The sequence below is a fragment of the Takifugu rubripes genome, chromosome 12 (genome assembly GCF_901000725.2).
Source record: "Takifugu rubripes chromosome 12, fTakRub1.2, whole genome shotgun sequence".
Classification (NCBI taxonomy): domain Eukaryota; kingdom Metazoa; phylum Chordata; class Actinopteri; order Tetraodontiformes; family Tetraodontidae; genus Takifugu; species Takifugu rubripes.
The window spans coordinates 8,298,906-8,562,055 of record NC_042296.1 but is presented as its reverse complement, the minus strand read 5'-3'; the positions used below and the strand labels follow the sequence as shown (position 1 = coordinate 8,562,055).

General features: G+C 48.5%; 37 protein-coding genes and 5 long non-coding RNA genes across 80 annotated transcripts in view; 25 read left to right on the top strand and 17 right to left on the bottom strand.

Annotated features, from left to right (window-relative positions):
• Positions 1–10,762, top strand: part of LOC101065139 (glutamate receptor ionotropic, kainate 5-like) — a 13,733-nt gene extending 2,971 nt beyond the window's left edge. Inside the window, exons 2-20 of the mRNA XM_029844548.1 lie at positions 3,780–3,935; positions 4,233–4,397; positions 4,507–4,604; positions 4,699–4,864; positions 5,008–5,186; positions 5,339–5,392; positions 5,548–5,709; positions 6,078–6,230; positions 6,322–6,426; positions 7,152–7,259; positions 7,330–7,533; positions 7,819–7,932; positions 8,334–8,443; positions 8,518–8,691; positions 8,782–8,947; positions 9,037–9,262; positions 9,334–9,462; positions 9,569–9,690; positions 9,811–10,762. Coding sequence (XP_029700408.1) covers positions 3,830–3,935; positions 4,233–4,397; positions 4,507–4,604; positions 4,699–4,864; positions 5,008–5,186; positions 5,339–5,392; positions 5,548–5,709; positions 6,078–6,230; positions 6,322–6,426; positions 7,152–7,259; positions 7,330–7,533; positions 7,819–7,932; positions 8,334–8,443; positions 8,518–8,691; positions 8,782–8,947; positions 9,037–9,262; positions 9,334–9,462; positions 9,569–9,690; positions 9,811–10,551 — 3,282 coding nt within the window. The 5' untranslated portion in view covers positions 3,780–3,829 and the 3' untranslated portion in view covers positions 10,552–10,762. The remainder of the gene's footprint in view (positions 1–3,779; positions 3,936–4,232; positions 4,398–4,506; positions 4,605–4,698; positions 4,865–5,007; positions 5,187–5,338; positions 5,393–5,547; positions 5,710–6,077; positions 6,231–6,321; positions 6,427–7,151; positions 7,260–7,329; positions 7,534–7,818; positions 7,933–8,333; positions 8,444–8,517; positions 8,692–8,781; positions 8,948–9,036; positions 9,263–9,333; positions 9,463–9,568; positions 9,691–9,810) is intronic.
• Positions 10,763–11,092: 330 nt separating this feature from the next.
• Positions 11,093–13,572, top strand: LOC115251645 (uncharacterized). The gene is made up of 3 exons (XR_003890156.1): positions 11,093–11,227; positions 11,327–11,450; positions 12,925–13,572. It is a non-coding gene; the product is annotated as an uncharacterized lncRNA (long non-coding RNA).
• Positions 12,731–19,242, bottom strand: LOC101065361 (carcinoembryonic antigen-related cell adhesion molecule 5). Its single transcript, XM_003969131.3, has 10 exons — positions 18,681–19,242; positions 18,219–18,548; positions 17,121–17,284; positions 16,590–16,716; positions 16,230–16,508; positions 15,832–16,110; positions 15,458–15,712; positions 15,263–15,377; positions 14,007–14,035; positions 12,731–13,869 (listed from the first exon to the last, which is right to left on the bottom strand). Exons 1-9 carry the CDS (start codon positions 18,721–18,723, stop codon positions 14,017–14,019), a joined length of 1,611 nt encoding a protein of 536 aa, XP_003969180.3. The 5' UTR covers positions 18,724–19,242; the 3' UTR covers positions 12,731–13,869; positions 14,007–14,016.
• A 93-nt stretch (positions 19,243–19,335) lies between these two features.
• LOC105417173 (zinc finger protein 184-like) lies at positions 19,336–22,693 on the top strand. Its single transcript, XM_011609216.2, has 2 exons — positions 19,336–20,247; positions 21,418–22,693. Exons 1-2 carry the CDS (start codon positions 20,076–20,078, stop codon positions 22,317–22,319), a joined length of 1,074 nt encoding a protein of 357 aa, XP_011607518.2. The 5' UTR covers positions 19,336–20,075; the 3' UTR covers positions 22,320–22,693.
• Positions 22,694–26,914: 4,221 nt separating this feature from the next.
• LOC105417174 (zinc finger protein 79-like) lies at positions 26,915–29,212 on the top strand. Its single transcript, XM_011609217.2, has 2 exons — positions 26,915–27,156; positions 27,988–29,212. The coding sequence occupies exons 1-2, from the start codon at positions 26,958–26,960 to the stop codon at positions 28,560–28,562; spliced, it is 774 nt and encodes a 257-aa protein (XP_011607519.1). The 5' UTR covers positions 26,915–26,957; the 3' UTR covers positions 28,563–29,212.
• A 374-nt stretch (positions 29,213–29,586) lies between these two features.
• On the bottom strand, positions 29,587–46,493 carry LOC101065592 (semaphorin-6D-like). Of its 2 annotated transcripts, XM_011609219.2 has the most exons (23): positions 46,266–46,493; positions 43,102–43,166; positions 38,918–39,032; positions 38,099–38,281; positions 37,844–37,958; positions 37,347–37,404; positions 36,921–36,977; positions 36,750–36,851; positions 36,577–36,667; positions 36,324–36,446; positions 36,094–36,182; positions 35,921–36,010; positions 35,728–35,855; positions 35,252–35,383; positions 35,014–35,169; positions 34,755–34,928; positions 34,528–34,668; positions 34,354–34,431; positions 33,444–33,499; positions 33,266–33,316; positions 31,568–31,818; positions 31,361–31,492; positions 29,587–31,266 (listed from the first exon to the last, which is right to left on the bottom strand). In XM_011609219.2, the coding sequence occupies exons 4-23, from the start codon at positions 38,232–38,234 to the stop codon at positions 30,115–30,117; spliced, it is 3,312 nt and encodes a 1,103-aa protein (XP_011607521.2). In that variant the 5' UTR covers positions 38,235–38,281; positions 38,918–39,032; positions 43,102–43,166; positions 46,266–46,493; the 3' UTR covers positions 29,587–30,114. The 2 variants fall into 2 exon arrangements, with proteins under 2 accessions (XP_011607521.2, XP_011607520.2); XM_011609218.2 differs by lacking the exon at positions 38,918–39,032.
• Positions 46,494–48,150: 1,657 nt separating this feature from the next.
• LOC115251654 (uncharacterized) lies at positions 48,151–50,319 on the top strand. Of its 2 annotated transcripts, none has more exons than XR_003890170.1 (3): positions 48,151–48,274; positions 49,385–49,614; positions 50,185–50,319. It is a non-coding gene; the product is annotated as an uncharacterized lncRNA (long non-coding RNA). The 2 variants fall into 2 exon arrangements; XR_003890169.1 differs by lacking the exon at positions 48,151–48,274 and adding an exon at positions 49,104–49,150.
• On the bottom strand, positions 50,035–57,087 carry LOC101065822 (toll-like receptor 13). Of its 6 annotated transcripts, none has more exons than XM_029844550.1 (5): positions 54,087–54,233; positions 50,948–53,442; positions 50,541–50,658; positions 50,170–50,443; positions 50,035–50,044 (listed from the first exon to the last, which is right to left on the bottom strand). In XM_029844550.1, the coding sequence occupies exons 1-4, from the start codon at positions 54,122–54,124 to the stop codon at positions 50,200–50,202; spliced, it is 2,895 nt and encodes a 964-aa protein (XP_029700410.1). In that variant the 5' UTR covers positions 54,125–54,233; the 3' UTR covers positions 50,035–50,044; positions 50,170–50,199. The 6 variants fall into 6 exon arrangements, with proteins under 6 accessions (XP_029700410.1, XP_029700411.1, XP_029700412.1 ...); XM_029844551.1 differs by lacking the exon at positions 50,035–50,044 and adding an exon at positions 50,113–50,125 and having other exon boundaries at positions 50,948–53,349; positions 54,087–54,224; XM_029844552.1 differs by lacking the exons at positions 50,035–50,044; positions 50,170–50,443; positions 50,541–50,658 and adding exons at positions 53,547–53,605; positions 56,686–57,087 and having other exon boundaries at positions 53,157–53,442; positions 54,087–56,581.
• A 1,912-nt stretch (positions 57,088–58,999) lies between these two features.
• Positions 59,000–65,938, top strand: LOC115251650 (uncharacterized). 3 transcript variants are annotated; one of them, XR_003890164.1, is made up of 5 exons: positions 59,000–59,314; positions 59,809–59,942; positions 61,078–61,148; positions 61,373–61,582; positions 62,698–62,787. It is a non-coding gene; the product is annotated as an uncharacterized lncRNA (long non-coding RNA). The 3 variants fall into 3 exon arrangements; XR_003890161.1 differs by lacking the exon at positions 61,373–61,582 and having other exon boundaries at positions 59,011–59,314; positions 62,698–65,938; XR_003890163.1 differs by lacking the exon at positions 62,698–62,787 and having other exon boundaries at positions 59,011–59,314; positions 61,373–61,720.
• A 522-nt stretch (positions 65,939–66,460) lies between these two features.
• Positions 66,461–68,458, top strand: LOC101066271 (uncharacterized). The gene is made up of 6 exons (XM_003969135.3): positions 66,461–66,622; positions 66,712–66,857; positions 67,534–67,598; positions 67,819–67,983; positions 68,056–68,160; positions 68,236–68,458. Exons 1-6 carry the CDS (start codon positions 66,506–66,508, stop codon positions 68,274–68,276), a joined length of 639 nt encoding a protein of 212 aa, XP_003969184.2. The 5' UTR covers positions 66,461–66,505; the 3' UTR covers positions 68,277–68,458.
• Positions 68,459–69,619: 1,161 nt separating this feature from the next.
• LOC101075943 (saxitoxin and tetrodotoxin-binding protein 1) lies at positions 69,620–78,643 on the top strand. Of its 2 annotated transcripts, none has more exons than XM_029844570.1 (16): positions 69,620–69,786; positions 69,857–69,996; positions 70,076–70,155; positions 70,299–70,424; positions 70,665–70,784; positions 70,868–70,944; positions 76,391–76,527; positions 76,775–76,854; positions 76,940–77,065; positions 77,204–77,323; positions 77,407–77,480; positions 77,551–77,690; positions 77,770–77,849; positions 77,995–78,120; positions 78,329–78,448; positions 78,532–78,643. In XM_029844570.1, the coding sequence occupies exons 1-16, from the start codon at positions 69,664–69,666 to the stop codon at positions 78,579–78,581; spliced, it is 1,719 nt and encodes a 572-aa protein (XP_029700430.1). In that variant the 5' UTR covers positions 69,620–69,663; the 3' UTR covers positions 78,582–78,643. The 2 variants fall into 2 exon arrangements, with proteins under 2 accessions (XP_029700430.1, XP_029700428.1); XM_029844568.1 differs by lacking the exons at positions 76,391–76,527; positions 76,775–76,854; positions 76,940–77,065 and adding exons at positions 71,015–71,154; positions 71,234–71,313; positions 71,455–71,580 and having other exon boundaries at positions 69,621–69,786.
• Positions 74,154–75,522, bottom strand: LOC115251641 (saxitoxin and tetrodotoxin-binding protein 1-like). The gene is made up of 6 exons (XM_029844624.1): positions 75,350–75,522; positions 75,140–75,279; positions 74,981–75,060; positions 74,707–74,832; positions 74,349–74,468; positions 74,154–74,265 (listed from the first exon to the last, which is right to left on the bottom strand). Exons 1-6 carry the CDS (start codon positions 75,470–75,472, stop codon positions 74,216–74,218), a joined length of 639 nt encoding a protein of 212 aa, XP_029700484.1. The 5' UTR covers positions 75,473–75,522; the 3' UTR covers positions 74,154–74,215.
• A 399-nt stretch (positions 78,644–79,042) lies between the features above and the next one.
• Positions 79,043–81,878, top strand: psmb4 (proteasome 20S subunit beta 4). The gene is made up of 8 exons (XM_003969150.3): positions 79,043–79,201; positions 79,831–79,957; positions 80,194–80,273; positions 80,346–80,492; positions 80,613–80,694; positions 80,768–80,884; positions 81,029–81,117; positions 81,743–81,878. Exons 1-8 carry the CDS (start codon positions 79,080–79,082, stop codon positions 81,753–81,755), a joined length of 777 nt encoding a protein of 258 aa, XP_003969199.1. The 5' UTR covers positions 79,043–79,079; the 3' UTR covers positions 81,756–81,878.
• A 348-nt stretch (positions 81,879–82,226) lies between these two features.
• On the top strand, positions 82,227–89,249 carry rfx5 (regulatory factor X, 5). 3 transcript variants are annotated; one of them, XM_029844563.1, is made up of 11 exons: positions 82,227–82,266; positions 83,195–83,330; positions 83,427–83,460; positions 83,541–83,623; positions 83,711–83,833; positions 83,914–84,030; positions 84,162–84,240; positions 84,373–84,571; positions 84,650–84,729; positions 84,806–84,934; positions 85,069–89,249. In XM_029844563.1, exons 2-11 carry the CDS (start codon positions 83,227–83,229, stop codon positions 86,173–86,175), a joined length of 2,055 nt encoding a protein of 684 aa, XP_029700423.1. In that variant the 5' UTR covers positions 82,227–82,266; positions 83,195–83,226; the 3' UTR covers positions 86,176–89,249. The 3 variants fall into 3 exon arrangements, with proteins under 3 accessions (XP_029700423.1, XP_011607526.2, XP_029700421.1); XM_011609224.2 differs by lacking the exon at positions 82,227–82,266 and adding an exon at positions 82,418–82,885; XM_029844561.1 differs by lacking the exon at positions 82,227–82,266 and having other exon boundaries at positions 82,420–83,330.
• A 381-nt stretch (positions 89,250–89,630) lies between these two features.
• On the top strand, positions 89,631–97,256 carry LOC101070216 (phosphatidylinositol 4-kinase beta). 2 transcript variants are annotated; one of them, XM_011609223.2, is made up of 14 exons: positions 89,631–89,886; positions 90,756–91,231; positions 91,514–91,986; positions 92,069–92,518; positions 93,022–93,249; positions 93,430–93,687; positions 93,771–93,877; positions 94,066–94,170; positions 94,264–94,387; positions 94,464–94,577; positions 94,649–94,800; positions 94,874–95,006; positions 95,082–95,202; positions 95,276–97,256. In XM_011609223.2, the coding sequence occupies exons 2-14, from the start codon at positions 90,769–90,771 to the stop codon at positions 95,455–95,457; spliced, it is 2,910 nt and encodes a 969-aa protein (XP_011607525.2). In that variant the 5' UTR covers positions 89,631–89,886; positions 90,756–90,768; the 3' UTR covers positions 95,458–97,256. The 2 variants fall into 2 exon arrangements, with proteins under 2 accessions (XP_011607525.2, XP_029700409.1); XM_029844549.1 differs by lacking the exons at positions 89,631–89,886; positions 90,756–91,231 and adding an exon at positions 91,280–91,413.
• Positions 97,257–97,324: 68 nt separating this feature from the next.
• Positions 97,325–102,296, bottom strand: mindy1 (MINDY lysine 48 deubiquitinase 1). Its single transcript, XM_003969136.3, has 11 exons — positions 102,176–102,296; positions 100,671–101,313; positions 100,308–100,553; positions 100,011–100,183; positions 99,882–99,939; positions 99,739–99,803; positions 99,385–99,646; positions 99,156–99,298; positions 98,893–99,087; positions 98,673–98,825; positions 97,325–98,522 (listed from the first exon to the last, which is right to left on the bottom strand). Exons 2-11 carry the CDS (start codon positions 100,966–100,968, stop codon positions 98,451–98,453), a joined length of 1,665 nt encoding a protein of 554 aa, XP_003969185.2. The 5' UTR covers positions 100,969–101,313; positions 102,176–102,296; the 3' UTR covers positions 97,325–98,450.
• A 677-nt stretch (positions 102,297–102,973) lies between these two features.
• On the bottom strand, positions 102,974–106,184 carry rnmt (RNA (guanine-7-) methyltransferase). Of its 2 annotated transcripts, none has more exons than XM_011609225.2 (11): positions 106,084–106,184; positions 105,213–105,430; positions 105,007–105,136; positions 104,803–104,928; positions 104,450–104,565; positions 104,201–104,382; positions 103,961–104,125; positions 103,770–103,887; positions 103,544–103,645; positions 103,433–103,466; positions 102,974–103,186 (listed from the first exon to the last, which is right to left on the bottom strand). In XM_011609225.2, the coding sequence occupies exons 2-11, from the start codon at positions 105,423–105,425 to the stop codon at positions 103,149–103,151; spliced, it is 1,224 nt and encodes a 407-aa protein (XP_011607527.2). In that variant the 5' UTR covers positions 105,426–105,430; positions 106,084–106,184; the 3' UTR covers positions 102,974–103,148. The 2 variants fall into 2 exon arrangements, with proteins under 2 accessions (XP_011607527.2, XP_011607528.2); XM_011609226.2 differs by lacking the exon at positions 106,084–106,184 and adding an exon at positions 105,938–106,070.
• Positions 106,185–114,131: 7,947 nt separating this feature from the next.
• stm (starmaker) lies at positions 114,132–118,321 on the top strand. Of its 3 annotated transcripts, XM_029844600.1 has the most exons (11): positions 114,132–114,228; positions 115,249–115,307; positions 115,571–115,582; positions 115,784–115,819; positions 115,966–115,992; positions 116,494–116,610; positions 116,897–117,210; positions 117,352–117,742; positions 117,848–117,894; positions 117,967–118,005; positions 118,079–118,321. In XM_029844600.1, exons 1-9 carry the CDS (start codon positions 114,218–114,220, stop codon positions 117,889–117,891), a joined length of 1,011 nt encoding a protein of 336 aa, XP_029700460.1. In that variant the 5' UTR covers positions 114,132–114,217; the 3' UTR covers positions 117,892–117,894; positions 117,967–118,005; positions 118,079–118,321. The 3 variants fall into 3 exon arrangements, with proteins under 3 accessions (XP_029700460.1, XP_029700458.1, XP_029700459.1); XM_029844598.1 differs by having other exon boundaries at positions 116,897–117,742; XM_029844599.1 differs by lacking the exon at positions 115,784–115,819 and having other exon boundaries at positions 116,897–117,742.
• A 2,094-nt stretch (positions 118,322–120,415) lies between these two features.
• Positions 120,416–128,502, top strand: LOC105417179 (collagen alpha-1(III) chain). Of its 2 annotated transcripts, XM_029844588.1 has the most exons (26): positions 120,416–120,523; positions 123,155–123,219; positions 123,297–123,350; positions 123,530–123,568; positions 124,003–124,065; positions 124,280–124,309; positions 124,393–124,452; positions 124,527–124,556; positions 124,784–124,846; positions 125,063–125,113; positions 125,255–125,302; positions 125,797–125,841; positions 125,950–125,985; positions 126,059–126,169; positions 126,292–126,399; positions 126,494–126,520; positions 126,723–126,761; positions 126,846–126,896; positions 126,980–127,021; positions 127,094–127,120; positions 127,201–127,260; positions 127,340–127,399; positions 127,476–127,505; positions 127,749–127,784; positions 127,960–128,024; positions 128,226–128,502. In XM_029844588.1, exons 1-26 carry the CDS (start codon positions 120,513–120,515, stop codon positions 128,352–128,354), a joined length of 1,380 nt encoding a protein of 459 aa, XP_029700448.1. In that variant the 5' UTR covers positions 120,416–120,512; the 3' UTR covers positions 128,355–128,502. The 2 variants fall into 2 exon arrangements, with proteins under 2 accessions (XP_029700448.1, XP_029700449.1); XM_029844589.1 differs by lacking the exons at positions 120,416–120,523; positions 123,155–123,219; positions 123,297–123,350; ... (1 more) ...; positions 124,003–124,065; positions 124,280–124,309 and having other exon boundaries at positions 124,398–124,452; positions 124,763–124,846; positions 125,063–125,112; positions 125,221–125,314.
• Positions 128,503–129,133: 631 nt separating this feature from the next.
• hsf1 (heat shock transcription factor 1) lies at positions 129,134–133,881 on the bottom strand. Of its 2 annotated transcripts, none has more exons than XM_011609229.2 (14): positions 133,470–133,881; positions 132,838–132,946; positions 132,411–132,547; positions 132,197–132,321; positions 132,051–132,126; positions 131,789–131,850; positions 131,645–131,714; positions 131,415–131,524; positions 131,161–131,342; positions 130,949–131,081; positions 130,688–130,793; positions 130,544–130,597; positions 130,338–130,386; positions 129,134–130,208 (listed from the first exon to the last, which is right to left on the bottom strand). In XM_011609229.2, the coding sequence occupies exons 1-14, from the start codon at positions 133,584–133,586 to the stop codon at positions 130,021–130,023; spliced, it is 1,518 nt and encodes a 505-aa protein (XP_011607531.1). In that variant the 5' UTR covers positions 133,587–133,881; the 3' UTR covers positions 129,134–130,020. The 2 variants fall into 2 exon arrangements, with proteins under 2 accessions (XP_011607531.1, XP_011607532.1); XM_011609230.2 differs by having other exon boundaries at positions 132,060–132,126.
• Positions 133,882–134,148: 267 nt separating this feature from the next.
• bop1 (BOP1 ribosomal biogenesis factor) lies at positions 134,149–138,492 on the top strand. Its single transcript, XM_029844560.1, has 15 exons — positions 134,149–134,387; positions 134,751–134,957; positions 135,039–135,131; positions 135,304–135,458; positions 135,536–135,653; positions 135,745–136,059; positions 136,433–136,594; positions 136,673–136,753; positions 136,841–136,910; positions 136,978–137,110; positions 137,186–137,369; positions 137,455–137,746; positions 137,902–137,986; positions 138,095–138,202; positions 138,283–138,492. The coding sequence occupies exons 1-15, from the start codon at positions 134,268–134,270 to the stop codon at positions 138,434–138,436; spliced, it is 2,277 nt and encodes a 758-aa protein (XP_029700420.1). The 5' UTR covers positions 134,149–134,267; the 3' UTR covers positions 138,437–138,492.
• Positions 138,493–138,912: 420 nt separating this feature from the next.
• On the top strand, positions 138,913–140,507 carry ntaq1 (N-terminal glutamine amidase 1). The gene is made up of 6 exons (XM_003969156.3): positions 138,913–138,991; positions 139,110–139,209; positions 139,311–139,361; positions 139,451–139,599; positions 139,684–139,808; positions 139,881–140,507. Exons 1-6 carry the CDS (start codon positions 138,954–138,956, stop codon positions 140,015–140,017), a joined length of 600 nt encoding a protein of 199 aa, XP_003969205.3. The 5' UTR covers positions 138,913–138,953; the 3' UTR covers positions 140,018–140,507.
• Positions 140,508–140,649: 142 nt separating this feature from the next.
• On the top strand, positions 140,650–146,152 carry lrp12 (low density lipoprotein receptor-related protein 12). The gene is made up of 11 exons (XM_003969157.3): positions 140,650–141,469; positions 141,734–141,790; positions 141,858–141,993; positions 142,067–142,269; positions 142,355–142,602; positions 142,695–142,844; positions 142,922–143,143; positions 143,221–143,487; positions 143,592–143,794; positions 143,880–144,012; positions 144,099–146,152. Exons 1-11 carry the CDS (start codon positions 141,415–141,417, stop codon positions 145,038–145,040), a joined length of 2,616 nt encoding a protein of 871 aa, XP_003969206.2. The 5' UTR covers positions 140,650–141,414; the 3' UTR covers positions 145,041–146,152.
• A 439-nt stretch (positions 146,153–146,591) lies between these two features.
• Positions 146,592–162,694, bottom strand: LOC101071594 (regulating synaptic membrane exocytosis protein 2-like). Of its 10 annotated transcripts, none has more exons than XM_011609233.2 (33): positions 162,516–162,694; positions 162,202–162,345; positions 161,530–161,562; positions 161,201–161,302; positions 160,465–160,675; positions 159,956–160,113; positions 158,877–159,045; positions 158,569–158,803; positions 158,222–158,494; positions 156,195–156,259; positions 156,005–156,121; positions 155,820–155,919; positions 155,610–155,733; positions 155,488–155,528; positions 155,292–155,380; positions 155,182–155,217; positions 154,562–154,692; positions 154,226–154,397; positions 153,893–154,052; positions 153,776–153,799; positions 153,051–153,119; positions 152,781–152,916; positions 151,185–151,355; positions 150,695–150,804; positions 148,991–149,013; positions 148,819–148,910; positions 148,518–148,661; positions 148,164–148,342; positions 147,941–148,076; positions 147,729–147,841; positions 147,496–147,597; positions 147,277–147,416; positions 146,592–147,203 (listed from the first exon to the last, which is right to left on the bottom strand). In XM_011609233.2, the coding sequence occupies exons 2-33, from the start codon at positions 162,339–162,341 to the stop codon at positions 147,018–147,020; spliced, it is 3,981 nt and encodes a 1,326-aa protein (XP_011607535.2). In that variant the 5' UTR covers positions 162,342–162,345; positions 162,516–162,694; the 3' UTR covers positions 146,592–147,017. The 10 variants fall into 10 exon arrangements, with proteins under 10 accessions (XP_011607535.2, XP_029700391.1, XP_029700398.1 ...); XM_029844531.1 differs by having other exon boundaries at positions 162,202–162,342; XM_029844538.1 differs by lacking the exon at positions 151,185–151,355.
• On the top strand, positions 162,247–166,682 carry LOC105417186 (gastrula zinc finger protein XlCGF8.2DB-like). 4 transcript variants are annotated; one of them, XM_029844592.1, is made up of 3 exons: positions 162,247–162,381; positions 163,533–163,811; positions 164,968–166,682. In XM_029844592.1, exons 2-3 carry the CDS (start codon positions 163,652–163,654, stop codon positions 166,149–166,151), a joined length of 1,344 nt encoding a protein of 447 aa, XP_029700452.1. In that variant the 5' UTR covers positions 162,247–162,381; positions 163,533–163,651; the 3' UTR covers positions 166,152–166,682. The 4 variants fall into 4 exon arrangements, with proteins under 4 accessions (XP_029700452.1, XP_029700450.1, XP_029700451.1 ...); XM_029844590.1 differs by having other exon boundaries at positions 164,965–166,682; XM_029844591.1 differs by lacking the exon at positions 162,247–162,381 and adding an exon at positions 162,879–163,135 and having other exon boundaries at positions 164,965–166,682.
• A 10-nt stretch (positions 166,683–166,692) lies between these two features.
• On the top strand, positions 166,693–167,185 carry LOC115251656 (uncharacterized). The gene is made up of 3 exons (XR_003890173.1): positions 166,693–166,830; positions 166,978–167,088; positions 167,168–167,185. It is a non-coding gene; the product is annotated as an uncharacterized lncRNA (long non-coding RNA).
• A 589-nt stretch (positions 167,186–167,774) lies between these two features.
• On the top strand, positions 167,775–169,713 carry jtb (jumping translocation breakpoint). Of its 2 annotated transcripts, none has more exons than XM_029844628.1 (6): positions 167,775–167,971; positions 168,452–168,649; positions 168,736–168,776; positions 168,880–168,962; positions 169,041–169,120; positions 169,195–169,713. In XM_029844628.1, the coding sequence occupies exons 2-6, from the start codon at positions 168,561–168,563 to the stop codon at positions 169,349–169,351; spliced, it is 450 nt and encodes a 149-aa protein (XP_029700488.1). In that variant the 5' UTR covers positions 167,775–167,971; positions 168,452–168,560; the 3' UTR covers positions 169,352–169,713. The 2 variants fall into 2 exon arrangements, with proteins under 2 accessions (XP_029700488.1, XP_011607536.1); XM_011609234.2 differs by having other exon boundaries at positions 168,877–168,962.
• Positions 169,714–169,833: 120 nt separating this feature from the next.
• Positions 169,834–172,623, bottom strand: glmp (glycosylated lysosomal membrane protein). The gene is made up of 7 exons (XM_003969159.3): positions 172,495–172,623; positions 172,010–172,171; positions 171,720–171,818; positions 171,417–171,581; positions 170,957–171,175; positions 170,392–170,660; positions 169,834–170,316 (listed from the first exon to the last, which is right to left on the bottom strand). Exons 1-7 carry the CDS (start codon positions 172,600–172,602, stop codon positions 170,148–170,150), a joined length of 1,191 nt encoding a protein of 396 aa, XP_003969208.2. The 5' UTR covers positions 172,603–172,623; the 3' UTR covers positions 169,834–170,147.
• A 1,121-nt stretch (positions 172,624–173,744) lies between these two features.
• On the bottom strand, positions 173,745–177,375 carry cct3 (chaperonin containing TCP1, subunit 3 (gamma)). Its single transcript, XM_003969137.3, has 14 exons — positions 177,230–177,375; positions 176,468–176,529; positions 176,311–176,361; positions 176,169–176,231; positions 175,991–176,087; positions 175,793–175,910; positions 175,539–175,725; positions 175,305–175,454; positions 175,091–175,223; positions 174,933–175,014; positions 174,662–174,842; positions 174,327–174,572; positions 174,096–174,227; positions 173,745–174,008 (listed from the first exon to the last, which is right to left on the bottom strand). Exons 1-14 carry the CDS (start codon positions 177,255–177,257, stop codon positions 173,916–173,918), a joined length of 1,623 nt encoding a protein of 540 aa, XP_003969186.1. The 5' UTR covers positions 177,258–177,375; the 3' UTR covers positions 173,745–173,915.
• An 863-nt stretch (positions 177,376–178,238) lies between these two features.
• Positions 178,239–181,821, bottom strand: pdia8 (protein disulfide isomerase family A, member 8). 2 transcript variants are annotated; one of them, XM_029844582.1, is made up of 13 exons: positions 181,465–181,815; positions 181,244–181,322; positions 181,006–181,123; positions 180,801–180,908; positions 180,566–180,695; positions 180,291–180,404; positions 180,081–180,206; positions 179,791–179,973; positions 179,605–179,713; positions 179,355–179,483; positions 179,179–179,258; positions 179,041–179,098; positions 178,239–178,966 (listed from the first exon to the last, which is right to left on the bottom strand). In XM_029844582.1, the coding sequence occupies exons 1-13, from the start codon at positions 181,623–181,625 to the stop codon at positions 178,877–178,879; spliced, it is 1,485 nt and encodes a 494-aa protein (XP_029700442.1). In that variant the 5' UTR covers positions 181,626–181,815; the 3' UTR covers positions 178,239–178,876. The 2 variants fall into 2 exon arrangements, 1 of the variants encoding a protein (XP_029700442.1); XR_003890152.1 differs by lacking the exon at positions 178,239–178,966 and having other exon boundaries at positions 179,035–179,098; positions 179,179–179,286; positions 181,465–181,821.
• Positions 181,035–182,696, top strand: LOC115251652 (uncharacterized). Of its 2 annotated transcripts, none has more exons than XR_003890166.1 (3): positions 181,035–181,132; positions 181,985–182,148; positions 182,534–182,696. It is a non-coding gene; the product is annotated as an uncharacterized lncRNA (long non-coding RNA). The 2 variants fall into 2 exon arrangements; XR_003890165.1 differs by lacking the exon at positions 181,035–181,132 and adding an exon at positions 181,225–181,337.
• On the bottom strand, positions 182,378–185,954 carry LOC105417187 (GON-4-like protein). The gene is made up of 11 exons (XM_029844564.1): positions 185,829–185,954; positions 185,605–185,778; positions 185,393–185,540; positions 185,210–185,326; positions 184,446–185,111; positions 184,236–184,367; positions 183,937–184,128; positions 183,714–183,857; positions 183,279–183,559; positions 183,087–183,189; positions 182,378–183,010 (listed from the first exon to the last, which is right to left on the bottom strand). The coding sequence occupies exons 2-11, from the start codon at positions 185,736–185,738 to the stop codon at positions 182,945–182,947; spliced, it is 1,983 nt and encodes a 660-aa protein (XP_029700424.1). The 5' UTR covers positions 185,739–185,778; positions 185,829–185,954; the 3' UTR covers positions 182,378–182,944.
• Positions 185,955–189,670: 3,716 nt separating this feature from the next.
• ints3 (integrator complex subunit 3) lies at positions 189,671–199,199 on the bottom strand. 2 transcript variants are annotated; one of them, XM_011609235.2, is made up of 31 exons: positions 198,895–199,199; positions 198,074–198,157; positions 197,819–197,902; positions 197,626–197,739; positions 197,101–197,185; positions 196,957–197,023; positions 196,665–196,806; positions 196,458–196,587; positions 196,268–196,365; positions 196,001–196,192; positions 195,826–195,913; positions 195,669–195,748; positions 195,373–195,464; positions 195,178–195,284; positions 194,983–195,102; positions 194,659–194,700; positions 194,415–194,544; positions 194,286–194,340; positions 194,105–194,208; positions 193,421–193,585; positions 193,182–193,335; positions 193,024–193,092; positions 192,841–192,916; positions 192,616–192,729; positions 192,489–192,537; positions 192,256–192,423; positions 191,973–192,073; positions 191,804–191,876; positions 191,556–191,712; positions 190,710–191,476; positions 189,671–190,606 (listed from the first exon to the last, which is right to left on the bottom strand). In XM_011609235.2, exons 1-30 carry the CDS (start codon positions 198,976–198,978, stop codon positions 191,399–191,401), a joined length of 3,102 nt encoding a protein of 1,033 aa, XP_011607537.2. In that variant the 5' UTR covers positions 198,979–199,199; the 3' UTR covers positions 189,671–190,606; positions 190,710–191,398. The 2 variants fall into 2 exon arrangements, with proteins under 2 accessions (XP_011607537.2, XP_003969189.2); XM_003969140.3 differs by lacking the exon at positions 194,659–194,700 and having other exon boundaries at positions 198,895–198,978.
• A 621-nt stretch (positions 199,200–199,820) lies between these two features.
• On the bottom strand, positions 199,821–212,296 carry LOC101072043 (atrial natriuretic peptide receptor 1-like). The gene is made up of 22 exons (XM_003969160.3): positions 211,616–212,296; positions 209,655–210,390; positions 208,789–208,979; positions 208,415–208,528; positions 207,612–207,783; positions 204,766–204,860; positions 204,539–204,674; positions 204,383–204,467; positions 204,183–204,303; positions 204,001–204,075; positions 203,845–203,922; positions 203,651–203,755; positions 202,867–202,938; positions 202,585–202,744; positions 202,053–202,208; positions 201,777–201,945; positions 201,551–201,697; positions 201,360–201,483; positions 201,143–201,211; positions 200,876–201,050; positions 200,711–200,809; positions 199,821–200,623 (listed from the first exon to the last, which is right to left on the bottom strand). The coding sequence occupies exons 2-22, from the start codon at positions 210,367–210,369 to the stop codon at positions 200,481–200,483; spliced, it is 3,201 nt and encodes a 1,066-aa protein (XP_003969209.2). The 5' UTR covers positions 210,370–210,390; positions 211,616–212,296; the 3' UTR covers positions 199,821–200,480.
• Positions 212,297–212,738: 442 nt separating this feature from the next.
• On the bottom strand, positions 212,739–219,088 carry LOC101072259 (zinc finger protein 850-like). Its single transcript, XM_029845508.1, has 5 exons — positions 218,776–219,088; positions 216,550–218,157; positions 215,638–215,730; positions 215,297–215,593; positions 212,739–214,946 (listed from the first exon to the last, which is right to left on the bottom strand). Exons 1-5 carry the CDS (start codon positions 218,999–219,001, stop codon positions 212,812–212,814), a joined length of 4,359 nt encoding a protein of 1,452 aa, XP_029701368.1. The 5' UTR covers positions 219,002–219,088; the 3' UTR covers positions 212,739–212,811.
• A 458-nt stretch (positions 219,089–219,546) lies between these two features.
• On the top strand, positions 219,547–223,392 carry dnai2b (dynein, axonemal, intermediate chain 2b). Its single transcript, XM_003969162.3, has 12 exons — positions 219,547–219,655; positions 219,762–219,945; positions 220,251–220,412; positions 220,556–220,677; positions 220,752–220,894; positions 220,972–221,085; positions 221,159–221,298; positions 221,478–221,600; positions 221,823–222,046; positions 222,132–222,267; positions 222,355–222,501; positions 222,704–223,392. The coding sequence occupies exons 2-12, from the start codon at positions 219,763–219,765 to the stop codon at positions 222,947–222,949; spliced, it is 1,740 nt and encodes a 579-aa protein (XP_003969211.2). The 5' UTR covers positions 219,547–219,655; position 219,762; the 3' UTR covers positions 222,950–223,392.
• Positions 223,393–223,658: 266 nt separating this feature from the next.
• On the top strand, positions 223,659–227,686 carry LOC115246503 (gastrula zinc finger protein XlCGF57.1-like). The gene is made up of 4 exons (XM_029844571.1): positions 223,659–223,924; positions 224,099–224,949; positions 225,371–225,769; positions 226,168–227,686. Exons 3-4 carry the CDS (start codon positions 225,487–225,489, stop codon positions 227,583–227,585), a joined length of 1,701 nt encoding a protein of 566 aa, XP_029700431.1. The 5' UTR covers positions 223,659–223,924; positions 224,099–224,949; positions 225,371–225,486; the 3' UTR covers positions 227,586–227,686.
• Positions 223,738–224,733, top strand: LOC101072708 (zinc finger protein 835-like). The gene is made up of 2 exons (XM_029845507.1): positions 223,738–223,924; positions 224,099–224,733. The coding sequence occupies exons 1-2, from the start codon at positions 223,738–223,740 to the stop codon at positions 224,731–224,733; spliced, it is 822 nt and encodes a 273-aa protein (XP_029701367.1).
• Positions 227,687–229,892: 2,206 nt separating the features above from the next.
• Positions 229,893–231,033, bottom strand: cart4 (cocaine- and amphetamine-regulated transcript 4). 2 transcript variants are annotated; one of them, XM_029844630.1, is made up of 5 exons: positions 230,895–231,033; positions 230,684–230,824; positions 230,260–230,343; positions 230,051–230,176; positions 229,893–230,010 (listed from the first exon to the last, which is right to left on the bottom strand). In XM_029844630.1, the coding sequence occupies exons 2-4, from the start codon at positions 230,807–230,809 to the stop codon at positions 230,069–230,071; spliced, it is 318 nt and encodes a 105-aa protein (XP_029700490.1). In that variant the 5' UTR covers positions 230,810–230,824; positions 230,895–231,033; the 3' UTR covers positions 229,893–230,010; positions 230,051–230,068. The 2 variants fall into 2 exon arrangements, with proteins under 2 accessions (XP_029700490.1, XP_003969190.3); XM_003969141.3 differs by having other exon boundaries at positions 229,893–230,176.
• Positions 231,034–247,410: 16,377 nt separating this feature from the next.
• vps45 (vacuolar protein sorting 45 homolog) lies at positions 247,411–251,740 on the top strand. The gene is made up of 15 exons (XM_003969165.3): positions 247,411–247,632; positions 248,298–248,432; positions 248,501–248,561; positions 248,674–248,753; positions 248,859–248,927; positions 249,004–249,141; positions 249,225–249,335; positions 249,412–249,546; positions 249,629–249,742; positions 249,812–249,979; positions 250,311–250,469; positions 250,556–250,663; positions 250,746–250,867; positions 250,978–251,109; positions 251,201–251,740. The coding sequence occupies exons 1-15, from the start codon at positions 247,540–247,542 to the stop codon at positions 251,280–251,282; spliced, it is 1,707 nt and encodes a 568-aa protein (XP_003969214.1). The 5' UTR covers positions 247,411–247,539; the 3' UTR covers positions 251,283–251,740.
• Positions 251,741–252,015: 275 nt separating this feature from the next.
• On the top strand, positions 252,016–256,779 carry plekho1a (pleckstrin homology domain containing, family O member 1a). Of its 3 annotated transcripts, none has more exons than XM_029844567.1 (10): positions 252,016–252,243; positions 252,662–252,811; positions 253,424–253,564; positions 254,372–254,476; positions 254,667–254,765; positions 254,849–255,145; positions 255,232–255,329; positions 255,455–255,629; positions 255,699–255,811; positions 255,891–256,779. In XM_029844567.1, exons 1-10 carry the CDS (start codon positions 252,217–252,219, stop codon positions 256,597–256,599), a joined length of 1,914 nt encoding a protein of 637 aa, XP_029700427.1. In that variant the 5' UTR covers positions 252,016–252,216; the 3' UTR covers positions 256,600–256,779. The 3 variants fall into 3 exon arrangements, with proteins under 3 accessions (XP_029700427.1, XP_029700426.1, XP_029700425.1); XM_029844566.1 differs by having other exon boundaries at positions 254,667–254,768; positions 255,894–256,779; XM_029844565.1 differs by having other exon boundaries at positions 254,667–254,768.
• Positions 256,780–260,167: 3,388 nt separating this feature from the next.
• anp32e (acidic (leucine-rich) nuclear phosphoprotein 32 family, member E) lies at positions 260,168–262,847 on the bottom strand. Of its 2 annotated transcripts, XM_011609238.2 has the most exons (7): positions 262,703–262,847; positions 261,896–262,045; positions 261,682–261,804; positions 261,407–261,569; positions 261,104–261,225; positions 260,994–261,012; positions 260,168–260,916 (listed from the first exon to the last, which is right to left on the bottom strand). In XM_011609238.2, exons 1-7 carry the CDS (start codon positions 262,754–262,756, stop codon positions 260,849–260,851), a joined length of 699 nt encoding a protein of 232 aa, XP_011607540.2. In that variant the 5' UTR covers positions 262,757–262,847; the 3' UTR covers positions 260,168–260,848. The 2 variants fall into 2 exon arrangements, with proteins under 2 accessions (XP_011607540.2, XP_011607541.2); XM_011609239.2 differs by lacking the exon at positions 260,994–261,012.
• Between the last annotated feature and the right edge of the window lie 303 nt (positions 262,848–263,150).

Genomic DNA, 263,150 nt, shown 5'->3' with positions numbered 1-263,150 from the left:
ATTTATGTCTTCATGCAGGAGGTCATGAACCTCAACACGAGCAGATGTTCTGTGTTCCTGTTGGCTAAAACGTGGCGGTGTCCCATAATATCCCGCTGGCTCAGTTAAACACTGAGAAGCTCCATTAGCAGAGCTCTATTAGCGCAGCTCACACACTCTTTTATGATCTCGGCTTTAAACGTTTCTCCTGCTTTCCCCATCTGTCCATCAGCAGGGTCCCCATCTGAGCCTGGTCCTTCTTCTTTCTCGCCTTCATTTTCTCACTTTGATCTTCAACTCCTCAGATTGTTTCTCTTAATCTTTTACTGTTCTTTGCATGATTTTATCTGTTTGAATAAATCCAGTATCTGCTCTCTTTTTAATTAACTTTCAGCATTTTCTATTCTTCCCCTCATCTCTCACTTTTATCTTTTTAGCTCATTTCCTCTTAAGTCTTATTGCCTCCTCCCTTTATCTGGATCAGGTCTTTTATCTTCATTTAACGCTGCCTCCTCTCCCTCTTTCTTCTTCATCATTTCCAGGATTTTCCTCTCGCACTAAATCCTCCGGTGAGTGTTTTCCTTCTGCTCCTTCACTGAAAACAGCAGTCAGCTGGAAGAGGACTTTATTTTGCATGTTTGGAGATGTTACAGAAGAGAGAGAATTTTAAGGGAATTATCACTGAATAGTTTAGGACATGGACTGAGCTCTGGTAGGATGATCTGATGGGGGTCTCACCCAGCTCCGGTGTGGCTGAGGGGCCGGAGATCTAATGTCTCCTGGTGAACCCAACCTGTTTGGGTCTGCCTCCATCTCCTCTGTCCAGAGGTGACTTCAGGTCTGAGCTTTAACAGCAGGAGGTCCATGTCCAGTTTGTCTGCTGGTCAGGAAAATCCAAGTTCATCAGCTTCCCTGAAGAACGTGGGACGTTGTAAAGGACTGTTTCACACAACTGTTCCAGAGCTCTGACTGGGCTCTGATGTCAGATCCTGTGAATCACTTTGATTCTGTCCACAGCCTCCTAAAGGTCAGAAACCCTCTGCTGTCATCCTGTTAGATGATGTTGGTACCATTGGCTGTCAGATCCTTCCCACAGTGTTCCTAGAAGCCTGCTGCCCCCTCCTGCTGCCACTGTCAGAAGTTCTAAACGTGCGCTCAGCCGGGACACTTTAACACACCTGCAGGTGTCACTTTAGTAATCTCAGGTTCCTGTTGGACCTGCAGATGTGTTGGTTTGGCATCTCCAGCTGTGTGAATGTGCTGATGGTGTCTGACTCTGATCTCTGCCGCCCCCCGACCCCTCATGTGTGAGGAACAGGTCTAACATCTCGTCTGTCTGTTGCTTAGCGATGGGAAGGCCGGCGTTGTTGATCCGGCTTCTGCTCCTGCACCTCCATCTGTGATTGGTGAGCACTGAGGGATTGTGGGTAAATGGGTCACCTTTTGTGCTGAAGCATCCTTTCGTTGTCAGGTAGCTCATCGATCAGGTTGTCATCGTTCCAATTAGGTCCAGAGGAGAGAACATTTGCACCGTTGTACCTGTCAGGTGAATCAGCGCGTTTTGGTTTCCCCTTATAACGATACGCAAGCAGTACTGAGTCAAACACCCGGGGAAGGGAGCATCAAAGGACAACAAATGTGACTGAGAAAGCATAAACCAAGCTAATGTGAGGCTAGCCTGCTAATGCTAACCTAAAAGTTCCCATCTGAAATCGTGACGATGCTCTCTAATGCAGAGCTTTCCTCCTAAAAGGCCTTAATCCTGCCCCAGACCTGATCTGATGGTGGTTGGTTGAGCTGAGCTCCTGTCTGTGTGTAGTTGGTGGCCATTGTCGTCTTCTCCGCTTTAGCTGTGATCTTATCCCTGAGGTGTTGCCGTGTGTGCTCGACCTGGGAACAAGTTGTATGTTTCCATGGTGACCTGAGGGAGCTGATGTTTACTTGATGTTCCTCCTCGGAGCATCTTCAGCTGTTTCTTTGTTCTGTCCTTCACGTCTACGCACCCTCCACAAACCGGAGAAGCCTGCTGCTCACAAGTAGACCAGGCAGAAGGTGTCACGGCACGTTCTCTCCAGGCGAAGACCAGGGGAGGGTCCAGGCGGGGACCAGGGGAGGGTCCAGGCAGGGACCAGGGGAGGGTCCAGGCGGAGACCAGGGGAGGGTCCAGGCGGAGACCAGGGGAGGGTCCAGGCGGAGACCAGGGGAGGGTCCAGGCGGAGACCAGGCAGAGACCAGGGGAGGGTCCAGGCGGAGACCAGGGGAGGGTCCAGGCGAAGACCAGGCAGAGACCAGGGGAGGTTTTATGCTTCCTGTTGCTTACATCGCTGTGGTGCAACGGTCAGGAAGTCGGGCCGTTTCAGAACCTCAGTGTCCCCATGTTCTGTCCCATCAGACGGGTTTTTTGCTGTTTATGTGGGTTCTGTCCTGTTCTGTCCGTGTCCCACTGAGACCCTGTCATCAGCCCACAGCGAGCAGAGACGCTCTGAAGATCTCATCTCTCCTCAACCCACCGTCACAAACGCCCCAGAACCGGACCGTTGCCGCCACCCCAGAGGAGCGCTGCTGCAGGCGGCCGGTGATCCGACCATTGGCTCTGGTTCCCAGCTGACGGCCCCATCCCCCTACCTTCAGAGGCTTGTGTGGAGGATTCATATCTGCAGCAGCTCTCCTCCATCTGGGGTCCTGCTCTCTGGTCCCTCGGCTGCTGTTGGCGTCTCCATGTAATGGAGGTGGCACACTGTCATGTTGGATCAGGAGACACAAACATTCCAGCTTTCTGCTTGTAAACCTGCAGAACCTGAAGAACAAACACGAGAAGAAGACAGATTCTATTAGATATGACCTCCAACCAGCACCCCCCTCCTCCCCCCCTCCTCCCCCATGAGTGCTGACAGAGGACTTCCTGGTTTCCACCTCTGGCTCTCCTTGTTCGTTGTAGTGTTCTGAGAATCCGAAGGTCACCTTCACCGTGCTGCATCCCCCCCTCCATCCATATCCATCCCTTCATCAAGCAGTTTGGTTTTTTCCTTCTTTATCGTCATTAGTGAACCTTTAGGATTGGACTGTTTGCCCTTTTATTGTGAAGTTGGTGTTGACTTCTGGATGATGTCATAATTTCCTGTTGCTGTTGCATTGCAGATTGTGAGCAGTGGCGCCACGTTGGCGCTTATCACACGTGCAGTTTCCACGGGTAGAGACATGTTGCGTGTTGCTAACGAGAGGGATTAGCATGTAATTATAGCGGTCTTCACTAAGCTGCAGCAGTAAAACAGTCTCATCAGCGACGCTAATATCAGCTCAGCTCCGCCCATGGCGCGGCCATGTGGCCTAAAATTCTTATCGTGGCATAAATTTAATCCCCTAACAGTAACTGAGAATATCTAGATATAAATCTATGTGTAAAAATGATAAGGAATGTGTGTCTGAATGGGTTATATAGTCCCTTAGACATGATCTTATTTTGATAACCTTGTTTTCTATAAATCAAACTAGCTGCAACAAACCGCTCACTTCTTCGGGAACACAGATATAAAGTGGACTGAGGTCCAGTTCGCTACACAACTCCAGGCTACATCAAATGAGCAAACAGGAGCAACGTTCATCACCTTTGTTTACAGCCAGTCGCTTTCCACTTAATTAGAACGTGTTTGCTTAGTAAACAGCTCGAGACACCACAGTCAGAAAACACCGCTGAGCGAGTAGCAAGAGCAGAACGGAGCCAATGTTCCATTTAAGGTTGAGCTGAAAGGGTCAGAAAAGTGACAATGGACAACTAAGCGATGACTCCTCCCGTCCTGCAGGTGGCGCTACAGGTAGCCAGCAGAACGTTCTCCATGAGGAGCAGTGGAAGATGCCGGCTCTGCCAGCGCTGCTGCTGTCGTACGTCTTCATCCCTCTGCTGACCGTGGCGCCCCTCCCCTTCGCCTGGGCCGACACGCCGGCCGCCCTGCGGATGGGTGAGAAGGGTTCACCTGTTCACCTGGTCACCTGGTCACCTGTTCACCTGGTCACCTGTTCACCTGGTCACTTGTTCACCTGGTTGACTTGAAACAACTTGAATAAAGTATTCCAGTTTTACTCTGTTGCATTAAAAACCCCAGAATGAAGTGAAACAAAACTGTGAAACAGCCAGATGATGCTAACGTGACTGCTAGCAGGTGTCACCAGCTGACAGTACCGTTATATTCTGAGGTGCTGGACTCACTGGTGACCTTCAGTCCAGAACCTGTTGATTCTTGTCTGTCTGCTTCCAGCCGCCATCCTGGATGATCAGTCTTTGTGTGGACGTGGCGAACGTCTAGCATTGGCTCTGGCACGGGAGAACGCCAACAGCCTGATGGAGGGTTCCTCCCAGTCCAGAGTGGAGGTGGACATCTACGAGCTGAAGAACGACTCCCAGTACACCACTACCGACACCAGTGAGTCACACAATGAGTCTAATAAAGAACCGATATTTACATTTTACTCAACCAAAACCCCTTGTTTGAGGTCAGGTTGGTCCTCACAACTACACATTTCCTCTGTTAGTGTGTCAGATTCTACCAAAGGGTGTGGTCTCTGTGATTGGCCCCGCCTCCAGCCCCGCCTCCAGCTCAGCTGTCAGTCACATCTGTGGGGAGAAGGAGGTGAGTGTCCCAGCTTTCCTGGGAGGCTCCTCACGACGCTGGTTAGTTGGCGTTCCTGCCGTTCGCCTTCACTTCCTGCCGAATTGCTCCTCAGATCCCTCACGTGAAGATCGGTCCAGAAGAGACGCCCAAGCTGCCGTATCTCCGCTTCGCCTCGGTGACGCTGCACCCGAGCAACGAGGACCTGAGCCTGGCCATCGGCTCCATCCTGCGCTCCTTCAGTTACCCGACCACCAGCATCATATGCGCCAAAGCCGAATGTGAGTTTCCTGTTTCGCCACAATTCAGCATTTAGGTTTAAATTTCCTGTTTAGTCAAGCTCATGAATTTCTGGGCGTGGCCAGTGTAGCCACGCCCCCATCGATCAGTGGCGAGGTGTTGAGCGGCGTGTCTGTCCCCTCAGGCTTGTTGCGATTGGAGGAGCTGGTCCAGAGCTTCCTGATCTCCAGGGAGACGCTGTCGGTGCGGATGCTGGATGACAGTTTGGACCCGACGCCTCTGCTGAAGGAGATCCGTGATGACAAGGTGGCGACCATCATCATCGACGCCAACGCCTCCGTCTCCTACCGCATCCTCAAGAAGGTTAGAAATTCGATGAACCGTTGAGTTTCTTTCATGTTCGCGCTCTCCCCTCGAATTCTCACAGCTGCATTCTGGGTAATAATGCTGGGTTAGGTAACATGGCGAGGGGGCGGGGCTTAATGACATTCATGTCTTCTGTGTTTGTCCTGCAGGCCAACGAACTGGGGATGATGTCAGCGTTCTACAAATACATTCTCACCACGATGGTGAGATCTTCATCACGCTCCCCTCATCGCCAACAATAAAACCGCTGACCGCCGCTTAACCAGCCCCCAACGGGGGCGGGGCTTAACAGATGGACGGAGGTTGTCCAATAGAACCCTGGCGCTGAACCACCACTAACCTGTGTCTGTCTCTGCAGGACTTCCCTCTGCTCTGGTTGGACAACGTGGTGGGAGACCAGTCCAACGTTCTAGGTTTCTCCATGCTGAACAGCAGCCATGTTTTCTACCTGGACTTCATCAGGAGCCTCAACCTGTCCTGGAGGGAAGGCTGCAGGATCAATCCGTACCCAGGACCCGCGGTAAGCAGCACCCAGGGGGCGGGGCTTCAACCTCTGCAACGCGTGGTTGTTCCCCTCCAGTTTATGTACAAACGAGCAGCAGCAGGAAGGTTTTTAGGGTCAATCCGAGGGTCAGTAATCCTGGAGTAGTCAGCTGGAGACTGAGACAGGAAGTGATGCGTCGCCTCCACTGATGGCGTCATAGCTGCGTCCACCTGGCGTTCATGAACCCCCTGAGCCAGCGTTTCTTCATCTAATGACGGAGTGATATAGTCGTAATCTGTCTGCTGAGCTGGGATTATAATCTAGTCAAATGTTACGTCAGAGTCAGACGCTCGTCTGAGCTGTGATTCGCCAAGATCCGTAAGATTCTGACTCCTTGTCTGCAGTTATCATCGGCGCTGATGTTTGACGCGGTCCACGTGGTGGTGAGCGCCGTGAGACAGCTGAACCGCAGTCAGGAGATCGGCGTGAGGCCGCTGAGCTGCACGTCTCCTCTGATCTGGCAGCACGGAACCAGCCTGATGAACTACCTGCGCATGGTACACACACATATACACACACACCTAAACACATAGACACACACACCTAAACACACACGCACTCTGATGGCACGTGTCCCTCTCGGATCAGGTGGAGCACGACGGTCTGACAGGACACATCGAGTTCAACAGCAGAGGTCAGAGGACCAACTACACCCTCAGAATCCTGGAGAGACACCCGGGGGGCCACAAAGAGGTAGAACCCTTCGGCCCACAGCTTTAAAGGAGAACCTTCTGGAACACCGGGCTCCTCACGGTTCTTAAGCGGGATAAAATCGCTCTTGGATATTTGATGATTGGATTTCAGCCTCGTCACTCATTCGAGCTGCCAGTCAAACCAGCACAGCAGCTTCTATTGACTGTTTGGACGTTAGCTGCTGCCTTATTATGTCGTTAAAAGGTCAAGGGTCACTTGGGTTCAGCTGCAGGTCAACTGTTAACAGTGATTTGTCAGAATCGATTCACGTTGTTCATCACGCATTGACTAGCACCTCCTACAGGCCAGCGGCCTGACCTGCCACAGAGGCTAAAAGCTCATTCAGAAGTAGGCCCCTGAGGTTAGCATGTTGGATACAAATGTTCCGACACCGAATGCTAAACTTGGCTAACAGGCTGCTGAATTTAGCGCCATATGTAGCATCATCTAAAGAACAAACATATGAAGCCCAGTAAACCACCTGTGGGTCAGCAGGTGGGTGTGTCCTTATAAATGATGCTGGGGTGGGAGGAGCCAGATCCACCACCGATTGATTTGATCATTGGTCGGACGGCTCGGATTGTTTTCTGGTTGAGTTTAACTGATGGGTTGAAACAAACCGTCTCCAGCGTAAATGTACCGTCGGCGCTAACGTCATAGCTTGAGCTCAGAACCAGCCAGGCGCCTCTTCACTCCTCTTTCTCCTCTTCTTTGTGTTTTGGCAGATCGGTACCTGGTTCTCCAATAACACATTAGTCATGAACTCCACGTCTCTGGACCTGAACGCTTCAGAAACGCTAGCTAACAAGACGCTAACTGTCACAACAATATTGGTAGGAAAAAGCTGGATTTTAAATCTGAGTGTTGTTGAGCCACCTCACGGTATCACTTCCTGTTTGTCAGGAAAACCCATATGTGATGCGCAAGTCCAACCACCAGGACTTTCAGGGCAACAACCAGTACGAGGGCTTCTGTGTGGACATGCTGCGGGAGCTCGCTGACATCCTGAAGTTCTCCTTTAAGATCAAGCTGGTGGATGATGGTCTGTATGGGGCGCCAGAGCCCAACGGCAGCTGGACCGGCATGGTGGGCGAGCTCATCAACCGGGTGAGTGGGTTAGCATGTTAGCGTGTGTTCACACAGGTAGGAAGCTCAGCTGTGTGCGGGTGGGCGTGGCCAACCCTTCTGTCCTCATATGGAATTAGATGTTTTATCATAAAATATGAACATGACGAAGACCTGAAAAACCTCAGATCAGTAGCGCGTCGGGAGTTTAACTGGCTGAAACCAGTTTAAGTTGCTACACGAAGACGCTGCAGCTGCTGTGACAGACAGCAGGAAGGAGGCGGGGCTTGAGGATTTCACCTGAATAATCGAGCCCCTCCCCCACAGAAAGCTGACCTGGCCGTGGCCGGCTTCACCATCACGTCGGAGAGAGAGAAGGTGATCGATTTCTCCAAACCCTTCATGAACCTGGGCATCAGCATCCTGTACCGAGTTCACCTGGTAAACTCACATCTGCCGTTCACCTGGAGCACAGCTGCCACACACCTGCCACACTCCTGTCACACACACACACCTGTCACATACACACCTGCCACACACACACACCTGTCACACACACACACACACCTGTCACACACACACCTGTCACTCACCTGTCACTCACCTGTCACTCACCTGTCACACACACACCTGTCACACGCCTGTCACACACACACCTGTCACTCACACCTGTCACACACACACACACACACACCTATCACTCACACACCTGTCACACACACACCTGTCACACACACGCCTGTCACTCACACGCCTGTCACTCACACACCTATCACTCACACACCTGTCACCACACACACCCTGCCACACACACCTGATCAGAGGGTTCTGGGTGTGTCCAGGGCCGTAAACCTGGGTACTTCTCCTTCCTGGACCCGTTCTCCCCGGCAGTGTGGCTCTTCATGCTCTTGGCGTATCTCGCCGTCAGCTGCGTTCTCTTCCTCGCCGCCAGGTAAGTCGCCCCCTCCTTCCTGTGTGAGCGGTGCCGACTATCATGGAGTAACCTAGGTGACCTCTGGCCCCCAGGCTCAGCCCCTACGAGTGGTACAACCCCCACCCGTGTCTGCGGGAACGTCGGGACATCCTGGAGAACCAGTACACACTGGGAAACAGCCTCTGGTTCCCTGTTGGGGGGTTCATGCAGCAGGGGTCAGAGGTCATGCCCCGGGCCCTGTCTACTCGCTGCGTCAGCGGCGTCTGGTACACCAGCATTACCACAGATCTGGGACACATACTGGGGCACAGGGGGGGGGGTACTTGACTGCTGCTGTTCTTCTTCTGTGGTGTCAGGTGGGCCTTCACTCTCATCATCATCTCGTCCTACACGGCGAACCTGGCGGCGTTCCTGACGGTCCAGAGGATGGAGGCTCCCATCGAGTCCCCGGACGACCTGGCTGACCAGACCAACATCCAGTACGGGACCATCCACGGGGGCTCCACCATGACCTTCTTCATGGTGGGGAACGTTTTGGCGTCTGCTCGAGTCGGGCTGAGCTCAGCCCAGTAGATCTGAACGCGTGTCCTCCTCGTCCTCCCACCACTCAGAACTCCCGGTACCAGACGTACCAGCGCATGTGGAACTACATGTACTCCAAGCAGCCCAGCGTGTTTGTGAAGAGCACGGAGGAGGGCATCGCCCGCGTCCTCAACTCCAGATACGCCTTCCTGATGGAGAGCACCATGAACGAGTACTACCGCAGCCTCAACTGCAACCTGACGCAGATCGGAGGTCTTCTGGACACCAAGGGCTACGGTATCGGGATGCCTCTGGGTCAGAACTCTCGTCCGCACCGTGATTCGCTGTTCTCTCTGTCTCCGTGCTGACTGACTCCGCCTCCTCAGGCTCGCCGTTCCGAGACGAGATCACGCTGGGCATCTTGCAGCTGCAGGAGAGCAACAGGCTGGAGATCCTGAAGCGCCGATGGTGGGAGGGAGGGCAGTGTCTCCGAGAGGAGGACCACCGAGCCAAAGGTCCCGCCCACACCTGCGTGCAGATCAATGCTAACGTTAGCCTGTTAGCATCTGGAATCTGCTTTTCTAATGTGTGTGTGTGTGTGTGTGTGTGCGTGTGCATCAGGTCTCGGGATGGAGAACATCGGGGGGATCTTTGTGGTCCTGATCTGTGGTCTCATCATCGCCGTGTTTGTGGCCATCATGGAGTTTGTGTGGTCGACGCGGCGCTCTGCAGACACCGATGAGGTAGCCACTATCTCTCCCCCCCCCCCCCCCCCGCGCACACACACACACACACACACACACAGCAAACATGGCTGCCACAGCTCTCCTCCCTCTGTGCCCCCCCCCCCCCTCCCCCCCCAGGTGTCTGTCTGTCAGGAGATGTTGTCGGAGTTCCGAAACGCCGTTTGCTGTAAGAAAAGTTCCCGTTCTCGGCGGCGGCGTCCTCTGACCGGCGCCGGTGTTGGAGTCCTGCGTCACCCTTCCCGCCTGGCTCTGGCGGCCCCCCGCCCGATCCGGCTGGTGCGCGACATGCGCTTCAGTAACGGTAAACTGTACGGCGGCGCCGGCCGCCTGAGCGGCACTCCTCGAGGGGTGGGAGGGGCCGATCTGGGCCCAGGGCCACAGAAGCTCCTGGAGGAACCCATGTGTGTAAACGCCACCGGAAGTGCGCTGACTCCGCCCCTGCCCACACTGGTGGCTCCGCCCATGCTGCCCCGGGGCTTCCTGCAGGGCTGCAGCCACGTGCGGATTTGTCAGGAGTGTCGGAGAATCCAAAACCTGCGACCCACTGCGCTAACTCCCCCCCCACCTCCCCCTCCTTCCTCTTCCTCCTCCACCTCCTCCTGTTCCCGGGTCCCCGCGTCGGCGCCACACCGCCGCCACGGCCTGCACCACCACCTCCACCACCATCGCGGCTCCATGTCCCTGCCCCGCCTCCCACCCCCGTCCACCCCCTCCCCTACAGACAGAGCTGACAGCGATGGCGGCGGGACGGGCAGTCCCAGACGGGCCAGTATGAAACCACCCCCCCCACCTCGGCCGATGCCACCCCCGAAAACTCCACCTCGCCCTCCAACAGACTTACTGGGGGGTCATAACTGAACGTCAACAGAGGGGCGTGGCTTCACTTATCCGAACAGTGGTGACGCGCTGTCATGTCACATGACCTCTGACCCAATCACAGAGCTCTGTGGGCGGAGTCAGAACAGCTGCTGATATTTTACTTGACGTTCAACACACACACACACACACACACACAGAGGGTGAGTGGAGAACTGAACCTGTGATGTGTGACTGACCCTGGTTCAGTGGGCGGGGCCTGTGACACTTCTGTATTTGTCACTCGTCAGTGTTGATATTGATCATTGATCACGACGTAACTCGGCTCCACAATGTTTTTATTTGTTTTTTTTATTTTTTTACTGCGACCAGAGTTACAATTACAATGGTGTGTGTGTGTGTGTGTGTGTGTGTGTGTGTGTTCTCTACTGTATACCTCCTGATTTGTACCAGCAGCTCATCAAGTGAAGACAGTTGACTGATTCTGATGATTATTGATTATGTGGCTCCGCCCTCTGATGTTCGATTATTTAGATCCAAGTTTGGAATAAAATAATGGACGACCTGATGCAGAAGTTCACCTGGCAAAGCTTGTTTGGGTTCTTCTTGACCTTTGACATCCAGTTGTTTCAGGTCACCACCTCCTCTAACCCAGCAGGATCCAGTGGATCACCTGTGTGGTTCCTCAGGTCTTTGGACTCTAGTTTTATTCTGTGACGTACGTGCGCGCGTCTACAGCTTCAACATTTAAACACATAATTGTCTTTAAAGTATTAAACTGAATCGTTAATGTCAAGTGTTCTGTTCACGTCATCAGATTCACTTTCTGACACGTTTCCTCCGAGGTCACGTGACGTCATCTTTAAAATGCGACTGCTGTAACAGCGGAGACTGACCGGCAGAGGGCGCCACAGACCAGCGCACGGAGCAGCAGCGCCGCCGTGAGTGCCTGTGTGCGTGTGTGCGCGTGTGTGTGACCAACAGGAACTACATCCAAGACGGATGATTCATCCATGCATGTAACAAGCATGTGATGTGTTAAGGCTCTACAGGAGAATGCACATATGTACGCTGAAAGCAGTCAGCGGAACTATGATGTCACTTCCAGGGATGACGTCACATCCTGTGACATCCTCCTGAGTGTTTGTCCCCGAGTCAGCTCAAACATTGACGCTTATGAAGGGACGTCGTGTCAGGACACATCAGTCCGATCGGTAACATTCCTGACGTCTTTTGTTCTTCTGGTGCCTCCGGTCTTCATGATGGGTTTAGTTCAGGATTAGATTGGGATTAATTCAAGGTTTCTTAATCTCTCTGGCTTCTGGAATCCACATGAGACCATTTTGACCTTTAGAAAACTCAGCAAAAAATCCCCTCTGTTAAATCTTCTCACTGAGTGAGACCAGACCATCGGTGCCCCCTGGTGGTTGGCTGCAGTGCTGCTCATCCACCACCAGGTCATTGGGGCTCACAGGTGTGTCATTACCTTCCCTGTAATCACCTGCAGGTCCAGGCCTCTTGCGGCGTGGCCTTTATAGCCGTTAACATCCAAGAGAAAAGTGCAACGTTGTCTGTAAATGCGAGCAAATGTTTCCCATCATGCAGCAGCACGTTAGCGCACTTGTTAATTAGCTAAAGGCCACAGCCGGAGCAAAGCTGAGACTTGAGGAGTCTGACGGCGCTGCTGCTGCGGAGCCCCGCCCCCAACCTACCTGGGAGAGTCACAGAAACCTGCATTCCTGACAGAACATGGCCGGCAGGTTCAGTCCTGCCTCACACACACACACACGCGCGCACACACACACACAGGAGGGGGAGGTTCTACAGGTTCCCTCAGGTAAACAGGATCTTCTCATGGTTCTCCCCCCCCCCCCCCCCCCCCCCACCTCACCTGACTGAACGGTTGCTCCTCTCAAGCCTTCCTGTCAGTTCCTAACGTGTTTTAAGTGAACAATAGTTTAAATGAATCTTCCTTTTAATCTTTTAATCCTCCTGAAGATGTTTAACTGGTCCCGACTGGTGGGGTGCGACGTCGGAGAAACCAGCCCAGTTTCTCTGGAACCAGGTTAAACTGGAATCAGAAACCAGTACGTGTGTGTGTGTGTGTGTGTGTGTGAGAGCTGGGGGCGGGGTCACCTGACTTCCTTCGTGCTGATTGGACAGTTTGAAAAGACACAACTTCTGATTGTTTTGAGCTCGACACAAAGACAAACGCAGCCACTGTAGGAAAATATTTCCACGTTTATGTAAATGAGACACGATTTTCACAGGTGTGTTGTTTTCATGAAGCCAGCGTGTAAACAAACAAAATCACAAGAAAAAAGCCCATCACAACAAACCCGTTTATTCACGAGGTACAGGTGTGCCACACGCGTGTTCCTGACGCCTTCTGTGGTTTCTGTGCTCACGTTTCAGCTTGACGGAGCTGGAAAACCAACGGACATAAATACTTTAGCGTGCCGAGGTCAGTGCACGTCCGGGTCCACCAGCAGCGCCCCCCACAGGTCATGTGATCAGCCACAGACTTCAGATGAGTTGATTCCAGGTGTCGGTGAGATCAAACTGGCGCTGAAGAAGCTTCGGGTCACGTTTGGAACCTGAAACCAGCCGTCAGCGTCTCACTGTTGACGTTCCCTCTGATGCACTTTTGTCTTCCGCTGTTCAGACTTGATGACACGAAGTTTGGTCTCAGGTAGCCTGTTAGCCTGCGAGCTAACTGGGCTAAGTCGGATCAAAATGTCAGCACAATGGTGACTGAGGCTCAGTGGTGTTGCCACTTCCTGTATCACCACCATCACACAGGTTAGTGATGGCACCAACATACACACAAGTGGTTTTGGTCCCCAGATGTTGTCGTACAACTTTTTTTTTTTTTAATTTTTAGAATTGACATAAATGTGAAAGCTGAATCTGAGAAACTCGCTCAGTTTTCAAACCTGGCCTGATGGTGTTTGAGGAGAAAGTGACGGCTGGAAAACTGATGTTGGGAGAATTAGCTTAGCTGCTAACAGGTTTTAGCTTACAATAAAAATCTGCCAAACGAAAACACAAAAACAAAGAAAACGCAAATACAAAATAGTTCAAAAATTAAAATGTTTTTATCAAACTGAGCAGGAAGATGTGACCTCTGATCTGTGTGTGTGTGCGCGCGTGTGTGTGTGTGTTTCCTCCTCAGATTTCAGTAGGGTAATGAGCGGCGGGAACACGGAGGAGCAGAAAGGAGGAAAAGTGTTAAAAGGGCAGCTGATGGGGGAGGGGGATGATGGGAACACTGACGTAGCACAGCTGGATCCACCTGCCCGCTCCTCACAGCTGCACCGCTGGATGATGGGAAATCCAACAGCGAGACGGCTGGACGGCCTGAAAAAGCAGGTGAATCGAGATATTGGCACTGATTGATGGCTCAGCGAGGGGACTGTTACTGTCAGGCAGCGGCGGCGGCTATGTTAGCCTCGTTAGCGCTGATGCTAACCGAACGGTTGGTGTGTAAAGCTCACCAGAGACTCTTTAGTACGGCGACTCCACCCTGCAACACACAAACAGACCCCAGGTCAGATTCATTTGGCTCTGATGCTAGCACCAGTTAGCCGCTTTGTTTTGAACATTTTCTGGTGCATTCCTCTGATTTAATGGCTGATTTTTTTTTTTCTGCAACATGGGCTGCCGTAGAATATGTGTCTCGGGCTACGTTGGCATGCAAAAGGTGCGACGCATCCTCAAAGATTTTAGTTCAATGCGAAACCGTAAGACTTCTTTGCTGTGGCCAACTTTTACAAAGTTTAGGCCCAACCAGCTTCCTGTTCTGTTGCCACACACGAACTTCCTGTGCCGCTGGTAGTGGGCGGAGTCTGTTGCCTTTTGTGCTGGTAAAGGAATGTTGTCGGACTGTTTTTGCAATACCAAGCCCCACACACACGCACACACACGCGCTGATGTGGAGGGGCGGAGCCAAGAAAGGTCACCTGATCATGCTGGATCATGAGTGAGTGGGCGGAGCTAGATTAATCACCATGAGTCACAGCTGCACACACCTGTCATTCATTGATTCCTGTGATCATGTGACCTCAGGCTGAACAAAAGAAGTAACAAAAAAAAATCTGAGGAAACCTGTTTCCTCCCTGCAGGTATGAGTTGATCCCCCCCAACACACGCACACACACACACACACACACACACTCATTCAAGACAAATAGTCACTTGATGCGACTGGGCTGATTAGGTTTCAGGCTCCGCCTCCACGGGCCTCAGGATGATGGACATGTCAACAGGTGAGATGGATCCGGAGAGAGGCCGTGAGTGTGTGTGCGTGAGGCCGTGTGAGAGAGTGTGTGTGTGAGAGAGAGAGGCTGTGTGTGGTACGTGTTGTAAATCGTTGAGGCAGGAACGGAATGAAAAGAATTTTATAGGTCATAAAGAGGCAGAGAAAAAAACGAACCACTGATATGAGCCAGACTAAACACACACACACACACACACACGCACACACGCACACACACGCACGCACGTACACTCAGACACTCGTGAAGATAACTGCATATGAGGTCAGATCAGAGAAAAGGAAGTGACTGAGGGATTATGTTTGGCCGACACTCCTGAGCAGCAGCGTTAGCCGAACGCTAGCTGTGTAACCATGACAACAGGCAGCAACATCACCGTCCTCCGACTGTCAGGACTGAGCCTCTCTCTCTCTCTCTTCAGCAATCAACCAATCACAGCTCTGCGACTCACAAGCCCCGCCCTCCCCTGTACTCACGGTACTTTCTGTCTGCAGTACAAGAACAAGCCAATGGCGGCGCCGACTGCGACCAGAACAGCGATGACGATCCCAGCGATGGCGCCGTCCGAGAGGCCGTCCATAGACCCCTCCTCTGGAACACCAGAACACGGGGAGGTGAACGACAGCGTCCTAGCCGTGGCTAACAGCGATGCCACTGTGGGCGGTCCTTACCTTTGACGGACAGGCTGTGCGTGACCTGGCCCGTCCTGCCCGTGACGGCGTTGTGCGCCTCGCAGGTGTACGTCCCCGTGTTTTTGTAGACCGCCTTGTCGATGACGTATGTGGCTGTTGTGACGTCGGTCACGGTTCCGTTGAACCTCCAGGTGAAGTTGGCAGGTGGCACTGAGGGGGCGGAGCATGTGAGCGTCACTTTGTCGTTGATCTCTACGGCTTTCTCGCCGCTCACCTTCGGTTCTTCGGGACCGTCTGGGGAGAAACGAGACAGGCGATCAGACCATCCTGGTTCTCGGCCCACTTCAGGGCAAACCCCGCCCCTCTGGCAGCTAGTCTCCGCCCACTTCTTCTTCTTTGGTGCAAACACTCACAGTTGACCACCATCTTGTAGGAGGCCATCTCGTTGCTGACCGGGTTGCTCAGCTGACACGTGTACTCGCCGTTGTCCTCTTTCTGCACCGGCTCAATCATGACGGACCTCATGTCTTTGGCGAAGACCACGCGGCCGCCAGCGGTCAGAGCCTGGCCGTCTTTCTTCCAGGTCACGGTCAGGACCTCGCCGGCGTCCGCCCCGCAGCTGAGGTTGGCGCTGCTGTTGCCGGCGAGGAGGACGGCGGTCGGTCCGCTGACGTTCACACCTGTGATGGCGCCTGAAACCATCGACGGGACGGAGACGTCACCAGATCGTTCATTTCCCATCAGGCACCTGCCCTAAAACGACCCCACCAGGACCGAGGGCTGGAGGACCCGTCTGTGGGCGGACACTCACCCATCACAGCGAAGCTGACGGCGGCGGAGGCGACGGCGCGCTTGGTTTTGTCGTTGCTGGCGACGCACGAGAACTGTCCGGCTTCAGCCCCAATCCCGAGTTCCTGGATCTTCATCAGCGTCAGCGTGGGACCAGAGTTCTTCATCAGCTGCTGGTTGTGGAACCACTGGAAGGTGGCGGCCGGGCTGGACTCCGCCGAACACGACAGGTTGAAGTCAGAACCGGCTTTGATGAACTGGGGAGGAGTGGGCGGAGCTATGGCGACCATCTCGGGTCCATCTGCAGAGGGCGAATAAAGACACTTCCTGGTTAGCGTTGATCATTTAAAAGCCCCCCCCACACACACACACACACACTTACAGTAAACGGTGAGGTTGAAGGGGGCGGAGCTATCCGACTCCAGTTTGTTCGCAGCCTCACAGCTGATTGGGCCCTGCAGATCCCACCTGAGGACACCTGTGATGGTGATGACACTGGACAGTTCCTCCTGCCCAGAAGAAGATGTTTAACGTTTAAACGGGCTCGTCTGCTGAAACAGACTTTTATTCACCACAATAATCACCATTATCATGTTTATTTCCACAAACTTCAGACTGAAATGTGAGCGATCTAAGAGGACCTTTGTCAATAATAAACAGTCACCTGTTTACTGACTCCACCCCTTTTGCCTAAATCTTAGTAAACACTTAGTAAAGTGACCCAGGAACCATCTGAGTCCTGATGGATAATGTATTCCCATGATCTCTCCTCGACCTGTCCTCTCTACGACCCGGGTCCTGCTCAAGGTTTCTTCCTGTTAAAGGGGAGTTTTTCCTGCCACTATTGGGGGTCAGGCGCTGGTTTGGTGGGCGGGGCTAAGTCACAGAAACTACAGCTGTTGTGGGGACCAACCTCTTTCAGCGTTATCCTTTTACCATCGGGGATGAGCGGCTTGGTTCTGTTGGTCCAGGTGAACTTGAGGAAGGAGCCTTTGGCGGAGCAGCTTAGAACCACGGTGCTGTTGTGTTCCATGGCCTCGGCCAGGTTGGACTTGATGGTCACCTCAGAAACAGGTTCTGGAACCAGGAAGAGGAGAGCTTTACTTCCCGTTTCACAGTAAAAAGAGACGGAAGCGAGTCTTCTAGCGGTTCTGAAGTAAACCTACAAACAAACAAGCAGCTGCTACTGTTGGGCGACTTCAAGATGTGGGCGGAGCCTGGAGCAGCCTGCCGGCGCCTCGTAAACCGCGCTCCAAAAACCAACAGTCACCAATGCTGAATGAAGCTGGCACAGAACCGGCAGACCTGCTGGACCGGTTCTCCGCCTTCCGCTCAGACCACGCAGAGATGGAAGGTTTGTGTTTTGGGGACCCATCAGAACTCAATGGATGAGCTGATCCAACCATCATGATGGGATGGCTGGCGCCAGACCAGCCCCACAGATAGGACTACAAACACGTGCGAGCTAATTGGACATGTCCCACGAAATGACTGAAACACCTTAACGGCTTAAAGGACACGCCCACAGTGACACACCTGAGTCAACCTGCTGTCAAGCGAGTACAGTAAGTAGAGCCACGCCCAGACGAAGCGGAAGATTACGCGGTTTTCTTGGGTGTTGCGCTAAAACGGTTCCCAACAGACAACTTCCTAAAAAAAAAACAACCCAGGCAGTGAAACGTCGGAAGAGCCCCAACACAACTGCTACGTTACGTGGTCGCTACGCAACGCTTGTGGCGGAAGGATACCAGAGACGGGCGGTCTCAAAGGTGTGTCAGGTTTAGCTCCTTCGATCGCGACAATAAAAAAACTCAATAAAAAAGATACAACACAAAAGTGCAGAGCGCGACGATTGAAAGCTTTTAAAAATTCACAGATGGGTAAAAAAAAAAATCAAAACTAAAAAGTAACAAAGCACTGACTGTTGCGCGATGAAAAGCTCGATGTTTGAGAGGTGAAAGGTAGACCAGGGCTCCCAGTCTGGGTCCCGGGACCGACCGGAAGGACTCACCCAGCACCCGCAGCTTGATTTCGGCGGTTTTCGTCCCTCCATCTTTAGAGATGATGGAGATGCCGTAGTCGCCGCTGTCCTTGCCCTTGGCCGCCGCCAGGAACAGGCTGCCGGTGTCGGGGTCCACGGACACTCGGCCCTCGTACGGAATGTTTAGCTTCAGTCCGGTCTCAGACAGCGTGGCGACGTGCACCTGATCGGCCCCGTCGTTATAGGTCCAAACTATAAACACGTACTCAGGCTTAACGAGAAGCGTCCGCAGAGTCACGTTTTTGCCCAGAACCACGTCCACTGGACCCTCCGGCAGGATTTCCTGAGCCGCATAGAATCCTGGGGGACAAAGTGAGAGGTCAGGTCACCTGGACACAAGTACCCGAACACGGTGCGGCTCCCGGGACCGGACGGGTCCGCGGCTGCTCCGTCAAATAATCTGTCAAAGTTTGGACGGGAAACGGAGCTTACCGAGAAAAGAGAGAAGAACCAGCAGAGAGTGGGACAGATCCATTACGGACGATCCAGCGTTCCCAGCAGAGACGGAGAGCAAAGTGGCAGCTGTACCTGCAGCTCGCAGGGACACACCCTGGTGAACACACGCGCGTGCACACGCACCTCAGGACTCCAGACGGTGCCTGTCTGGAAGATTGGACAAGATCCTCACCTGTCGGGAAGTTCAAACCTTTCGATTCGATCGACGGTGAAAACGCGTCGCGACTTTCTGATCTACAGGTGAAACTCCGAAATATGGTGCGCGCGGACAACTTTCTGCTTCAGACGCTCATTTATTCCAGCACCGCCGCCCCCTGGTGGACGAGGAGGGTCGCTGCAGTAACGGGCCAAACCTGCAAAAGGGCTTCAGGTTGTTTTAAAAGTGGGAAAACAGCTCAATTAACCAATTAGCAAATGCATTTGACATATGAAGCACTTCCTAATGACACATTCCATTCAAGGCATTAACAGATTTAATTCAAAAGAACTTAATTTCTCTGCATTTCTCCACCAATGTGGAGAAACCAATCTTCTGGTTTTAGCTGTTGGTGAGGACTGATGCATCTCACTGGCTTCCTGCTTGGTTTCCAGCTCCTGAGGTCCCTCTTTAGGTGGATCCTTCTGGGCTGGGCAACCATCTGAGGGTTAGGGTTAGGGTTAGGATGAGGACACATCGGTATAATGTTTGCACAAGAGGGCGGGTCAGGAAATGTAAAGGCAAGTTCATCAGGGGAAACTTAAGAACAAACCATTTCGATCATTTCAGTCACAGTTTGCATCATCACACACACACTCACACAAGTGTGTGAGTTGTCATACAGATGCAGACCGAAGGTCACACAATCAGACAGGAAGAACAAAATTCAACTACAATCCAAGGGAAGGTGGAATAAACTGGATAAAGAATAGCAACAAGAGCTTTTATACACAGTAAGAGGAGGGAAACAAGATTCCTCAGATGTACTAATGAGAACATGGTCACCAGGAGCCAGAAGAACCTTTAGCGTGGAGTTAAAGATGAAGTTGGGAGGATTTCCTGATCAGCCGCGTGACGTCAGCAGCGTGAAACTAGCCGGAAGGGGGCGTGTCGCCGCGTGACGTCAGCTGCCGCATAACGGAAGAAGAAAAACCTCAATTTGTTCTAACACGAAATTCCTGAAGGCAAAATTCATCCCGCAACTTTCCCCACCGACAGTCAGCCAAAGGTACAAATGAAGCCACATTAGTCTTCTCTCGGACCTTTAAAAAAAATAATTCCCATGAGCTGCCGCTGGTGCTGCAATGCTAACGATAGCTTAGCCCGGGCTACCCCGCAGCATCAGGATACAGCCTTTTAAAGGTGTCTCCGAAAGAAGATTGAAAACCACAGAAATGTCTAAAATCCAAAGTATGAGGGACTTTGTCAACCAGCGACTAACGGCAGCGGCCGAAGAAATATTTGGGATGTTTGAAAGAACGATACGTGAATATGAGGACGAACTTCGTCGACAAAGAGAACTTCTGGACGCTGTCCTCAAGCCTCAGGTCCGGGGAGACAGAACAGGTCTGTCCACAATATCTCTACTATTAATAAATGTTCTAATCTTAAAAAGGACGTTTGTGGTTCTCGCCAACTCTCGCGAGACTAAAGGCGGCAGCAGCTACACAAACCGGTTCCAAACTGAAGATTTAGGCAAAACCCGTTAAGACAAGAGTATTGAGGACAGAACACACAGAAATAAGGTTGTTTGTGGACCTTTATTCATTCACCACCACCCCTCCTTGTTGTCAGTTACCAGTTCCTTCCGAAACGTGTAGATAATGAACAAAAACACACACACAAACATCAAGCCATAAAACAAGTGAGCCAATTGTGGTGTTCAGATGGGCCAGGAACAGCTCAGGAACAGCTCAGGAACAGCTCAGGAACGGCTCAGGATCACGCTGTACTCCAGATTAATGTCTGTATGACATGATGCTCTCCGGTGGACTGGCCTACTGGTCTGATCATCAGGCCTGAGGACCCAATAGTCATCATCACCCGTGAGATTGAAGAGAATTGTCTTTATTTTATTATCATGTGTGGTACCATATGTTTCTGTTTTCTGTTATAAGCACTTTAGAAGTTAGGAATAGTAGAATGTTTAATCAGTGGAATAAAGATAAGCAGTCAGTTGACCCTTCCTTGACATGAATGTTGTTTAGCCAGTTGGAGCCAGGAGGAGACAGTCAGAAGGAAAGTGGTAGACCCCCATCGTAAAACATGACAGAATAGTTTACTGGTGTTGATAAATTCCTCGGCAGGAATGACCTCTGACCTGGCTATCTGGGAAGAAAATGGAGAAGAAGGACTGCACCAACACCAAATGAGGCGGGAAGAAGAAGATGAGGTCATCCAAGAAGAAGGACTGGATTGGACTGAATTAGCATCAATAATTTACATATATTGTTCTATAAAAGACTGGGCCAAGGGATAGTTAGGGGTCAGACTTCATGCCCTGACAATTGACTTTGTTGTTTGTAGGGTTATGAACTGGCCCGGAGCTCTGTAATATTTGTATCTTGAAATAATTCTATTGTAAATACATTTTGAAATTGGCATTTGTTTACTTGAAGTCTTCATTTAAAGAGCACGCGGATTGGCAGTGACACACGAGAGGTACTGCGATCCAACAAGATGAAGGGGGGCAATGCTCCTGCTGTGCTGGTTCCAATCATTTTCTCCTTTTTCCAGGGGTGGATGAGCCGACGGTGGGGACAGAAGTGAGCCCAGAGCAGCAGGACCTGAGCACCACTCGGGGGCGTGGAGAACATCTGGCGCTTCCACACATCAAAGAGGAACAGGATGACCTCCTAACGAAGGGGGACGAAGACACGATCGGGTTTACGTTCTGCTCTGTCCCGGTGAGGGACGAGGAGGAGGACGGAGACAAACCTCAACCCACGCAGCTCCAGCAGACGGACCACGACAGAGACCGGAAGCGTCTAAACACAGAACCTGGCAGGGAGGACTGTGGACCCGGTCCAGCCGCTCGCCCCTCTGGACCCGCTGGCTGTTACGTCTGGGAGGTGCAGAACACAGAACCTGTGCAGAAGGACGAAGAACCCGTCAGCGATGAGGACTGCAGCGTAGGACGGGCGGCCTACATCTCCTCTCAATGTCCCACTGGTTCCGTGCAGATTTGCAGCGGACCCCAAACGGCGGTGAAACCGTTCAGTTGCTCCGTCTGTGGGAACCGATTCACCCAGTACAAATATTTAAAGAACCACATGAGACTCCACACGGACGGGAAGAGCTTGAGCTGCTCCGTGTGCAAGAAAACCTTCCTGTGGAAGACGGTTCTGGACGCGCACATGAGGATCCACACGGGAGAGAAGCCCTACAGCTGCTCCGTGTGCGGCGCCAGGTTCACCCACGGCTCCAACCTGGCCTCGCACCTGAAGACCCATTCGGGAGTCAAACCCTACACCTGCGGCGTCTGCAAGATGAGCTTCAGCCGGCGGCACCACCTGTCCCGGCACGCGAAGATCCACACCGGAGAGAAACCCTTCAGCTGTTACTTCTGTGGGAAAACCTTCAGGGAGCGAGCTTACCTGACCCGACACGTCAGCGGTCACGCGGCAGAAGGCGTGTGAGGCACGCGGTGACCTTCTGGACCCACTTACAGGCCCGGAATCATCTAGAGTCCCTTCAGATGAGCGTTGTTGAGGAGACGCATGCTTTATTTTGACTTTCTACATCAATAACCGTCACGTTTCCACCCAGCATCACCAAAGGCCGTATTATGGGATGGACGCCGAATCCAAGAGGGCTGGCTTAAGACTGGAGGTCAGATTTAGACCAAGAAGCAGCACTTTGTCCACCTGCGTAGTTAAACCTCGTCTGTAATCGTATTTATTGCTGTAAGCTGAATGTTCCACAGCCGCATGGAACTAAAACCGCTCCAGCTTTATCCACAATCGTGGTTTTTGGGCAGAGGAATGAAAATAAAAGCATGTAAACCCCAAGTGTGGTCACTTCATATGGGCTGTAACATACACTAAATGTATTGTGGAACGTGCCTGAAGGTTATTGGTGTAGTTTAACAGCCTGTAGCTAGACTGTAGAGAGAAAGGGAAGTGTTTTAACTCACAATAACCTGTTTATTTACAGAATATACGATGAGCTGCACAGGTGAGGGCTGCCCTGGGCATCACCCCCAGGTAAGATGGGTGCAGGTGGAGGCGCCGCCAGCAGGGGGCGCGCTCGCACAGCAGCAGCTTTACCACAAATGAAAGAAGTCGGGGTGCATCAAGAGTAGCAGTGATGCGGCTAAATCTTCATAGCTGAAGACACATTTACATGATAAGTCGTTTACACACTCCCAAACAAGTGTTCACGAACAGATGAGACGGGTGTGATTGTGACGCCTAAAACATTGGCTGCAAACATCAGTGTCGGAGTCTGTTGAAGCTTAATAGAACAGCGCCGGAAAAGACTTCAGAAATAAACACCATTGAAGATTTTTCAGGCTATTTCAGCTTCTTCTGAGCAACATTCTGTAGCCAAGAGACTCCACAGAGTTCCTCTGTCTGGATCCGACTGCTGGCTGGAGCAGCCATGGATGTGGACCAAACCTCAAATAAACCTGATTTAACTCTTCTGCCAGGGTGGACTCAGCTTGCTCAATAATAATAATAATAACAATAATCATAATGTCCTGCATTTTAGCCATTCTTAATCTCCCCTTTTGCCACTTTATTGGCTTCTTTTTTATGAGCCAAGCCTCCCTCTTGATAAGCTGCCTTTTTTCCCCCAGAATTCTTGACGCATTTACTGACCTGAGGTTTATTATGGGGTTTGTTTGACCTTCTGGGGCTAATCATCTGTCCACAGTAATACAGCTCATCTTAGTGTGGGTCAGCTCATCTAAATCAGTCCAGGAGCCCTTCAAAAATCCCAGTTTGTTTGATACAGCTGTTCAGTTCACCAGTAGCAACCTCTGGTCTCCATCTACCTGATCAGTGGCCCCAGTATTTCCTCTGAGGTCAGAGTGATGAAGAGACTTGGACCTGATGGGTGGGAGATCTAACACAGGGCGCCCAGCCTGGGGCATGATGGAACCAGGGTGTCTCAGAAGGAACCGCGGTGGGCCGACCACACGCTGGTCATGTGGAACGACCCGAGAGGGGGTCCAGACCGGAGAGAGTGTCCTTGTCCTGCTGAGCACATTCAAAAGAGTGACCAAAGAGTGAGTCTGTCTGCCCGCCCCTCACATGATCAAAGCGCTTGACATCAAATCCAGAGTGCTTGGATGTTTTCGAAGAGCAAAGCTGTGCAGCGTCCATGTTGGCCACATCTGCAGCACCGACTTTAAAAGCGCCTCAAACAGTTTCAGAACATCTGAGACCAGCAAAAATGCAGACGGAGAAGGTTTTGGACTACATTGTGGTGGAAAACGAAGCCCATTATCAAACATACGACAACATGAAAGAGCTGCTGAAGAGCTACGAGCTCCCCGTGGCCATGCTGAAGGACACAGACAAGGTGAAGCTCTCCTTCGATAAACTCTGCTCGAATTACAACGTCCCGCCTCAGCAGAGCTTTGCAGTGTTCTTTCAGGGTCAACGTCAGAAGCTCTTGGAGGAGCTCACAGAGAATAATCACGACATGAGCAAGTTCAATGAAAGCCTGTCACATGACCTGCTGGCGTTCGTAAAAGCCTACAACAGCTCTGTGAGGGACATGCTCAGTAACGACAGCCAGCTTCTAACCTGTGTGAACAGCATGAAGAACACTATGAATCATCTCCTTCAAGAGAAACGGGACTTGGAAATGAAGGAGACTCTGGAGGAGGATATTGCCATCATGAGCATGAAAAGCCACAAGGCTGAGATCAGGGAAGAATGTGCTCAGCAGGACAAGGACGCTCTGCAGGTCAAACTCCAGTCTGCTCACGAGCTGATTGGGGAACTGAGAGAAAGAAACTCCTACCTGGAGAAAAAACTGAAGAAGAAATCTCTGCTGAAAAGGGTCGCCGTGTACACCTTTAAAGAAAAGAACAAACTTTCAAAGGACACAGAAACGTTTCAAATTGAAGGGAAGTCCGTTTTTCCTTCTACAAACAGCAGCAGTCTGGAATCTAGTTCACCTTCCATGAACCAGAGCAGCAACCAGGGAGCTCCATGGGCTCAGGACATGCAGAGACATCGTGAAGACATGGAGGTGATTAACAAGACAGAGAGCAGTGATGGAGACAGGGGCAACAGTGGTGGAGACAGGGGCAACAGTGATGAAGACATTGGAAACAGTGATGAAGACATGGGCAACAGTGATGGAGACATGGGCAACAGTGATGGAGACATGGGCAACAGTGATGAAGACATCGGCAACAGTGATGAAGACATCGGCAACAGTGATGGAGTCATGGAGAGCAGTGATGGAGACATGGAGAGCAGTGATGGAGACATGGGCAACAGTGATGGAGACATGGGCAACAGTGATGGAGACATGGAGAGCAGTGATGGAGACATGGAGAGCAGTGATGGAGACATGGAGAGCAGTGATGGAGACACTGGCAACAGTGATGGAGACATGGGCAACAGTGATGGAGACATGGGCAACAGTGATGGAGACATGGGCAACAGTGATGGAGACATGGGCAACAGTGATGGAGACATCGGCAACAGTGATGGAGACATGGGCAACAGTGATGGAGTCATGGAGAGCAGTGATGGAGACATGGAGAGCAGTGATGGAGACACTGGCAACAGTGATGGAGTCATGGAGAGCAGTGATGGAGACATGGAGAGCAGTGATGGAGACACTGGCAACAGTGATGGAGACACGGAGAGCAGTGATGGAGACACTGGCAACAGTGATGGAGACACGGAGAGCAGTGATGGAGACATGGAGAGCAGTGATGGAGACACTGGCAACAGTGATGGAGACACGGAGAGCAGTGATGGAGACACTGGCAACAGTGATGGAGTCATGGAGAGCAGTGATGGAGACACGGGCAACAGTGATGAAGACACGGGCAACAGTGATGGAGACATCGGCAACAGTGATGAAGACACGGGCAACAGTGATGGAGACACGGGCAACAGTGATGGAGTCATGGAGAGCAGTGATGGAGACACGGGCAACAGTGATGGAGACACTGGCAACAGTGATGGAGTCATGGAGAGCAGTGATGGAGACACGGGCAACAGTGATGGAGACACGGGCAACAGTGATGGAGACACGGGCAACAGTGATGGAGACACGGGCAACAGTGATGGAGACATGGAGAGCAGTGATGGAGAACCACCGAAAACTTCTCAGGTAAAAGATGAACCTGTTAATCAGCCTTCAGTGTTGCAAAATTGTCATAAACGCATAAAACTGAAGATGGGAAAAAAGGTCGGCCAAGAGGCCAAAGACCAAGACAAAAAAAAGATGAAATTTCAGAGCTGCATCCTCAAAAGCAGAAACTCATCAGTTGACGGTTAGCTCCAAAACCTCACAGCCATTTCTGTCATAATGTGAATATGCGTCACCGTCCAGATGCCAGATTTGTATTTTTACATCCTGTTTTCTACTAGTCCTCAATAAATCAATAATCTGACATCCCGCCTCCATCTCATTATGAACATAAACATCACATAATATCTGAGCAGGGATTCATTTGCATATGAACAAAAGTAGCTGCTGTCTGTGCTGCATCTTAAATCTGGCCTAATCCCACTCTGGCTCCGCCCCCTTAGCGGTGGCGTCCCTCAGGACTCTGTGCACGGTCCTCTAACATTTCCACGCCCGTCTCAGAAGCTGCCGGGAACCTTCTTATACACATGCCTATTTATAAATACATATATAGGTGTGTAGGTGTGTGTGTGTGTGTGTGTGTGTGTGGGGGGGGGGGGGGGGGGGGTAGTCTACCTGTTCTTGCCTGCTGCCGTCCAGTTTCTTGGGGGCTTCATTTCGGGCTTCGAGGCTGGACATTTTTCTAGCAACTGATGATTCTCTCCAAAGACACCAGCTCAGCTGTGTTGAAGTGTCGCCGTATTTGTTTTTTTCCCATCCTAAACTGAGAAAACCTTCTCAGTGAACCTTGAAGCTCACATGTTTGAAGCTGCTATAACTTCTGTCCCCTGTTGCGCGCCGCCATTTTGAACAGCGCAAACTCTGTCGCAAGTCTCGCGATATTTATCCATGCTGGGTCCCTTTAAAAAAAAAAACTGACGGCGCATGCGCACAGAGCGTAGTTTTGTTACTGGCTGGTGAATGAGCCCACTCCATATTTCCCCGTTAACATGTCAAAAATCGAAATGCTCCGGCTGCTGATCAACCAGCGACTGACCGCAGCGGCCGAGGAGATCTTCCGCGTGTTTGGGAAAACTATCGCCCTGTACGAGGAGGAGATCTCCCGCTCCAGGCAGGAGATCGACCGCCAGCGCCGGCTGCTCGACCTGTCCAGGACTCCGCAGATCTGCATCCAGGCTGCTGCTGCAGGTGAGCAGAAGCCGAGAGAACCGCTGAGAGAGCGTCTCTCTCACGCACACACACACACGCACACCAGAGATCTAAACAGGAAGCGAACACGTGGCGGATCACATGAACTTTTCATTTTTTAAGCTCTAGCAGAACCAGCCCGACATGATGCTTCTGTCCACAGCCTGTGTGGAAAAGAGACGCCACACCAACAGTTCCAGCCACTTTACCCAGTATAACCAGACCAGTCATCCCCTCTGTCCCAGTATAACCAGACCAGTCATCCCCTCTGTCCCTTTATAACCAGACCAGTCATCCCCTCTGTCCCAGTATAACCAGACCAGTCATCCCCTCTGTCCCTTTATAACCAGACCAGTCATCCCCTCTGTCCCAGTATAACCAGACCAGTCATCCCCTCTGTCCCTTTATAACCAGACCAGTCATCCCCTCTGTCCCTTTATAACCAGACCAGTCATCCCCTCTGTCCCTTTATAACCAGACCAGTCATCCCCTCTGTCCCAGTATAACCAGACCAGTCATCCCCTCTGTCCCTTTATAACCAGACCAGTCATCCCCTCTGTCCCAGTATAACCAGACCAGTCATCCCCTCTGTCCCTTTATAACCAGACCAGTCATCCCCTCTGTCCCAGTATAACCAGACCAGTCATCCCCTCTGTCCCAGTATAACCAGACCAGTCATCCCCTCTGTCCCTTTATAACCAGACCAGTCATCCCCTCTGTCCCTTTATAACCAGACCAGTCATCCCCTCTGTCCCAGTATAACCAGACCAGTCATCCCCTCTGTCCCAGTATAACCAGATTATACTGTTTGTTCTGGTTTCTCTTGTCCAGCTCCAGGTGAGCACCAGGACTCCAGCTCCAGTTTGGATCAGGACATCAAAGAGGAGGAGGCGGAGCCTTCTGAGCAGGAGTCCACCCTGACCAGGGAGGAGGGCTGGGCCACGCCCCCTCCGTGCATTACTGTAAAAACCACAGAAGAAGTCGACGACTCGGTGCCCGATTTGGAACTGGCAATCTTGGCCCAGCAGACCCAATTGGACCTGGAAGAAAAATTGAGTGAGGATTTGGATCCGAGGCAGAGCGGCCCTGCTGGGGAACAGGTCCCACGCTGCCAGGTTCTGGACTCATACCGCTGCACCGTCTGTGGTCGGGTGCTTGCTCAGCGTGCTCAGTGGGCCAAACACATGCAGAGCCACCGGAAAGATGCCAAGAAGGTCGACAGATCGTACACGTGCGACGTGTGCGGGAAGAGACTGACGCGATTTGACGGTTACCGGAAACACCTGAGGGTCCACACGGGCGAAAAGCCTTACTCCTGCCACCAGTGTGGGCGCCGCTTCAGCGACAACTCCAACTTCAAGCGACACGTTCGGACACACGTGGGACAGAAGCCCCAGCAGAGGTGATGCAGGTTGGACCGCCAGAACCAGGAGAGGAAAAATCCACATTTACCTTGATGTCAGGGGTGCTAATTAAAGTAGCACACCAGCTAACATGGTGTTAGCGTGTTCTCCAGGGGGGTCACCCCGAGCTGGCCTTTCACAGATGTTAACCACATCTGGAAAAGCTGCACCTGTACCTGACAGACTCCGCCCCTTCTGAGCGTTCAGGAGTCTTGTTGTCATGGACTGATGCTCGTGTCTCTGTAAAAGAACCTTTTCTATTTATGTTGACTGACATTTAAGGTGAATTTCTTTGTTGGAAATTGGATGAAGTTCCACTGCTGTTGCTTGGTAACGTGAACAACAGGAGGTGGCTTTAAATCAAGGGTTATACGCAACAGTGAAACAAAGTTAAATATTGGGTTTGCAGAGGTCAACAAAGGTCACGAGGCAGAACTCCAGACTCAGTGTCTGAGACACATCAGCTTGGCTCCTCCCCTTCTCTTTCAACCGTCTGTCCATCAGCAGGAGGCTCCACCCACCCAAGAGCCTGGTCCTGCTCCAGGGTTCTTCCTGTTACAGGCAGGTTTCTGGCTCCTATTGTTCTTGGTTCAGACTCTGGGTTCCTGTACGGATACAAAGCCTTTTTAAATAAAGTTAAATTCAATGACCTGAGTCTTCTTCACTGTCTGAAATCACTTCCTGTTCCCTAAATAGTGCAATAATTGGTGCATGTAATGGTGGTTGTGGTTCTTCAGTCTGGGTCCGTCATTAGCTGCCTGGTGGGTCGAGGTTCTACTAGAGGTTCCTTCTCTGAGGATCTTCTGCCGGTTTCATGCTGTAGGTTACAGTTCCTCTGAGCTCCTGATGCCCCTGAAACACTCATCAACTGCAGCAGTGTTGGAGGACATCTCCTGGTTCGGGCACTAGGTGGCGCCACCCAGCAGCAGCCTGGAGAAAATCCTCAAAAATAAAAGTGTCAGGATTTAGGACAGATGAGGTTTTTCAGCTGTGCAACTTTATTTAAATAAACTCGGGGACATTGGTCACTAACATGCGTCTTTATTGCTTTTTCTGTTTAAAAACGCGATTAAAAAGTCATCTTTAGAGAAAATGTTGATCAATGTACAAACAGCAGGAAGGACGTCTGTTCTCTGAACAGTCCTCCGAATTCTGAAGAACCTCTTGAGCTCATCGTTTCCCCTCAGAGTTCCTCTTTTCAAACTAACTCCTCACATTTCTGAAGCCTTTTCAGGATCAATGATAAATTGACAGTTGTGGTTTGAGCTTCTCTTTATTTTGAAAGGACTTCTGTTCAACTTCCTGTCTGTGAGGAGGCACGTTTTAGTTGTACGGTCCAAACCCTCTGAAACCTGCAGATACCAATATGGTACAAATGTGAACGTCTAGTTCCTCCAGCTGCCTAAATGTGGGAGGGGCTATCCCACCGGAAGCAGGAGGAGCTATCCCACGCGGAGTGGGAGGGGCCTATCCCACAGGAAGTGGAACAATTGGAGTGTGAATGAAGCCCGCAGCAGTGGGGGGCACCCTCAGTCCTTCCTGAAGCCCCTCAGCATCAGTAGTCGAAGCGTCCCGCCTCTGTTGTTGCCGACGTCGGCGTGTTTGGAAGGAACAGCGGTTTTGGCGGGACTTTTGGCTTCAGCGACACCGTTCGCCGCACGACGGCCCCCCGCTGTGCATGCGGCCCTTCGCTGTAACTGTGTTGCCGTGTCAGACAGCTGCTGGCCGCCACCGGACGCCGACTCTCCTCGCCACCGTCGGCCGCCACTTTTCCCGCCGGGGGGCCGTTGCAGCTGCTGTTTGTGTTCATCCTGGCGATAAAATGCACGTGCTGCGCCCCCCGCTGGTTGAAGCTGCGGTGGCGCGGCACAGCCCCGCCCCCGCTGCCCATTTTAATGAGAGAGTGACGCTGGGACGTGCCCGGTTGCTCGGGGATCACCTGCTGCTGCAGGGGGGCAGACGAAGAGGGGCAGGAAGGGTTGGCGGAGGAAGAGGAGGACGAAGAGCTCTGAGCAGGTGCATCCAGGTGTTTGGGGAAGCCGTCCCGCGGCAAAGTGGAGTTGTTGAAGCACTGCGAGTCCGTCTCAGGCTGGTGACAGCTGCTGTCGTGCTGGCTGCTCTGATGGCCGTGGTTGTACTGGTGGGTGCGGGTCTGGCCGTGATGGTGGTGATGGTGAGAGGAGGAAGAGGGTCCGGGGAACAGGGAGGACGAAGAGGTGGAGGTGAGGACCTTAATGCCGCCGGTCCCCGAGGCGCTGACCTCATGGATATGTTTGAGCAACTCGTCCAAGGCCGAGACGTCCACCACGGCCTGGGGGAGGGGCTGTTGGGGGAGGGGCTGTTGGGGGAGGGGCTGCTGGGGGAGGGGCTGCTGGGGGACTCCACCTCCTCCGTCTGCAGCTCCATCACCACCGGTCAGGTTCTTGTCCTCCAAGAGGTGCAATGAAGTGCAGGAGGCTCCTGCTTTGTGGGCGGTGCCGTTGATGAAACTGTTGCTATGGTGACGAGAGATGGGAAACACTTGCTGAGCTACAGTGTTTCCAACAACCGCCATGAAGCCCAGGTTGGACCTGGAGCAGCTGGGCGAGGCTTCGGCCATGTTGTTCCAGTTCTGGTTCCTCTCGTACTGTCGATGCTGCTGGGCCTTCCTGCCGCTCATTTTGGGGGTGGAGTCAGGCGTAGGCAGACCGGACAGCTCGCCATCAGCCTGGAACAGAGGAAAACACAAACATCTGATGTGCCTCCTTAAATATCAGATCTTGAGTTTTCATCAGATCAACAATGGCGTTCTACGTGGATACCTGTGGCCGATCGAGCTCGCCGTCAGCCAGCACCAGACCCCGGAGTCCGTTAGAGCACGCCCGGGGCTCCGAGAGGCCGTTGGGGATAAAGGAGCTGTAGAGCTTTGGTGAGGAAACATCCAGTTTGTCCTCCTGGAGGAGAAAAAAGGAACAGGAACTCAGATTTACTGGAGGATGAAGATGCTCCAACCCTTTAGCCACACCCACCTTGGACTGAGTGTCCAACAGCCCACTGATCTTGGCGAGGGAGCGCAGTGACAAGGCGTGTGACAGTGACGCCTCGGGGTCTTTGCCCAGCCTGCATGCACGCTGGGCAGCGCTGCGGCTGCAGTAACACGACACCAGGAAACCCGACAAGATGGCTCCCAGTGAAAAGGCCACCAGCACACAGGCGATGAGCAAGGTGTAGTGCACGTGAGCGGCGACGCGCTGGTCCAGGTCTGGAAAATGGCCGACTTCTGCAGGACGAAGACAAGAAGAAGTTGGCAGGAACATCATAAAATAACAACAGACCAACGAGGAAGCTAACGTCTGTTCCCGCAACATCTGCATCCAAATACATGCTGGCTAGCTAATGCTAACATAACGAAATGCAGAAATTGTGAGGATCTTCTATGGTCCGCAAGTTCAATGAAATAATGGAGGGACGGCAGGAAGAAGGGAGGTTCAACAAAGAGGAGAGGAAACCGCAGAAGAGAAGAGACACAGATGTGGACTGAAGGTAATGAGGACGATCCCAGGTGAGAACAGGAGGTGGTGAAGGTGGGACGTGAGGAGAAGAGAGGAGAGAGTACAGATGGGACAGAGGGAGGACACACGTGAGGCCAGGACAGAGCGAGGGACGAAGAGCTGGGAGTGATACAACACAAACACACACACATCAGATTAGCCAGGCTAGCATCTACCAATCAGAATTATTGATTTATCTGTGACCTTGTGACCTCTGAGCATATGGAGGTGATGGCTCATGTCAGCCAATCATTATATGCACACAATGCTAAAAGTTGAGCATATAGAAGCTAATTTGGTTTGACCTTGGGGTGACCTGGACTCTGTGGTTTAGCAGCAGCTCTGCAGGATATTGCTCCAAAACTGAAGCTTCACATGGTTCCTCCACATTAGCATGCTCGCTAGCTCTCCCTACCCCAAGGAAACATTTGTATTCACAGTGAGGCACAGGCGGTAACTGTGTCACTGAAGCTGTAGGTAACACACACACACACACACACACACACACACGCCTTGTGTGTGTATTGAATAAAAATGTGGCTCTGCGGCAGGTGAAGTCTGACTCCGCCCCCTCCACTCCACAGTTTCTCCTCGGAGACACCACCTTTCAAACGGGACTTGAATGTCCAACATGTTTGTGATGAAGTTGCATCACAAGTAAAGGAGTCAGGTCACATGACCGTAATACCGCGCACTCCATCGTTGTAAAGGATCCAAACGCCACCATGTGTTGATGTACTGATAATGGGGGCGGGGCTTCAGTGTTACAGTTATATTTACCTGTCAATCACAGCCTTGCAACCTGAGCGTTCCAAAGAGCTTTAAAAATCCCACTGAGCTTAAATGCTAACAGTTATTTACCAAAGCTGAGGCAAAGCACATCAGCACCTAAGCTAACAAGCTAAAACAGCTGGCTCAATGTTTATTTTGTGATATGTGACAATGATGTTGTTGCAGTTCTTCACCTCATAACTGTGGCTAGCCAGCGCTAGCAGGTATTTGGTAAAATAACGTTCTGACACACCGGCGCGGTCGCCACGTCTGCGACATTAACGGTCGGCTGGTCGCAGCTTTGTTGGAATTGTGTGGTTGTTTCCCACGAGCCTCTGCTATAGCACTTATGACACAATCAGGAAAAAAAGGCAGGGCATCAGAAAAAAGGGCGGAGCATCGTACCGTGGGCGGGGCCCGTCGCAGCCTCCTGGTTATGTGCGGTCGTTGATGTGTCTGCCGTGTACAGAAATGCAGAAATCAAAACAGTAACACATGTTGTCACTCTTATTGTAGCCGCTGCTGGTAATCTGGATTACATCTGGATTACATCTGGATTACATCTGGATTACGTTTGTCTTACCACAGCTGTCAGCGTTGAGCACGTGGTCGCCTTCCACTTCCTGTTCAAACTCCGCCCTGCAGACACAGAAGGATTTAAACAAAAAAACACTGGTCCAGACGCGCTGCCTCCTCCTCTCACGGTCGTTGTCATGGGATACCGTTGCCCAGGGAGTTAGTTGACGATGTGTATCCGAAACCACTAATTAGATTAAATATTGCTGAATTCAATCTGAGGCGGAACGTGGAGGAAATGTCAAGGTGAGCAGCGAGGCGTGCTGGTCGGCGTAATAACCATGGTCGTTAGCCCCCTCTGCTCTCTGCTAGCCGTGACAGTTTTGCTAAAGAAGATTAACGAAGTTTTAACGATGTTTCACCCATTTCGCGTCCACAGAGGAGCTCCTCAAAGCAACAGATGTTGCTCCCACTACAGGTGCCCCCCTCCACCCGACGATCTGCTCTCTCTGCCCTCTTTAACTCCCTCATCACTCGTTCTCTCTCCATCCGTGCGTGTTCCTCGACCCCCCTGGTCCATTTTCACCAGTGTGGGCGGAGCTGTGGGCGGAGCTGTGGGTGAACAGCGCCAAACAGAACAGGAGGAGGTCGCTGTCACAGCCGGTGGCCATAAATCCTGCTGTCGTTGGGGCACCTAAACGCCTCTTAACACACAGATAACGGTTGTCCCATGATGCACTGGGGCAGAGCCACATTAGCCCAGCACAAAATCTACACACAAGGTGTAATAACCGTGTTATAAACACAGGATCAATCCAGGCTGCTTCTCTCTGGACAACCCCAAGTCCTGGTCCTGGTCCTGGTCCTGGTCCTGGTCCTGGGCGCCACGTGCCAAACAGTTCCTGCCCCTCTGTCCTCTGTCCATCCATCATGTCTCTACACCTTTATGACCCTGAAGGAGTGAGAGAGACGCGTACCTGAAGCCTGGTGGCCTGTTGCCACATCTGCCGGTCCTCAACCAGACGCAGTACGGGTCAGCGGAGGTCAGACACGCCCTGCAGACCAGAGGGTCGGGTTAGATGTTTGTCATCCATCTTCATCCCCCTGATGAGGGCATGACTGTGGGAAACCCCTGACTTGTGGGGACTCACCTGCGGCAGGTGCCGTGGTGGCCGCAGCGGCTCAACGGGACTCTGATGACGCAGCTGCTGAAGGCCACAAACAGGGCGTGATGGTCTTTGTCCAGCTCCAGACCGAGAACCCTGCGGTCCTCCTGACCCTGAACATCACACCTACATGCACAGAAAACAGCTTCAGAATGTCAAAAACAAGAACTTCCCCAGACAGGAGAACCAGAACATTCCGCTGAGGTTCTCACTTGGATGGGTTGTAGACATCAATGTCCTCCAGCAGCTCGGTTCCCACGCTGTTGTTGGGATGGGTGCTGGCCAGAACCTTGAGGATTCTGCCATCTTCAGAGCCCAGGAACATCACGGTCCGGTCCTTGGTCAATCCAGCGGAAACATCGACCACAATCTGGGTCAGTTTGGATCTGTGAGAACCAAACCCAACGTCAGGGATGAGGGAGGAGGATCCTTCTGGATAATCCTTCACACGCATGTGTGTTTCAGTGGTACCTGCTGGAGGTCCTGGTGAAACAGGGCCGCTCGTTGACAGAGGGAACGGCCTCGTCCATCAGAGGATACGTCTTGATGAAGGTCAGCATCTCATCCGGAAACTGAACCGAAGACTTGTACTCAGCGGCGGCACCGTCACCTGCACACGTTCCGGGTCTGGAGAGCAGAGGAACCCAGAACATGGCTCAGAACGACTGCTGGCGAAGCCGGCTTCAATCCTGGTGTGAGCGAGACCCACCGTGGTTGTGGAACCAGCTCCTCAGCTACTGGGGTCCATGATAAGTCATTGGCCCGCTGTTCCTTGAACTTCCTGTTGAAGACTTTCTCAATATCATCCATGTAGAAAGCACAAACAGCTGATCCAGGAATGCTGCAGAGGCAGATTCACACGTCAGAAACATCTTCAGCGCCCATCAAGAATTCACTCAAACGGATCCTCGACTCATCAAAACTGCTCCTGTAACAGCTATGATGCTGCCATGGCCGCTAACATTAGCAATGCCACGTTTACAGGCTAATGCTGAAGAAGTCAGTCGCTATGATGCTAAAACACCTGAGGCGATGGAAGCTAACACCTGAAAGGTCAGGCTGAGGACGGATGTTTGAACAAATATCGGCAGCGTTCCCCTTTCAGGACAACGCTAAAGCTAGCAGACAGGAAGTCCATCTTTTAACCTGAGATAGATTTAACCTGACGGCAATGGTGGAGCGTACCTGTTGGCCTGAGTGGTGAAGACTCCGACCACAGCGGGCCTCTGGTTGATCTGCAGAACGTTGGTTAGAGACTGAAGAACATCAAAGTAGAAGAAGGAATCTCCAGGAACGGAACAATTTAGTCGAGCCTGGACAGAAACGTGATGGTCACCAAAAGCTTTTCCAGGGTTAAATCAAAGAAACGTGGAGTCACCTTTAAAAACGAGGTCCAGTATCTGTCCAGAACTCTGGGAGAACCTCCGTTATCGTTCTTGCAGACTCGAGCGACTCGAGAAAACACCACCTGGGGAGAGAACGATGCGTCTGAGTGTTGCTGTCACAGAGGTGATCGTTCTCTGTGCAGGCGGTGGAACGTGGGTCCGGTACCTTGCCCAGCGCGGTGTACTCCACCGCCATCTCGCTCAGGAAGAAGTACACGTAGTTCCCGTAGTCGATGGCGTGCAGGAAGTGAGGCTCTGGAATATAAAAACACTTTTAATCACATCATCGTTAATCTGAGCATTCACCTGTGAGGCTGCGGTGGGAGGAGCCAACCAAGCGGCGCTACAGATGTGTCTCTATTAGCGCTCCTGGACGCCCCCGCTAAGGTCACCGACCTCGCAGCCACTTGGAGTCGTACTTGACGGTCCTCAGGACGGGGCGGCCGTCGCCCAGACTTCTATAAATGACGGCGTCGCTGGCCAGGAAGTCCGTCATGGTGGCCGAGTAAAAATCTCCACCTGAGAAACGACAACATCCCGTTTAAGCTGCCAGATCCCGACCCATCAGCTGGAGGTCACGTGTGAAAGTTCTGGCTTCTCCAACGAGGTTCTGGCTTTGTCGCTCGTCGTTGTTTCTGACCAGACTCACCGGCGAACAGACCCACGTTGGACTGACCCGACTCGAACGGACATCGAGCCTGACCCACCAGCTCCTCCCCGACCTGCTCCAGCGACACCATCTAAAAGACGGAGCAGAAGGCCAGCGGAGGTCAGGTCAAAGGTCAAAGGTCACCCTTTTAGTTTAAAGTCTTTTTAATCCACCTTGTAATTCCTGCAGGTGGGGTTGAAGGCGTTTGTTCCGCAGGCGAACAGCGTCTCGTCGTCCCGAGGAACCAAAACCTTGATGTAGTTGTAGCACTCGTCCTGGAAAGCAACCAGAGTCAGTCTGTGCACGTTTGCAACATCGGCGCCGCTCCGTTAACACGGACTCACGCTGTTCTTCCCGCGGACCAGACACTTGTTCACGTCTTTGGAACGCCACGTTAGCTTCTGGAACACAGGAAATGATGTGATCGCAGCAAACATCAGCGCGCGGCAGCCAGAGGTCAAAGGTCAGGACGTAGGCGTGGACCTCCCTCTGCTCTCAGCAGCTGATTGGCCACACACACGTCTACACACACTCTGAAGAATTGACAGGAGAACCACTACCAGGAGCAGTGACCTCTGACCCTGTGGCTTTGATGCCACAACCATCAAAGGTGAGATGTCCTGCATGGCATCTGTCAGATGAACCTCTGTATCGTACAGAGAACGTGAGGTTCTTCAGCCTCGATGGGCTGATCACAGGTCAGCTGATCACAGGTCAGCTGATCACAGGTCAGCTGATCACAGGTCAGCTGATCACCGGGTTCTACTCACCAGCTGAGGGACAAACTGTTCTGAGGCTGTCGTCAGATTTACGGCAAACACGTGATCCCTGCAGAGAAACAACGTAAAATAACCCAATTGTGACAGAGAAGCTGTGTGTTTATGCACAGATTAATCACGTTATGCTTAAAATTAAACGTTGGCATCGCATCTGAATGTGCACCCAGTTTATGTGCAACAGAGAAAACTGCAGGGCGACAGGAAGACCTCCTCCTCCTCAACACTAGGTGGCGATTGGAGTCTTTTCAGCAGGTGAATACGGCCTCTTTCATGTTGTCACATCACTAACAACTGGGAGGAGCGACCTCTGACCTCAGAGAGCTGAGGCTCCCCCCCCCCCCGTGTTGGGGGCGGAGCCTTCGTTCAATGGAGTTTGAGTTTGGGTCGGATTGGAGAAGTAATTCATGAACTGGAGTGTCATGTGAATGTAGTGTGTGTGTGTGTGTATGTGTGTGTGTGTGTGTGTGTGTGTGTGTGTGTGTGCTGACCTGGCAGCAATATACAGCATGTGGTTGATGCGTATCATCCTCTGGAAGTCCAGACCCAGTCTCAGTGTGTTGTTGTCCTGAAGTAAACCTTGAAAACTTGGAAAGAGCCTTGATTCTGCAAAGAAAAGGGTTAAAAACTGGTATAAACAAGTATAAATGGTTTTAAACAAGCGTAAACTGGTATAAACGGGTAAAAATGGGTAGAAACCGCGACCTTGACCGACCTCAGGAGCTGGTAATCATCATAAAACTCACGCTCTGAGTCCACCACGCTGGTCGGCTCCAGGTCTTTGGGAAACAGTGTCGAGGCCGTCGTGGATGAGAGACACCAGCCGAGGAAGAGCCACAGCCGTGCCGGTTGCCATGGCAACAGCCTGTGGCTCAGGCCCATTATGAAGGGGGGGTCCTGGTGATGTCAGCAGGTCATCTGGTCGTTGGCTGGGGGGAAACAGAGAGAAACACGTCTGTTTTCACCCTCAACTGGCACATTTAGGCCACGCCTCCACGCCGTGGTTTGGTTCTGATGGGTTCTGTGCTCAGAGGTGAAGTTCTGAGCTGTGCCGAACATGGAACCTTCTCTCACACACAGACGCAGCTCGAGTCATTAAAATAACAAAGATGCTCTTTTCAGTTTTTACCCAGCATCCTTTGCTGCGTTAGCATTGATGCTCTACGCTAACATTGCTTCTGTAAATGAAGGAAGGAGGAAGTGGTTATGGCAACAGGAAGAAGAGGGCCCCATTACGTCCCAGCTTCCTGTGCTTTTCACAGTGAAAACCTGAAAAGTCCTGAATCCTCAGCAGATGTTTCAGCTCGTCAGCATCTTTTCACAAAAACTGAAGTTGCAGCACAAAAACACGTGATGTTTTATCTTCTGTCAAAGCGTCTTGGATCCCTTCAAGAATTCTACCGTTGCAGCTGCTCGTCTAACTCCCTGTGTGTATTTAGCAACTCAGTTTAATGTGAATACAGATAAAGAAAACCTGAACTGGAAAATCAGGTGTTGATGGGGCAGTTAGCATGTTCGGCTAAGCTAACCTGCGAACAGCAGAGGAAAACTTAGCAGAAACGTACAGTGAAAGAATCAAGTGCAACAGGTGAGGAGGGGAGCCTGTAGACAGGAAGTGCTCGCAGCCTCCCAGGAAGTAAACAGGAATATTGGAGGTGGGGCGGACCCCCTCAGAGGTTCCTGGAATAATAAAATAACCACATAAATGAAGCTGCCGCGTGTTGTCCATTAAAAAAAAACTACAAAAACCATCAAATACAGAAGATCATTTGGAAAATATGGATGAATGATGGATGGTTGAGGGATGGATGAGAAGAATTTCTGTGAGGAGGACGTGGCAGTTCACCTCTCCTGTCGCTAATGGCAACCACTAAAGAATAAGCCAATTAAAGTTGACAGCTCATCAAAGTCGGGCAGCTGAGGATTGTGGGAGAATCGGAGGAAACTGCCACTCAGAGTGATTAAATATAGACACAAACATGTTTGATCATCTGACAATAATGTGAGCTAATCTGGTCACTTGGATCGGGGGCGGGGGGGGGGGGTCACACGTGTGATTCAACAACACCACAGAAGAAGAGGAGAGCACGCTGGAGGAACAAACCAAAAAATCATCAGAAATGAAAATCTGCTGCTTCAGAACAACTCTTCTAACACACACACACTCACACACACACACACACACACAGGTTTCTATGGAGACAAGTGGGACTGAAAGTGGAACAGCGGAACGTTCTAGTAAAAGACTGTTTGACAGAGAAGAGTTCCAGGAAGAGACGGGAGCTGCTGCTAGTGACTGAACCTTTGGAGACGTTTGTGCTACACGTATGTTGCTGCACAGACGTGTCACAGTCAGACATACGAGGAGGGTCAGAGAAATCTGCCTCATGGTCTGGGTTCCTCCTGGGGCTCCAGGTTCCTCCAGGGGCTCCAGGCTCCTCCTGGGGCTCCAGGTTCCTCCAGGGGCTCCAGGTTCCTCCAGGGGTTCCTGGTTCCTCACCAACAACCGCAGACAGGTGAAGTTACCCACAGATTGACCGTCTGACCTCCAAATATGGTCGTGCAACTACGTCAAGACAATAAAGTATTCTTTGCTTAGGTCAGAGTTTCAGCTGTGGCGTCTGTATCATCACACCACCGAGGGCCAATCAAAAGGCTGAGCTCATGCTCAGCATACCGGGATACTGCGGATGCCATGTCAACCAAAAGACAAGAATAAGGACGGAAGGAGAGTAAAGAAAGGAGGATGAAGGAATGATTAAAGGCTGAGACAGATGAGACGACGACACTCAGACTGAACCTGCTGGAAGTCACACACACACACACACACACACACACACACACACACACGTTGGTTAATCTCCTCTGTGGGATTAGTGCATCACTGCAGACCCTCAAGAGAACATCCACAAACCTCTAGACACACACACACACTCTTGTGTTTCAATATTTGTGAGGACTTTTGCAGACAGACAGACTCCACCCCCAGCTCCTGACCCCTGACCCCTGACCCCGTGACCTTGCTCTAACCCAACTCTGATTAAAAGCCTCGCACACGTTGTGAGGACCAGACTGAAGGTCCTCACTTTGCTGCTCAGATGTGTGTTGTGGCAGCAGCTTAAAGACCAGAACAATGTTAAAGACACTTAAAAGGTTAAATGTTTATGGTTGACCAGGTTTGAGGGTAAATGAACAATATTGTTCTGGTTAACTTGGTCAGTGGAGCCACGTCAGTGGTGGGACGGTTCCACGTTCTAGCGCCTTCCACGACTCACAACCTTCAGGACAAATAGATGCTAATTATAAACATAGGTCAGAGAGTCAGAAGCGCACACACGCACACGCACACACGCGCACGCACGCACACACGCACACACACACACGCGTGTGATAAGTTGGAATGTTCTCCCCTAGTCTTGATAAACTTTCCCAGCATTCCTCAGTGATGAACACTGAACTTTCTCACACAAACCCCCAAATTCACAAGAGTCAAGAAGAAGAGAAGAAAAATCAGAATCTGAGACAAAAGATCAACTTTGATGATGTCAACAGGAAGAGGGGACGTTTCCCTGAGGGACGATCATGAGGATTGTTGGACTTGTTCCATGTAATCTATCACTAAATTAGCTGATGCTAACTTGCTAATGCCCTTGTGTTCTGGAAAAGGAAACTGGTTCTTTGTTAATTCAAAACAAAAAGCAGAAGGTAAAAATCACCTGAGGTTACTGGTTTTACAGCAACCTGAATAAATGCCGGTTATGAGCCGACGCTGAGCTGCAGGGACGGTGCGGAGCCGCAGAGGAAGTGTGGCGTTGACCTAAATATGACATCTTTATGGAGGTTCTATCTCCTGCAGACGGATGGAACACATTCACCACTTTCACGTCTGAGTCAGGCAGGAAACGCCGCCCTGGGACGGCAGACTGAGAAGACGGATAGAGGAGATGCGGATGGAGGGTGGAGGTAAGTCTGGGAGGCGATCTCAGGTGTGTGATGAGTGATTCAGGTTTATCGCTCATCTAAAAAGTGCACTTAAACACACCATGTGTGTCTGTGGGAGGGATGGTGCTCATGCTAATGCTAACAGTAGCAGATGTCCTTGTACATTGTTCCATCCTTCATTAGACAACCTTAATTTTTGTCATCCATCTTTGTTTAGGACAACAAATATCCATCTTTGTCCTGCTAGCGTGCTCTTCTACAGGAAGTGGGCGGCAGCCATCTTTGCTGGGTCCCCAGTGTGATGGTGGAAACTCAGGTCTGATTTTATCTCTAAAACCTTAAAAGTAGAAGTCAATGTGAACATCAGACCTTCAGCGTTTCCTCAGCTGATCTCAGACATGTCATGTGACCTCGGGCGCCTTCAGGAGGCCTCAAATCAGATAATCTTTCCTACCCTTAATCCCTGGGCAGAGGGGTGGGGGCGGGGTCATGAGGGAGGGGTCGTGTGAGTGGGTGGAGCCAGAGGGGCGGGGCTGATCATATGTGGGTGCAGCTGAGGGACCCTCAATCTGTCTGCGGTGATGACATCATCACAGACACCCACGCAGGAGCCGACCTGTGATCAGTTCCTCTTCCTGTAGTGGAGCTTTTATTCGTTTATCACGAGAAGCTGAAGATGAGGCGTCACGGACGCAGGAAAAAATGATCAATATTGAGTTTCAGTAACGTCTGCCGGACCTGGAGCTGTCCCACATCTGGACGCCATCAATAATCAATGATGCGTTATTGGAAACAGGAAAAGATCAATCAGTTCTCATTTCTGTTGTCAGACATTCTTTCTAAAGGCTGCAGCTCAGAGATAATCAGATTACAGCAGGCCCGTGTGTGTGTGTGTGTGTGTGTGTGTGTGTGTGTGTGTGTGTGTGTGTGTGTGTGTTGGGGTCTGTATCAGAGATTAGCAGATTGGATTTAAACTCGGGGTTAGGGGCATCAAAATGCTGCCTCACTTTTCACCAGGGCTGCTGTCACCATGGCAACCTGGTCTGTGTGATTACCCCGACCTCGCTGGCCAATCAGATCACTGGAGACGTGCGGTCATAATTCCTCACAGTCTTCATCGTCTTTCAGGCTAAATCGGGTTTATTTCCCAGGTGGGGGCGTTCAGCCTCCATCAGGTCCAGACAACAGGCGAGAGCAGCTGCTCACATCATTCCGAAGGTGTAAATTGCTTTTTTATCTAAACTTTAATCTGGAGGAAAAGAGGTTGTAGATGAGCTGAAGATTGGCAGATAGCCTCAAAACAAAAAAACAGGCTCGCTGGGATCCATCAGCCGACCGAGGAGCAGCAAGAAGTGACCGAAATATCAGATGAAGAACAAACACGTTTCTCCTGAAGGTTTTTACAGCTCAAGACATGAAGCAGCAGGTTTGGGGAGACCTCCCCAACGTCCAGAAACAACAGGAAGTGGAGCTGAAGCCACTTCCTGTTACTGAACACAGACCTCCTGACCGTTAGGGCAAAACTACTGAAACAACATCGCTCTGTAAAAACATCCCATAATCTCCAACCACCACGGAAACATGAACGATTGATCACAGCTCGTCATGATTACGACCTCACTCAGCACTAACGAGCTAATAATCGCACATTAGCAGCAGGTATGTTGCCATGACAACAGAGTGACTCCAGGACAACGCAGCATTTCGCCTGTAGGTATATAACAACCTCATACTGAGGAGAGGCCGTGCACGTACACACTGGCGACGTGCACACCCACGCATACACACCATAACGAGGATGACTCACCTGGATGAGACGGTCCAATCAGGAGAGGCCTGGCGGGGAGGAGACGGCGTCCTGGGATCATCGGCCTGTGGGGAGGAGGAGTGGACGTGAGTAATGTGAGCTCGGCAGGTGCCATTTTCCTCTGAATCCAGGTGCATGATGGGAACAGAAAAGAGCAACTGGCTGATTTCAGGTCTTTAATTCTGAAAATCCAGCCTGTTCAGGTTCCTGTTGCTGCTGCGCCTCAGAAACAGGAACTAGTGGCTAGAGGCTAGCACAAACACGAGGAACCATCATGGCGGCTCTGCTTCCCGCTGCTGGTCAGAGGTGAACCAGTGGAAGCATGCTAGAAGACCAGTTAGCTTTAGCATCAGTCTGCTGGTTGGCTACGATTAGATCAACACGAGTCATGTGACTCCTGATAAGTGAGTTTTTGTTGTTTATTTAGCGGCGACACAGTTAGCATCATCACACTGAAGGGATGGTTTATTTAAGAACGAGAGCTGGGAATGTTAGCTTTACGTTAGCGGTTCAGCCCCTCACACCCCCCTCAGAAAGCTCACCTTCATTAATAATCATCAGTAATCAGCTCCGATTATTGGTGATTATTCTTAAGAACTGCGAAAACAAATGTTTTTTGTTTTCTGTAAAAGAAGAAAATAAAGCAGGCTAATCGGCTGATTAGCACAGAAGATTAGCCTGAAGAATCCACACATTGTTCTGTGTGTGCTAACGTGGTCAGAATATGCAGATGTTCTGAAGCAGAAGCTCAGACCTGCTGGTGGACCAACAACGTCCTGGCAGCATGGAACACCTGACCACACCTGGTGACTGTCCTCTGTGTCTCTGACCAATCAGAGAGGAGGGATTGAAATGACAACCTTCAGGTTACCGGTGTGATAATCTGAGGGTTCGCTGGGTTTTAACTTCTCCTCAGCTGATGCACTTCCTGAAACGTTCCCGTCTCCACGGTAATCTGGAGCGGTGTGGGCGCCACATCAACACTGAAGCTGAGCCAGGACCCGTTTCAGAGCTCCAGGAGAACCAATCAGAACGATCACACAACGGAACCAGTGACAGAAGCGTTGGAGCTGACGGAGGACGGATCCATCAGTTCTGATCGATCGGCAGCCTCGAGACCTCCAACACACAGGAAGTGAAGCTACGCTGCAGACGCTGCCAGAACCAGAACCTCAAAGACCTTAAACACGCACGCACACACGCACACACAGAGCCTGAGAACTTCCTGTTGATTCTATGAGGTTCCATCAACAAAAACAGTGTGTGTGTGTGTGTGTGTGAGAGTTTTACTAGAAAAATAGGACATTTTAGAATTAGTCCTCATAATAAATTGTTTGTGTGTGTGTGTCTGTCTGTGTCTGTGTGTGTGTGTGTGTGTGTGTGTGGTCTTCCAGTGAGAATGCAGACGTAGAATGACACCATCTGTTAGAGCCGCTTGTTTTACTGGTGTGGGCGACCATCATCTACTGGTTTGTGACGGGTGTTTTTCTTGTTTTCCATCCTTCTAACCTTCCATCCTTCTAACCTTCCATCCTTCTAACCTTCCATCCTTTACTTCTTTCCTTCTTCTTCTCTCAGCTGGATTAAACCTAAACCATCATCCTGTTTGTTCAGGATCAATTAAGCTGACTGGAAATCAATGACTGATGCCATTGAGTATTTACCTCAGGCACACCTTTTGTTATTGTATTTGACCTTCAAGACCACACACACACACACACACACACACACACAAGCTGTCTTGGCTGCAGCTGATGATTCCTGCCCCCCTTTATCACCACCCACCCAGCAGGGGCTCCCAGGTGTTGTGTTCTAACGCACATGGGAAATGTCATCAAAGCATTTCTGATTCTTCTTTCACAGTGTGTGTGTGTGTGTGTGTGCGTGTGCGTGTTTCAATAAAACACCAAAGTTCTCACGGTCTGTCCTGCAGGGGCAGACGAGGGCAACCCTTCGCCTCCATCAACTCAGACGATTGACCCTGGGTGGATGCACCGATGGCCTCACCGATGACCTCACCGATGGCCTCACCGATGGCCTCACCGATGACCTCACCGATGACCTCACCGATGGCCTCACCGATGACCTCACCGATGACCTCACCGATAGCCTCACCGATGACCTCACCGATGACCTCACGCAGCTGTGTCAGGGTGCCAACAGTTCTTAAAGGTTCACGTGAGGCATCAGTGACTCCGCCCCCAAACAGCCTCGGCGCCACAGCAGCAGCGAACGTTAATGGTCAGTAATATGAGGTCGACCTTCAGACACAACGACCTCGTTCATGTGTGTGATTTACCAGCAGACGACCAGCGACACACACCAGAGAAAGGAATTAAGAAAGGTTGTTACCAGAGACGGGCGCAGATCAGACATCAACATGATCGATGAATCTGATCAGCGGGAAATCAACAGAATTCAGCAGAAATAATCAAATTTATCCTCTTTTCTTTAATGATTTAATGGAGGAAAAGAAAATGAACAATATTTGTTTTGATTTATTTTGATGAGCAGAAGCTGATCAATAATTTATGAACCTCGTGTGTGTGTGTGAGTGTGTGTGTGTGTGAATGTGTGGGTGTGTGCGTCTGTGTGTGTGTGTTGGGGGGGGGCTGCTGAACCTCTGTGCAGCCGGCCACAGGGGGGCGCTCTTCACGTGGTTCTGCTGAGTCACAGCTCCAGGACCCCCACTATGCTGATCATCAGGATCGGGATTTAATGAAGTCCTGATCCATGATGTCCGGGACCTGGATAAGACCTGGTCCTGGATTAGACCTGGTCCTGGGTTAGACCTGGTCCTGGTTCACTGTAATCTTACTTTTAGTAATGACGCCAGCCCAGCTGTTGTTCTAGTCAGGGCCCAGTCCAGGTCCCAGACCCGGTGCTGGAGGGCTGGTTACAGGGCAGCTCAAATATGAGCTGACGTTCATCAGCTGCTCATGGACACGAGGTGATTCCACATGAGCAGCCCACAGAGCCTGATCCTGGACCTGATCCTGGACCTGATCCTGGACCTGATCCCCATCCGTCCAGTACAAAGACGCAGACAGCAGGAGGTAGGACAAACGGACCTGGAGGATGCCTGACTGACAGCCGCCACTCAAAGGTCACACAGATACATACACGCACGCGCAACGTCTGTTAGAACGCCAGAAGAACCTCACCAGCGCGCGTGCACATGTCCTCTGGAGCCGCGCAGTCCGACGCAGGTAAATCTGCAGCAGTTCCGGTTAATCCCACAGAACCCAACCAGCCGAACCGGCAGAGAAAATCCGGGTAAATCCAGCGGGACGGACCGGGACCGGGAGCGTCCTGAGTGGGTCTGAAACACACAATAAAGCGGCTCCGAGGAGCTAAGAGGCTCCCAGCATCAGGACACGCCCTCCTCATTATCATAACGGCCAATCACAGGGCGGGGCCGCGGCGCGTAGCTCCTCCCACTGTCTGCATTTTAAAGCGACCGTGTTTAATTAACAAAAGGTTGATTGTGAATTAAACCCAATATTTTTGACATGGTGATGACGTCACCAAATCGTCTGGAAACAGAGTCTTACACACACACACACACACACACACACACACACACACACACACACACACACACACCAACAATTAAATAAAAGGAGAAAGAAGAAAAGAATGACAGTGAGGAGACTATCAGTACTAAGTTAAATAGCTAGTTAGCGCTGATCTGTTCTGACCTGACTGGTTGTGTCCAAAGCCGTCTGACTGTTGCTCCTGGATTTGTGGGAACTCCATCAATCACGAGAGGATTGATAATCATAATAATCAATAATCTGATCATGGAATGTTTTGTTGTCATGGTAACCACTTTGCACTCAGTGTGACAACGTGAATTTGGTAAAAAAAAACTTCATACATTTCTATGAATGACATCAGCTACATGATTGCTAGTTGAAGAACTTTAACACCTTGATAAGTGATTTTGGCTAAAGCTACTCAATCAGAATCAGATCAGATCGCTGCATAGCAGAATTAGCTTCATTTGGCTAATCCTGGTGCCACAGCTGTCATTCTAGGAAGTCCCACAAATTGCAGACATATGGATCCTGTGGGTCTTAGCGGGCTTTAGGATGTTGGTAATCTGTCCAGAGCTAAAGACGGAGCGGCAACTCGTTTTTCTGAAGATTTAGCCGTTAGCGCAGATGTCCTCGCTGACCTCACGTGTTGATAGAGGTAAATCAACACGGGATTCTCTTCTTCTCCGTCTCTCCGTCATCTCTCTGCATCACCTGCTGTGATGCTAAGACGCTAACGAGTTTTGAATGAGTAGAACATTCTAGCCCAGTAGAGCTCCTTTCTGCGTCATCCCCACTTCACTTCCTCTTCCTCATCTTCATGTTTTGTTCCATATTCAGACATTTCAATCCCTCATTTACACTTTTCAAAAGGTCAAAGGTCAACTATTGAAACCTAAGAGTTGCTGCCCATAAAACAAGAAGATCATTAGCAGAACTGAAAGGTCGGCACAGAGACACCACGAACGTGAGCCTGCACAATCAGCTAACACCAGAGCTAATGACGGCGCTAACGACCACGTCAGCTACAACATGATAGCTGCAGCTGATGTTTGCAGGTTCCAGAAGGTCGTCTGGGAAATTTCAGGTTCTGATCGTGAATGTAAATCAGACCTTGATGGTCGTCCCTGTTACCCGTCTCCATTCTGTCCCTATCGTCCTCCCTCCCCGCCCTCGCGGCTCATTGACATTCAGCTCACGTTTCGGCTAAATCGAACGTCTCTGTCCGCTACGCCGCTTGTCAAGCAGCTCCTTGATGAGACGCCAAACCAATTACAGCTCGCCATCCGTCCGTCCGTCCGTCCGCTCCACCATTTATTTACATTTCACAATTTCTGGCAGAATAAAAATCTGGACGGAGGGAGGACGAGACAAAGAGATTGTGAAATCAGATACTGTAGTCTGATAGTTCAAGTTCAGGCGGTCCGCCTCCCTCTCGGGCGCCACCATTGGTAACCATGTTCTGAACTGGTTGTTCAAGACCAGGAGCCACCACAGAGAAAGCTGCTTTGGCGCCGCCGGTTTCATCTCTTCTGAACGGGACACGAAGAATAAAGCTTTAAGCTAACTCTTGGAACATCCATCTGGGTTCCCATGGAAACTGCCTGCGAATACCTGCTCACACCGCTCGGCAGGTATCGCTCCTGCTTCACGTAATTGTCACATGACCACAGTTGTCGTGCGTTTCAGGTTTAGAAGGACAGATTCATTCGCCTAGCGTAGCTCGAACAACGCAGCGACATCGGCGTTGACCTTTGACCCGTGAGCCAAAATGGCCACAACTGCTGAAGGAGTCGCGTAGAAAGTGTTTCCAGTTTCTACGTTAGTCCTGCAGAAACCACCAGGGGGCGATGCCGAGTCGCAGCAGTCTGGTTTATAGGCTGTGATGTTAGCTGGTTAGCATGCTAACAGCTGGTTAGGACCCCTTGGACCCCTCGAAGACGTCAGGTAAAGGTGGCCGAGCACACGCACGTCTGCGTTCATAAATAGTGAACAGCACTATTGTGTTGTGATACGTACACAATACACAACCAGACAATAGTGCTGTTTAATATTTAACGCTGTTGCTGTGTTTGTGGTGTGTGTTGGTCTCCATGGTGATGGATGCTATGGACCAGAGCTGGTCAGGAAAGCCCCGCCCAGGAGGAAGTACCAACCAACAGGGACTCTGTTGGACCCTGAAAGGGTCCTGCAGTGGAAACATGGTCCTCTGATTAAAACTGCGTTAGCATTAGCAGTTGATTGACATGGATCCTGGAAGAACACTGAAGTGCATTCTGGGAAATAATCAAAACCTCTTCCTGCTGCAGAGGGTCATGTGACCTTTGTTTGAATCACATTACACAGAAAAAAGAATTTGTTATGATATATGGATGGATGGATGGATGGATGGATGATGGGTGGATGGATGGGTGGATGGATGGATGATGAGGGAGAACAGGTGATGAGGGAGAACAGGTGATGGAGGGAGAACAGGTGATGAGGGAGAACAGGTGATGGAGGGCGAACAGGTGAGGTTATATTTTCTTTCCTGTGCATTTTCAGTTCACTAACATATAAAGTTGGTCTCTTTCAGCAGCTCTAATGAAGCCGTTGGATGAATATTTAGCATAGCATTAGCATGTGTGATGTGAAATCTGCCTGGTGACAGTGAACATAGCTAGTTAGTTAGTTGAGTCCTGACCTGCTTTACTGTGTCTCATTAGCACATCAAAGCTAACTTTACCAACAACCTGTCTTCTCAGGGCTCCTACATTTCCCAGAAGGCCGTGCTCTGAGCCTCCCTGCAAGGTGGAGCTGAACAAGAAAAGAAGAAGAAAGTTTCTCAAGAGCACAAATATGCTAATGATGCTAATTTTGTTTATGCACAACACTTCTGTGAGGGGTCAGAGGTCAGGGGCTTTAGCATGTCTGCTGGTTAATGAGCCTGTTTAATGAGACTGAAAGAGAACCACGCAGAGAGCTCGTTAATAAAGTAAGTTTTATTTCTCTTCGTCTCCACATAGAAAACAGCTAAAAGAAAGAAATTTGTCAAGTTTGAATTAAATGTAGAAATTTAGAAAAAACTACAGATCCGACTACAGGTCACATGACCTAACGACAGTTGTGCTACTTTAACTCTCCCCTCCTCTCCTCTCCTCTCCTCTCCTCTCCTCTCCTCTCCTCTCCTCTCCTCTCCTCTCCTCTCCTCTCCTCTCCCCTCCCCTCCTCTCCTCCTCTCTTGTCCTCTCCTCCCGTCCTCTCCTCTCCTCTCCTCTCCTCTCCTCTCCTCTCCTCTCCTCTCCTCTCCTCTCTCTCCTCCCCTCTCCCCCCCTCCCCTCTCCTCTCCTCCCCTCTCCCCCCCTCCCTCTCCTCTCCTCTCCTCTCCTTTCCTCCTCTCTTGTCCTCTCCTCTCCCCTCCTCTTCTCCCCCTCCCCTCCTCCCCTCCTCTCTTCTCCTCTCCTCTCCTCCCCCTCCCCTCCCCTCCCCTCCCCTCCCCTCCTCTCCTCTCCTCTCCTCCCTTCCCCACTCCCTTCCCCACTCCCTTCACCACTCCGAGTCACAGGTTTCCAGCAGGTTCTCAGGGCTCTGCCGGTCCTGTCAGAGGGTCCACCTGGTCGTGTGGAGCATCTCCAGACTCCAGAGCTCTCTGAACATTCTGCCAGAAGACTCCAGCCTGGTGGCGCCCAGCCTGGGTCCAGCTCAGGTAGGTCTGCCTCTTCAGGAGCTTCCTCATGCGGTGGTATGGGGAGAGCTGGTGGGCTGGGATCTCCTCCAGGAACAGAAGGATCAGAACGTCCTTCTGCTCATCGAAGAGGCGAAAGCTGCAGGAGAGAGACCACACCGACGCTAACGTCAGCCCAGCGGCCGGCACGTCGCTAAAGTCACGTTTGTGGTGGCGGGTGCAGGCGGCGCCCTCACCTGGCCATCTGGATCTCTCTGGAGCACCACTCGCTCTGCAGGTAGCTGCGGCTGATCACGCAGATGGTCTTCCTGCTGTTGTAGATGGCGTCGGTGATGTTCTCCATGATGGGTTTTCCTGCCATGGTGACAAAACCCACATTCAGTGGCGCTTTTTTTTTACAAGCTCCGCCCCCATCAGGGGGGCCGCTGCTGCTTACTCTGGCGTGGAGGGGGACCCAGAAAAACAGATGTGAAAGGGTCCGAGTAAAAATAAACCGCCGAGTTTGTTATCTTCAGCTAATCGTGCCTGCAGGAAGTCAAAGAGGAACAGAGACTTAAGTCTCCATCAGACCTCCGTGAGGTGTCAGCAGCTCAGAACCTTCGCCCAGAATAAAAACATCTTCTTCTTCGGGGTGAGTTCTTACCTGGCTGGAAGTCTCGGTGGTGCAGGCAGAGTTTCCAGCCCTGCTGGTCCTCCAGAGCCGGCAGCATCTCCTCATAAACCCAGAGCTCGTCCTCAACGTTGTAGGAGACGAAGGCATCGTAGGGGAGAGGATTCTGCTGCTTCCTGTTCCTGTTGTCATAGATGAAGGCCAGGAAGAGGTGGAAGGCATAGAGTAGCTGCCACCTCAGGAAGTGGTAGGTAAAGGATGTGAGGAGAGTCAGGACCACCAGGCAGGTGGAGGAGAGGAAGCACAGGAAGTCCACGTCAATCCAGCAGAACTGGACCTCAAAGTCCAGCAGATTGGTCCCCTTCTTGGCCACAGGAAATGAGCAGGAGTACTGGTGGCCGTTAATGACCTGCGTCTGGTTGTTGTCCATCACCCAGAGGATGAACCCGGCGTTCAGACAATCGCAGGTCAGAGGGTTGTTGGTGAGATCCAGGAGGGTGAGAGAAGGAAGGAACTGGAAGAGGGTGTGGTTGATGGAGGTGATGTCGTTGTCACACAGCCTCAGATCCCGGAGCGAGGAGAAGTCCACCTGCAGCAGAAACTCTAAAGAGCTGATCTGCGTCCCGGAGAGGTCCAGACTCTGCAGGTCAGGAATGGGCCTAAACATCTCAGGGTCCAAATCCGACAGATCCGTCTGGGAGATCTTCAGGGACCTGAGGCGGCTGTTGGAGCGGAACGTTTCTGGATCAGGCGCAGAAAGGTAAATGTTGTCGGCGGTGAACTCTTCTAGCTGCGTCATGGAGCTCAACATGCTCAGCGGCACATCCAGGGGGAACCCGTAGTGGAACCCTTGGCAGGCCACGTGGAAGGACCTGAGGGACTTCAGATGGAACAAAGCTTGGGAATATTTCGGAGGAGACCTTGTGTCGCTTATCGTAATGGAGATTGTGAGGTTTTCCAGCTGCTTTAACCCTCGGAAGTCACATTCGTAATCGAGCGGGATGCTGACATGAAGACTCTTCAGTCTGTGTAGACCAACAAAAGCTCCAGGCGTCACTCGGCCCACCTTATCTGAAGACACGTCCAGATGCGTCAACCATCCCAGACTCTGGAAATATCCATCATCGTACAACGACACCGAGTTTCTGCTCAGATCTAAGAGCTGCAGCTTCGCTGGGCCCCGGCTGAAGACACCTTCAATCTTCCACAGAAGGTTGTTGTTCAAATCCAAAATCCTTAACTTGAGCAGGTTCTCAAAGCTGCACTGTTGGAGGGACGTGATCCGATTGGAGTCCAGGTAAAGCTCCACCAGAGCGGAAGTGTTGGAGAACTCTTCACAGCCCACCTCAGTGATCAGGTTGTCACTGAGGTAGAGGACCTGCAGAGAGGAGATGTTCCTGATGTCCTCTGGGACCTTGGTGAGAAGGTTGACCTCCAGGTTCAGGAGCCTCAGTTGTTTCATCAGCCGGAAACTCCCAGGTGGAACCTCCGACACGTCTGAGCAGGACAAGTCCAGCTGGACCAGCTCGGAGCAGAACTCAACCTGTGCACTCAGATTAGGCACTTTGTTATAGTACAGCTCCAGAACCCTGAGCGAGGGGATCCTGCAGACTGTTGCTAGCAGACCTTCGCGGATCCACTCATCGATATAGTTCATCCTGAGATGCTTGAGTGAAGCCATGTTCTGCAGGATCTCCTGGATCTGTCGGGATGAAACTTTCGTATGACTGAAGAAAAGCCGAGTGATGTTCTGCAGTGAAGTTCTGTCAGTTATGTTCCATGTGAAGGCACTCTGAGAAAGGTCTATCATCTCCAGGTGAGGGAAGGTGGCGGCTGAGATGCTGAAAGCTTCAAAGATGCTGTACGACACATCCAGAACCCTCAGGCTGGACGGCTGGTCCAGCAGAAGGTCTTTGCTTTGGAACGAGGTGAACAGATTGCTGCTGATGGTCAGGTTCCTCAGCTTTGGTAAGATGAGCAACGGTCGGATGTCCGCCATCTCCTTCAGCCTGTTCGCATCCAGAACCACCGTCTGCAAGCTTGGCAGGTCCTTGAAGGTGGAGGGATGGATGAACGTGATGATGTTGCTCGACAGATCAAGATGGGTGAGGTTGGAGAGGCCCTGAAACAGCTGAGCTGTTAGCTCGCTTAGCTTATTTTTTGACAACCGCAGCTTCATCAGAGACCTCATGTGGAGGAAGGATCCATCGTCAATGTGGGCGATTTCGTTTGATTGCAGGTCCAGAAACTTCACTTTGGTCAGATGTTCAACATCGTTCCTCTTCACCTGAGTCAGAAGGTTGTAGGAGAGTTTTACTGTGGTGGCGTCACGGGGAACATCGTCGGGAACAGTCAAGAGTTCACGGCTAGCACAATCCACGAAAACTTCAGCGGAAGCGCCACCGGCGTGGACGGTGCAGTTCTTCAGAGAGAAACTGATGGAGGAGCGGAGATGGAGCAGAAGACAGAGAAGAACAGGAGGAGACCAAGTCAACATGTTGGTGTTTACCACAACGAGGCTTTCCCACCTGCAGGGACGGCAAATCGTGACACAACTTCAGCTCAATTATTCATATTTTCATTCACATTTTCAGTCAATTTACGTCATGTGGAAGAAGAAAGATGCACCGACCTGAAGGCTCCTCTCAGCAGTCGCAGGAGCTACTGAGCTGAAGTGGGACTGATGTGGAACTAAAACCAGCACAGATATTCAAATATCACACATCGCTTCTCAGATCCGTGTGTGTGCGTGTGTGTGCACTTTATATTTAGCCCCGTGCTAAGTTAACTATGTGTGTGTGGTGTCTCCGATGTGGCATTTTTTCCTCAACAAACAACTGTATACGCGCGATCATGATGACGTCACCACTCACGCCTAACCAACATTGACACCTAGTGGACATAAATCAGAATGCAGCCATATAATGAACCTTTTTTGTGTTATTTTCAGGTTTTTTATTTATTTTTATTTTTTTAAAGGTTTCTTATCTCCTTCCTAACTTTGAATTTTGGTTTTAGTTTTGCTGACCAACTTCTTTGTAGATGTGACAGGGTCCGAGTAAAAATAAACCGCCGAGTTTGTTATCTTCAGCTAATCGTGCCTGGCAGGAAGTCAAAGAGGAACAGAGACTTAAGTCTCCATCAGATCTTCTTCTTCGGGGTGAGTTCTTACCTGGCTGGAAGTCTCGGTGGTGCAGGCAGAGTTTCCATCCCTGCTGGTCCTCCAGAGCCGGCAGCATCTCCTCATAAACCCAGAGCTTGTCCTCAACGTTGTAGGAGACGAAGGCATCGTAGGGGGGAGGATTCTGCTGCTTCCTGTTCCTGTTGTCATAGATGAAGGCCAGGAAGAGGTGGAAGGCATAGAGCAGCTGCCACCTCAGGAAGTGGTAGGTAAAGGATGTGAGGAGAGTCAGGACCACCAGGCAGGTGGAGGAGAGGAAGCACAGGAAGTCCACGTCAATCCAGCAGAACTGGACCTCAAAGTCCAGCAGATTGGTCCCCTTCTTGGCCACAGGAAATGAGCAGGAGTACTGGTGGCCGTTAATGACCTGCGTCTGGTTGTTGTCCATCACCCAGAGGATGAACCCGGCGTTCAGACAATCGCAGGTCAGAGGGTTGTTGGTGAGATCCAGGAGGGTGAGAGAAGGAAGGAACTGGAAGAGGGTGTGGTTGATGGAGGTGATGTCGTTGTCACACAGCCTCAGATCCCGGAGCGAGGAGAAGTCCACCTGCAGCAGAAACTCTAAAGAGCTGATCTGCGTCCCGGAGAGGTCCAGACTCTGCAGGTCAGGAATGGGCCTAAACATCTCAGGGTCCAAATCCGACAGATCCGTCTGGGAGATCTTCAGGGACCTGAGGCGGCTGTTGGAGCGGAACGTTTCTGGATCAGGCGCAGAAAGGTAAATGTTGTCGGCGGTGAACTCTTCTAGCTGCGTCATGGAGCTCAACATGCTCAGCGGCACATCCAGGGGGAACCCGTAGTGGAACCCTTGGCAGGCCACGTGGAAGGACCTGAGGGACTTCAGATGGAACAAAGCTTGGGAATATTTCGGAGGAGACCTTGTGTCGCTTATCATCATGGAGATTGTCAGGTTTTCCAGCTGCTTTAACCCTCGGAAGTCACATTCGTAATCGAGCGGGATGCTGACATGAAGACTCTTCAGTCTGTGTAGACCAACAAAAGCTTCAGACGTCACTCGGCCCACCTTATCTGAAGACACGTCCAGATGCGTCAACCATCCCAGACTCTGGAAATATCCATCATCGTACACCGACACCGAGTTTCTGCTCAGATCTAAGAGCTGCAGCTTCGCTGGGCCCCGGCTGAAGACGCCTTCAATCTTCCACAGAAAGTTGTTGTTCAAATCCAAAATCCTTAACTTGAGCAGGTTCTCAAAGCTGCACTGTTGGAGGGACGTGATCCGATTGGAGTCCAGGTAAAGCTCCACCAGAGCGGAAGTGTTGGAGAACTCTTCACAGCCCACCTCAGTGATCAGGTTGTCACTGAGGTAGAGGACCTGCAGAGAGGAGATGTTCCTGATGTCCTCTGGGACCTTGGTGAGAAGGTTGACCTCCAGGTTCAGGAGCCTCAGTTGTTTCATCAGCCGGAAACTCCCAGGTGGAACCTCCGACACGTCTGAGCAGGACAAGTCCAGCTGGACCAGCTCGGAGCAGAACTCAACCTGTGCACTCAGATTAGGCACTTTGTTTAAGTACAGCTCCAGAACCCTGAGCGAGGGGATCCTGCAGACTGTTGCTAGCAGACCTTCGCGGATCCACTCATCTATATAGTTCATCCTGAGATGCTTGAGTGAGGCCATGTTCTGCAGGATCTCCTGGATCTGTCGGGATGAAACTTTCGTATGACTGAAGAAAAGCTGAGTGATGTTCTGCAGTGAAGTTCTGTCAGTTATGTTCCATGTGAAGGCACTCTGAGAAAGGTCTATCATCTCCAGGTGAGGGAAGGTGGCGGCTGAGATGCTGAAAGCTTCAAAGATGCTGTACGACACATCCAGAACCCTCAGGCTGGACGGCTGGTCCAGCAGAAGGTCTTTGCTTTGGAACGAGGTGAACAGATTTCTGCTGATGGTCAGGTTCCTCAGCTTTGGTAAGATGAGCAACGGTTGGATGTCCGCCATCTCCTTCAGCCTGTTCGCATCCAGAACCACCGTCTGCAAGCTTGGCAGGTCCTTGAAGGTGGAGGGATGGATGAACGTGATGATGTTGCTCGACAGATCAAGATGGGTGAGGTTGGAGAGGCCCTGAAACAGCTGAGCTGTTAGCTCGCTTAGCTTATTTTTTGACAACCGCAGCTTCGTCAGAGACCTCATGTGGAGGAAGGATCCATCGTCAATGTGGGCGATTTCGTTTGATTGCAGGTCCAGAAACTTCACTTTGGTCAGATGTTCAACATCGTTCCTCTTCACCCGAGTCAGAAGGTTGTAGGAGAGTTTTACTGTGGTGGCGTCACGGGGAACATCGTCGGGAACAGTCAAGAGTTCACGGCTAGCACAATCCACGAAAACTTCAGCGGAAGCGCCACCGGCGTGGACGGTGCAGTTCTTCAGAGAGAAACTGATGGAGGAGCGGAGATGGAGCAGAAGACAGAGAAGAACAGGAGGAGACCAAGTCAACATGTTGGTGTTTACCACAACGAGGCTTTCCCACCTGCAGGGACGGCAAATCGTGACACAACTTCAGCTCAATTATTCATATTTTCATTCACATTTTCAGTCAATTTACGTCATGTGGAAGAAGAAAGATGCACCGACCTGAAGGCTCCTCTCAGCAGTCGCAGGAGCTACTGAGCTGAAGTGGGACTGATGTGGAACTAAAACCAGTAGAGATATTCAAATATCACACATCGCTTCTCAGATCCGTGTGTGTGCGTGTGTGTGCACTTTATATTTAGCCCCGTGCTAAGTTAACTATGTGTGTGTGGTGTCTCCGATGTGGCATTTTTTCCTCAACAAACAACTGTATACGCGCGATCATGATGACGTCACCACTCACGCCTAACCAACATTGACACCTAGTGGACATAAATCAGAATGCAGCCATATAATGAACCTTTTTTGTGTTATTTTCAGGTTTTTTATTTATTTTTATTTTTTTAAAGGTTTCTTATCTCCTTCCTAACTTTGAATTTTGGTTTTAGTTTTGCTGACCAACTTCTTTGTAAAATTTAATTTGAAATACCTCCAATCGTTCGTGATCAAATTTAGTAGGTAGTAGTTGTTGTACTGGTATGTTAAAAACTTTTAAATATAGTTTAAAGTGTGACAAATGTTTCGACGGAATGTAAAAGTATGTTCTCAGTCAGCAGGGGGGGCCCTCGGCCTAAATACAATCCAGCCATGGGGGGGGCTGCAAAGATATCTCATCTCATCTCCTCTTGTCTCATCTTCTCATCTTATCCAAACACAATGCTCCCTATAAACTGTGATTAATGCTGCTTCTTCCCCCCATTTGCGGGTCCAATGGTTTGAAACTCTGCCTCTGCCTTGTGCAATACTGTGTGTCTGAATTAGCCAATTAGGGGCTTCTCCTAACATGGCACCCCCCCTGCTGCCTAATGCGAGGAGGGTACCTGCTGCAACCCCTTGGTTAAAGTCACCCACGAGGTGAAGCTGGCTGAAGAGAGGGGGCAGCTCCAGTTGATAACCACCATGCACTGGAGAGGTGGAGCACAGATTAAATCTGTCAGCAAAATTCCAGGTAAATAACTGAAAAAGCCAAAAGATTGGGTGCATCTTTACAGCAGACACCTGGGGGGGGGGGGGGTTCACTACTAGAACACAAGACCCAGGAGGAGGCACGAGCGCAGGACTGTGATCAAGAAGTTTGTCAAGCGCTAAAAACTCTATCAATGAGAAGATAGAGGAGCGGATCCAGGTAACTCCTGATGAGAATGACCTTTAAACCGGGTTTTTCTACAGAGATTGTGACTGTAGGCATGAAACTAACAAAGGTTCCTCTCCCCCTCCCAGAACACCCTCAACAACAGACAGAGGTCATCAGACGGGTTTGTGAGGGCCTTGATCAGAGCAGTCTGCCAGTCAGTCATTGTTGACTGTAAGTGTTCTATGAAGTCATATAGAGGCAGAAAACTCAGCCTGTTTCTGTCCAAAAACATGATCATTAGTTTTACTCCACATAGACGTCTGGTTTACATGATGTGAGCACAAAACCAGTCTGGGACACTTTATGGTCCATGATTAGATGTGTTCAGCTTCTTTACAGTGGTGTGAAGAGAGTGTTTGTGTTGTCAGGTGGGGTTAAAACGCTGAGAACCTACGAGCTGCTGCAGAGAGCGAGCCTCTTAAAGAAGTACATCACTGCTGGTGTGTGTCCGTGTAGGTCTGCTGCAGATGTTTTTTGATGTGCTGTTGGATGAAGAAGTCATCCAGGACGAGACCTTCTTTAAGTGGAGGGCGTCCACAGTTAATGTGACATCTGTGAGCAACTTCTTCTCCTGGCTCCAAGAGGCGAACAGACGGATAAAGTTTTTAATCTGTATTATTTCATTGTCAGTAATATCATCTGTCTGAATAAAATCCAATTTATTTCCAAATACAAGTGCTTGAGTATCATTTATGTTTTAGTGAAGTTGGGTAATAAAGTCCCGACTGGCACCATTTATCCTGATGTGATCATCATGTTTGACTCTCTAAAGGAGTTTTGGTTTATTGAGGTTGAATGTTCAAGACAGTTCTAAACATTTACAGTAAAACTACCTAAAGAGCACAATCTCTAACAAGTATTAATGGTTTATACTGGTTAATGATAAAATAAAGTGCTATATAAAGTAAAATAGATTCTGATATTTTGAGCGTGTTTCTTATATTTGTTCTTTTAGTGATACTAAAACATTACACTCAAGCTTGATATAATGGGATGGAAGTGGGGGGGCGGGTCAATTTATTCACTTGATCATACATAATATTAGAAATGTAAACTCAAAACATGTAAAAACAGTGTTTGTGTATAATAATCCATACAATTACAAGTGTATGTGTGTTACCTTATAAGCACCAAATGTAAACAAAGTGCTTCCAGTTCTTACTCAGCCCCCACCCCTCCCCCTCCCCCTCCATCACGTCCATCTGCCAATGAGCTCAGGTCCATCGCTATAGCAACTGGTTGCCATGGGAGACGAGGCACAGCCAGAGCCAGCATCATCCTCCACACAGATAGGAGAGGAGGTGCGGCGGCAAACTGAGCAGAAGACACGGAGACGTCCAATCAGACGCTCCACTGCAGCCTCGGCACGGCGACAACTTGTTCCACCAGGAAAGTGTCAGAGTTCCAGGGCTGGAGCCGCCGTCGCCGCCATCACCGCCGCCATCACCGCCGCCATCACCGCCGCCATCACCATCATCGCCTCCATCGCATTATACGGTCGGTCAGGCTCAACTTTGCTGTTTCCACTGGCCCGGAGGATTGTGTGTTCAGTGTGTTCAGTGTGTTCAGTGTGTTCAGTGTGTGGGTGAGCATGCGGGTGTGTCTGTGCGTGCGCAGGTTACCGACCAACTGTTGTCGTGACCTTTGACTTCATCAGCTGCTCCAGCAGCTGATTGATCTGGATTCTTTGAGTCATCAGTTGGTGTGAGATGGTGCTGATTAACGATGATTTTTATTAGGGGTATGGAGAGGTATGTGAAACCAGCATGTGTGTGTGGGTGTGTGTGTGGGGGGGTGTATGTGGGGGTATGTGTGTGTGCGTGTGTGTGTGTGGGGGTGTATGTGGGGGGGTGTGTGTGGGTGTGTGTATGTGTGGGTGTGTGTGTGTCTGCACTCCTGCCTCTCAAGACTCCTTTATATTTAGCTCCATGCTAAGTTAACCTGAACTGAGCCAGTGAAATGTGTCATTTTCCTCCTCTTTACTTTTTCAGACGGATCAAATCTCGACTTTTCATCACGACTAAAAATAGAACAAACAACCAAACAAAGTGAGAACGATGATGGAGGGATGTGAAGTTACTGCTCCTATTTCTTCAAACGGAGAGTGATAAAAGGGGAAGCAGAGGTACAGAAATAACGAACAAAACTAAAAATAAAAGCATCTAACAGTCTTTAGGGTGCTCGTGGTCACTTTAGAAGCAAACATCTAAACAGTGGGTCTTGGATCATCTCAGCACTGCCCATGTTCACCAGTAACAACCTTTGATGCTGCTTTGATACAACGTTTTAGCAGTTAACAGATGATTTGTTTGTTAATTTAATCATTTCCTGTCTCCACCAACTCAAAGTGTTCCACAAGTGTGTAAAATTAATTAACGGTTGTTAGAACAGTAGAGCAGAGTGAGACTTTAAAATGACTGCAGAGATTAAGGAGTGCCGACTAGCATTAGCCTCTTAGCATTCTAAATAAAGCAGTACCAATTTAACTTTGTGTGTGTGAGTAATTGTAACTAATGATGGGTGAAGGAGAGAACAGCACCATCATCTGTTATCATGGTTTTAAAGGTCAACCTGGACGTTCAGTTCTAGCATTAGCATTTTAGACGCTGCTACAGAAGAATTCAGACAGGAAGTGATGTAAAAACCTTTGACTGCTTTACCTAAAACCTCATCTATACATTTCCGTGGAAACGCGGCAAAACTAAGAGAGTTGAGAGTTGTAAGTAGCTGCTTCTTGTTCGTTGGTGGTTAAACTGGAGTGAGAGTCTTTATTTATTGAGGAGCTGTCAGGCGCAGCCTCGTTAGCCAAGTGTTGTCATCACAGATCACTGTCACTGGTGTGTGTGTGTGACAGTGTGTGTGTGTGTGTGTGTGTGTGTCTGAGAACACACAGTTCAATCCCGTATGATAACACATACAAGTTTAGAGTGGATAAAGACAACCAAGTGAGCAATAATTCTGGGGAACAATTTGGAAAAAAAATCCTGTTGCCTTAGATTTTATGCAGATTCAAACTCACATGCTGAACCCAAAAGTCGGTCAGTCGGCTTTTTTCTCCTCCGCTGTAGTCAGACCTGCCAGCTTTGACCTATAGGGGATCCTAGAGGTCAAAAACTTGATGTGTTAGAGAAAAACTGAGATCAGTTTTGGATTCAGCACCCAAAAATGAGTTAAAAATAGCTGTCAGACCTAACTTAACAAAAATTGTGTAACCCTCTGCTATCGATTCATAGCAGACTCTCTCTCTCTCTCCCACACAGACAGTTGTGCTCTCTCGCCCACTCACGCTTGGGTGAAGCTCCGCCCCCTTCAGCAGCTTCTTCTGGGCCAGGTGAGTCAGGTGTCCTGTGCCACAGCCGTGATACCGCCCCCCCTGGCAAAGGTGGATTTTTGAATATCTCCACACACTGACTAGCCTCTGCTGAGTAAACTGCCGTCTGTGTCCGGTGTGGACATGATCCAAACGCATGCCGTGGTTGCTATGGTTACATTCCCTCAGCTGTTGTTTTTAGCAACACAAAGCAAATGATCAAATCTTCTTTATCTGACCAATAGGGGGAAACACAGTAAAACCTGAGCGGACCTTAACTGAATAATCACTGGAAAAGAGTCAAAAACATCGACATCCTTCGCAACCACACCTGAAACTGCCAAAAACTGCCCAGTGACCCTGAACCTGAATCAGTCCTGATCAAAGACGGCCGCCAGGTTTCAAGTTTGGGTCCAGCTTCAGATCAGCTGAGTGATTTTTTTAATCACTTTCAGGTGTGATTGTTTCTACTGAGGCTTCCCTTTCACCTGCACTTCTCCCCTCCCCTGACTGGCTCTTCCTCTTTGGTTGGTCCTCCCCTCCCCTGATTGGCTCCTCCTCTTTGGTTGGTCCTCCCCTCCCCTGATTGGCTCCTCCTCTTTGGTTGGTCCTCCCCTCCCCTGATTGGCTCCTCCTCTTTGGTTGGCCCTCCCCTCCCCTGATTGGCTCCTCCTCTTTGGTTGGCCCTCCCCTCCCCTGATTGGCTCCTCCTCTTTAATTGTTCCTCCCCTCCCCTGATTGGCTCCTCCTCTTTGGTTGGTCCTCCCCTCCCCTGATTGGCTCCTCCTCTTTAATTGTTCCTCCCCTCCCCTGATTGGCTCCTCCTCTTTAATTGTTCCTCCCCTCCCCTGATTGGCTCCTCCTCTTTGGTTGGTCCTCCCCTCCCCTGATTGGCTCCTCCTCTTTGGTTGGTCCTCCCCTCCCCTGGTTGGCTCCTCCTCTTTGGTTGGTCCTCCCCTCCCCTGATTGGCTCCTCCTCTTTGGTTGGTCCTCCCCTCCCCTGATTGGCTCCTCCTCTTTGGTTGGCCCTCCCCTCCCCTGATTGGCTCCTCCTCTTTAATTGTTCCTCCCCTCCCCTGATTGGCTCCTCCTCTTTGGTTGGTCCTCCCCTCCCCTGATTGGCTCCTCCTCTTTGGTTGGTCCTCCCCTCCCCTGATTGGCTCCTCCTCTATGAATGTTCCTCCCCTCCCCTGATTGGCTCCTCCTCTTTGATTGGTCCTCCCCTCCCCATGATTGGCTCCTCCTCTATGAATGTTCCTCCCCTCCCTTGATTGGCTCCTCCTCTATGAATGTTCCTCCCCTCCCTTGATTGGCTCCTCCTCTATGAATGTTCCTCCCCCCCCCCCGATTGTCCCTTTCCTTTTCCAGAAGACTTCTTAGTTTATTTATCCCTGCGTAAGGAACCTGTTCACAGTGGCTACACAGAAGCTTCATAAGGCCTTAGCAGTTTTGTTACTTTTACTCTGCAATAGTTGGGTTTGATTTTGACTTCCTGTTTAGCATTGATCCACTCTTCCTGAATGTCATTTATCAGAACTATTGACCCCTGAAGGCTCCTCCTCTTCTCCAGCTCTGCAGGCTCCTGCTCTGTTCTCTCGTTGGCCAGACGTCCCTCTAATCTGTCACCGTGTGTCCTGATATGGCAGACGACATCTACAGCAGCACCATCTCTGCGTCTGAACTGGACTTCTCCTCTTCCTCCTCCTCCTCTTCCTCAGCGACTGCCTCCTTCCTCACTCTGGAGCAGAGGGCAGCGTTTGTCTTCCTCCTTATACTCTTCATCTTCCTGGGCCTCCTGATCGTGCGCTGCTTCCGGATCCTGCTGGACCCGTACCGCAGCATGCCCTCGTCCACCTGGACCGACTACATGGAGAAAGACACCTTTGACTACCGGATTTCCTGACAGGCAGCCTGAGAGGCAACAACCCCGACAACTAAATGCTTAAGCTGAGGCCAAGTCACACTGAAGCAGAGGTTCCTCCAGCCGTGTCCACATGTCAGCGATTAGAGAGGATGATGGGAAATTAGAAACAAAACTAGGCCAGCTGTCTTGATGAGAATCCAACAACAAAATCCAGCCCATAAACATCCTGATGAGGGGATAAGGTTGATAAAAGTTAGCTGGCAGCTGCCATGAAGGCAAACAGAGGCATTAGCTTGGTGTCTCTTCAGCCAAATACAACAAAGACAATGTTGTTTGATGTGAGGGACAAAACCCTTTTAGTGAGAAAGTTAGAGTTTTCTCTGCTGTCAGTCTGACAGACGCTTCAGTGGCCTGGCAGGCAGAGATCAGGGCACACAGACACTCAGACTCCCTGAGTTTGGTCTGACAGATAGCTGCCTGCCAGGAAACATGTTGGAGTTGTTGTCTCTCATGTGAGAAGAACATTATTGGATTTTCTTTCTAATTTTTTTTTTTTTTTTTAAATAATTTTTGGTTTGATTTTGAGAGTCCAAAACTCAGAATGGTTCAGCAGTACGACTCCACCCCTGAAACCTGGAACATAATGATTATTCTGGGCTTTGCTGATTATTTAGTTTTGAAACATGACAGAAGTATAGCGAGTTATTTTTGCCCACAGTAGAGACTCTCGGGTGATCTGCAGATGCTCCACCTTCATTAGATCACCTCACAGGAATTCTGAACCTGCACAGTTGAGAATGGTTACTTCCTGGGTCAGTTCCAGGCAGGCCTGGAGGCCTGAGAAGACCACCTCCCTGCTTCCCCTGAGGAGTCAAATCTTCACCTGAGAGAGAAAAAGAGCAGAATTTGTTTTTCTCTCTGCACCAAGAAACTAAACTAATTACTAACATCTGTCATTGTAAATTAACATTTACCGATCAAATGAGTACCTGCACCTCTGTCTCATTTAGCTGTAAAATGATTTTTCCCACAGGACTTGAACACATCTCTACAGTCATCCACAATGTCCGCTGTCACACACGGCTTTTATGGACACAGGTAAACCACTAATATCAGGCGACTGCATCCATTCCCTCAGCCAATAACTGGAATCTTTCCTTCTTCAGTCATTGTGTTGAAACACATTGGAAAACATTGGAAAGCCACAAAGACGCTAGTGGTAGCATTGTCTTTATACCCTCGAGTTTACAGATTCTCTCCCAAGGTGAAGAAACTCAACGATTTTCTAGGGTCGTCTGAACAGACTCACAAGTTAACCAGCAATCCTGGTGTAGCGTTCCAACCACTGCGGACCGGGACCGACAAAAATAAAAAGCTCTTTTGCAGTGGGAGTGAATGCCAGCTAGACACATTTACACCAACTAAATAGCTGACCCCCCCCCCACCACCACCCACCCGTCTCTCTCACTCACACTTGTCTACGTCTACTTTCACATATCACTCTCCCAGCCGAGCACCCTAACGTCTCCCTCTCCAAAAGCAGTCATTTCCTGCCTTTAAGCTCCGCCCCTCCTCCATCACCTTCGCTACTCCTTACAGGTAAAACTTGATATCTTTACCTTCCCCATCCTGTGGCGGCGGCGCCACTGCTGAGTTTCACCCTTTAATGGCGTGGGGGACCTGTGAGTTGAAGCCACAGATCTTCACGAGCTGCGGCTGAAGGTGGGAAACAAATATCAAGTAGAAGGAAATATCAGGAGTTGTCACAAAAGATCAAAGAAATCTTCCCAGGAGAGCGACAGATGGATTTTCCTGCTGAATAATCCAAAAGTCTGACTTTAATTGGAGTCATCACAATCCTGTTTCGATGTGAACCTTCTGCAGGTGCTTTTTTTTTCTGTGGAAACAACGTAAATTCATGTTGTTTGAAAAGACGACTGAACCGAACTGATGAAAAACCTTCAAAGGAAATTTAGAGGGCCAGACTTAAACTAAGGTTTTCTAATGTTTAGTTTACATATGTTTCTGACTGAAGAGTTCCTGCTGATCCAAACGTTCTCTCCATTGTCCACCTCTATGGGGGCCCCATCCGGTGTTCCCAACAAAGACTCTCCTGACATCAATCTGGTCAATAAATGATAAAAGCGTCACATGTTGAGCATGTGATGATTTACTCTCATCCCACACGGTCTCTCTCTGTTACCTTGGTGTCGTCCAGGCAGCAGCAGTGATGAGGAACTCTGGTTCCTGGTACTGCAGCAGTACCTGGTCAGTCAACAGAGCTGATGAGCGGAGTCCACCGCCTCCACATGAAGGTTGCCTCAGTTGCTTCAGCTCAGTCAACACTGAGCAACATGTGTTCACTCCGTCGTTCTGTTGCTGAGATGTTTAAATGTAGAAATGATTGGCGCCGGATCTCCTTCATTATCTTCTGTTGTCATCTCAGTCTGACCTTGATGACCTGTAGCTTCTCAGCAGCTTCCTCCCAAAACTCTCCAGTAAGTTTCCAATGAACAACAAAAAAGTCATGAATGTGAATGTTGCCCCTCTTGCTCTGTCCATCTTACATGAAAAGGTTGTTTGAATAAAACAAAGTAAACTTTGACCTTGACTCTCTGAACATCTTTATTTGGTAAAACTCTGCCACCTCAGTGGCTCACCATCACCACTGGGTTTACCTGTTATTTAATAGGCAATGACACGTTTGCTACAGTTGCTGACCAAGTTGCCACAGTTTCATGACTCTGTACACTGGTTAGGCTTGCATAGCTTAGCTTAGCTTTGCTTAGCACCAATCACAAAGTCTATCAATATACAGGGATGAATACAGCTGATTGATACATCACCTCTGTATGAATCTGTGGATGTAGCTAAATTATTAGTCTGTGGCCTGATTTCCACCTGTTAGCATTAGCGAGCACTCGCACCTTTTCTTTCTCATTTGAAAATCTGCTTTGTTTTTCCAGGTGCTGCTTTCCTGAGAAATAATGAGCAGAGAATCACCTGACCGATTTACAAGAAACGATCTTTCATTTTTAATGAATTGGTGTCATGTACAAACTAGAACCACTGTACTGCAGAACGGATCCATTTGCAGGACCATTGCTCACGTCTCTTTTACATAAGATCAATTATTTCCAGTTTGTGAACCTTTAATATTGTGTCTGATTGTATTTGTCTTCAGTGTGTGAATTATTTAATGTTATCAATCACAATGTAGTGGCACGACGTTAACTCCTCCAGCTGGTGCCGCTCTGCCAGACTGTACCAGCAGTGGTCAGCTCCTGTCTGTCATTTTGTTTTTTCTGTATTCAGCAGGGTCAGAATGAGGAAATCTTATTGATTTGTCCTCAGTGTCAGTAATCAGGAATGAAGATGATGCTTCCCAAAGCAAACATGGGGAATTGCCCTTTAGTCGAGCTAGCTGCAGCCCATCAAGGTTTGACAGATAACATGTGCGCCAGGAACTTGTATAAAAAGCTGATATCGAGCAGCGCTGGTTACTTGCAGCATCATGATGTGGTTTGGGATTCACTTTTTATTTGCCGGCCTGGTTCTGACCAGTTCAGCTCTGACTGATGAGGAATGTCGACCCTTAAAGATGCCCAAGTCTCTGGCCGACCACTCCGTGGTAAGATTCTGCGAGCATCTTTTAATGTAGAATTAGCACTGAGCACATGTGCTAGTCAGCTTTGAAAGGATGGACGTTTCTGTTTGCAGCTGTTCGGAAAGATGCATTTCATCGCGGGCTACACCGACCTTGACGTCTTCCAAGCCATCCTGAACATAACTGATAGCTCCTGGATTGAATTCTCAGACGCTCCTGGTAACCCAGAAGAACTCGTCATGTTTGAGAGCAACAAGCTGTGAGTTCTTTGGTCAGCGTGAATAATTAGGTCCAGGGTGTTTGATAGTAAAGTCAGGAAACACCAGTAGCGGCTGCTAAAAGAAACTCATTTTAAATTATCTCCAGTGGCTCTACAGAATCCCAGGGCCGGACCCCCAATAAGCAACAGTGGCAGGAAAAACTCCCCTGTAACAGGAAGAAACCTTGAGCAGGACCAGGCTCATATAGGGGGACCCTCCTGCTGGTAGCCAGCTGGGTAGAGGGGAGGAGAAGGGGGGAAGACAGGTAGAGGAGAGATCATGGAAATACATTAATTACAACAAGCTGTCAGTTTCAGAGTTGGTCAGCGTGGCAAGAGGTCAGCAGGCCAGGGCACAGCTATGAAGTCAGTGATACCTGTAGATGGATACAGGGGAGGGGGGCAGAAAGGTGCAGCAGTGCAGTGGTCACAGCAAGAAGGTTGGGGGTTCAGTCCCCAGTTAGAAGGGAGGTGGGCTGGTATGCTCTCTCCGTGTGGGTTTCCTCTTGGGGGCCTGGTTTCCTCCACCATCAAAAGCATATAATTTAGGTTAGTTGGCCCTCCACTTTCCTGCTCTTGAGGGCAGCTGGTCGGGGGCTCCAAGAGGTTAATTGCCCAATGGGAATAAATTAACAGTAAACCAAAATGGTTGCTAACACAGATCCGTCTTCCCCAGAAATGGAAACTGTGTCACCTCCAACATCAATATAACCATCGATGGCAACAAGGCGACAGCATCAGGTGAGCTGATCGACTGATCACCAGTGACCACATTGAACCGTCTGTGGCTGTGAATTTGAGCAGTACAGATCTGCTGGGGTACAGTCACGTCATCCTTGAACTGCAGGAGTTCCTTCCACATCTGTCCACAGCTGTTTTCACACAAACTCCAGTTTGAACTTCCATGTTTATTTTAATTGATCCTTTTCTAACCTAAACTTTGCGTCGGTCTCTTCCTCAGGGGCAAACTTCACATCAGAGTTCCAACTGCTTCCCAGCTGTGACGGCTGTCTCGCCCTGATCATGAACACCACCATCAAAAATCTGGACAGCCTTCTCAAACTGATGAAAATCGACATTAAACCCGAATCCAATGACGTCAGAGCTCTGTCTTTCTATCTGTTGGGTGAGACTCAAGCCAAGAAGTAAGCACTGATTTTACTGCCCGGTGCTTCATGTGGTTGTTGCATATTTCCAGCCAATGAGACGAGCCTGCCGGAGTCGGACCTGGAAAACTTTAAGAACCAGGCCAGCTGCTTTGGGTTTACCAGAGACCCAGACTACCAGTATGACCCTAAGAAAGGTGCTTTTCACCAGTAAAGATCTGATCGCAGGATGACTGAGGCCAGACTGACTCACATTTGTTTCCTGTCCACAGCGTTCTGCCAGAAGGATGAAGGAGTCCACATTTTACTGTGAGCAGAGACTAAAATCCGTGATGCGTCACCTTGTCTGTTTAACTGTGATTTCATCAGAGTGGACACAGATGGGGGAGTTGTGATGTTGGTGGTGGAGCTCTGTTATCTCAAATCACCATGAAACAAAAATGTGCATGTCAAAATCACGAAAACAACCTGATTAAAACCTTGTAAAAACTAAAATGCCAACAGTTTCTTCATTATCATACTGCCAATAAAGATTAAACACCAACCAATTAAGATTAAAAAAACAAAATTAAGGAGAGGAGAGGAGAGGAGAGGAGGGGAGGGGAGGGGAGAGGAGAGGAGAGGAGAGGAGAGGAGAGGAGAGGAGAGGAGGGGAGGGGAGGGGAGGGGAGGGGAGGGGAGGGGAGGACCAGGCTCATATAGGGGGACCCTCCTGCTGATGGCCGGCTAGGTAGAGAGAGAGGAGAAGGGAGAGGAGAGGAGAGGAGAGGAGAGGAGAGGAGAGGAGAGGAGAGGAGAGGAGAGGAGAGGAGAGGAGAGGAGAGGAGAGGAAGCCATGACCCAGCAGGGTGACAGAGGCCTGTCAGGTGATCATGTTTCTGGACCCTGGCAGCCTCGGCCTATAGCAGCATAAATAAGATGTTAACCTAATAATTAAACGACCTTCTAAATATGATAATTATGTCTAGGATAAAAAATGGAACTACAGAATTATCAAAGAGGAAGGTTTTAAGGCTAATCTTAAAAGTAGAGATGGAGTCAGTCAAAGGAGAGGAGTTCAGAAGCAACTGCCATAACTGACTCTTCTCTTTCCTCTGCTTTCATAGATAAATACAACTGAGTGTCATCAGCATAGCAAAGAACATTTGTTTCTGCTGCTCAATAGGGGTTCCTAAGGGAGCTTTCTAAGAGGGTTACGTCTTTCAAAAAAATCTAGTTGTTTAACTGACAACATTTAGTTCTTAAAAGTTTGTAGAACATTTGTTTGGCTAAGCTGAAGTGTTCTCCACACATGTGTAAACCCTTATTATGTCCTGCTTTGGACACTTTCTGACTTATTCATGATGAAGACCGGCCAGATAGAAGAGGAAGAGAAGGGAGGGACAGGACAGGACAGAAGGATATAAGGAGCAGCAGACACATCACAAATGTTATTGCATTCGCCTTGGTTTGTTATCCTAAAGGTATTAAGATAAAGCTGAGGGTTTCTGTGTGGTGGTGGTGGTGTTTCTCTCTGTGGGGTAGACAGATTATGTGAGCATTGATGAATGTGTCCTTTTGGATACATGTCCAAAGTTCACTATCAGATAAATCACATGCAAAAAGCAAACAGGACCCTGTGGGAGGGGCAGGAAGAGGACCTTAATAAAGCCTGTCCCTCTGCCACCCGGCCACAGGGCAGATCTTTGTCTCAGAGCAGGATGGGTGCTGTACCAGGACTGGTTCTACTGCTGATGCTGGCGGTGCTTGGTATCAGAGCAGCACCTTCTCCAGAAGAGTGTCACAAGCTGACTAAACCAGTGACAAAAGCAGATGTGCAGAGCGTGAGTCCGGCTATGTTCAGCTTCAGCAGAACTTTTAACTTGCATCTGATTGCTTCTGGTCCTCCTGCAGGTTTCTGGTGACTGGGTTCTGGTCTGGTACATCAGTGATAATATCTCCACGTCTAACGAGTGGACGAAACTCAAAACCTCTTATGTTGAGCAAAGGGTCCACTCTGGTGTCATCAGGTTCACTGAGAGGAACATGCTAAAGTGAGGCCAGCCCCCAAAACTCAAACTGGACTTGAGGTCCTGCGGTCGAAAAAGTTCCAACTAAACTTGTGATTTTCAGGAATAACTCCTGTATGACGTTCAAAACAAACATGACAGCAGGTCCTGAAGGCCAGAATACTTTCATCTACACTTCTGGCAGTGAGTATCTTCACACACACATACATAGCAGCTGTTAGCAGCTGTATGGTTGGTTGGTTTCATGTTTACACATCATATATATATATAATTATTTATAAATATATTTATTGTTGCTAAAAATGTTTTTTTTGTGTGTTTTTTAGCAATGGAGGTGAATGGAGTTGACATAGAATACCCTGGAAACGGCACGGTGAAGTTCTTTGAGACGTGTGCTGACTGTATGTCCATGGAGTACAGTGGATTTTTTGGCCATTTCCTGCTCATCTACAGTAAAGAACACACACTCTCTCTCTCTCTCTCACACACACACACACACGGACTGAAGTATGCAGTAACCTTAACCCAAAACAGACATGGTGTCACAAGCAACTGTGTATTTGAGTAAATGTACAATAAAGCAAAACTAAAGCTATGATGTGTGTGTGTGTGTGTGTGTGTGTGTGTGTGTGTGTGTGTGTGTGTGTGTGTGTGTGTGTGTGCGTGTGTGTGTGTGTGTGTGTGTGCATCAGGGAGATATGGTGTTCATCAGAATGTGGAGGTACTGAAGGCTGCCCAAGATGAGGGTCAGAAGCTGGCTGAGTGTTTGGGATTCTCTATTGACGAGCCATTCATCTACGACGGAGTTTCAGGTCTTTGTCAACAATATAAACGACTCTATGCTGAACGTTATCCTGCTCTGAGTGTAAAGATTGACTCTGTTGCCTCTTTGCAGGTTTTTGCCATAAAAAACCTTCTCCAGAAGAGTGTCACAAGCTGACTAAACCAGTGACAAAAGCAGATGTGCAGAGCGTGAGTCCGGCTATGTTCAGCTTCAGCAGAACTTTTAACTTGCATCTGATTGCTTCTGGTCCTCCTGCAGGTTTCTGGTGACTGGGTTCTGGTCTGGTACATCAGTGATAATATCTCCACATCTAACGAGTGGACAAAACTCAAAACCTCTTATGTTGAGCAAAGGGTCCACTCTGGTGTCATCAGGTTCACTGAGAGGAACATGCTAAAGTGAGGCCAGCCCCCAAAACTCAAACTGGACTTGAGGTCCTGCGGTCGAAAAAGTTCCAACTAAACTTGTGATTTTCAGGAATAACTCCTGTATGACGTTCAAAACAAACATGACAGCAGTTCCTGAAAGCCAGAATACTTTCATCTACACTTCTGGCAGTGAGTATCTTCACACACACATACATAGCAGCTGTTAGCAGCTGTATGGTTGGTTGGTTTCATGTTTACACATCATATATATATAATTATTTATAAATATATTTATTGTTGCTAAAAATGTTTTTTTTGTGTGTTTTTTAGCGATGGAGGTGAATGGAGTTGACATAGAATACCCTGGAAACGGCACGGTGAAGTTCTTTGAGACGTGTGCTGACTGTCTATCCATGGAGTACAGTGGATTTTTTGGCCATTTCCTGCTCATCTACAGTAAAGAACACACACTCTCTCTCTCTCTCTCACACACACACACACACGGACTGAAGTATGCAGTAACCTTAACCCAAAACAGACATGGTGTCACAAGCAACTGTGTATTTGAATAAATGTACAATAAAGCAAAACTAAAGCTATGATGTGTGTGTGTGTGTGTGTGTGTGTGTGTGTGTGTGTGTGTGTGTGTGTGTGTGTGTGCATCAGGGAGAGATGGTGTTCATCAGAATGTGGAGGTACTGAAGGCTGCCCAAGATGAGGGTCAGAAGCTGGCTGAGTGTTTGGGATTCTCTATTGACGAGCCATTCATCTACGACGGAGTTTCAGGTCTTTGTCAACAATATAAACGACTCTATGCTGAACGTTATCCTGCTCTGAGTGTAAAGATTGACTCTGTTGCCTCTTTGCAGATTTTTGCCATAAAAAATCTTCTCCAGAGGTGAAGCCTGAACAGGACTGAGACAACAATGTAAACACAGTCAGCAATTGATTTACAAAAGAAATTAAAAGCGACTACTCTGACCTGCGTCTGTGATCCATCCATCCATCCATCCATCCATCCATCCATCCATCCATCCATCCATCCATCCATCCATCCATCCACCCATTCATCCATCCATCCATCCATCCATCCATCCATCCATCCATCCATCCATCCATCCATCCATCCATCCATCCATCCATCCATCCATCCATCCATCCATCCATCCATCCATCCATCATCACCCATCCATCCATCCATCCATCCATTCACCCATCCATCCATCCATCCACCCATCCATCCATCCATCCATCCATCTATTGTATTGTATTTTTGTTTGGGCATATCAATATCAGACTCATGTTGGTATTTCGAGGCTTAACTAGACCAGGGAACTCTGTCAGGATAAAAGGGAGGGGGGGGGAGACGTGACAGACGTGTGTCCACACATGTGTAAACCCTTATTATGTCCTGCTTTGGACACTTTCTGACTTGTTCATGATGAAGACCAGCCAGATAGAAGAGGAAGAGAAGGGAGGGACAGGACAGGGCAGAAGGATATAAGGAGCAGCAGACACATCACAAATGTTATTGCATTCGCCTTGGTTTGTTATCCTAAAGGTATTAAGATAAAGCTGAGGGTTTCTGTGTGGTGGTGGTGGTGTTTCTCTCTGTGAGGTAGACAGATTATGTGAGCATTGATGAATGTGTCCTTTTGGATACATGTCCAAAGTTCACTATCAGATAAATCACATGCAAAAAGCAAACAGGACCCTGTGGGAGGGGCAGGAAGAGGACCTTACGAACAGATAGATCAAATCAAATCAAATTAATCTTTATTCATATTGTGTCTGTTATGATATAAATTATTTCTAGACGCTTTACAGAGTCCCAGGGCCTGACCCCCAACAAGCAACAGTGGCAAGGAAAACTTTCCTTTAACAGGAAGAAACCTTGAGCAGAACCAGGCTCATATAGGGGGACCCTCCTGCTGATGGCCGGCTGGGTAGAGAAAGAGGAGAAGGGAGAGGAGAGGAGAGGAGAGGAGAGGAGAGGAGAGGAGAGGAGAGGAGAGGAGAGGAGAGGAGAGGAGAGCAGAGCAGAGGAGAGGAGAGGAGAGGTGGGGAGGGGAGAGGAGGGGAGAGGAGTTGAGAGGAGAGGAGAGGAAGCCATGACCACACGGTGACAGAGGCCTGTCATGTGATCATGTTTCTGGACCCTGGCAGCCTCGGCCTATAGCAGCATAAATAAGATGTTAACCTAATAATTAAACGACCTTCTAAATATGATAATTATGTCTAGGATTGCAGACCGCAAGTGCAACCAACTACCAGCAGAGCAGATATAAACGAGAGAGGAGAAAGATAAGTGGTGCTCGAACACCAAGTGCCAACAGAAGTGTTCTTCTAGAGCTTTTTGAAGGACGTTCAGGACAGTTGCCTTGCTCTGACAGAGGTTTAACGTCATTCCACCAGAGGAACAAGAGATGAGAATAGTTTGGATTGTCATGACTGAGCAGACGGCTTTGCCAGATGATGCTCATGTGAGAAGGGCAACAGACAAGGTGTAGATGGGGTCACACAAGATTTATCAAACAAGAGGGAGCAGATCCAGCTGGTTCTCTTTAGGTCAACATAAATGAATTCAACTTAATGTGGGCAGCTCCAAGTAGCCAGTGCAGCTCAATCAGAATTTGGGTGACATGGGCTCACTTAAATTGGTTGAAGAGCAGAAGTGCCACATGTACATCAATACCCACATGACCTGTCTACCCCACAGAGAGAAACACCACCACCACCACCACCACACGGAAACCCTCAGCTTGATCTTAATACCTTCAGGATAACAAACCAAGGCGAATGCAATAAGTGCACATGTGTCACGTCTCCCCCCCCCCTCCCTTTTATCCTGACAGAGTTCCCTGGTCTAGTTAAGCCTCCAAATACCAACATGAGCCTGATATTGATATGCCCAAACAAAAATACAATACAATAGATGGATGGATGGATGGATGGATGGATGGATGGATGGATGGATGGATGGATGGATGGATGGATGGATGGATGGATGGATGGATCACAGACGCAGGTCAGAGTCGTCGCTTTTAATTTCTTTTGTAAATCAATTGCTGACTGTGTTTACATTGTTGTCTCAGTCCTGTTCAGGCTTCACCTCTGGAGAAGATTTTTTATGGCAAAAACCTGCAAAGAGGCAACAGAGTCAATCTTTACACTCAGAGCAGGATAACGTTCAGCATAGAGTCGTTTATATTGTTGACAAAGACCTGAAACTCCGTCGTAGATGAATGGCTCGTCAATAGAGAATCCCAAACACTCAGCCAGCTTCTGACCCTCATCTTGGGCAGCCTTCAGTACCTCCACATTCTGATGAACACCATCTCTCCCTGATGCACACAAACACACACACACACACACACACACACACACACACACACACACACCCATCATAGCTTTAGTTTTGCTTTATTGTACATTTATTCAAATACACAGTTGCTTGTGACACCATGTCTGTTTTGGGTTAAGGTTACTGCATACTTCAGTCAGTCCGTGTGTGTGTGTGTGTGTGTGTGTGTGTGTGTGTGTGTGTGTGTGTGTGTGTGTGAGAGAGAGTGTGTTCTTTACTGTAGATGAGCAGGAAATGGCCAATAAATCCACTGTACTCCATGGATAGACAGTCAGCACACGTCTCAAAGAACTTCACCGTGCCGTTTCCATCTAATACTGTGACAACTCCATTCTCCTCAATCTCTAAAAAAAACACAAAATAAACATTTTTAGCAACAATAAATATATTTATAAATAATTATATATACAGTATATATGATGTGTAAACATGAAACCAACAAACCATACAGCTGCTAACAGCTGCTATGTGTGTGTGTGTGAAGATACTCACTGCCAGAAGAGTAGATGAAAGAATTCTGGCTTTCAGGACCTGCTGTCATGTTTGTTTTGAACGTCATACAGGAGTTATTCCTGAAAATCACAAGTTTAGTTGGAACTTTTTCTACCGCAGGACCTCAAGTCCAGTTTGAGTTTTGGGGGCTGGCCTCACTTTAGCATGTTCATCTCAGTGAAGTCGATGACACCAGAGTGGATCCTTAGTTGAACATGGGAGCTTTTGAGTTTCTTCCAGTCGTCAGATATGGTAGAATTTTCATCGATGGACCAGACCAGAACCCAGTCACCAGAAACCTGCAGGAGGACCAGAAGCAATCAGATGCAAGTTAAAAGTTCCGCTGAAGCTGAACATAGCCGGACTCACGCTTTGCAAATCGGCTTTTGTCACTGCTTTAGTCAGCTTGTGACACTCTTCTGGAGCCGGTGCTGCTCTGATACCAAGCACCGCCAGCATCAGCAGTAGAACCACTCCTGGTACAGCACCCATCCTGCTCTGAGACAAAGATCTGCCCTGTGGCCGGGTGGCAGAGGGACAGGCTTTATTAAGGTCCTCTTCCTGCCCCTCCCACAGGGTCCTGTTTGCTGTTTGCATGTGATCTATCTGATAGTGAACTTTGGACATGTATCCAAAGGGACACACATGTGCCCAAAGCAGGACATAATAAGGGTTTACACATGTGCGGAGAAGACGTCAGCTTAGCCATACAAATGTTCTACAAGTTCTTGAGCCCTCAATGTTGTTAGTTAAACAACTAGTGTTCTTTGAAAGAAGAAACCTTTTTCCTGTTCTTTGCTATACTGAAGACACTTAGTTTATTTATCTGTGAAAGAAGAGGTAAAAGAAGAGTCAGTAAAGAGGGTTGGTCCTGAACTCTGGGCACTTTCTGACTTGTTCATGATGAAGGCCTGCCAGTTAGATGAGGAAAAGAAGGTAGACAGGACAGCAGTACACATAATTGGTTTGTTATCCTGAAGGTATTGAGGTGAAGCTGAGGGACTCAGTGTGGTGGTGGGGGCGTTTCTCTCTGTGGGGTAGACAAATTATGTGGGTATTGATGAATGTGTCCCTTTGGATACATGTCCAAAGTTCACTATCAGATAAATCACATGCAAACAGCAAACAGGACCCTGTGGGAGGGGCAGGAAGAGGACCTTAATAAAGCCTGTCCCTCTGCCACCCGGCCACAGGGCAGATCTTTGTCTCAGAGCAGGATGGGTGCTGTACCAGGAGTGGTTCTACTGCTGATGCTGGCGGTGCTTGGTATCAGAGCAGCACCGGCTCCAGAAGAGTGTCACAAGCTGACTAAAGCAGTGACAAAAGCAGATGTGCAGAGTGTGAGTCCGGCTATGTTCAGCTTCAGCAGAACTTTTAACTTGCATCTGATTGCTTCTGATCCTCCTGCAGGTTTCTGGTGACTGGGTTCTGGTCTGGTCCGTCGCTAACACCACTGAAAGATGGATCTGTGAGAATCTGACAAGCTCCTACGTTGAGTTTAAACTCCACTCAGATATCATCGAGTACACAGAGAGGAGCTTGTTTTTGTAAGCCTCTTATCTGTAACATCTCCCCGTTTGCTTTAATTTTTAATGGATTGGGGGCGGAGCTTACAGCAGTGGTTCTGTCCAGGGTGAGAGAGAAGCTCTGGGGGGAATGATGTGGCTGCACTGTTTTCAGCCAATCACGAATGTTTATCAGGAGAAAACCCCAGAATCTAAACTTAAGTTCCTGCAGCGGAAAAATACCAAATTCCCTTGTTAATAAACTTGTGTTTTTTTCTATGAATTTCAGGGGAAACTCCTGCATATCTTTCTACTCAAACCTGTCAGCATCCACTGAAAAACAACAACAATTCAGCCTCAACAATCTCAGTGAGTCCCTCTCTGTCTATCTCAGTATGTTTTTAATTAAACACGTTTTTCTTGTTACTGAAAATGTGTTTTTTGTGTGTTTCAGAGATGGAGGAGAAGGGAGTCGTCAGACCATTTAATGACAACGGCACGGTGAAGTTCTTTGAGACGTGTGTTGATTGTCTGTCCATGGAGTACAGTGGTGATATTGGCCGCTTCCTGCTCATCTACAGTAAAGAATGCAAACACACACACACACACACACATACACAAACTGTCTGTTTTGGGTTAAGGTTACTGCATACTTCAGTCTGTGTGTGTGTGTGTGTGTGTGTGTGTGTGTGTGTGTGTGTGTGTGTGTGTGCATCAGGGAGAGATGGTGTTCATCAGAATGGTGAGGTACTGAAGGCTGCCCAAGATGAGAGTCAGAAGCTGGCTGAGTGTTTGGGATTCTCTATTGGCGAGCCATTCATCTACGACGGAGTTTCAGGTCTTTGTCAACAATATAAACGACTCTATGCTGAACGTTATCCTGCTCTGAGTGTAAAGATTGACTCTGTTGCCTCTTTGCAGATTTTTGCCATAAAAAATCTCCAGAAGAGTGTCACAAGCTGACTAAAGCAGTGACAAAAGCAGATGTGCAGAGCGTGAGTCCGGCTATGTTCAGCTTCAGCCGAACTTTTAACTTGCATCTGATTGCTTCTGGTCCTCCTGCAGGTTTCTGGTGACTGGGTTCTGGTCTGGTCCATCGCTGAAAATATCTCCACATCTAACGAGTGGACGAAACTCAAAAGCTCCCATGTTGAGCTAAGGATCCACTCTGGTGTCATCGTGTTAAATGAGAGGAACATGCTAAAGTGAGGCCAGCCCCCAAAACTCAAACTGGACTTGAGGTCATGCGGTAGAAAAGGTTCCAACTAAACTTGTGATTTTCAGGAATAACTCCTGTATGACGTTCAAAACAAACATGACAGCAGGTCCTGAAAGCCAGAATTCTTTCATCTACACTTCTGGCAGTGAGTATCTTCACACACACACACACACATAGCAGCTGTTAGCAGCTGTATGGTTTGTTGGTTTCATGTTTACACATCATATATATATAATTATTTATAAATATATTTATTGTTGCTAAAAATGTTTTTTTTTGTGTGTTTTTAGAGATGGAGGAGAATGGAGTTGTCAAAGAATCTGATGAAATCGGCACGGTGAAGTTCTTTCAGACATGTGCTGACTGTCTGTCCATAGACTACAGTGGACTTTTTGGCCATGTCCTGTTTGTCTACAGTAAAGAACACACACACACACACACACACACACACACACACACACACACACACACACACACACACACACAGACATCAGAACTTTAGTTTTGCTTTATTGTACATTTACTCAAATACACAGTTGCTTGTGACACCATGTCTGTTTTGGGTTAAGGTTACTGCATACTTCAGTCCGTGTGTGTGTGTGTGCGTGTGTGTGTGTGCATCAGGGAGAGATGGTGTTCATCAGAATGTGGAGGTACTGAAGGCTGCCCAAGATGACAATCAGAAGCTGGCTGAGTGTTTGGGATTCTCTATTGGCGAGCCATTCATCTACGACGGAGTTTCAGGTCTTTGTCAACAATATAAACGACTCTATGCTGAACGTTATCCTGCTCTGAGTGTAAAGATTGACTCTGTTGCCTCTTTGCAGATTTTTGCCATAAAAAATCTTCTCCGGAGGTGAAGCCTGAACAGGACTGAGACAACAATGTAAACACAGTCAGCATTTGATTTACAAAAGAAATTAAAAACACCTACTCTGACCTGCGTCTGTGATCCATTGATTCATTTATTTGTTTGGGGATATTAATCCCAACTCTCAAGCATCCTGCTGTTAGGTTGTAAAGTGCCCCGTTTATCACATATTGGCAAAAACATATTATCCATTGTTAAAATGTTAGCAACTGAACATCTGAAACCAAATAATTAAAATTATGCAGGCCACTGGTGTGCCATATTTTCCAACCACACAATTATATTTTTCAGCACCGAACCATTATGATGTCGCAAAAACAGTTTTAAAGTCTGGTAGCACTGATTGGATCTGAAATCTTTAAATTTCCGCTTATGTGGTGTCTGAGACAAGAAACGGCACGGACCTGGGCATTTGTCTGCGGGGGTATTTCCTCCCCGCCGCAGGGGGCGCTCTGACACACAACACGAGAAGCTCCGTGTCGTCATTTCCTGTACCTATTGAACATGGAGGCGTCGGGCATGAAGATGAGTTTTTGGGAAAACGGACCAAAACCCGGACAGTTTTATTCTTTTCCGGGCAGCAGAAGCGACACCGGTTCTTCATGCGGGCCTGTCCGACACACGCTGTGAGTAGAAGGTCCAGGCTGTTGTAAAGTTTCGTTATCGGGCCGATCTGAAGGTTTCGGTTGGCCACAGTGCTGTATCATCATTAGCTAACAGGCTAAGTTTACTTCTTGTCTCCATATTAACCGTTTTTATTTCCTGGTTTGGACACTTAACGATATATTTCTCAAAAGAATACCACATATCTATTGTTAAAGACGAGTTTATATTACTTTACCTTTTTAGTTCTGAGTTATTGGTGTGTTAGCTAGCGGTAATATCGTGGATTATTACTATAAATGAAAGATGTGAATAGCAGAGTTCGGTGGGATATAGCCTATATGCTAAAAAGTTATACAACATTATAACGTTTTAAATAAGAAATATGTCTGCAGCTCTTGAAGGAGATTTTAGATCGACCGAGAAATGTTGGGGTCTTTTTGGGATAAACATCATTTTCATTAATGATTTGTAGATGCAGAGATTGCTGGAAGATATTTCTCTGTGGGTGGGAGTAAACCTTGATTTACTGACCGCTCCTTACTCATCTGACTGAAGACCCTTTTATGGCAGTTTAAAGTGGGCGATTCTGCCCTTATTGCAGTCTGTCAGCTGAGTTTTTACTGATTTAAAAACTGTCTCTGTCTCCTAGCAACCCCATGGTAACGGGGACATCGGTCCTTGGTGTCAAGTTCACCGGCGGCGTCATCATTGCTGCAGACATGTTGGGCTCATATGGCTCTCTGGCTCGGTTCAGGAACATCTCACGGCTTATGAAAGTGAGTAGCTCTTGTTTTGTTCTGATTGTTTTTAAACTAACTGGACCAACATGAATTCATATTTTCCCTGACTAGATTACGACAGCTCTTTTTATTATTCCTAACAGCCAATAACTCTAACCCATGGTAGCATGCAGGGTTTGGTTGGATTTTATAGTTTACACACTTCAGCTATGAACTCCTTCGGAGGACTCGACCCCCTCTGAATGTGTTCTGATGGTTTCTGTGGCTTTCAGGTGAATAACAGCACCATCCTGGGAGCGTCTGGGGACTACGCCGACTACCAGTATCTGAAGCAGGTTATCGAGCAGATGGTGTAAGTGTCGGTGGGCTGGTAGGTGGGGATAAAGCGGTTGCGCAGGTTATGAGTTCTGTGTTTTTCGCGCAGCATAGACGAGGAGCTGCTGGGCGACGGCCACAGCTACAGCCCGAAGGCGGTCCACTCCTGGCTCACCCGAGTGATGTACAACCGGCGCAGCAAGATGAATCCTCTGTGGAACACGGTGGTGATCGGAGGCTTCTATGGTGGAGAGAGGTGACTGCTTCCTGTTGTCAGAGTCCTCTGCTTCTTGGTGTGCGCGGTTCAGACAGGTTTAGCAAACAAAATGTTGAAGTTCAGCAGTTAACCTGCTGATGGCCCTTTGGATCTGTGCAGTTTCCTAGGATACGTGGACAAACTGGGAGTGGCCTATGAGGCACCTACAGTAGCCACAGGCTTTGGAGCATACCTGGCCCAGGTGACTGAAGTCTAGAATAACTGATTAAATTAATGTTTATGGAGGGAAATTTGACAAGTTTCTGTGTTTTCAGCCTCTGATGAGGGAGGTGGTAGAAAACAAGGCAGAGATCTCCAAGCAGGAGGCTCGAGACCTGATTGAGCGCTGCCTCAAAGTGTTGTACTACAGAGATGCTCGCTCCTACAACAGAGTGAGGCAACACAGCAACATGTCCCATAACACAAACGCTCTGTCTGTCTCTCTCTCTCTTTCTTACTCTTGTTGGTAACCATGTGTTTTTTTCACATTCACCAAGCGTACAACAACTAAACTGGTATTTGTTGTGTTATCCCAGTATGAGATTGCCATAGTAACGGAGGAGGGTGTGGAGATCGTGGGACCACTGTCTTCAGAGACTAACTGGGACATCGCTCACTTGGTCAGGTGAGATTCTGAAAGCTCAACCTAAAAATGGAGCCGTGCTGCTGTTCTTCATCATATGGTTCAGTTCAGAATTGGGAAGGATCCAAATAATCAACCATACTCAGCCATTCTCATCTGACTATTGTACAGTTTTTATAGTGTATCTGACCCTCAAATTTTACATATCCTGATATTGTACAGTTGTACATTTATCCACACACATTGTACAGTGCACTATACATTCCAATATTTATTTGTAATTACATATTTTATCACTGTGCTGAGCCAAATGCAACAAAATTTCCTTCTGCACACTCCTGTGCTGAATGACAATAAAAGTTGTCTGAGTCAAAGTCAGACTGCCACACTTTTAATTGCCCCTCTGTTCACAAGGGGGAAAAATCACTAAACGTCTGTGTTTTCCTATGAATGGTTTGAAATAATCTTCAGCCCTTAAAATGAATGCCTTTATATTAAAAAATAAAATAAAAAAGAATGAGTTCCCTTGTGACTACAGTTCAACAATTTCCTCATTTTTTTAATGAGGATTTATAGAACACATTGACTCACGCTCCACCTTTTATTTGGGGTTCAAATATCCTGCTAAATATTATTGTGTCTCCTGTGTTTGTCTCTTTCTCTGCAGTGGCTTTGAATGAACTTCAGCTTTGATTGCAGCGCTCCATTGAAAACGGCCAATAGCTCAAATATCTAAGTTGTCTTTTTTTCTGATGTTTATTGTAACGTGTATAATTGGCAATAAATATAACCTTTCGATTCTAGTCTTGTTTTTCATGTCTCGTTTTTTTGAAGCGTTAAATAGATGCGCATTTGCAAACATTAGTTTAATGGTTGGGAGTTTATAATAAAATGTCTTGACTACTTTCGCTTTCACTATGTCTGCCTGGCAGCTGTTACCAGGCAGATCGAGACGGGACCAAAATCCTCTATTGTAACTGGGCAGACCAGGAAATATTGTCCAATCAGAATAATCGCCGTCAGGAAAATATCTTGGGCCGGTGGATGGAATTTCATCCGCTGACGGTATCCGGGCAGATTTGTGACCGTTGTCCAATCACAAGAGCCCCCGGCTTTGTAGTCAGGCAGACATAGCGAAGGCGTCCAATCACAAAAAAATCTGGAGGGGGTTTTTGCTGTATCGTGGCTCAGGTATTTTCTTTTCTTTTTTAAAATCAATATTACAGAAAAACTCACTTAACTGACCGTTAATGTAAGGTAGAATTAACTGTTTTTGCTGAGGGGGGGATTTGAAATGATAAACGAGCGGTAAAGACACATTAATAGGGTGTTTCTGTGTGCTAGTTGATGCTATTTGTTAGCAAAGAGCTAGCCGTTCGGGGCTAGCTAGCATGTAGCCTGTACCTAATCGCGCGGTAAATGCCACCGTTGATTAATCTGACGTCTTCCGGTCTCGTGAGGCCGATCCGTCCACTTCTGATTTCACAGAAACGTTCCCCGGGGGTGGGGGGGACGTGGAGCCGCTGTCCCCGCTAATGGGGAGGCTTCTCTGGGGTCCGCTAGGCTGTTAGCTCGGCTCTGGCATGTTGAGCGGGCTCATTTCGCGTGTGTTGTAACGGTGGCGGGCACATGACCAGCGGCGCACGGCCGCGGTTAACACCGCACACGGGCGTGACATGAGCGGCGCGGGGGGCGAATATCGGAACCGGTTTGAGGGGTACCGGCACTGAGAGAGCCGCCATGTGCGGCGACTCCGCATCCAGCTGGATCATTTGCTGCCGGCTGTCAGTCCTGTCAGGCTGGAATTCAGGTGGGAGTGAGCCGGCTGTCTGCCTGTCAGTGCCGGAGAGAGGCACCATGGAGTCCGCTTTAGTTCAGCACTGTTACCGTCTTATATCATCCATACTAACAGCCTAGATGGGGGAATAGGAACCATAGGTCTACATGGACTAATAAATAAAAAAACACAAACTTAGATTTCATCGTGTTCGACGTTTAAAAAGAATTTTAAGTTGTAAAATCGTAATGATTTAAATGTTTCAGCTCTTCCTGTTGAGTACGTTGTACATTTTACCCCAAGTTTATAGAGACCAGTACTCACTGGGTCTCCTCTGGCCAGATGGTGGCACTCAGCACTGGTTAGTTGGTCCAATGTCAGAGGACCAGCGACACCGGCGGGGGGATGGCGGCCTGGAGGAGGGGGAAGGGGACACGGAGCCAAGCATGTTGTTGCAAAAGCTCAAGAGCAACATCTCGTAAGTGCGAAAGGACACAAAGTTGTGATTTTTTTTTCCTGTGGTTTGTGAAAACCAGGTGCTACTTTTGTTTCTTTGTGGTTCTGTATTTAACAGGAAGAGTGTTCAGACCAAAGTGGATCAGATCCTGGTAAGACCACAACCATTAATGATCAAATGATACAGGTGACAGGAAGTGGCTCACCTCAGCGTTCCGCTTCCTTTCGACAGCAAGATGTTCAGCGTTTCTCTGACAACGACAAACTGTACCTGTACCTCCAGCTGCCCTCTGGACCGGGCTCTGGAGACAAAAGGTCAGAATCACCTGTGGAACCTGTACAGAGCAACAGCTGTGTGTCTCCACTGACACTGTGTGTGTGTGTGTGTGTGTGTGTGTGCAGTGGCAGCGATGCCAGTTCACTCAGCACAACAGACCAGCTTCACACCTGTAACTGGATCCGCAGTCACCTGGAGGAGCACTCAGACACCTGTCTACCAAAGCAGGATGTCTACGAGACGTACAGGTCTATAGCCTCACACACACTCACACCTGTGTATTGGATGTCCTGGGTCACCTGACTGCCTTCCTGTCCCCGTCCTTCAGGAGGTACTGTGAGAACCTGCAGTACCGTCCTCTGAGCGCCGCCAACTTTGGGAAGATCATCAGAGACATTTTCCCGAACATCAAGGCGCGGCGGCTCGGTGGCAGAGGCCAGTCCAAATATCCTTTTGATCTTTCTGACTCTGCGGGGACCGCGGGGACGACAGCCCCAGTTATTATGGGACAGGAACACTTGTCAGTATATTTGGTTGCGGTTGCTGGTTGAATTCCTTGACCTGCCTGGCTGATACGTACTGTTACAGTGGCATCAGGAGAAAAACAGTCCTCAACATGCCTCTGCTGCCCAACCTTGACCTGAAGAATGACCCGGTACACACACACTCACTCACTCACACACAGTTTCACACACTCCGACACCACCCCCCCGAACCATCTTTATTATCATTTTCTTCCTGTAACTAACATAATTGGCTGGATTATATTGCTTCTTTTCCTCCTCAGGCTGAGCTCACTGAACTGGTGCAGACATACAAACAGGAAGTGACCGAGGCGGCGTGTGAGCTGATCTGTGATTGGGCCCAGAAGATCCTGAAGCGTTCCTTCGACACGGTGGTGGAGATCGCTCGTTATCTGATCCAAGAACACATCGTGAACCCCCGCTGTAGTCAGGCTGAGCTGGTCACGTCTGCGGCACTAGCAGGTGTGTGTGTGTGTGTCTGTCTGTGTGTGTGTGTGTGTGTGTGTGTGTGTGTCTGACCACTGACTTATCTGTCTGCAGGAGGTCCAGCCAAACCTCACAAGGTCATCAGGAAACCTTCTCTCAATTCTAAAGGAGAGAACGACGGTGCTGATTCCAAGGTGCTGACTTCACGTTGGTCTGCGATCACATGACCGATGATGTCACTCTCACGTGCTTTGTCTCGTGTGTCCTCAGAGGGAACTCGGGGATTCTTCCTCTTCGTCTTTGCTGAAGGGGGACAAATCAGCTGCAGCATCCAAGTCTTCGTGTGCCGATGGTCCACCTCCTCCCTCCTCCTCCTCCTCCTCCTCTCTGAAGCCTGCCGTATGTTGACTCCTCCCTACAGAAAACGTGCTTTTGAAACGATCGGTTATCAGACGGTCCCGCCGCGATGGATCGGTGATTTAGTCGCCGATCCACCGGACGGATCGGTAACGTGCAGGTTTGCTGTGTGACAGGTGGAGGCCTTCATCAAGCAGTGGCCCAGAATCCTTCCACGAAGCTCGCTGCCCGATAAGGCCCAGCTCGCCGTCCGCTCGTCTCCGCCTTCGCTGGCTCCCAAAGACGCCGCAGTGGCGTCAGGTCCCGGCGGCGCCGCAACTGCCCCCGGTGCCGGTGGCGGGGGTGTAAAGGTGATTGCCATGGCAGCACTGCCCCAGCAGCAGGGCGGACCCGTCCCACTGATGATCCTGCCACAAAGCTGTTTGTCGTATGAGAGGGAGACGGTGGCTGCGCCGCCCCCGCCGCCGCCGCCGCCTCCTCAGCAGCAGCCTCCTGCAGCCCCCACCTCTGTGGTGCAGAAAGCACGAGGAAGCGCCAGCAAGCGTCCACTGGAGATGGTGGCGGCTGGTGGAGGCGGGGGGGTGTCGGCTGGCTCCCCGTCCGGTGCTCCTCCAGTGAAGCGGAAACGCGGGCGACCAAGAAAACCTCGGCCAGAGGAGGCGCTGGCTCCTCCTCTCCCACCACCTGCTCCTCTGCCTCCTCATGCTTCTGCCCCTCCCCCCCAGACTCCTATCATCACCTCCCTCACAGGAGGAGTTATACAGAAAGCCTCTTCCTCGTCCTCGTCCTCCTCACAGCCCGTGTTGGTGATCCAGGACCAGTCGGCCGCGGGCCTGGTTTTGAGCCCGATGCCGGCCGTGTCGGGTCCGGCCCATCGGCTGATGGAGCAGCGCGGGGTGGTGGTGCAGGACCCAGACAACCAGAGCCGCCCGCTGCTGCTGCTCCAGGCTCCATCCAACCCCAGTTGGGAGCTGGCAACGGCAGCATCCCGGACCCCGAAGGTGGAGGTCATCCAGAAAGCTCCCAGACCGGGCAACAACAGTGGTGGTGCACCTCCGCCAGCAGCACGTCTGTATCCTCCTCCTCCTCCCTCTCTTCCTCCGCCCCTGCTACACGAGGAGCAGGGGGAGGTGGAGATCACCCTAACCCCCGTGGAGCTGCCCCTCTGCCCGCCACCTCCTCCCGCTGCCCCCGTCACTGCTCCTGGCGCTCCCACCTTTTCCTCCCCCATCAGTGTGAAGGAGGAGGAGGAGGCGAGTGAACCACAGAGGGAGGAGCAGTAACTGTCACCTTTTACCTCATTGCTAATAGGCCCCGCCCCTTACCTGTCGTGGTCGAAGTCCCAGACGAATACATGAAGCCAAAAGCTCCGCTGTCCTCCATCATCTCTCTTTGCACACAAAACTACCTGTCTGTCTGTCTGCCTGTCTGTCCTCCATCCCAGCGTTGGCTGTCTCATAGCAGCCACACACTTTTTTTTTTTACAAAACAGAAAATTGGTTCAAAGAGAAACAGGCTCAGACTTTTACTGGAGCTACTACGGGTCAGAACCTTGTAAAGGTTGTTCAGTCCAGCAGGGATTCAGCTGTGTTGATGAGGTTCTCCTCTGAACAGCTTAGGTTTGCTTCGGCTCGTGTGTGTGTGTGTGTGTGTCCGGGTGTGTGTGTGTGTGTGTGTGTGTGTGTGCGGGTGCTGGGAGGATGCAGGAACATTTGCAAAACGTTTGTAGCACTCAAGTTTAGCCAGTGTAGCTGCTGTGGTTCTGGTTCCCGCTCTCTCCGACCTCCTCTTCATCGTCACTGAAGCTCCGCCCCTATGGTCAAGGTGACCGTTTCCAGATGTTGAGCTAGTCCAGTAAAGAAAAGCGCGTTCTCCACCTTGAGGAGAACACTCACCTGGGGGTTCTTGTTCGTCATCGGAGGTCAAATTAATGTCCGGGTCGCATTCAGAACCGACAGGTTGGATCAAAAAGATTTTCTCCACTTTCAGATATTTTTAGATAAAAAATTGACAAAACATTTGCGACCGTTTTTGGAGCCGTAGAGACTTTTCTGTCTCCTCCTTCTGACCCCGCGACACGGCAACAGTTTGCCTCTGTTGCCATGGTGACGTCATGTAGCTGGCAGTTGTTTGTCGGTGCCAAATGGCCTCTCAGCGATGCCGTGTTGTTGGTGCTACTGCAGTGCCTCCATCGCCCTCCAGCTCTCCATCCTGCCGGTGTGTGTGTGTGTGTGTGTGTGTGTGTGTGTGTGTGTGTGTGTGTGTGTGTGTGTGTGTGTGTGAGACCTTTGATGGCTGAGGATCAGAAGTGAAGCCAATGAAAAGTTGCACTCTTAAAAGGTTTAACTGAAAGTTCTTGTATCTTGATGCACTGAGGGCGTCCGGAGGTGATCCAGAAGAGTTCGGAACCACCTAGTGAGGAGACCTAAAAGCAATATTTCACTTGACGGGCAACACATCAGCCACAATGCTGCTCTCAAAGGCTTCGTGCCAGTTTCCATGACAACGGGCCGTCTCCAATCTGCCTGTAGTCCGGTGACACTAGCAGAACGTGTCTACAGCGGACCCGTTGGGTTGTATTAGGACTTGTTCCTCACTCAGGACTTGGAATCTTTCTTCAGGGTTTGTTGGTTTTGCACTTGGTTGCAGGTCCTGGACTGGGACCTGGTTTGGGTTTCAGACTTGTCTCCACGGTTGTGGCTCTGCTAAGGACTCTTTGACTGCTCTAGACTCAGTAATTGGACCGGAGGGGAGTTTGTTCCTGTCTTTGGACTCTGCACATGCTCGTCACTCAGAGACTCAGTCCGCAACAGACCTGAGATCAGCGACCATGTGGGTCCTGTTGGTTCAGACGTGTTTGGACAGATGTTACTGAGCCCAGATGTCAAAGTCAAATGTTGCTTTTAGTTCCTTCTCGTTCAGAATCCAGTTTGGCCCAGTTTACCAGCGTTTGGGTTCCCAGATGGTGCTGGATATTGTCACTGTGAAACATTGTTGCTCCAAGATAGCCAAACCAGTAACGGGTCGGATCATCAAAGGTTAAAGGATCAGGATTGGGGTGGGGGTACGGCGCTCTCTGATGTCACTTCCTGCTGTTTAACGCCACTACACCTGAGAACAGAGCAGGAAGTAGTTCATTTGATCAGGTGGTCGCCTGTAGAAGGCCTGTGTTCTCAGAGAGGTCCTCCAGGGGGCGCTGTCAGGTGGTTGCTGCCGCTGCTCCATGGAAGGAGACTTCACCTTGGGCACAGCGCCACCTGCTGCCAGCAGAGGGCTGCAGCAGCCGCCTTCCAGCGCCCTGGTGGTCCTCACGTGACAGCAACAGGTGGGGCCATTAATCGCACGTGGCTCATTAAAACTTTATTGAAAAAAGATTCTTGCAGAGTTCAAAAATCGAGATTCAGCAGGTTTGATTATGACGAGGCGTCAGTGATCGGACGGATCCTTGGTGGGCGCCGCGGTGATGATGATGATGATGATGATGATGATGATGATGATGATCAGCTGTTTCCTGTCAGAGACCCACTGGCACCGGAACCAGAATAAAACCATTTCAACCCAGAATAAAACCCTCCCCGCGTCTGTCGAGCGAGCAGGGTGATTCCTTTATCATCAATCAGGCCTTCCAGGTGTCGCTACCTCAGGAACTCTGGGTAATGAAGTCCGTGGGGTTCTGGCACCAAACGGAGGGTTCCGGCCCAGTTGTCTTTGTTTGCTGTTGTCCTGCTGCTTCACAATTGTACAGCTTGTTGTTGTGCAGATTTTTATTGCTTCAAAGATCTTTTTAAAAGAATCTTTTCATTGTAGAAGTCCAAGACTTCCTGCATGATCCCGTGACTGTTTTTTTTTTTTACGTTATTAACTTTCAATGTTTGTTTTCCTCTTCTGCTGACATCTGCTTTTGCACTCGAGTTCGATCAGTCCAAAAAAAAATAATGAACCTTGTTTGGAGACTCCAAAAATCAGTGAAATGCACCTTTATTTTCCCCCGTGAGACTGTTTGTTGTGACGAGAAACGGAATATTAATGTGAATCTATTTTCCTACACTGAGACTGAGGGAATAAAGGAAGAGATGTTCACGGTCCCAGTCGACTCTTCTCTACCTCCGATGGTCAAACGTGTCAGCCCACCTGGGGGCGCCACGTGCTCCACCACGGCTCAACGTGACGTTCAAGATCACAAACAAACAAACAGAACACAAACGTTACTGTAAAATAAAAACAAAATCACTATAATCAGTTGTGCTAGCATTAGCCGACTGCTACTAACAATGTTAATGGGACTATTTCAATGTTTTAACTCGATTTAAAGAATCGCTTGGAAATACAAACAAATCACCGGAAATATATATATATATATTTAATAAATTAAGAAACTACCGTCCACACTTGCTGGTGGGTGGATGAGCAGAGTACTTGTGATCCAAAAGGAAACGACCAAAAACCGGAACTCTTAACAAGTTCACGTACGTTTAAACGGAAACGGAGCGTATTCATTTTCAAATTAAAACATTTACGGAGGTGCCTATTGGTCGACCACATGATGCTATTTGTCTTTCACCTGAGTCTCTAATTGAACTTCATGTAGCACAGAAACAAATCAGTTAAATGTATAAAACAAGGCAATTACATGTAAATGTAGGCATAAAGGTGCCGTATAGCGACAGTGTAGGATCTATACGGCTATAGACGTTTTCTTTGTGCTTTTATTGTGTAAATCACTACCGGAAACGGTCTCTAACAGCAGCTGACTTGACGAAACTTGCGTCATTGCTGCTTTAAAGCACGCAGGGTCGAACCGAGCGGATCCGGGCTCCCAAATCCGGACAGATGGATCGATTGAAGACTTGAAGCTCCGATCCAAACTAGGATCGACTCCCGGACGGAATCCCGGTTTCCAGAGGTGAATTTAACCGGGAGACTCCAGGGACGCATCCCGATTACAGGCCCAGTCTGGGGACAGTTGATCCGGAGTCAAGACTCCTCATAACCGGGTAAGCGTCCTTCCTCTCCCGTCCTCGCCCCATTTTCCTCGGTGGTTTTGTCTGTTGTTGGCTCGCTTTAATCCATCCGCGGTGGCTGGCCGGGCCGTGGGCCTGCCCCGGTCCCCTTCTCCCCCTCCGACCTCCGATTTGTTTTCATCAGAAGGGAGCGGCTCCGCTCCGGCTGTGCTGACTACAGCACCCCGATGTTGGTCGGAACCAGCTGCCAAGACCTGGAATATCCTCACGGTCTCAGCCCAAGTGCTCAAAATACTGCAGCTTTCACTTAAACGGTCCCATAAAATCCCGATGGATGTCAAGGAAAAGCGTCGTAGGTTGTGACGTCAGAGAGAGAGAGAGAGAGCTGTGATGTGACGATAAACTTCACTCTGTCTGAACTGCACACGTCACGCACACACAAACACGCGCGCCGTGTCCTGGGCTAACGGCTAAAATATCGTTGTCCCACGTCAGTCACGCCTGGAAAGACTTTGGTTTTCAAGCAGACACGTGACCTGACTCTCCGTGAACGTTTGTCAATAAGAGATTTGATCAAATTCACTTCCGGTTAAATACAGGAAGTTTCCCCATAACGGGGACTGTTGGCGTGTCCTCACAGAGACGGAGAAGTCCCTCCACTCTGATCTGGGGGGACCCCCCCCCCCCCCCCTCTGAAATCTGTTTGATGACATCATCCTCTTCCACATCTGCCCCTGTGATGATGTCATCTGGCGGAACTGCAACTTTTTTAATCGTTTCCTCCAGCAGCTTTGATGTGTGTGAATTGATCGCTGATTAATCTAACCCTCACGTGGGGATCAGACACTGCTCACATGTTGATCAACCTGCTGACTTCAATCAGGAAAATCTGTTTTCCACAGTCTGTCCTCCAAAATGGCCGACACCGAGGTGTCCTTGTCCCCAGCTGTGCGGACCCTCCACCTTAGCCCCTCCCACGCTCCTGCTCCACCTCCCCCGGCCTCCTCTTCCTCCCCCACCACCTTCTCCTGTCCCTCCTCCCCATCCAGTGCCTCCTCCTCCTCCTCTTCTTCAACTTCGTCGTATTCCGAGAGTTCCTCTGACGTCCCGGCCCACCGTCACTACCAGCACCACCACCCCCGGCCGCAGCTCCAGCTGCCCCCGTCCCCCGTGGGCGAGCAGCCCTCCTCCCCCAGCGCCAGCCCCCGCAGCTCCAGCCCCAGCGGCAGCATCGGCAGCAGCGGCAGCCTCGGCAGCAGCACCAGCGAGGGCATCGGCAGCAGCGGCGCCTCCAGCGGCGGGGACCCCCGAGGACCCAGCCCCCCGCTGGACGTCATCTCGGAGGACGCCATGGAGATGGACCTCGGGGTGGACCAAGGTCAGAACCTTTCATTTCTCGACTCCAGAATGGTCATGTGATCACATCGTCGGCGAGTCCGGGTCGGGTCCCTGGAACTTCACTCTAGGACCTGTAAGGCCTTCTGGAGGCCCACACAGTGACCTGGTTCTGGTCCAGCCCAGTAGGTCATATCTAAATGTGGTTATTTATCTGGGGCCACGGTGAGTCTTTTGGTTGCTGTGGAACCAGGTTCTCTCAGACCCTGTTGCTTCATCTTTTACAGCTTTAATGATCAAACGTCTGGTTGTTTCCCCCCCGCAGTCATCGACCCTGAAGTGGCTCTCAAGGCCTGCCAGGAGGTTCTCCTTAAGGTCAAGCTGAGGAACAGAGAAGCTCCTGAGCAGAAGCCTCAGGTCTGCTGTGACCTCTCCAAGAACCCACAGTGGTCCACCAGCACAGACACCCGCTCCATCAAAGAAGAAGACGAGGAGCAGGAGGAGCAGGGAGGTTCTGATACGCAGGTCCAGCAGGAGCCGCGTCCTCCCGGACCCTCGGCGCCGCAGACCTCGACCTCCAAACAGTCCTGGCTGCTCCGTCTGTTTGAGTCCAAGCTGTTTGACGTGTCCATGGCGATCTCCTACCTGTACAAGTCGAAGGAGCCGGGCGTGCAGGCCTACATCGGCAACCGCCTCTTCAGCTTCCCCGACCGCGAGGTGGACTTCTACCTGCCGCAGCTGCTCAACATGTACGTGCACATGGACGCGGAGGTGGGCGACGCCATCCGGCCCTACCTGGTGAGTCTGCTAGCAAGGCCCGGCGCTGGTCCTCCGATCCGGGCTGTGCGGACCAGGACCGAACCGTGTTCCTGTCTTTCAGGTGCACCGTTGCAGAGGCAGCATCACCTTCTCGCTGCTGACGGCGTGGCAGCTGGGGGCGTACTCCTCCGACATGCACATCTCCACCCAGCGCCACTCCAGGGGGACCAAACTCCGAAAGCTCATCCTGTCCGATGACCTCAAGCCTCCCGCCTCCTCCCTGCCCGACGGTCCCAGGTCACAGTCCGTCTCCGACGGCTCGGTTTCGTCGCCGTCGAACCACCGCCGTCACCGCCGGCACCACAGCAGCAACCTGGACCCTTCGCCGCCCCCCCCCACTGGCAGCCCCGCCCCAGGCAGCCCCGTCGCTGGGGAGGGGGAAGTCTTTGCGTCCCCATCTAAAAGGACCCACCACAGATCCAAGTCGGACGCCACCACAGTGGGAAACCCGCCGCCGTCTGGGCTCCGGCGAACCGGAAGTAACCCAAAAGTGGAGGCAGTCCACGAGGAGGTGAGGGGGGGGGGGTAACCGTGACGACTGATGCCTGAAATCTGCTGATGCATGTTTGGCTCTGAGGGCTGAACGGTCACATGACCACTTCTGATTGGCTGACTGCTGCTAGAGGCGTGTCCAGACATCGTTCAGTCACATGACCAGGTCCCTGGCGGGATGGGATAAAATGGCCTCGTACTGGCGGTGTTACTGCTACTTGTCACCAGTACTTGTAATAGAGTAGTAATAGTGTGGTAATAAACACAGGCTTTGCCATACGTTAACGGGACGTCTGAGACATGCCGTGATTCAGGAAGTTAAGCCATGTGTTGTGGGCGGAGCCTCTGCATCATTTAGATCATGTGATCATCGCTGAGTCGTGATTCTACCTCAGGACGAAGGACACTCGCTGAGTCAGTGAAGGCAACACGAAGTAACGTGGATGCGTTTTTGTGTAATTTAGAGTCCCTAATCGTGTGTGTGTGTGTGTGTGTGTGTGTGTGTGTGTGTGTGTGTTTTAGCCCGACCGGCTGCGTCCTCAGCGGGATTTTGTCAAGTCGCTGCTCTGCATCGGGAAGCGTTTGGCGACGCTTCCGACCAAAGAGCAGAAGACTCAGCGGCTGATCTCGGAACTGTCGCTGCTCAACCACAAGCTGCCAGCACGGGTGTGGCTGCCCACCGCCGAGCGCCAACATCACGTGTGTCGGATCCCACACACACAAGCCGTGGTCCTCAACTCCAAAGACAAGGTCCCACACACACACCTGGTCCCACACACACACACCCGGTCCCACACACACACACACACACACCCGGTCCCAAACACACACACCCGGTCCCACACACACACACCCGGTCCCACACACACACACCCGGTCCCACACACACACACTCAGACGCTGATGTCACATCCTCTTCCTCCTCTTCAGGCTCCGTACATCATCTACGTGGAAGTTTTGGAGTGCGAGAGCTTCGAGACGTCTCCCGTCCCTATCCGGATTCCAGAAACCAGAATCAGGACGGCTCGCTCGGCGGAGAACCTGGACTGTGGCGGCGGTGTGACGGCGGCTAACGCTAACTGCGGGATGACGTCGGAGCACCGAGCAGGAAGTTTCTCTACTGTCCAGAACTACGACAACGACGACGACGCCTGGGCGACGGACGACATCGGACAGCTCCAGGTGGAGGTGGGACACTTCTTCTGTGGTGGCGAACTCACCTGAAGATCTGGTGACGCTAGTGTGTGTGTGTGTGTGTGTGTGTGTTGCAGACGGAGGCTCAGACCAGCAGCAGCGACAACATCAGCCAGTTTTCAGTGGACAGCATCACCAGCCTGGAGAGCCGGGAGCCGGTCTTCATCGCCGCGGGCGACATCAGGTACAGGAGGAGGTTCTGGTTCTGTTGACGGTGGAGCTCTGGCTGAAGTGTTCCTCATAAACCTGCCGCCGTCTGATGTGGCGGCGCTGTGTGGGCGGAGCTTCGGGCTTCGGACCGTCGTTTGAGTGGCGATGACCTCAAAACTGTCAAAAGGGAAGTTCTGAGTTCTCGCCGCTGTGGTTCTCCAGGCGCCGTCTCTCGGAGAACCTTGCTCACCCTCCGACGTCGTTCAGGAGGGACCCCGAGGACCCGTCAGCCGTCGCCCTCAAAGAACCCTGGGAGGAGAAAGTCAGGTGGGACCCGTCGGCACCAGCTGTGTCCCTGAGTGGACTGAAGTGTGTTCTGACGCTGTGTGTGTGTGTGTGTGTGTGTGTGTGTGTGTTCAGGAGGATCAGGGAGGCGTCGCCCTACGGTCACCTGATGAACTGGCGCCTGCTGTCCGTCATCGTCAAGTGCGGAGACGACCTGCGGCAGGAGCTGCTGGCCTATCAGGTCCTCCGACAGCTGCAGGTACACGTTCTGACCCGTGTCGCCCCCTGGTGGCCGTCCCTGGTTTGGGTTCTGATCCGACGTGTCTGTTCTGCAGTCCATCTGGCAGCAGGAGCGGGTTCCTCTGTGGATCAAACCCTACAAGATCCTGGTGATGTCCTCGGACAGCGGGATGATCGAGCCGGTCCTCAACGCCGTGTCGCTGCACCAGGTGCCGCCACCGTGTTCTGGCATCAGGTTCTGGTTGTCTTGTGAGTAACGTTGGTTCTGTTGGACCTTCAGGTGCGGAAACAGAGCCAGCTGTCTCTGCTGGACTACTTCCTGCAGGAGCACGGTGCTCCCACCACGGAGGAGTTCCTGAGCGCTCAGCGGAACTTTGTGCAGAGCTGCGCCGGCTACAGCCTGATCTGCTACCTGCTGCAGGTCAAAGACAGGTGAGGCCCCGCCCACTGCGGGCTGTGCTGCGATGGGCCCCGCCCCTCCGTGACGCCGCCGCTGTCTCCGCAGGCACAACGGGAACATCCTGCTGGACTCCGAGGGCCACATCATCCACATCGACTTTGGCTTCATCCTGTCCAGCTCTCCCCGGAACCTCGGCTTCGAAACCTCCGCCTTCAAGCTGACGTCGGAGTTTGTGGACGTGGGTAACGTGCGCGCGCGTGTTGCCGATGGCGACGGGCACGCCGTGGCCTGACCAAGGTGTGTGTGTCTGCAGGTGATGGGGGGTCCAGACGGCGACATGTTCATCTACTATAAGATGCTGATGCTTCAGGGTCTGATCGCAGCCAGGAAGCACATGGAGAAGGTTCTGCAGATCGTGGAGGTCATGCAACACGGTACCGACACGCTTCCGACACACGCTTCCTCTACCTGTCAGGATTCCCCTGAGCATTTATCCCCCCCCCACAGGGTCCCACCTTCCCTGTTTCCATGGGTCCAGCACCATCCGCGGCCTGAAGGAGCGTTTCCACATGTCGCTGACGGAGGAGCAGCTGCAGGTGCTGGTGGAGCAGCTGGTGGACGGGTCCGTGCGCTCCATCACCACCAAACTGTACGACTCCTTCCAGTACGTCACCAACGGCATCATGTGACCCGCAGAGGCGATGCCTTTAGGGCAGCTGGGAAATTAAGAGCATCTGGAGGGACAACGGCTAAATCGGCTTAAACAAATGCTAATTTTTATCAGTCGATCTACGTGGAGATGCAGATTTAAGAGTCCTGCTGTGGGGGGAAAGAAGACGTTTGGTTTTATTTCCACCCACAAAGTTTTCCTAAAACATTCCACCAGAGGAGTTTGTATAGATTAAATGGTTCTCCCACTTTTCTGCCACCAGCCCGTTCTTTAAGAACAGGAGAACGCTGTGAAGAAAGCACAATGTCTGGCCCCTTGTATTGAAATGTGGCCTCGCAGGCGCTTTTGTTGTTGTCGAAGTGATAAAACACTCTAATTCTGTCCGCTGAGCATCAGAGAAGATGCGTTTAGAATAACAGATGTTTTTCTTCGGATCGGCTATTTTACCTTTTTAACAATCGTTCTCATCTCCTGTAGTTGATGCCAGCTGACAACAACAGCATTAGCATGCTAACACCAGCATGTTTCTTTACTCAAATGGACGCTAATGTTGGCTTTAATGTCTTTTACAAACTGTATGAAACTTGAAGAGCAGGAGGTGAATCTGAAGTTTCATCTGGTTTCATTATAGTTTGAAGGTCCGTGCCGAATTTCACGCCATTTGTCTGTCGCTAACGCTAACTCTACAGTATTGAAGGACTATGAAAGGTTACAATGTAGCCTACAGGCTAAAGCAGTTCTTGTAGGAAATGGCAAAAATATCAGATTTTAGCAAACCTTCATCAGTTCCACTAACTTGTCATGTTGACATATTTAAAATTAAACAAACTGCTGTTGATTTGCTCTATATGAGGGAGAGAGCGCCAAATTCCACATGTGGAATTAGGTTAACAGTTGTGTGGCGTTAACACATCATACATACATTCCACATGGACGCTTTAGCCTGGTGTACTAACAGAAAAATACTACAGATGTAAATGCTAACATTAGCTACCACTACCGCTTTAGTCTTGTATTTTTTCGTGTCTTTTTACTATAAAAACCCATATCGTCAGGAAAACATTTCATGCTAGCTACTTACCAAGTGTTCATATCCAATATTTTTGTAAAGAAACACCAGCTAATAGAGTCAGCATGAGTCAGCGTTTCAAATGTGATTTAACCCGTTTTTAATTATAAGACACATAAATCTGCCTTGTAATTAAAAGCGAGCTGTAACACGACAGTAATGTTGTAGGTTTGCCATCTAATGGTAGCAAATGATATGAAGTTTGATCCCTGAACATGAATTTTCCCCCATGTTGTGTGCTGGCTAACTCCGCTAGCTTGGCCGTGTTTTGACCACTATGGAAGCACAGTTAATGTAAACATGTTGATATATGCTAAACATTTTCCCGCGCTCGACTAAACGAAGCTCTTCGTTTTCCGTTTTTGTTGTTCTGGATGTGCTTATTTAAACGAAATGTCAGTTTCTGCGGAAATCTTGATGCCTTGAAATGTACAGAAGGTACAAACGTAACAATGCAACCGGAGAGACGACGGTGTCTCCGGCCTGAGAAGTGCTTTAGCCCCGTTTGGACCGGGTCAGAACGGTTCTCTTTTCCTCATATGTTCTGTTTACCGGCAGGTTTTAAACTGTTCGTGGTTGCAAATGTTGTTCTTTTACCTTCTTTCCTCTGTCGGTTCAATGTGAAGCCACAAAAACCACTTCTTATTCAACACTACGTGTATTTCGCGGTTTTTTTTTGTTTTGTTTTTTCAAACGACGCTAACGTCCGTTTTTCAACCTTTTGGTTTTTAATAAAAAAGATTTTATGCTGAAGAAGCTTCACAATGTATTTATTTACATAAAAACCCAGCTTTAAAGGACAGATTAAACCATTTAGTGTGTGAACAAAAGACGTTTTTATTGATTTAGCGATTAAATACAACCTTTAAAAGAGCAGACAGAAAAATGACCCGATGACATCATCGACGCACGGCATGATGGGAAAGCGTTCGGAACCCCTGGAGGTTCTGTTCTGGTTCCTCCAGAGTCGGTCCGTGAAACAAACACCTTAAAACGCTTCGATTTTCAGCCAAATCTGGGATTTCTTTCACTTTATCACCTTGTTGAAAAAGTGGTGACTGTGAATTTGACATTTGTTGATGAAAGTCGGCAGAAAAATGGACTAAAAGCAGGCAGAAAACATTAAAATCCTTTAGAAAAACGTGTCAGTTCACGTCACCTCACTCGGAAAGTTACCAAAATATTAAATATTTGTAACAAAAGTTTGTTTCTATTTACATTTTGGAATTTGACTGTTTTCATCCAAACTGATCAGCTGATCTGGGGTCAGGTTGGAATTCCACATGATGGGATATCTTTGGAATTCTTACGGATGTATTTAAATCAAATATTTGGTGTATTCTGACGGCTTTTAAGAACAAAAACTAGAATAGGCTAGTGTAGTAGAGTAGAAATCAGATTTCCTGTAGCTCTTTACAGATCCCAGCTCTACCTGGTCATGTGACCCACAGCTGATCGTTACAGGTGAGCTCGACAGGTAAAAATGGTTCAGCGACAACAAGAAAATCATCCACTGCTTAAGAGTTAAAGTGTGATCAATGAATCCTGCAATTATCATCAGATTAAGACTCACTTTTGCTGAACGGACACAAAATAGTGGTCAATTATATAAGACACTGATCAATAAAGCTGAAACATAACAGACGAGTAAATAATCAATCATGAGGAAAAAGGCTTCCATCACACATCAAACTGCTCGGACACAGAAAACACTGAAGTTTGGCATCGCGTGTGTGTGTGTGTGTGTGTGTTCTTGCTACATGTTGAGTACCAAAACACTCGTTCTACTAGCAAAGTGAGGACATTTTGTCTGGTCCTCACAACTTCAAAGGACTGTTTGAAGGTTAAGACCTGGTTGCAGGGTCAGGAACTGGGTCAGGAAGTCTAGGAGAGTCCTCACAAAGATAGAAGTACAAGGGTGTGTGTGTGTGTGTGTAACTGCTCTATAGGACGACACAGTCTGAATCTTTGTCTTTTCTTCTGGCTCCTCCCTGTTGTGACCCTTGACCTCTGGCCTAGAAACACAATGACATCATCACCACGACAACAGAGCTGAGTTCATCCTGGAAGTGCTCGTGTTAACACACACTTAACGTTAACTTCCTGTTCAGACGTTGGCTAACGACAGTTAAGCCTGTTAGTGGGCGGGGCTTTGCTGCTGTTACCTGTGCTGCAGCTGGCGGCTCCCCCTGCTGCTGGTTCTGGAGGTGCTGCTGGTTCTGGTACTCCTCCTGCTGGAGCTGTCGGGCCAGTTCCAGGTCACTAAGGGGTCCTGCGGCCCCGCCCTGCTGCTGCAGGGACACCGCCACCAGGTAGTCCTGATGTCAGCAACACATCCTGTCAATCGGCCGTTCCTCCAGCGGCCCTCGCCAACACCCGACTCACCTGGTCGATCTGCCGCTGCTGCTCCTCGGCGCTGGGCGCCAGGGCGCCGCTGGGCGGGACTCTCTGCGGGGGGTGACACAGTCTGAAGTCGGAATCACAGAAGTTCCCGTCTCCCTCCACGTTGTGAAGAGATTCCCAGACCAGACCCTCCTCCTGCAGGAAGCCCTGGTCCGTCACCAGCAGGTACAGGTGACCCTACAGCGCAGAGCTTTATTAACACCAGCCAGGGAGAGCGACAGGCGGGTGTGTGAGAGCAGCGCCACCTTGTGTTTAATCATGGTACTGAAGTGGTTGTTCCTGAAGAAGACGGAGATCTCTCCCTCTTTGGCCGTGGTGTTGAGCTCACACAGACCGTGATAGGACAGCTGGGTGGCCGTGGACTCCAGGAACTGCTCCGCTACCAGACCTGCGGCGTGCACACACACACACACACACACAGGTAGGAGTGTGTGTTCATACCCCACAAAAAACAGGTCTCATTGATGTTTTTACCTTCACTGACTCGACTGCTGTCAGCTGAGTGTTTGTAGTCGATGATTTTCTCCACCAGCTGGTTGTAGCTGAGCTTCCCGACCGCTGCCACCATCTCTGGACTCTGAGGGTCCAGCAGCCAGCCGTGGTACAGCGGGATGTCCAGCAGGTCGAACACGATACACTCGGGTGTGTATTCAAAGTCTGACACGCCAGTGAAGCGCACGTTAACATCCAGACCGGTGGAGAGCTTTGGGAGCACGGCCATGGTGTCGCTCATGTTCTGACACACACACAAACACACATTTTTACACTGAGTGTGGAATATACCGGCTAGGTAAGTGTGTGTGTGTGTGTGTGGGTGTGTGTGTTTACCTGTTGGAAGTTGAGCTCCATCCCATCAGCCTTCTCTCTGGGGGTGACAGACAGCACACACTCCCCTACACACAGACACGCCACAAAATAATTTAATAGAATCTGATACCATCACTTCCTGTGGTCCTGGGGGGGGGTCTTACCCAGGTGAGCCATCAGGTCTTCAGTGGTGACGACTTCAGTCTGAGCAGGAAGCTTCGCCTGAGCACAAACTCGTTTAAATTGAGGGGTTAAAGGTCACTGACTCAACGCGATGGCGGCGCTGGACCCACCTTCCATCGTAGGAACAGCGTGTTCATGATGGCCAGCAGGGGGCAGGGTCCGTTCTCACTCTGCGTGATGATGGGGGTCTTCTTCTCCTTCCAGGTGATCCATTTCACCAGGTAATACGCCGGCATGTTACCCCCCGGCTCAGTGCTGACGGAGGGAGCCACTGCAGCGCCCCCTGTGGTCGGGAAGGCAATTCCAGTTTTATTCAGAAAAACAAAGTTTTTTGAATGTTTTCATTCCTCTGACTTGACTCGATCACACAAGAGATGCAAAGATGTCGTTGCCACTCTTGGCCTCACCCTCAGCGCCCAGCTGCTGGTCGTCCTTCAGACCAGGAACCTCAGTGGACGTGGAGCTGGTCTGTGGACCACAGCAGGACGGGGACAGACTGTCCTCCATGTCCAGCGAGCTGGCTGCGGCCGTGAGCCCGTCTGAGAACTCCAGACTAGGGATGGAGAAGGAAGCAGAGTCCGAGGACTCCTGTTGGTCGTCTGAGGCGCCTGCCGTGACCACGGACGAGTTCTCGTTCTCGTCGAGGTCCAAACCTGCCGGTACACATCAGAGAGACAACAGCTGCAGACCTTCCTCACAACATCCAAATGATGAAGTGTTGTTGGCTGAGAAGATCAAATCCAGATCCTGGAGCTGGTCTGACCTCTTACCTGCTTCTTCTCCTCCGTCTATCCTGCCCCTCAGCAGGACCGACAGAGATTCTTCTTCTGTGGTGGCCAGAGTCATGGTCCCGTTTTCAGAGGACAGCGATGATGACTCTGGCGGGGTGGGCGTGGCCTCTTCATCATCATCATCCACTGCTGCGGCAGGAAAAAGACTGTTGGCGGCGCTGCTGCTCAGGACAGCAGCGCCAGTCTTTGTTGTGGGGAGGATCAGTTCTTTGTTTTCAGCAGGAAAAGATGTTTCCTCCCCGTCAGGTTCAGTCGGCGCTGAGCTGGGCGACGCCATCGTCGGCTCATCAAATAACAACAGGAATTAATCAGCTGCAACGCGCAGCAGTCTCGGGGCATCTGTGTTGACTGATACTTAAGATGGCCGTGTGGTGACAAACACCCGCCGAGGCCCCAACATGGCCGCCCACACAGCCTCAGTAATCACGCCAAAGCAGGTTTCACCAAACCAACCCAGCCATCCGACCAACACCGATCATTGCCAGTTTATGCCCGTTCATCAAAATTCCAGCTCCGAATCGTCTGCTGACAGGAAGTGCTCATTTGACTACGTGGTAAACTGGGCCAGAGCGATGGCTGACAACTTCCTGCTTCACCTGCAGACAGGAAGTAGCTCACCAAACTGTAATAAAAAAAAGAGTCAATTCAGTTTGCTGTTAGACAGACTTTCCTAAAGATGATAATGGACACATGAACCATGAGGTACAGCTGTTCTGACAGTCTGCCACCAGGTGTCGCTACAACAGCCGAAAACCTTTATTTCAGAGGCTTCCCTTTATCTGTATCCATTTACCATCACAGGTAAGTTAATTTAGCCCACAGTTCAAATTATTCCACTTCTGCGAGTTAAGGATCGTCAAAAACAAAAACACTGGATGACAAGTTTGCTTTAATGACTTTAAAATTGCTCAATTATAATAATTTATCAGGTCTTGGTTCGGGCGTCGTCGAGTCCTGTGCTGCTGCTAGATCAGCTAGATCAAAGCTAAGCCGTCGTCTATGACGTCAGCACTGGCGGACATCACTGCTGGCCAGGTAAGAAGCCAGGACAGGATAAAAGTCTGGCAACAGGTCAAATAATAAGGGCGAGTTTATTTTTAGGGTTCACATCTTTAATCTTAATCTACAAGGTGACAACGAGTCAGCAGCTGTCTGAAAAACCTCATCAACAACATGAATGTAACTGGAGCTCCCGACAACAGCCACCACAACCAAAACAGCCCAGCTGGGAGGCGGAACCGCGCTGAGCCGCTGACAGTTCTACATTAAGCAGATTTCTGGTGGAGAAAAACTGTTAGAGCTAGCAAAGCTGACACTAGCGCTCTGAGCTAACTAAGTTAGCTAAGTTAGCTGGTGTCCTACAAAGTACGAAAAGGAAGAATCAAATTAAATCCACGTGCAAACCACATCACATATCTAACTGTTTTTTGTTTTTTACTACAAACGAATAAATGGGAGCTTAAACAACAAGTGTAATGGTGTACCGTTAGCAGGTCCGAGTCCCTCCTGGTGCTGGCTGCTGAGCGGTCATGCTAGCTGTTTACATTTACCAACGCGAATGGTAGAAGCCACGCCCTTAAAATGCGTCACATCCGGGTAGCGCCCGCTAGCTATGTCACCTTTTCTACATAAATCATGAAAATAGACCCAAAGCAACACCCACAAAAGTGTTAGAATTATCACACCAACAAATGTAACATTTAACATCCACGTACTTTTAAACAATTTGCTATTTTTGCGTGTGACACATCCTAGTTGAAGTTAACCAAATAAATAACAACCTGGCTGCATTTTTGTATGCGTGACGATGTTGGACCTGATTCAACTGGCGAATAACCCGAACCCATCTGGCCCGTTCGCATTCGTTGCTGGCAAAGTTGTTAAAACAATGAGAAATATATGAAAGTCGTCAAACGTGAGCGACGTTAAAACGAACTTGTGGCGTCTGGTGTGTTAGATTAGAGTTTCTGAGTAACTGTCGGGCTTTTGGGGTGATGTTCTGATTAGATATTTCATTATTTCGGTTTCGACAGACCTCCACAATAGAATGGGTCACTAGTTCAGACCTGATGTGCTGGCGTCTGAGGCCCGATGACCTTCAAAATGATCATTATTGTTTAATCATTTAGAATTTTAGATACAATCTCCTGAACATTTTTAGACATCACACCAACATTTTTCTTTTGTCATCATTTATGCTGCCTTGAAGATGAGCTGAGCACGTGTTCTGTCAGATGGTTAAATCGGAAGTTTGTGAACAAGTCTGAAATAAAATGTCTCCATTTCAACAACAGTTTAAACTTAGTTTTAATTCACACAAATCATAGTTTCTAAAAAAAAAGGGGGGGGGGGGGGGTGGGGTGGGGACAAAAACTAAACATAAACACTGTACAAATGCAAATGGACTGAGGAGGAGTCCCAGATGAGCTCAGACAACAGAAGAGTTTACTATCAGCATCAGGACATCTTCTGGAAGACAAAGACCAGGTAGATACCTGCACCAGGTGAGAGGGAGAGTCTGTTAACAAGCAGCCGCCAGGTAAATGAGAAATGCAAGAGTGTTGGTGTTTTTAAAGCTAAAGACCAGTGTTGTATGTTTATGTAGTAATATTAGTGAGGCGCAGACATAGAGGATGTGTCCTGAGGTGTTCTGGGTTCATGTGGTTCTCTCGGACATGAAACGTCATTGAAAGGATGGTGAAACATCGCACACAACAAATGTGACAACCAAACGGACTTACTAGTTGCCTCCCACTCAGATTTGCTCAACGTTCCCTGCAAAGGACAAAGCACACTATTAGACCATGTTCAGAACCAGACCTGGACCCAGACGGTGCCGTCACAACACCCACCACAGGGAGTCTGACTCCTGCCCTGCTGCAGTGCTCTTCAGCATGGCTGTACTCTGCGCTGGCGTCTGAGGCCCGATGACCTTTTCCATCACCGGGAAACGGCTGAAACAGACATTTATTCAAAGTTCCCCTCAAAGATCTGAGTACTGAGACATTTCATTACACAAAAGAGCTTTGAGAGATTGGAACAGCTTCAGAATCTCATGCTGGTTATTAATAGCTTCACCTCCAGAGCCATCATCTTCATCATGAGGTTACGATGTTGCTCCTTCTTCACCTTCTCCTGGAAGAACTCGGAGAACCGCTGCTTCGACACCAGACGCATGTTATGGCGCTTGGCCATGCTGGTAGGACCACAGAAGAAGAATGAGCTCGTGGTCTTTAACAATGTTCAGTGGGGCAGAGACAGAAACTCACTGCTCAAACAGAGGGAAGTAGACCAGAAACTCTGGGACGTTGACAACGTCCTCCAGGCTGAAGTGGTACTGACATCTGAAGAGAGGATACGGACCTTTGGACCCAAAGGACACGTTGAACACCTCGTTACCGAATGACAGAGAGTCCGACGCCTCCAGACGTTTCCTGTTGAGGAAGATGAGAGTTAACGGAGTTCTGTCTTCACTGTGGACCGAAGACTCTATCAGTCAGAGGTCTCACACAAGTTCAAAGGCATCCGGCGTGGTTCCGATGAAGAAGCCTCCGGGTTTCAGCCTCTCACAGGCATTTCTCAGCATCATCTCGGCCTTTTGTTCACTCTCAAATGAGTAATGATACACAAACTGACAGCTGCAGATGTCAAACATCAGTTGGTCATCGTCCAGCTTCTCAGACAGAACTTCCTGCAACCATAAAAAAAACCTTGAAGACTATCTGGACGGTGACCAGGTCCAGAATGTAGGCGTTTACCTTAGTGCAGTCCGCGGTGATGAACTGAGCGCTGAAGAGTCTTTCACTCATGTGACTCCTCCTCTTCATGTCGTCATAGCGACTGCGACACTGTTCCACTGAGACTGCAGCGATATCTGACAACAAACACAATAATTCAGGCTCAAAGTTGGACAGATCCCAGCTCTTGGCCCCGCCCACCCAAAACCTTCGACTTCCTCTGAGCATTTGTAACAGGAAGACGAACGGATGGCTGTGAAGAAATCCCCGATCTAATTTTCTGGAGCTTGAATTTGAAAGAAGTTTTTGAACTGTGACAAGAAAATTAAGGAAATATTCTTAGGTGGAGCCAAAGATCAACTAGACCTTGTTACCTGCACATACAAGGTGACTGATCCCTCCTCTCCTCCACTTTAACAGATCTCCTCCTTTTCCACAGCCGAGGTCCAGCACTGACACCTGCCGAGAGCCTCCTGCCCATACCTTCTCCAGGATCTCGCCTGTCAAACAAACAGCAACGTGATGTAGATGTAATCAGGTGTGTTCGAGTGCTCTATGGATTCACGTGTGCCATCTACCAATCAGGACGCTCTTCAGCCAATTGTTGAAATTCCTCATGAAGAAAATTCGGCTTCGACTTCGCACAGCCAGGCCGACTTCCTGCAGGCTGTTATAGTGACTCGCTACCTTCACGCTGTGATCAGTCACCTGACAGGTCAATGACACACGTCAACATCGACTCTCAGTATACACTCTGAGCTGATCTCATTGGCTGATAATCTACCAGCTTTTTGGTGGGTGAATCGTCCTGGTCTTCATGTTTCCTCTTCAGCCTTGATTTGTCCTCCTCACCTGCGTCCTCCCTCGGTCCTTTTGTCCCAACAGGCTGAAGCTCTGAATCGTCCTGGTCTTCATGTTTCCTCTTCAGCCTTGATTTGTCCTCCTCACCAGCGTCCTCCCTCGGTCCTTTTGTCCCAACAGGCTGAAGCTCCATCATTTATGCTAAAAACACAAATTCACGCTAGTATATATGTCACAACTCCCACTGATACAAGATCATTTCACATCGTTAATGACCAAGAAGAGTGTTTGTTCTGGATTAATTTCAAAGGTATGAAACACTTTAAATGTCACGTGTTGCTCGTGATAAAATCAAGGGTTATGATTTATTTTTGTGAATATGTCATTAGTTCGAGATGATGATGTAAAATATCCTGGAAATAAGTAAATAATCTGTTTAGATTTCTAAATCTGGATATCCACCCCGACTCGCTTACGATGTTCTGGAGCAGCTTGGCATTTAAATGCACTACACAAGTGAACGTTGCTGCTACATCATGGAAATGTTATTATCAAATAAATAATCATTAACAAACAACTGTGGCCGTTGTTTTGTCGGTTCTGGTGGGGGGCTAATTTCTTAGACACTGAATGGGGAAAAATGGAAAAAATTCCGAAGTGCTGTGCTTCGGATTCTAACGTTAGCAATTAGCAGAGTAATAGATTTACCTCTAAGGAAAAGACGAGCGGTGGTTCGAATATTGATTTAACAGGAGAATTAGTCATCCAAAACAACCTTTCAGACTAAATAAGAATCAAATGTCGCAGATAACATATACCATTAAAAACAACGAAAAACAAGGAGAAAGCCTTACAATGCAAAAGCCCGAGCTGGACGTAACTTCCGTTCAAATGCGTCATATTTGTGCGTCTCACCGGTAGTGACGTGTAGCGTGTTCAGTAACTTCACCCTACTGTAAATAATGAATAATTAATACATTATTATAAACTGTAATAATGTATTCAAATAATGCTGATCAGCAAAACAGACACAACATAATACATACATGCGTACTTCTTTATTTTGCTGATTATTATTATTTATTTGGTTTATTTTGACCTGTTATACACCGTTTGTCCAGTAGATGAGCTACTAGAGCAAATGAAGCATCAAGCTTCGCGTTGGAGTGAATCGATTTGTTGAAAAGCTTCAAAGCTTGAGGAAGCTTCATTTTTCCATCACTAAATCAGAACAAAATCAGTAGTGCCAATCAAGCACACACATTGTTTACTACGTCTACAATTGACATCTAAAAACGGATGTGTGGGTCGACTATTTTTTGGTAAAATTTTAAATTGCTTTTCTTTCATTTGAAACAATGAAACGTTAGCTACAATCAGACTGAGTCAAGATCAAATGAAGGAGAGGTTCTGAGGTTGCAGTCTGGATGAGCCGATGCTGACGGATCAGATGGGCTTCAGTTTCGGATCAGCCTGTTCTGGATCTGTTTCAGCAGGTGATCCTGTCTGGTATGCCTGAAATCCTCCCAGCGGACAAAGATGAAGAGACAAAACGCTGAAGATCAGGTAGCATCTGGATTCTTCACTGCAATGAAAAGAACAGAGGACATGAGCTGGTCAACCCTGGTCATGTGACCTCCAAGTTGTTTGACCTCAGTTTAACCTTTTGTGCTGTTTATACTCGTCTGTGATCAACACTTTTAGATCTAATTTTACACAAGAGCAATAAAGACCAGGAGTGTGGTCTGTGGATCACTGTCGTCTCTAAAGAAGACCAAATGAAAATCATTAATAAAACACTTCTTTTAAAATCAGACTAAAGTGTTTACAGAACACAGATGGTTCACAGACAGGGGATGGAAAGACTGGTGGATGGATGAAAGGATGAGTGCTCTGATGAATGGATGGAAGTTCTATAAACATGTAAATCTGACCTTACCGTGTTTCAAAGCCGCGGCGATTCTGAATGAAGCAGCGCTGAAGCTAAAAAGCTTCTAGGGCTGCTCAGAAGAGTCCGTTTACACCGAGAGACGTCTTAGACAGAGGAGGCTTTGATTCACAAATACCACACACACACCCACACACACACACACACACATGCACACCCACACACACACCCACACACACACGCACACACAGAATAAGTTTCTCCTCATCGATCAGATGTAGCAACACAAATGTTACAGCGACAGTTATGAACACGTTAAAAACTCTCTGCTGGTGCTGATTTTAAAGTCAGTCAAGATGAGCTCATCAATGACCAGACACAGTCGGGGAAACACTGATGTTCATGGCAAAGTTCTGATGAGCTGAGATGGTCCAGAAGCCGTTCAGGTGTTCCAGCTGAGGCGTCATTGTTCTGCTCTGATAATCCACCAATGTTCTATCACAGAGATCAGCTGGAACCTGAGACACCACTAATGTTCAGATGGGGATTCCCTGGATGGTGTGTGTGTGTGTGTGTGTGTATGTGTGTGTGTGTGGGGGGGGGGGGGGTGTATGTGTGCCTGTATGTGTGTGGGTGTGTGTGTGGGTGGGTGTGTGTGTGCGAGGGTGTGTGGATGTATATATGTGCCTGTATGTGTGTGTGTGTGTGTGTGTGTGTGTGTGTGTGTGTGTGTGTATAGGTGTCTGTATGTGTTTTTGTGTGTGTAGGTGTGTGTGTGTTTGTGTGTAGGTGTGTGTGTGTGTGTGTAGGTGTGTGTGTATGTGTCTGTGTCTGTGCATGAGTGTGTGTATCATTAAGATCAACCCACCAATATAAATGATTGTAATGGTAATTAAGAGCTCAGGGTTCTCACAAATATATCATCTCTCACCTGTTTCTTCTTCATCCTCTTCAGTTTCAGAACTCTCCATCTCTGTCTTTCTACACACACATTCTTTATCAGACAAACTCTCTCCTCCCCCCTCACTGACATTTAGGCCCATATATAAACTGTGTGACGCCGCTCTGACCACCAGATTCCTGCGCTGCAACACTGAAGAACCAGGGAAACTGTTTGACCTCATCATGCTCACCAGGTACGTCCTCCAGAGATGTGCAGCACATTTTCCAAGACTTTCAACTCCAATACAAATAAATAACAATGACACAAGGATTATTGTTGTTGTTAATAATAATAAAAATAATAATATCAGGGGAGATTCAGATTCAACTGAAGTAATTCAAATAAAAATAGAATGGTTTTAAATATCTTGGTAATATTTATCGTAATTGAGTGATTGTAGAGTTTTATTTTATTATTATTATTATTGTAGTTAAAAATTGGAAAGAAATGTTACAAAAGCAAAATAAATCAAGTTAAATCAAAATGTTAAAATGAGAAAATGTATTTTTATTTTTAATCATTGAAATTCCAATCTTCAAAAGTGAACTTTTTAAAGCTAAAGTGGTGAGAAAATACCATCAAATATTTTAATCCAACGGGTCTTTTGGCGCCATCCTCAGGAAGTGCGCGTGACACTGACCAATAATGGCGCAGCCTGTTACAGGGGGCGTGGCTTCCAAATCTGTACGGTGGCCCTGTGAAGACAGTAAAGTTGTGTGTATATTACAGGAAAGTTCTGCTGTTCTCTCTGCTGATTCTGCTGGTGCAGGCAGACCTGGACTCCAACGGTGAGAGCCCAGCTGATCACATGATCACATGATCACATGATCGATCTTTTCTGACTGATAATCAGTTATCGACTGTTTTTCTCCCTGTAGATACTGGAATACAAGCCATAGCAACAGGTATGTGTCAAACAGCTGTGTGTCAAACTGGTATAGTGGACATGTCTGACTGACTGACTGCCTGCCTGCCTGTCTGTCTGCCTGTCTGTCTGTCTGACTGCCTGCCTGCCTGTCTGTCTGTCTGTCTGTCTGTCTGTCTGTCTGTCAGACCAAGGTTCCTCTGATGAAGCTCCCACAGGTGAGTTTGTTTCCAATAAAAAACTTGGTGAGTTTTAGACAGAAGGAATGAAGGATGATGGATTATGCTAGGAAGGAGGGATGATCAGGAGGAGGAAAACAGAACGTCATCATGAGGAGGAAAACAGAACGTGTATCACCATGACAACAGAACTGTGACATATGTCACACAGACTGTGATGTGCAGGTAAACGTGTCTGCAGCCTGTTGATACGGGAGATTCCTGATTGTTAAGTCAAAAATCTGGATCTGGATGGAGGAAGGATGGACCAGTTCAGACTCAAAGGACGCCTGAAGTGCGTCCATGTAAATATACATTTGAGCATCGTCTGCGTATCGATGGTTCTGGTATTACAACCGTGAAAAGCTCATAATCTGCGGAAGCAACAGATAGTTCAGGAAGAACAAATGTGTTTCTTAATAAAGCCAAACACAGATGTGTTTCTGTTGTTGCTGACAGCATCTTTCTGTTGTTTAGGCAGCATGAACGTGTTGTCTCCTGATCAGCTCGGTAAGAACCTTCAATGTTCTGTCAGATCTACACAGGTGTACTGTAGGATCAGCCTCACCATTGTATTCTTTATGGTGTTCAGCTTTAGGAAACCAACAGAAACTGCTTTGATTGGTTGATTTGTGCTGATGTTTCTGTTTCAGAGAGCGTGAAGATGGTTTCTCCTGAGCAGCCTGGTAAGAATCACAGCTCTGAGATCAGACCAGACCTCCTGCACGTTGCACCATAACACACCATGAACTAGTGCATGACACCCTGATATCTAACACCATAACACACCATGAACTAGTGCATGACACCCTGATATCTAACACCATAACACACTATGAACTAGTGCATGACACCCTGATATCTAACACCATAACACACCATGAACTAGTGCCTGATGCGCTGATATCTAACACCCCTACACAACATCACCGAACACACTAATCCTGAGTTAGAACGAACCACAGACCCACTGCTGCTACACTGACACCTAGAGGATAATCACAGGAGTGCAACCTCAACAGGAGGTCGTGATGATGATGGTAATGTTAATATATTCATATTGTTGATTCCAGATCAATCACAGTTTAATGGCCGACCTTCAGGTAGGAAGCTAGAAACCATTTCTAAGAAGTGTGATGATGATGATGGTAATGATGATGATGATATGATGATGATGATGGTGGTGATGATGATGGTGGTGGTGATGATGGTGATGATGATATGATGATAATAATGATGATATGATGATGATGATATGATGATGATGGTGATGATGATGATGGTGGTGATGATGATGGTGGTGGTGATGATGGTGATGATGATATGATGATGATAATGATATGATGATGATAATGATGATATGATGATGATGATATGATGATGATGGTGATGATGATGATGATGATGGTGATGATGATGATGGTGATGGTGATTATGGTGGTGATGATGATGATGATGGTGATAGTGATGATGATGATGATTATGATGATGATGATGGTGGTGATGATGATGATGATGGTGGTGGTGATTATGGTGGTGATGATGATGATGATGGTGATAGTGATTATGATGATGATGATGATGATGGTGGTGGTGATGATGATGGTGGTGATGATGATGGTGGTGGTGATGATGATGGTGGTGATGGTGATGGTGATATGATGATGATGATGATGATGGTGGTGATGATGATGGTGATAGTGATGATGATGATGATGGTGGTGATGATGATGGTGGTGATGATGATGATGGTGGTGATGATGATGGTGATGATGATGGTGATGTGATTATGGTGGTGATGATGATGATGATGATGGTGATAGTGATGATGATGATGATGATGGTGGTGATGATGATGGTGGTGGTGATGATGATGATGGTGATTATGATGGTGGTGATGATGATGATGGTGATGATGATGGCGGTGGTGATGATGATGGTGGTGATGATGATGAAGGTTCTGGTGTTCCCCCAGCAGGCAGCTCCAGCTCAGAGACGACAGACAGTAAGAACAAAAATGTTATTAACTTGATCTTCATCACCCATCAACATCTTCATCCTGACTCCTGTCTCTGTGCAGCTGCAGCCGCTGGTCAGGTGACAGCAGCAGGTAGGTGGAACCATCGATGCTCTTTAACGCCTTAAAGGAGGATTCATGATTGATCAAAGGATTGATTGATTTTAGAACCTTCTGCAGCTGCAGTCAACAGTGTGGAGGAAGAGGAGGGTGAGATTAAAGCAAAAAGCACATTATCACATTATCATTATCACATTATCACATTGCCACATTGTCACATGCTCTAGAACACGCGTGTCACCTCTGTGACCTCTCATGTTTCATGATTTGGATTCTGGTGATTTGGAGGGTGAATATTTACCTGTGCAGTCACTTCCTGAAGCAATACAGGAGTTTAGTTGCTGACTGAAGCCTTTTGATTTTAATTTTGTACATTAAACTTCATCTAATTTCAACTGTTGCTGTTCTTTAGAGGATGACAACAGTGACTCTGAGGAGAACGGGAGGAAATCCTTTCGCTCAGCCAAACCTCAGAGAGCGTTGCCCCATCAAAGCACCGCCCACATCACCCAAAGCACCGCCCACATCGTGCAAAGTCCCGCCCACCTACCTCCAATTCCAGCCGTTCCCTCGCAGCCAGTCGTTCCCAACCCCAAAGCTATGGTGAGGACCCGAACCTCCAAGAAACGCTCCAGAACCAGCCGCCGTCAGATATGAGTCCAGACCCACACGTATGTGGGCGTGAAAACATCCAGATTTTATAATAAATCTGAACCTGACACAAACAGCACGATCCAAAGCTCTAATGTGTCTAACTGTGTTTCCTGTTTATTCTTTATCTGTGTTCATGCATAAAGTCATAAATATCGACGCTGAAATCTAATATCCACTTGCTGTTTGTGACTTTTGTCAGTTTGAAAAAAGGTTTTACAAATTTGAGTTCTTGCAAAGTTCAACCTTGTAAAAACTGAAGCTAACATTAAAAGAAATAAAGACGACTGCCATTATGTTCCATCAAAGGTTGAGTTCCATCATTGACCTCTGCAGAGGAGGATCGGGTCTTTGTTCCTTCAGGTTTTTTTGAGCAGGACAAACATAGAGTTGCTACAAAAACAACTGAGACATAAGCCTCAGCTATTCTTAGCGTGAATGAAAAGTTACATAAGCATAAATGTCAACTAGTGTGAAAGTGTTGGAATGAATAAAAACAGTCAAACAGTTCAAATTTGCTTTAATGTGTAAAATATGTGAAAAGTTCATTTTAGCTATGATGAACGGGGCAGTTCGCTTGTGGACAAGAGAGAAATGCAAATTCAGTGTAAAACTGTTTAATCTGGGAAAAATCAAATCCACAAAGATCCTGAATTTCTGCACAGACACAGTTTTAGGTCTCAGCCTGAGGACAAGTCCAGGCAGAGGAGGAGGTCAGGTGGACATAGATTAGCATCGGAATCAGACACGCGCAGTTAACATCAAACAGATGTGTGATTAAAATATGCCCAAAGCGTCAGATAGACGTAAGATCAGATCAAAAAACACATTTGCTGAAAGAGTTTGTGTGTGTGTGTGTGTGTGTGTGTGCATTTATCTCATTATCATTATCATCATCATTATTATCATGATAGATTTAATTAGTGTTTCCACCCTAATAATTAATTTGTTCTGTGTTCAGTCGTCGGCTCATTCACATGTTCTCATGTTCTCATGTTCACATGTTCACGTGTTCGAGTGTCTATGTGTTGACTCATTGCAGGGTATCCACACATGTCGGAGGGTTCGTGGTTGTTAGCATGTTTGCTAAACTGTTCTGCTCTTCAGACAGATGAAAGGATCAATGTGGAACCTGGTCCAGCTGGTTTTACAGAAAGCCAGATTCCTTCCTGTAATCCAGCGCCGTCAGTTCCTGCTTCTCTTCATTATGAGCAGCTGGAATGTCCCCGATCAAACCTTCTGTCTCAGAAATGAGTCAGCAGAGGTTTAAACATCAGCCTGAAAAACAAGATTTTAATTTTTACAGGTGAAGATCATTCTGGATCAATTTATAACCAATATTAGTATACACACGCACACACACGCACACACACACACACACACACACACACACACACACACACACGTGTGTGTGTTCTTGTACCTGCTACATACTGAGTGACAAACGACTCATTCTGCTATCAAAGTGAGGACATTTTGGCTGCTCCTCACAACTTCAATGGACTGTTTGAGGGTTCAGACGTGTTTTTAAGGTGGAGGTCAGAGCTGGGTTGAGGATCAGGAGCTGGGTAATGCAGCATGGCTGTGAACATCCTCACTAAGATAGAAGTACAAGGATGTGTGCACAAACGTCCGTGTAATACAGTCTCTGGTCTCTGACTCTCATGGTCAAACTACAGGATTCATTACAATAATCATTAATAATAAGCATAATAAAAATAACTAATAAATATTATCAATAAATTCTAAATACAAATCAGTGAGGACCAGAACTCTCACTTTGCAAGTAGAACACACACACACACACTACATTGATGGACTGATAAAACTGAAGTCTTGATCGACATGTTGGACTTTTGCCGACGCGTCATTAACCAGTTCTGAGCCACTTCTTGTCAAGTTCAGCTTCCTTAAGGGAAGAAAAACCTTCATCCAACCTGTTGTTGTCTCATATAGAACCACATACCAGAGCTATGAGCGCACGCACACACACACACACACACACACACACACACAAACACACAGAGTTTGATCCCAGTTGAAGACAGAGAAAGAATGAATATATGAATATTTATTCTCAGTCTGAATCTGACATCAGTTTTCCCTTGTGGGGGATACTGTAGTGAATCTGCAGCGTGACGTTCATCTGGGATCATCTTTGGGGGCCTTACTGGCTCGTGAAGCGTTAAACATGTGACACATACAGGTACAGGTGCTCAGTGGGAGGGGCCACATCAGCAGAGGGAGGAGGAAGCTGGATAAAACCTGCTGCCGGAGTTTCACAAGCAGATTTCTGAAAGACAACAAATCTGGAAGCTTTCTGTGACCTCTGATCTGCTGAACAACATGTTCCCACGGTGAGTTTAACCCCTTTTCTACCTGTGATCCGGACCTTTGATTAGAGTACCGTCAAAAGAACCAAAAACTGAAAAAAGAGGCTAAAAGTTTGTGGGTAAAGATGAAGAAAACTCAAAGGTCTTGTATTTTTAACCCCTTTATCCCTTTTGGGGTCATGGGGAGGGTCCACAGTGGGTGAAGGCAGGTCCACCCCTGGAAGAGTTGCCAGTTCATCACAGGCCCCAATATGAGCATTTGTGGGTTTGGTACCTTGCACGAGGGCAATATTGTCTTGCGGCACCTCTACCGGAACACCTTCCCTGTTTTGTCAGCATTGGAGCCAAGAACCTTCTGCTTCTCAGCCTAGTTCCTAACAACTGGGCTACCACCGCCCCGAAAACGAACCCTAACCAGCCCTACAGCCCTATAAGCAACCTGTCGGGTAGCTCAGAGGCTCCTCTGACCTTTTGCTGTGAGATGATCAGAATAATCTGGTGGGCATGTAAATCTGCTGAGGGATCAGGTGATCACCTGTGTGAGGCCAGCAGAGGGACCTCAGTGTTTGAGCACTGGACTCTGGCGGAGCCATAAAGCTCCAGTGTCTCCGGCGCCGCGGCCCGGTTCCTCTTGCAGCTCATTGTTTCCTCCTATACGTTGGAAGAGAAGAGAAGCTTTGTTTTGTTTGCCTGCGTCTCACAAAGGAACAGTCATTCCTGCTGTAGCAGCCAGACGATTCACCTGTACGACGCTCGCCCGTCGGCCGCCGTCTTCAGTTACAGCCCAGAACACCGTCAATCACAACGCGCACACACACATCAAAGACGCACGCACAGTACGTGCACTAACGGGGTTGTTGATCGTTGACATTAATGCTGATTTCAGACGTTGACAGGTCAAAACTGTCGAAAAGTGAAACAATCTGAAGTGAAACATGTAAATATGTGCAGTCAAATCAAGCTGCCTAATTTTGCATGGAACTCTCTCACTCTGTGTGTGTGTGTGCGTGCGTGTGTGGGTGTGTGTGTTTGTGTTTGTGACAGGTGTGTTTTGTTCCTGCTCGTCACCTTCGCTGTAGCTTCCTTCGCGGCTCCTGTCCCCGGTAAGATCTGACGTCATCACTTAATAAACATTCATCAATAAGATTTACTGAAGTTCCAGATTTACTTAAAAATAATCAGAGAAGTCTTAAATGATTTAATTTTTTTTAATCTTCAACAAATTCACACTCAAGTTGGTGTCATACAATCTGATTTAAAATTGAGTCATGTGACTAAGTCAGTTTATATGATGTCACAGATCAAATACGTCTTTAAAATGTTATTAATTAACTGAAAAAAACGTGTTTTTCTGTCTTTCTAACAGATGAAAATACAGGTAAACTTTACACCCATCTATCTATCTGATCGGAAGCACCTTCCTCTGATATCATATAGAGTTACACATCAACAGCGCCCCCTGATGGCGACATAAGTAATCAGGCCTCGAACAGAATCATTTTTTTCCACTAAACTTTAACTTTAATGTCAACCTAAAATGAACAGCGGGAATTTTCTATTTGCCACTTTATAAATTCAGATGACAGAGTAAAAAATCTGCTGCAGTTCATCAATGGTAACACACACACACACACACACACGCACACACACACACACACACAAACACACACACACACACAGATACACACACAGATACATTAACAGCATGACATGATGCTTGTTTATTTTTGCTGTTAATCGACTGTGTTTCTTTCATTGAAGGACAAACTGCCGGGGAGGCTGAGCCAGGTAACCACCAACACAAAACTAATCAATAAGACCAATTAGCAAACGCACAGGCTGTTGATCAGGGTCAGCTTCTGCTTCAGGGCAAAGTTCACCTGTCAGCCCTTCAGGATCTACATCAACAAAACTGTGGTTGTGTAATCACGATCAGTAATGGTGTAATAACAGTCAGTAATTAGATAACGATGAGCAGTAAAGGTTCTCGTCTCCTGAACCACTTTATCCCTCTCGGATTCACGGGGAGGGTCCACAATGGATGGGTGGCCAGTTCATCTCAGGGCATTTGTGGGTTGGGTACCTTGCTCAAGGGTACCTGGGCAGTGCTCCGAAGGTGTTCTGGGACCTTCCCCTACTACCCAAACACCTTCCTTGTTTTGTCTGCACTGGGGCTCAAACCAGCAACCCTCCACTTCTCAGCCCCCAACAGCTGAGCTACCATGAAGAGTTTAAATAATGGTGAATAACACGAAGATGAGAAGTGTTTGGTTCTTTTGTGTCGATCAGAAGACTCTACAGTCCCAGCACTGATGGATGGTGATGCAGGAGATGGCAGCGACAGCACCGATGGTGGGGGCAGCGATGAAATAGGGGACGATTCCAACAATGGCGATGACGAAGCAGGTGAGCAGGCGTAACACCGGTGAAGGCGGGGCCAAACAAAGATGGCTGCCACTCCACTTCCTGCCATAAATATTGCAGCTAATTATCCCGAGGTCAGCGCTGCAGCCAGCCACCAGGGGGCCTCCGGGCTATTCCACTTTCATCTTTATTGAACCATCTTTATAACCTCATTATGTGCACTTATCATTTAAAAATCATCTTTGTGTGTGTGTGTGTGTGTGTGTGTGTGATGTACTCTCATCCTCATGGTCTTATATCAATGATGGTGACTCTGGTTCTGACTCAGTCACTGAAGGTCAGGAGGATTCTTCACCTGAGGATGTGTCTGAGGCGGATGAGGCTCCTCTGGGTGAAGCTGCTGTGGACTCTGAGAGCCAGAGTGAGGAGGAGATTGGGGAAGATGTGGACGAGGAACCTGACCTTGAAGAATCAGATGAGACAGTTCAGGCCCTCTCTGACAGTGACCAGGACATAAACTCTTCGGAGCAAGTTGAAGAACAAAACAGTGAGGACCAGGCAGAAGATGACAGTCTTCTTGACAGTCCTTTGGAAGACAAGGAGCTGGAAGAGGTCAAAGAACCCAAGTCTTTAGAGGAGGAGGAGGAGGAGGGGGAGGAGGAGGAAGAGGAAGTGGAGGAGGAGGTGGCAGAGGCCGAAGAACCCAAAGATAATGACAGCAGCAGCAGCAAGTCTTTGGAGGAGGAGGAGACAGCAGAGGCCGAAGAACCCAAGTCTTTAGAGGAGGAGGAGGGGGAGGAGGTGGAAGAGGAAGTGGAGGAGGAGGTGGCAGAGGCCGAAGAACCCAAAGATAATGACAGCAGCAGCAGCAAGTCTTTGGAGGAGGGGGAGGAGGGGGAGGCAGAGAGTGAAGAACCCAAAGATAATGACAGCAGTAGCAGCAAGTCTTTGGAGGAGGGGGAGGAGGGGGAGGAGGAGGTGCCAGACGATGAAGAAATCACTGAAGAGGTCCCTGACGACCCAGAAAGCATGGACACAGATGAGGAAGGCAGTGATGGGAACAGCATCCAGTCTGACTCCAACAACACAGAAGAGGAAGAGTCAATAATAGAGGACAGCCCACAAAATGAAGATCCAGACGACCAGAGTCCAGGAGCGACTGACTCCACTGAAGGTGACCTGGCCTCATACCCAAGCTTACAGTCCGAGTCCGGCGCCAGTGTTCATTGTTCATTGTTCAATGTTCATTGAGGTAACCTTCTCGTGTGTGTGTCTGCAGGATTTCCTGGGGACTCAAGCGACCAGCCGGCGAACAAGGAGTGAAGGGTAAAGGTCATGTGACCTACAGTCCCAGTATAAATCTACTGGTCTCTATTTACGACTTATTCTTATTTCCAGTCCCAAATTAAAGACTCTGTTGAAGCCCTGCTCCTCCAGGTAGTATCACCATCATCACCATGTTGTTGTTCTCCTGGAAACAACAATACAACAGTTTTTATGTTTCTATCAGTTCAGTTCACCAACACCACTGTGGAACTCGGTCACCATGACAACAACAAGCTGAACGCCAACATCGTGCCTTCTTTCCTTTTCAATCAACCAATCACAGCTTTGCTCTTCCATCTGCTTCCAATCTGTCTGTCCGTCTGTCTGTTCTTCAGCCTTCAGTTCGCCACCAGCTGACCTGAGATCTGCTCGGTGCTGTCTGTCCACAGAGGAACTGCTAATAAAGTTTGAATTGTTTTCTCATGCAGCCTCTGAGTTTTTATTTACACATCTGACTGTGACGCCCCTGACCTACACAAAACCAGTATCCACCGGTCTTCAAGGTCACATGACCTGTGTGAGGCTTGTTAAACAGGGCTTCCATAGGACTAGAATCTATATATCTTCTATCATTATTATCGTTCTCAGTGTGGTGGCTGGTGCTTATACAGCCCCCCCCCCCCCCCCCCCCCCCCCATCCATCCATAAACACCAGGGTTAGAAGATGACAAGAGAAGGTTTAGTTGAACCAGAAATAAACACTGAAAAAATCCCCAGGGAGGAGTCAGCTTACCTGCAGAGCCAGGCGGAAAAGTCTCACACACACACACACACACACACACACACACACACACACACACACACACACGAACATTGAAGTCACAACCCCATTAACCAGTCCTTTTTGAAACAAACACACCTTATCAGGCAGGAAGTTATTCCACTCCCCCATTCATGTGTCTGTATGTGAAAGAGTGTGTGTGTGTGTGTGTGTGTGTGTGTGTGTGTGTGTGTGTGTGTGTGTGTAAATTAAAACTCAGTTCCAGCAGGTTACACATGGAAGCAGCTGATAGTTGGATATCTGTGAGAAAGGATTTACCTTTACTTAAGCAGGTGTGTTTCCACTGATGGTGAGCCGTCCCACTCTCTCTCTCTCTCTCTCTCCCTCTCTATCTTTCTCTCTCTCTCCCTCTCTCCCACTCTCTGCCATACACCCCCCCCCCCCACACACACACACACACACAGGTATATAAGTATATTTTAATAATTCGTAATTAATGAAGATGTCAACTAAAGATTTTAATATTTACGCCTCCCTCACGTTGCCATGGCAACACTGAATCGGGAAGCTCAAACTGTGTGTTTCCGGGTCAGTTTGATGGTGGTGTTGCCATGTGTTAATTCTTCCCTGTTAGGATCTGAGCGTGCAGTTCTAATCCAACATGGCTGCCGTTAGTAGATGTTGCTCATTTAACACCTCATTTCTTGGCTGGTTCTGTCTTTAAATTCAAACCGTGGAAAAGGATGCTGGTGTGTTCCTGTCATAATTACCATAGATCCAAAACTGTTCTTTAGCTCTGTTCTTGTGTTGGTGCTGGTTAATGATTGTGTACCAGAGCGTTCCTCCAGCGTTCCTGTGGTTCCGTGTTCTCCCACAGCTCTTCGTTACTTCACACTCAAAGGTCTTAGTCAAGCTGCAGTCACTCAGAACAGAGCTGGACCGGTCCATATTCCATAGAGTGGCCTTAATTCCTCTTCTGGACCGGTTCCCAGAGTCTAAACTGGATCTAGCTTGGTTCTGGTTTCAGGATGTTCTGCTGCAGACTCACGTTCTTTCCCTGTTCCCACAGGCAGCAGGAAACTCCACAAAAACAAGGCAGAAGGTCAGAAGGTCCAAAAGCGGCACGGCTCAGGTGGACCTGGTCCAACACGGGATGGGGGTGTGGGTCAGGTTGGAGGAATGTCGGCAACTTTATCCCCTGCAGGTACGTCTCCCTTTAATAAAGCTCCTATTCTACCTGGAAACACACCTGAGCACAGACAAGGCCTTCAACAAGCTCTGAGGCCACCCCACAGGTGCTGAGGTCTCCACACTGGTGGACGCTCCAACACACTATTTTCATCTCTAGGTTTGTTCTGAAGATGGAAAAAGGTCAATAAGTGTGAGAAGACCAAGTTCTTCAGACTCAGCAACGCTCAGAACATCTTTCCTCCCATTCGACCCATTTGAACAGGTGAATTTTAAACCTCTCGGAGGAAACAGGTGGAGTTTTGAGTCTGAACATGTGGAGACTCTATCGACCCTTCAGGATTGTCAGGGTGGCTTTCAGACAGTTTCAGTCTGAACAGATGTTTTCTTTGACGTTCCGACCAACTCAACCTGAAACAACACTGAGGAACAGGAACTGCTCTGTGATGATCCTGGGCCTCCAGATGTGGGTCATACTGGACCAGAACCTGAGTTGTTCCAAGGGTGACCATGTCACAGATGCTATCAGGCTGCAAGTACCCCCACATCCAACACAGAGAATAATCTATATCAGAGGAAGTACCTGCGGTCATCTTTGTGGTACATTGAGCAGTATTAGGAGAAGCCCCTCCCCCAACAGTGGGTATAAACACCTGTGAGTGAAGGAGGAGCCGCAGCTCTTCTGCTGCCTCTCTGCTGAACAGAAAACATGCTGCCACTGTGAGTACGACTCTATTCTACTATATATGAGCTATGCTGCACAGCTGTGAGTACTACTACTACTACTATATATGAGCTATACTGCACAGCTGTGAGTACTACTATATATGAACTATGCTGCACAGCTGTGAGTACTACTATATATGAGCTATGCTGCACAGCTGTGAGTACTACTATATATGAGCTATGCTGCACAGCTGTGAGTAGTACTACTACTAAATATGAGCTATACTGCACAGCTGTGAGTAGTACTACTACTATATATGAGCTACGCTGCACAGCTGTGAGTAGTACTACTACTATATATGAGCTATACTGCACAGCTGTGAGTAGTACTACTACTATATATGAGCTATGCTGTACAGCTGTGAGTAGTAGTACTACTATATATGAGCTATGCTGCACAGCTGTGAGTATTACTATATATGAGCTATGCTGCACAGCTGTGAGTAGTACTACTACTATATATGAGCTATGCTGCACAGCTGTGAGTAGTACTACTACTATATATGAGCTATGCTGCACAGCTGTGAGTACTACTATATATGAGCTATGCTGCACAGCTGTGAGTACTACTATATATGAGCTATGCTGCACAGCTGTGAGTACTACTATATATGAGCTATGCTGCACAGCTGTGAGTAGTACTACTACTATATATAAGCTATGCTGCACAGCTGTGAGTAGTACTACTACTATACAGTATATGAGCTATGCTGCACAGCTGTGAGTAGTACTCCTACTATATATGAGCTATGCTGCACAGCTGTGAGTAGTACTACTACTATATATGAGCTATGCTGCACAGCTGTGAGTAGTACTACTACTATATATGAGCTATGCTGCACAGCTGTGAGTAGTACTACTACTATATATGAGCTACGCTGCACAGCTGTGAGTAGTACTACTACTATATATGAGCTATGCTGCACAGCTGTGAGTAGTACTACTACTATATATGAGCTACGCTGCACAGCTGTGAGTAGTGCCACTACTATATATGAGCTATGCTGCACAGCTGTGAGTAGTACTACTACTATATATGAGCTACGCTGCACAGCTGTGAGTACTACTACTACTATATATGAGCTATGCTGCACAGCTGTGAGTAGTACTACTACTATATATGAGCTACGCTGCACAGCTGTGAGTAGTACTACTACTATATATGAGCTATGCTGCACAGCTGTGAGTAGTGCTACTACTATATATGAGCTATGCTGCACAGCTGTGAGTAGTACTACTACTATATATGAGCTACGCTGCACAGCTGTGAGTAGTACTACTACTATATATGAGCTACGCTGCACAGCTGTGAGTACTACTACTATATATGAGCTACGCTGCACAGCTGTGAGTAGTACTACTACTATATATGAGCTACGCTGCACAGCTGTGAGTACTACTACTATATATGAGCTACGCTGCACAGCTGTGAGTAGTACTACTACTATATATGAGCTACGCTGCACAGCTGTGAGTAGTGCTACTACTATACAGTATATGAGCTATGCTGCACAGCTGTGAGTAGTACTACTACTATATATGAGCTATGCTGTACAGCTGTGAGTACTACTACTACTATATATGAGCTATGCTGCACAGCTGTGAGTACTACTACTACTATATATGAGCTATGCTGCACAGCTGTGAGTAGTACTACTACTATACAGTATATGAGCTATACTGCACAGCTGTGAGTAGTACTACTACTATATATGAGCTATGCTGCACAGCTGTGAGTAGTACTACTACTATATATGAGCTACGCTGCACAGCTGTGAGTAGTACTACTACTATATATGAGCTATGCTGCACAGCTGTGAGTAGTACTACTACTATATATGAGCTATGCTGCACAGCTGTGAGTAGTACTACTACTATATATGAGCTATGCTGCACAGCTGTGAGTAGTACTACTACTATATATGAGCTATGCTGCACAGCTGTGAGTAGTACTCCTACTATATATGAGCTACGCTGCACAGCTGTGAGTAGTACTCCTACTATATATGAGCTATGCTGCACAGCTGTGAGTAGTACTCCTACTATATATGAGCTATGCTGCACAGCTGTGAGTAGTACTACTACTATATATGAGCTATGCTGCACAGCTGTGAGTAGTACTACTACTATATATGAGCTATGCTGCACAGCTGTGAGTAGTACTCCTACTATATATGAGCTACGCTGCACAGCTGTGAGTAGTACTCCTACTATATATGAGCTATGCTGCACAGCTGTGAGTAGTACTCCTACTATATATGAGCTATGCTGTGTCCTCTCCATTCCTGCCCTGCTGCAGGACACTTTACTGCAGTTCTGTCTGCTTTACTGTCGCTGCTGGACTTCATGTGCTCGTTTTGATTGACAGGTCTTATGACCAATCAGAGTACTCGTATCACTGATTATTTATCTGCTCACAGCTGCTGATGTTTCTGGATGAGAGCTGATTTTTATCACTTGTATTGATCAACAGTGGCTCATACAGAAATATATCAACCAGTAATTGCTCTTTATGGACAAACAGAAGTGACCAGTATTGATTATGCATTAGCTGTTTTAGTTTTTAATTGTTTGAACTCTTAATTGGTGCTGGTTTATTGATTATGTTGGACTGGTTCATGACAGGAACCTTTTGGTCGTGTCCATGGTCGCCTTCCTGACGACCACCGTTTGTATGGCTCCTGTGGAAGGTGAATATTGATCTGACCTCATTTTCCTCCACATGTTTGATTGATGATTTAACATTGATGCCTTTTTTGTGTTCCAGAGAAGGAGGAAGTGGAGGTGGAGGTGGAGGAGGAGCTGTCCGAAGAGGAGGAGGGTACCTATCAATCAGAAAAACACAACTGATAACCAATAATCAATGATAAACAACGCTCAGACAAGCTGCTCGGAGATGGAAAAAGAAAACTAACAAAGAAATAAATCCATTAAATGTTTTCTGGCGTATAAACCATTAAACGTGTTTTTAATTAGTGCAATAATGTTTTCTTCTTTCAGATGACGATGACTCCCAGAGTCACGATAAGATTGATGAGGGTGAGCCGCTGACCTTTAACCTCCAACATAAACCTGCATAAATGGTTTTTTCCTGTTGCCACATCACACAATTAACCTTTCCTGTGGGTCTTTTAGCCATAAATTTGCTAATTAATATTCAAATAGTTGATTATAATCAGTTTACATCATGAAAAAATTACATAAGGAAGAAACACAAACAAATGAACTTAAACGTGTGGACTTAAAACCCTGATGGAGAATCGGAAACCTTTCAAATGAAAGAGGAAAGGAGGCTGAAATCCGAGCTGTGCTAGTCGGCGTCGGTCCTCCGAACCCGACTTAATGAACATCACTGACCCTTGATGACCCCTGTAAGAAGATCTGCTGCTCCGGCTTCTTCAGCTGCTGGAAACACACGTTCGATTCATCCCGGACATCCGATCCTCTTCACCGTCACCCTCCTCTTCCCACAGGAACGGGTGGCGTGCAGCAGACCACCGTGGCGGCGGCGGCGGCCGGGGCAGAGAGAGGTTCAGGTGAGTCGCCCTCCATCGTGTCGTGCTCTTCGTGAACAGTTTAATTGTTCGCATGTGGGCTCGGGTTTTAATCCAGATTAACTGGCTGTTATTGAGACCTGGAAAAAGAGCTGCCAGAACCGAGAGCAGCGAGGAGACCTTCAGCTCTACAAAGATCTAAGTCAAACACAGGTCAGAGGTCACAGAGTCTGACTCAGGTGTGTCTCCTCTGCAGGTCTCCCCTCCATCGGTCTGGACTCCAGTGGTGAGTGGTGACACAATCTTCTGGCTGTTCAGAAGAGCCATGAAAAGAACGGCTGTGTAAGGTCTGGTTGGTGTGGATTCCAGGTTCCGGAGGTCCGAAGCTGGGAGGCGGAATGAGCGAAGGACCAGCTGGAGGCTCTGCAGGTAGAGCGGAGAACAGGAACCATCAACACGTGTGAGTTCTGCTGGATTAACTGGTGGATTAACTGTCTGTGCAGGAGGTGGTCCAGGAGCTGCTGACTCAGCAGGTAACAGACATCAGGTGTCATGACTCAGCATCTCTTCTGCTCTGTGATTGGCCGGTCAAATCGCGTTACCGTACACGACTCTTGAAGAACAAGATGTTTCCTCCTTATGTGTTTCACTTTAGCAGAAGGAGGGTCAAACACTTCTGCCACTTTACAGGGTAAAATGGAGCCATCGGGTATTATTGTTGACGTTCAAATGTACCCAGGTGGTTCTCCTCCTCCTCCAGGTTCCTCAGGTTCTTCTCCAGATGCTCTCTCGGGTGTTTCTGCTGCTCAGACTCATCCTGCAGGTGAAGTTTATGTTTTAGCTGAGAAAATACTGCTCCAGAACAAATGATGTGGTAAAATGTAATTAAAGGTAATTAATTAAAAAGTGTAAGGTCAGTAAATTGCACACGTGTGTGTATTATAGATTATCAAATATAATCTATAAGCATAATAATAATAATCGCTGATCTTTGATCCGACTAATCTGCATTTACACTTTTAATCTTTGTGTGTCTCAGGTAACGGAGTGAAGCTGCTCAACGGGGGAGGAGGAGCTGACAGTCACGCAGGTGAGCCGTCTCACCTGTCTCACCTGTCTCACCTGTCTCACCTGTGTGTTCACCTCTCTGCTCCCCATTTCTTCATATCCAATAATCAATATTTGCACCTGTGTCCCGGGTTACCTGTGGTTACCTCTCTTTCCCCCTCAGGTGCTCCAAGCTCAATTGGTGCTGGGTTGTCTCACCTGGATTTTACAGGTGAGTGTCCAGGTGAGGGCTGGCTGCCATCTTCTTCACCTAGAACCCAATTATTGATTAATGATTAATGATCGCTGAATCGTGATGATGGTGTGTAGATTAGCGCCGGCTGATCTGGGTAGCCAGGAAGCTGGATGACATCATCAGTGTGTTCCCGCAGGTGCAGGTGAACCTCCAGATACAGACGAAGTAAAATCAATCATCAATGAGTTCATGTGAAAATCGGTCTAAATCACACTAATTAACGCTGTCAGATTAAACATGAACCGTATGTATAAGCTGTGCAGCGGTTAGCATGTGAGGCTAGCAGATGGAAACACCACATTCGTCCGTCGCCAACAGTTAAATAATACCTGTTGGTCTGTTTGTCACCTGTATATTCACGGGTGCTGACCTAAGAAAGAGTCCGAAACATGAACCTCTGGAGAAGAACCCACTGTTTAAAACCCAAACTTCCTGTCTTCGTTCTCCTCTTCTTCCTCCATCAACACCAGGAAACAACCACCATTCCAGCCATGACTTTTTGCTCGGCCTCATGGGTAAGTTTCCATGACGACAGGTGGGACTTGATCTCCCTTGACGTCAGGTCTGATCACGACAGGCGAGAATGGTGCCATTCATTTGTGCTTTGTGTATTTTTCATGCAGGTCACATGACTCCATCCACTTACCTGGATTCCTCAGGTGTGAACATAGTTTCAGGCTTCTGTTAAACATCTATATCGATCACCTGCGATCAAAGTCTCTGTTATCTCAGCCATTATTTCAGGTGCGTCAGCAGCTCCATCTATAAATGACGCCAGTGGCGTTGGTCTGGACTCACCTGGGCATCCTAACTCCGCCCACAAGCCAGGACAGGTGGCACCAGGTGGGTGGCAGTGTGACATGCTGACATATGTCTGATGACAAGTTGACTTAAAACATTGCGTGGTCACATGTCTAAACACGAATATATCCTTTCTGTTGCCATGGTTACACGCTGTGATGAAGATTCTACGCATCACTCTGACATCAGTGCTCACCTGTCAGGACCCGACGGTTCCTCTGGACCTGAGCAATCACTCGCCAGCGCTGTGTCAGGCTCCTCCCCCTCTGCAGGTCAGGACATTGGTGTAGAGAACACATAAATCACACTGATTTACATAGACGCAGGTGTACTGACTGTCTGTTGTACTGTCTGTTCTGCCCACAGATGGAGTCGACCCAGTTGACACTAACGGTGAGCAGGACGCCATTAAAGCCTTATTTTAAGCTAATGCTATATCCTCCCCTTTGGCTCCATGAATTACTCCCAGAAATTGTGTTTTTAAGACTTTTTACAGTGTGTGTGTCAGTAAGACCGACTGTACTTCCTGTTTCATGACAAACATCCCTGGGAAGCTGGTGGAGATGTAATTAAAGGGATATTTTGTGTCTGACAGGAAACAGTCGACAGACGCTGCTGACCGACACGATGGCAGGTAAAGGTGCACACGTGTCATGTGACAGAGGTTAGTTCGAGTCTTCTTCAGGCTGTAGTTTGAGTGTGTCGGTTGTTTCCGCAGCAACAGACTCTGTTCTGGACCTTCAGACTCAGCTGCCGTCCGATCCCACCGGTATGGCCGCAGAGCCCATCAATAACTCCCCGATTATTGATCTGAGATCAGCTCAGAAGTGTTTTCAACATGTTTGTGATCAGGTGGAGCAGAGTCGGTGACCCGCCTTCACGGTGACATCACAGGTGAGAGAGACACTGATGGATCGCTACAGCAACAGATCGCATCAATCTGACTTTCTGCTCTGATGCTTCAAGCTTCAGGACTCGGCCGTGACATCACAGGTGAGACCTGCTGCAGGTGAGACCACGTTTACAGCCTGGACTTCTGTGGACTCACTTCCTGTCATGTGATCACACTGCAGAGTCACCTGTTCTGCTGAAGACAGTGGCTGCTGACAGCTTCACACATGCGCCACAGACAGGTAACTGTCTGTCTGTCTGCCTGTCTGTCTGTCTGTCTGTCTGTCGTCTGTCTGTCTGTCTGACTGATTTTCTCTTCAGGTGTTTACTATCACACCAACCTTGTTACCATGGCATCAGATTCCACAAGGCCAGACACAGGTAAGCTCCGCCCCCCCCCCCAGAATAGCTGCCGGACGGTTGAAGTGTGATGTGAAATTTCTGGTTCTGGTTTCAGTGTCTCCAACAGGAGCTTCACTGGACTACAGTGAGTCTGGTTTACCCTCCCTCTTCTTCTACTCTTTTCCAAAATGGCCGCCTTGCTCGGTCCCCCCCCCCAGCTATTTCTGTCTTTTCCTTCAGTTTCTGCTCTTATATTTGATATTTGATCATGTTACTAAATACATGGACTATTTTGACTGTTTGTGGGGTCCTCTGTGGCTCAGGTGACCTCCCACTGGTGTCTCAGCCAGATCCCAGATTGTTCTTACTGTTTTCTGGTGTGTTTCAGGTCATCAAGCTGTGACGGACCACAGGCAGACAGCTGGTAAGTTTCCCAGTAACAACTGAACCAGTTCACTTTAAAAAACCTAACCAGTCTGAAATCAGTGACCAGTCCATTCTAAACCCAGTTTCCAGTCTGTCTAGACCCGTTTCTTTGTTTGGTTTCCTGGCACTGACTCTGGATCAGGTGTTGAAGGTTCTTTCTTTCTCTCCTCTTGGTTCTGCTTGTTCCCTGCAGGTCCAGTCACTGGCCAGTACAACCCATCTGGTCAGGGTCCTGAAGGTTCGTACCACCCCAAACCAGTCAGACCAGTTTGAATGCTGAAGGCCTGAGCTTGTTTGCCACCTCTTGTTTACCTGTAAACCTGATTTTATCCAACGCATGAAAGAACATTGCTGTGGAGCCTCTTTTCCCTCAGTTTCCATGGTAACGCAGCTCATCTCTGTCTGTCATGTGGTCCAACGTCTCGTTCTTCTGTTCCAGGTGCAGAAAATGTGGAACTGGAGGATACCTGCTGACTTCCACATCAAGCCGCAAGTTCGATTCCTGCGCTACAGATTCCAGTGCACCAACCAATCAGCATGGCCTGGCAGCTCAGGCTCCGCCCACTAGGGGCGGGGCCCAGGTGCTGCGCTGTTATTTAAGAGTTTTGTTTTTTAGTTCGGCTGAATCCATTTGAGCGAGGTCAACAGTGCGATGACAGTTTTAATATTTACTGTTTTTAACTTTGGACATTAAACTTGCAAATGTATCTTTTTAATCACTATTTCTTTGTTGACATCCAACATAAATCTGAGGTAAAAGCTGCGCATTAAAGATGCTGAGGCTCAGGTTTTAGAACATTGGTGGGCGTTTTTTTTTTTTATTATTAATTTCAGAATTGAGCTCCTCAGGTGTATTTGTGGAATCACTCTTTCATCACTCTTCAACAGCTTTGGTTACTGAGACATGCAAACTTCTGGCCTCAAGGGGATCTGAACCCATGACCTTTTTATTGAGATGAGGTTCATTCAATGCTAGCAACGCAGATATAGAATAATCTTTATTTAATTAGGCCTTAACCAGGGTACTGAAGTAATTTTCAGACCTTTAGGTTTATGAATTATTTACATTTCAGAAGCTAAACTGACGCAATCTTCATACACAGACTATAGAAATTGTGATTTGAAGTTAAAAGCTGCAATTCTGTGATGAAATAAAACGTCTATAGAGCTTTTCTGCTTTTGAGGCAACGGCGCAGTGAGGAGGAGCGTTTGGGAGTTCAGTCATGGGCCAATGGCAGGAGAGCAGGCTTGGGGGTTTGAAATAAAGACTTAGCCTGAGAATCTCTGGAAACATTTTAAGAATCTGCCAATGTGTTAGAAGCAGCGATCAGGACTACTCCAGCAAAATGCATCTTGTATTTAGCTTTTATTAAGCTTGAAGTCATATTCAGGTGACAAAAATCTTCTCAGTTACACCCAACCAGTGGTCAGCTCACAGGAAATGAATAATGCATCAACACCATTAAACTTCTCAAAGAATGAAGCCTCTCGTAGTAAGGGTATAGGTGTTATCACTATCAGGTAACTAAACATAGGTGGGAGGAAGGAAAAAAACAAACATGGTCATAAATCGTGATTAAAAACAACCAACACAACTTATACCAAGTTTAGCTAAAATAACCAAAGCGATGATCAGTTAGTGCACTCTACCAGCAGGGGGCAGCAGACGTGCTCCATGCGGGAGTTCTGCTCAGTACTGGCTCCAACTGATGGTGACAGAAGGATGGTGCCGACACGCTGATGGGTGGACGGTCCACAGGTGGACGTGGACCGTCATAAATCAGCTCATCCCCAGCTGCCTCTTCTGTCTCCATGGCAACATCGCCATTGTTGCTTACCGATAGTCATTTCCAAAAATACTCTCTTCTCTGTATTTTACAACTGAACACAAAAACCCAGCGAACATGCAGAGAACACGGAGAACATGTGGGTCACATGATCATCCTTCCAGGAACTGTTTTCATCGGGCGTAGCTGTGACCAAACATACAATTTAAATAAAGCACAAAAGAAAAGAAGGCTAAACAAAAGCTAACAAAAAAAAAACAGTCAGGACAGAATTACACACACACTGGTTAATACTGAGCAATAATCTTCGTGTCGTAAAAACATAACCTACAGATTGATCTACAGCTGATCAATTGGTTTTCGCTGTCTTGTAGTGGCCAATCAGCATTCGGATCTGGTCGCTATGACAATCAATTATTCACAGTGGCCACGCCCTCCTCGAGAATGTCAAAGGTCAGATTGTGGTTGGGAGGAGGTCAGCAGGGCGGTGGTCGGGTCGTCTTCAGGCAGGTCAGTGGTGAAAAAAGGCTCCTCGTCCAGCTCCAACAGGGAGGGCATGTCGGCGTCGCACCCCCCCAGGAGGTTGAGTTCTGGCGTCTGTAGGGGCGTGGCCATGTAATGCACCAGCTCTTTCCCTGGGCCAATCAGAGAGAAACAGGAAGTCCGGTAATCCATAGACACCATTTTGTTTTTGGAGCAGGAAGTGACGGTAACAGTAAGGTTGAAAGAGGACGGAAGAGACGGCGCCACCTGCTGGTGTTTACCTGTGTTTCCGCTGTCATCACTTCCTTTAGCGACGTCGTCAGACAACAGCTGCAGTAAAACAATAACATTATCGACAGGATGTATCGGACAGAGACCGTGAAAGCTTCTCAACATGCGCACACAAACCGGATTCCATAATCCTGGAACACACGTGCACCAAACGTGCTTAAAGCTTTCACGTACGTTTAGATACGCAGCAACTCACCGTGTTCAAACTCTCAATGTCAAATTCTCCTGATGCCCCAGATGTGGTGAGAAGCTGAGAGCACAGACAAAATCAATACATACTAATGTGCGCGCGCGCACACACACACACACACACACACACACACGTGTGTGAAACACTGACCTCCATGAGAGGGGAGGCATCGAAGGTGAAGGTCTGTGTGTTCAGGATGTTCTGCAGGTTTTCTAAGCTGCTTTCAATGTTCTCCACATGGTCGGACAGTTCGCACCTGAAACACACACACACATCATCTCAGGGTCGAGTCGCGGACACTCGCTCTCTCTCTATCCCTCACGCGCACGTACGCACGCACAAAAGGCATCCAACACCCGCTAACACGAGGTAAAGGTCGGCTGAGAACACAGTCGGCGGTGAAACACTCACCTGTCGATACAGGCAACAGTCTGACAGGTGAGTGGTGACGCTCCGGAGTTGGGAACGGCAGCAGGTGATGCACTGGCCGAAGTTGGTGTGGTGAGCCCGGGGGAGGCGGTGCTCGTGACAACAACGGGACTGGCTACAGGGGGATCAGACACACCAGGGTTACCAACACGCAGGAAGCATCCGCGGTTGGTGGGTGCTTGTAGTCAGGGTACCTGTGGTCGGGCTTGCAGCAGAGGTGCAGGCGGTGAGAGGGATATCATCCTGTAGGATGGAGTTGATGAAGGTGGTCGGAGATAAGGGCGTATCCACAGGTAAGGCTTCCACCTCCAGAGCCGGACACATATCAGCTTCAGGACTGGGCGGCTCCTCCTTCACGTTGACAGTCTGCATATCTCTACAGAAGTCAATAAGTCAATAAAAAAGGCCAGGCTGACATTACTGTGGTTTCCTGTCTCTTGGTTCTCACCCTGCATGTGTCATATCGGTCACCACCTCCTCCTCCACGGGCGAGTGCACCTCAGTGATGTCAGAGATGATTGGACCAGAAGGAGGGGAGTCAGGCGAGAATAGAGCAGACTGGGGATTGTTAAGCAAACAACCAATTGACTCATTAAAAAAACCACAAATAACGAACAACGACAGAAACAGACCAACGGTGAAAACACTGGTAATATATTCGATCATGTGACAGGTTACCTCCAACGGGAAGGGGCGACTGTATTTAGGCATAGAGTGGGTGGTGCTGGAGTCATTTAGCATCAGTGGACTGTAAAGAGAGGAAACAAGTTAACTCAGGAGGATGTAAGACAGCACGTGTTGCAGTACATGTCATAAACTTGCATCTTCCTCTTGAGTCCCAGAATCCCGTTAGACTGGACAAGAGACAGCAGGAACTGGATCAACTGCAGAGAGACAGAGGGAGACAAACGTGATCGTTGGTCCACGTGTGCGCACATGCTAACACCCGTGCTAAGTGGCTAACATGCCGGTACAGTTTCTACAGGCGCCATCTCAAGCGATCTGATCACCAGTGGTGACGCAGGAAAGAGATGATGAGGCTAGTTGGAATGGAATGGTTTCAAAATTTTCAGGTATTGACGACCTTTCTGACCACTTTTTGCTGCTGAGCATGTTTTTGTCTGAGACTGGCCACTTCCCTCCACAGAGCTTCATTCTCTCTGAAACAGAAAACAGTGACGTTAATTCATCAACGGTTGACCTTTGAACAAACTCTGGCTCTGGTCGTACTGTCTCATGGTCATTATCCGAGTGTCGATGCTCTCCTGTTTTCCCTTCATGGCATGGATGTCGCTCAGGAGCTTGTTAACTTCCTCTGCAGACATCTTCACTTCCTCCTGACGCATGGCAGACACCTGAGTCAATGAGACACACAGAATCACCATGGTAACACCACCACAGATGGACCCTTGACAGGTGTGCGCAGGTGATCGCAGGTACACACATTTGTCACTTTGCGCTTGATATTTTCCAGCAGATTTTCTTGCCCTCTGATGAAGAAGGGATGCTGGAACTCTGTGTCATCTCTCTCTGGTTTCACCAAACCACCCTGCTCGATATGAACCACCTTCCGAAAACCATCTGAGAACACACTCACAGTTACAAATCATGAAACGGCTGAAAAGATTAACAGATGCTCTCTGCTGCTCCGGAACGTCCCAACGAGGTCAAACATGACATCTTACTGTGGTTTCACTTCTGCTAAAACAGGGTTTGAGGCAACATTCATCACCCCTACCATTAGAAGGGCGGAAATAGTGACATGACAAAAAATTACTTCAGAACAGGAAACTGGAACAACATCCTGACTTCAGTCGCTTTGACCTGGTCATGGTCACATTGATTCAACTTTGTGTGTGTGCTCTACTTACACATGTTTAGCTGTCGAATAAAGCTAGCCATGTTGTTGTGCTTGAAGAACTTTGGCAGAATCTCTTTAGAGAAGCGACCTTGGTCAAACACATGGAAACTGTTTCCAGTCTGAGATCACAGACACAGAAAAAAAAAGATCAGAATAAAATCACATTTCCAGCTAAGGTTAAGTTTAATAAAGGATGATCTGGAAGCCCCTGGTAAAGCAGCTGTTCCGAAAGGGAACACATGTGCTTCATGCTAAATGAAAGTGCAAACATTTAAATGTTTTTATCTTTAAACTTACGTGGTACCCCCCCACCCCCACATAGTCCCTTTAAATTCTGATTTATTTTATCCCACCATCCTGATGAATGAGTTATCTTTGAGCAGCTGTTCATGCTGACTGATGGACAACAGCAGCTGATTTTCTCCTCGATAAACTCTGAAGACCGTTAGCAGAATTAGCTACAATAGGCCGTTTACGAGATAAGCCTCACTTCATTAGACTGGGCTGCTGCAACGCACACAAATAGCGCACCCTAGTAATCAGGATTTAATAAAACTTTAATAAAGCTTGACCGAAGAGACGTGAGCGAAAAGACCTGCCTTCCAAGTATCAGGCCAGGCTAAACGATGCTAACTTGTGTACCTTGCTCCAACAAATCAGCGGGTCGGTGTCCGGGTCTTCCACCAAAGTCCACAGTTTGGTGAGAAAGGCCGGGACGTTACTGCCGCTCAGCACGGCCCCACCACCATGATACTCCATTATCCAGGTAAAGTAAAGGCGCAGTGGATTGAACTAATAAAGCACACAACAAAAACACCGAGTGCTATAAGTCACTCCGTTGCTAACAGCATCCCCCCACGACTATTTCCTCGCTTAAAAATAACTACGCTGCAGAGCCGAACCGGTGTCTGATGTGAGTTTCTCCACTGGACTCGATCGATCTACTACCTCCTCGTTACGGCAGTATATTCACTATTATTTTAAAAACTTCGCAGTGGAAAATTCCAACAAATCCGATAAAACAAACAACTGCGTAACGCACGGGCTGTCGCGAAGTGATGACGCCACACACACATACACGCAGACGCACACAATGGCCCAGCCGACGATATATGGCACTAACTAACTAACTTTTTAACGTCTGTATTTTTAAATTGACCTCAAAACTCGACATTTCTTCCTATAAAACATTGCCAGTATTTTATTTTCAATCTTTATATTTCTGCTACAGGGATTCTGGATTATTGAACGGAATCAAACTCCTGCTTTTTCTCCAAAACCTCTCTCAGAAAGCGGTTATTGTTCTCAGTAATAATTAATTTACAATATTATTTTTATGTTCTCAAGTTTTCTTCGTTTGTCGCTTGTTAACAAACGCGCATATCCGCCGGACGTGACGAAGGCGCCGACGTTCCCAGGCATACACGTGTGTCCGCTGTGATGGAAGCAGGCACCAGCCGAAGCATTGCCAACATCAGAATTAAGGAAGATATGAAGAAAGACGGGCAGAAAACTGCAAAAAAGAGGCACAAAATAGAGGATCAGGAGGATCAAGAGGAGGTGAGATTTGCACAACGTAAGGAGCCGAACTGGCAGGTTGGGTAGAAAATGCTAGCTAGCTGATAGCATGCTAAAGTCGATCACAACACAGTTTGTTCTACAGATGATACCAGTTAGCCCTTATTGCCTGCGGGTGAAAAAAAAATTACTAACGCCGAAAAACGAGTTTGTTAAGCATAAGAACATCTTTAACATTCATTTCTGCCACCGCTGTGCCATTTCAATGCTTTTAACAAGATGTTAATAGTAGTTAGCTAGCAACAGTGCTTTGGTCAGAGATGTTGTCGATTGCAATATTGGCTTGTTGATTGTTAAGTCGACATTTCTGCGTAGAGTTCTGCTGAGTTTGTGTGTTGTCTTCAGATTTTCAATTTCAGCCAGAAACCTTCTGAAGCCGACGAGGAGGAGGATGATGATTTGTCAGACAGCAACGACAGTGTCTACTCTGGACTGGAGGATTCTGGGAGTGAGAGTGATGATGATGATGATGATAAAGAGGAGGAAGAACAGGGATCCGATGGTGACGATGACGATGATGATGTAAAGGCAGAGTCAAAGCTGGATGAGCAGGTACGGCTCAGCCTGTACTTGTCCACTGTGGTGGCTATAATCTTTCTCTACAGCATCATAAATGTTCTGCATTACCCACAGGGAGAGGAGGAGGAGGAGGAGGAGAGAAGACTAAATAAAGGAGGAGAAGAAAAGAACAATAATGAGTATGAGCATGACTCTTCAGATGAGGAGGTGAGATGAATCTCAGAATGTCTTCGGTTGAAGTGTTGAATACAGTATATTTTAGTATATTTTCTGAGTTGTTTTCTCAGCGAATGCTTTTCTTTAGTTTTTTTTTATTATATTGCGTCTTCATCGTCCAACAGTTCTGACATTCTGCACTCTGGTTCGGGTATCATTACAGGACATCAGGAACACTGTGGGGAATATTCCAATGGAGTGGTATAAAGATTTTCCACACATTGGCTACAACCTGGATGGAAAAAAGATTTACAAACCAATCAGAAACAAGGATGAACTTGATGACTTCCTGGATAAAATGGAAAACCCAGACTACTGGTGAGTCTGCTAGCATCATGCTGGCTCACTTGATTTGTCCTGCAGCTCTTGGCCAACTGTGTCTTCTTCTGTTGCAGGAGAACGGTCCATGACAAGCAGACCGGAAGTGACCTTGTTCTGTCGGATGAGCAGTTGGAGCTGGTGAACCGGCTGCAGAAAGGACAGTTTGGAGACGTCAACTTTAACGAGTATGAGGTACGATCTGTCCAGGCTCCCCATCTTGAAAGGGAACAGTGTTTGTGGTGAACATGCACTGTCATTAACTGTTGCGGCTCCTCCCCTTCAGCCTCAGGTGGAGTTCTTCAGTAATGAGGTGATGATCCACCCGGTCACCAACAGACCTGAGCATAAACGCAGCTTCATCCCGTCTCTGGTGGAGAAAGAAAAGGTCTCAAAACTGGTCCATGCCATCAAGATGGGCTGGATCAAACCTCGCCGGGTGGATGATGAGAGCAGGGGGCACTACTATGACCTGTGGGCCGGTGAAGATTCTTCCATTCTGGCTAAACACAGGATGCATCTCCCAGCACCTAAAACTCCACTGCCGGGTCACCACGAATCCTACAACCCGCCGCCCGAGTACCTGCTCACTGATGAGGAGGTGGGTGGTCACAGGTGGACTGAAAAAGGACCGGCCTGAACTTGATGTTTCCAAAATCAGATCCTGGCTTTTAGTTTGAGTCCGTGTGTCAGTTGTTCTTTCACTTTGGGTTCCAAATCAAAAAATCAGTTTAAAAAAAAAACCACTTCGTTGAATTCAAGAATTTACTAAATTCTAGGTTCAATAAGAACAATGAGCAAATTTAGCTTTTTGAGCTGATCAAAAAAATAGATTAGAGTTCATGCAAATGCTATTAAGTTCAAGAAAAACTAAAAAATATGGCTTTTTTTCTAAATGAGAACAAAAAACGCAGATGTGTGCAGTCCATTATTATTGTAGAAAATGTCCCACTCATCACGTATTGTCCCCCCAGCGAGCTCTGTGGGACCAGCAGGATCCAGAGGACAGGAAGTACCCGTTTCTTCCCAAGAAGTTCTCCAGTTTGCGCCAAGTTCCGGCCTACGGTCGCTTCATCCACGAGAGGTTTGAGCGCTGCCTCGACCTTTATCTGTGTCCCCGCCAGAGAAAGATGAGGGTAACTGACTGACCCGTGATACACCTGAAACATGTCCGCACACATGGCAAACTCTAACCGGCAGCTGTCTGTCCGCAGGTCAACGTTGATCCAGAGGACCTGATCCCCAAACTGCCCAAACCCAAAGACCTGCAGCCGTTTCCCACCACACAGGCGCTGGTACGCACCTGACGCCGCTCACACGCCCCCCAAACAGATTCTCACTCCCTGTTTGTTTTTGCTGGATGATATTTTTGAACTTTGCAGGTGTATCGAGGTCACAGCGGTTTGGTTCGGTCCATCAGTGTGTCTCCGTCTGGCCAGTGGCTCGCCTCAGGTAACACGCTTGGTGTGTGTTTACTGTCTGCCTGCTGTTGTGTACTTAATCTTAACTGCTTATTCAGGCAGTGATGATGGTTCTGTCAAGTTCTGGGAGGTGTGTTCTGCTCGCTGTGTGAAGACGGTTCAAGTGGGCGGGGCTGTGAAAAGCATCGCCTGGAATCCGAACCCATCCCTCTGCCTGCTGGCGATTGCACTGTAAGACCCCCCCCCCCGCCCACCTTTTGACCTGCTCTCTTCCGTTTTCTCTCTTAACTGTTCTCTTTGTTTCAGGGACTCTGCGGTGCTCATCCTGTCCCCCGCGCTGGCGGACAAAGCGGTGGTTTCAACATCGGAGCGATTCCTGTCGGCTTCTGTGGACGCAGAGCCCGTGGAGGGGGTGGAGCCTGTCACTTGGAGCGAGTGTGAGGGGGAGGAGCTTGACCAAGGGATTCATCTCAGAATCAGTCATCCCAAAGTGAGCGGGACCGTTGGGTGGCAGATGAGTGGGACGTGGGGACCAGGATGTGTTGAGCTTAACTGATCAGTGTTGATTTCTGCAGGACGTCCACCAGGTGACGTGGCACACTAAAGGAGACTACCTGGCGTCAGTGATGCCCGATAACTCCAGTCATCTCCAGGTCTTCATCCATCAGCTGAGCCGGAGGCGAAGCCAGAACCCTTTCAGGAAGAACAAAGGTCTGGTTCAGTGCGTATCCTTCCACCCTGTCAGGCCCTACTTCTTTGTGGCTACACAGCGCTCCATCCGGATCTACAACCTCATCAAACAGGAAATGACTAAAAAACTACAGGCCAATTCTAAATGGATCTCCAGCATGGCCATCCACCCTGGAGGTAACGGCCACTGCAGAACATGGATTTAGATATAGAACCAGAACTGCTATAGAACATTTGACTCTAGAAAAGTGACAAAATAAACAGCCTGGACTAAAATACTGCCTAAAACTGCTCAAGGGTGTTGCTTATGTCTGCTTTTTCTCAAACTACAGGTGATCATGTGGTCTGTGGGAGCTACGACTGCAGGTTAAGCTGGTTTGACCTCGACCTCTCAACCAAACCATATAAGATGTTAAGGTACAAACAGCAGCTGTCAATCACCTCATTCCATAATCTTCCTTCATCAACAATGTCTTATTTAACAAATAATCACGCCGTTGTTAATATGATCATTTGTCTCTGCAGACATCATAAAAAAGCAGTGCGAGGCGTGGCTTATCACAGACTCTACCCGCTGTTTGCTTCAGGCTCTGACGATGGCTCTGTTATCGTCTGCCATGGAACAGTTTACAAGTAACACACACTCGTCTGCGTGCAGTTCAGTATAACGTAGTCATTGAAATGATTAAAGACACGCTTTCTTCTGCCCATAGTGACCTGCTGCAGAACCCGCTCATCGTCCCAGTCAAGGTCCTCAGGGGTCATGTGATCACTCATGACCTCGGGGTTCTTGATGTGAAGTTCCACCCCACGCAGCCGTGGGTCTTCTCCTCCGGAGCAGATGCAACCATCCGCCTCTTCAGCTAGTATCACTCTGAGCTTGTAGTGTCTTGATACAAATAAATACATAATTTTGTCTTTGATGGATGCCTGTTCCTTGAAATACTGACAGACCATCACTAGAAAAAAATACAATAAAATAATGAATTGAAGTGTTCTTATGCAGTTTTTAAGATAGATTAACACATTTGTACCAATATGGTGATGTGAGCCACTGGGACAGAAATGGAAATAGTTTGTTAAAACGGTGATATCCTTGTCACAACAATCAGGTCTCAAATACCACTAAATCTAAAATACTGCTCTCCAACAGGAACGTTGATTTGCCAGATAATGTGTGAATGACCTAATTATACATTTGTCAGGTTTAAATTCGCTTGAACAACCTTTACGACGTTCAGTAATTAGAAAAGTAAGGCAACATTGATCATTAGGAAAAATCGCGTAACGACAGAATGTCGCGTTTGAAGCAGATTTGGCCTGAGACGGCACCGGATGTTACGTCCTAAAGTTTCCTCCGGAGCGTTTTGAGTGTGACACCACAATGAAGCGCGAGGACTGTGTTTACACCAGCTGTTACTGGTAAATATTAATGTTTCTGCCAAAATCTTACAATGTTTTAAGTATTCATGTCGGCTTTGCGGCTGGGATAAAAGTAGATGAAGCAGTTTTTCTACTTTTTGACATTTCTGGTCTCCAGTGAAGAAAATGTGTGGAAGCTCTGCGAGTTCGTCAGAGAGCAACAAACCGCACCGCTGGAAGAACTCTCGGTGGTCTTCATCTCCAACGACAACAGAACGGTGAGAACTCGGAGCAGCTACAGAACATTAGGTCCGCATTGCCAGCAGCTCTGGGAAGAACGCTGAACATAAACTCGCTACACCTGTTCGTTCTCCATCAGGTTCCGCTGTGGAAGCAGAAGTCTGGCTGCGGAGATCAGCCGGTGATCTGGGTCTGTGACGTCACTGTCCACGCCAATGCCATAATGACCCAATTAAGTTGTGAATGTGGAGTAATCGACGATGCCGTCACATCTTTCAGGACTACCACGTGATCCTGCTGCAGGCCAGTCTGGAATCAGACACTCAGGTTTACGATCTGGACTCGGAACTGTCGTTTCCCTGCAGCCTGGAGCTGTACGCCAGCCAGGCCCTGCGCTCAGACCACAGCCTCAGGCCCATGTACCACAGGTAACACACCTGCTCTCCGCAGCACCACAGGTAAGCCTACAGTGGCTGTGGTGGGAGAGACTGACTTTGGCTGGGTTCCAACAGGAAGTTCCGGGTAATCCCAGCAGAAATCTTCCTGATGAACTTTGCTTCTGATCGGTCTCACATGAGGAACCCTGATGGAACCTGGAAGATGCCTCCACCACCTTACCCCCCGATACGCACGGCAGGTGACCTGATGACGGGCTCAACATCTCCATGACCTCAGACCACGTGACCTGACTAGAATGTGTTTCTCCCAGAGAGCCAGATGAACCTGGAGACCTTCATCAACATGAACCCGGCCGTTGGGTGGGGACAGGTCTTCAGTCTCAACCACTTCCTTCAGAGATACACGAGAAAATCTTCATCCTCAGCAGCAGCTTCGGCGTTACCATAGCAGCAGACGGCAGCCCTGGCTCATGGCTACCTGGACTATGAACTTCTGATTCTTATTTCCTATATGTTTCCTCCCTGATCGCGGTGCTCTGGTGTACGACTCTGCCTCCTCTCTTGGCCTAAGACGAAACAGACTTTACCAGAAATCACTGATAAACGGGCACCTTGCCGAGCAGCAGTGATTAAACATATAGCATACATAAGGTAGAAAATGGCTTATAGACAGTAAATAATTCCTACAACACAAAAGCTGATTTTAATGAGGATTTAAGAAAAAAATCCTTTGTCCCTGTTGTGTCTAATCTAGAGTGTCTTTGTGTCCCTGTGCGCCTGTGTGTGTTATTTAAGGATATGTGAGGGCGCGCCTAAAGCAGCAGATGGTCACTTTTACTCTGTGCGTGTGTGTGCGCGCGCGCGTGTAACGGACCCGAACAAAAGGAGGAACTGCAGCTGTTGGTGCTTCTGTCCATATTTAAATACAAACTGTTCATGAAACAGTGTGTTGTTTTTATGCTCACGGTGTTTTAAGGTGTGCGGGAGCTGAAATGTTGCGGGTGGACGTCTGCGGGGGGTGTTGTGACGTTAATCCGAGTGTTTTTATTATGTCAGAGGATCAAACGCCTGGGCCCGTTACGTCACGCACGGGGCGGGGCCTGCGACCACTCGTCAACAGACAGACACACACATACGCGCACTGGGTCTGTTGATCGACGCTCAGCCGAACAACCGTCGGTTGACCCTCGCCGGGAGACAATGACTTTATTCCGGTGTTTTTAGTTTTCTGGCGTTAGCCGCGAGTGACGCGCGTGAGCGAGCGGAGCCTTTGATGCTCTCGCTTCGGCAGAGGTCGAGCTAGCCGGCCGTTTAGCAATCTGCTACTCGGCCGGTGTTGTCGAGCTTAGCCTGGCTGCACCCAAATTAGCCGTCTTTTCCCGTAGGAACAACCGTTTAGCCCGAGGGCCAGCTCATGAACGCCGGGTTTTACTTCCAGGCTCCTCCCGTCATGTGTCGTTACGCTCAGGAGGCAGAAGTTTATCGGTTCGATGGCTCGGTTCTTTTGAGCTAATGGCTAGCTAGCTAGCTGGAGCTAACGGGGCTGCGATGCCTTTGTTTGGAGAGCGTTTATGATGTGAGCACCGGGCTGAGGCTTTTCCAGGTGTATTCAAGGTCTCGCTGGTTGTTTGGGCTCTTTGGAGACTCTAGCAGATGCAGAGCTATCAGATAATCTAGGGGGACGGAGCCCAACCCGCCCGTTCTTTGTCTGCCGTGACTCGTCAGCTGCTTGCCGACAGACTTTATTGGGCTTGTGCTGATATGCAGCTGTTAGCTTTTCCAGCTGTGTTGTGACCTTCACCATCCCGATCAAACGAACGTCCGGAGCCGGGACTCCTCACGGGGATGATGGCTCCAACAGCAGGCTGCCAGCACGTCGTCTACCTTCTCGTCCTTTCAGGTGAGATTTCCCACGCAGAGAAAAGTGAAATAAACGACTCTTCCTGCGCTGGATGAAGTTAAAGAAACGCTGTCATAAATATAGAAGTGACCAGGGCTCCTCCTGTGGTTTTTGTGATCTTTGGTTGTTGAAATTCTGAGCCTGTTAATGCTATAACACACATAATAATCAGACTCTTTATCAAGGAAGTACTGGTAAAGGTACTGGTTAATCGCAGTTTATTGTTAACTGTGCTAACGCTAGCTGCTTCCCTGTTTTTCCCAGGATGCATCGCTGCTGCTCAAAGAAATGACAACGTCTACGTTTCGGGGATCTCCAATGGTGAGTTGATAAACGGTGACGTTCCTTGACCGGAAGAGCCCAATGTCTAACTCTACCTGTCGCCCAGCCTGTGGCGAGGGGGCGGAGCTTCTCCATTCACCCAGTGGCGTCATCACCAGCCCCGGGTGGCCCTTCCAGTATCCTGCACAATTGAACTGCAGTTGGAACATCAGAGCTCAACCTGGAGACACCATCACCATCAGGTAACCTGGTGATCCCGGGGACGTTGGTCCAGTAGGTGGAACCTCCTCCGTGTGGCTAAATCTTCTTCTGTAGTTTCCAGGACTTTGACCTGCAAGGCTCCCTTCGCTGCTCCTCAGACTGGATCTCCATCAGCAGCTACAGGAGCCTGGATGGCCTGAGGGCGTGTGGTTCTTCACTACCACCGCCCTACCTGTCCACTCAGGACCATGTATGGATCCACTTTCATTCTGATGACACTCTGACAGGGAAAGGCTTTCGGCTGTCTTACATCACAGGTGAGGAGGTCCCGTCAACCAGGTCCAGGTACCTCAGCTAGAGAACTGTTCTTCAGCTTTTTTCTGAACATCTTGGTGCCTTCAGGCAAACCAGAGGCCCCTGGTTGTGATGTGGACCAGTTCCATTGTTCCAACGGGAAGTGCATTCCGGACTGGTGGCGTTGTAACTCCATGGACGAGTGCGGCGACAACTCTGATGAAGAACTGTGCATCGACTCTCCGTTCTCCTTCCAGCCCTGCAACATGAACCAGTTCCCCTGCCTGTCCCGCTACACCCGGATCTACACCTGTCTGCCCCACAGCCTGCGCTGCGACGGCAGCATCGACTGCCAGGTAACAGGCGGCCGACAGGTGTCGCGTCGCTGTCAGGTGACCCTCTGGCGTCCGTTACACCGAAGCTTTGTTCTCTTCTGTCGTCCACTCAGGACCTGGGAGACGAGATCGACTGTGACGTTCCCACGTGTGGAGAATGGTTGAGGAACTTCTACGGTTCCTTCAGCTCCCCAAACTATCCTGACTTTTACCCACCAGGAAGTAACTGTACCTGGCTGATTGACACGGGCGACCACAGGAAGGTAACGTCTGAACTCGGTCCGGCGAAGACGAAGGAGAGAGTTCCTGGAGCTGACTCGGCATCCGTGTCCTCCTCCAGGTTATCCTCAGGTTCACAGACTTCAAGCTGGACGGGACAGGTTACGGAGACTACGTGAAAGTGTACGATGGTCTGGATGAGAATCCTCGCCGCCTGCTCCGCGTGCTGACCGCCTTTGACTCCAGAGCGCCGGTCGCCGTGGTTTCCACATCGGGTCAACTCCGGGTGCACTTCTACGCCGACAAGATCAACGCCGCCCGTGGCTTCAATGTCACCTACCAGGTGGGTTCCTGGAGCCTCCATCCAGCTTCTGCATTCAGATTTCGGTGTGAGTGTTCTGATGGTTCTCCTCTGATAAGGTGGAAGGCTTCTGCCTGCCCTGGGAGCTGCCCTGCGGGGGCAACTGGGGCTGTTACACGGAGCAGCAGCGCTGTGACGGCTACTGGCATTGCCCCAACGGTCGGGATGAGCTGAACTGTTCGTCCTGTCAGGAGGACGAGTTCCCGTGTTCCAGGAACGGAGCCTGTTACCCTCGATCCGATCGCTGCAACTACCAGAACCGCTGCCCCAACGGGTCCGATGAGAAGAACTGCTTCTTTTGCCAACCAGGAAATTTCCACTGCAAGGTATCCCTGCGTGGACCTGAGGGGGTGGAGCTTATTCCGGCCTGTTTCAGACCTTCGTGTGTGTGTGTGTGTGTGTGTGTGTGTGTGTGTGTGTGTTGATGCAGAATAACCGCTGCGTCTTTGAGTCGTGGGTGTGTGACGCACAAGACGACTGCGGCGACGGCAGCGACGAAGAGAGCTGCCCCATCATCGTCCCCACCAGAGTGATCACCGCCGCCGTCATCGGCAGCCTCATCTGTGGCCTCCTGCTGGTCATCGCGCTTGGTTGCACCTGTAAACTCTACTCCCTGCGCATGTTCGAGCGCAGGTCAGCCCCGCCCCCCCCCTCCCCTCCCCTCCCCCCGTTACCTGGGCGTTGGTGCTCGGTGCTGACCCGTGTCTGCTTGTTCCAGGTCCTTTGAGACGCAGCTGTCCAGAGTGGAAGCAGAGCTGCTGAGACGGGAAGCCCCGCCCTCCTACGGTCAGCTGATTGCTCAGGGCCTGATCCCACCTGTGGAGGATTTCCCGGTGTGTTCTGGGAGCCAGGTACTGCTTCTGTTACTTTTGACGGTCAGGTGTGACGTCACTTCCTGTGTGTTCTGGAATGCATCATGATGGGTCTGCATCCGCAGGCATCCGTCCTGGAGAACCTCCGTCTGGCCGTCCGCTCCCAGCTGGGCTTTACCTCCATCAGACTGCCCTCCTCTGGTCGTCACGGCAACCTCTGGCGCCGCCTCTTCACGTTGTCGCGGTCACGGCGGTCTGGTTCTCTGGCGCTTGTCTCTGCTGACCTGGAGGACAGTGCTGGTTCGGGGAGCACTGGAAGTTCTGGTTCTGACCTGCTGTCTCCGGACTCGGATGACACAGACACAGAAGGCGAGCGGGGCAGAGAACGCGGCGTGGGGGCAGAGGGTGGTTCTATTGCCCCTCTTCCCCCGAAAACCCCACCTGCCACCGTCGTGGAGCCGGTGGTATCTGTCACGTCGTCGTCGTCGCCTTTGACCGCAGCACCTGGACCCGATTCAACCCGAGATCGGCCCAGAGATGCCCCGCCCCCTGCCAGCCCCATTGCCGTGGTTACCTCCAGTCCTGAAATTGATAATCGCAGCGGCGCTGCAGAGCTCCGTGCTCCGCCCACGACGACCCTGCAGCGACTGGCCCAGAACCTGCACCGTCTCGCCAGGAACCTGACCAGAACCAGCCAGAATAACCAGGACCAGACCTGGAACAATCACAGTCCTCTCCGACAGCTGGAGACAGGAAGGAGTGGCGCCGAGGCCCCGGAGCGTCGAGGAAGCAGAGAAGAGGACGAAGACGTGGAGCTGCTGATCCCAGTTTCTGACTCGGACTCTTCCTCTTCAGCCAGCGACGTCAGACAACTTCTTCTGGAGCCGCACTCCTGCTCCACAACAGGCCACGGCTCCCGGCTGACGTATGGAAATGGTTGTCGAGGTGGGCGCGACGGCCCCTGTGAACACTGCGGGATGGTCCACACGGCCCAGATCCCCGATGTCTGTCTGGAAGCTACAGGCAAGACGGAGAGCAGCGACGATGAGCTGCTGCTGCTCTGTTAACAGGCCTCTGCACTGTTGGCTAACGTGCTAACGCCATGCTAACAGCCAAGCTCCCCCCCAAACACTACTTTTTTTCTATATCAGCGGTTAGTTAACAGTAGCTCACAAGCTACACGCTAGGATCATCTCGAGCCCCAGGTTCTAGCTATCCACCCTTTTGTTAAGTTAGCAGGTTAACGAAGTAGACTACTGGTTAGCATGTGTCGGCGTGTTTACCTCGAAATGAGATGGGTCAGTCAGGGAAAGGCCGTCGGTACGACCTTGAAAACTACTCTGATGCTTCCTTGCTTGGTTCAGCCTGTAAATGGTCCTATTGGTACGTTGTTCTGACCATTTGCAGCCTGCTGGTACGTCTGTAAGTCCTGATCCAGGACCATTGAGGCTCTTGGACTTTGAGTCAGCTGTCAAGCCCATGTTGGTAGGACGGTGAGGGTCATGTGACCTGTAGCTAATGATTGGAGGCTGCGTAGCAAAACAGTTGGTTATGTAATTGTACATCATGTCCAGCTTCTTGGCTGATACCAACAGGCTCAGGTGTGACCTGAAAAACCTCCTGTCTTATATTCAGGGTTGTACACTGAGAAAACAAATGTTCTACAAATCCCCTGAGGTTTCTGTTGAATGTGGCAGCGTTGAGCTGGGGCCCAGGTCCCCCACCACCAGCCAGGTCCTCTCCCAGTGTTACATGTTGTTTATACCCGTTTAGTTCTGGTCCTGTAATTCAGAACGGGTCTTTTTGTGATTGATTGTTCTAAAAGAACATTCTAGATTCCCCGTAAGATCAAAGGTCCCAGTTTGTGTTTACACCCAACGGCTCAGCAGTGCAAAGTGAAGGTTTTGAAATGGACAGAACCTGAACCAGGTGCTCAACATGATGCAAGGTTCTAAGAAAGGTCTCCTCAGATTTAAGCTTGTCTCTATTTATGGTCTTTGTTTTTGGTTCTCCAATTTCAGCTGAACTGGTGTGAGTGTATATTTATTATAATTATTACTGACTGTTGGTGTTTTTGTTTCCTGACCTGCATGATCCAGATTGTTTGGTGGTTGTTTATCTTTGAGTATGTAAAGTAAAAAAAAAAAGCTGCACTAAAGATTAAAGCGTTGCGTTTTGATATTGGACCTCAGATTTTTTTAACGATGCTCCTGCTGCTCCCGCTCAGCACCGCAACAACCACAGGCTGGCGTCAACAGGTAACTCCAAACACCTTTGTAGAACCACCAGAATCTAATACTGGAGCACATTAATGAAATAAACAGACATCAGTGGTACCTCAGAACCTTTATTCAATGCCCAGAACCTTGACTAGTAGAACCTCAAAGAATCAGTTTTGCCAGCAATACTAATTGACTTCAATAGAACCACTAGATTCCTGTAGAACACCTGCAGAACCTTCAAGAAACCGGCATGTTATTTTATTTTGTAGAACCCAAAAGTCGTCAGTATTGCTGTGGAACCTTCAGGAACATTCATTTCTAGAAAAAAACAAACAGCCTTCAGCATTTAGTACCTGCAAAACCTGACTTGTCCAGTTAGAACACATTTAGAATCACTGCGTGTTAAGAATTTTTATTTTTAATTTTCTCAAGTTGCTTTATGTTCTAACGTTCCCGTGCAAAAAAACAGAGATCCAGACATCCAGGCTTCTGTCTCCTAGGAAACATGCTTCTTATAGTCACATAGCCTCTGAGGAGCTGCTGTGATTGGGTGGTAAGGTCACATGACCTCACCTTCCTTTTGCAGCCTCCTTTGTTGCACTGCCCCGCCCTCTTTTCCTGCTGGAGCATCTGGGGCGGAGCTTCCTCTTCCTCGGTGACATCATGATGATGATATTACATCATTGTTGTGATGTCGTCATGCAGCATGCAGCAGCAGAGGAGAATCATGGGACTTTTTTAAGACTCCGCCCAACAGAGAGACCCTTCCTGTACCCTCTTGGCCTGTTGCTATGGCGACACAGTTGCTCCGCTCCATTGACACTATGACTTGCCCTCTGCCTCCTTGTTGGTCAGTGGGGCCAAAGCAGGGTCCACCAATGATGTGGCTGGAAACAGTTTAAACCAACCAATAACCATGTTGGATAGATCCAGATCGTCCAATAAGATCTGAGCGGCGCCCATGAAGGATTTGTGATCCATTCGGCCATAATCGCCCCACACGATGATCTGCAGAGAGACACAGCGCAATGACCTCACACCGGTGGACCGTGTGTGTCACCTGTGTGTGTGTGTGTGTTACCTGCAGAACTTTTCCTTCCGGGTGTTCTTCAAACTGAAGCTGTTGCTGATAAAGGGGGTCCAGTGTTTTTCTGGCCAAACGAGTTCGTCTCTTCAACACACACTTCCCGTTATCCATTAGATACACCTTCACATATGGAGCTACACACACACACACACACGCTTCCATGAGGTAAGAGGATTGTGAGTGTATCGTGTACTTGTCTTGTGTATTTTGTACCTGGTGTGTTCTTGTTGCCTTGTTTTCCCACGAGCCCCCGGGCCCGGATCACCTCCACATCCAGGCGCTCCTTCCTGTACACCATTCCGATCTGAATGTCACCTGATATCCAACAGCCGACCAGAGAGCGTCGTGTTAGGTGGCGTCACAGGCAAGTTGTGTTGTGACATCCACATTAATGTTCCAATCCAAAACCAAAAAATAGAATAAGGTATGTTGAGGGATGTGTTTACCCATAGGGGGTGTGGCTAGGGTTTGGCGTCCTGCCAACTGGGCGGGGCCTAAACCCTCCAGGAATCCTGTGAACTGTTTGTCTGATGCCAGCTTCACTCCAGGAAATATCAAACTGCAGAGGTGAAACAAACAGAAGATCAATTCATCGTTCGAGTGTTTGTAGACAGCGAAGAAAGAAGCCACACAAGAGAAAGGGGAGTTTCTTCCGTACGCTCCGGGTTTGGGATCCTCTGCATCCGGGTCGCGGCTCGGCTGCCGCGTGAATCGAGCTTTAAACTCAACAGCCAACCCGGTTTCGACGCTCCTCTGCACAGGAAGTCTCACCGCCTTTTTCTTCTTCTCCTCTTCTGCTCACACACACGGGAACAAAAGGAACTCATTGGACTCACAAACGTGCTGCTACAGAACCTGACGCGGACCAAGAGCCAACCGACCCTCGGGGTTGAGCTGCGAGGCGCTCTGGCTCTTCTTCCCCAGTCCCACCAAGCCCATCATCTTTGCCCCGAAGCTCGAGCGGCGCTTTTTGTCGTCGTCGTCGTCGTCGTTGCGTCCCAGTGAGCAGATCTCGCCACCGACGCTTGACGACTTCGTGATGGGTGCCCCTGCTGCTGGCCTGCAGAGGGAGGGGAACAATGACAGCTATCGTCAACCTGGGGGGGCAGGACCTAAGCGGAGGGGGGGGGGGGCAGGACCCGGGGTGGGGGGGTCACAGCAGCACAGAGGAGGCGGGCAGAATGTCCACTGATGACACGGACAATGACGGATGTCCTCATTGGTCGGTGGCTTACTTTGACGTCTCGGGCGCTGCCTCCTCCCCCTCTTCTCCCTCCTCCAATGATTGGCTCTTTTGCAGAATGGCTCCGCCCTCTGTCTCACCCACTACTTCCTGTGCACCCTCTGACCCCAAGTCCACCGACTGGCCCTCCACCTGGCTGTTTCAGCCAATGAGCATGCAGATAGAAACATGCAGACGTGACAGAATGAAGAGGTCGTGCTCATGCATCACGAGCGCGCAGACGTGCACAACCGCAGCTCCAACACACACAACAGTAAAAACCCCGTTGGCACGGTGACTGCATTTGGCCTCACCTGATCCTAGAGGCAGAGCGGACGTCCACCGACATGGCCGACACCTCGCTGACGTCACTGTCCGATGACTTCAAGGACAGACTGTCCCTCATCTGGAGACGGACACGCGTGTGAGTGGGCGAATGACATCACTGATGTCTTGAGCACTGTGGAGGAGGTTGTGTCTGCTCACCTTTGATGGATCCTTCAGTGTACCTGCACAGAGAGATGATCGTTATTACACATTTCCTGCTGAACAGCATCTTTTCTGTTGACGCCTCCTGACCCAGGGTCAGTTCTCTGGCTATAAATCATGAGTCAAACTGGTTCTAGAGTGTAGACGTTTCCCCCCCACAGGTGGCTTTCATCTCCAGAGAAGAGCTAAGACAGACAGACTCCTAAGGCGGCAGCCGGCACCGAAGAATGCCGCCTCAGCAAAAGCTTCAACCTAAAACACGCGTGAAATCTGTACCTTCTCTGCTCGGTGGAAACACGTCGCCTTCATATGACCAGGATGGGTGGATGAATGATGGATGGATGATGAGTGACAAAGAAAAGAAGGAATAAATGAACAGACCAGCGTCGGAGGGAACTACCAATCCGGGTCTAATTACCATCTCCCAAGACACTGCCTACGGGGGAGGGGCTACCTGACCTGGGGCTGTTTTACTGGTGCTACTTTACCGTTGGCTGTTTTCTTCTGCTGGTCCTCCCACGTGACCTCTGCATGGTGGCAGGGAGACACGATTGGTCAGACCACGTCTGTCTCATGCCAGAACAGTTCAGCGCTGTGAAGCACCTGACATCTACACTTGCCTTTTCTGGTGCCTCCAGGTGTTGCCGAGCGTCTGTCGGGTTCTGCTGGGTTGTGGTGGCGGTGTGACACGACAAACACAAATGAAATGAACGGTGCTGATGGACTCGTTACAGTCTCACACACACACACACTGCTGTATGAACTGTGATACACACCTGGAGTCTGTGGTGGGGCAGGTGAGGGGGAGGGGCTTGGTGTATGTGCAGGTGTAGCAGGTGGCTGAGACTCCACTGAAGGAACTGGTTGGAGGACTGTAGAAGATGGTACAGGTGCAGGAGGAGGAGGTGGGGCTTGGACGGGAGCTGGAGCCGCGGGAGCTACAGGTGCAGGTTTAGCTACAGGTGGAGCTACAGGTGTAGGTGGGGTTATGGGTGGAGCTACAGGTGTAGGTGGGGCTGCAGGTGGAGCTACAGGTGCAGGTGGCACTACAGGTGGAGGTGGGGCTACAGGTGGTGGGGCAACAGGTGGAGCTACAGGCTGAGGTGGCGCTACAGGTGGAGGCGGGGCTACAGGTGGAGCTACAGGTGGTGGGGCTACAGAGGGAGGTGCAGGTTCAGGCTGCTGTAAAGGTGCATTTACTGGTACAACTGGTGTAGGCACATGTGCAAGAGGTTTGTTGGTTCCAGGAGGAGGCGGGGCTTGGATTCGAATGAGAGGTGGCTGGTGATGGTTGACGAGGGGGGGGGGCATGTATGCTGGCAGGCTGAGATGGCAGGTATTTAGTGGGAGGGGCAGGTGGCGCTCCTGAGGTGGGCGTGACCAAAACTGATGGACAGCAGGAGGCACCAAAAATGAAAAGGAAACAACGTTCAGCGAAATGAATGAATGAAAATGAAGAATGGGCTGATGAACGATGACGTGAACTGTGTCAACATGGATCCCATCACCGAAGCACCGAAGCACTGATGATGTGTTGCTTTTAAAGGTTAAAAGATTGAATGAACAAGAGCTTGAAGTCTACTGAGAGTTCCTTTAATCCAAAGCATGCCTATGGACCAACGAATGGCAGGTAAATAAGAACCAACGCGACTGGTCGGCTCGGAGCAGCTCGTTCCCCTGACAGGAAGCTAACAAACATACTTCTGTCTGGAGCTCCTTTGGGTGGGACGATTGGCAGCTGACGACTTCGACGGCCACAGACTGGAGTTCCTGAAGGGCTGGTCTGCGCTGACCCACCTCGCAGGTTTGTTCTGTTAAAGAAAAAACTCATTAACAACATGACCTGTTAAAAAAGGATCACTGTGATGAACTGGGATGCTAGCTGTTGCTAATTTGATGCTAACTGAACAGCAGGTTGGACGTCAATGTTTCCGTGTTTCAAAAGATAAAAAAACTGAGTAACAACAAAGAAATGAAGGACTCATGACCCCAGCGTGCTGTGGAGATAAATGGACCAAATCAAAGCTTCAAACTGGAAAACATGCAAACGGAAAAGTGTTAGTTCACAACATAAACAGAAAGTGTGATGTGTTCAGGACCAGTCGGGAAAAACAGGATGTGGCTTCAAAGAAAACAGGCCTGATTAGGGTTCAGCCACCATGCACAGTGCGAATGATCCGCTGCAGATCACCTGGTCACGCTAGGGGACGGAGGGGCGGAGCGTCTGCAGCCGGGGTGGGCGGAGTCAGCCCGATCAGTGGAATGCGAGCGGGTGTAGACTGGTCGGTCCACCATCGCTCGCTGGTCTGCTGACCGAGAGCGACTGTAATAATACTCCCGCCGATCTGTCTGCCGACTGTACCTGTACAATACCGTGACAACCATGAGGCCTCAGCTCCATGACAACCACATCACCTGCAGGAAGGAGTTGTTAGCGGCAAACTGTGGTGACGTCCGACATGTGGTACCTGCTGAAGGATGTACTGTTAAAGAGGAAGCTGAAGGCCAACACTGCTGTCCAGGGGGGGGTCTGCTTGGACAATTCTAAACTCCCACAACGACAAAAGACGCGCTAGCACAGGAGCTAACATGGTATCTAAACCAAGACATTTGATTACCTCAGCAGTTCCTCATCAAAGGCATCAGGTTCATGTGGGAAATCAGGAATGAAGTCCTGACTGGAGAACAGAAACAGGTCAGCTGTCCGACCAATCAGAACCCTGCAGATAAGCTAGCTGAGAGCTAACCGGCTACATTCTACACGAGCCCCGGGCATACCTGAAGTCCTCACAGCTCCCGTTCATCGTATGGTTTGTCCAGGGAGTTTGGTAAGGACCATTAAAAACTCTTCATACAGAGACAGAGAGAGAGATCAGCGCAGGTACAACCACCACGGCTACCATGGTTACCACCACTATTACTGTTGTTGCCTCTACAGCTTTAGTACCTTTCATGGGAATCGAGAGAGTAGCCATGAGACATTCTCCTCAGTGTTCTCCTGGATACAGAGATACAGTCAGACAACAGTGGCAACCAGTGCCCCCAGTACTACGACCTGTACTACAACACTGGGAAACTCACTACTGCTACAGCCAGTCCAACCAGTAGCAGCCCTCAAACTGTGCTCTATAACAGCATTATGCACCCAACAGTACTACAAGTAAAGCAGCCGGTCAGCTGACCTATTGACTCCGCCCCTTTACCTGTCCAGGCTGTTGCACTGGCCAGCATCCGAGTACGCTCGACTGAGTTTGGAGTCTCGCAGCAACCGCACGGCATCCTCCCGGTACAACGGGTACAGAGGGTTACCGCTGGCAACCAGACAGAGTGACAGTGATGTAACAGGATGCCGAGGCTTCCCTGGATGCTGATTGGCTGCTCATTTAACCTTAAACCATAATGTTGCGTGATTGCTTTGAGTTCAGTGACAACAAAGACAAACATGTCAAACAGCCCTGCTGGGGGCAGCAGGATGGTTCCCGACCCCCCCCTCCTAAAAGCATCTATTGGCTCCAGTCCGTTAGGGTTTGCTATAAAAAAAACAGCTCAAGAATTTCCAGCTGAGGACCGGGCAGCACCAGAACCTGTCAGAACAATCATCAGAACATGATGGGATAGAAAAGGCGTGAGCAGATGCAGCAGCCATCTTTGTTCAGATCAACAGTCCGTAGAGAAAAACGATCACAAGTGGACTTCAGCACCGGTTTGTTAAAAACTTCGGTCTCATGGTGAAACTTTCAACGTCATCGTTTCAAACCCAAACGATGAGAACCGCACTGCCGCGTACCTCTGAGGTGGCGGTTGACTCGGCGACCGTGACCTCATCCGCACCATGTCGGAGCGAGAGCTGTGGTTACCCATCATCCCCTGCTCCGGCACCGAGAGGGTGGAGCTATGGAAGTCCCGCCCATTCTGCCTGTAGTCTGGACAGAAAGTTCTCGTTAGACCAACACCAAGGTTTTTATTTGAGGCTGTTTAAAGTTCTCCTTAACCAGAACAAGTGAACTGATGTTATGAACCAGAACATTTAACAGAAGGCGTCAGATATGACGTTCACCTGATATCACCCCGATTCCGTCTTCACAGTCATAATCTGAGAACTCGCTGTCACTGATCCTCTGAGACCCTGCAGAGAGACACAGAGCAGCTTTAAGCCTGTAAGCAGCTTCACTTTAATCTGCCACACAAAGATCAACTAATCCAACACACCAGGAACAACAAAAGAACCAAGCATGCAGAATTATGGAACTATGAACAATTTGGGTTGGATCAGATCTCATCAGTCTTTCATGTACAGGCAGAACTTCTGATGTCACCTCCTAAACCTTTAAAGAACTTTTGTAGTGCTGGAGAAACAAGCGGAACCCGAAACAATTCTTAACAAAATCACTTCTTTGAGGTAATTGGAACCAGGGGGAGGTCCAACGTCAAGAACCCACAGCATGGAACCCTCACCAGTAACCTCAATGAACCTCCGGATTAAACTCCCAAGTTCTTTTCGTAATCATCTCACAAACTGTCTGTGGAGCCTTCACATTAGATTTAAAACTCAAAATACTTGGAACCACCCAGACGGTGGAGCATGAGCCTCTGTTCTTCTGGGTTCCATCTACACATTTAAGAATCTCGAGTCTCAGCGGATCATCAGCTGTCCGGTCACAATTAAGGAACATTCTAAAAGAGCTGTCAAAATCTCCGGGGAACACTGAAGAACCCAGAACAACCAATCGAAACCCTGGAACAGCAGGGAAAAGCCAGACTAACAGGGACAGGTGTTATTACCTGAGTTATAGAACGGACCTTTGTCTGGTGAGAATGATGGAAGAAAAACAAAAGAAAATCAACAAAAAGCAAAGAATAAATACAGCAAGCAGTAGTGTGTGTGTGCGTGTATCGTACTCTGCAGCCTTCTGCTGCTCAGAGTGTCTTCGGGCTGCAGTACTCTCCTCTGCAGGTAGGGGGAGGCGTTAGGCAGCGGCAGAGAGGAGACGTCGTGAAGCTGCAGCTTGTACCAGTGAGGCTGGTCGTCCAGCAGCGCTGAATCCAGTTCTACCAGGACCTGAAGAGGGAGCATAGCAAGGTCTCAGCATGACAGAACGGGACATTCTACCAGCTGACAGAGGTCCCACGGGGCGAGAAGGACCAGTTATGGCCCAGAACACAGAGGCAAAGAGCTTTAAAATGTTTTAAAAATGTGTTCTGGGCATCGCTGGGTATTGTCCATGTTCTGACCTCTCCTAGGAACTGGCTCTCTTCCTCACGGACCCGGGCCTGGTCCCAGACCGTCAGCTCCAACAACCGCTCTTTGAATTCGCGCTGATGGACCGGAGAGTACATGAAGGTCTGGTTCCACCGAGGTTCCACCGATTTCTTTACCGTCTTTGTTCTTCTCTTACTCTTGTCACTACAAAATGCAGGAGATGATGAAGGAGACAGAAGCAGAACGGTTGAGGAACCAGGACGCTGTGTGGATGTTCTTTGATGGTTCCATCAAGTGTTTGCAGACTAATTTAATCATGAAATGCAACAAAACAGGAAATCTAAAACAACCAGAACCGGGCTCTCTACCTTCTGTCAGGCAGGAAGTAGATCTTGACATAAGGGTTCCGCGGTCGGCCATCGTCCCGGACAGGAAGTTCTTTGGCTCCAAGCACGGTGACGATCAGCTGATGACCAACTTTGTCGTACCACAGCTTCAACTGCAAAAGACAATCAGGGTTAAAATGGGGACCGGACCACCCACAGCAGAACCAGGCAGGATCCAGAACCCAGGAGAAGCTGTGACAGCTGACAACACGACAAACGCAGTTCACGGGACTCTGGCAGAACCGCACATCAGCAGGGCTCTGGAGACCTTTGCAAGACCCTACAGGAACCAATTCAAAGAAAGTTCTTGTAGAACTACAGAAGAACTGCAAAGAAATACTGTACAAAGGAGCAGTGCAGCCACACAGAACCAAACCAAATCATCTCAATCTCAGACTGGAAGAGTGGAACCGTAACCCCTGAGCGGACCTGAGTTCACCAAAGAGAACTTAAGGAACCTCAAACAACACTGGAAAAATAATCCCAAATCCTCCAGTATCTACATCTACCAGACACCAGGTCACCGACTGGGGGCGGGGCCTAAACTGCACTATCAACTAACGCAAGAAGGACGCGTCACTCCTCTAAAGATCTACAGTTACCTGAATTCTGGGAACGAGCGGACGCCTGCTCACAGTCTGAAACACACATCACCATAGCAGTTAACTGTGGGCTGACTGGTGGCGACGCAGTGCATGCTGGGTATACTCACAGAGACCTGCCCGGCCAGAAAGCTGGGGCTCATGGGAGACGTGATGGAGATGGAAGGGCCAACTTTCTGTGAGTCAAAGGAACTGGAACCTGAGGAACAAGTTTACATATTAAATTAATGAGCTTAATTTCCTGTCCACTCAGATTTAAGTTGGCTTGGAAGAACACGGAACACGTCCCGTGCAGGACGAACTCACTGGAGTTGAGCTGAAGGTGGCTGCCCTCTCTGGGAACGTCTCTGCGGGACAGATGTTAAAAAACAGGACATCACCAGATTATTGTGGCGGAGCATCTGCACACTCAGAACCACCAGACACACCTGGCTTGACGGGAAACCACCAGCTCCACCTGAGGTTCCGCTTTGGACTCAAGGATGATGTTGTAAACCTCATTAAAAGTTGCGCCTTGAAGAACGCGGCCGTTCCACTCAAGAACCTGATCCCCTGAAATCAGACACAACTGTTCTCAGACAGAACCAGACACATTGAGCGAGAGTGTCGAGCTCCTGTGTGCTGCCTCCAGCCTGTACCTGGTCTCAGGCGGCCCACCGTGTCAGCCAGACTTCCTCGCTTCACTTTAGTGATGAAGGCGCAGAGCCGGCCGGACTCTGTCATCTTCCCTCCGACCACCTGAAGAACAAAAAAAAAAAGACGTGAAGGAGACCCCGGCTGCACGCCAGCAGGGCGTCGGTGCTCCACGCCAGCAGGGAGTCACCTTTAGTCCCAGCAGCGCTCCGGCGTCCGCAGGAACCGTCCCGTCCTTCATCCTCTTATTCAAGAGAATTCGGCCAATCAGACGCTCTCCATCCTTGGACGGTTGCCAGGTGACCGGCTGATGAGGAGAGTGGCGTCAGCAGATCTGCTGTTTACACTTTCTGAACCACTGTGTGATTTTGTACTCGTACCGTGGAGGTGGGCACGCCCTCGCCGTGCCAGGCGCCATGGTCCCACCAATGGGTGTCCATGTCTCCTAGCAACAGAAATCAGCTGCTTTCACATTCATTCTAGAAGACATCAGCATCATGAACGTTACCGCCAGGACACGTCCAGTGTTCTGGGCACCACATGGACATTTGGGTCGTCTCACTGGGATTCATGGAATCTTTAGTATGTTTTTACTGGGTGGGTCCTCAAAGTACGGGGAGGTTCTGATCTGGTTCTACGACATGAACTATTCTGATGGCATCACAAACTGCAGAGTGTGGATTCTGGAGGTTCTAAAAGGGACATGACATGGGAATCTTGACACTGTGTGTCTCCAGAAATATTCTGAATCTGAAGCGGATCCGGAGCCACTCTTAAAGTCCTCATCCTCCACCAGCGTTCTTGGTTCTTCTGAAGCTCTAGAAACTTACAATGGGCTTCTAGGATCCAGGAACATTTCAGAGCTAAAGAATAAACAGGGTTCTAAGCATTTGAGATGTTCTGAAGCACCGGGGGGGATCTGAACAGCTCCAAACCATTTAAAGATGTAGATTCTGAATCTGCTTGACTTCAAGAAGGATCAAAGACTTTGTGGAGGTTCTTAGGTCACAGCCCACAGATGTTTTTAAGCTGAAGCAAAATGACCTGAATCTAGAGGATGGTTCTGTAGAAGGTTCTGAAGCTTCAGGATAGAAGATGACGGGGAGGAGGAAGAGGAGTACCTGTCCTTTTTTGCTCCTCCTGTGGCTGTGGGTTCTGTGTGCCCTGAGCTCTGCCTGCAGGCTGGAGGGCTGTTCATGCCTGTCCGTAAGGAGATTAACAGAGTCTAAAGGCTCAACTCATCATTTCCCTTCACGTCTTTTACAAACGTTCTGCACGGACAGTGAGACGACCCGGCCACTTAACCAGCCATTAGCTTGGTAGCCTGAGTTCTTTGATGAAGGTGGTTTAGAGGTGGATCATGGTGGTCCGGCACTTCTGACCCCGCCCCCTTTGCAGCTTTCCACCAGATCACAGTGGGGAAAAATCCCACAGGTCTCCCTGGTTTACTGGGAAATCTCCTGAATCACAGGAAGCTGAAGAGTCCTCAAAGTGCAGGAAGGTTCTGAAGCGCTGTCAGGTGCAGACATGTTCTCCCCGGCAGATTCTATTCTTGGTTCTGCAGCGTGACTCCAGAAGCAGGCTGGGTAATCCGCACTCTCCACAGTTAGTCCGACTGAATGAGAATGTTGCAGCTCCGGAACAGCCAGAACATCGGTTCTGATGGTTCCACAGGTGGGTTCCGCAGGGCTACTCAGTGATTAGAGTCTCCTTATTCTGGGTTCTGTTCAGATGTTTACAGAACAGCAGCAGCGGAGATTATGAGCCGTTCTATCATCCTTTCAGACCTGAGGGGAGGAGCCAAACCCTTCTGGGCCAATCAGAGCTCCTGAACTTATTTGCGCTCACGTCTGCTCCAATGGCGGCGAAAGCAGAGATTAACTGGCCGACATGACACCTGATTTCCTGACAGATGACCAGCAGCAACTTTAACAAGCTGAGCAACGTAGAACATTCGGTAACACGGGAGAACCCTGTCAGATCCATCAGAAACTGCGTAGCGACAGTAAAACCAGGAGGATCTCTGCGGTCACAGCAGAGAACATCAGAACATGAGACGGGTCCTGTAGAACTATTAGAGAACACGAGGAAAAAACACCAGCCAACATATTCAGCTGTTGTTTCCCCTCCTCGGAAGCTCAGAAGTTCACAGTGTTCCGGAGGAAACCTTCTAGTGGTGGCTAGTGGAATTACAACCCGGTAGATCTTCTCCAGGTTTATCTGTAAGACGATTATCACACAGAGCCAATTATTGTCTGTGAGAACAAGAACACCCACTCGTGGTCTCCTGTTCTCTCTCAGACACTGCTAGAACCTCAGAACATCAGCCTGCGATGATGTTCTTTTAAGCTTTGATGCTTCTTTTCTGTACGATAGCGCTGGTGTAGGTTAGCGGTGAGCCACTCACGGTCGTGCTCCTCACAGCTGGTGTACTCTGGCGTGGTGGCCAGCTCGTCCTCGGAGCTGCTGAAGCTGCCAATCACGTGCATCTTCGCCACCGCCCGCGCCCGCTGTGCTGCACTCTCATAGGCTGGCTTCCTCCTCAGGGTGGAGTTTGGGTCTAGGTGCTGAGGGCTGTGGCGTGGGGACGTGGGGCTGCTGTGACTGGCTACCCGGTCCACTGACAATGACCTGGGACCCACAGAACCAACCGCTCCCCGAGGGTAACCCTGACGGAGAGCTGAGGAGGAAGCGCTTTATCACTGACAGGCTGTTCTGTGTGGGCCTGCGATGGCGGGTCAGGTGTCTTCCTACCTGTGCGTCTCGGGGTCAGGTGTTCGGGCACGGCGTTCGCCAGTGAGACGTCACTGTGCCGCCGCTGGTGGCGGACCCTCCCCACTTGTGCCAGCATCCTCATGGCCTCCTCGCTGGGCTGCGGCTTTACCGGGTAACGTGCCAGATTTGGGTCACTACGGTAACGAGCCTGAAATTCCTCCTCCTGGCGCCGCCGACGCTCACGCTCATCCTGGACCTGGTCCAGGGGGTGGTCCTAGTCCAGAGGAGAGGAATATCTCTCAGAGAAAGACACCATAAAACCTAAATATTTATGTTCAGGGTCTCACCTGGGAGTGCCAACGACCCCGTCCATCTCTGATTGGTCGCCTCCGGCCCTGAAACTCCTCCTCCCTGTTACCATGGTAGCCGTGTGGCGGGCGTAAGCGGTGGTCGGAGGGCGAGCGAGGCATCCTGCCGTCCGCACCATCATAATACGACCCACAGGGGCTCAGCTTCCTGCGTCAACAGGTAACACTGATGTTAGACAGGCTGCATCGGTCCGTTTGGAGCATCATGTCAGCGCGTTCTCTCTCCCTCACACAGACTTATAACGCAGATCTGATTAATAACTGAAGCTCCGCCCCCATTGTGTGTTATCAGCCCACATGTTTATGTGTGCGTCTGTGTACCTGCCACTTTACTGCTAGTCAGCTGAATGCAGTCAGAACTACTAAAAAAAATGGAACACAGAAAAAGAACCTGACTGCAAAATCACAGAAGACTTCATGTACGTTAGCTTCAATCACGTTTGTCTGCGTGTTCCTGGATGTTTCAGCCTCTTTATCATTTCTCCGAGCCTGTATGTTGGCCTATTTCAACATGTGGAAGCATGTTGGCTTTTAACATGCATGTATTGTTAGCATGTATGTTACCCTCTTTTAGCGTGTGCCCTGAGCCTCTTTAATATGCCTTTGCTTAAAATATTACATACTTTAGCCTAAATTTAGCATGTGCTGCAAGCTGATAGTAAAAAATACCTCTTACAAGGTTTCACATTTATGTGAGTCTAATTACAACTGTACGTTGTCACCATGTTTAAGCGCATGCGTTAGCCCGTTTAAACTTGTGTTAGCCTGCCTGTCTGATTCTGTTAGCCTGTGTTTATTTTAGCCAGTGTGTGCAGCTTTATTTAGCAGTAATCCTCTTGCTTTTAATCAGTTAATATGATTACAGAAGAGTGTGTGTGTGTGTGTGTGTGTGTGTGCATCTGTTTGTGCATGTGTGATGGAGGTGAGAAGGTAATTAACTGACTAATTAAGCTAATTACCAGTCAGTTTTTGATAAGGTTGAGCTGATGATGATGATGATGATTATGATGATGATGATGAGGTTCAAAGGTTGTTGGCTTCATACGGGTTCTACTCACTGCTGTGTGGCTCCATTGCTCAGGGGTCCAGTGACCCCTGACATCACCTGTGTAGGTGGATTTGGAATCCCTGGAGAACTGTGGTCGGTGGAATAAAAGTCCCCCGACTGAGTGAGGATGTCCTGTTTCTTCCTGCAGACGTTACAAACCCACATCACCTGAAATCATTAACAAGACTGATTCATTTGAGGTTTGACTCTTCCTTGGAACAAATAAGGAGCTCAAAACATTTGTTGTAAAATAGCTGAACATAAAATATTTCCCCGTGAGGTGCAACAGTGACCAGTAGAGGGCGGTGTAAGATCGGAATCCAGACTTTTATTTTGACAAGTTTCTTCCTGCGTTATTGCTATGAGGAGGTCTGGTGTGTTATGGGTAATGAAGTCTTTTGATGCAGTTTTTAAATCAGCAATACGCAATAATTGTAAAAGATCCAAAGTGTGTTAAATGTAATATTTAAGAATATAGTCAGATGCTTTTAAAATAATATAACGCACACATTTTCTGACCTTATTGGCTCTCAGGGAGACACGCCCCCCACAGCGGGCACAGAAGCGGCTCTGGCAGTAGCAGCAGGCATGGCCGCAGCCGTCGGCAAACTTTGTTTTGAGGCAGACTCCGCAGGTAGCCGACTCTGTCCTGGACACCTGTGCACCCTGAGACTCGTCCCCCAGCTTCTTCACCTGGTCCTTGTACTGCTTAAACTGCTGATGTAACTTCCTGTGGGGTAGACGGGGTGGTTAAGTGATTTGTGCTAACATTCCAACATCATCAGGGTAAATATGCAGTTAGACGCCAGGTTTGGTCACGTGAACCAACACGTGAAACTGGAAATCATCCAGGTGCGCAGGAAGTTAAAGACAGACAGGAAACTCCGCCTTCCACAGGTGAGGAGGAGGAGCAACAGCCAGAATCCTCATGTTAACAGATCACTTTCATGTTAACAGATCACAAATATAACCAGGTTCCAACCGATTATCTTCCAGGTGGTCCTCTGATACAGAGCAGAACTTTCCACCGACCACCCTGCTAACTGACCTCTGACAACCCTCAAAGGTCATCTCACACCTCCACCACCTACACAGCAATAGCTTCTACGTCTGCATGACTCCACCAGTGCGTCTCCATCAAAGCGATATGGGAAATGTCGGTTTGGAAAACAGACGATGAAAACAAAAATTCACACGAACAACGAAAACAACCGTGAGGACAAACGTTACAGGCTCTTTTCTTCCTGTTACTTACGTCTGCGCGTCTTCGTCAGTCGGACTTTTAACGTGCAGAACCTCAGACACATTGGCCGCAACATTATTGACCAACTGACTGAACCCTGAGAACGGGCTCCACCTGTCCAGGTAACACAGACAGTCAGCTGACACGGGCAGAAGGCATCAAGATCAGTCCACCATCCTGGGCAGCTGTGTCCAGTTCAGAATGGAACTGGGAACCAGTTCTGATGAACCCATGGATTGACTGAGGTTTCCAGTTTGAGAACTGTAAAAACTTGTCTACTATAAAGAAGGTTGGGGGACAGGTGCACGCTGGGAAATGTAGTTTTTGATTAAAGTACTTACAAGGTGGGCGAAGGCTGCACTTGCTCCTCATCCCTACAGGTATGTCATGATGATGACGAAGATGGTGATAATCAAGAACATAACATAAAAGATGAAACACAAAATAAAATAAAACATAAGAAACACAAACTCACATACAGGATCCTCCCCTTACATAAAATCTCACTAATGAATTAATTTAGGTGGCTGAATACAGAACATGACCTCACCGTGACCCCAAAACAAGTAAAAGGGACGATGATAGACTGGGCATATAAGAAACGGGTCAATGATTGACCATCGACTAACTTTTCAGTTTGCATCTTTACACAAACAGGAAATTGGAGCAACCTTCACAGTAAAAGTCACTCGAAAACATACAGCAGTTCAACAACAAATGTAGATCCACCGACCAATCAGGGCTCAGACAGATGGATGTGGGCGGAGCCTGGTGGGGCTCACACACCTGTCTCAGCAGGTAAGGCCCATCAGAACACTTCACTGTTGCAGCTTTACGATTCGAGAGGGACAGCAGGTCAAAGGTCACCTTCACTTCCTCACATGAAACCCCACCCTCTGAAGCTGGGTGAACTGGGAATTGTTGGCGCTGCTTTTATTCTATGAACGACTGATCACAGGCGATCGATAAAACGGCACGTGGCGCCCGGGTCAGCCACCGTCACTCCACCTTACTTTAGCATGCTCTGCTCCTTCTCCTCCTCCTTCCGCTGCCGCTCCATCACTGACAGGATGATGCTCCGCTCCTCCTCCGTCAGGTGGCTCAGGTCCGGCATCTCCGGGCCCGACCCGGCCCCGGCGGGCGGTCCGGACATCCTGCTGGAGGCGGATGGGATCGGCGTCACAACACCACCGGTAAACGCGATGACCATAAAGCTGGTTTATTGATCGAGTCCGGGTCTGTGGTCGCGCCGCAGCGTTCGGTGAGCCGCCATCAGAACCTCCACCTGTTTACCCCTCTCTAACATCCTCCACCCGACGACACTCACCGACACACGGCCGGCCTCCCCTCCTGTTTACACCGTCGTCATGGCGCCTCCTCCGTGTATCAGCGGCGGCGGCTCCGGTCGGTTCTCCTCCATCCCGCGGGTGCTTCTCTCATCCTCTGCGGGGTACCAGCACGTCCCGCTCGGTGTCCTCCCGCAGCTCCTTGGCTGGTCCGTCACGGTGATAATGGACGAAGGGGAGGAGACGGCGCGAGAAAACAATTACATCCGCCATAGGCTGAGAGCTGACGGGGCGGGGCCAAGATGTGACGTCACGCTGCACGACAACGATCAATAGAGGGGGTCCGCGAGAGATAATCACGTGCCGTCGGACTGATCAATACATCATTTAAGTGACACGTCGGGTGTCGATTACCTAACCAGTTCGATTTTCTTTTGACACAAGAGGGAAACTAAACGTAATCAAGACAGAAATAACCCGCACGTGACTGTGTGACGTCACTGCGACGAGACGCCGTTCACACCGTGTGCGCGCGCGCGTGTGTGCGTTCTTGCCATTTAACCCAGGTTCCACTGAAGCTGTGAAGGTATTATTGATCAGTTCTGTGTGGGGAGACCTTCAGAAGAAGTTTCTGTTGGAGCCCAACTGTTGGAGGGTTGAAGTATGTCTCAGCCTTGAGTTTATAAAGCCGGTGGTAAATCCCTACACCGGTAACATTGTGTTTAAATGCCAAATATAACAATCTAATACACTGTACTGTTTTTATGGTTTACTCAATTTTTATTTTTTTATTAAATTATGTTCTATATTAATATGGATTTATTCGAAGTTAAAGAACACTTAACGTCCATTCAGTTTAAAAACCTTTTGAAAACACTTACCACCCCTGTGCAGAAGGGGGCGCTCTACAGACTTAACGATGACGTTATGTCACATCTTATGAATTAATTAAAACAAAACTTGACGTCATTGTGACCATTTTGGTCTGTGAATGTGTGAAAATGTGCGGGTAAAGATGTCTAAAAATTATTGTGTGGCTTTAACTTATTTCCACGTAGCGACGGGGCTGACCGGAAGCTAGCGGCGACGGGGCTGACCGGAAGCTAGCAGCGACGGGGCTGACCGGACGTTAGCATCACAGTGCTAATCAAAACAAGGAAGTCGTGACAGGGCGAAAATGTCCATAGCTCAGATCTTAAGGTCGTTGGTGAAGCAGCGACTGGCCGCAGCTGCTGAGGAGATATGTGGACTTGTTGAAAGAACCTTAGCAGAGTACGAGGAGGAACGTGGTCGTTCTAAAGAGGAGAACCAGCGGCAGCTCCGTTTACACAGAACAGGTTCGTTCAGCTTCTGGCTGCTGGACTTCTGCTCTCCATCTAAACGCTCCTTCGGTTCTGAATGTCTACAAACACAGTAGAAGTCCAGTTGATCTGGATTGGAGCATTTGGCGTGGATGGTTGAGAACCTAAATTAACCTGTAACATTGTACTGTAAGTTTATATGTAAGATTATTAACATGCAAGTTCTGGTGTAACTGGCCTCAGGACAGCCCAGACACAAAAGAGCTGATGTGTTTCAACAGGGCTTAAACCCTCCCTAGATCCCTGTCAGTGAGAAGCATCTGGTGTCAGAGGTCAACCATTTACATCCACTATTTGTGTTCTCTGCACACGCACTCATCATGTCGCACATCCATGATGGAGTTTGTGACCTTTCATGGGGTGATGCCAGCAAACACCAAAGATGGAGATGTCTTTTAATTATTTGTCCTCAGTTCCATAGACACATTAAACACAAATAATGTTAATGTAGCTAAGTAATAAAGATTAATACTTAATATTTTCCAAATTCTCTAAACTGGTGATCAAGTCCAGACTGATACATGAACTGGTTTTAATGGGACAGACACGATAAGATCTTAGTCTTAGACAGTAGTCTCATTTATGTGCAATTTTATAGTTTTACCAATAAGCAGATACAAACACAAAACATCCCACCTGTGCATTTAGCAGATCAGAACAGAACTAAAAGTCAATTTAATCACCTTAACTGGTTGGCGCTTCATTCACTGCTCTTTTTGCTGTAAAGGTGTTATAGTTTTACCTGTAAATGTGTAAACTTGTTGTTTTTTTTAATTGTTGCTGTTAAACTCTGTGATTAATTCAATGCACGTCCTTTGTGTTTTCCGTTTGATAATCTTCCCCATATGGACCCAGTTTGGTCTGTAGCTGCTCCTGCAAATTTATGCTAACTTTGATGTATCTTGCTGTGGAATGACAAATAAAGCTTTTTTATTCTTAATGCAGTAATGAATCTCTCTGTCGCTCTGTTTCCACATCTGAACCACATTTAAATGGATGTTAGCGCTGCACCAAAGCATTTTCACCTTAAATACTTCAGATAATGATCATGATGATGAATTGTTCATGTGGCTTTAGCTCAAGAGTTCTTGTTTTTTTCTTTTGCTTCTCTTTTTTTTTTTTTTTACAGAAGACCAGGAACCATCCTTGAAAAAAAATGCTTTCTCTGTCCAGAAAGACTGGAGCTCCAGTCTGGACCCAGAACCTTCCCACACCAATGTGGAGCATTGGATGAGTCGAGACAGCTCCGAGGAGGCTGAAATCACAGTAAAGGTTGAAGATGAGGATGATGAAGATCCCCAGGTTTCGCAGACGAGACCAGAAGCGCTTGGAAACAACGGTGGAGCCATCAGCTCAGAACCAGGTTCCCGTTCTTGTCCTGTCGGCAGGACAGAAAGTTTGTCTGGACCTGAGACTGAAGACAGTGATGTTGGCTGGAAGGAGACCACAGAACATCAGATAGGTCTAAACTTTGTGGAAATCCCGGTGAGAGATGCAGGTCCTGATGTCAGGAAAAAGCCTTTCCACTGTTCTGAATGTGGGAAGAGATTCACCCGAAACTCTCACCTGAAGAGACACATGAGGATTCACACGGGAGAGAAACCCTTCAGCTGCTCTTTCTGCAGCAGAAAATTCACCCAGAAGATCGGTCTGGACAACCACCTGACCACTCACACGGGAGAAAAACCACACGGCTGCTCCCTCTGCAGTAAACGTTTCTCACGAAGCGACTCTTTAAAGATCCACATGAAGATCCACTCGCGGAAAACCCCCTTCACCTGCAGAATGTGTGACAGGAAAAGTGCTTTAGCTCCTCCTGGTACTCACCGGTGCATCGGCCCTCAGCCTCTGCAGCTCCAGCAACTCTGGAGCAACCAGAGAACAAAGCAGCTCCACGGCCTGGAGGGTGAGGACATCACCACATTCACCTTCACCGGTGCCCCTGTGAAGAGTGAAGATGCTCACGAGGAAGAGCCTCAGTCTTCGCAGACTGTAGAGGTGGAAGCTGATGGAGGGCCAGGACCATTCGGGAGCCCAGCTTTACAATGCGCCACTCAGCAGAGAGAAGGTTGTTGGGAACCTGACAGCAATGAGTGCGATGATCGAGGCGACGTCTGTGAGGAGAGACCCTTCAGCTGCTGTGAATGTGGAGAAACGTTTGGCCGGAGGTTCAACCTGAAGAGACACATGGGGACTCACGCAGGAGAGACACCGTTCGTCTGTTCAGTCTGCGGTCAGAGTTTCAAACAAGGGCAGAATCTGATGAAGCACATGAGGGTCCATGAGGGGACGTCCTCACAGCTCTCCCGTTGGTAGGGACCAATCAGTTGCAGCTTCAGCGCAAAGGTGGTGGAGGACACCACCAGCCAGTGGCTGAAGAAGGCTGAAGACTCTTCTGAAGGCGATGAGTGAGCTCAGGCCTGAAGGTGGAGCCTGGTGCTGCACCACCCCCTGAGGAGTCACACCTCTGAAAGGTTCTGGCATCAGTCACAGCGGAGTCCGCTCTAAGAACGAGGGTATAATAAGGCTGGACACTGAAGAACATCCTCAGGTTCAGGTAAAAACCTGGCAGGAAGCTTCAGAGTGAGAAACAGGTGTCGAAATGGATCAACTGAAATTTCCATGAACATTCAACATTACCTGTAAGTGACCTGATCCCAAACTGGGATTTATGGTTTCAGCAACAGTATCACATTTAAACCACCACCTGCAGCCTCACGGCCCAGAATTCTCTGGTTCACAACTGAACCTGACCGGACAGTGACCGGATCACAGCCTCGCCGTGATGTCATCGGGAGGTCACATGATCGCCAAAGGACTAAGAGGATTAGCGGTTCCTGTTTTCATTCTCAGATAACCGGAGACGCCGTTTGAGTGACTGAGGTACAGATGAAGCTGGGTGTGTGTGTGGTGTTTCTACTGCTCATCTCTTCTCTGCACACACTCCACTGCCATCTGCCCAGCTTCACCCCTGAGACGACTCAGCATCGGGTAGGTGAGGTGCACGCTGGGAGAACATGTATTCGGTGACCAGTAAATCGTCACCTGTGATTGTAGCAGATGACCTTTTTCTGTTTTAGACTCTGAATTGATCGGTGGTTGACAAAGTTGCTGATAAGATGAGATGTTTGATGTTTGACAGGTTAAAGCTTCACTCACTCCAGACACCTTCAACGCCAACAGGCAGAGGAAGTTCTCTGGTCGACTTCCTGGTCTGTGCGGACGCCTTAAGAGACGAAGAATCACCATCCTGGTACAGCAGTGTCGTGATGATGTCACTGATATTGTTAGCATGGAAGTATGATGTCACGTGTGTCTGCTGTCGGTCCCAGTGTAACCTGCAGACGTTCTGTTGGCGTGGGTGGAGCCACCATGCGCAGGCTGGTCAGCTGTGTCGCTGCCCGCGAGGATCCAGATGCTCTCGTTTCTTCGTCCACAGTCTTTAAAATCTCAGCATAAAATTTGCTCCCTCCTGATGGATTTCAATAAAGTTTTGGTTTCACGGGTGGGTGGTGAGTTTTGATTAAGAGAGTGATCGTCCTGAAAAGTACATAACATTCTGGAGGTTCTCAAACAACGTCTTTATGTATAACGGTCTTACCTACGGCATTTGATTGCTCTATATTTTCAGAATACGACGTAGAAAAACAGGAAAAGCACAAGTGTAAACAAAGATACCTGAGTGCTTCAGGCTCTGTTGTAATACCAGCGATGGCCACAAGGCTACGCTGCAGAATTATTGGAAATATCGTTGGAAAACAGGAAATACGTAACTCTATATACTCAACAACTGGGTGCTATCTTTAACACTTTAAAAACTATTTAATGACAATAGGTGTCATATTTCAAATAACACTGTCGTCCTGCAACAATCTATATATGAAACGTAGGAAACATGTGACGCTACGGCTTTTCTCCGAAGGAAGTGACGTTTATTTTGACGCGCTGTCCACCGGAAACCGTAGTTATTCGTCTGTGGGTTGATGTGAGACGACTGCAAACATCCGAATGATCGGGCTGTTCATAAGGTCGATAAACTATTAAGATCGAACATTAGGTTGAGTCTCTCTGTGGACGGTAAACGCATTTTCCTCATCAGTAATCCCGGGTGGACTTCAAAATGGCGCCTGTTTACAGTGAGTCTTTTAAATGCTAGCCATCGTTAGCGTGTTAATACGACTTTACTGTTAGCATTAGCTGGCGAATTACATCACCGTTGTCTTGTAAATCAGAGTTAAACGTTATAATTTAGAATAATGCCTGCTGTCTAAGGTGTTAAAGCACCAAGTGATCCTAAAATGTAAGTAACTTGATATAAAATGCTACTAAGGATCGTTATCGATCAATCGTCGGTTCATTCTTTTGTTTTTTTCCGTATTTAAAGTGTCACAAAATTTACTAAAACGTTGTAAGGGTTGCATTTTGCTACCAAACTATTGAACAATGACGAGGATTCGAGTACTACATTTAAAAGCGATATTCATCGTGTTTCCAAATTGATTTAAAAAGTGATCTAATACAAAGCTAAATTGCAAACTAGTGATTTATAACTTTTTTTCATAGAGAAAGTTCTTAAATTGGATCTATGAGTCTAACTGATCAGCACTATCTTCCAGGAAGCCTGGGGCCACCATAAAAGAGTTGTTTCTACCACTAGCATGTGGCCTGCAGGACATCTTGGGGTTATTCTCTAACCAGGCTTCCTGCGGTCTTTGGTCAGTCCTGATGGAGAGCGACTGTCGGATCCCTGTGGTCTGCTGTCGGCCTCGTGTCCTCATCCTCCACGCTCTCTTCTGGGGTCTTGTGTCACTGAGGTTGTAGTGATGATGTGAAATCATGGTTTGAGTTTGTTTTCTTTCTGTGTTGATTGTTAAAGGAGTGCTCTTCTGGTTGGTTTCAGAGTTTTTGGAGCCGCTCTGCTGAGCACTGACAGGCCTTCAGGTATGATTTAACGAGTACAGCAGCAAAGACTTTGGAGGAGTTTTGCATATTGATGCTCTTTGTCATGTCTGACCTTTGACCTGCTGTCTTCCTGTTGCAGCAGAAAACACACCATCACCGCCCTGCTGGTGGCAAGAGGCATTTGTGGTCACCACCGAGTGTCTGCAGTGTGACGCGTTCCAGTCGGTACGTGTCCACCTCAGTGACCCGATAGAACCATCTGCTGGCTGATGTGTCACCGGTGTCCCATTTTGCATGTTTCAGAGGTCATGGTTGGCATGTGGACCTACAGGATATGTGGAACGGGTCAACTGCACCAGATCCAATAAAGACGGGATCAAGAGGTGAGGGAGCGGTAGACCTTTGATTTATCTTCAGTCTTTGATTTGACTGAGCGGTGTATCTGTTTCCCCTACAGCTGTCGCTCCACAGTCATGGAGGAACATCGGTTTTGGAAGTTCGAGGGTGCCATGTTGGCTTTGGCACTTTTATTTGGCATTCTGGTTGTTGCTCGGCAACGCTGGCTTGATCGACTTGTCTCAGAGAAGGTCCGTCGTCAAATAGAATCCATCTAGTGTTGAAGATCCCCTGAGGTGGATACAGCGGCCGGATTATGGACAGTGTCAAGTTTCAGACCGGAACGGACCTTTGGTTGAACTGTTTCACTAAAATTCACTTTGAGTTCGGCTGTTGGACCTGTGAGATCAATGATCATGGACACAAAAGATTCTGATCCACATAGATTACCAATAGAAAACTAATGTTTTTACAGTCTTTGTTCATCACTTCCTGTCAGTTGCTGCTGCAGGAGTGAGATTCTCCTCATGTGTTGAAAGAGGGAGGTTTAATAAACGGGAGCTGCTCTGATTGGCCAGCACTGCTTATTCCAGCTGTTGACGAGCAGATGTGAGCATCCATCAACAGCTATAGCTTTTGATTCTTCTGTGTAATTTCTGATCAAATAAATGTTAGAGGAACCAATCACCTGCCACTCTGGAGGGGGGGGGGGGGTGGTGCCCTGAAAAAGTAACCAGTGATCAAAAAGCAGAATCAGAAACATGTTTTGGAACTTTATTGGGGTTAAACTTAGAAAAAGCAAAAACAAACAGGTGAACGTCCCTTAAAATACCTTCACCTTGCTTTAAAATTGTGTTTGTTGGGATCAACTCACATTAATCAGCATAAAGACAAACTTTTATGGAATTATAAAATTAGATGTGATCGCGTTAACCAAAGAATTTTAGTTAATTAAAAAGTCCAGATGTTTTCTTCAGTAGGATCAAAGCCATTTTAAAAAGTCTCCCTGAGTTTTGATCGGTCTGACAACCATTGCGATACCACCGAATTCCAAAAAGGGCGTCAACGTAGAGGTCAGTTGATGGGCTGGTACGGTGTGGTGACAACCGTCTTTCGGGTACAGACGTACACGCTGCCCAGCAGCACGAACACCAGGGGGACCCCCAGGCCGACTGCCATCATGCTGATGACCAACGGTGAGATGGAGTCCATGGGTGGAGAACCAACGCCAGCCAATAATGTCCTGCAGAACACAAGATGAAAAGTCAATTCACCCATCAATCGGGGCACATTAATTGATAATAGATATTTAACACACCAGCTGAGGAATCTGGTGCTGTTGTAGAATGGATCTCCGGCCAGGCCGAAGCTCACATTCAGCCCAAACACCTCTGGTTCTGTGTAGAATGCTCGGATCAAGCCAGACATGGCTGCTGCGGTCTCGCCGCTCTGTGGCAGAGGATCAGAGTGATGACATGACGTGGCGTCCTCCAGGACCGGGTGAGGCTGCCTATAAGCAACTGGTTTCCACTGGAAGAATCCTGGAACCTGGTGGCTTCCGTTGAGCTCTGGAACCCACCGAGACACCTGAGAGGTCCACACAGATGATTCAAAAGGTTGACAGAAAAAAAGACAGCTGTGGCTTCACCTCCTGCAACTGGATGGAATGAAATACACAACACTAGTGAAAACCAAAGCTGGTGTCTCTATGGGAGGAGCTTATTAGCATTAGCACTACTAGCAACTCTGAAGAACTTAAGTGTTTGTCTTTACGTTCGATCAACAACGACATCAGATCAGTAAACTGGACATCGTCTTTGATCAGCTCTTCAGTGTCTGGCGCCTTCATACAGACACTTGTGTGCACATTTTGTCTGCCTTACACTGAACATGGATGGTGTGAACTCATCATCAATGGATCGGTGAATCTCCACGTGGCTAGGAGTATAAGCCCCGCCCACTGCCAGCAGCTCCAGTAAAAATCGGGAGTGATTTGATCGCGGTGACACGCCATCAAGCCACAGTTCCAACTGTGAGGAGTTGGCTGTGTGCAGGAGTCGGGGCCAGGCCTCTCCACGCCCCTCCACGTCAAAGACTGACAACTGGAAAAAAGAAACAAAAGCTTTTACTGTTGTACACATTAAAACATCGAATCGAACATTAAACATCCACCTACATATAGTAACAACATCAGCAGCATCGCATGCTTAAAAGGTATTTACACAATACAACTAATTTACTGACACAAAGTTATTTTTGTGGCAGCAAACAGCAGCCATGGCACACAAATTGACATTTATATTCAACCCAGTTACACTTAAGGTTGTTACCATGACAACAGACCTGGAGGCACAACGATCCATTGCCCAAGGTTCCTTCGGTTCCACAGAGCAGAGAAGTGGAACCTGACAGATTTAAACGAGACCAGTTGAAGTTCTGCAAATCATACAGTGGGAAGAAGGTGGAGGACGGCTGGGCGGTGTCGTTGAAATCATCGTACTCCAACAGCTACAACACAAATAAAAGGTTCCCCGGACAGAACATCGAAAACGTCAAACATCTTGGAGTCTCACCAAACACTGAGACAAAAGACAAGAACTCGGACTGAGTGATGTGTAAGGTTAACAGAAAGCAGAAGTTTCTGACCTTGCTGAAGACAATGGCCGTACTATATAGGACGCTGCTCTTTGGCTCCACCTCTAAACCACCAGATACATTACGGTCTAAAAACTGGGTCCAGTTGACCTGAGGAATACACCAGGACAGATGTCCAACTATGAGAGGCTGAGTAGGACTGGGACCTCATGAAGACAAATTCACCACAGTCGGTTTTACCTGATTCAAGAGTGAGGCAGTAAAGAAGCAGGTGGCACATCTCGAAGAATCTATTTAATTCAGATTTGACACGCCAATTTAAACTGGAGAGAAAGACCCACCTTGAGAGTAGAGGAGGAAGTGTTGGTGTGGACCAGGAGCAGTGTTGGTGCACCTTGGCTACAAAACAGGTAGTGCAGGGTGTCGTTTTCTCCCACAGCTCTCACGTGTAGCAGATCCCCTCCAGGAGGCGAATGGAAGCCGGGATTCAGCTGCACAGACAGCTGAAAGACAGGGAAACCTCAAGAACCTCAAACGCTGAATGCTATAGACGGACAGAGCTGTCATTTTGGAACCATCATTTCACAAGACACACACAAAAAAACACATTTGTAAAATAGCCGAGCTGCACCCCAAGTGACACCTTTACATACATTTTCACACCAATACGTTTTAGTAGCGTGAGTCGGTATGATTCCAGTTTGATTGAAAAGAAAACGAACAGGTTAACTGGCTAAATGTGAACAATTTCTCTGAAAGTTAAGGACACATTTCCTTCCGGTTGCTTCCCCTCTATACATGAAATACCCGCTTCTTTTTTCTTCACCTTTCTCTGATAAGTCTGTCCAGCGGTAACGAGGCTGTAACAGAAGCTGAAGACAGAAAACCGAAAGAGTAAAGAGACTTTGCAGCTCCCCTTCCCTTTGGCCGCCATCTTTGTTGTGACTGAGCGGCGCGCGAGTCACATGACTCCCCCTTTATATCAGGTGCAAGACCCCGCCCACGCGTTTTTTTAACAATGACTTTATTGAAATTTTATGCTATTAAAAATTTCATTTACAGCATTTTAATAACATATTACAGCAAATACAGTTGAAATTCAACTAAAATTACCTTTGTGCTAAACTCTGAAGAGTTCCGTTTTTGCACATTTCCTTTCCTTTTAAACACAATCTGAAAATGATCTTTCTGGCCAGGAGACTTTTGCTATAATGAATTGTTATTAGACACTTTTCTGTGCTGGAAAACGTGACATCACAACCTAGATGGAGAAAGAAAGATCACATCAACGACACAACCTTTTGATGAATATTTAAACTTTATTTTACACACACATGCACACGCACACACACACACAGTCTGGGTAACTGTGGCTTTGCTTCACTCCCTGTCCTCTCATTTGACCATCTTTATCTTTCTTCTTGCGCGTGGCAATGATGTCATCAATGTGCATCAGCATGATGGCTGTCTGGACACACACACACACGCACACACACACATACACACACACACACACAGCTGTCAGCGGACAGTCTGCATTGATCAGTCATTAGTATTCACACCATTACGTCTCACCTCCACAGCAGTCTTGTATGTCTGAGCTTTAACAGCCAGCGGCTCCCAGATGCCCAGAGCTGACATGTCGGACAGACACCCGCTCGTACCACACCCCAACAGGCAGCATTGTCCTCAGTGTTTGGCCTGTGCACAGAGACTCCAATCTGAACACAAGTGATGTGGCTGAGCAATGATGTCATAAACAAAGGTTTTACCCTCAGTGATGTGGACACTACAGTGAGCAGCTTTTCAAATGTTTTCTCCTATACGAATGACTCTCAATATCATAGTTGCACATCAGGGACAAAAATCCTGATGTACCTGGATTAAAATTTGCATACGAAAGGGTTAATTGTTTAGCTTTTGCACCTTTCCTTTCCTTTTAAACACCAGCTGACGATTATCTTTCTGGCCAGGAGACATTTGCTGTAATGAATTGTTATTGGACACTTTGCTGTGCTGGAGAATGCAACATTACAATCAAGATGGAGAAAGAAAGATCACATCAACTGCACAACGTTTTGATGAACATTTCAACTTTATTTGACTGAAAGAACAGAAAAAGGCTGTTGAGTTGATTTAAGTCTCCGAGTCCTCTGGTCCCCGAGCACACGCACACACACACACACACAGACAGACACACATGCATACAGTCGGTGTGACTCTTTTTGGATCTGGGTAACTGTGGCTTTACTCCACTCCCTGTCCTCCCATCTGACCATCTTTATCCTTCTTCTTGTGCCCAGAGACAATGTCATCGATGCGCAGCAGCAAAATGGCCGTCTGGACACACACACACACACACACACACAGATGTCAGCAGACAGTCTGCATTGATCAGTCATTAGTATTCACACCATTACGTCTCACCTCCACAGCAGTCTTGTATATCTGAGCTTTAACAGCCAGCGGCTCCCAGATGCCCAGAGCTGACATGTCAGACAGACACCCGCTCGTACCGTCCACACCCCAGCTGGCGGCGTTGTCCTCAGTGTGTTTGGCCTGTGCACAGAGACTCCATCATCAAAGGCTCACTGACCATGCTCCAATCGGAACATGAGTGATGTGGCTGAGCAGTGATGTCATAAACAAAGGTTGTACCCTCAGTGATGTGAGTACTCGGATGGTGGACGCTCCACAGTTCTGGATCAGGGTTCTGGGGATCACCTCCAGCGCCTGGGCCACCGCACGATACGGCCACTGCTCGACACCTGTGAGCGCGCGAGAACGCTCCATCAGACGCTTAGACACGGCCATCTCCACAGCACCGCCACCCGGCAGAAGGTGTGGGTCCAGCAGCACGTTGCGACACACTTGCATGCCGTCCTGCAGGTTCCTCTCGACTTCCTGAACAACACAGAACACAAACGGGTTTGTTGATGAAGGCAACTGCTCCGACCTACTGAAGACCAGCAGAAGGTAGAAAGGTTCCTCACAGCCAGGATCTCCTTGCAGGGTCCTCTCAGCAGGATGGTGCAAGCTTTAGGGTCTTTGCACTCTGTGATGAAGGTGAAATACTCATCACCAATCTTCTTCACCTCAAACAGCCCCGCCCCCGTGCCTACGTAATCCTCGCGCAGCTCATCAGTCCGACTGGCGATCCGCGCTCCACATGCCCTGATAGTTGGGGGAAAAGCACATGTTGTTGTTTTTCTGTGTGAAGCAGCCGGTCAGTGACCAAAGTAGCCGTCATCTCGGACCGTTTACCTGGCTATACGGTTGTTGTCTGTCTTCCTGATACGGCGGATAGCTGTGATGTTGGCCTTCATCAGGTAGTGCTGCGCCAGATCTGAGACAGCCACAAAACTGTTCGTCAGAATAGTTGTGCTGACAGAGAGAAAAACAGGACTGTGTGTGTGTTGTACCTGAGATCCCCTTCTCAGTGAAGACCAGGTCTGGTTTGATGCGAATGATATCCTCACAAATCTGTTGGATGTACTCTTCTTCCATATGGAGGATTCTGGCAAAGTCCTCTTCCTTACTGATCTCGATATCAGTCTAAACACAGACACACATGTGAGCCAGTGTGTGGTGTGTGTGTGTGTGTGTGTGTGTAGACTCACAGGTGTGAGGTGTTACCTGACTCTCTCCCTTCTTGTACTCAAGAGAACAGTCCAGCAGGACAATTCGAGGGTCTTTGATCAAGCGTCTCATACTCGGGTGTGTTATGTCTTTGTTCACCATCACGCCTCTCAGCACACGCGAGTCCTCAATGGTCCCTCCTGGAACCTAACACGGAACGTTCTGTGCTTAGTTTCCGGTGGCCAACGGGGGGGGGGGGGGGGTTGCCACAGTTATGACGGGGAGTCGTACCTTCTCCACTTTGGCGTACTTCTTTATGTCAATCTCCTTGCGTCCGTTGTCTTCCAGCTCCACAATCCGGACGGCGTCCAGCGCAATGCCACAGGCCAGCTCGGTCCAGCGGCTCAGCATCTTGGTGTTAATGGCCGAATGGACTATCTTCAGCATCATGGAGCGATCTGACGTGTCCACAGGGGTGCTGACACAAAACATTTCCTTAATCCTTCACTCCAACCTGATGAATGAACTTCATGACACCTGCATACCTGATCTCCTTCAGGACCTCCAGCATGTCGTCTAGAGCCCGATGGTAGGCGCCAGTGACGACTGTTGGATGAATCTGTTGCTCCAGGAACTCCTCAGCTACAGACAGAAACTCTCCAGCTGCTCACAAACACATGTCGTCAGTATAATTGTCTTTCTGGCAGGCTGAGTGATGAAGATTCCTCTCATATTCCTCTTACCGAGGATAATAACAGAAGTGGTTCCATCTCCGACTTCCTCATCCTGAGTGCGACTGATCTCAATCATGGATTTGGCGGCAGGATGCTGGACCTGGATCTGTTGTTCATCCCGCAGACACACATTAGTTCACCACATTAACACAAATGAAACAGCTGTGGGTTAAGCTCGGCCTTTTACCTCTCTTAGGATGGCATTCCCATCATTGGTCATCACAATACCTCCCATTGGATCCAGCAACATCTATGAACACATGGACAGCAAGTTACTGTAAAGGTAAGTAGTTGAGTATTTAGATCCATGCTTGCTTCTTGCATCTCACCTTCATCATGGCCCGAGGGCCGAGGCAGGTCCGGATCGCATCTGCAATGGTCTGAAATACAAACGTCATTCATTTATCATTTGTACAAGTGTAGACGAGCCTGGACGACAGGCTGCACAAGACAAACCAATTGACAACCTGAAAATGAACAACTTACCTTTGCAGCATTGATGTTGCCAGTTTGGACCTTACGTCCAGACTCTCTCTTAATGTTCTGGTCTGCAGATTAAACAGGTAGTTGTTAAACTAGTAGGAAGTAGGGAGGCTGTTAAAGCACTGCATCTTCTTAAAAGGTAATAAAGAAACAAAATGGTTATAGATGCAAGTGATCAAATCTGTTGGGCTAATATTTGATAAACCTGTGAGGGAGAGAAATATACCCTGTTAATGCTACAAATAATGTCTATTAGAATGAAATAGGGAGAGCACTTTATGAAGAATAAAAGTCCATATAACCCTGTCAGTGGCAGATTAAAGGCGTGGCTCAATGACAAGAAATAAAAATCACATCTTTAAAGTTACCCTGACTCAGTATGAGCAGCTAATGTTAGTAGCGAGATCCATTAGCCTGCGGATAAAAATAACTGCGTCATTATTTTATACTGACTAATGTAACTATTGACAGACTTAGCCTTGCCTAGCCTAGCCTCATGCTCAGCGCGCACAAGATGCTATCGCGAGCGAGATTTGGTAGTTTCTCTGCTAACAGCGGTGCTAACAGTTAGCCTCGCGAGCGGTTAGCCTCGTGAGCACACGCGCAGTTGTGGAGGAAACGCATGCTGGAACCGGCTTTGTGTTGCGGTAAGGCCGCTAGAAAGGCTAAAAGGCTACCAGCGAGAGACGCAACCAACAAACAAAACACGCCGTTTCTTTTTGAAAACAGTCACGGGTTATTATCACATTATTATCAAGTACTTACTGAGCACAAGAACCTGCTGGCCGAACATTTTGACAGAGTCTGCCGAACAGAAACAGCCTGGAAGGTTCTCGGTGGCTGGAGAGGAAGGAGGGCTCAACGTGAGGGGCGGAACAAAGCGACAGGGTTGACCAATGAGCTGCGAGAACCGGTCTGACGGACGGTTGCTCTGACCAATTAGGTGCAAGAGATGAAAGCGACGAAGGCGCCCTGCCTTTTCTGGAGCCAACGGCTGGATTACAGTTACTTTTACTCATTATAGTTACTTCAGGAATAAGTTACAGTTTCCAGTGATGATGATTATATAGCTGCTGTGGCTGCCTGCGTACAGGTGTGTGCATGAGACAGACGTAGGGCAATATATTGTAAGTACAGGTGCTGGTCATGTAATTATATTACCATGAGAAGTTGATTTATTTTATTCAAAAAGTGACATTTTTATATTATGTTCATTCATTACACAGACTGATATGTTTCAAGTGTTTATTTCTTTTAATTTTAATGATTATAACATGACAACGAATGAAAAACCCAAATTCCGTATCCTCAGAAAATTAGAATAATGGTTCAATAATGAAGAGGCCTGGTGCCACTCTCTAATCAGCTAATGACCTCGAAACACCTGCAAAGGCCTTTAAATGGTCTCTCAGTCTAGTTCTGTAGCCTAGACGATCAAGAACCTTCAAGAACCACCACGCATAGACGCATGCAAGACATCGGTTTCAGCTGTCGCTGTATCAAGCCACTCTTGAACCAGAAAGAGCATCAGAAGCGTCTCACCTGGGCTAAAAAAAAAGGACGGGACTGCAGCTACTAAGCATTGAGTGCTGTAAATGCTCATACTTTTCATATTCATACCTTTCAGTTGGCCAACATTTCCAGAAATCTTTTGTTTTTTGTATCAGTCTTAAGTAATATTCTAATTTTCTAACTTACAGCATCACTGGGCTTCAGCCGGCTGTGGATTTGTGGATTTGTGTCAATTGATAAGAAAGAATCTCGGATCAGCAAATTCCTTGATCAGTTTTATTCATTTCATCAAAACCTTTGCAGTAAAAAGTCTCACATTAAAAGAGCAAATGTTTCTGACAATCGATAACAAATACACACAATGGTAAAATCAATCAGTGGTGATATTTGAGGAACCAAATTTGAGGTGGATGAGAGAGACATGATTGGAACTGCGTGTCCAGGTTTGCACCTCTTCATTATCGTCATCAGACTTATTTTATTGATGATTAAAATTGCAAGAGGAAGGTAATTAACCCTCAGATTGGTTATATCTGCCTGGTTGGGCTTCTGTGACCCAGATGCACACAGACAGAAAAGATCCAGAATTAAAAATTGAACCATCATATTTCAATGGAAATGTGAAAAATAAGAGAAAACCGGCAGAATGCGAACCCCCCCATAAATAAATAAATAAGTAAATAAGTTGAACTAATGATGCCATGATGTCAAGTGTAACTTCAGGATGTTGGAGCATCTCTCTGAAAACAGAGACATCTGATTGGGTTTTCAGGCCATCGCTGGTCCAGGTCTGGGTCCAGGTCTGGGTCCAGGTCTGCGTCCAGGTCTGTCACTGGGACCACCTCCCTGACCTGGCCTGCCAGGGACATCATCCACGCAGCTCTGACTGGTGGATGAAGCTCACAGTTCATCTTTTGAGCCATCGACTATCAAGCTGCGTCCCACCTCACGCCGCAGGAACTTCAGGAAGTCCCTCAGCTCGCGACCCCCCTGAGAGCGAAGACGTCACGTGATCATGAATGTGGACGATTTCGGCTGAGCCAGGACCGTGGCCGCCGCCTTACCTCATATCGGATGGGCTCGTCCTTCCTGCCAGCCCGAGCAAGGTAAATGGTGGGAAACCTACAGATGGGGAGAGATTAATGCCAAGTTCTGGTTTATAGAGGACTGATGAGGAGTTTGGACCACAGAACCATTCTTACCCCTGCACTTGATAACCCAGAGGAACGTCGTTATCCTGCGCGTTCATCTTCACCACCACAATGTTGGGATCAGCCTCCAGCTAACACACAATCATGACGTGACAGTTCCTGTAAGTTAAAACGGTTCACAAGCTGATGACGATGATGAAGATGAGGTGTGAGGATGCCGCAGGTACCTTCCCAGCCAACTCTCTGAAGACTGGCTCCAGTTTTTTACAGTGAAGACACGACGGCGAGTAAAAGAGGATCAGGGCATCTTTACCGGGATCATTGACGATGGCGTCAAAAGTCTCAGCAACAACCGTCTGTCACACAACACAAGCCAGGTAACTTAGGCAAAGACAGGCTAACGAGCTTTGGGTTGGCCAACAGTCCTACAGGCGTGAGAGCCAATCAGGAGGGACACACAAAGGAAGGAGGCGTCACCTTCACCGCGTCCACGTTTCTCTCTGGTACCGGTTCAGATTTCACGTAAGGTTTCAGCCGACCTGCCAGGTAATCATCCACAAACCTCTCTAGGGACTTACCGTCCCTCCTGAAACACAGGAAGTCGTCAGTAACGGGACCAGCCCAGCACCCGTGAGGTCACCTGTCCCGCGCACGTGCACGTACGTGAACTCCTCTCTCATGGTGTACTTGTGGCCCGTTCTGGTGCGAATTGTGATGACCGGCAGCTCTCCTCCATCTGACATTCCCAGACCAAAGTCCTCCTCCAGCTCAGACAGGAAGTCCTTCTTACTGGCTACGGAAAATGTCAGGCCCTGTCCAGCATATTTGGACGCCACCTTCATAACCCTGATATTGACACACAGGCAGAAACATAATATCGGGGTTGTGGAATTCGCTGGCCACAGCAAGAACACTATCACAGAAGCTAACAGGCTATCAGAGGCTCGGTTCACCTGTTTCTCCAGTAGTTGGAGCCCCGAATGTTGTGATGGTAGTCCAGGTCGTAGAACGCCGTCAGCACGTCACGGGCCCTCAGACGCTCTCTATTTTCTACGGTCATGTGTGGACACAGACCGTAACTATGGAGACCAGCAGAGGAGTCAGTTAAACAAGCAGTTCTGGAGTTGCTGTGGTCACATGACAGCGTTCGGGTGAACTCTTACATGTGATCCCGAATGAAGCGTCTCAGAGAGCCGATGGTCAGGTGGTCTGTGAAGACCACCATGCCGTCCTCAAACATATTCTTCAGTCTCGGGGGTCTAAACAGCAGCACCGACCTGACCACAAACACAGGCACACACACACACAAACAAACGCAAATGCGTACTTCAAAATAAAGATTCACTCTTGATCCCACAGTGTGCGTTTATAGTTTTGGTTTTCATGGTGTGTGTGTGTGTGTGTGTGTGTGTGTGTGTGTGTGTGTGTGTAAACTCACTCAGAATTAACACCATACTTCTCTCCCAGTTTCAGGTCAGTTGTGTGAGCAAAGCGGAACTGCTCTCTTAGCAAAGACGACGCTGTCAAGAACTCTGACAAACGAGAACTGTCCGCACCTGAGAACACGCCTGACAATACACACGATGTTATCTCATTATGGTAGATGATGTAAATTCTGAGAAAAATCTGTGTATGTGTGTGTGTCTGTGCGGGAAAGACAGGTAACATCGTACCAATAATACTGGCATCATAGTTGTCGATGAAGGCCTGGAGGTCTTCATCTGTCTTCAGGTGAAGAGAGTCTGGACCAGTCTGCCTCTTCATGTACTCATAGATCCCATCTGAACGTACACACACACACACACACACACACACACACACTCACTGAAGTGTATGTCCATACACAGCCTTCCACATATTGAGTTGTATAAGTTTTACCGGCAGTGCGAGGACCGTCGTAAGGGGCGGAGTCTTTGCCGCTCCTGAAGATCTTCAGGGTGGGATACCCGGACACTCCGAACCGGCTGCAGGTCTCAGTATTGGCGGTACAGTCCACCTGAAGCAGGTGATAGAAGGCACCATTTACTCCCCGCTAGTTATACCTTTCAAAGGCCCAGATGTCCACGTGGGCGGTGGTAATCGACCATCACGTGACCGACGGAGAAAATGACTTTACCTTAGCCAGCTGAACCGTCCCCTTCAGTCGACTCGCTGCCTTCTGGAAGGTCGGAGCTAATTTTTTACAGTGGCCACACCTGCCGGGAGCACAGGTGAAAGGCACGGAAATAAATGATGATGATGATGATGACAGGGTAGAGTACAGGCTATATACAGATACAAGCTAGGTAACAAACACAGTACAGCATTATTCATCACACAATCTCCCTGCTCGGTTACCATGGAGCGTAGAATTTCACCAGCATGGTCTCGTGCTCCGTTGCCAAGTAGTCAAAATCTGCGTCGCCGAGCTCGAGCACGTCCTGGCGCGTGCTGCTCGCGCCAGGAAAACAGTAAAGTAGGAAGGAGACGGTGGAGACGAGGCGGAAAACGGCCGCCATGATGGCTGCAAACCGCCAATAATTTTTAATCGCAAAAATGAAACATGTACAGCGATTGCTGAAGCGCGAGGAGCGACGCCACAGCGCGGTTGGAAATGTGCACAAAGAAACAACCTCCGGCAACAAATTTCAAAATAATGTCTCAGCGGTGTACGTCTAATGCTTACGAGTTCCCCTAAAAAAAACTCGAGCAAAAAAGACAAATTTAAAACGTGAATTATGTTTGATCCTGATTAACAGAATGAGTAAGATGTTTCGATCCCTATCACGTAACTACTTTATTGTGAAGAATATTTTACCGTTTCCGGTATTCATCTACCTAACTTAGCTCACTCTCCTGTGTGCACCTGTCAAAAAAGGGCGGGATTTCAGATAACTACCCGAGCAGCTTCTCAGTGATTGGTCCACACAGGATGGATCTGACCTATGGGGCCTCGCCATTGGACCAATAACCTGTCACTCAGAGCGCGCCCCCTAATGGAAGCAGGCTGAAATGATCCTTTCCCCTTCGCCAAAGGTGGAGGTTGGTAAAGTTTTTGCTTTTCTTCGGCAATGTTAAAAAACTTTCACATGAAATTTGAGCCAATGTTATTTTGTTTTTTACTTTTACGAAAATCTAAATTCAAAAAATAAACGGCAAGTTGAGCGGAGGCAAATCTTGAAATTTTCTAAATATGACTTTGCATATTTTTATAATTATTTGCTGGCATCAATGGAAGATGAGATCTCAGAATCAGCATCAACATACTTTGTTACCTTTAAAGATCAGACTTTTTATCAAGTTAAAACATTTAAAAAAAACACAAAAAGATGTTTTATTGAAAACATTTAACCATCTTTCACTCACATTCAATATGAATTAAGAATTTATAAAACACATCATTGGCACATTCTTCAATCCCCATCAGGCCTCTGGGAATTATGAGAATTCTGATGCTCTGACACAACAGGAGGAAAAATAACTTCATTCTGAGCCAGAGGATCTTCACAGGAGAGATGGGCAGCAGAAGATGAAGCTGGTTCGAGATGGGCACTGTCAAACTCACCATGAATAAAACAGTTTCACTGAAACTTCTGTGGTTCCTTTTAGAGGCCGACATTACAGAGGCTGAAGTCAGATATAAAAATAAATAATCCTTAAATATAAATGAGGACAAATCTCATCCAAAACAACATCCTGTTGGACTTTTTAGATGTTCATTTTAGACCATTTAATATCCAGAGGTTGTCCAGTCGAGGATCTGGGTTTCTTCTGTCTACAGATCCATCAAACAGGAAGTTATCTGAAACAGCTCCTGCCTTGCAGTTGTCTCATGGAATTAGGAACTGGAGTTTTGGAAGGCAGAGTGGAAAAGCTTCATCAGGTCATGAAAGCGAAGGCTCACCTGCAGGAAACACAAAAAATGTAATAAACCTTGCTGGTGAAGGTTCACACATGAAAAGGGCTCCACCCCCTCTCACCTGTTTAGCAGTCCTGTTTCCAAGCTGGGCAGAAACATCTCTGAATGTTTTCCAACTGGCTCCTCTCTGCTGACAGGCCATCAGAATAGCACGGTCAGCCTCTCTGAAACAGGAAGTAATCAGAGGTCAGCCGGAAACAGGATGGTTTTCTACTCACATACTAATGTGCTTGACAACACTTTTTCTTCATACCGGGTCCACATGATGACTTTCTCTCCACTGGAAATCAGCGAGATGTTCTTGGCGAAAACAGGTCTTCCTGACACCACCTCTTCTTCTGCATCCCTTCCTGTCTCACTCTCCTCACACACATCTTCTCCCTCCTTCCTCCTGTTCCCATCAGGAGGGTTCTGAGAGACACAGTTCATGTCTTTGTTCGCTGTTGCCAGAGACAACGACTGACCGTGGAACTGCTGGAACAACCCCCATAGTTCCTCCTGGAGATCCGGGTGGTGTCTGAGCAGAGGAGTGATCTGAGAGGAATGTAAACATCAATGCAAATGACAAAAAACACAAATAGAAATCTCAAATTTTAGATATTTGAAACGCCATTCTCAGAGCTCTGAAAATTATTTCGTTACATCTTGTGACTTTAAAACATGAAATGAAGTGGAGGGATGGGTCTACCTTTTCCAAGTCCTCAGGTCTGGAGGCGGAGCTTCCCTGAAGCACTGACACCACCTGTTGATAGAGCGCAGAGCCTTCTCCCAGGCTCCTCCCCAGTCGCCGTAGAAACTGACGACTCCGTTGGAAAAGCTGCTGCTCCAGAAACTGTTTAAAGGAAACCAGCAGAAGATTTAACAGGGTCTACGCACGACGACCCGACTGGTGTCAGGAAGGCCTCACTCACCAGTCCGCAGCGGCGAGCCTGTGTTGGCGTTAGAAAGGCTGCAAAGTCTTGGAGCAGCTGAGGAAAAGGCTGCAAAATGTCTCTCAAACCACCATATAGAGTTTCTGGGGCAGCAGGTGCTGCAGAGAAGTGATCCAAAACCTGCAGGAGCTGCTCAGCAACATCTGGAAACTCTTGCACAGCGTTGCACACCTAATAAAGAAAATTGTCACACAAAACTTACCAAACGGCTTTATGACTTTACGATAAACCCCCACACAGGAGTTAGAGGTTAATAAGAAATTGGTGAGGAGTCTTACTCTGAGGAGGTACTCCTGAGCAAACAGCTTCTCCTCCTGCTGCCTCTGATCATCATCACACTCCTCCTGAAGCCTGTCCTCCTCCTGTGGCGCCCGAAGCTCCTCCTCCTCCTCCTGAGGCTCCTCCTCCTCCAACACAAAGAAAATAAAATCCAGTTTTTGCTCTCCATCTCAAACACCATCTGTTCTGCTTTGTTCAGGGTGACAAACCTGCAGCTCTGTGGATTCACTGCCATCAACACCTTCGTCTGCAGGTCTCCTTCCACACTCCGATTCTACCTCAGTAGGTTCCTCCAGCTCATCACTTCCTGTTGAACTGGAGGATTCAGACAGCACCAGACAGACCTGGCTCTGCTCCTCCTCTTCCTCCCCCTCCCAACCCTCTGAGCTGTTAATATCAGGAGTCTCTTTTGCTTCCTCCTGGGACTGGGTGGGATGCTGGGAAGGAGAGGGGTCACTGTCAGACTCTCCATCCTGTCTTCTCCTTAGGCCCATCAGGGTGCGGTAGTGAAGTCTAATTTTCTCCTTGGTTGTCAAGGAGACCATGGACTCAGTGGTATCAGCAGGACAACTGAGAGGTCCAGGAGGTATAGAGGAAGATCTCTGCTGACTGGCAGGTAGTGGAGCAGATTCAGAGCTGTGACTGACAGGTTGCTGCAGAAGCACAAAGCCAATTCGTTTCAAATCAAGGTTATTGGGTAGGCGCGCAGGGTATTTGGTCCCGGGGGAAAAGCTGCATGATTTGGCGGTGGAGCGTGCGATGGACATGTGACTGTGACGGGCTCCGGATGACCTGTGGGGGGGGGGAGCCTCTGGCATAGACCCACAGGGACTATTGTAGCGTGTGATGATCAAATGAAGGACAGGAAGACTCCTCTGTGAAACAGAGACAAGGAGAGGGGCCACATTTACCCACAAACAGGTCGTGTGACCACAACAGTTCACAATAGGACGGAAGTGATGACATCACATACTGCCAGCCAAAGAGGAAGGACACGTTCCTCTCTCTCCACAGGGGGGCGCTGCTCTGCTGGGTGAACGTGACGGCACGCCACCGCCATGGGCCGTAAAACTCTCTGATACCTGTAGGCCTGCAGACACCACGGGTCAGAAAAAGTCCAGGACAGACCAAGAGACACTCTTGCCTCTCTCCTTACCTTCACAATGTTATCAGGGAAACCGGGTCGACAGCACTGCAGTATTCTTCGGCGGACCTGGACCAGAGTCTTCCGCAGCAGGAACTGGGACACCAGCTTGGTTGGGTCCACAGAGCCCTCCATATTTCTTAGACCCAGAACTAGGAGGCTGAAGACAAACAGTCGTTAATAGTATAGAGTGTGGGAGGATGTTTCAAGAAGCGTAAACTCACCAGTCTTCGGCTGCAGTGAATGCAGTGGTTCTGCGAGGGCAGTATAGAGCTGGATCCAGGCTGGCACACGGCAGCAGCTCTGGGTACAGGAATACTGCACGGGTTGCAAACAGCCAGGCTAGCTCAGCAGGCATGGTGGGATAGCAACGCACTAAACACACACAGAACAACTGGCTATAAAGCTGAGTCAGCACTGTCGTCCCAATAGTCCCAGCCACACTCACTGTATCCTCTGGCATCCGGGGGTTTGACCTTTGGCTGGTAGTGGATGGGGGTTTGTTGCAGCTCCTCCAGCAGCTGCTGTGCTGGCTGCAGGTTAGAAGCTCTAAAGATGCTTCGGTGACCTGCAGACATGAGCAGCTCTCCCCTCTGAGCCAACAGCTCCAGCTCAAACTAACAGACAACACACAACATTATGTCACCACGTTTAAAGTTTTTAAACTGCACAAGGTCACATTTGACAATGTGTGTTACCAAGAACTGCCTGGTGGTCTCAGCCTCACTGTGAAGTTTGGCCACAGGTGAACTCAACAGGTGAACCTGAGTCAACAGCTGGACGTGCTGACAGATGGAGACACGGTTGATGGTTACATACTGGTCCAACTGGACCGGTCCATGTTGGACAGGTGAAGTGTACCTGCTGGAGTTGCTGCTGCAGGCGGAGTCTCTGTCGCTGGTCCAGTCTCAGTGTTTGTGGCTCTGGACCGTTCCATCGTGCGTGCGTCTGTTGGCTGAGCTGCTGCTTCCTCCTCATAAACGTCAGTTGCTGCTTCACCGTTTTGAGCATCGTGGTTGGTCCATCACTCAGCTGGTCAGTGGACTCGGTGCTGAGATGAGAGTAGCTGCTCAGTCTGTAGGCGTGTCTGGGTTCCTGTACGTGTGCTGGTTTCCATACCTGTTGTTCTCTTCCTCCACAGGTAATCTAATCTCAACGCTCTGACCCTCCTCCTGAGGATCCTCCTCTTCCTCACGGCCTTCATCTTCCATTTCCTGTCCAGCAAGGTCTTCTTTCAACTAAAATCAAGGCAATGAAATATCGGTCTGGTCACCATAGCTACAGGGGACCACACAGTGATCGGCCAGTCTGAGAGGAGCCAGAACTCACTGTTTCAAAAAGCTCTTCCATCAGTTCATTCACTTCCTTCTCTGTGCGACAAAATATGTTTATTTTACATAAAATCTGTAGCCTGTCATTTAAAATGTTGCAACACTAAACATGAATCACTAAACCAAACATCTGTAATTGACTGACTGGTGATGCGGACAGCTTTGTCGTCACGATAATCCTCCAAATCAGGTTCATCGATGTCAGCCAGGAAGTTATATTCTGGGTCGTCGTCATCATCGCACTCTTCTGAAGTGACAAAGAAACAGTGAGACTGGGTGACAAATAAACTCCTGCACACGTGCACACACACCTTCATTATCCATCTCTGTGTTCATTAGGCCTCTCAGCCAATCCGTCCACTCCCTGTCCTCGTGGGTGGAGTTAGAGTCGTACATGTCAGGTGTGATGTCAGGAGCTCGGAGTTCTGCCTCCAGCTGACCCAGTGGGACATCACGCAGGGGACGTTTAGAGCGAGTCCGGTATGCCACATCATCCTCTGACTCAGAAAGAGGCTGGAAGAGAGCATCTAACAGTCAGGATCTGATCCTGCTCTGACAAACACAGCATGATGAAAAGGTTGTGCACAAAACAACTGCACTCCTGTGTGATTTAGTTTGATTTACCACAGCAAACTTCACTCTGATGGCGCGTTACCTGGTATGGCTTCATACACACGGCTAATTCTTCTTCCACTGCGTGAAGTTTCTCCAGGAAGCTGCTGTCAGTCACTGCTTTAGGGAGTTGGGCCCTGGGAGGAGGGGGAGGTCCCATTGAAACACAGCTCACTCTCATGCGGCTAGAGCTGGTCCGAGATGTCTGAACAAGGACAGACGATATTTTATTTAATCCATACAGGAAGTTCAAATTCAATGTCTGACTGACACCGGACCTGCCAGGGGCTGCAGCTGTCATCCTCCACCCTGCTCAGACGGCTCCCTCTCGGTGAGGAGGCCACGCTCTCCATGTCGCTCTCCTGGAACGTCTACACACACCTCCACTGATTAATAATCAAATCACAAACATATCTAATAAGCACTCATTGTTTTACAACAGCCTCACATCTTCAGCTGTTTCATCTTCATCTTCCTCATCAGGACGGTACTCTTCATCTGAGGAGTCTTCCTCGGCCAAAAGGATGTCCACAAACTGAGGAGGCTGAAGATAACAATCACTCTTAACCTCTTAATGTGTAAAAATATCAAAATCATAGCTTTTCCCAATAAGATCTGGACTGATGAGCCACATGGAGGCACAAAAGAGGCATAAAAACTCTGAGGTCTGACCTTTTTTACATCACCAGTTTTCTTAATAGGCGAAATGTTCCAGGCTGGAATCACCTGAAAGAAAACAGATAAACAAAATCACCGATGTCGTCATCAAAACTATGTTGTGGAGAACATTCAGCTGAATCTCATCAATATCCCCCACACACACAGGGGAACAGAGGCTGACAGAATACTCACCACACCTTTCTCCACCACTTCTTTTAACTTGGATCGTGTCATTTTAGGTTCCTACAGAACAGAAGAGTGTGAGTGTTCTACCAGCCAATCTGAACGTTTCTGCAGTTTGTCTGAAACCTACAAATGGAGGCACAGCTTCTGTTTCATTGATGGCAGCTTTCATCATGGCTACCACGTGCTCATTGGTGATCACTTCCTGTTGACGGAAAATCTAAATTAGTTCTGCAGAACACCGATCTGTGATCAGTCTATGGACTCGGCTGTCTCAGCATGTGCATGAACTCACATGGATGATGTTTTTGACATTCACAGTGGTCAGGTTGTGTTGTCTGGACTTTGTCTCCAATGACTGGTCCAGTTCTTTGTCAATCTCCACCTCTCCCTCACTCTCTGAAGCACCACAATCGTGTTCTGTCATTTTCCTCTTCCTATTCCTCGCTGGTCTTCTCCTCTGTGCCTTCATCTCCAGCTGACTATCCTCTGAAATAAAGACATTACACAGTGAACAGTCAAGCTATGAATGTTTGTTCAGCAAAGTGTGTGTGATCTCACCCATGGTAATGATGAGACTTGAGTCAGTGGCATCTTCTTCCACCACCAGGTAACCTTCCTCCTCCTCCACTCTACTCGCTGTAGGACCACCAGTCGCCAGCGACAGTGGCAAAGCATCATGGGAGAAGCGTGGCGGGCTGCAGCTCAGCGGCTCAGTGGTGCAGATAGAGGGGCCAGCAGTGTCGCCAATGATACGGGGTGTGGATGGGCTGAGTCTGAGACGTTTGCGGACTGGGTTCATTCTGGAGACACATGTCCTCTGAGATAGCCACAACAGTTAGATAACGGACACCAGAGAAGGAACTGAGACACATTTTATCAATGTGGGGATGTTTTAAACCACCTCTCTAGGATAAATAGCTACTTTTAGCACAAGCATAAAATCCTTTGTATATTTCTCCCCAATCAAGCCAAATTCTAGCCTAAACGCGTTTATATCAGAATGTTAATCTCCCCACGTCAAATAAAATCTAATAAAACTACATTTGCTCGACCTGATATTGAGGTTATGCCCGTGTTGTGAAGTACAGAAATTATATTTTTAAAATGCAAGAACAATTCGGGTAAACAGGGAAGAAACGACTTTATTTACGTTAGCAACAATTAGCAGTGAGCCTAAACGGCGACTGCCAACCTCCGGCTAACATTCTACACCCAGGCTGCCAACAGCTGGCACAGACAAAAACGTCGTCTAAAAATCAGTAACGGTCCAGTGCGAAGCAACCCAATAGTGGAGCTTTACGTTTGAATTTAAACGCAGTATCCCTGGCGGACAGGACTTACCCGCCACAACGTTGGGACGCTCCGTCGTAAAGACTACATTTCCGGTATTGAAACTACGCAATTTCCCTTTTGCGTTCAGCAAACCGGAAGCTTTATGGCGAGTTAACGCCGCCAACAGGGTGTTTAGAGAACTGCGGGTTGACACCGCGAGCATTTCACCTCAGTCCGTTTTCATGCTCTTTAGAAATTCTTAATTACGTTTTGGTCAAAATTAAAGTCACCGATACATTTCAACACCAGACATTATAGAATAATCTTTAATTCGCAAAAGCAAACTTACAATAAAACCCATTTACCAACGACACTTAATATTGCAAATTTTAAAGAGTGGCATTACAAAAAAAAGGAACAGTTTTTCGCTTTTGTTTACAAACCTGACGAATCTGTACATTACAAACCTGACGAATCTGTACATTCGAGCTTAGGCAGATAAAGCCTGATAAAACAAACGGCTTGGTTAAGGCAGACATTTAAAATATATTAAAAATGGATAAGCGCTCGCGTCACATACGGTCCGTTTGCCCTAAAGCGCAGTCCTCGCGGGCGGCTCTTCTAGCCTTTAGAGCAGCTGCGGGCTTCTTCAGCTCCTCCATCATCTGCAGACCGAACGCTTTAAAGGGCTGCAGACGCGCCATCGGAGACCTGCCGCAGGTCGGAAGTGGATCCAGATCTACTGGCTCCTGTGGCTCGCGCCTCATCGCGGGTTTACTCTTATGAAAAAGAGATTCCCGCCTGCGCGTGCAGGGGCTCGCGGCCAGCACGGCACGGAATCCGTAGGGCGTGGTCACCTTCCCCACGTGGGACAGCGACATGGCCGCGCGCGTCGTCAGGTCGGTGTCCACGTCCGCGGCAGCCGCGGTGCGGCGCGGCGCGCGGATTCGCGGGGACGGCACACGGAGCAGGAAGCCTCGGGGAGACGCGGGGGGAGCTGCGGCCACAGCGTCCTCATCAGGGTCGGATAGAAGTCTGATCCGGTCTGAGGAGCCCCACCGGAGCCGCGGACTGCGGGATGGAATCAGGAAGGAAGGGATCCGCTCCGGTGTCAGAACCAGCGTCCTCAAGGAGGTCCCGGATTTACCTGCCGACATCATAAAGACTGAAACGGAGATGGGGAGTTAAGCAAGACAACCACGAAAGCTGAAGTTGTAACTTCTCACCTCGGGGTCATTTAGTTCAGAACTGAAAGTGTTCCATCTTACCGGGTTTGGAAAAAGATCAGAACAGTTTTGTTTGGGATCTGAACCTGAAGGTTGGGAACTCAACCTAATCCAGATCACTTCTGCTGCTTTTATCAGCAGCTGGATTCCATCACTTCAATCTGGCACAGCTGACTGCTATTTCATCCAATGACCTTCATAAAACCGATTTAATGGAATCATTGATTTGGTTTCATCAGCTGATCATTCACCCACCACACCAGCCTCACAAGTGAAACTGTTTTTAAAACTTTAATTTCTTTCTCCTCATTTATTGTCTTTTCCGCTTGAGTTCTGGCAGCGTCCATCAATATTATTCAACATTTTACTGCACTGAGACAAACAGGAAGCTGCTAAAAACAGCAGGAAGTTAGGATCCTCCATAATAAGTCCAAAACGGGACAAAAGTATTCACAAACACCCTCAGTCATCTCCGATAATTCCATGATCATCATTGTGTTCCCTGCATTAAAATAAGTTTAAAGTCTTCTCCTCCTCCTCCCAGTGCATCATGGGAGCCACACAGTGACCTTTGTCCTTCTGGTCAGTCATCATTCATGTGAAAGTCAGTCCTCACATGGCATCGTAGAGCCCCGCCCCTCCCATGACGGTCAGTGCTTATTAGTGGGAGGGGGCAGGACCTCTCCCAGTGGTCAGAGTGGCTGCTGGACAGCTGGCCTGTGATTGGTGGGTCAGTCACTATCAGAGCCCACAGCTGACGAGCCTTTCCTCTTCCTCTTTGGAGCTTTGGGCTTCGAGTCCTCTTCCTCCTGAAACACAGGCCACACATGTCCTGAGCAGACCCGTCGTCAACCACGCGGCCGTGCCGCTGTGCATTTTCAGACGTACCGATGCGGTGCTGGACGCGCTCTCCTCCTCGTTGTTTGTGGGCGGGGCAGCTCCCTTCCGGAACCGTGGTGAGGAGACGGCGGCTTTACGGCGGGACTTTGGAGGCTTTGCCTGAGAGTCCTCGTACTCCTCAGCCAAAGCGAACAGGTCACTGAACCTGTAGGTAGAGCGAATGATGTCATTATGTACCACGTTGCTGTGTGTGTGTGTGTGTGTGTGTGTGTGCGTGTGTGTGTGTGGGCGAGTACCTCATCTTGTGTGCTTCATCACAACTGGCCTGGACGTGCTGGAGAGCTTGAAGGATTGGAGTCTGACTGAAGACTGACAGAGACAATCCATGGATCAATAACTGATGACCAGGCAGCAAGAGTGTGTGTGTGTGTGTGTGTGTGCGTGTGCGTGTGTGCATGGACTCACAGTTGTTCTTGGTGTTGCTCAGACTCAGTCTCAGGTTGTCCATGTGCTCCAGGATCTGTTCTAATGTCAGCTGGGCCAGTTTACTGCTGGAGCTGCGGAGACTGAGGACAGAGGTGACTGGTTACAGCTGGAACAGCCCCGGGAGCCCAGAACCAGACCCAGAACCAGAGGGTTTCATCTGTCTGTCACAATCAATGAGTCCCAGATACAATGATACACGTCCCGCATTGGCAAGGACAGAACCGCTGTCTCTGAGGACACGACCCGTCTTGGAGGACCTTACCTCTGTCTCTTGCGTGGCTGGTTGTTGTTCTTGATCAACTGGGCCTTGATATGTTCTGCCAGAGTGTCATCATATTTAGACGCCCAATGTCTCAGGATGCTGGTAGTGAATTGGTCCTCGGGGTGGCAGGGTCGGCTGAGGACCATCTTCACCATCTCCTCACTGGGTCTGGGACACACAGGTATGTTATTATGGACAGGTGGACTACCGGAATGTTGCCAACTGTAGCTTACTTTTCTTTGCGGAGTTGAAGTAGTAGACAGGACAAAGCTTCGGGATGTTCTGTGGACAGAAGACAACGGGAGCTATAAGACTCCTGGACACACTAAACCATGTTCTGGAGATGGTTTTGGACTTCACCTTTGTATTTCAGGTGCTGCAGGATGGGGATAATGGTCTCCAGTGGGATGCTGTGAGCCAAAAACAGCTGCCAGGTACTGTACTGCTCGAAGGTCTCCCAGTCCAAGGACTGGACTGTGGACACACACGGGGCAGGATGTGAGAAACAGAACACAAGAAAAGGGTACAGGTCTTGAGGACAGGCCGAAGACGGCGCTGTCCAGGCAGCGTACGAGTGTTCCTCACTCAGAATGTTGAGCACAGAGTCCTTCCTGAACATCACCAGCGTTCCCATCATCACGTGACACATCAGCTCCTGTAGCTGCACACAAACGTGCACACAGAGTGACCTGGTTGCATGTATGTGTTGAGATGGTGTGTGTGTGTGTGTGTGTGTGTGTGTGTGTGTGTGTGTGTAGTGACAGTTACCTGTGTGGAGTCGATGACAGCAACAATCATGTTCAGCAACTCGCCGCTTCTCAACGTTTCATCTGGAAACTGCAGAGAAGAAGAGGTGAATCAGGTCAGTGTAAATGTGTGTGTGCGCATGCATGTGTGGAGTTGTGTGTATGTGTGTGAGTAGAAACCTCGCTGTAAATTGAGGGTGTGAGATAACAAAGAAGCCGGATGTCGTCTTCCTGACACGCCTTCATGTCCATCATCAGACAGGTGTGCAGGTCACCCAGAGCCGTCGCCTGGGCGAACGACTCGTACAGCATCATCTTTCCATTTGCTGCTTTACTGTACAAAGACGTAAAGATGCACGTTTACAAACACCCACCTGTCCTCCAGCGAACACAGCTCATTGGCTCTTAGGCGGACTCACCTGGCCTTCAGGTAGTAGAGCAGGTGGTAACCAATCTTTGGTTGTTTCTGATAGAACTCAGCCAACATGTCCAGCAACACTGAGAAGCCACTGTTGTCCTCCTGCATGGTGACCAGGGTCCTGAAGACCACACACACAGGCTTGGACACAGAGTCCTCCAGAGACCTGAAGCACAGACAGGTGAGTAAAAGGGTTGTGTTTCATGTGTGGTTTTGTTTGTGATGATTTAATTTCCCCCAGAGAATAATAGACATCATCCACCCATCCTCCATCCATCCATCCACCCACCCACCCATCCTCCACCCATCCACCCATCCATCACCCACCCATCCTCCACCCATCCATCCACCACCCATCCATCATCCACCCTCCATCCATCCATCCTCCATCCACCCACCCATCCATCCACCCTCCATCCATCCATCCACCCTCCATCACCCACCCATCCATCATCCACCCTCCATCCATCCACCCATCCATCCTCCATCCACCCACCCATCCATCCATCCATCCACCCACCCACCCATCCATCCATCCACCCATCCCTTCTCCATCCATCCATCCATCCTATTTTAAAGCTTGGTCGTCTAGCAGTGAGCTACGATATCAAAGCCCAGGCATGCAGGAGGACCTGCACACAGTGCCTGAGGTGTGTTGTGTGTTGGTGCCGTGTTGCGTCCTCACTCCTCAGTGATCTCCTCTGGCAGGAGATCTCCTCTAAAATGATCTTTAAACAGTTCAGCCAGACAGGAAGACATTGCTGACATCTGCTCTGAGTCAAAGTCCTCCTGTGAGATATTTTGCACGTTACTACCAAGAGGGGGGACATCACAGAGGTGCCTGAGGGCAGAGAGACAGGACCTACCTCCAGGATCAGGTCCACGATATCCTGCATCACCTCACACTGTGCCTCTGTGTCACTGTGGGGACATCGGCGTCATTGATATTTGTGCACACGCAGCTGTGAAGAGCCGTGTGAAGCTCGTCGTCCCACCTGGTTTTCTGCAGCTGCTGCACCTTCTCCTTCATGGCGTCGTCCAAGTGGTGGAGCCACGGGGTGATGTCGGCGGGCTCCTCGATCACAGCCTCTTTGATTGGATGGAATCTGAAGTCCCTCTTCTTTCCTGCAGCGATGGAGCAGATAAACACGTGACGTCATCAGTCAACAACGCGTCAAAATCAGGTTTGTGAGTGTGAAAATGAATGACTGCTCAAGTTAGAAAACAACGATTCAGAACCTTGGGTAAGTCGTCCGAGTTGCTGAATGCCGTCATAGGTGCCTGGCAAAATTATTGTAAACTTTTTAGCAACTGCAGATACAATTTAACTTTTTAATAAATACACTTTGTAATACGTTGTCTCTCTTTGTTGTCAACATATGTGACCGAGACTGTTTAAAGTTACGTAATGATGACATTTAGATCTTAATTACAAGTATGTGAGTTAGCTGTAACTGTTTCTTATGTAAGCATTGATTAGCAACTTTGACCTTCCAGTCTGTGCATGGATGCAGGTACACTTCCTCTTCCAGTTACATTGTTCATATATTTGGTTGTTGTCACCTTTGTTATTTATTTCCTCCTCATCATCACTGAAAGTTGCCTCTGTATTGTCATAGCAACCTTCTTCCTTGTCCAGTAAGTGATTGTCCATCTCCAAAGAAGCGGACTCTTCCATTTTAACTGTAAAAGACACAGAAGTCATGTGATCTGCTGGGACAGTCAAGTTTCGAGTGTGTGGGTGTGTGGTCGTGTCACCTTCAGTTGGTGGGGAGGGCGAGCTGCAGAACTCAGGGAATCTCTCTCTGAGCATTGATCGAAGCTCTCGGTCCAACTTTGGATTATCAAACAGCGGAGCAAGGTGACTGGCAGACCAGTAACCAATAATCATTAATCCTCACTGTTTAGAACCAATACTGTGTGTGTGTGCGCGTGTGTCTGTGTTTATCTTACGCCAACACTCTTTTTTCCATGATAAAGGTGAGCGAGTTAAAGACCCCCTGACGAACCTGAGACTCCAATGGAGGAAAGAAGTGAGGGATAATCTGAGGATGGAAGAGTTTCAGCCAATGAGGGATGGACGTGCAACCATGTGACCATCACATGAGTCTCAGTATTAAAATACACAATTCAAATACAAACAACACACCAGACGTTCCAATTATAAAACACAGCTCATTTAAATCAAATTTTGAACCAGAAGTCGGTCAAATGGATTTACGGGGGCGGCGTGTGTTTGAGCGAGTTACCCGGCACATGAAGTCCAAGAGTGTGGCGGTGATGGCAGGATGAGGTTTCATGGAGTGATGCATCACCAGGATCGCCGGTTCTGACACACAGGAACAGAAAGGAAGTGTTCACACCAAAAACTGCCACATTTCAAGTGTGTGTGTGTGTGTGTGTTACCTATGTTCATGATGCTGTCTTTCTCTGGATTGAAGAACAACCAGTCATAGAACAGAGCCAGTTTGGCATTCGAAGCAGCAACATTTGACTGGAGAGACATAAAAAGTGGTTCATGACTGATTCTAGCAGCCGATGAGCTTCGGGAAACGACCGAGCGGACCCCCCGCCTCCTTACCGTACAGGTAGTGAGCAGCCAGCCGATAATGGCCCAGCGTGGCAAGATGTCAGAGCTAAGCACCTCATTGGATGGATGGACCACCCCACAGATGTAACGGATGAGGTCACAGCGCAGCGACTGGCTCTCAGCAGTGGACAGGTACTGTCTCTGGAACCAGTCCTGATAACGCTTCTGCTGCCCAAACCGTACCTAACCACAGGTCACGAGTTAGAGGCAAGTTCAAGGGTCACAGAGCTGAGGGGAAGGACAGGTTTGAATGGTTACCCTGGAGGTCATGAACAACAACTTAGTCTCCATGTCCGGTGTTAGCCGACAGGCCAGAAACTTCCTGGAGGTCCGAGCCGTTAACAGCTGAAGAACGCCTGGAGCATACAAGAACACACGTCAAGAGCTTATACAACCATCAGGGTTAGACCCAGCACTCACTGAAGGATTGTGGGTAATAGAGCGTTACCTGTGAACTGAGGACTGAGGACTTGGGGGTTGTGCAGCAAGTCTTTCCAAATCAGCTCCATCTCTGGGATGCGAGCAACGTTTTGGAGCAAACGAACTAGATCTCTACCGATGATCAGGCACTCCATGAACTGGGAAGAGAGAGGGGAGAATCAGCACCAGTACGAGCCCCACGTCCCAGCCCTCGGTCCTCCCCCAGCTCTTTCACCTTCTCCCTTATCATACTGGTACAGAAGTCCACCTCTTTCTGACGCAGAGGCAGCAGGTTGTTGGTGCCGTGGTCGACGATCAGTCGGAGGTAGGTGTAGACGGACATGGCTATCAGCATCCCGCTCTTCAGCACCCACTCCCTGTCAGAGGAACCAGGTACCAGCCTCAACTACAGCCGCGTGTAATTTAAAACTCAAACATTTATTGTTCATGAAAATAGTTAAAATGTGTTTGTCAGGGTTAGCCCCCCTGATGGGAACTATGTGTTCATGGTGTGGTGTGAGACGTACTTCTGCTCCAACAAGATGTCCAACACATTCTCAGCCAACCACAGGTTTTTAGTGGAAATATCTCCACCTGGATGTGAACACACAACATGAGATCTCGTCCCCTGATGACTCCCGACGTCCCCAACCTGCCTGTCAGCATCTCACCTGCAATCTGTTTCAGCAGCGTCATGACAACGCCATCGGCACCCATAATGCTGCTCTTCACCAGCTCTCTGACCAGCCACACCAGCTGCACAGAACAAGGAGAAGCTGCAGGACGGCTTTGCAAATGGAAACAAACCAGCGGACATGAAAATGTCCAGACAGCGGAATTGTGCCGCAAGAACTAGGAGCTATTATCAGAACAATGTTTGGGAACTTCCTGTTCCTGTTTCAGTACAAACACCTATGAATACCAGTGACCTGGACATTTGCTGACTGGCTGAGACGGTTTTTAACAAAACACCAGCAGTCACGAAATCAATTTTAATCTCAAAAAATTCCAGACACATAACCACCAATAAAGATAAAGTTTAAATCACAACATTGGTGGTTAGCTTGTGTTTATTTACAGCTCCTACAATTGGAACATGATCCACCGGCACAAAATCACTTTTTAGTGGGACTTTTGGGTTAAAGTGGAAAAATAATTATGTATATATATATATATATAGTGCAGTGTGGGTTTACCTGTGTTCTGGGGACATCTTGAAGTTTAAGGAACTTTTCCATCAGTATCTGATTGATTTTCACCAGAATCACGTTCATTCCATCTCTGTTAACCAGCGTCAGGTCTCTGTAACACTGTAACACACACCCACACAGTGATGTCACAGCGCACACAGTCAAATCCCACATTTAAATGAGGCTGACGATGTCTCACCCTCTGGGCCTGAGTTGGCTCAGTGAGGACCAGCGTGAAGAGACCAAGACAAACTTCCTCATGTTGCTGCTGACCTTTACACACCTGGCAGGTAACAGGAAGTCAGACAGTAATAATCCTACATAACTTCATAATCGTCCATGTGGTCATATCTGAGTGTTGTTATTTTAGAAGCATTGGTCATGTTTGTCAGTGTAAGTTGTCTTCTAAATGAATAAAATGTTAACATAGGTGTGTTTGTTGTGTGCTTCTTACATTGGCAGTCAGTGCGTCGTTTGCCTCCCTCTCCGACAGCCCATTGGTCATTGCCTGGACAATTCCTGAACAGCGGTCCAACCTCTAGTCACACAAACACACACTTGAGCATTTTGTGTGTGTGTGCTAATGTCATCAGAATGAAATGTAGAGTTTGTGTAACACAAGATCAAACTTGGTTTGTCAAAAAGATAGAAGATAAAGAAGCTGCTACAACAACAGTATGATACATGTCAGTGCTGAAAACTAATATCGGATGATGAGTTATGTCACATTTGACATCTCAGCATATAAATAGCCACGAATGAAATACAAGCTCCGAAATGTTTCCGGTCCATCTGGCACATAAATGAACGTTTTACAAAGTTGATGCACTAAGAATGAGCCGATTTCAGCCAGTTTCACCATTGCACTCCTGACAAGGGAAACAATCTCAGCGCATGCGCAACTGTCACTTCGCTCTCATCCATGTTTATGTCGACTTAGCATGCTAGGCTAACTGCGCGTCAGCTGTGATTGCATTTCCCCACTTTGTTGTCTTTCAAAACACAGAGAGCTCACAAAAATAGTCAGACCTGCCCTAAGCCTCAGCCTGAAAACACCACGTTCAGACTGCACTGTGATCGTGTGCACTGTAATCATGTTAGGTACTAGCTAGCAGTGCTAACTAGCCTGCTAGCTGCCGTCAGAAGTCCATCGTGTCTCTTTGTACCCAGTAAGCAAACAGGACTCAAACTGCAGCTGTCTGTATGTGAACGCACTCGGCGCGCCTAATCCGTGGTTCCGTGTTCTTTATGGACCACGGAACCAGGTCATATTACCTCCTCTAGCTCATCTTTGGCGTCCAGCTGGGTTGACACCAATAGCCGACCCTGCGGCTTCGCCTTCACCGGAGCGGGTTCCATCTGCACCCGCCGCGCCTCGCCGGGCCCCGCGGAGCTGTTAAGTACTCAGGCTCCCGGTTCTGGGAATTCTAGAAGGTTTCGTGTGTGTACTGGGGAGTTCTGTGCTTCTTCCTGCGCTGGGGCCACTGAGTGACGCGCTTTGTACACTAGCTGTGTGGTTTATAAAACTTATTTCTGGAGATAACTCACTCTCTGTCCGTGCATCACACTCTAAAATAACGGAAATCCGCAACCAGCAAGTGGAGGAAGGGGCGGGGTCTATGGTGACTTCTGACCAATCACATGTCAGATAGCTTAGAGTGACGTACATTTAGACCAATAGTAGAATAGAGACTCAGGAGCCAATCCTTGAAGAGTTCTGGTTCTTACTATGGAAGTTATACGTACACAAACAAATGTAATGTCGTAATCGTTTATAATATATAAAAAAACGTTTGACTTAAACTATCAAATATCAACTGGTTATTTTATGTTTAAAATAAGTTCAAATATGTTTAAATGTTATATGATGATTTTATTATATTTCTTCAGTAATGTTTTCATTGAGATTATTGAACAAAATTATTAATTTTCAGAAAAGAGTGCGTTTGTGTATCAATGAGGTGGCGTTGTTCTGTCAAATGTCCTGATCCTACTGATGTCTGTTTAACATTAATATTAATAATACACCAGTTGTCCAGAATGTTCTTCTGGGCTCACCTGACCTGTGCTCTTTTTTTACTGCTCCTCTGTGAATAAAGGTGAGGAAACTGTGGCAACTGCTGATGAAGACGAGAGGGAACTCTTTCTAGTTACTTTTACATTATAATGTGTTGTGGAGGAAAACACACACACATTCAATATAGTATTAATGCAATTCACTTATTTATATTTTACAACAAATCAAATGAGTTTTGTTCACATCTCTCCACAAATACTTCTTACATTTAAAAAAAAACAATTGTATACAGAGACATATGAATAAATGCGCTGCTCTTGAGGTGGTTGTCACTCTTTGACCTCAGTGGAGTCAGAACAGGTAACGATCAGGTGCTGGCTCAGCCCGCTCGATCACCTGAGCTCTTTAAACTATAGTCAGGGTCACTTTGCTCCCCCACAGCAGCTACATTACCTAATAGTTTCTAAATGATATGTTACAGTAGCGACAGTTTTACCCCGATTAGCTGCAGAACGCAAAGAAAATAAATAAACACAATTAGAAACAACATAATGAAGGCTTACAAAAAAACATTCACAAATGTGGAGTCTAGATGTTTGTGTGTGCGTGTGTGCGTGCGTGCGTGTGTGCGTGTGTGTTCACTGCCCTGACTCCAGCCACAACACTGATTATTGACAAGTGAATGAGGAACAGCAACTATTTCATGTCCATCTTGATGCTTTCTATTCATGTCAACAGTCACTGGCTCAAGACCGGTCCCTGACTTGAGCCCAGGTACTGGATCAGTTATCTGGTCCTGGAGCATTCCTGGACTGGTTCTGTTGGTCCCTTGTGGGGCAGGTCTTCAATTGCTGGTCTCTCCCAGTAGCCAGTAGGTCCTCATCAGTCCTTTTCCCTTGATCTGAATGTCTCCTCTCACCTGCAGCTGGAAACTGCTAAATTCCTGCAGAACCTGACGGGTTGCCTCTGAGATGTGGATCTTCAAAGCTGAGAGAATGAGGATATTTTAGGTTAGGTGATAGCTTCCGCGGATGTGTGTGTGTGTGTGTGTGTGTGTGTGTGTGTGTGTTTTACCCTCTCCTGTGGACTCCATGCGTGACGCCGTGTTGACCGTGTCTCCAAACAGACAGTACCGTGGCATCTTGAGGCCGACCACTCCAGCACACACTGGACCTATAACCACACACACATTCTATTACAACGCCACACAAAGACACAGGTGACTACACACCCACTGACCGCTGTGAATGCCGATGCGCAGGCAAAGCTTGTGGTCAGCTCGATGTTGGATTCTGAAGTTCTTGACAGCCTCCAGCAGAGCCAGCGCCATACTGGCAACCTCACGGCCGTGCAGGTTTCCGTTCCGGACCGGCAACCCTGACACCACCATGTAAGCGTCGCCGATCGTCTCCACCTGTGGGTGGCGGCAAGCAGCGGTGTCACCCGGGTCGGTTGTTACCGCTTATCGTGGTACTTCTGAAGAGGATTGCGGCGTTTCAGGTCTACCTTGTAAACGTCGAAGTTATCGATGATGGCGTCAAAACAGGTGTAGAGGTCATTCAATAGAGTCACAACCTGCGCGTGAAGTAATGTCCAACATCTCATCAGGGGGACACACACAGACACGCTTTGATGTTGAAAAAGATCAAACAAGATGCAAAAGGCTACAACAAGCATTTTAAAGGACTCTGTGCTTTGGGATGTTCTGCTGGGTTCTACTGACCTGCAGTGGCGTGCTCTCAGCAGACAGAGCGGTGAAGCCGACGATGTCGCTGAAGTAAATCGTCACGGAGTCAAAAGCTTCGGCCTGAACCGTCTCTCCTCGCTTCAGCTGTTCCGCCACAGAACTGAGGGAGAGTTAACGTCATTATACGGACCCACAGGAGCATCAGTCAGAGGAGTGAGGGGAGTTACTGTGGTAATATCTGGTACAGCAGGGCCTCCGCCTTGCGCTTCTCCTCGTGGTACGCCTGCGTACGCTCCTCTACCAGCTCCTCCAGGTTGTTTGCATACTGTTCCATTCGAGACAGAAGGTTGTCGAGAATATTGGAACCATAACCTCTGAACAGACAGACAGACAGGACATGGGTGTGAGCTCATATGTTTGTCATTGGGACTCCACCACCTGCTGGATGCTCACCTGTGTTGCTTCCTAAGCAGGATCTTGATGGTGTTGAAGTCGGGTCGGTCTCCAGGTTCTTCACTCCAGCAGCGCTGCATCAGGACTCCCAACTCTTCACTGTGACTTTGTAAGCAGAGGGAGGGGCGGAGGGGCACGGGGGAACCCTGACGCAGCGCTTCAATGATCGCTGAGGACACCAGTCATCACAACAAGGCCAGGTTAGTTCATCCAGGTTGAGCATTAACCACCTCTGGCCGAGGCCCCAGCTGTTGACCCCGTTCTGTGTGTATTTACCTTTAGGACTGGGTGTGTGAGTGTCAAGGTAGAAGACCCCCCTCAACAGCGCCAATTCCTGGAGGATGATAGCAAAGCTATAAACATCCCCCTTCTGCGTTCCACATGGAGGAGGACTGTTCATCCTCAGGAGTTCTGGGGCCGTCCACAGCTTCCCTACAAAGGAGCAAGCGGATCAACTGTTGTCCAGGTGATCAGCCGGTACACCGATGTTACCCTGAACATGTCAGCAGCTGAAAGTCAGTCACCACTTTCACCGAACAAGACTGAAGTTAAAGTATTCTGCTAAGAGCCGGAATCACAGAGTTCTGCTGCAGTGGTTCAGTGGGAGGAGCCACAGTGTCAAGTTATCACCCACAAACAGCTTATCCAATCACAAGCAGAGGTCAGAGGTCAAACATGCTGTTTCAAGCATCTATTAAATGTGTTTTTATAAAAGCATGTTCACCATGTCTGGATATGTGAAGGTTTGTGTGAGCGTGTGCGTGTGAGAGTGTGTGTGACTGAGAGTGTGTGTGTGAGTGTTTCATACAGGCATAATAAGCATGACTGTCCTCGTGGCAGCTGCTGGTTCTCAGACTCTGCAGACCGTAGTCAGTAATCTTCAGGACAAAGCGGCTGTCCACTACACAGTTGGATGACTTGAGGTTGCCATGGGATACGATGACGCTGTTGTGTAAGAAAAGCATGCCCTGGCAACAGAAATAATCAATAATGTGTGAGTGTGAGGCAGAAGCCGAGCAGCACAACTGTTACGGCTACTGACTGATTTATTGACCAACGTATGGTGTCTGTGTGTGGGACATGTTGTTACCTTGACAATGTCAATGATTAGAGAGTATCTGAACATCCAGTCCAGAGTGATGCTGTCGCTCTCCATCAGGTCCTGGGGAAGGCACACACACACACACACACACACTTTACCGAGGATTTTCAAAGCTCTACTGATCTGATGAGAAGATTCTCAACTGCTTTGTGCTTTCTCTCTCAGAGCACCAGATGCCTGAGATGTTTAAGACGACACAAAGATCAAACTCCAGAAAGCCCACGCAAACCTACAGCAGGCGGTTGCTATGACACAGCGCTGACTGTAACCAAAAGATGGGGGTAGAGCATATGAATGCAGATAAGGATCGATGCAGAAAGGCAGACGGGTACCAGGGTAATTGATACCTAAGCTGACAGACAGGAGAATGGGGTCAAGGGTCAAGGTGGTAACACAAGATGTTGTGGAAGTGCTAAAGACATGAGTGTGTATGACTGGAAATTGTTGAGGTCACATAAAAGACTGATTTGGCTGTGTTGATGCAGGAAATGTAAGTTGAAGGCTTATAAGTGGACAGAAGGGAGCTATAATGAGAGGAAAATCAAACTGTGTGTGTGTGTGTGTGTGTGTGTGTGTGTGTGTGTGTGTGCAGGGCATATTTGTGGAAAGGGTTAGCCAAGAAGGAGTCGTTATAAGAATGCAGCAGCACAAAGAATGAAAACAAAACTTAGATAAAGGGTTACATTAAAGACTGTTGCTACAAAGACACCCCAAGCATCCACACCACAACGGGGGGTGGGGAGGGGGACTGGGCCTGTATGAGGGCACCCACCTGCAGGCTGCCTCTGGGGCAGTACTCTGTGATGATGTACATGTTGGGATAATCAATACAGCTGCCAATGAAGCGAGTCAAGTGCTCATTCTGAACGTCTCGCATCTGCGCCAACAAACAGCCCATAATTACAAACTCTAAAAGGACAAAGGTCCATTTGTCAATGTGTTAGGGGACCAGATCTGTCTTCTTACGTGCTTCAGCTCAAACAGGACTTCCCTGGTCAGTTCTATACGTTTCTTATTGATGTACTTCATGGCCGCCAGGTTTCCCTGCAACACACAGCAGCAACATCAGCCTTCAGCTCCTCCTGTGGACGTCAGACGTGTGCTGGACGTGTCTCTCTGGACCTTGTAGTATCCAATTTTGGTGTAAATCTGCAGGTTTCCCTCCATCGTCATTAGAGAACCACAGTTGGATCCTTTCTGCCGAGGACATGAAGCTGTTATGGCTGTTCCAGTCATTCAGGATCAGACCTGTGAGTCTTGACCTTGTGTGTCTTTGTTTGTGTGTTCATGTGTGTGTGTGTTACCAGAGACATGGTCAATCTGCTGCAGGCTCTCCTCAGGACTTTGTCCAGGTTGCTGATCTGGATGTCCTCCCAGGAAACCCTCCAGAGCTGAGCTGCCAGCTCATTCTCCAGCTTCAGCTTCCTTTAAAACAAACACCACAAATGACGCAGACGCCCCCCCCCTCACGGGTCAGCGAGGGGCGCCGCCGTGTGTGTCTCACCTGTAGATAAAGACCGTCACAGTGACGATGATGATGAAGATGAAGCAGATCACTATGGCGACCATCTGATGCATTGTCACGGTGCCTGTAGGAGAGAGTTTACTCTGCATGTGAGGACCAACAACGTAAAATCTTTGTGGGGGCGGGGGGGCGTACGCGTGAGGCAGGCTGGGTTGTCGTTCTTGAAGCCGCACTCGGGGACGTCTACAGGCGGATCGCCCCCTGGCCACTGGAAGGTCAACCCTCTCTGCATGACCAGCTGTTTAAGACTGCTGTTATACACACACACCACCTGCAGCACACACACACACACACACACACACGTTTCTCCTGCTGAATGAATGAAGCTTTAGTTCCTGACGTCAGGATTTCTGTCGTTTTACCTGAAACTCTCCGGACTCGACATCAATCATGTCCCACACGGCAAAGTCCGTCTGTCTGTCCCCAAACTGGTCCATGTGCACGGACCCCATCACGCCTGCACAGACACGTTCATCAAGACTCCGTCTCATCTTCGTTAAATATTACGGGCTGGTTTTTTTTGAAGGGGAAAGTGGAAGTCCGCCTCGTACATACCTTCACCTCACACACGTCCCTGTTTGGGACAGTGTGTATTATTGGAGGCGTCTGTTTGTGTGTGTTAGCCTGGGGGGCCTCATCGAGCCTTCAGATTATATTGTGAAAGTCATTGTCGTCCTGTTGAAAAGGGGTCGAAGGTCAAAGGCTACATGACCTTAGCGCGTCTGTCTCCTGGGTGTGGATATTTTAAAATCGTCTGCTTGTGAGCGCTGAATTATAGTCTGTCAAGCAATCACAAACCTATTGCTGAAAAACTGAGCAGCAAAGCAAACAATCCCATGTTTCAACTTCAGCTGAATTTACAGCCGAGCTGCTGGTGGCCCGTCACAGATTTACCTCTGCTGGTTTCTTCCACTGAACCTTCCCTTACCAAGGACTCAAACTATCCTCAAACATGCTTACATCGATGTATCAGGCAGTTTAACTGAGCAAAATGCTAATAACAGTATGCTAACTGCTGGATTAGGCCGAACTACTGGACTAAATGTTAATTATGGTTCCATCAGTCATATACAACTGTAGATCATCAATCATCAGTCTCGTTCTGACACGTCATGTATTACTGGAGTTGTGGGGACATACTTCTGTACACACAACAACACTGTAGCCACTTAATTATGGTATGAAAGTCAAACAGGGCCCCATAACATGAGTAAAAACAATACAGAATTTCGGTGTTTATGGTCATTGTCCAGAGAACTGAAGTAAACCCCCCATGTGTGAGTGTGTGTGTGTGTCTCCTCTCTAATGGAGCCCACGGCAGCGGTTTTATCGGCTCCATCAACATAAACAGTCGGGTTGTTTTTAGCTCGTCTGACTTCAGAGTAATTGAATCTGTTCCTGGTATTAAACTACAGACTTTATCTCAGAAGGTTCTGTGGATCCGCTGTCGTCTGGCCATTATTTACATTTCTTCCATTCAGTCACAACATCATTTATTTATTACAGCATGTTTTTGAACACTGTTTTTAGTTGTAATTTAGGTTGTTTATTCCTAGTTCAGTTTTTTAGTTTGTCTCGTGTTAATTTTGTTGACTTTATTTTTCCATTTCACACTCAGAAGAAATGAGGTTTCTTCTCAGTTTTATTGAATCTCTTGAGTTTTATTGAATCTCTCGGACCTTTTGTGGTGGTAACGCTTGTAGGTCCTGCTGATGCCCCCCTGACCTTTGACCCCTGCAGGCTGGTACCCTCAGAGTTGTGCTGCAGGAAACAGGATTTTCCCCTCTCTCGTTCTTTCTATTTTATCGCTCTGGGATCATGGAAGTCAGGACATCCCACTGTCACAAAATCGATAAACAAGGTCTCGCTGATCCACCGCTACTGATATGCTTGATTCATCCTCAGCTTATTGATTACAACCATCAGGTCACTTTAGCTTTAACGCTTATGTTAGTTGTGGAGATGAAGGTTTCAAAGCTATGACGCCTCACAGATGTGTGTGTCCATGTGTATATGTGTGTGTGTAAGTGTATACATGTGCGTACGTGTGTGTAAAATCACATTAGCTGCTCACCACCAGCTGAGTCCTGCTGTCACCGTGTCACTTCCTGCCCCCCCCTTAAACAAATATAGCATTGATGTCAGCGAGATGCTAATATGATTTGATTAAATAAAATTTGCTGCCTGGTTTTTCTGTCCTGGCCTGGTCACAGTTAATGTTTCCAACCAGATCTTTTAAAGTGGCTCATCACCTCTAAGGTCCTGACCCCGTTCCTGACCAAGGTCCTGAGCCTGGTTCTGTTCCCCGAGACCGACTCAAACGGACTGCTTTCGTCTTTGTGAGAAACTGTTGGGATGATTAAGTGTCGGCTGTGTTTATCTGCCTCTAAAGCAACAGAGGAGTTATTTTATTAAAGTGATTTATTGTCCAGAACAACATCAGCGGCTGAAGAACGAGATATTTTTGTGGTCAATAAACTATAACCCGTCTGGAGTCTCGCTCATTAGTTTTCTCTGGTTCTGGTTCTGGAGTTCCACAGCTTCTTTGGTTCTGTGTGTTTTAGTGCTGGCAGACGCAGCTAATGGCCTGAGGGAAGGTTCACGCCCAGATGTACAGGAAGTGCTTCCTGACAGATGAGTGATCACTTCCTGTCTTTCCCTGTTCTGACATGAAAACAACACAACAGCCTTCAAAGTCCTGACAGTAAGATCCAAAACCATCTTTTCGGTGTTTGTGAGGCAGGAACCAGTCCGTGTTCTGGAGCTACAGCTTCATTCAACATAAAAGAGTATCATCAAAAGAAGGTTTGAAAACTAATGTTTTCATAGTGTGTCCAGTATTTATCTATTTAGTCCAGTATTTAGCATGCTAACTGGTTAGCATCAATTGGTCCTATTGGACCATGACCAATACTCCACACACACACAAGCGCACACACACACTACTCTTATGGCGTTAGCATGTTAGCATTAGGCTTTAGGGTAGCAGCTGTGGGAACATGAAGATGGACAACTGAGTCTCAAACCACCAGGCTGGACAGGAAAACCACAGCGAGCCATCTGATTGGTCGATCATGTTTCACACGCCGTCTCTAAGTCAGACTCTCAGCGTTGTTCTTAAACCGTCACAGCTTTTCTACTTTTTTGCAATGGACACATTTAGCTGGTCCCTAAAGGAGCTTCATGGTGAGACAGAAGCTTTCCTGACCTGAGAAGTTCCTGTTCCACATCCTCCTCGTCACCAAGCTTCCTTTGGGCCTCTGGACTCCTCTCGGTCCTGCTCTTGGTTCTGGACCTGCTCTCTGTTCACCCAGAGTCTCGTTGAGGGCCTGAGCGTACATCATCACACCATCGTAGAATCCTCCAGCTATCAGGTTGTACTGGGAGAGATGGACACCATCACAACCTGTCCCATCATGTCCTCATTCTTCTGTGACCTCTCTTCCTGTTCTTCAGACTGTTGCCTGTGTGTCTGACTGTTTCCTGTCTGTCTGTTTCCTACCTCCCTGATTATTTCCTGTCTGTCTGACTGTTTCCTACCTCCCTGATTATTTTCTGTCTGTCTGACTGTTTCCTACCTCTCTGATTATTTCCTGTCTGTCTGACTGTTTCCTACCTCTCTGATTATTTCCTGTCTGACTGTTTCCTACCTCCCTGATTATTTTCTGTATGTCTGACTGTTTCCTACCTCTCTGATTATTTCCTGTCTGTCTGACTGTTTCCTGTCTGCCTGACTGTTACCCATCTGTCTGACTGTTTCCTGTCTGTCTGTTTCCTACCTCCCTGATTATTTCCTGTCTGTCTGACTGTTACCCATCTGTCTGACTGTTTCCTATCTGTCTGACTGTTTCCTGTCTGCCTGACTGTTTCCTACTTCCCTGATTATTTCCTGTCTGTCTGACTGTTACCCATCTGTCTGACTGTTTCCTATCTGTCTGACTGTTTCCTGCCTTTCCACCTGTGTGTTTCTTTCCTTTGGCCCAAAGCTGTTTCGGTGTCTGTGGGTGTTACCAGGGTGTCTTGGATGGTGAAATTAAACAGCCGCTGTGCATCAATCTTCAGATTGTCAACAAACTGCTGAAACTCGGAAGTCTGAGGCTGCAGGTAAGACAACACCTTCACACTCTGAGAGACAGACAGACAGACAGACAGACAGACAGACAGACAGAAGGAGAACATTACTGAACATCAGCAGTTCTGTTGCTCCCTTTCTTGACTTCAGTTAAACTGTAGTTCTACAACGCTACTCTGGTTGGCTGTAGGTCCAGTTTTTATCAGAATCAAACGCTAGTCAGAAACTGCTGTTAGCATGCTAACTGGTTAGCATTAGCGAGTCCTTTCGTGTGATTCCAGTTAAGTGAGTTTCTGGAAATGAGAGCTGTCACCCTGAAGGCGTGGCGGGCAGCGCGGTCATGGTGGTCCCCTCTGTACCACGGCCTGACGGGACCAGCATCCCCCAAACCCTCAGCAAAGAGATCAATGAAGAAGAAAACGTAGTCCTCCATCTGCACACCCTCCATCCAGAACTGGACCATCAGAGTCCTGAAGATGCTCCAGGGACAGCAGATGTAGACCACTGCGGAGGCAGAACAGACAACAATGATGTAATAACTGATTTATTAACCCCACTGATGAGGCATGGGAACATCCCCGATGGATCGCCAGTCTTCCTCTTCTCATGTAACGTTTGACAGTTTTCATTTGATTCTGTCTTCCTGTGTTTATTTTAGAAGAAAGTTCCATGCAGAGATAATAGGGCCAGTCCCACCAAGGACCCCCAGAAGACACCAATAATATGTCTAAGTCCACAGATCAGTAAAGAGACCACAGCCGACACAGAGCAGCAGAGCTACAATCCAAGAGTCCAACAGGGAAATGAGCTCAGAAAAAAGCTGCTGATGCCCCCAGGCAGCAGAAACCTGAGGAGGAGGAGGAGGAGGAGGAGGAGGAGGAGGAAGGTGAAGGTTCGTTGCAGAGGGACAAGCGTCCACACGTGACATTTCACCGATAGGCTGAGGTGGAAAAAACACACCTGAAGCTAAACAATGGCAGAAGATCTGGGATCAATATGGAATGAAGGTTCAACATGGAGACTCTGGAGGTGCTGGACAATATAAAGGTTCTCAGGTTCTGTAGAACTTCCAGATCCATACTCACAAATGAGCCAAAGGCCAATAAACAACAAAGGACATCACTGCTGGAAGAGGTGATTAAAAACAGCAACACCAGGAAGATGGAATAGCACACACACCTCGACCGTGGTCCCGGATCTCCTGGACCACCGTCTTGTAGTTGAAGCTGTCTACGTTGATGCTGTAGTCCTGGATGGTGATGTTGTGCTTCCCCAGGAGCGAGTACAAGCCCTCCACAGCGAAGTAACACGGCCGGTCGTCGTTGTCGTCCTTGTTGTCGCTGAAGATGAGCATGGCGTGATGCTGCCACCCGAACGTCTCCTGGATCTTCATGCCAAACTCGCCCAGCTTCTTGTGGGTGGGTCCTGTGTTGGTGACAGCGGAGTATTGGTCAAAGCCGATGGCGCGGGCGCCGGCTGTAACCATGGGAACATCCCAGTGGGTGGTGAATCGGGCTACTGGTGAAGAGGAGTAGTCACAGCCAGGGCCAATAAAGGCCCAGGGGTCATTAGACTGCTTGAGGTCAACAGCAACCAACGGCGCTATTGAGTCTGAACAGAACCCGTCTCGGTTCTCTGAGCTGCCATGAACCAGCCGCAGTTGCAGGCCTGGCAGCAGCCAGGGGTCAGAGTTCACCTCCTGCACTGCCCGGTAGAGTGCCGGTGCCACCCGAGGCCACGCCCATGCGTAGTCGGTGTTGGTCAGGGGCAAAATGGCCGCCAGAGTCACCACGGCTTGGTCCGACGTGGCGTTGACTGCACAGTCGGAGGACTCGCACAACTGGACCCGAAGGCTGAGGAGGAGCAGGAACGGGCAGATCCACCAGGGAAACATGTGGGGGAGGGGTCAGCAAACCTGCCAGACGGGGCACAACACACCAGCGAGAGTTACAACACAACCTCAGAGCCTCTGGGGCTTCTGGGAAAGTGCTCAGGCCTTCCCAGTTGAGATAAGAAGTGATGAGTGAACACAGACTTTTGGTGAATAATAATTTCAGTATTTTTTAATGTCAGTAACACGATGATTGATGTCCTGTGGTCTGAGCACACTGGTCGAAGAGGACAGAGGCCAGTGGACTTAACTGGTCTAAACGTCAGCCACTTGATCTGTCCCACTTTGGTTAAAGACTGATTTGATGAACAAACGATCAAAAGTGATCAATGACTTAAACGATTCTGCTGCAGTAATTAGCTGAATCCTGAATAAGGAACGTAAGCTGATGAAGCTGTATGTGACTTTGTGTTTGTTTGCCTGTGTGTGTGTGAGAGTGTATGTGTGTGTGCGCCATTGTTCTCTAGTCTTACGTAATCATTATGAAACAACAGAAGATATATTGAGAAGTTTCACAAACATATGAGGATGATATCTTCATCTTCATCATCATGTGACTGAAATGGTTATGTGGGCGGAGCCTCGTGGGTTGATGACATCACCACAATCTTAGCTATTTTACATAAAGTGTAATAATTATTCTGCTAACACAATCCTGGGTTAAAGAGCTGCTAAGGTCACCCCAGAGGTCAGAGGTCATCAGTACCTGCGACCTAACGGTGCAACAGCATCTTCACTTAAGGTGTCTTATTAGAATCCAACCTCTTCTGTTCCACAGACGGCTGGAGGCAGACGTCACCGCCGTCTGTGGAGCCTCAAACGCTGACGTGAACGTTTCCAGACAACACTGATCACTGAGTGGAATTTAACTGTTAATATTAGCTGAAGACAACACTGTTAGAATTAATATCGGCCACCATCACAGCAACCACAGCCCAGGCTGGCCAACATCAAGGTGCCTTTCAGGACAGTAAACACCCCCCCCCCCCCCCCAGGGCGCCGTTCACCTGACTGGCCCCCACCCCTGGGAGATCATGTGCACGCAACTGGAGTCAAACATCAATATTATCACTCAACTCAGACAAAAGGGTGATTTGGGGACTCAGGAGGTTCTGCTTCGGTCTACTCTCATTATCGCTGTTTAGGGTCCACAAGAAATCAGAAAAATCTGCTTTTGAAATCAGACTTTACTCCCTCAACCACACAGGAGGAATAAAAATTAGATCGTTTGAGTCAAACCCGAAGTTACCTGCTCTGATTTGCAGAGGTTCAATCTTCTTCTCCTGAAGAAGTCGCCGGCGTTTCCACAGAAAAACAAAACAAAACAAAACGGGGAGCTCGCGCGCGCACGAGGACCGTTATCAGCAGCCTCGCGCTGACACGTTTGGGCTTTTCTGTCCACAGGACACAAACTCCAGTGTTCCGGTAACCGGATCGCACGCGCCAGCAGAAGGCTCGGCCACTCGCGCACGCTCCGGGCGGGAGAAGGAAGCAGACCTTCAAGTGCACGAGGGCAGTCCTAATCGTGCGGGGCGTGCGCTCGCGCCCCGACTCAGTATTCGTTTACCTTGATGGCTCAGAGGTGGAGGTCCGTCCGTGCGTGCATGCGTGCGTGGAGGCGGGCTGCTCCAACACTGTTGATTTGGCCGTTTTAAAAGACAGAATTTGTCTGCACAAGAACTTTCCACGAGAGCAACAGTTATAATACGTGTAATTACGGGCCAAAGAGCGCCGCCTGCTGGCAGCTGTGCAGGCTTGAGTAAAAATTCAGATGGGAGAGAATCATTGATGTCTTTAACAGCCAGGTGTAGCGTATTTGAGCTGACCTGACATTAAAGTAGTCGGTGGCGCAATTCGCAACATTCAGGCATGCGCGTGCACGTGCGGTCATGAAGTTAATGAACACACAGATGTGCCCAACTCGGTTTGTTGTGTTTTAACAGGATACACCCGTCAAGGAAGTCACGCACTCCCACTCTGGAGGTCTTCCTGGAACTGGAAACACGCCCGCGCCCGCGCACACGTACACTCCCACTCATTGATCAAAGGTTTGTTGGTTGAGGTCATTTTTAGTGTTGTGGCTTTATCAATGACATATATGAGTATATTCTGATCTCACACATTTACCGTAATAATCTGTGATTCACTAAAGATGAGAAATCAAACTGGCAGCTGGGCCCAATTAAACCTGGATCACTCCAGTAGGTGGCAGTCGAGACTCAGTCTGTCATAGGAACCAGATTCAGCTGAATTTGGACAATTGTGCTGCAATATTATGACATTAAAATGTACATTTTATGGCCTAGTTGAAGAAACCTCATTCGCTACTGTGAATATGTTGATCTGTTCACAGCTGCATGGAGAAAAAGGTGTTTTGGAAGAAACACTCCAATATTTTATTTGATCATCTTAACCTTGTTTTCTTCCAGAAGAAGCAGCAGGTGACTACAGCTGGGTGAAGTCTGGGGGGATGTGGGCCAGAGCTCCAGCTGGCTCCTGATGGACCTTCATGTGGACGTCTCGTGAGCGTTTCTCCTGGTAGCGCTTCGCACAGACGCTGCAGCTGTACGGCTTCTCACCACTGTGCGTCAGCAGGTGTTTCTTCAGGTCGTTCTTGGTGACGAAGGCCTTCCAGCAGAGGCTGCAGCTGAAGGCGCACTCCTTCTTGTGGAAACGGATGTGGGTCTCCAGGTAGCCCTTGGTGCTGAAGCTCTTGCTGCAGAGGCTGCAGCTGAATGGCTTCTCACCTGTGTGGGTCAGCATGTGGGCATTCAGCCCTCCCACCTGCCTGAAGGCCTTCCCACAGACGCCACACTGAAACGGTTTCTCGCCAGTGTGGATCCTTTTGTGGACCTCCAGGACCTGTGCCGACGCCAGACTCTTTCCACACGTGTCACAGGAGACGCGCTGAGCCGGTTTCTCTCCCGTGTGGTTCCGGATGTGCATCACCAGGGCGCCGTTATCCACGAACGTTTTCCCGCAGAACTCGCAGACGTAAGGCCTCTCTCCCGTGTGAATCCTCTTGTGGCGCCGCAGGGCTCCGGGTCGGGGGTACGACTTCCCGCAGGTGGCGCAGGAGAACGGTTTGACGCCGGTGTGACGCCGCATGTGAGTGTCGATGTTCTGGTAGGCTTTCCCACAGATGTGGCAGATGTTCCCCACGTCTCTGTGGAGCTCCAGGTGTTCCGTCAGGATCTCAGACGGCGATAGCGTTTCTCCACAAATTCCACAGGTGGAGGAGTGGATCTTGACATGGTTCCTTAGACTTCCCTTCCTGCTGAAGGACTCTCCACAGACCTTACAGCCGTGGGAGGTCGTGGGTGACACCTTGGTGTCCTCCTCTGTGCTTCTCTGCGTCTCAGTCGTCTGTGGGCTCTGGCAGCCCTCGGCGCCGTGGCTTTTGCTGTGAGTCTTCAGCCCACTCCTCTCCAGGAACGTCTTCCCACAGAGCCGACACGCGTGCGGCCGCTCACTGCCGTGGATCTTCTTGTGGCGCCTGAGTGCTCCGGGTCGGGGGAAGCTCTTACTGCAGACAGCACAGCGGTACGGTTTGAGTCCCGTGTGGCGTCTCATGTGCATTTTCATGTTCTGGAAGGTTCTCCCACAGATCCTACAGGCTCCACTAGTCTCTCGGTGGGCCTGTAGGTGACTCAGCAGAGCTTCGGGCGAGGCCGTCTGCAGTCCACACACGCCACAGATGCTTTGAGAAGCCCGGCAGTGCGTTTCAGCGTGTTTCCTTAAGAAACCTTGGCTGTGGAATGAATCACCACAAACTCTGCAGCAGAATAACTGACCAGACCTCCTTTGGTGAAGCTCCTGCTCTATCTCAGGGCTCCGGCCAACCTCTCCCTCCTCAGGGCGACCGTCGTCCTTTTCATGGATACTCAGGTGTTCCAGAAGAAGCTGGTGTTCCTTAAAAGTCAGTGCACAGACTGGACACGCTGAAGTCTGGCTGTGGATCTTCTTGTGGCGCCTGAGCGCTCCGGGCCGAGGGAAGCTCTTCCCACAGACGCTGCAGCCATACGGTTTCTCCCCCGTGTGACTCCTCATGTGTGTCTCCATGTTCTGGAACGTCTTTCCACAGATCTCACAGGTGCCTCCAACACTGCTGGAGGCTTTGCTGTGAGACTGGAGATGGTTTAAGAACTCATCTGAGGACTGGTACCGTTGGCCACAGACGCCACAGAGGTGCTTTGGGCCTGGTTCCACCTCATCCAGCAGATTATTCTCACAGAACCTTTTGTGAGCTGTTGTCTCCATTGGCTGTCTTGTGATATCTGATGTGTTAGGGTCTTTATCTTTGGGTGGAACATTGTCAGCGCTGTTGTCATCGTCAGCCTCAGCCACCGAGGAGGCGGAGCTCCACAGAGCTGCGACGGAGACGGAGTTCACATAGTGGTCGCCGTATTTACGTGGGGGTCTGCGTGAGCGACGGGTTACACGCTTCCTGTTTGCTTCTTTATAACCGGCTAAATCTTCATCATCCAATGATGCTTCTGAGGAGGCGGAGCCAGACAAAACCGTACGGCGCAAGGCAGCAGCGGCCTTGTCTTCATTGGCGTGGCACTTCATGGTGGCATCTGGAGCAAAAAAAAAAAGGAAAAATAACTCTAATCATAACAAATGTGCATCAGTGAGTTTAAAGGAGACCAACCAAAGCCGCCATAGCATATCTTCAAATTTCAGAGCTTTATTTACATTGTTCAGGGCTTCCTGATGTAGTTTAATAGTTGATGATGTGAGTTCAACTGTGCCTTTAGTTGCACTTGTTGGTTCAGCAGTCACATTTTAAATGTTATTCTTTCACATTTCTCATTTATTAAAATCTAATAATAATTATAATCCCCATGAATTTTATGTTCAACCTCTTCACCTGTCAGACTGAATGTTTTGACTGGATTCCATCACCATTAATCCGGTTATTTCTCACCTGTTCGGCCCAATTGGACCACAGGGCTCAACACCGCGTCCAGGAGCCGCCGTTGTCGCTCCAGTTGCCGCTGGTACTCCTCCAGCTCTCGCTCCAGCAGCCTGACGATGCGCTCGGTGGCCGCCGCCAGCCGCTCGCTGAGGAGAACCCGCAGCAGGCGGCCTAAAGTGCGGCCGCCTCGCGCCTCCAAAAGCGCAAGAACCTCCTCCGCGAACCGGTTCAGGAGCTCTGAAACCCCCTTCGCTAAAGACCGGAGCCCACACCTGGACAGGGATTTAGCCTCAGACATCACGGATTAGAAATCTGCCATCAGTCTGACCGGAAGAAAAACAACCACCAACTTCCGGTCTGCACGGAGCAGAACGTGGAGAGTCTGCCCCCTATCGGACAGGAGGACTCTGCGCTGCTGAAAATAAGAGGCGCTGAGATCAAACCTGGAGACATTTAACACACATTTCAAAACGAGTTAAACAGGAGATAAAATAAATAGACATTTTATTCTTTCTCAAAGACATTATCATTTAAAAAATATTCTGCGGGAGCATGGGGAAGTTGCAAACTTTTAAACTGCACTCAAAAAATTCCCTATGCTGTTTCAAAGTTTGCACTAGAGAAAAAAATATTTTAAATAAATAAACATGTTTAACTCACTTTTAAATCTTCATTTCTCTTATAAATGCGACATAAGGACAAGGGTAAAAAGAGTCTAGACCCTGCAGCTGGTGGATGATCTCATCACTGCTGCTAGCAAGTTAATGAAAACTTCATCTAAAAGGTGCAGTATTAAACATGTGACATGCTACATAACATTAAATATAGAACTTTATTTCAACAAGTGAAGTCCTTTAAGCATTCTCGTCATGGAGGTAATTCACTGTTGTAGAGGGAAGCAACCCTAATTACCAACATCCTGCCTGATTTTTGCCAGTTTTCAGTTGAGTTTACATATTAAGGACGTAGGAAATCTATCAAAGATGGGCTTTGATTGTCTCCACATTGTCAAACACAAACACTTAGAACTAGTCTGTATTTCCAGAGAAGACACCCAGATTAACATTTATATGATGGACTAAAGCTATGCCGGAATCAGGTCCCATCCAGTCAGAAATAATCCCAAAACCTTGTTGTCAGAGTTCCTGGGTTGCTGGACTGGTGAAGTTCTATTTTCAGGACCCAGTTTGAAAACTGTTCTTTACATTATGAATGGATCCTGTAAAACACTTTGAGGGACCAATTTACCAAATATGTCAGTCAGAGTTGGATGAGCTGGACTCCTTCCTGCTTCTGGGCCACTGTTGACTCCCTGAGAGCTTGTTCTCCACTATGAATCTTCATGTGAGAGTCCAGCGAGCGTTTCTCCTGGTAGCTCTTCCCACAGAGCTGGCAGCTGTACGGTTTCTCCCCCGTGTGCGTCAGCATGTGTCTTTTGAGGTCAATCTTCTGGACAAAACTTTTGGTGCAAAGCTGGCAGCTGTGTGGTTTCTCTTTCTTGTGGAACCTCTCATGTGTCTCCAGTGAGATCTTCTGGCGAAACCTCTTCCCACAAAGGCTGCAGATAAAGGGCTTCTCCCCTGTGTGGATCCTCATGTGGGAGTCCAGGTTTCCGATCTGCCTAAAGTTTTTCCCACAAACCCTGCAGGTGTATGGTTTTTCCCCAGTGTGAATCCTCTTGTGCACATCCAGATGCTGGCTCATAGTGAACTTCTTGCCACAGATGTCACATGAGTAGATCCTTGGCTTCCCCCCGATGTGGCTCTTGATGTGTCTCTTCAGGACAGTGTTTTCTATGAACGTCTTTCCACAGAACTCACAGATAAACGGTCTCTCACCAGCGTGGAGCTTTATGTGTCTCTCCAGAGAACCTTTCCGGGGGAAGTCTTTCCCACAGTCTTTGCATCTGAAGGGTTTCTGGCCCGTGTGCGTCCTCATGTGGATCTCCATGTCCCTGAAACTGATGCCACAGATGTCGCAGATCCGGCTGGTTTCCCGGTGACCCTGGATGTGGAGGCTTAGACTCTCGGAAGAATCGGATCGTTCTCCACAGACGCCACATCGACATTCAGGGTGGTTGACGTGAGTCTCTGCGTGCCGCACGAAATTCCCCTTGTTGTGAAACGCGTTCCCACAAACCTTGCAGCAGTGAGAAGGCGTGAGGCTCGGCTTCCTCCTGTCACCCGGCTCGTGGCTCCGGCTGTGCCGCCTCAGCTCCGCGCTCTTGCTGAATCCTTTCCTGCAGGTTTTGCAGCTGAACTCTGCTGCCTCTCCGGCGTGGATCTTCATGTGGCGCTCCAGAGAACCTGTGTAACTGAACTCCTTCTGGCAGGTGTTGCACTTGAACGGTTTCTCCGTCGCGTGGATCCGCATGTGTGTCAACATGTTGCCTTTCTGGTTAAAGACTTTGCTGCAGATGTGGCAGCGAAAGGGTTTTTCTCCAGTGTGAAGCCTCAGATGCGTCTCCTGGGCCCGGATCGAGGGGAACTTCTTGCCACAGACATTGCAGGTCCTGCTGCTTTCCCGGTGCGTCTGCAGGTGTAGCTTTAAGGCCTCAATGGAGTCCAAACGCTGACCACACAGACCACAGTGATGCTCTGCCTCTTTCAAGTGTTTCTCCACGTGTTTCATCAAAAACCCTTTTCTTTCAAAAGTCTTCCCACACACGTGGCAGGAGAAAGTTGTTGCTTCTTCATCTTTTTCCTCCCCCTCTTCAGCAGCCGGGTCGTGCAGAGGGGCTGGGTCGAGGTCGGATTCTGGCCCAGCTGATGTGCCAGGTAAAGCTTCTTTAACTTGCTCATCCACAGAGAGATTCTCCTTCTGATGCTGATTGTCGGAAAATCTTCTTATACCAACAGAGAGGCACAATTCTGCAGAAAAGGACAGAGGAAACAGGTTTATCCTCAAGACACAGGCATCATTCCCCTTCATATGTTTAATACCTTCGGTTTAAAAGTGGGGCTTTAGGACCTTTATGGAATATTATAAGATGAAAACCTGCTGAAAATGATTGAATCTGGAGACTTAAATATCTGCTGGCTACAGGTGCCCTCTGTCCTCTCTGGCGTGGACACGGTGGCTTGAGTTCAAACCAGCAGGTACAACACCTCTGTAAGGTCAGGTAAGTTATTCTGCAGGAATCATCATTAAACTGTTGACAGTGTGAGAAAACTTTTGTCTCCTGTAAAAAACAGTTAACAATAACTGTCCCAGAACACCTTTAGAGCACTGCCGAGGTACCCTTGGGCAAGGTATTGAACGCACAAATGCTCGCATAGGGCCCTGCAATGAACTGGCGAACCACCCAGGGGTGAACCTGCCTTCACATGCGCCCTCCCGGTGACCCCGGGAAGGATACAACGATCAAGAAGACGGAAGACGAAAAACGAAACGAAACAAAAACTAAACAAAACGAAAGTAAAAAACAACACCCTCTGCGTTTTCAGCGTTTCTTGTTTGTTTTTTGTGTTTTCTCTGTCATCTCTCACCGGGCTCCTCGGCCGCTCGTGCACCCCTGATCTCCTGGAACACGGTGAAGATGCTCTCCACGGCCGCGGCCACCCGCTCCGTCACCAGCGCCTTCAGCTGATCCGCGTCCGCGTCTGCGCGCTCCTGCAGCAGCCTGAAGATCTCCTGGGCTGCTGCCGTCAGATGGTCGTCGATCGCTGCCCGAAGGTCCCGGCTCGCGACCGTTTTAGATCTTTTTTTCGACATTTTGAATGAAACTCGCCGGGACAAAGAACGGGGTGTAAACAATGCCACAGCACTTCCGGTATCCGTGCTGCCGTCTATGAAAGATGACGTGATTGTTACGTCACAGGTGGCGCCGCTGTGTGTTCTCTGTGTTAAATACTATTTTCAACATTGATTTGATTTTAATACTGTTTAATGCATTAATATTATGTATTTTATTTATCATTTTCTACATTTTGCAGCGATGTCCATTAATTTCTATTTTATTTACATTTACAGTTGTTTTAATTCACAAATATTACTCACATCTTACTTTTTTGCACCAAAATATTTATTCCATCCCTGCCCCCCAGTTTTTATTTATTCTTTCGCTACATTCAGCTGCAAGCAAACGTACTTTTATAGTGTCTGTTCTAGGCTCTTTCATTCCTGTATTCTGGTACAAATGCTCGATTATCAAAATTATTGTGAATATCGCCAGAAAAAAATATTGACTTCAGAATGTTTGTCAGTGTTTGATGCATAATAAAGTTAATTAAAAAAAAAAAAACACGTTGCGTTGTGTAGTTTGACGTTGCTAAGATACCATTGTTTCGCGATCGTCTAAGAGTTTATCCCACTTGGAATAACTTCATTGTTGCATAGTTATCTTTTCGTTTACAGGTTATTTGTAACGTGAGTCATATTCAGGTTTATCTATTTATTTATTGAGACTCGAGTATTTTTACGCGGTTTTTACTTCCTTGGTTGTTTACTGTCTCACTTCTCTCCTGTTCGTCAGGATGGAGATTTTCCACGTCTACCAAAAGCGTCGCGGGGATTTTGGCCGCCAGTGTCTGTTCTCAGACCGACAGGCTGAGCTGCTGGTGGACATTCTTCCAGAACCGAGTCTAGGGCTGCATTTCATGGAGAAGACCCCCCGGGACCGGGCCCTGCAGGTGGGCTGGGACACGTCTGGGCACCATGTAAGTGGCTACTTTCCAATCCTTTAATTTTGCCTTCACACCATTGCTGGGTCACAGTTTAGTCCTGCTTAAACACGGTGATGATGCAGCAGCTCCAAAACTGGTTTTATGTTGTTCTTTTTTCTATCTTTTACACAAACAGTTTCTGTATATTTAAGATTTTGTCAGCTCTCTGAAAACCAATAGTTTATTTAATATTTTCTATCATTTTTACAGTAATAATGAGGCAAACATGCAGCAGTTAAACTTCAGATCCATCTTTAAGCATGTGCTTAAATTAAAGCTTTCACTTCCTGTTTGTCCAGTTAAACACAGCATGTTTTCAGTCGGTGAGCTGTGGGATAAACCACATAGAGGGGGGGTGGCCCAGAGACATCAACCCCCAGGATATGGAACAGACCATTCGCTTTAGGAAGAAAGTGGAAAAAGACGAGAGCTACATCAGCAGTGTCCTACACCTGTACAGTGTAAGTTTCACAGTCTGAGCGTCCATATCACTCTTTTGGCTTTCTGTCAGTGACACAGACCTGAACACAGAACCTGATGGCACAATCCAGCGGAGCTGGGGTTCCCTGTAATCATGAACAGTCTCACCTTTGATGTGATCCAGCCGGTGGAATACTACACCCGTCAGAACAACACTGTGAACATCTACCAGGACTACTTTGAGGATGAGGAGGAAGTAGAAGGAAGCCAGGAGACACCATCGGCAAAGACCATCAATGTGTTCCGGTAAGACGAGGTCACGGCTGTCACCTTTGGGTGCTTCCTGCTCTCCTCCTGACTGGACTCACTGGTGTCCTCAGAGATCCTAACGACGTGAAACGAACTGTCTCCTGTCTCTCCTGGCACCCTGATGGCAACCAGAAGCTGGCAGCTGCCTACTCCTGTCTGCAATTCCAGAGGACCTCCACAGTCATGTGCCTGGATTCCTACATCTGGGATATAGGTCAGTGAAACGGTCCACTACCGACTGGAACCAAGTCCGCTAACACCCGCTCACATACGGGCTTCTTTCGGTCTTAGAGAATCCCAACGGACCAGAGTTAACTCTGAAACCAGCCTCTGCCCTGGTCTGTCTGGACTACAACCCCAAAGACTCCCACACGCTGCTGGGAGGCTGCTACAATGGACAGATAAGTGGGTTCAGACCCAGGTTGGCAGATTGGTGAACGGCAGTCTTTGACCTAACCTGTTGGTGCGTTTGTTTTAGCGTACTGGGACACCCGGAGGGGCAGCCAGCCAGTGGAAACCTCTGCACTGGAACAGAGTCACAGAGACCCGGTCTATAAGATCATCTGGCTCCAGTCAAAGACAGGAACAGACGCCTTTTCGGCCTCCACGGATGGACAGGTGACAGAACATAGATGCAGGGGTAGGTGAGGAACAGCAGGTCAGGTGACAGCTGATGAACAGGGGGGAGAACGTGGTTAGATGGGACCACAACGTTAGCAGCCGACGGAGGGATCCTTGAAAAACAGGCGACAGACACGAACCAGATATGAACATTTCCCTCTCTGGTTCTATTCCAGGTTCTGTGGTGGGACATTCGCAAGTTGAGCGAACCGACAGAGCGTCTGGTTTTGGACCTGAGCAAAAAGGGAAACCAGGACGAGGCTTTGGGGGCCGTCTCTCTGGAGTTTGAGCCCACAATAGTGAGTGGAGTCTGCCTCAATCTTAGCCTGAATTACTGCGCAATCATTTCCTCCCAAATCCAAAAGCAACATTTAATGTGATTAAACCAGATCGGTACCATGCAGAGTTGGACACACTTGAGCTGAATGGGATGCGACTCGCTTCTCAATGTACAGAATGAAATTTGAGTCGAGGGGATGAGTTTGTGCTGCAGTGCTGACATGATCTCCGTGTCTCTCCAGCCAACCAAGTTCATGGTGGGAACAGAGCAGGGTCTGATCATTTCTGGCAACAGGAAGGCAAAGACACAAACAGAGAAGATCGTCTGTACGTTTGAAGGTCACTATGGACCTGTCTACGCCCTGCAGAGGAACCCCTTCTTCCCTAAAAACTTCCTGACTGTTGGAGACTGGGTGACCCGCATCTGGTCTGAGGACATCAAGGAGTCCTCCATCATGTCCACCAAGTAGGTTTCAAATGGTCCAGTTTTAAAGACATCCAGAACTTCCTGTTCTGCACGGCAGCTTTAAACAAACTGGCCCATGTTTCAGGTACCAAACATCTCGCCTGATGGATGCCTGTTGGAGTCCTGTCAGACCGTCGGTCTTCTTCACTGTCAAGATGGACGGTGTTCTGGATGTGTGGGACATCCTGTTCAAGCAGAACGATCCCACACTGAGCGTGAAGGTTTCAGAAATCTCCATTCAACTTTACAGAACCTTCTGTGTCCTCATCATCAAACCTGAGGTCCTGGCCTGTTTTCCTGTTATCCAGGTGTGCGATGAGGCCCTGTACAGCCTGCGGGTCCAGGACAACGGACGGTTCCTGGTGTGTGGGTCTCAACAGGGTGTGGCCACATTGCTAGACATGAGTTCTGGACTAACAACCCTCCAGAGGAACGAGAAGAGCCTGGTGTCAGCTGTGAGAACTCATCTGTTTCAGAAAGTCTGATCTAAACACAACTAATATGAGACCAATTCAATCGGCGTAGATATGAGTCTGTCCAGAGGTAGAAGTGACATGACCAAACCTAAACAGAAATATAGAGAAAATTCAGTACGGCAAGTTAATAGAGCTTCAGTTGTGAGACTGGAAGTGATAAACAGACCTGATTCTTCTTCAGATGTTTGAGCGGGAGACAAAGCGAGAGAAGATCCTGGAGGCCAGACAAAGAGAGATCCGACTGAAGGAGAGGAGCCGCTCCCAGCAGAGCCGAGAGGAGGAAACTGTGCAGGATGACAGCAAGGAAAACCATGATCAGCTGATCGCCAGAGCCGAGAGGGAATTCTTCAGCGCAGTGGAGGCTGATATTAGGACGACAGACCAGGCCCGAACCTTCCTCGAATTAGAAACCAGTCTAGACGGTTAGCTTAGCACAAGAAATGGAGAGAACTGTCTAAATCTTGGTTTATTGTTTTCATCAAGAGGAACATGTGTGAGGAAAAGGAATTCAAAGACTAATCAAAGACAGCTGAAATGGAAACATCATCAGTCATGTCAGTGAATTTTCAGTCAGGGAAACTTAAAACAGGTCAACCCGAGTTCTTTGTGGGTTCCTGAAGACGTTTTGCCACTCGTTTAGGAGATCATTTGTGGTTTTTTTCTGATTCATCAGCTCTTTGACAGAACTGTCATTTATTGCTGATGGTTTAGCGTTTGTAGAACAACCAGCTTGTTTTGCAGGGGACAGTGGGAGTCAAGAAGAAGACACTGCGTCCTCTTGCTGTGAATGTCAATGTTCTTTTGTTTGTAAAATTTATATGTATATTTAAAAAACGTATGTTCTAATTAAATGTAGAGTTTTACAGTAAATATGTTATACTTTTTGAGTACTTTTGAAGGTACAGTATTTCAGATTTGAAAGAACACAATGTAATAATGTGTCAAGATCATAAATTGAAATCAAAAAGCTTAAATTTTAATGGTGTATAAATGTTGACCAGGTAGGACTCACAAAGAGAAGTTTAAGATTAAGTAGTTTATCCAGTTTTTTCTGATTCCTCCAGTTGAAATATTTTAAAATAAATAGTCCCTTTCGATATTATCTGCGGTGTGCTTTTATATTGAAGGTGACCGGAAACAGCTATTGTCGCTTAGGTGAGACTAGCCCAGGTAGCTGTTAGCCGTTGTTCGAGCTCTTTTGTTGTCTTTGTTAATATGTCTCCTGCACAGAAGCTGCGCCTGTTCGTTACCGAGCGGCTAAACGAGGTCCTGGTCGAGATTCTTGACGTTATCGACAAAAGTATCGCGAAGTATGAACAGGAAGCAACTTTATCCCGGGAAGTTATCGCACGCCAGCACGCGCTGCTCTGCTCGCTCAACAAGCCGGAGCAGCCTAGTTCAGGTGAGTCCGAACCGGACCGGTTCCAACGTCCATCGGTGGAGTCATTCACCATGTTAGTCTTAGTTACAGCTGTTTACCTTTTTAACTGGTGGAGGGGACCATGAGGCTCCGCCCACTAACAATCCTCCCACTTGATCCCACTTTGAGATGTTGGTGGTTCTGTTTCTCCGGCAGACTCCCTCACACAACAGTTCCTTGGAAGCACGGGTGTTTCATCTGAAGGTCAGGACCAGACGCAGGTCCCAGACCCTCAAAGTGACCTGGAACCAAAGATGCCACACCTGGATGAGGCTGAAATCATCCAGTTTACCTACAGCAGGAATTCTGCGGCCAGGCCAGAGGCGGGTCCGGAAGGTCCGGACCAGGATGTCCTGTATGTGTCCTCAGAGACGGAGGACAGTGATGACTACAACAAAGAATCTGACAGTAGATCTGCCCTGAAGCAGCCAAAACCCAAGAGGGGCCGCAGAGCGAGGTCGGACCTTGGCTGCAGGGTCTGCCACCTGTCCTTCAGGTCTCATAACGCTCTGCTCCAGCACGCTAAAGTCCACCTGCAGGAGGGGGGTCCGGCATGCGGACTGTGTGGAGGACGCTTTGATTCTGCAGAACGTTTAACGCTTCACCTCGAAACTCACCAGACTGAGATGCCGACCCGGAGCGAGAGCAAAGAGACGTCGCCTCAACGCAGCTCGGTACCAGATACACACAGGGACACACACACCTGCGGCGAGTGTGGGAGGAGCTTCGTGCAGTTGTGCAGGTTGAGGAAGCACAAGTGCCTGAGGGAGAAGGTTCATCCGAAAGCCTGACTGACCAACCTGGATTCTGCTTCCTGTGTCCTCTCTTTTTTCTGTGAAAGTTCTGTTGATATTCTAGTGAAATGCTACTGACAGTCTTAACGGTCCTGGAATTTGTTGTCTTGTGGTGCCTGGTTCTGTTTGGGAAGCAGCTGGTCTGTTCCAACCTCAGAAGGCTGATCTGGTGAGGCTCAGACTGTTGAACTCCAATCAGCCTGAAAGATGAAGGTGAGGTCAGCGTCTTAGTTCTGACTTCATGAGTGTGACCTGTACTGGCACCCAGAAATTGGATGATTTCAGGACTATTCAGCTGAGATATGAAGCTGAACGATGAACAGAATGGTTGAAAGAGAAAATGGCGGGATCAAAACTGAAAAACATGTTCTAGTTTGGTGTGTTTTTAATCTCTGGAGAATTATCTGGGCCAGGGTTCGTCAGCTGGGCTTTCTGTCCTGGGATAGGAAAGAAAACCTGCTGGACTGCAGCTCTTGTTGGAACCATGTTGAAAGGTTCCGGCCTTCAGTGTCTCAGATTTCATGTGTGTGCTTTTTGAACCAGAATATAGCGTTTTGATAAATAATTATAGTTTGTTATTTTTCAGATAAAAAATAAATAAATCTGTTTTTCCCTTCCTCCTCCGGACCGCTAGGGGTCGCTGTTGATTCGCTGTTTCAACGTTCCAAAGGCGGAAGTAGCTGTTTAGCGCGGAAGCGTTTGTGTGTTTACGTCTCCGCGGACTCTCGCTGCCGTCGGAGGTGGGTGGAAATGTTCACCATCCAGCTGCTGCGGGAGGAGGTTTACGAGCGGCTCGCCGCCGCCGCTGAGAACCTTCTGCAGCGGTTGGAAAAGGGCGAAGCAGCGGGAGTTCCAGCTATGAGAGCGCTTCTGAGCGAGCAGCTGATGGCGGCTGCGGAGGAGATCGTGGCGCTGCTGGAGAAGACTGTGACGGAGTTGGAGAACAGAGCAGAACGTTCGGAGCAGGAGATGGAGCGCAGGAGGAAGGTGTGGGACGCGCTGCTCAAACCCCACGTCAAGCTCCACCGAACAGGTCGGTCCCCCGCGTTCTGTCCCCGGAACCGTGGACGCCGCTTCCGCCCTGCTTCACAGTAAAGTTCATTGAATTAGAAAATCATTTCTATGGATGTGTCACGATGATAACAAGGGTAGACAGCGCTTGATTTATCTTCCGATTGCGTTTATTGAACAATATATTATCCAGGTTTTTTTAATTTCAAAAATCGTAGTTTAATTAACAGTGAAATGCTGAAGGTAAATCCTCAGTAACTGAACATACGTTGGTATCAGCGTAAAACGTTACCCCAGAAATTAAAAAAACATAATAAAGCTTATGATTAAAAGGCAAACCATTTCATTGATTTAACGTAAAAACAATTTTATGGTTAAATACTGTTGTAATGTTCTAACTCGAGTTCTTGTGGTTGTCAGATACTCTGCAGGTCATTGCCCAGAATCCTGGGCTTGAGCCAATGGAGTTCGCTCAAAGCGGTAACTCCGATTCTGAAGATGCTAAAGCTGTTTTGGGAAGCAGTGGTGGGGAGTCTGACAGCGACTGGACCGAACAGAACCAGGCTCCAAGTCCGATCAGGAGGAAGAAGAGGGGACGGCCGCCACTCAAAGCCCAGGCGCAGTGCAGGCGCTCAGCGGAGAGCTTCCTGTGTCATGTGTGTGGTCGCTCTCTGCACGGCAAAGGGTTCCTGCTCAAGCATGTGCTGAAGGTTTGTGCCACCAACCCGGACGGACTCTGTGGCTTCTGTGGTGAGCGTCTGGACTCGGCAGGCGAGCTGGCAGCGCACCTGCAGTCGCACCAGGAGAGCAGTAGGACCTGCTCCTTCTGTGGTAAAACCTTTCAGTCCATCCTGGCTCAGGAGCTGCACGTGCGCCTGCACACCGGAGAGAAACCGTTCAGTTGCACCGTGTGTGGGAAAAAGTTCCGCCTGATGGGAAACCTCAAGTCGCACGGTCGCGTGCACGCGTCGGACAACATCTTCAAGTGCACAAACTGCGGACGCAGCTTCCGTCGCCTGTCGTCTCTGGAGCGGCACATGGCGGAGCATCGTGGCAGAGAGGACGTGCACACCTGCGCCCTCTGCCGCCAACAGTTCAGCCACCGGCGGAGCCTCCGGCGCCACATGGCAACGCATCAGGAAAACGGACAACCAAAAAGACGCAGGGCGACAAAATCCTGCTGCTGCAAAGTTTGTGGGGACTCTTTTGACAAAAGAGCTAGCCTGGCGGCGCACGCGGAGAGTCACCTGGGCGATCCGGACCGCTGCTGCGGCCTCTGCGGTCACCAGTATGAATCCAGCGCCAGTCTCGCCGCACATCTGCGGTCCCACGTGGACATCAGCAACACGTGCGACGTGTGTGGGAAGACGTTCCCGGCACACGCTGCCCTGGAGATGCACCTGAGGATCCACACTGGGGAGAAACCTTACAGCTGCAACATCTGCGGGAAGTCCTTCAACCAGAGCGGGAATCTGAAGACACACCTGAAGATTCACAGTGGTGAGAAAGCGTTCTCCTGTAGCATCTGCGGAAAGGGCTTCACCCAGAAACAGACGCTCAACACGCACGTCCGCTTCCACAACAAGGAGCGCCGGTTTCTGTGCCAGGTCTGTGGGAAGGGCTTCATACAGGACGTGGACCTGAAAAGACACATCTTGATCCACACTGGAGAGAAACCCTATAGCTGTAGCATCTGTGGAAAGAGCTTCCAGGCCAAACGTTCTCTTAATGGACACCTCAAAGGCCACGATGTTGGAGTGATGGGGCCAGAGGAGGACCCACAGGCGGGGCCGGACCACGCTGGAGATGACTTCTGCTCTGACTTCAGTCAGCTTTAATCTGGATGAACAGCAAAACTTAGGTTGACAGTGTTGTTTCCTGTGTTACTCCCGAGCCGTCGGGATCACATTGGTGACATTAAATATCTCTCTGACCCCAAACAATCTGTTTCATTGTATATTCAGTGTTGTACTGTAGAAATATGTGCACAATGCATTGGCAGATATAATCTTGTTCACAACCCACAAACGTCCAGAATAAGTCGCCTGTTGCTCTTCCTCCAGTCCAATAGTTGTTGCTGTTCTTGATTTGTTTACCACAAAAACGGTGTGGATGTTGTTAAAGACCATCTGGGTCTGTCAGAACCAGACGCAACCCTGCGGATAAGAGTCCTGCGCCCATCATCCGCAGAGCCAAGTCTTCAGAGGAGGACATGAACCGCCAGGGGAGGCTGCAGGAAGCCACAGAAAGGTTGTAAGTTCACCACCACCAGGTGATCTTCGTCCTCCTCCCTCACTGCACTGTGACCTGGTGTGTTGGTGTGTGTCTTCAGATCAACAGGGCTCTCACAGTTTAAAGAGAGGCGGTGTCCAGGCGCCCCCTACTGGGCGGGACGCCGCAGTGCAACGATCAACCCATGAGGCACTAACGACTGCCCGGAACTTCTATTTAGCTTCAATATTTCAGGTCCTGTCGGGAATTCTGGGTGTTCCGAGGACTCCGTAACATCTGTACGTTGACCTCGTCGATGTTCAAGAGTTGAAATCAATCAAGCGATTTATGAGCGTAAATGTGTTGAGATAAAGTTTGCGTTGTGTTAACAGGAAGTGGACACAGACCACAGCTGCATCACCAGAGAATCCTGGGTTCTCCTCTCTCCTGGTTTACTGGCAGATCTACCAGCAGCAGCCTGGAGCAACAGCAGCTGCTGTTGACTTTCAGCCCTATCAACAAGTTCCATATTCAGTTGTGTGTTTAAAGGTGTTCTCCAGGGTGTTGGGCTGTGCTGCTGAGGCCTCCTCTCCCCTAACCCTAACTGTGGTTCTGTGGTGGCGGACCACCATCATGAATACTTTAGTGGACATGAGGCTTTACTGGAATCTGTACATCCTCCATATGAAAGCAGTGCAGCTGTGGAGGTGAACAAGCTGCCTTCTCTTCCCTTTGCTGCAGCAGCTGTTGGTGAGAATGTTCCCCCAGAGCACCGGGACTGTAGGTCCTGTCTGGTCCAGGAGGAGCCAGAACCCTCGTACAGGAACTCCCAACTGAGGATCCAACTCGGACTGGGAAGGCTGAAGACAACTGGACAGAGACCAGTAAGCCTCAGGGCAGGTTCATGTCTCACCTCACAGAAGAAACATTCAGCGTCTTAATCTTCCAGGAACCTTCCACAGTTTCCTGAGGATTGATACGATACGACAAAAAACACAAAACATACACACTTCCCACCTCTAAACTGGTTCAGAAGGTCTGAACCAGTCAGACTCCAGTAAAACATCACAACATTTTCATCTTCTCACATCTGGTAAAATATGAGTAGCCAAGGTCCGTGTGGGTTAGTTCCTTCATCCTGTTAAAAATGTCAAAGCTGTGTGTGTGTGTGTGCGTGTGTGTGTGTGTGTGTGTGTGTGTGTGTGTGTGTGCGTGCGCGCACTGTAATTAGCTTCTTATCAGTCTGCTTTGAGCTAAATGTCATCGTGTCTGTGTGATCTTGGTCTGTCTGAACAAATAAAAGGTTTTGTGAATCAGTCGTCAACACACACACACACACACCTGTATTTATTCAGATTTATTCCGTTTTACAGGCGATTGGTGATTTTTCTGACCCATGGTTGATGGTTCTGGTAGCTGCAGGTGGTGCTGCATGATGGAGCCCGGGGGAAAGGGGTCTAATTAGGGAGCATTGATTGATTGTGCTGGTGCTGCTGTGGAGCGTGTTTATAGATCTGCTCTGTCAGAACCAACAGATCAGGTTGATGGTCCAATGGTGGGAAAGCTGGAACGTTTCTTTTATTAAACGTCTTTGTTTTGACAGAAGTTCTTTAATGACACCTGGGACAGAATCAGGAGCGTTGCTGGTTTTCTCTGAACTGGTTGAATTCATTCATCTTCAAACAATTTTCTTCTTTTATTTATTTCTTGAAATGATTCCAGAGGATGAAACTGTGTTTGGTTTCAGTTGCTCGCTGAGTTTCAGTGATCGATGACTGAAGGTTGCAGGTGCACATGAACGAACGTTCGTGACACAAGAGCAGTTTATTCAAACATTCAGCTCAAAGCTCAACCTCCAGCGGTCCCGCCAACTTTGCCGCTTCCTCTTATTTGGCATAAATGTTGCATAAAAAATCACAATAATCAGACTCACGCAACTTTATAAAGAAACTTTATTAACAAAAATAGGTCTGAGAGCAGAAGTCTTCAGACAGAAAAGTGGTTGTGTGTGTGTGTGTATGTATTTGAGTGAGTGAGTGTGTGTGTGTGTGTGTGAGTGAGTGAATGTATGTATTTGAGTGAGTGTGTGTATGTGTGTGTGTGTGTGTGTTCAGTAGCAGCGCAGGAAGAAGGTGTTGCAGGCTGCTCCCCTCAGACAGTCACACAGACGTCCGATGCGAGGACCGTGTTTCAGGGCGCAGCGTTCGCCAACGTCACACTGAGAGACACAGACGGGAGATCAAAGCTGATCCTGCTCGGGCAACAGATTGTTTGATTGACAGCTGTCAGTCACACTCTCACCCGTGGGATCACGCTGGCTTTTTTTTCCAGGGAGTGTCCAATGCTGCTGTCATCCTGATCTAGGAATTCCTGCAGAGTGTCAGCCTGAGCACACACACACGGGCACGCACACACACACACACACACACACACACACACACACACACAAACTATGACATTAATTTCAATCAAATAATTAAATCAACTTTATTGAGAGCCCAAAATGCCTTATGAGGGTTTAACAGTTGTGACCCCCTCTGACCTCTGACCCTCAAACCTGGTCAGGAAAAACCTCCATTAAAATTTGAAACCATGCAAAATGAATTATTACATTATTTATTAGATTTACTACAATCATGAACAAACACGTTTAACTTTCAAAATCCATCTTTATTGTTCTTTTATACTATTGACCAGAGATCCTGTAAAACGACAGATGACTCACCAGCTCTTTGGTTGTGACATCAAAGAGAGGCTGCTGGTCCAGTGACCTTTGACCCTGACATAGCGATGTCATCATAGACAGACACACGGACACAAAGAAAACAGTTCGCATGCGCTCCATCACCATGGCGTGTTTGAGAACCTGCAGGAGATGTGCAGCAAAAGTAAAACCTCACATTTGTCCCGATGGATCGAAGCTGAGGAGAACTCACCCTGATGTTCTTATAGATCCTTTCTGGACTGATCTCTGGTTTCGATCCTGTTCTGGTTCCGGGTCTGCTCCGCTTCAGGGCTTGTCCCTGGTTCAGTTCCTCTGCCGCCTCCCTGTATGAGCTGTGAAGCTCATCACCTCCTGTTTTATAGCACCTCCTTCTCTTCCTCCTCCTGCTGCTGCTCATTGTATTCATGCATTCATGACATCACAGAAATTCTTCCATGTTGAATATTGGGAGTGTTGCCATGACAGCATGATGCCGCAGAGGTCAGATGTCACTTTGATGTTGTATCTGTCATCTTCTGGTGACGTTTCACGGCATGTTGCGTGTGTGTGAAATTTCCTTATTTTGTGAAGCGACGACGGTGAGTTTTGTTTTGTGACATGTGATCACGGTTTGACCTGCAGGGACACCGTCGCATCAGCTCTGGACGCATCGTGACGCAGGAAGTCTTTGTGTCCTCCTTTCAGTTATTTGCATTCATTTGATCTCATCGATTATTACCAGTCAAATGTCAAACCCATGCTGCATTCACTGACTGCAGGAAACCGAACACTCCGGCTAAAACCGGAATTTAAACATTTTCTCCAATGACGACACGATCCCTTCGTAAAACTTCAGAGTTGTTCAAGTACAAACGTCAGGCGTTCTGCTGACCTCGGCTCAGTCCTGCACGCACAAGATAAATTTGCAGACATCAGACGAGCGTCATCAGCCGAGGACGCCGCCGCCGCTGTTTATTCGCAAACACCTCAGAAGAAGAAGGTCATGGCATCACAGCTGTAAAGACCTTCAGGTGAAAAATGAGGCCACACTTAAATAAACACCAGATCAAAGGGAAGCTGACGTGCTCACAGCTCATCTGAAGCTGATTTACATTTATATTAAATGTTTCCCGAAACAGCTGCTACAGCAGCCGTGTGTGGCGCTGGTTTCCATTTACTGGTCTTCTCCTGATGGTTGCGCTCTCCTGCTTCTGGTCTGCTGGTCCATGATCCTGGTCCTGATCTCCTGCTGCCTTCAACAGCTCAAGTTTCTCATTGAGTTGATGACGCCACCTGACTGTTACTACATTACCCATGAGCCTCAGCTGATGGAACGTGACAGGACCTCCTGACACTTGCTGTGTGATTGGCTGAGTGAAATGCATCCTGGGAGACGAAGTTATGGGTTTCACTGGCTTCTGTCAGCTGTCACGTTCATTCACAGCTCGGTTCTGAAGGTGTTGAAGCTTCCTGTCCTGAAATAAAACAGGGCCCACGGCGACCGTCACTTCCTGTTTCATCACAGATGTCAGCTTCATCACAACTGTCGCTTGCCAGGAATAAACCTGCCGCTCCAACACCTGAACCAGTCAGGGGACTGGTTCTACTGGGTCAGAGAGGGTCAGGGACTGGTTCTAATGGGACAAAGAGGGTCAGGAGACTGGTTCTAATGGGTCAGAGAGGGTCAGGGGACTGGTTCTAATGGGACAGAGAGGGTCAGGAGACTGGTTCTAATGGGACAGAGAGGGTCAGGAGACTGGTTCTACTGGGTCAGAGAGGGTCAGGAGACTGGTTCTAATGGGTGAGAGAGGGTCAGGGGACTGGTTCTAATGGGACAGAGAGGGTCAGGAGACTGGTTCTACTGGGTCAGAGAGGGTCAGGGGACTGGTTCTAATGGGACAGAGAGGGTCAGGAGACTGGTTCTACTGGGTCAGAGAGGGTCAGGGGACTGGTTCTAATGGGACAAAGAGGGTCAGGGACTGGTTCTACTGGGTCAGAGAGGGTCAGGGGACTGGTTCTACTGGGTCAGAGAGGGTCAGGGGACTGGTTCTAATGGGTCAGAGAGGCTCAGGGAACTGGTTCTAATGGGACAGAGAGGGTCAGGAGACTGCTTCTAATGGGTCAGAGAGGGTCAGGAGACTGGTTCTACTGGGTCAGAGAGGGTCAGGGGACTGGTTCTACTGGGTCAGAGAGGGTCAGGAGACTGGTTCTACTGGGTCAGAGAGGGTCAGGGGACTGGTTCTAATGGGTCAGAGAAAGTAAATGTATTGGTTAAAAGGAGAAAATGATTCAGAACTTTTAATAGATTTTATTGTGAAAGGCAAAGATAAAGTGCTTGTTTGATTATTTCCTGGAAACTCATTGGATATTGATGAACTGCAGCAGAAGTCGATTGGCTGATTGATTGATGGATCGTTATTCCAGGGTCCTCAGACGTTCGGTTACTGGCAGCATCCATGTGAGTCAGTGGTGAACAGTTTAACAGCAATTTCACAGGTTTAAACCTCAAACATCGAAGATTGAAACTCTTAAATATGACTGTTTCATTATTGACTATGATGTCGAACAGAAGTGTAACAATACGCTTTTACAAATAAGTTAACTACAGAGCTGAATCCAAGCTAATTTACTGGAGTAAAGGTAATAAAAGATCAGCTTGTGTGTAATAAACAGCGCTGCCTTCTCACAGATTTCTGATTTCAGGTCAGATTCATGTGCAAAGATCAGATTTATTTCATACACATGAAAATACTTCCTTTTCTTTTCTCTCTAACTTTTCTTTAGCGTGAATGAGCGTCCATGTTAATCCACCAGATCCACTAATCCAGAGGAGGCAGAAACTGATTGGTTAGAAGAAAAAGTGATTCAGTGCCAAACGTTGCCGTGGTGAACTGTGCTGCGCGTGAAGCTGTGTGGCTTGTCCAGCTGGACACCTGCCGGTGGCCCCGCCCACTTCGGAACAGGTGAGCCTCACTGATTGGTTCAGGATCAAACAAAAAAGAGAAAGGAGCCAATCAGAGAGAAGCTTCCTTAAGATGACTCCTCCTAAATTCTCCTGACCCGCTGACCCGGTGCTGCTCCTAGAGTGTGTGTTGCAGCTGTTGTGTGATCAGCACCAAGAGAGTCCAGAGAAGCGTTCGGACCTCCTGCAGACACAATTTACACAACAGACTCAATACAAACTGGAAATAAAACCCCTTTAACTCCACACTGGACTAAATTTAGCTCAGCTTAACTGAGCTTGTGTGCACTTACCAGAAACTCTGGATGTGGTGCAGCATTGTGAACATTAATCCTGCCCCTTTCTGTTGTTTCTGGAGTGGTTGCCATGGTAACGGTGATGTCCTCAAATTGTTCACTGAACTTGTCCAAGTCTTCACTGCTGGCGTTACCTTAAGACACACCTGTAAGTAAGCTGTAGGACATCCGTGTCTGTGTGTGTGTGTGTGTGTGTGTGTGTGTGTGTGTGTGTGTGTGTGTGTGTGTGTGTGTGTGTGAGACTGACTGAAGAAGCTGTAATCAAAGGTGGCCTTGTAGTCAGAGTCATAGTCGGGAGTGGGAGTGACGTCTTCACTCTGAAGCTGGAAACCTAAAACAGACGCAAACCAGCGGTGAGACAGTTGAATCCATCCCATCGTGATTCTGGACATCAGAGAGGTGGACTGTGTGGACCTCAGGTGTTCCTGTCCACAGGACATCACATCAGGATCCCCACCACCGAAGCCACATTTTTTAACCGATGAAATTTCTATCTCACAACATCAGAATTTTCCAGTTTCTCTGCATCACAGGAAATGATCCACGTGCTGATGACATCATTGAGGAAGAGGAGGAGGAGGGGGAGGAAGAGCAGACCTCTGCTAACCACTGTTGCTCTTGTCCTCCCAGAATGCATTGCTTCGTGGATGATGGTGGATGATGGGGCGGAGGCATCCTACCCATGAAGAGACCGGGTGAACTGGTCCAAACCCAACTGGTAACTGGGCTGAACTACTAAAACTTCAGAGTTGTTCTCAGACTTCGGCAGCTGTTTTTATACTCAAACAAGTTCCTGCTGCTTCTTCTTCTCTGGTTTCCTGTTTCCTGCTGTGTTGTCTCACACACACACACACGCGCGCGCGCGCGCACACACGGATGCTGGGAACTGTGGGGGAAGGCTGTTAATTGTCCCAAACAGGACGTGTGTCATCACGAACAGCCTGTCAATCAGAGTTTAATCCAGCGCTGCGGGAAATAGAAACCAGGTGACACGCACGCACGAGTACACGCACGCACGGACAGCGCAGACATCAATCAAATTGTGCGGAGGAAGAAGAAATGACAACCAGCTGCTCAAACAGACATTTTGAATCCAGATTAATGGATAAACAAAATCAAACTTTTAAATGCGTTTGTCATTTATTAACAGTCATTTCCCAATGGTTTTAATATACATCAACACTTTAATTTCTTGTTTTTTTCCCCACAATTTTAGATTGAAGCGTTAAATAGAAAATATTTTAAACATAAAGCAAAATAACAAAGAAGAAGTGATAAACTTTCATCTGTTCAGGAACCATTAAAAACACATTGCTAACATTAACAATGCTAAAATGTTAAGTCATCACGTTAAACTATCAAGAAGATAACCATGTTAAACATGAATGAATAATAAAGGGTAATGTCAGATCACAATAGTCTGGAAACAATTGAGCACCAGCAAATTTGTAACCTTTTAAAAAGTTGTAATTGAGAATAAAAGAGCTTCTCTTGGAGGCGGAGCCACCAGTGTGACAGCACACGAAGGGGGCGTGGTCAACATGGCTGCCTGTATTCACTTCCTGTTGTGATCTAATCTGTCAGTGTTTGCTGGTGTCACAGACATTCAGACAACTCCTATGAGGGCTGTTGTTTTGTTGTTTACCGTGCACAGCGATACACAACAATGCTCCGACTAAAGTGGAATATTCTCATTTCCATGGTAACCAGCATTCCACATTAACTCAGGAGGTACAGTAAAGTGACCCTTGAGGTCAGGATGTTCTCTGGCAGCAACAGTTCTTCTCTTTTGTGTCTGTTTTAACTTTATTGGCAATCACACTCGTTCACGCTGTGATCCATCGACCTCCTCAGGTTAACAGTGTGAACACACACCCAGAAAAAGGTCACATGAGGAATGTTGGAAAAATTGGCAGCTTAAATTCAGGCAAGAATGAGAGAGCGTTCAAAGCTGCAGCAGACATCAAACAAGATCCAGGTTCCTAAAGAAGAACCGTTTTAAGTCCTAAAAACTTTTCTAACGTTAAAATTCCTTCTTTTTCAGTGAAAAAGTGAAGAAAACCACAAATCACCGGAATCTGTTTCTAATTACGTTTGATCCCAACTTTCCTGGAACACATTGTAAAACATGAAACCAGCCCAATAGAGACACACACACACACACACACACACACACACACACACACACACACACACACACACACATACACACACACACACACACAGCAAGGACTCACCAGCAGTCAGTTGCAGGAACAGTGAGATTCCGCTTAGATAAACAGACAGAAAAGTGAGAGAAGACATGATGAGAAAGGGAATGGATGGATGAAAGAAGGGCAGAGAGGAGGTGTGATGCCCTCAATGACTGAGCTGGGAATGAACTTGGAGAGAAAGAAAGAAAAAAAGAAAGAAAGAGAAATGAGGAGGAGGAGCAATGGTGGTGGTGGGGGGGTCTCCTTTTCCTGCCAAGATTATTCCCACATAATCCAAGTTGAGGGGGGTGGGGGGGACAATATTCCTAAAAAACTTTCCTCTACAAATCTGTGTTTGAATACACCACGAGGGTCATTGAAGGCACCACGGTGGTCATTGAAGGCCTTCGGTCACTGACACCTCCGGACTTTCTAGACTGGTCCTGGAGACCTGGTCCAGCTGTTTTCCTTCTAATTGTTCCTTCTCTCTGGCTGTGAACAATAGACTATTCTTTTTTCAGGGAAACGGCACATTTTGACATCATCGTTGCTGTCATAAAATACCTTATTTAGATGCTTAGATAATCACCAGGAGAATTTGTGAGACATGCAACAATTCCATTTATCTGGTTCAATACTGGGAGGTTTGGGAGCAGTGGGAGCGAAGGAGATGTAACGCTCCAGATGTTTCTCGGAGATTAGAAACTTCGGTATTTTCACTTCACAGCAAAGATGTTTGTCACCGTCAGAGCTGCTGGTGGGAAAGAAAAAGCTGAGCTGCAGCTTTTGTTCTGGTGACTGTCGCCTTCCTGTGATGCCACAGCTGGAAGACCAGAAGAAGAATTAACACCTATTAGCATCGCTGACCAGTCGTTATCTGGGGAACAAAAGACAGGAAGTCACAGTTCGCTGCTGTTCTCACAGCATTGATCTGCTCTTTGTTTCACACAGAACTCAGAACAGGAAATTTATTCAGAAAAGGCTGGTAAAACCGATGCTGACCGTCTGTAGTTGATCAGTGAATTAAAGAATTGGAAAATGTCGTGTGAAGGTCTCCATAACATTAATTACACGAAGCTGCTTTAAATCTTGAGACTGTGGTTTGATAACAAATTGAATGTATAATAAATTGAATGTTTTATTTGGTTTAAGTTTTTCTCTAAAAAGTGAATCCTCTCTGCAATAAATTACCTTCCTGAGCAGTAAATCATTCCGAGGTCACTGACCCCGAGCGTGTGTGTATGTGTGTGTGTTTGTGTGTGAACATCCTGTGAAAACCATCTCGCAGCGGATTTTCTCCTCGGCTCAGAAAGGAGAGTTTCCCACTCTGTTAGCGTAGCAGCTAACTCCAGATTCAAGGGTCACGTCAGAAACGGACAGAGGTCACCTCGTTCTGAGGGTCTTCCCATCCCAGAACTCCCAGCTGATCAGGGTCATCCTGGACTGGTTGCCTCTGCTCTGGGTGCGCTGGGAAAGTTGTCATGTTCTCATGGTTCTATATTTAATTGTGAGTTAACTGCATGTGTGTGTGATTTAATACAACTACGTTCTTTTTGGCACAAATGTTTGATTAAACATTATTTTCTGGCTGAACTTTTAGGACGACAAAATCTGACGGACTTAAATTCTTGCACACTCATCATTCCTAACGTGTAGAAAAACACACTACTTTACACAAATGCCAGCATGCAGACATGATCTCTATAGCAACGCTCAAACTTTAATGCTAACATGAAACCATAAATTTGTCACCACTTCCATCTCAGTCTCTTAGAAAGTCTTTGTAAATAGTAGTTATGATGAATTGTTGCGATGTTTCTGCAGAGTGAGACCTCGCCACCACAAAAAGGATCTTATTTGGCTGTACAGCTCAACCTGGAGGAGTGTGTGTGTGTGTGAGAACCGACTGTTGATATCTGTGGGAGACCAAACTCAAGCTGAGTGTTTGCAGCTGTTGAGGGTTCCCCCTGCAGACTTGGTGAAACATGCGGTTTAAAAATAGAGAACAGCCAATAATCGATACTTAGAACATTCCAGACCTAATCTACAAAGCAGCATTTGCTTTCGTTGGCTGGCTCGCCTCATTCCTGGGTTGCCACGGAAACATATGCTGCACAGATGACCTGAGGTGGACAAACTCCCTGAAACCATCTTAAATGGCTCCAGCAGCCGATGATGTCAGAGAATAAGCCCCCCCCCCCCCCCCGATGTGTTTATTTGTTTGGGTCGGTGTTGTTGTTGAGGCTGCGATACAAACACACTCCATCAGGATGTTTTTCATTTTATTACAAAACATAAATGATCATAAAAATATGACGTGTGTCACATGTATGAGGTAGTGCGCCATGGTCTCCATGACAACGTGATGGCCACTGGCATAATGGTGTTGTTGAGGTGCAGCTCACAACACGTTTTAGTCACCATAAAACCGATCACAAGTGACGGTGCTCACACTGATCCTGTTGTGTCTCTGGAGCAGAGTCGGCCTCCTCCTACTGCTCCTTCTTCTTCTTGCCCTCTGGATTCACGATGAGCACCACCTGCAACTGGGACTGAGCGGACTGAAGAACGAGCGAGTCCAGAGGCTGGAGCAGGGTCTTGCTCAGAACCCGGAGCATCCAGGACGCCTCGTCCTTCTCCAGGCTCTGCAGACTCGACACGCAGGAGAACGACCTGGAACAGACAGTGGGCATCATCTGGGGTCACTCGACTTTACTGGTTTCAGAACGACTTGAGAAACTAAACTGTGGTTTACTTGCGCAGGAAGTGGGTCTCCGTGTTGAGGATGGAGGACACCTCACTGAGCCAACAGGCCAGGGTTAGAGCCAGCTGGTCCAGACCCAGACCATCCAGGCCACCCTGAGAGACCAGCTGACTCCAGCGGGCCTGGAGGAGAACACAGATCAGAGTGGGTGAACCCGGGTGAGAGGAGGAGACCGCGGGTGAGAAAGGGGCGGGGCTACCTGCATGAAATCGTGCAGCACTGGCGTCACGCACACGTCCAGCGGCTGCACGCAGCTGCTGCACCCTGATGGGATGAAGAAGATGTTGGTGCACACGGAGGCCAGATTTTGTCTGAACTCCTCAGCCAGGTGTCCACGGTGGATGTCGGCAATCAGCAGATGTGACGATGACCCATGAGCAGACGTGTGGGGCCGCCAAACCTGCACAGGAGGACAGGATTCCAGGACCACAGTGGTCTCTAATGAAATGAAAGACTGGGCGGCTACACAGACCTTGTCCATCCAGATCTGTTGGCAGTCCTGGTCTGTGAATCCTTCGGGCCGAGCCTCCAGCAGAACATTGTCTGGGAAGCCTTCAGGGATGCTACAGGAAGTCCCTTTGAAGAGCAGCAGCGGTGGCAGTAAAGTCCCATCAACCAGTGCAGTGAGGACAACGTTGAAGACCGGCTCGTCTGAAACGCGGCCCGACAGCTGGAAGGCTGATGGGTTCTGATTCCTAAAGTGGTCCATGTTAATGAAGATGGGGAGCTCGTCCATGGTGGCCACCAGGGGAGGAGCTTTACTGCGGATCTAGGCAAAGAAGGTCATGTGATCAGTTTGAGCTGCTCAGATGGTGACTGAACAGCCACCGTCACCGACGGTATCACTGACCTGTGGAGACAGGCGCTCTACGAAGGCGCGGCTGTTGGCGACAATGTCTGTGGGCAGACGCCCGCAGGGGTGGTGGCCTCTGTCCACAGGTAAAGGATTCACACTGAGTTTGTGTCTCAAGAGGAAGTCTATGACCCAGTTATAACAGCTGGTGGCGTCGGTCTCCCCCAGAGCTTCCTCGGCCATTTGCATCAGGGTTTCTTCGCTCACAGTCAGTTGCTGCTCCCTCTGGATCAGAACCCACTCGGCCAACTTCTCTGTGCTCCAGTACCACGTCTCCGACTGTTGTCGCTCCTTCTGCTGGATCCAGGAATGAATTTTGTGAGGAGGTGTTTGGTAAGATCTGGAGGCCTGAGAGAAGCCGTGGATCAGAGCAGAGCAGACTATCCTTTGTTTGAAAGAACACAGTGGAGATCCATCAGGCTGCAGAAGAAACATTGTCAGGTGACACGTCAGTGACTGCAGCTGTAGAGGAACATGAAGCAAACACGGTGAGAGGTCTGGTCACCTGTGGGCCCAGAAACTTCACAGTCATGGCAGGAGAAGAGGAGAAGCGGAGGGGGGCGGGGAGCATTTTGACTGACAGCTGGGTGGAGCTTTGATGAGATGAAAGGAGGTGAAACGGGATGAAGGATCCACTCATCAGTTTGGATGAGGGTGAACCACTGAGGACACAAATCAAACCTGGTCAGATCAAACGTTACTATGGTGACCAATAACCGACAAACAGTGGATCAGTGACACACCTGCAGGTTTCAGCTAACTGTGCTCCGGTTATGTTCCCCCCATTTACACTGACCTCTGAAACACACGCGTTAAAAAGAATAAAGTCAATGCGTGACAACAGCTAATGATGAGATGCTCAGTGAAAACAGTCAATAATAATTTAACGGCACCGGTGTGTGTCAGCACGACACAGTGGTGGTCTGGCCTCTCAGTCAGGTGATTGGCCATTACGTCTCCTCTGCGAGTCGTAACTAAACAAACTGTACACTTCAAAGTCTGCAGCAACCTGAAAACACAAAAGTAACACACGTGGATGTTTGATGCTTCCTCAGAAACCAGACGTGTAGATCAAGTGTTTACCTTGGATTAGCCTGGAAGACACTGGTGTAAGGAGGCTTCTTCCTGCTGATGGCATGGTTACTGCACACACACACACACACACACACACACACACACGCGTTTAACATTTTGTCGGGTTTTTTGACACTTTGGGGCAGACTAAGGTACCACCCACCTGATCATGTGGTTGGCATAGGCGACAGAGCAGCAGGTGTTAAACCTGCAGAGTGAGCAGTGGACTAGAGATGGAAAATGGGACCTGAAGTCCCGAAAGGAGGAGAGACACTCAAGACAACGCTGAGAAGAAGCAGAGAGGTGGTCTTCTTCACTGAAACAGAGAGAGGGAGATGCAGAAACAGGACGTACTCGGGTCAGAGCCCTGTCTGCATGGAGGTGACTATGGTACCTGGCCTGGTTCAGGGAGAACAGCAGTGGTCCCAGAGTCTCCACTGCTCTTCTTTTAGGAGCTTCTGGTGTGGGCGAAGGGAGGTCAACATGTACCACCTGGCCACAAACAAATGAAGACCTGAACTTGTTTGCGGTGAAGCTAGACGCCGTCATATCTGACCAGAAGGTCAAAAACCTTAACCCACTGACCTTACAGTGATCCATTTTTTGACTTCCCTTCTTGTCCTCAGGTGTCCTGATGGCAGAGTAAGTCCTCACAGTCACCTACAGCACACACACACTGTTTAAGGACCTGCTTCAATTCAATCGGCATAAATAATCATTTGCTGCATAATCCTCTAGCAGGGATGTTGGGAGAAAGAGAGGAGGGTATAATCTACGGGGATGTGGTGGAAAAGAACGCCAATGAAAACAGGTCAAGCTGTGGAGCAGCTTAGATGGACACCAAGCTACAAATCTGTTTAAAAACATGTATAATCAGGTAGAAAAGGTGTGCTAATACGGAACGTGGCGAGGAATTTATGTGACGTATATGAACGATATATCTATGTGGATGAAACCTATAGAAATTATATATTGTTACATTTTATATAGGCTGGATGTTTATAGGGATGCTGATGCGCATGTTGGATTTTATGTGTATTGTTTTCTTTCTTTTGCTCGTTTGGAAAAAAGTGACGTGGCCGGCATTGCCACGTGATGCCACACTGATGATGCTGACGGTGGTGTTTGGTTACCTTGGTTCCAGGTTTGATTCCACTGAGTTGTGCAGGTTGGAGGTGAGTCCGGTGATGGAGACGGACGTGTTCAAGACGCTCCTTAATGAACAGGAAGTGGAGGCGGCACTTATCGCAGGTGTACGTATGCTTCATCTACACAGCCGCACATAAGAAGCCATTAGGGACACGCACAGCTCAGCAGGTACGTGTGTGTGTGTGTGTGTGTGTGTGTAGGTGTGGTACCTGGTGTATGCTGAAGTGCTGCTGGTAGCAGGTGCTGTTGTGCAGGACTCTCAGGCAGTACCGGCACAGAAAATGTTTGGTGTTGGCGTGAAACTGTTCAAAGTGAAAACACAAATCTGAGTAGAAGGATGACCTGAAGTCACACACCTGCGGGACACAGAGCCACACGTTAGTAACCATGACTGGTCAGACAGGGATGATGGCGAAGGACGGGACTCACCTGGCAGACGTAGGGCATCTCTCCTGGCCTGTGGGTGTACTTCATGTGCTGGAGGAACGCCGGTTCGTTAGCAAACGTCAACTCACAGATCTTACACTTGCCTGGGGAGGAAAGTGATTTTTACCACACATCAACCATCATGGGGGGGACACGCAATTAAAGTAAACATTCAGACACAGACTTGAATCACACAGCATCACAACAACCAATCAGAGTTGAGGGATTCTGAGAACATCTAAGGAACGTGTCAGAAATAGACAGATACACACCTGCTGGTTGTTCTGCTGGTTGATGAACAGCCTCAATGTGACTCTGCAGCTGGAATGGAGACAAGTAGCAACGGAAACAATGGGGACATGTAGGACGTCGACCTTCAGAGGATCCTCCTGGCAAAGACATGTTGGACACATGCTCATGCATGTGATTCATCAACCTGAAATGAAATGCAAATAAATATATTATTAATGCATTATTACATCCTCCGTGGTGTCATGTTTAAATACAGAATAAATACGGCCGGTGCAACAGGCTCAAGTGTGTCTGTAAAGACGGTCAACACACGTGTCTGCTGGCTGGCGTGTGTGAAGGCGTCTCACGTGATGTTGTTGTACAGTGCCTTTGGACAGTGGATGCAGTCGAACGGTCCAGCACATTCTAGCTGTTCTGACTGTTGACTGGTGACAGGCGGTTGGGGGGTGGAGCCGTAGTAGAAGTCCTCCACCATGATCACCAGTTTGCCTTGAGGTTTATGCAGAGGTTCATCCTGGTCGTGCTGGAACGGCAAAGCAGAGCGGCTAAGCTGCTCTGGCTCAACGTCGTCGGGCATTTTGTGTGTGGTGGAGATGACCGGTGAGGGGCTCTTATTCTGAAAGATGAATACAGGAAGCAAAACACTATGATAAGACTTTTACTGCTCTGATTACCTGAAAAATGAGGTTCTGATCTGACTCACATCAGATGCTCCATGTTCCAGTCTCGGTCTAGTCTTGCACACTTTGCCAACAGTTTGAGCTCCTCTGTCAGTTCTTAAGGCTTTATACCTCTCTGTCCTCCTCCTCTTCCTCAGGTACTGCTTCTTCCTTTTCTTCAGGAGGTTCAAACTGTCAGCAAGTGCAGGACTGCACAGCTGCAAGAGTGCAGGAGGTGCAGTGAACATCTGACCTCACTATTTTAGCCAAGATTTGGGGTGACGACTTACACACATGAATCCTCGAAGCTCGGCGATCAGTTTGTACTGAGATCTGCAGATTTGACAGTCAGGAGGAGAGACGGGTTCCAGGTTACCTGAGAACAAAAACAAACATGACCCTGCTATGATCTCTTCCTGCACCATTCTGGATCAGAGCTCAGTGGAATGTGGGTGCAGCTGAGGATGGAGGTTTGGTTCCTGCATCTAGTCAAACGTTCACTGTTAGGTCACATCTTATTTATGCTGCTATAGGCCGAGGCTGCCGGGGTCCGGAAACATGATCACCTGACAGGCCTCTGTCACCCCACTGGGTCATGGTTTCTTCTCCTCTCCTCTCCTCCTCCTCATCAAGCAGACTAGTTATGCTGATTCCTGTGTAGTTTTTCTGCCCCCTCCCCTCTATTTATTGACAGGTATCGCTGCCTTCGGAGCTGCATGATGACCTCCGGCCCAGCTGACCCCCCGTTGTATAGTGTATTTTTGTGTGTGTTTCTGTGCCTCTCCTCTCTTTACCCAGCCCCCCCATCAGCAGGAGGGTCCCCCTACATGAGCCTGGTCCTGCTCAAGGTTTCTTCCTGTTAAAGGGGAGTTTTTCCTTGCCACTGTTGCTTGTCTGGGGTCAGGCCCTGGGCTTCTGGAAAGCGCCTTGAAACAATTTTGAATGTATAAGACGCTATATAAATAAAGATTGATTTGATTTGTGAGATGGCATCTGCGTGTTCAACTTTGTTCCTTTTTGCCTGTTCCTATGCTTCTCAGAGCTCCGTTGATCCACCTGGTGCTGCAGCTCTGACAGAGGCTGATCGGATGAAAACACGAACCTTGGAGAGGCAGTTTTGCTGGAGCTGCAGGGTGGTGGGAATCTGGGGAGATGGGTGCAGCTTGGGTCCTTTCTCCACTCACTGGCTCATTTACACTGTGTTTATTGAAAACTCTCTCAGCTGCTTCACCCGAGACGACCGCTGTAAGACAAAGTGGACAACGCCATCAGCAGGTGGCGCTGTTGTTAACAACAGGTGATGCTGCATAAGGATGAGGATGAGGGTAGGCTCTGCAAAGGTAGAGTGGATAACCTGTGATGACAGGTGTGGAATGAGCCAGTGATGGAGGGGTCTGAACGGTGGTTCCACAGGTGTGGTGGGCGTTCTCCACAGGAATCAGGTCTTGGACTGTGTTGAACCCACTGGCTGATCTACCAGGATGAGAGCACAGCTTCAGCTCTGCACCTGCAGGGAGGAGGGGGCGGGAGAGACATGAGCTAAATCAGACCAGGTCCAGATGTTTTACCGACGCCAACATGAAGTGTCTGACCTGTAGACAGCAGTGGCATCAGCTGTCCATTCACCATGAAGCTCAGAGGAGCGCTTGAGCACTGAAAACACACAAATGTCAATCAGCCCACCTGAAATCAGAATCCCGATCAAGAATCTGATCCCTGCTTAAGCTGTCGCTGAATTATTCAGAAATCTTTTTATTTTCAGAAATCCAATTTTATCTGACAGTTCTGCAGAAGTTTCCATGGTGAAAGCAAACAGACTTGTCTGACAATGACACAGCCTTCCTGATAGTGATACCAGGAATCAATTCATGTCCAATCAGGTCACATGTGTCCATTTACCTCTTTAACGCGGCTGCTGCTCCTGCTTGCTGGTTCCACTGGTTGAAGTGGTAAAGGTATCACCCTGACTGCTGCCTTGTCTTCTTTGTTATCCATCAGTAGGCCACAAACGTCTTCTGCTCCAGGCTTCAACACCACTCCCTCCACCAGCCACTGTAGAAGTTACCATAGCAATGATGATTACAGAGACACAGGTAACAACTCCTACATCTTAAACTGTCACCATCTCTTAAGTTCCTGTCAGAGGCTGATGAGGAAATCTTCAGTATCAAAGATTTAGCTGATTGATCCTCTGGTAGTTAATCAATAAGATGGCCAATCACTTAATTTGAGGTGCAACTCTAGATTTCTTCTCTCCATCTCACACTATTAGAGATATATAGTCAGATCGTTGTGACAGCAGATTTAGAGACTTTGTAAAAGGTTTCTGTTCACATCTGGCAAATGTCATTCCAAAATATGAAAGGTTTAATGTCATGACACTCCTGGGAGGAAATAATAATAAAAGTTCGATTTTAAGTGAATGTCTGCGTAAGCAATGACATTAAAGATAAAATGTAATCACTTTCTTCACAGACTAACCTCATTCGTGACAGCTTAGAGTTTACTCTTATTTGCGTTTCATTTACGCACTTTATATTTTAATCGTATGATTTTTTTAAGGTTCAACAAATATATAAAAATTGATCTGATATAAAGGGTATCAGTGTAAAAAGTCAAGCAGCCTTCTATTTTAAAAAACTTAGGAAGCAAGCAAAAGTATTTGGTTTGTCAAATAAACCAGCAGCGCACGGAGCATTTTAAATGATCTTATTTGTGTAAATATATTTTTTGAAAATTGAACAGTTGTGCTGACTGTAGCACCCACAACACAGCCAACTTCATTATACTCATGCTAATAGGCTAATGGTTAGCCTAGCAGCTACTCAGAGAATTCATTAACTCTTCGCGCTTAACATTGAAACGACTAAAGACCAAGTTCGCTTACCTTCCGTATATTAACTAATCACTTATTCCATAAAAATCCACCTTTAAACTGCGCCTTTTCCAAAACTAAAGAATGAATCCACGAGCTTCATGACCGAGAGGTGTTAGCAGAGAGCCATTACACACTGTTCACGGCTGTGTAACGTGGAGCGCACTAGAGTATCCTTCCACCAACCCATCTCATTATGTACGTAGATAAGACCTGTTTAACGGCGGATTGATATCTGCTGCGAAGTGCAGAATAATGGCATGTATAACTGAAATAATTTAAAATAATCTTTTATTGCTCATCGGGCAAAGCGCAACCCATAACAGAGCACAGAAAAATAAACAACATCGCACCAATAGTCCTAGTTGACCCAGATTACCCCATTTTTGTTGCGCATACTGAATATTGCTAACTGATAGCATGCTAACGCTAAACACTCCTGCTTAGTTTCTAACAGTTTATGAATTTGCATGATTATTTGCTACATTTTCGCCAGATGTCATAGCTAACTTCCTGTGGTGTGGGGCGTGTTTGCCTGGGATTTCACGATGTTTCACACACTTTAGCATGTCCTCTAAACTAACAGGAACACGAGGTTTTGGCTGAAGCTAACTTAATCGTCAGGCTCATGTGGGTTAAAACAAAGCTTTAGTGGATTTTTAGAGCACGAAGCAGGAGTTGTCTCATCAAATTTAGATTTTTGACTGTATATTTACATTCAATAAAGGCAGCGCGGTCCTGTTTTGCTTTTGCAAAGAAAATCCACCCAGAAATATCCAGATGTGATCTATTACATCATAATAATCAGAATTTATTGGCGGAAAAGACTTAAGTCTCAGTGTGCGTTGTCAATCTAAGCCAGCGTGTTTTAAACAGGTGAAACATGTACAGAATCAAATATCAAATGGAACAATATTTTTTAATATAGTATGAACACACATTAGCGAACTCTGATTTTAGTCAGGCTGACTATTAGCTGGATGGATTAAAGTCTTTTAGCATATGACGTTTATGTTAATCTATCCTAACGCTCCCTGTTGTTTTATGCATATTAAAAAACTATGTGTACCTTTTAATGTGAAGGATAATTCTTCTCCCTAATTTAAAATGTACTGAATAAACGATCGATTATTTAGTTTAACAAAGCACATCAAAAAAATACTAGACTTTTATGAATTAATTCTTGGATTAAAATGACCGAAATCTGTATCTGGATGACCGCGTGACGCGGACGCGCTAGTGACGTCAGAGACCCGGAAGTAAACGCGCAGCGATGTTTTCGTAGCATCAGCTCAGCTGGTTTTCGCCAGAGCTCCTCCGCTGTTGTCGGCTTTCTCTGCTCCTTTTCTTGTCGTTGACTTTCTGCGTCGCCACCATGAACGTGACGCTCGCTGTGAAGCAGTATGTCACCAAAATGATTGAGAACAGTGGACCCGGGATGAAGGTTCTGCTGATGGACCGAGAAACGGTGAGAGTCCTCCGGCCGCAGCCGCTACAGGCCCCGCTGTGATCGGGACCAGGCAGGTCCAGCCTGTTAGGGCAAGTCTTGTACTGAGGACTGTACTTCAAACCTGTTTTACGTTTTATTACAGAATCAAATCGCCAAATTGATAATAAAGAAGAACACAGACAACAGCCAGTCATTTGTTGTCATTCAATAGCTTCATTAAACTAGTAAAATCTATTAAATACAGTTCTCTCGCCTTATAAACATTATTGGCACCAAATCCTTATACACCTGAAAGTTATAGTTTTCCATGGTTGCCCATGACTGGGCAATACACGTGTCCCCGAGTCTAGAGTGTGTGTTTTTGTGTGTGCAGCCAACTACACCGTCTTTTCTCCACACTAAACTGAATCGAGTTATTTGAAATTTCTATTGCCACCGATGTCAGAACATGCCAAGCGGATTGGATTTTTGAATGGAATTTGGTGCACTGACCTGTCAGTAGGGGGTTCTGTTAAACCAGGGGGCCAGTAGGCGGCCCCCAGGGACAAAATCCAGCCGGGGTTTCTGTCCTAACCGGGAGAAAAATGCTTTCAGTGAGGCAGTGGAACCACAGATCTCCCTTTTATTATATGTGTGTGTGTGTGTGTGTGTGTGTGTGTGTGTGTGTGTGTGTGTGTGTGCAGACCAGCATTGTGAGTGTGGTGTACACTCAGTCAGAAATCCTGCAGAAGGAAGTCTATCTGTTTGAGCGAATCGACTCCAAGAACAGAGACAACATGAAACACCTGAAGGCCATCTGCTTTCTAAGACCCACCAAGGTACTCATGCCTGACCCCCACAGGATGTAACCATAGTAACCGGGATGACCAGTGTCTGCCTTTTGCAGGAGAATGTGGAGCAACTCATCCAGGAGCTTAGACGACCGAAATACAGCGTCTACTTCATCTGTAAGTGTCTGACTGCAGGAGACAGAGGAGACAGGACTGTCTGATGTCTTCTAATGCTTAAACACTGATGCGTACGCGCGCGCGTGTGTGTGTGTGTGTGTGTGTGTTCCAGACTTCAGTAACGTGATCAGTAAGAGTGAAATCAAAGCTCTGGCTGAGGCTGATGAACAGGAGGTGGTGGCTGAGGTGCAGGTGAGGGTTCAGACCAAATGCTGATCTTTCAGGGGTCACCGTGGCTCCTCGTTGTTGGTCACAGTAAGATGTTGTGATTTGAACTGTGTTTGTTTGTGTCTGCAGGAGTTTTACGGAGATTTCATTGCCGTCAATCCTCACCTGTTCTCATTGAACCTGCAGGGTGTGGCCAGGGTGAGAGAGAACACACCGTCGCACTTGTTCCCTTTGCTTGGATAGATTCGGTTGATGGTGATTTCCATGTTTTCAGGGGCGCAGCTGGGAATCCTCCATGTTGTCTCGCTGTACTCATGGTTTGACCTCTGTCCTGCTGGCTCTGAAGAAATGTCCAATGATCCGCTACCAGCTGTCGTCTGACATGGCTAAACGGCTCGGAGAGAGCGTCAAGGTTTCCAGGGCAACAGCCCCTCATCACATGTGAGCTCACGCGCGTTTATTTGGACGTGTGACACGTTCTCTTCTCTCCGTCAGCAAATCATCACAAAGGAGTACGAGCTGTTTGACTTCAGGAAGACGGAAGTTCCTCCTGTGCTGCTGATCCTCGACCGCAGCGACGACGCCATCACACCTCTGCTCAATCAGGTGCGCGGTCACATCGTGATCCACAGTTTCCAAATCAAACTTTTGGTTCTAATGTGTGTCTTGTCCTGTCCTGCAGTGGACGTACCAGGCCATGGTCCATGAGCTCCTGGGACTTAACAACAACCGGATCGACCTGTCCAGGGTCCCCGGTATCAGTAAAGACCTGAGGGAGGTGGTCCTCTCTGCAGATAACGATGAGTTCTACGCTAATGTGAGTCCTCTCACCTGTGATGCGTCCAGGTAACCATGTGACCCGACCTGAGTCCAGCCTAATAAAACTGTGTGTGTCTTAGAACTTGTACCTGAATTTTGGGGAAATTGGTACCAACATTAAAAACCTGATGGAGGATTTTCAGAAGAAAAAACCAAAAGGACAACAGAAGCTGGAGTCCATCTCCGATATGAAGGTCAGACACACAAAGACAGGTGGTTGTTGGTGTCGATGTCTCACACACACATTCTCCCTTTCTCTTCAGGCCTTTGTTGAGAACTACCCCCAGTTTAAAAAGATGTCTGGGACCGTGTCCAAACACGTGACAGTGGTCGGGGAGTTGTCTCGGCTGGTGTCGGAACGTCGGCTGATGGAAGTCTCAGAGGTGGAGCAGGAGCTGGCCTGTCAGAACGACCATTCCAGTGCCCAGCAGGTAGCCAACACACACCTGGAACACTACACACATGCTTACGCACTAATGACAAGCTAAACATGAACGTCAGTGGAATTGTGCTGCCCCCTAAAGGGTGGACCCTGTATTTTAACATGAATTATATCAGCAATGCAACTTAAAGTATGATGTTTCTCTTGTTGCTGTGGAAATAAGAAGTGTGTATGCACGTGCATGATGTGTCATCAAGTACACTGTGGGGTGTTTGTGAGACTGCAATTGATAAACTGTTAAACCAACAAGACAAAGGACAAGCCTGATGTTGTGCAGCTGGTGAGCGTGACGGAGAACAATGTTTTCGGGCTTTCTGTAGAAGGTCCGGCGGCTCCTGCAGAACCCGCGTGTCACAGAGCTGGACGCCGTCCGCCTCGTCATGCTCTACGCGCTGAGATATGAACGCCACAGCAGCAGCATCCTGCCGGCTTTGATGGATGAGCTCAGCAAGAGGGGAGTATCTGAGCGACACCGCAGGGTAATGTCATCACACCAACAGCACGTCCCAGCTGGAGACAACTGGTCAGGAAGTCACGGGTGTGTGTGTGTGTGTGTGTGTTTAAGATGGTGAAGTCAGTGGTGGAGTATGGAGGGAAAAGGGTCAGAGGAAGTGACCTAATCACGGCTACAGACGCCGTCGCCATCACCAAACAGTTCTTCAAAGGCTTCTCAGTATGCACACACACGCACATCGACACACACGCTTGCAGAAAGAGGGACTCACCTGTGTGTGTGTGTGTGTGTGTGTTACCAGGGTGTGGAGAATGTGTATACTCAGCATCAACCTCTCCTCAATGACACTCTGGATCAGCTGATCAAAGGTCGCTTGAAAGACAGTCAATTTCCTTACCTGGGCGCCAGCAGCCTCCGAGACAGGTAACACACACACACACACACACACGTACAGGTTACTGTACTTATTGATGTCTGATAGGTGTCACAACTGATTTATTCTGTGTGTGTGTGTGCACGTGTGCCTGAGACAGGCCTCAGGACATCATTGTCTTCATAATTGGTGGTGCCACATTTGAAGAAGCTCTCAGCGTCTACAACCTGAACCGCAGCTCACCGGGAGTCCGCATCGTTTTGGGAGGAAGTTCTATCCACAACACCAACAGGTGAGGACCTGTCAGTCTTCCACCACAGAAATGAACCTGGTGCCTCCTGTGAAACACCTCCCCTTCACCTGAATGTATATTCTTCTCTCAGTTTCCTGGAGGAAGTGATGTCAGCAACAGGTCACAGCAGCGACAGACCAGCAGGAACCGGTCGTCATAGTAACCGAAACTGAATATTTTGTAGGAGATGAAGCAACATTCCACCTGTGTTCGTGTGTTGTGGGTTAAATGTAAAAAATAAGATCCCTGTTGTTTTGACCACTCTGAGCTTTTCATAACAAATCTGACACACTCGGAATCTGATGGAGGATCCAGTCCAGTAATCAACTCCCACCAACTAGTAAAGCAGTGTGTTCTGCTATGTGTTCTCATCTCCGTGGAAGATTCTGTTTGGAGATGGATGCCTGTCACTTTCCAACATTTGATCTGTAGTCACTTATTGATCCATACCAAGTGTCCGTGCGTTGCTGCAGTTGAAAGTGCTGCGGACAGTCTGTAAAAACCTCCAGCTTACTGAGCTAAAGGTAATGCTGCGGTTGAGTTGGTGTTCTCCTGATCTTGTATTAGTCCCAACAGAACCAGAACAATGTCAGACTGCTGAAATGAATAAAACTGATGTTTTTACTTATAAGTGATGAAGTTGAGCGTTAATGGAGGACCTGATGAGTTGAGAACAAAATTACAATGGAGATCAAACCCTCAAGTCAACCTTTACCTCAAAACCTGTATTAAATGTTGCTTCAGTGGCTGTTCATATCATTATTAATTAAATTTAAACCACAATAATACAAAGACCAAACCTAAGCGGCGCAGTCGTTATTATAACTGTTATTCCAGGTCGTGTCGCTAGATGGCAGAGTCGCGCTCTAATTACAAATACAGCGCGCGATCACGTGTCCGAGCGCGTTCACGCGTGACGATGAAGAGAGAGAGAGCATCTGTACGCACACACACACACACACACGCATACACCGAGCAGAGAAGCAAACGGTCGGGTTATCGGTGCAGGATCTACCGGACTCGGAGCTTTTGTGGTGCCGCCGAACATTCCGCCGGACCGGGACCGACCTCCGCGTCCGTGTGATCGTCCGGCGAGTTCTGAGGAGAATGAAGAAGAGCGCGGCGAGCAAACGGGTAGGAACGCGTTTTGCTCATCTGCATCATTCTTCCATCCATCCATCCATCCACCCATCCGTCCGTCCGTCCGACCATTCCGACGCGGTCTGGTGATGAAGATCAGCTCCTCTTCATCAGCCCGGTTCAGGCTAAAGATAAAAAGGGACGATGATGAAGTGATGAAGGCTTGCTGCAGTATTAATTCAGTGAAAACACTGACACTACAGCATAGCACAAGTAGTATTATATACGAAAAGAAAAGTAACCAGTAGACTTTCTGATGAATGGGCCCCCGAGATGCTCGTGATACTATTATGGGATACCATCAGGTGCAGAGGAAAGTGGGCTTACCAGTGCGCCGTAGTGTTTTGTGTGCGCACTTAATGCTCCTGCTGTCTTCTAAAGTCTTCTCCGTTGGTTCTTTGTGGGTTTTCAGGGGGTCCAGGATTCGGGCCAGCAGCCCACCCAGCAGCCGGACAAAGTGGGCTGGATCAGGAAGTTCTGCGGCCGCGGGATCTTCAGAGAACTGTGGAGGAACCGCTTCATGATCCTCAGAGGAGAACACCTCTACATCTCTGAGAAAGAGGTGAGACGCCTGCTGATGTCTGCACGCTATCAGAGAGGATTGTGGGTAGTTTTCTGCCGCTCAGAGTGATTGATTGTGTGATTTGTTCACGATTCCTCTTTAACTCGCCTACACCATCATCATAATCTCAAGAATCTCCCTTTCTCTCCACTCAGGTTAGGTGTAATCATTAAAATTCAGCAGCATTTGCAGGTTTTAGAACTCTGATGACGTGATGACGGGAGAAAATGCCAGAGGAGGCTGATGTTGCTCGGCCGGCAGGGGGCGCTACAGGCCCTGCGTGGTTCCCTATTAATAATAAAATCTTCTAGCTCCAGAAGAACCAAAATCGTGTTTGTTCTGTGGTTCAGGTTAATCTTCCTGAGCGATGCTGATTCATACCTGGATGGTGCTGCGTCGCCGTCAGGAGTCATGTGACCTCTGACATCACAGCCTGATAGAAAACCTGCTGACCTGATTAGAATTAAAATATGCTGAGTTTACTCAGAAAAACCAACTCGGTGTCTGATTTGAACACTTGTGCGGTCAGCTGTGGGTCGCTGCTGTGACGTTAGCGTATAAGACGAGTTTTTCTTCAGTTTAATTTGGTGCTAATGTGTTCTGTGTCTGCAGGTAAAAGACGACCGTAAAGCACAGGAAGTGTTCCATCTGGCCGATTACGAGCGCTCCGAGGAGCTTCGCAAAGCAAAGAGTCGCAGCAAGAAAAACCACAGCCGCTTTATTCTGCTGCGCTGCAAAAGGCCCGGAAACAGCGTGAGTACGTCCCACTGGGACATCACAGCAGCACCAGCGCTGTTTCATCTAAATAAGCATCGAGGGCCGTGCACGGTGATTAACTCTCCTCCCACTGTGAGATGAAAGTGGGTGAGAGGTTCTGGAGGTGTGATCCGGACCATTAGCCGGGTCCACGGGGCCGGAGAGGTGGTCGGCCATGCTGGGTCACATGATCAGTGTGAACGAGAGGATCTTCTGTTTTGGACAATTTAATAATTAAGTCTGTAATTATCATTATTCTGCCCTTTAATATGGAGCTTGTTGACGTGCAGGACGTGCACGTGCGAGCTGCGTGTTTTTGTGTCTGCGCCCTGATTGGTGGGTTTCCTCCGGGTCGCCGGATTAGTTCAGATCTGAGATTGGCCAAGCGTGTTGTTTCTTCCTCTTGTGGAAGGTTTAATCTGCACAATCCTGTTAGTGGGATGATGATGCAACAGAAAAATCCCTGCAGCACTTTCACGTTTGATTCCGCTGCAGCTGAAGAGAATCAGCAAGTCGGCCGAAAAAACCCTCAAATTTGCCTCTCTTCCTGAGCCCTTCTGACTCTGGGTGAGTTTGGGAGTGAAAAGAGGTCCGATACGTTTAGGAAGCCACGTGTTTTACAATAAATAAACCAAAACATTAGTGGGAGAGAATCAGGGTCCAGGAAGGTCAGCAGGTCGAGGTTTGTTCCCGTCAGCAGGTCGAAGAACGTCCATCCTGTTTTAAAAGTCTGACCTCTGTGATGATAACGACCTTTTTCTGTGTGAAGTTGAAGATGGACGGTAACACGGTGCATCTTTGCAGGTTCCCAACCTTCTGTTTCTTGCAGTCAGTCCTGAGGAGAAGGAATCATGGATCAACGCCCTCAACGTGGCTGTCACCAGAGCCAAGAACCGATCCTTTGATGAGGTCGGTCCTCCTTCCTTTGATGTGTTAAATCTGCCGCGGTATGACGCAATTCCCTTTCATGAAGGCGTCGACGCTGAACAGATGTTCAGGAACACACACGCACCCAACCGGACCGCTTCATCCAGTTCTGGTTCAGAACCGTTGAAAACGTTAGCTTACTTTAGAGAACCTGACGTGTTTGTGTGATCAGGTGACTATCGAGGAGGATGGCGTGCTGGCTCACCCCACCAGAGACCGAGCGAAGATCCCTTACAGTCGCCGCCTGCCCACCAGAGGACACCTCCTGGCGGTGGTACCGGCTGTTCTGTCTGAGATCCGATGGTGAACGCGGCCGTCAGTAACCCCCCCCCCTCATCTTCATGCTCCTCACAGGCCTCCACCTCCTCCCATGGCATGCTGACCCTTGACCTAGTTGCGGAGGAGGATGGTGCCCTTCAGGAGTACGACGACGACTGTGACGATTCCTGGGAGAACGACCTGCAGATGGAGGGGTCGTGCGGGCAGACGGACCTGATCCAATCTCGCCAGCGAGCCGACACGGACGTATCGAAGCTGCGCGTGACTCCCAAGGAGCCCAAGGTGAAGACGAGCAGTCTGCCCAGGGGCAGTGAAAGGTCCTGGGGGAAGAGCTCCCACCTGGATGCTGCAAAGGTCCACAAGAAACACCAGGTTCAGTTCGACTTGCTTCTGTTCTGTATTCTGAAGCTGGGCGGGAATCAGACAGACCTGATTAGGTTCCAACTGTGGGGTTACAGGTTCTTCAGGCTCAGTCTCGAACACCACAACCAGGGAAGAGGTTCATCGCGCACGCTCGGAGCCGCTGTGCCTCCATGGATGAAGTGCTGTCCTCCAGGTACACCTCGGCCACGTGGTCCAAAGCGCCCACCTTCTGGTTCTGCTCAATCCCTCATCCAGAAGATCACAGGAACTTTTGCTCTTGGGCTCAAGAGGTTTCTGTCTCTTTCTCACCTCCCTCAGACCTGCCATGATCCGCTCCGAGCTGCGGTCCGCCCTCCGTCGTTGTCCGACCGAGGAGGCAGCAGGAAGTGCAGCAGGAAGTGCGTCTGCGGTGCAGCCGGTGGGTCAGCTGCAGAGCCTCATCGCTCAGAGGATGCAGAGGGCCCAGGAGCTTCTGGAGGAGATGCGGCTGCAGGTCAGACGTTGGCGTCTCTGAAGGTCAATGGATGTTCTGAAATGTTCTAAAACTGGTTTTGACTCACAGGAGCTGCAGAAGGCCAAAGTGGAGCGGGAGCGAGGAGGCGGCTCGCCTTACCTGAAGGGCGTCGACTCTCCTCGCCTCCACCACCTCCGGGGTGCAGACTCCGCCCACTCGAGGTCGGTCCTCGAAAGCATGCTTAATGTTTCTGCTTGATCCGTGTGCACATCTCAGATTGTGACAGATTCTGTGGTTCAGCAGATCCTCTGGGTCGCCCAGGAGCCGGAGCAGCGACTCCCCTCGCCTCCGGGGCAAAGATTCCCCCCGTCTGAGGGGAAGAGAATCTCCCCGATCTAAAGCCAAGAGGAATCGGACCAAAGGGGCCGACTCACCTCGATCCAGAGGATCCAGTTCTCCTGCCACTAGAACCAAAGATTCTCCTCAACCCAAAGAGTCTCTGCAGGGTCCATCCAGGTGCTCAGGTCCAGACCCAGAGGATGTTCCTGCTGCACAGAACTCGCCTGAACCAAATGCTCTGGGTTCGAACACATCTCAGGTGAAATCAGGATCTGCGTTGTTGCAAAAATCGGAAACCTGCGGTTCTGATCCGGGATCACCTCGTTCGGATCAGAAGACCTCACCGAGCCCATCAGGATCCTTTGAGTCCTCACATTCCAGAACCGCTGACAACCCGTGTGTGTCCCCTCCTTCGCCGGTCCTGCTTAGGGAAGACGACCTTGACGTGGCGAGCCAGCGTGCTGAGGCAGAGCGCCTGCTGGAGGAGGCGGTGTCGTCCTGGAAGGAGGCTCAGGAAGTCCTGCAGGAGGTGAAGGAGCTGCAGAGCCAGACGCTCCGGCGCCAGCGCAGGAGAACCTACGAGAAGATGATGCCGACGCCAGCCGTGACGGACGAGTCAGACACGATGGCCTCGCCAACGTCTCCCGAGGAGGACGGCGAGAAGGCGTGAGGTGGGGGGGGGGCAAAAATGTGGATCGTTTGGAAACCAGCAGAACTCTCTGCAATGTCTGAAATCTTCTCCAGTCGCCGCACAGTTCTGCTTCATTTCCAGCAAAGTCTTTTTCCAAAGACACGTTTGGGTTTTGGAAATTTGAAAAGGGACTGTTTTTAATATAATTCCCAATTTTTCAAAGGTTTTCCAGTTTTATTACGAGATTTTATACCAGGAGTTCAGCAATAAAGAGCACAACGTGGTGGTGGTGGTGGTGCAGAGAGGGGGCGGGGGGTCACTAATTTATGTGAGATTTGTCTTGAAACAATTTTTATAAATGATCAGGTTTAATCACAAAAGTCTTTCCAGGGTCGATTTTCTACTACAATCAGGGATTTTATAAAAGTGAACAGCTAAAGACTTAAATAACGATGGTGGAGCTCATCAGTCATCTGGGGCCAAACTGGGGCCAGTCACAATCTTTGAGTGGCGTTCTAGCAGACTGGAGGGGGCGGGGCTTAGTTTATGGCTGCATGCGGCCACCAGGGGGCGATCACCTCCCTTAGGGACGAGGTAATAGGCAATAAGTGTTTATCAGGGACTCAACGTAAGGTTGAGGTTTAGCCCGTTAGCATCATTGGATCGCTAGCGAGATATGTAATCTGTGATCCAACCTGACAACATTGTACTAAAGTCACATTTAGGAAACTAAGAGTGACATTTATGCACCAGCAGGGGGCGCCAAGCCTTTCAATCCCAGCCTTTATTTCGCTTGGTCCTGATCTTTGCTGCGAAGTAATTTAACCTTTTTAAACTGTTGAGTTGTTAATGATACCAGGTCCAGTCTGTAAACAGGAACCAGAACCTCCAGAGGAACCAGACCAGGGACCCGCCGTGTTGTGGAATTGCATGTTTCTATTGTTGATTATTGCGTTTGTTCTTTTAGCTCAACGTGCATGTTCACTGCAGTGTTTTGATTGGTTCATGTTGACCACGCCCCTTTTTAAACATGTGCAACCGGACACGATTTTTAATGAATTTATCTGTGACGTCTTAGTTTGAGATCAGTTGATGATGATTTACAGGAAGTTTTTGTCTTAAAGACGTTAAACAATAATGTACTTGTTGTAGTGAAAAAAACCACCTCTTGGACACAAATTTGGATGATTTCATGTCGTTAGCCTTTTGTTGTCAATGTTAGCGTTTTTATCAGACTTGGCAGCAGCGGAACACTGTGAAGTTTCTTGATTGTGTATTGATTATCAGCTGCTGTCGACTGGTATTGATCACTTGGGCACCGTGTGCAGAAAAACACTGAATCCGCACTAATAACACAGGTCAGGCCTGACGCTGATGTAATGAAACGTGCACATTTCAGGCCCGATCTGAAGCTAATCGAGCGATCGACTCTTTAGTGATCTCGTTTGTGCTGAGACGGCGCCGTAGCAGGTCACGCTGTGGATAACAAGTTAGTCACCTTTACTGTTTTAATATAGGAACGTTTGCTTTGGTCTATTGGACCAAATTGTATTTAATTAATTTCATTTGTTCACTGTAAATTTCTGCTGCTGATTTTGTAAATGTGACTTCTCGTTGGTCGGCGACTTAGGACAAAAGACACAACTTTCATTTCTGTTGTGAACTTTAAAAACTTGTTTTATGGTGCAAAAATTAAAAAAAAAACTGTGAAAAACAAAGAAGAATGAATCCTTCGGTTAAATGAGGTGACAATTAGAAGGTCGAGGGTCAACACCATTCAGTTAGCTGTGAGCCGTTAGCATCTGTGAAGCTAGGGAAAGTTTAAATCAGGCAGAGGGAGGTCAGCGAGCAGATGTAGGGCAGGACGAGCAGCATCGCTCCATTACACAGCTCCACCTCTGTGTGTGTGTGTGTGTGTGTGTGTGTGTGACAGAGGGATTTTATGATTGCGTATGCATGCGTGAGCATTTCATCATGCTTAATGTGCTGCGATCATGTGTGTCTGTTTGTCTTGACACAGAAATCCACATCAGACCTTTAGTCTGCCTCCGAGATCAGACCCAAACGTGTGTGTGTGTGTGTGTGTGTGTGTGTGTGTGTGTGTGTGTGTCCAGATGTGTTGCACTGCCATCATGAGCTCCCACTATCCCACTCTCAGAGGACACGTGAGATACTTTAATCTCTTTTTTGGACGATATTCTCTCCATCCCACAGTCATGTGACCTGTTTATTCACTAAAGTAGTGACTGCATTTTAGATCTTTTGTAACAGAAAACACGTGAAAAACCTGCTAACTGTGCGTGTGGGTGGGTATAAACAGTATTAGCTAACTGTTTTAGCCAGTTGATTCATGTTCACATCACAATAATCAATTATTTATTCTCCCCCTTCGTGTTATCGTGCTCGCTCGCACATCTGACGCTTCTGTTTTAGTTATTCGTATGACATCCATAATTAAACACTCACACTCACACTCACACACACACACACTCACACTCACACTCACACACACACACACACACCCCTAGTATGAAGTCAGACTCACTTTGTCCATTTAAAACAAATACAGAGGACTGTTCATGTGTGTGTGTGTGTGTGTGTGTGTGTGTGTGAGTGTGTGTGTGCGTGTGTGTGACTCAGAGCCCTGCAGCTTTCAGAACCTCGTCCTCATTTGCTCCTCACTTCCTTGTTTCCTTGCCTCCTTTCCTCATTTGTTCTGTCCTCATTGGTCCTGGCAGAGGAAGAGGAGTGGTTGTCGTAGCAACAGAACTAAAAATACTTCCTGTTTATTATCATGTTATCGTGGTTAACAGCTGAGGTCACCATGATGTCATGAATCCCACAGCTCACACCAACAACAGTGTGTGTTAGGGTGCGTGTGTGTGTGTGTTTGCGCCAACCTCTGAAATATTTAATGGCTGATCTGAAAGCTTTTGGTCATCATGTTATTTTTATAACACACACACACACACGCACACACACACACTGCTGTATTGATCAGTACTGATTGTCCTGTGCTCTGTAATCAATCAGTGTTTCCAGTCATTGATCACTCTTGGATCTATTGTTTTAGTTCATGAACTGGTCTGACTGGTTCAGTTTTTGGTTGGACTCTCTTCCTGTGGCTCCTCGGGTCAGGTGATGTTCAATCCTTCCTCCTGAAAGTTGAAATATGCGCGTTATCAGAAGAAGACTGAGGATCTGCTCCGATCCCAGCTGTGATCAGCTGATCAGGCACGAGGAGGATCAGAAGCTGTGCCTGGACAAGAAGCGGTCACACAAAAGTGTAGTTATAACATCTTTTGGCGTCAGACGTGCTTCGAATGTCACGCGTGTTTTAGTAAACTTGCTCTTCTTTAACAGGTAAAAACAAACTGAACCATCAGACGCTCCAGTCAATCACTGACGGGGCGACACCGCCCCCTACAGGACACACGAGGCGTTGCAACAGCTCAAATCTGAGTACTACAGTTTATTTTTTTTAAAATATACTTTTAAAACATTTAAATGGAACCATCAACCAGTTACTAACTCATGTTGACACACTCTGAACTTCCTGAAAATAAGATCATGTTTAGAGATCCAGTCAAGGTATATATTTTGTGAATGAATTTGAATTAATTTTGTTTTTATTCAGGTTTTATTCTGTTACATAATCAATCAATCACTCAATCAATCAATAATCAGGTTTTTACGCACAGTGACAGAAGAAGTTCGATCACCTCAACCGGACAGATGGACCCAAGCAACGTTCAGATCACCTGACCGCAGGAGTATAAAGATTATATTATTACATCTCAGGTGTTGAGCTGCTTTTCAATTAAAATACCTAAAACATTTCAATAATTTAACAGAAACTATGAAAAAGTTTGATCTTTACATTTTTGCAGCAAATTAGTATAACTTAATTGGTTTTAAAATAAATCATTAAGGGATGACGTCACTGCCAGAGGTTTAATCTCCAGAAGTACCTGAACGCATCACATGACATCATAATTTATAAGGGTCAATCAGGTTCTAAAGACTTTGACATGATACTGTGTAATACTGGGCTCTCGGACTGGTCTTGGTGGAACGTTAGTGTCCAGTTCTGAGGAGACACTTCCTGTTCCAGAGATCCAGACTTCCATGTGGAAGCAGAAGCTTCAGCTGTCAGGTCAGGTGATACTGGTGCCTACTGGTGCATACTGGAGAGACCAGCAGGCGCTGATGGGAACCAGATGAGACGGGATTGGACGGTTCTGAAGGAAGAGCGAGGTTCTAAAGAGAGTTCCGATCGAACTACTCTTCAGTCTTCATTGTTCTCATCATCCTCGCTTCTCTTCCTCTTCTGTCCCTGAGTGCACGCCACTTCCTCTATGGACAGGAAATGACCAATCAAAGCAGGCTCCTTCATCCCAGCGCTTCAGAAACACAAACGATGTTTCACCCACCTTCGTCGTTTTCCTCATCCTCAAGATAATAAAAATTAAAAGGAAAGAATAAAAAGATGTGCTGAAGCCAAACAACAACAACGACAACAACAACAAGTGACCCCACCCACCTCATGACCTGGCCGTGTGTGAAAGCTCCACCCCTCGTGTCCAACCTCCGCATCATCTTCATCCTTATGCTCATCGTCCTCATCGTAGCCAGCAGGAAGCTCCGCCCCCTCCTCGCTCTCATCTGCAGACACACAGAACCAGTCTTCATATGCTGGGATGGAGCCATCACCCCCAGCAACGCACGCGATCACGTGACCTCGGCTTAATGTGCCACGCTGCTATGAATCCTGGGATACATTAGGGGGCACTGGGGCTGACGGGGGAGGTCGCCGATAGATGAACGTTCGCATCCTCGGACTCACCGTCGTCGTCGTCGTCGGAGTTTGACGCCTCATTGTCGTCGCAGTCGAAGCCGTCCAGGTAGGTGACCTGAGGCAGCAGCTGGAAGACGCCGTCCCGGTAGTCCGCTACAGACGTGATGTCACAGTTCAACAGCTCCAGGCTCCGCAGGTTCTTCAGGTTCTGCTGCAGTGGGACCCAGCTGAGATGTTAGCTGTGTGTGTGTGTGTGTGTGTGTGTGTGTGTGTGTGTGTGTGTGTGTGTGTGTGTGTGTGTGTGTGTGTGCGCGCGCCCTCACCAGTGTCTCCAGGTGAGTCAGATCTTGGATCTTGTTCCCGCTCAGGTTGAGGTGCGTCAGGTTTGGACATTTCTCCGTCAGCTTCTCCAGAGAACCACTCAGGTTATTGTAGCTCAGGTCCAACTGAGGGACAGAACACAGCAGATGTGGACCCTTGTTGGGGGGGGGACACCTCAGAACAGCTGTGATGACTCCAGCCAGGCCAGTGACTGACCTTGCGTAGTTTGGGCAGCGAGGGCACTTTGGCCAGTGAGCCCAGACCCACGTTGACCAAACTGAGGTACTCGAGTTCAGAGAACTCGTTAGTGAGACCTTCGATCTCTCCGTCTGTGGAACGACAGTTATCTAGAATCAACTCCAGGACCTGAGAGAGACGGGCAGAGACAACGTTCAGAACCGGTGATTTGACATGAAGACACGTGTGTGTGACCCAGAGTCCAAACTGGTTTTACTCCCTCTTTCACTCCTGTTTAAATTACCAGAAGACAGTGTGTGTGTGTGTGTGTGCGCGCGCGCGCCTGTGAGAAAGAGAGACGCAGATTATAGGAGATTACACACACACACACATACACACACACACACACACACACACCATCTGTCGTTCACGGCCTGAACCTTCACCTAACACAAGACCAGTAAACTGGAGCCAGGTTTAAAATCCAAACTGTTGGTTTGTGTTACTGGAGTGCACTTTATTGCTAATCTCTTAATCTCGCTCTTAAACACGCACGCGCATGAAGCTTCCTCAGGAGTGACGTCAGCTGTTTTTTTTAATTGGAACCGGATCACTTGTAACTGATCACAGCCAATCACAGAGGGGACGTTAAACGGGTACCGCAAAAGTTCGACAGTGTGGAAGGAAGCTCTTTGATGCTGATGAAGATGATGAACGGGACCGAACAGAACCTGACCGAAACGACCCGAACAGCGAGAGCGTGTGATGATGCGCGCGTGCAGCACCTTCACCTCCGGGGCTGATGCAGGTGACAAAGCCGGAGTGAAGTGCGGGAAAGCGACTCACCTCCGCCGGGCTCCGGTTCCGAAGCTCCAGTCTGACCCGGTTTTTCATATCCATTCCTCAAAGTTAAAGTTCCGCTGATCTGTGGGTCGGCGCCGTCTCCTCAGGAGCTCCGCTGATCCGAGGAGGTACCCGCCCCCGTTGGCCCCGCCCCGCTACCAGTTTTTGGCCGCTGATTCGTCGGTTTACCCGTCAATCATGTCTAATGGCTTTAATCCACAATCTGACCGATAAACAGTCGATTTCAAACGTCCCAAGTGTGAGTTAGTGGCTATAGCTGGGGAAAAATACAGAATATGAACGCATAACGGTCTCAGACATGTCAAAATCTGGGTGTTTTCAGTTTTACTGCAGAAAAAGATTTTATAAATAAAAGGGTTGTTTCAGACGTTTTTAAAACTAAAATTGACCTCCAAATTACAGTTGTGTGGGGCTCGTAAATTCAGCCTCA

Excerpts from the sequence above, each read along its gene's own strand:
- bop1 (XM_029844560.1), top strand. The coding sequence starts at position 134,268 with ATGGAAGCAGGCACCAGCCGAAGCATTGCCAACATCAGAATTAAGGAA. Across the intron at positions 135,459-135,535 it reads ATGGAAAACCCAGACTACTG|GAGAACGGTCCATGACAAGC; the intron begins GTGAGTCTGCTA and ends CTTCTGTTGCAG. Across the intron at positions 137,370-137,454 it reads TCAGAATCAGTCATCCCAAA|GACGTCCACCAGGTGACGTG; the intron begins GTGAGCGGGACC and ends TGATTTCTGCAG.
- dnai2b (XM_003969162.3), top strand. The coding sequence starts at position 219,763 with ATGGAGATTTTCCACGTCTACCAAAAGCGTCGCGGGGATTTTGGCCGC. Across the intron at positions 220,895-220,971 it reads TTCCTACATCTGGGATATAG|AGAATCCCAACGGACCAGAG; the intron begins GTCAGTGAAACG and ends TTTCGGTCTTAG. Across the intron at positions 222,047-222,131 it reads TCCTCCATCATGTCCACCAA|GTACCAAACATCTCGCCTGA; the intron begins GTAGGTTTCAAA and ends CCCATGTTTCAG.
- lrp12 (XM_003969157.3), top strand. The coding sequence starts at position 141,415 with ATGATGGCTCCAACAGCAGGCTGCCAGCACGTCGTCTACCTTCTCGTC. Across the intron at positions 141,994-142,066 it reads GGAGACACCATCACCATCAG|TTTCCAGGACTTTGACCTGC; the intron begins GTAACCTGGTGA and ends CTTCTTCTGTAG. Across the intron at positions 142,845-142,921 it reads ACACGGGCGACCACAGGAAG|GTTATCCTCAGGTTCACAGA; the intron begins GTAACGTCTGAA and ends GTCCTCCTCCAG.
- pdia8 (XM_029844582.1), bottom strand. The coding sequence starts at position 181,625 with ATGGCGGCCGTTTTCCGCCTCGTCTCCACCGTCTCCTTCCTACTTTAC. Across the intron at positions 180,909-181,005 it reads CGACGGTCCTCGCACTGCCG|ATGGGATCTATGAGTACATG; the intron begins GTAAAACTTATA and ends GTGTACGTTCAG. Across the intron at positions 179,974-180,080 it reads TCCAACTACTGGAGAAACAG|GGTTATGAAGGTGGCGTCCA; the intron begins GTGAACCGAGCC and ends TGTCAATATCAG.
- cct3 (XM_003969137.3), bottom strand. The coding sequence starts at position 177,257 with ATGTTCGGCCAGCAGGTTCTTGTGCTCA. Across the intron at positions 175,015-175,090 it reads CACTGAGAAGGGGATCTCAG|ATCTGGCGCAGCACTACCTG; the intron begins GTACAACACACA and ends TGGCTGTCTCAG. Across the intron at positions 174,228-174,326 it reads GAGTACTCACATCACTGAGG|GCCAAACACACTGAGGACAA; the intron begins GTACAACCTTTG and ends CTCTGTGCACAG.
- rnmt (XM_011609225.2), bottom strand. The coding sequence starts at position 105,425 with ATGATGGAGCTTCAGCCTGTTGGGACAAAAGGACCGAGGGAGGACGCT. Across the intron at positions 105,137-105,212 it reads ATTCACCCACCAAAAAGCTG|GTGACTGATCACAGCGTGAA; the intron begins GTAGATTATCAG and ends TTGACCTGTCAG. Across the intron at positions 104,383-104,449 it reads TCACCGCGGACTGCACTAAG|GAAGTTCTGTCTGAGAAGCT; the intron begins GTAAACGCCTAC and ends TTATGGTTGCAG.
- LOC101065361 (XM_003969131.3), bottom strand. The coding sequence starts at position 18,723 with ATGGATCTGTCCCACTCTCTGCTGGTTCTTCTCTCTTTTCTCG. Across the intron at positions 17,285-18,218 it reads AATCAAGCTGCGGGTGCTGG|AACCTGTTTCTGAGGTGACC; the intron begins GTGAGTCCTTCC and ends TCCTGGTTCCAG. Across the intron at positions 16,509-16,589 it reads CTTCAACCTCACCGTTTACT|ATGGACCCGAGATGGTCGCC; the intron begins GTAAGTGTGTGT and ends CGCCCTCTGCAG.
- LOC105417179 (XM_029844588.1), top strand. Across the intron at positions 125,842-125,949 it reads CTTTTTGCTCGGCCTCATGG|GTCACATGACTCCATCCACT; the intron begins GTAAGTTTCCAT and ends TTTTTCATGCAG. Across the intron at positions 127,022-127,093 it reads CCTTCACGGTGACATCACAG|CTTCAGGACTCGGCCGTGAC; the intron begins GTGAGAGAGACA and ends TGATGCTTCAAG.
- jtb (XM_011609234.2), top strand. The coding sequence starts at position 168,561 with ATGGAGAGCGACTGTCGGATCCCTGTGGTCTGCTGTCGGCCTCGTGTC. Across the intron at positions 168,650-168,735 it reads TGGGGTCTTGTGTCACTGAG|AGTTTTTGGAGCCGCTCTGC; the intron begins GTTGTAGTGATG and ends GGTTGGTTTCAG. Across the intron at positions 169,121-169,194 it reads AATAAAGACGGGATCAAGAG|CTGTCGCTCCACAGTCATGG; the intron begins GTGAGGGAGCGG and ends TTTCCCCTACAG.
- LOC101072708 (XM_029845507.1), top strand. The coding sequence starts at position 223,738 with ATGTCTCCTGCACAGAAGCTGCGCCTGTTCGTTACCGAGCGGCTAAAC. Across the intron at positions 223,925-224,098 it reads GCCGGAGCAGCCTAGTTCAG|ACTCCCTCACACAACAGTTC; the intron begins GTGAGTCCGAAC and ends TTTCTCCGGCAG.
- ints3 (XM_011609235.2), bottom strand. The coding sequence starts at position 198,978 with ATGGAACCCGCTCCGGTGAAGGCGAAGCCGCAGGGTCGGCTATTGGTG. Across the intron at positions 196,366-196,457 it reads CCTCAGTCCTCAGTTCACAG|GCGTTCTTCAGCTGTTAACG; the intron begins GTAACGCTCTAT and ends TGTATGCTCCAG. Across the intron at positions 192,424-192,488 it reads CTTCAACTCCGCAAAGAAAA|ACCCAGTGAGGAGATGGTGA; the intron begins GTAAGCTACAGT and ends TGTGTGTCCCAG.
- hsf1 (XM_011609229.2), bottom strand. The coding sequence starts at position 133,586 with ATGGAGTATCATGGTGGTGGGGCCGTGCTGAGCGGCAGTAACGTCCCG. Across the intron at positions 131,715-131,788 it reads CTGGGACTCAAGAGGAAGAT|TCCACTGATGCTAAATGACT; the intron begins GCAAGTTTATGA and ends CTCTCTTTACAG. Across the intron at positions 130,209-130,337 it reads TGATGACAGCGGAAACACAG|GGAAAGAGCTGGTGCATTAC; the intron begins GTAAACACCAGC and ends TGATTGGCCCAG.
- mindy1 (XM_003969136.3), bottom strand. The coding sequence starts at position 100,968 with ATGGCGTCGCCCAGCTCAGCGCCGACTGAACCTGACGGGGAGGAAACA. Across the intron at positions 99,299-99,384 it reads CAGCAGTCGAGTCAGTGAAG|GTCTGGTAGCGGAGCAGTTC; the intron begins GTAAAAACATCA and ends TGCACGCCGCAG. Across the intron at positions 98,523-98,672 it reads AGCCGCCAGCTGCAGCACAG|GCCAGAGGTCAAGGGTCACA; the intron begins GTAACAGCAGCA and ends TTGTGTTTCTAG.
- LOC101066271 (XM_003969135.3), top strand. The coding sequence starts at position 66,506 with ATGATGTGGTTTGGGATTCACTTTTTATTTGCCGGCCTGGTTCTGACC. Across the intron at positions 66,623-66,711 it reads CTCTGGCCGACCACTCCGTG|CTGTTCGGAAAGATGCATTT; the intron begins GTAAGATTCTGC and ends TTCTGTTTGCAG. Across the intron at positions 68,161-68,235 it reads CCAGTATGACCCTAAGAAAG|CGTTCTGCCAGAAGGATGAA; the intron begins GTGCTTTTCACC and ends TCCTGTCCACAG.
- LOC105417174 (XM_011609217.2), top strand. The coding sequence starts at position 26,958 with ATGTCAAAAATCGAAATGCTCCGGCTGCTGATCAACCAGCGACTGACC. Across the intron at positions 27,157-27,987 it reads CATCCAGGCTGCTGCTGCAG|CTCCAGGTGAGCACCAGGAC; the intron begins GTGAGCAGAAGC and ends TCTCTTGTCCAG.
- plekho1a (XM_029844565.1), top strand. The coding sequence starts at position 252,217 with ATGAAGAAGAGCGCGGCGAGCAAACGG. Across the intron at positions 252,812-253,423 it reads TCTACATCTCTGAGAAAGAG|GTAAAAGACGACCGTAAAGC; the intron begins GTGAGACGCCTG and ends CTGTGTCTGCAG. Across the intron at positions 255,812-255,890 it reads GCAGACTCCGCCCACTCGAG|CAGATCCTCTGGGTCGCCCA; the intron begins GTCGGTCCTCGA and ends TCTGTGGTTCAG.
- LOC101065822 (XM_029844550.1), bottom strand. The coding sequence starts at position 54,124 with ATGGAAACTCTGCCTGCACCACCGAGACTTCCAGCCAG. Across the intron at positions 50,659-50,947 it reads CCACCGAGACTTCCAGCCAG|GAAAACCCATCATGGAGAAC; the intron begins GTAAGAACTCAC and ends TCACCATGGCAG. Across the intron at positions 50,444-50,540 it reads AGAGAGATCCAGATGGCCAG|CTTTCGCCTCTTCGATGAGC; the intron begins GTGAGGGCGCCG and ends TCTCTCCTGCAG.
- LOC105417187 (XM_029844564.1), bottom strand. The coding sequence starts at position 185,738 with ATGCCTGCTGAGCTAGCCTGGCTGTTTGCAACCCGTGCAGTATTCCTG. Across the intron at positions 184,129-184,235 it reads CTCAGGAGTACCTCCTCAGA|GTGTGCAACGCTGTGCAAGA; the intron begins GTAAGACTCCTC and ends TTTCTTTATTAG. Across the intron at positions 183,190-183,278 it reads AAAGTCATCATGTGGACCCG|AGAGGCTGACCGTGCTATTC; the intron begins GTATGAAGAAAA and ends TTCCTGTTTCAG.
- LOC101071594 (XM_011609233.2), bottom strand. The coding sequence starts at position 162,341 with ATGTCCGGACCGCCCGCCGGGGCCGGGTCGGGCCCGGAGATGCCGGAC. Across the intron at positions 155,381-155,487 it reads CCACCTTCAGCTCAACTCCA|GTTCCAGTTCCTTTGACTCA; the intron begins GTGAGTTCGTCC and ends CTTGTTCCTCAG. Across the intron at positions 152,917-153,050 it reads CGGAATCGGGGTGATATCAG|ACTACAGGCAGAATGGGCGG; the intron begins GTGAACGTCATA and ends CTTTCTGTCCAG.
- LOC101072259 (XM_029845508.1), bottom strand. The coding sequence starts at position 219,001 with ATGTCGAAAAAAAGATCTAAAACGGTCGCGAGCCGGGACCTTCGGGCA. Across the intron at positions 215,731-216,549 it reads AGTCCAGCTCATCCAACTCT|GTTTGATCTCAGCGCCTCTT; the intron begins GACTGACATATT and ends AAATGTCTCCAG. Across the intron at positions 214,947-215,296 it reads GGTCCAATTGGGCCGAACAG|ATGCCACCATGAAGTGCCAC; the intron begins GTGAGAAATAAC and ends TTTTTGCTCCAG.
- LOC101075943 (XM_029844568.1), top strand. The coding sequence starts at position 69,664 with ATGGGTGCTGTACCAGGACTGGTTCTACTGCTGATGCTGGCGGTGCTT. Across the intron at positions 70,785-70,867 it reads CATCTACGACGGAGTTTCAG|GTTTTTGCCATAAAAAACCT; the intron begins GTCTTTGTCAAC and ends GCCTCTTTGCAG. Across the intron at positions 71,581-77,203 it reads CCATTTCCTGCTCATCTACA|GGAGAGATGGTGTTCATCAG; the intron begins GTAAAGAACACA and ends TGTGTGCATCAG.
- LOC115246503 (XM_029844571.1), top strand. The coding sequence starts at position 225,487 with ATGTTCACCATCCAGCTGCTGCGGGAGGAGGTTTACGAGCGGCTCGCC. Across the intron at positions 225,770-226,167 it reads CGTCAAGCTCCACCGAACAG|ATACTCTGCAGGTCATTGCC; the intron begins GTCGGTCCCCCG and ends TGTGGTTGTCAG.
- LOC101072043 (XM_003969160.3), bottom strand. The coding sequence starts at position 210,369 with ATGTTTCCCTGGTGGATCTGCCCGTTCCTGCTCCTCCTCAGCCTTCGG. Across the intron at positions 208,529-208,788 it reads CTGCCCGCCACGCCTTCAGG|AGTGTGAAGGTGTTGTCTTA; the intron begins GTGACAGCTCTC and ends TCTGTCTCTCAG. Across the intron at positions 202,209-202,584 it reads CAGTCATGCTTATTATGCCT|GGAAGCTGTGGACGGCCCCA; the intron begins GTATGAAACACT and ends GCTCCTTTGTAG.
- psmb4 (XM_003969150.3), top strand. The coding sequence starts at position 79,080 with ATGGAGGCGTCGGGCATGAAGATGAGTTTTTGGGAAAACGGACCAAAA. Across the intron at positions 79,202-79,830 it reads GGGCCTGTCCGACACACGCT|CAACCCCATGGTAACGGGGA; the intron begins GTGAGTAGAAGG and ends TCTGTCTCCTAG. Across the intron at positions 80,493-80,612 it reads GGCTTCTATGGTGGAGAGAG|TTTCCTAGGATACGTGGACA; the intron begins GTGACTGCTTCC and ends GGATCTGTGCAG.
- rfx5 (XM_029844561.1), top strand. The coding sequence starts at position 83,110 with ATGTTTCAGCTCTTCCTGTTGAGTACGTTGTACATTTTACCCCAAGTT. Across the intron at positions 84,572-84,649 it reads CACGTCTGCGGCACTAGCAG|GAGGTCCAGCCAAACCTCAC; the intron begins GTGTGTGTGTGT and ends ATCTGTCTGCAG. Across the intron at positions 84,935-85,068 it reads CCTCCTCTCTGAAGCCTGCC|GTGGAGGCCTTCATCAAGCA; the intron begins GTATGTTGACTC and ends GCTGTGTGACAG.
- stm (XM_029844598.1), top strand. Across the intron at positions 115,820-115,965 it reads TCTGCTGCAGTTCATCAATG|GACAAACTGCCGGGGAGGCT; the intron begins GTAACACACACA and ends CTTTCATTGAAG. Across the intron at positions 116,611-116,896 it reads CAATGGCGATGACGAAGCAG|TCACTGAAGGTCAGGAGGAT; the intron begins GTGAGCAGGCGT and ends GTTCTGACTCAG.
- anp32e (XM_011609238.2), bottom strand. The coding sequence starts at position 262,756 with ATGGATATGAAAAACCGGGTCAGACTGGAGCTTCGGAACCGGAGCCCG. Across the intron at positions 262,046-262,702 it reads GGAACCGGAGCCCGGCGGAG|GTCCTGGAGTTGATTCTAGA; the intron begins GTGAGTCGCTTT and ends CGTCTCTCTCAG. Across the intron at positions 261,805-261,895 it reads CGCTGCCCAAACTACGCAAG|TTGGACCTGAGCTACAATAA; the intron begins GTCAGTCACTGG and ends TCTGTCCCTCAG.
- vps45 (XM_003969165.3), top strand. The coding sequence starts at position 247,540 with ATGAACGTGACGCTCGCTGTGAAGCAGTATGTCACCAAAATGATTGAG. Across the intron at positions 249,142-249,224 it reads GGCTCGGAGAGAGCGTCAAG|CAAATCATCACAAAGGAGTA; the intron begins GTTTCCAGGGCA and ends TCTCTCCGTCAG. Across the intron at positions 251,110-251,200 it reads TCTATCCACAACACCAACAG|TTTCCTGGAGGAAGTGATGT; the intron begins GTGAGGACCTGT and ends TTCTTCTCTCAG.
- LOC115251641 (XM_029844624.1), bottom strand. The coding sequence starts at position 75,472 with ATGGGTGCTGTACCAGGAGTGGTTCTACTGCTGATGCTGGCGGTGCTT. Across the intron at positions 75,280-75,349 it reads CAAAAGCCGATTTGCAAAGC|GTTTCTGGTGACTGGGTTCT; the intron begins GTGAGTCCGGCT and ends GTCCTCCTGCAG. Across the intron at positions 75,061-75,139 it reads ACTGAGATGAACATGCTAAA|GAATAACTCCTGTATGACGT; the intron begins GTGAGGCCAGCC and ends TGTGATTTTCAG.
- ntaq1 (XM_003969156.3), top strand. The coding sequence starts at position 138,954 with ATGAAGCGCGAGGACTGTGTTTACACCAGCTGTTACTG. Across the intron at positions 139,210-139,310 it reads TCTCCAACGACAACAGAACG|GTTCCGCTGTGGAAGCAGAA; the intron begins GTGAGAACTCGG and ends GTTCTCCATCAG. Across the intron at positions 139,362-139,450 it reads GAGATCAGCCGGTGATCTGG|GACTACCACGTGATCCTGCT; the intron begins GTCTGTGACGTC and ends CACATCTTTCAG.
- LOC101065592 (XM_011609219.2), bottom strand. The coding sequence starts at position 38,234 with ATGGGCCTGAGCCACAGGCTGTTGCCATGGCAACCGGCACGGCTGTGG. Across the intron at positions 34,669-34,754 it reads GATGTCTACAACCCATCCAA|GTGTGATGTTCAGGGTCAGG; the intron begins GTGAGAACCTCA and ends CTGTGCATGTAG. Across the intron at positions 33,317-33,443 it reads GCTCAACGCTGACAGCTGTG|ACACATCAACGACCGCACAT; the intron begins GTAAGACAAACG and ends TGTACACGGCAG.
- cart4 (XM_003969141.3), bottom strand. The coding sequence starts at position 230,809 with ATGGTGATGGAGCGCATGCGAACTGTTTTCTTTGTGTCCGTGTGTCTG. Across the intron at positions 230,344-230,683 it reads ATGTCACAACCAAAGAGCTG|GCTGACACTCTGCAGGAATT; the intron begins GTGAGTCATCTG and ends GTGTGTGCTCAG. Across the intron at positions 230,177-230,259 it reads AAGCCAGCGTGATCCCACGG|TGTGACGTTGGCGAACGCTG; the intron begins GTGAGAGTGTGA and ends TGTGTCTCTCAG.
- LOC101070216 (XM_011609223.2), top strand. The coding sequence starts at position 90,769 with ATGGCCGACACCGAGGTGTCCTTGTCCCCAGCTGTGCGGACCCTCCAC. Across the intron at positions 94,171-94,263 it reads CCCTGGGAGGAGAAAGTCAG|GAGGATCAGGGAGGCGTCGC; the intron begins GTGGGACCCGTC and ends GTGTGTGTTCAG. Across the intron at positions 94,578-94,648 it reads ACGCCGTGTCGCTGCACCAG|GTGCGGAAACAGAGCCAGCT; the intron begins GTGCCGCCACCG and ends TTGGACCTTCAG.
- LOC105417173 (XM_011609216.2), top strand. The coding sequence starts at position 20,076 with ATGTCTAAAATCCAAAGTATGAGGGACTTTGTCAACCAGCGACTAACG. Across the intron at positions 20,248-21,417 it reads GGTCCGGGGAGACAGAACAG|GGGTGGATGAGCCGACGGTG; the intron begins GTCTGTCCACAA and ends TCCTTTTTCCAG.
- LOC105417186 (XM_029844590.1), top strand. The coding sequence starts at position 163,652 with ATGTCCATAGCTCAGATCTTAAGGTCGTTGGTGAAGCAGCGACTGGCC. Across the intron at positions 163,812-164,964 it reads GCTCCGTTTACACAGAACAG|AAGACCAGGAACCATCCTTG; the intron begins GTTCGTTCAGCT and ends TTTTTTTTACAG.
- glmp (XM_003969159.3), bottom strand. The coding sequence starts at position 172,602 with ATGGCGGCCAAAGGGAAGGGGAGCTGCAAAGTCTCTTTACTCTTTCGG. Across the intron at positions 171,176-171,416 it reads ATGGATCGTTGTGCCTCCAG|TTGTCAGTCTTTGACGTGGA; the intron begins GTCTGTTGTCAT and ends TCTTTTTTCCAG. Across the intron at positions 170,661-170,956 it reads TCACACCATCCATGTTCAGT|GTGTCTCGGTGGGTTCCAGA; the intron begins GTAAGGCAGACA and ends TGGACCTCTCAG.